The sequence below is a fragment of the Semicossyphus pulcher genome, unplaced genomic scaffold, assembly GCF_022749685.1.
Source record: "Semicossyphus pulcher isolate SPU_LCO1_2020_fin unplaced genomic scaffold, fSemPul1.0.p SCAF_8, whole genome shotgun sequence".
Lineage (NCBI taxonomy): Eukaryota > Metazoa > Chordata > Actinopteri > Labriformes > Labridae > Semicossyphus > Semicossyphus pulcher.
In genome coordinates this window covers 23,763,800-24,052,157 of record NW_027211759.1, presented here as the reverse complement: position 1 = coordinate 24,052,157, position 288,358 = coordinate 23,763,800, and the positions used below count along the sequence as shown (strand labels likewise).

Here is a 288,358-nt window from a genome sequence, read left to right as displayed (position 1 = left end):
GTTGTAAACTTCTGGAGATGTCCTCTGGTTTTGTTGACAAGATAGCTAAATGGATACAGCACCTTTGTAGTCTTTTGACCCCTCAAAGCGCTATTTGCTTTACACTTCATTTCCGCATTCATTCATTCAAACACTAAGTGCCATACAAGGCAACATCATTAGCTTATAAATTCACAGACTTCCTGCACTGGCAGATTTGCCGATGGGAGCAATTGAAGGCAGTATCTTACCCAGGGATACTACGACAGGCTGACAGGAGGAGCCAGGGATCGGACCGCTGATCTTCTGACAAGAGGACAACTCGCTTTACTATCAGCCACAGCCGCCCAGCTACTTAAGCTAATGCAAGTATTCAATTCTATTATCTACGTGCAATACATGCTCATGCACATTTAGTTATCACACAAAGCCCATCAAACAGCATTTATAATGTTTAGTACATAACCCAAATTAATACAGCCCCTACAAAAGGAAAATAGGGTTAAAGCGCTTGTTGCTTTTAATAAGTCATCTTGCTTTCTTGTAATGTTATTCAAGCAGTTTAGGTTGCTTTCGTACCGATGCCATCACAAGCTGTGACAATATGAGTGATCAAGGCTCTTTCCAAGTGCACACACTGCTATTCAAATGGTGGGGTACAAAGTTCTAAGGGGTATACTGTGTGTGTATAAAGTCATTATATAAGTGTTACATAATCTCAAAAAGAAAATCCACCCTGAAACACAATTTATTATCACACATTGATGACCAACTCTGTGTGCACGTACAATGTCTATATGATATATATATAAATATATCTTTTATATCCAACAGTTTTATTAGATATCCCAAGAAAATGTTTCTGATAAAGGAGTCACATTGTGGTGTGTGTCAGAAAACAATAAATGGCTTTATATTTGGGTGGATTTTCTGTACATGGCTTCCTTCTATTTATTTATTGTCAAGTGCGCAAACTTTGAAGCTGTTTTGCCCCTTATCAGTGTTACATCAGAAGCATGTGATGCTTGATGTTCCCACCTGGTGAGGCAACACTGCATGTGTGCTATTTTGTTTTCAAAGGCACTCTAGCATTCATTGCAATAATCCAGTCACGTCTTCTGGGACCACAGAGTTCCCATCTCTGGTGGACATTGTTGATTCAGAGTGAAATGCGTCAACTGTCTAAAAGCACAGCTTATGACCAAATACCTGCAAAGTGTTTAGTGCTAATAAGCAACTTTCAAGAAGACTTCTTCACAGGTTCAAAAGACCCAAACCCAAATTAATCTGTGAAATTCATTCCAATTTCAACTGCACACGATGATTTTAAAATATACAGATACACGACCTGTTTTGGAAGGAGATATCACAGACCTGACCTGACGATTTAGAGAGGAGAGACTGGGGCTGTGCTTTTGACCGGACACACCTGGCAATTAAAATTCCCACCTACCCGCACAGGTCCTGGGTTGATTGCCCCGTTAGCAACTTAGCATTGCATTCTGAGCCTAATAGCATATCAGCCTTTAGTACACGGTACCACTTAGTTTAAGTACATAATCACAGAGCGGCTCCTGTGGGCCTCATTTACAAGATTTTGGCCAAAGAAGAAAGCTTTAAAATTAATGCAATGTATCTGTGTAGATTTCTGATATACTCATCCACATGCATTTTTGCATTTCACAGGTTTGAAAAGAGAATTTTTTGTTCTTACTTACACTTTAGCAACACACCGTTAAGCTGTAGCTTTCTCCTCCTGTGCAACAGATTGCTGTGTGCATGCTCAACTACTGCAGTAGCAACAGATTTCACCCTACTTATGGAAGAAACCAATACCATAGTGTATGGGACTTATAAAGGTATGATCTATATTCTATGGAGAATTACAGTTTTTTATATGGTGTTTTAATGTAAATGATTAATCAAGCCTTATACCAGTGGGGCGGCTGTGGCTCAGTGGTAGAGTTGGTCGTCTTTCAATCAGAAGGTTCGATCCCCAGCTCCTTCAGTCTACATGTCCAAGTGTCCTTGGGCAAGACACTGAACCTCAAATTGCTCCCGGTGGCATAGCCAAAGGTGTGCGAATGTGATAACTGACAGTTGGGCCCTTCACGTAGCAGCCTCTGCCATCAGTGTGTGAATGGGTGAATGTGACATATAGTGTAAAAGCAGCTTTGAGTGGTCGCAAGACTAGAAAAGCGCTATATAAATACAGTCCATTTACCATTTACCAAGATATTTCCTAACATTCAGTGTGTATAGGTCTAGATTTTTTAAACTGATGTCTCTTGCTCTGGAGAAAAGCGTGAATCTGTTTTTGCTGGCCCTTAGCTCTAGTTTAAGGCTAATAAGTGCTTGCTGAACAGCATTAAAAGAGTCAGCAAAACAAAACAAACTATTATCACCTGTGTAGAGAGGGATAAAACAGTCAGTTACCGAGGAGAAAATATTATTAATATAAATGGTAAATAGGACTGGGCCTAGAACTGATCCTTGAGGAACACCTGTTGTTAGGGGTATATTCGTGGAGTGGATATTTACAGCTTTGACACACGGAAATATTTCAGAAAGGTAATACTGGAACCATTTACAAGCAATGGAGTCAAACTGTTCAAACCTGTATCAAAAGTCCACAATGCTTGTTCTTGTCCATACTACAAACAATATTGTTAACAACTTATGTGACAGCTGAGTTGGCACTATGGATAGGTCTGGAACCAGACCGGTGAGAGCTCAAAATAGAATATTTTAAGAGAGATACATTTAGTACATTATTTACTTGTAATTCCAAGATATTTGCCAGACTGGGAAGTTTGGATATTTGCCGGTAATTATTAGGATTACTGTTGTCGAGTTGCCCTAACCCTAATGTCATGACTGTTTTAGGTATTTGAAAGCATCTTCGTGCATTAACAGAAGTTAAACACAATTGGATTTAAGCATATGCACTACACGAATTTGAAAGTATGAAGTTGTGTTAATGTATGCAGATATGTGAGACTTTCCTGGAGTCTGGAGACTTTCTGGTTACAAAACCACATCCTTTACCCCAAAACATTCTTTACTGCAGATGAAATGTAAATTATATTAATTAAAATGCATTTCTTTAAAATTGTGGCATCTTAGAATTTAAATTAGCCCTGCAAGGAATGCAACTCTAAAGTCAGAGCTCTGACTATTTGGGTCAAGAGTATGCTGACCATCAAGCTGATTTATGATGCTGAGTCTCCCCTTGAGGGAGTACCACGCAATGACTGTGCAGTTTTGGATGAACGAGGTCAAACTTAATGGCCAGACAAGCACCAGAACATCTTCTCACAAGAATATGAACCAGATCTATGACCAGAAGAAACCTGATACTGTTTTAGGTGGGAATCCGCAGACATGTTTTGTAGGCTATTTGTTGTCAAGGTATAAAAGACAAAACAAAGGCTGACAACAACAAAAAATGTTAATGGCCAAAAGAATGGATTAGTAACACATTAAAGTAATATTTTATCTTCATGTCATGATTTGACAATGGCAATGACACACTTTCTGTGTAGTGTAACCTTGTAAATCATGAGTAATAGAGATGTTTAGTGGGATAAATTCATTCTTAGATTTGGTCTTTTCTTGACATTTGTCAATAATGATTTCCTTTTTCTCTTTTAGTTTTTGCTCCACTTTTCTCTTTGTTCTCTCTTCCTCTCAGGGGACTTCCTCGGCTCTCACTGGCGATATTTCACTCAGAGGAACTGTAAAATGAACTGATGCTGGACACTCTACAGTTAGGGAAAAAAAGAGCTTGACTGACAGGACATTATATAAGGAGTACTTTTCCACAGATGTTGTCTAAGTCCGACCTGCTTCCCCCCCCTCACTCCAAGCTATAACTGCAGTTCACTTAACTAGCTGAAGGAAATGGGATACCTCTGAGAGATGACTCGGTCGCTTTCAGTAGCATAACAACAATATTGTCGGTGTGTCTACTGTTTGTCAGTCTGACGTATTGATTTAACACAACGTGACCAGAACATTTAGAGGGGCACATGTGGCAACACGGTGACACATGAAATCATAACATGTTTTGCGGAATCACCTGTAATATGTCTCAGCTGAAATGAATAAGTAACTTTTTGTTTGAGCAGAGAGGTCAGATTTTGTGATGAACCTTTTCTTTGAGCTCAACATTAAACATATTTAACTCAATATAAGTCTAAATTTATAGTTTGTTTTAATGAAGATCATGGCACTTTTCTTACAGCTGGCATTTTGACAAAGTAGGACAAACACAGGTGTAACTGAGACCATTAAAGCAGCTTTAATCTGCATTTTATGTTATGGCTCACATATGGTTTGTAAGGTAAAGGAGTCCAAGGACCAAATGATACACCCACAGACAAATCACACCCGACCTGCCATTTTTCTCGACTCTATTGAGCTTTATTGCAACTTTCACCCCATTGTTTTGGTTTTTCGTCCTGCAACCTTACAACAAGTGTCATAATGTTGTTTTTAGCCACTGGGGTAAAAGTAGTATTACCACAATGTAAATACCCCCAGCACTTTTTAAAAAAAAATCAATTTTAAGAATTAAGAATTATTAGCAGAAATGCATAAAATATTTTTAAATTAATATTTCAAAATATTAACATCTTTTTAATTATTTTTATATTTGCTAACATACATCCACGTGTTGAACATGTTGACGACCCGACTGGCCATCTCTCTCATCTCTCTGACGCCAACGCGCGTGACGCACTCCAGCAGAAGCAGGACACCGGTGTCCCGCCGCGTGCGTGAAAACCGTCCCACTATACCCCCTCCACCGTCCAGTAATTGCCTCCGTTAAGGGTCCGAGGTGGTATGGTTTTGGTTAGTGATGTAAGAGGGGTGTAATGGCACAACCCTCAGCCTCCACCAATGGAGATATGGGCAGGGCTCAACACCCATTTTGGTGGATTTTGCTATAAAACCGGTTTAAAACATCCTTTAGGCTCTTAATACCGTGTGCAAGAATAATCAACCAGCGCTGCAGCTTTTTCAAGTGAATTTTATTGAATACAACATGAGGTAAGTGCAAATATTATTATTATTTTTTTTAGGGTTTATCATTTAAATTAACGGAACGGTCTAATATTAAACAAATGGATGCATTATAATTAAATGCAACTAGTTCCTGTGTACATTATTGTGGAGTGATCTTTTAAAGTTTTGTTTTGCACAAGATAGATTAAGTATTTTTGTTCGCCTTGATGATGTTTTTTTTTTTTTATCACCACGTTGATTCTCCTCTTTGTCGGTACAAAGAGTACAAACAAAAACAGTCAGAAGTAATAAATCACTTTTGGATATCTTAAATATAAAATTCAGTTTTAAGATTTCAACAAAATTGACAAAGTTAGTCTTCCTAATATTTCACCAGATAATCCAGTGATTAATTATAGCATATTTTGATGGCTAGAAAGGTTTTAAAAAGAAAAATAAGAATATTTAAATGCATCTTTTATACTTTTAAGCATACAACAACAAGTTAAAGGGACGTGTCTTACAGTTTTGCACCTTAATTGATAGAAATTTCATTTTCAGATCCTTCATTTAAGGAAAACTAGAAAATTTACACTGTAAACAATAATCTGTTACAGGCAACAGCTCTGCTTTCCAAAATGTACTTATTGTACCCATGCATCTAATCTATAATCTATAACATTTTATTTTATTATTATTTATATTTTATGTCTAATGTAAAAAAAGATTACATATATGTACAGCATTGCATACATTTTGCTTTAACACTTATCTATCTATCTATCTATCTATCTATCAGTTCCAGGACGGATAACAAGTCGTACTTGGTTCAGATGAATGGGAACGGAGTCCACGGCAAAACCCCCGTCAATGCCAAACCTCTGAATGGGACCGGGGTGAATGGGAAGGTGGTTCATGGAAATGGCTTCCACCACGTCAGTGTGAACGGCACTTTGTATCCGGCCAAAGCCAAGAGCCGCAGGCAGAGATGGTCAGTGAAGCCGTCAGAGATGGCCAACAACACACTCAACCCCATCAGGGCCATCGTGGACGGGATGAAGCTCACCCCCAACCCAGACAAACCAATGATCGCTCTCTCCATTGGTGAGTGGCTTTCTGCATGACCAAATTTGATAATAAGTTTCTTACCCATTTATATGGCTTATTTCATGACTAAAATGTTTTGTGACATTTAGAAGGATTTTACATTAATCTAACATTTGATCTTCTGTTTCTCTCACTGTTTTTCCTGCAGGGGATCCCACTGTATTTGGAAACCTGCCCACAGATGAAGCTGTGCTTCAGGCCATGAAAGACGCCATAGACTCCCAGAAATACAATGGCTATGCTCCTTCTGTTGGTGAGTCATACTAACAAGTAGGCTCGTACAATAATAGGAAAATGTGCTATAAGTGTTAACACTGATCAGTGTGGAAATGATGTGTGATAAATGAACTAAGCGTGCATATTAGCTTTAACGTTAGGCTACTGTTCCTTTGTCCTTCAGCTGTTCCACATATTGTACACAGTAGCAGTCTTCTCTTCTTTCTGAGCAATCATGCTAGCTAGCTTGCAGTCGCTTTATGGACAACAATTAATCTAAGGGTAGCTACAAGCTAGCTGGGGCTCATCAGAGTAACTAAATGGTACTTAAAACAGTAATTTTATTCATTCCATTTCAAACTGTCCTTTATGATGTTTTATTGCCCATGACTATGACGATAAAAACACAACAAACTAGCAAACTAAATCTAAAGGCACATAGGATATGAAATTCACTTCATGTTAGCTTACAAAGCAGAAGTACAGATGCTAAAGGTGTGATGTTTTGGTGGTTTTACAGCTAGACTAGGTGACTCTACTTGTTTTCACCTTCAGCTTAGTAACTATTGCTGATGTCAATTAATCCCATGCTACACCATGCTAATGTTTGCATGTGCTGTACATTATCTCTGTGTCTCCTGCAGGTTATCTGAAGAGCCGGCAGGCAGTGGCCAACTTTTACAGCTGCACTGAGGCTCCACTAGAGGCAGAGGTGCTCTCTCCTCACTCATTTCATACCCTTGCTTTGTAACAGCTTAGTGAGCGAAGGACTTTTAGCATTAATTTATTAATCAACTAATGTAATAAACAATATTTAGCTCATAATGAATTTGCCTAAAATAGGATTGTAATCCATCTGAATGCATGTCTTGAAAGTAAATCTACTTTTCAAAGAATAGAAAGTGCTATGTCGTGCAGTCTTTGCTCTTTAAAGTAAAGTTCTTCCACCCTCCCTTCCAGGATGTGATTTTGACCAGCGGCTGCAGCCAGGCCATTGACCTGGCTATCAGTGTCCTGTGTAACCCAGGGGACAACATCCTGGTCCCATGCCCTGGCTTCTCATTATATAAGACTCTGGCTGTCTCCATGGGCATCGAGGTCAAACTCTACAACCTGCTGGTCAGTACTATCCTTACCTCTGCTACGCCTCTCTTTTCTGTTTGTTATAAAGCCCTACTGTGTCTACCTATCAGTTTGCAAGATAAAATCAACTCAAAGTTCAACATTAATAGGGATATTCTCTTTGCGATCGATGTAAGATTTATCTCTGGGTGTCCAGTACAGGGATAACGTGGTGTATTGTCAAGCTAAATAACAAGTAAAGTGTAAGTTGCTAGTTACATTTTCATATGTATATTTTCTATATTTTATTCTTAAATTTTTAGCAATGTTAGTCATAGAAAACACCATGAAAAAGAGCTAAACCAACATGTTGTTGTTGTTTTTGTTGTCACAGTTTTAAATATTACAAAAGAGGTATTACATGATGATAAAGACTAGAGGTCATAGTTTATTTAGTTCTTGTTAAAGTGCATTTCTAGCATGACATTAGATCTTTATCTTTTCTTACAGTATTTTTTCTCTCAAGTTTGTTCTCTCTTCATGTCGCTCAGTTGGAAGAAAACTGACAGAAATAGTTTAAAATGAGCTCTGTAAACAGTTAGTGGCTTATAATCAGTATTTACATTTCAACGATTGGAAGCAGATGTCAAGCTGTTAATCTAAGCTTAAAATGTTCGACCCAGAAGTGTATAAGAATCCAGTTCTGTCTAGTAATTCGTTTAGACAGTAATTATAAATCCACATAGTTCATCTCTCTACCAAATCAAGTGACCACAGGCTAATTCAAGAGGTCAGAGGAGGAGACATGTCAATGAGGCCATTGGTGAGAGGAGGATGTGGGAAGATAAAAAACAAGATACATGTAGAAGTGGAGATAAATTATAAGCATGGGGTTGGAGATTGTCACATTTTTGTGTGAGCATAAATTATTTGCATACCATATACTGTAACACGGTTAAGAGCTTTAAACTGGCTGTTAAGGACAAGATACCTTCACCTTTCCTGGACGCTCTCTAACATCACATTGATTTAACCTCATTCCAGTCAGGTTGCTTTTCCATGTTTGCAGTAGTAACTGTCCTTGAACATTATGAGCACATGTTTACTATTGTGCATAACATAGTCTGTGCCCTCATCCTGACATACTTCTTTGCTTTTCAGCCTGAGAAGTCATGGGAGGTTGACCTGCAACAGCTGGAGAGCCTGATTGACGAGAGGACTTCCTGTCTGATTGTTACCAATCCATCCAACCCGTGTGGCTCCGTCTTCAGCAAGGAGCACATGCAGAAGATCCTCAAACGTGAGCTGCAAATCTGCCCAACATTAAACAATCGCATAAACACAGTATTTTACCTCATGTAAGAGAAGTAATGAAATGATTCTTGTTTTTCTCTCAGTGGCCTCCAAACACTGCCTTCCCATTCTGGCTGATGAGATCTACTGCGATATGGTGAGTACAGCTACACCTCTGGCCCTGAGTTACACCAGCGAGGCACATTTTTCTGTTTCATTTTGTGGTATTTGCCCTAGCTCTGGATGGTCAGCACAGGGGGGATTATTGGTGATGTGCTGTGAATGAGGCCTGGAAACAGCAACCAGTAAGGCGGGTACGCAGGATGAGCGGGTGCAGGGAGGTCAGCGAGGGCAAGCAGCAGATGTTGGCCGGCATGATAGCATTTCATACTCTGGCTGCGTGCGTGCTCATGTCCAAAAGTGCAATCAAGTTCCAACATAATAATGATTTATCACAGTGAGCATTTATCACTATAGATTTTTTCATAGGTGAAGATCTGCATACATAAAAGACCTCTAATGCTATCGTAGTAATTTCAGTTTGTATTTATAGTATATATTGTAGCATTGCGGGGTAGCTAGACGGATGGGGGAAGATTGAGATGCTAGCTCAACAGAGCCCAGATTTATTTCCTTGCCGCAGCAACAGCTAACCCGAGGTTGAGGTGTCCCCGCTAAAACAGCAAACAGGTTGGCTAACTCTTTTCTCACTTAGCTCTCACTTGCTCAACATTCGTCTTCCCCTCCCCAGAACGGCAAACTCCCCTTAAAAGTAGCTTTATCACAATAACTCCCTCTTCCCTCCCCTGGAACTACTTCCAATTACCACTACGGTGGACACTTCCCTCAATAAACAAATGCAAAACAACAGCAAACAAAACTTATACCTAGCGTTACAAACTCTAACAGAAGTTATCTCAGGACACTTTACAAAAAGAGCAGGTCTACACCGTACTCTTATATTCTGCTCCGTTGAAAAAGACACTCTCGGGGTTTTTAAGTTTTTTGCAGGCCAAAACATCCCAATTAATCATAATCATAATCAATCATATTAATGTTAATGGATGCACCTTGCTAATCAAGCTTATCACTTAGTCTCTGACTCCCCTCCACCTTCACCCACTTGTCCAAATATGGTCACTTTTGGCTCCAAAAAAAGACAAGATAGCAACAAATTGCCAAACTTGAGGCTTGAAAAAGGCTGCACTACCAAAGAAAATGTCCTCATGAAGACTTTTTTTCTGTAAAAAGATGTTTCTATTCAATGCTGTGAGAATCATAGATGAAATTTCAACTTATGTAATGTATTCAGGGGGAGGCAGACATTAGGGGCCGGGAGGAGAGATGTCCAAATTTAAATGTTGACTATTGAAAAAAAACATCATCAGAACATTCAGTCCAAAGTGTCATCACTGGCCTTGACAGCTCTGTACTGAAATCTTTGGTTGAAGGTCATGCAAACATGTACGCAGATCCACGCGCACGTAGACTGTTATTCAACCAAGGCAGTCAGGAACAAACAGACACACTCATGTTGTTTGCCAACAAACAACATCCAGTCTGCTCAAAAGGATAATGAGATAAGGTAACAGTTGAGTCAAAAGTGCGGTAGTTTACCCCTCAGGTAACATGCGGTGATAGATACAAGTCATGGGATATGTCAAAAGGCATCTTTCAATAATCATTGATCAGTTGCACACAGAAGAATGAATTTTCAAGGCTTGAATGTCTGCTCGAATTGTTTAATAACATTTGTTGTGAGTGGAAAAATTGAGAGATGGGGTTGTTCGGTACATCTGACCATTTCAGAAAAAGCACAAGCAGACCAGAATGACTTTGCAGTTTTTCGCCTGCATGTGTTTGCAATTAATGCAGATGTTGGGTTTTGGAACGGCTGGGACATGGGAGGAATGGGGGGGCGTGTGATGGGTGGAGAGCCGGGTGGGGGTGTGGTAGTGAGGCCTTTCTTTTATGACTCCAGTGTTGGAGGCTAAGGGGCCATGGTGTCTGTGAACTTCACCTGGCTCAGTCAGTGGGAAATAATCCCCCTGGCCCCCCTTCTTCATAGGACCCTGAGCAGTAAATCACGTTTTTACGTACGCCTGCATACTTTGTCCAGATGTGTGACCCGTTTATGTGTGGTAAAGTCACACATCCCTTTAATTAACTTGCAGAACTAAATGTTTTCTCCACTTTTAATTCATCGGTTTGTACTGAACCAGTGGTAATGACTGCAGCATGTTTGCTCACATGTTTCCTTCACATGCACTTTTTTGGTTGCACGCTCGGCTTCATGTTTTTACGTAATCTGACTCTTACTCAACTCGTACTTGATTTCAGCATAGATGCACGTCAAGTGAGTGCACAGCCACAAGCCAAAAGCCTCTTTGAATTGGAGAGCCGTGCAGGCACATTCATCATACAGGCACACTTCAGATGTACATTGCTGTTATGTCATTCAAAGCAGACCAGCCAATAGGATGCGGGGCAGTTCCCCGCTCAGCGTCAAAGAAGCTGTACGGCTCTAATGGGAACCAGCTTTCTGTGGGTGGAGCGTAGCTCATTGTGGTTACTGTACCATAACCCCCCCATACTTTCCTTATGTTCTCCCTCTGGTTTCTCCCTCACCTAAACAATAAATATTATGCAATATGATATAAAAACAAAGCTTTGTCATGGCAAATTTTAGAATAGATATAAATACCTTGTGCTCATATCTTGTTCTGCTGCCACCTAGTGATCAAGCCAATAGTAACTTTTGAGTTTTTTGTTCTGGTTTCTCATGACTATGGATGATTTTGCCATCTGAATATTTCATTTTGTTCTTGTTCTTGTCCTCAGGTTTTCCCAGGTTGTGATTCTGCCTCCATGGCGACTCTCAGCAGTGATGTTCCCATCCTTTCCTGCGGTGGCTTGGCTAAACGCTGGCTGGTCCCCGGTTGGAGGATGGGATGGATCCTCATCCATGACAGGAATGATGTCTTTGGACCTGAGGTAAGAGGGCTTTATTGGTGCCTTTCTTGAATAGAAAGAGAAAAAGGAGCATTACTTTTAAATGTAAGTTTTTGATACATGCAGTATGTCTCCTCTGCAGATTCGACAGGGTCTGGTGAAACTGACCCAACGTATTCTTGGAGGCTGCAGCATAGTCCAGGGAGCCCTGGAGAGTATCCTCAACAACACATCTCAGAGCTTCTTCAATGACACCATCAGCTTCCTCAAGGTAAATCCATGTCTGCTGTTTTATTAATCCTGTTAATTATTACTATGTTTTTTTAATTGTTTAAAATATGTTTGATTTATTTATCTTTATGATGACTAATATGTATCATTTGAGACTGACTGGATGGTTTATCTTTTCTTCCTCAGTCCAACTCAGAGCTTTGTTTTAACGAGCTGTGCACCGTCCCCGGCCTGACCCCTATCATGCCTTCAGGAGCCATGTACCTCATGGTATGTACTAAAAGTGTGTGTGTGTGTGTGTGTGTGTGTGTGTGTGTGTGTGTGTTTCTGAACATGAACATAAATCCTTTCCGTGGGATGACTTTGAAGTTAATGTCCACTGATTTTACACATTAAGTTCAGTATTCTGTTTAACCCATGTTTTGAACAAAATGTACGGGGGTAAGTGCGGGGGAAAACAAACAACAGTCCTGACTCCTGTACTGGCTGCCACATATAAAGCAATGTATGGCAAACACTGAACTAGCTAACAAGCCATGTAAGGTGCTAACAAATACATAAACAATACTAGAATTTTGCACACAGAAAAAGCTGGAGCACCAACTTCCTGGACGATCTGTTAGCACAATTAAACACACAACAACCGTATAATATCTCGACTAACAGGAAATTGTATATGTGTGTTTACACATTTGTCCAGGTGGGGATCGACATGGATCACTTCCCAGATTTTAAGAATGATGTGGACTTCACTGAAAAGCTGGTGACCGAGCAGTCTGTCTTCTGTCTGCCTGCCTCAGTAAGACACCATCACTGCTTAGCATCATTTGTTCCTGCATCTGTCAACACAATTGAATTTAGAATAAAACACTTTATTGACCACCAGTATCCATTTCTGTTCTCTTCCAGGCATTTGAGTATCCCAACTTCTTCCGCATCGTGGTGACCGTGCCTGAGGAGCTGATGATGGAGGCTTGTGGTCGCATCAGTGAGTTTTGCCAGCGGCACTATCGACCCAGCAGCCGTGACAGCAATGATCTGGACCAGTGATGCTGCAGGGCCAGTCTGATGGCATGGACCTCATGGGGACCAAAGCCTATAGTGCAGAAAGAACTGTCCTCTACTCACGTATACCGAGCTGGAATCAGCTTTGAAATGCTATTCCACCTATAAGTAAAGTGAGAGATGTAGAAATCTGATGTCAAAACTGTGTTACTATCTTCAAAACTGATGCAACAAACAGCTTGGAAAATGCATATTTGATGGTCCATTGATGGTGTAATTTTTGGTGTAAACCGTATGAAATGAGCAGACCTAATATTTATATTTTATACAAGCGACTTATATTAACCTCTACTTGTTTGTATGTATTTATATAATTTGTGTAACGCTTACTATGTCTATGCAAAGTAACCTCTTTGATAACAACTAGGATAGGATCATAGACTGTGCATACTGTACACACCGCCTGCTTGTTGCTGTCACAATTAGGAGACGTTAAAATATATATTTTGAATATCCATTTTTATAAACATTGTATATCAGTAATCTTTTGCATACTTTGCTTGTGCTAGAAAACAACTCTTAATGCATTGTAAGTTTGCATTGGCATGCTCTATAGCACAACATTCTCTGTATATTGTTTGTTAAGTGTCATACTGAATCAAATGTATGTATAAAGATATTTTTACAGACACAAAATTGTATTTAGTAATGTGTTAATACTAAATAAAAAGATGTTGAAAAGACTGGTGTTGATTTATGTAAATGTATATATTAAAATACAAATTTTTGTCTCTTACAGGAACGCCATTTGGCTGGTTTGAATCCTATTTATCGGATTGATATCAGTTTATACACATTAATGATAAGGCCTCAATGCACGCCAAAGTTCGTCAAGGAGTTCCACAAGGTTCGGTGCTCGGACCGATTCTATTTACCTTTTATATTCCTCTTTATATGCCTATTTTCAGAAGAATTGCAATTCCTTATCATCACGCTCTTTAGTTGCACGTGCACTGACAAGAAAAAGATCATATTACTCTTATATAAGCTTCTCTGCACTGGCTTCCTGTAAAATCAAGAATAGAGTTTACAGCTCACATACAAAGCTCTTAATGGTCAGGCACCATCATATCTTAAAGAGCTCACAGTGCCCAATTATCCCTCTAGCACATTGTGCTCACAGGATGCAGGCCTGCCTGTGGTACCTAAAGTCTCATGAGATAACTTTTTACTTGTTATGATTTGGTGATTTGGCGATATATAAATAAAATTGAGCGACTGATTGATTGATTTCACATGTAGACTCTCAGAACGAACCATTTCGCGCATGTAACACAAAATAAGAGATTGTATAACAATGTATGTTCATTATGTTATTTATGTAGTCCCATAAATCCCATATTGCAGCATAAGACACTCTGATTTAAAAAATAGATAAATCTTTTCTCCTCTTCTCCTTACAGTGTATTTGAATCTTATGTAACTTCAGGAATGGCTGCACACGTGACTATATAATTGAGCAGTACACATATAGATCCTTTCGCTACAGTCTGCTGACTGTCTAGACTGACTCTAACTGACCTGGAGCTCCTCTGTGTGACTTCTTATCAGGATAAAATGGTTTTCCATTTGGCTGCAATTGTCTGGTATCAATTATGATTGTTGGCTTTTGCTCAAACCTCAATTCTGGGAGCGCTTTAATGGATTACAAGCACGTTATAATGCATTTACAAGACTTCACTAAAGTCATCATAATAGTGTAATAAAATCATACAATCCCTAATAATCCTTATCAGCACTATCACTTAGTTAAATTGAAGGTATAATACATGATGAACTTTTATCGCTTTTTGTTTAAAACTTACTGGATAATTCCTTATGAAGCCTGTTATAAATTCTAATGCATGATGATATAAAGCCTTATAAAGGCATTTTAAAGTCTGATAATTAAAGACATTAAAGACGTAAAGACATAACCTTCAGCTTAGTTGTATAATATTAAAGCAGGAAAATCCAATATACATGATGTATTGCCATAACTGTATGATTTCCTATATTTTCCTTTAGAGCCAACATGAAGTTGACTAGTGGGATCTTGTGTGTTGGATGTGTTGCTGAATGGATTGAAGTTGAGCTGTAATAAATTTGATGCATCTCTAACTTTTTACCTCGTTAGATCAGCAGGTAAAAATTCTGGTTATTGACTAAGTTAATAAACTTATGACATTCCTAATAGCATGTTATCATGAAAACTAGTAATGCCTGATGAGGTGTCCATTATCAAGAATTAATGGAATACGTGAAGATCCAAACCCTCCATTGTACATTATCTCACTTATACCATGGTCACTAGAGCCAAAGAAGAAACATAGACCAATTATTTATAGTTTTATGCATTTTTCATTAGCCATATCTCTGTTTCCCCCAGTAATGCCTGATGGTTTGTCTAATTTCTGAACCATTCATTACCAGTCATCATCTCATTAGGTTTTTATGCAATGGAAACATTCTGTACTGCATTCAAAATAATAGATCTTAGATTTGGCAAAGGAGATATGTCTTGTCAGGTCAGTTCGTGGAGCCTTTAGTTTCATCTATGAGCAAGAAAGTTCATGCTATGCTAGCTAGATTCAAAGTCAATAATATTGTGTGCCATTCTAAATGTTTTGTTAAATATGTTTAACAAAAGGTTAGCAAGCTGACTAGCCATGTCATTGTTTCCCAATCAAAGAAAATGATCATGAAACATATGTTTATTGTTGGACATAACTTGATAGAGAGTTGAGTAGCGAATAGGACTTTGCAAACAAAATCTTACATTTCTCAAAAGCCATAACTGAATTTCCTGGTAACACCTGAGGGTTTGACTGACACCTGAAAAAGCCACGACCTCTCCAAAGGGTTCTAATGCAATGGGAATGTTGTTCACCACTCAAGTAAGTAGACTGTATCTTAGATATGACTTCGTAATCATAGATAGTTCTACACCACTTAGCTTTTTAAACTGTTTCACTCAATAATATTGCATAGGTTGACAAACAGTAAGTATAATTTGACAGTATGTTTGACAACAAGACTAGCTAGCAAACCATCCATGTCAGTGGGCCATGTCTACCATCAGCCGCAGCCTAAAGTGGCGAGTTGAATAGCCAACCCTGTTTTGTGATAAAAATATTTTTTTTTCACAAGCTACAACTCAGTTTTCCTTGTAGCCCCTGAGTTTGACTAATACCTGAAACAGTCAACCATCTTATAAGACTCTGATTCAATTGAAAAGTTGTTCTCTTTCCCTGTGTGTAGAATGGATAGTAGAAAAGAATCAGCAACGCCAGTGCATTATCAAAGGAAACCCTGCAGCCAGTCAGATTTGACCTTTCTCCCAGACCACAAGCTATATGGCACACTGTGTTACTACCAACCTCCATATAAGGACCTAAACATCCTTTAAAGCCCACATAATTACTGTTATAAAGATGTGTTATTATCATCAGTATGTTTAATTGTTATATGCAATTATGAATGTTTGACAGTCTTATTATTATAGACACATATTAGAATGAAATACAACTCACTTTTGCTAATCTGCAGCATTAAAGTATTGCTGCACAGTTCAATTATACAATATCACCACCTAATGTTGAACTGGAAATATTACAGCAAACTTTTCTAACAATGTGACCCGCCTGTGTGTATGTGTGTGTGTGTGTGTGTGTGTGTGTATGTGTGTGTTTAAGTGTGTTTAGGTGTGTGTGTGTGTGTGTGTGTGTGTGTGTGTGTGCACTTCCACCCCTATGAGAAGAGTGACCTTTGCAACATGTTCCTCCTCACTTACCAAGTAAATACTCCATGCTGGTGAAGTGTTTTGTGGTTGTCCAATTATTAACTACTGGACGGATAAGGCAGGAAAAGAAGAAAGATATGGTGAGCGGGGAGGAAACTAAAAGAAACACAGAGAAGTAAAATCAGCAAAGAAAGAGGACGTTGACTCAGCAGTTGCAGTTTGAGGGGCAAAAGAGGAAGAGGAAAGCTCTGACACTGTGCATGTGTCAAGTGAACGCTCCATTTGTTTCCCTCTTGCAGTGGTTAAATGTTCTTCACAGAGGACACTCAGGTGTCCCGGACCGTAGAGCTGAATGATGGCAGACGAATGCCAATTTTGGGTCTGGGGACATGGAAGGTACACTCACACATTCCTGTATCTGCTTTTCACTTGTTAACTTGTCATTAATTTGTTTTTTTGCATACAGTTTTAGAGATATTTATTGTAGAAAAAGGGGTATTTACCAAATGAAACCTCTACAGAGATGCAAAAGAATATGCTGGATTCAGATTGGCAGATAATTCAAATTGTAGTGAACTTCCTAAGCTGTACATGGAGCCCACCTCCTTTAAAGGAACAGTTCAACCATATGGGAAATATACTTCTTTATCTGCTGTCTTGGCAAGGTCTGGATGATACCCCTCTCGTGTAAAGCTGTTTAGTAACTTTGGAGCTAGAAACATTAATTAATCCACCAGAATTCACATGTAAACAATTTTTAAAGTCATGCTTAGGGTGGAAAGCTCAAATACTAGCTTCATGTTGAGCAGCTTTATTCCAGGTTTGCAAACCGACAAAGGATATTAAAAATCTGGGGGGGCATCGGACCATATTTCAAGCTGAAACAACATCTGATTACCTATCAGCTATACTTTAGACAGCTAACATTAAAATAACCCCTGCTAATGTAAGCATTTGATTCTGTTACACGACACAATAAAAAGTTCCTAACTAACAGTAGGCTAATGTTGGTTAACAGAAATGTTAGCTAGGAATTGGTTGAATGCTGACATTAGCTTTTGCTGTCAAAACATGTAGCCTACAACCCTATTTTCCTTTGTCTTTTCAGTTTCTTATCAACTAAGAAGCAATGAATGATAGTGATTACGGACTGCTGTACTGGAAAACCCCTACAGTAGTACAGCGTTATAAGAGCTATGAGCTTTTGACAGTGAACTACAAGTCAGAAGAAAAAGGGAATATGGTAAATTAGCTTGGTTAGCAACCGAAACCAAGGGGAAACTGCTAGCTTAGCTCTCTCTGTAGTTCTGCACTTCTACAACATCTTATTGTAAGTTGTTTTAATCCCTACAAAAAAAAAATAAGACTCCCTAGTGTCTCCACTTTTTACCTAAATAAATCAATGGTTAATGACAAGCTATCACCTAATTATTACACCAATATTTCCATGATATTATCGAGCTGTAGCATAATGGGCCACAAAGCTGATGGATTTTGATTTAGCAGATGGGGTTGTAGTTGAAGACTCTTGTTTGCTCATTTTAAAACATGTCTAACTTTTGCAGTCTTCCCATCTTCCTCGCACATCAGTCCAGGGTGCAGTTGAGGCGGCTGTCGCCGCCGGCTACCGCCACATAGATACCGCTTACGACTACAGAAATGAGGCTGATATCGGCAAGGCTCTGCGCTCCAAGATGCAGCAGGGCATCATCAGACGAGAGGACATGTTCATCGTCAGTAAGGTGGGTGCTGATGAGATCAAGTACTACAGCAGGGTCAGGATGAGGTGGGGGAATAGCATCTTATTTGTTTACACTACCTGTACATTTAGTCCTTTTTGAAAAGAGTAGGATACAAACACTGATTACATCCTTAATGTGAAAAACTAAACCTCACCCTGAGATAAAATGGGTTAATTTTTAGTTAGCTGTTGAAGTGTGCCTTAAATATGGTTTGTGATCGTTTATTTTTTTGGTTAATCAATCTCAATCTGTATCTTTTTTGCAGCTGTGTAATACCCATTTTGAACCGGAGGACATCCCTTTGTGCCTGAATAAGTCTCTGAATGATCTTCAGCTGGACTACCTCGATCTTTACCTTGTGCATTTTCCTGTTGGCCTCAAGGTTTGAAATAACATCCATCATCGAGTAAATTAAAATGTTCTGCTTTTTATTCTGCACTTACCCCCGAGGTCCTCTGCCCACATTGAAACCTGCTACCTTCTGCTGCTGGTTAGGCTATATGGCTATATCTAAAACAGTTTACACTGGGAATTAGTGAAAGCTGAGAGACACGACCCTGAATTTTACCAGCCGTCTCACTCCCAAGGCATCAAATACTAACTCTTTGTTATGGCCCTCCAGCGCTCATTCATAAGACACCCTTGAGCATCTGCATGAGATGCACCTGGCTTTTAACGAGGGGGAATGACTGCTGTAATAATAATATAATAATAATAATCTTTATTTATAGAAATTGAAGTTACAAAGTGCTTAACAAAGGCAGCAAAGCATAACAGACCGGTCATAAAATCATGATCAAAGGCAAGTATTAGAAATAACAAGTAAGTTAAAAATATATATAAAATTAATTTAAAAGAATCATTTGTACATCAGATTACCTTTGTTCCTTTTTCATTTCTTAACTGTTTGAGTGACAGCTAGGGGTAGGGGATTGCCAGGTGTGGGGTGGGTAAAGTGTTTTGTTCATGTTAATGTATGTGAAAATGCTAAAATTCAATAAAAAGAACTTTAAAAGACATAATTTAAATTCATTTAAACATCCTCTGCCCGAGGATCTCAGACTGTAAATAGCTGTTAGTGATGTTGTAGAAAATAGAGATAACGACTGCTCGGGTTAGTGGGCGCTGGATATGCCAAACAACAAAGGATACCGGTGTCACAGTCCTGTGTGAAACCAAAAATACACACTGAGCTATTGTTTTAACCTTCCTCATGATGTTTATCATTACCCAAATTCTCCCCTGGGGATAAATAAAGTTTAATCTTACCTTCCTTAACCATGTAGTTTTTGTTTATTAATTTAAACAAAAAGGCTGCTTACTGTTAAGTACATGTAACAAAGGGAAAAAAACTACCTTATGCTAAGCTACCTTACACCTCTGAATGAGACGCAACAGATGTTTAACAAAGCGTTGTTATTTGACGACCCGGTAAGAGAAGGCATCTACTGTATATGCAGCAGGAAGAAGCAAAATAATAAGGTTAATGCAGTTCAATTAATGCTAATAGAAGCTAAAACTGCGTTAATGCAGGTTAAGGGTAGTTTCTTAACATTCTTCTCTCACATTTGTTTGACTGTTACCTTTAACTTTCTTCCTAGAAAATGGGTGATGAGCTTTTCCCAAAGAAGGATGGAAAGATGGTGACCTCTGACGTAGACTATGTAGATGTTTGGAGGGTAAGAAAAAACACGACTCTCTCTGTTTGTATGTGAACTCTCAGATCAATCACCCTGGCTGCTGAAAAACTGTTTAAAATAATCTTCGATAAAATAATAATAGAAAAGGTGGAAGGAAAATGGAAATTACAAGGATGTACTTATGACAATATCAATGCAGGTCAACCAAAGAAGCAATACACATATAGAGTATCATTTCAGTTTGTATGCCAGTCACAGCAAAACAGAATTTAAATGCTCTTCTAACAGCTTTTTTGTCCCTCAAGGTTATTTTGTTAATCTTCATCTGACTGTCCAGGGAAGGAAATCTAGATATTTTTTTCAGTTAAACCATCTAAAACTCTTAAAGTGCATGGGTGACTTGTGTTTACGCTGTCTGACCTGTCTTCAGGGGATGGAAGCCCTGCAAGCCTCAGGCAAAGTGAAGAGCATCGGTGTGTCCAACTTCAGCATCCTGCAGCTGGAGAGGCTGCTCGCTCTGTGCAGGGTGCCTCCTGCTGTCAATCAGGTACTGCATGTTTAGCTAAGGGTCCTGTAAGTTCATAAAGCTTTCTCTAGATCAGCATCCACTTGTGCTCAGCTCTTTTTCTTTTGCTTCATCCACAGATAGAGCTTCATCCCTACCTGGTGCAGGAAGAAATGATAGAGTTCTGTAAATCCAGGAACATCGCCCTGACTGCCTACAGCCCCTTTGGCTCGCCTGCAAGACCCCCAGGGCTGTAAGACTCACAGCGTCACACCACATTTATTAAGATCCACTTTTGTTGGTTCATGCTGCAGAGTTAGAACCAGCTTGTACTGTTTTATGTAAATTGATTTATGTATTGTTTATGTATTTCATATATGCAATGACTGCATCCTAATTAAGAAACAAAAGATACAGTATGTTAAAAGTACAATTATTAGTTATTTTGTGTGTGCACAAGATGATTTTCCTGCGCAAGTTCTTATCTTGGGAACACCACATAATTAGCTGTTTTGTGACCACACAATGAATAGTCATGGACACGTTGCACAAGAAAGGTTATTATCTTGGATGCTCTGTACCATAGTTTTTCAGTTAATCATGGCAGTAAATGCATGCATACAAAGGAATTGCTTAATGCAATGCATGCACAATGTTGCATTCCAGCTCATAGGAATACATATAAAAATAGCCCACCTTGGGTGGGGTTCATTTTTCTTGTGAATTATGGGGTAACGTGTGAATTACAACTGTGACATAACTACCTGTCTGGCTCACTAAATGTTATGAATAAAAAAATCTTGGCCTCCGGTTGTTTTGTTTTGCAACTCCTAGATTAAATGGAGACACAGATCCACATAAGATCCTGGAGGACCCAGTCATAGCAGATATAGCCAAGAAGCACAAACGCAGCCCTGCACAGGTCAGTGTGTGAAATATTTGCGTGTGTGTGAGTGTGTGTTCCTTTGTTAGTAACAGTAGTGTTTACACAGGTATTGCTGAGGTACCATTTGCAGCAGGGTATTTCAGTCATCCCTAAGAGTGACAAGTCTCATCACATCCTTGAAAACACAAAGGTAAAGCCTCCAACATGCCAAGAGGACATTATTATTTATATATATAGATTTTTGAGAGGTTTAGAATGGCATATCTATATCTGTTCATGTATCTATCTTATTAATATCTTTATCTCTCTCTCGCTCTTCCTGTCTTGATGCTGGTGTTTTTCTGCAGATCTTTGACTTCAGTCTGTCTGAAGAGGACATGAGAGCACTGAAGGGGCTGGACCGAGGGTGGAGGACATGCTTACTAGAAGAGTAAGACAACACACAGCCTTTACAGAAACGTCTGTTCTGCCAGTTTCACTGTGATGATGGTTCTGTTTCTTTTTCTTAGACTCAAGTCTCATCCGTACTACCCCTTTGTATGAGACAGCCAGAGGGGAGAGAAAAGACTGGAAACTTGAAAAATAACGTAATCAACAGGAATCAGATAAGCTACGTGTACATCTGCCTGCAGTATCACACATTGTACCTAATAAGAGCAGTTTGACTGTAATGACTGTGACAAACACATATTAGGGCATTAAGTTGTTTTCTATTTTGCACTTTTCTTGTTATTAATAAAATACTATACGTGTGGTTATGCAATGATTCCATGAGTCTTTAATAAAAAGGGAATGTAAATGCACCATACAATAAATTATTCTCTCTTTTACAGAAGAACAGCAACAAATGTGCCTCATGTACAGAGATAATACAGTATACCGCCCCCTCCAGCACACATTTGTTACTGTCATTAAACTATAGTTCTTGTAAATGTTCAACAAATAAAAGCAGAATTAATTATTTATTCATTCCCCCTAACAAATTGTGCACACCTTCTAATCTTGCTAAGCCTTGCAACGCTCACTGTTTGCATGTTCCAAAAAGCAGTGGGTCCCTTCAGACAGACAGACAACATCAGCTTAATGCTTTTAGTCTTTGACTGTTTTTTAAATGTCAGATTTGATCAGCTGAAGCTAGCAAGCTAATTATGCTAAAGTTAGCTCCATGTGTTGGTTGGATGTTTGTCTCTTGCTGAACATTTGGACTCATGATAATCAGAAATCGTCCATGTTTCGCAGACTACACGCGAGGGTTGGGGAGCTCAAATTTGCAAAGGTTATTATATTTCATTATACGAACAAGAAAGGTGTAAATATATTGTGAAATACCAACCGCACATCTTTGACACGTTTATGTTAGCCGAGAAGGAAAATATCCCTCCTTATTTTCACTATCCATTGTCCTTTCAGGTCCTGATCAGTCAGAAGCGCCAGATTCTCGGCCATTATACGACTTCAGTCGTCCTGGAAACACAGATGTATGCTGGTTGTTAACAATTGGTTAACTAGGGTATCAACTTGTTGGATGTTATTCTGTCAAACTATGCTGACTCTACATTTTAAATGAAGACACCATAGTGCACTCAGGTTTTTTTACGTCTCCAATTAGTATTGTACAAACTAATCTGAGTTCACCCAGTTTTAGTCAAACCTTCCTTGTCTGCATGATGTGGATTTGCCCACAGTGCAGACTCATGTACAACTGCTATCCTTTGAAACATCTTTCAGATTAACACTAAACATTAACTCATCATCCAGCCTTTGAACTCTCATTTCCTGACCTTAGACATAGAGAGGGGCCTGAATGCTTATACGTTTGAATTTACATTACCAGAGCCATCAGAATGTCCAACTGCAAATACAGTACACTGATGTCCCCTTATGTGATGAAGTATGCACCTCCCCTCTCTTGTCATGATGCTGCAGTGTCTTTAGGCTGAGAAAATAATTCTGATACTCTTGTAAAATATTAATCTTCAAGATTTTGTATCAGCATTATGTATCAGGCTCTGTTTCCGTACAGAGTTAAGTCTTATATTTTTGGACAGACAGACAGACAGACGGCCGATTGTCACTACGTGGGGTGTGATCTTCCTTTCATGCCTTGTCCCATCTTCTTCCTCTCTGGAGAGGGTGATGATGGAGAGGCCTTCACAGTACACACACATGCTGAGGCCCCAGCGATGCGTTTGGGCAGGTCGGGCCCTCTGGACCATGAGCCCTTGTCCGGGTCGAACACCTGAGTGGCTCTGGAGAAAACCATACTCTCCCAGCTGTAGCCACCGAGCACATAGATCCTCCCCGCCCAGACCGCGAGTCCCGCCTCACTGTTGGGCAGCAGCAGCGGTGCCACCTGAGTCCACTGGCCGCTGCGGGGGTCATAGGACTCCACCTGCAGGATGTCGAAGCGCTCTGTGGTGTCCTCGTGATCGTCGCTGCCCCCGATGGCGTAGATGAGGTGGTGGAGGGAGGCCATGCAGTGCCAGCCGCGGGCCAGAGACATGCCCTGGCGTTCCACCCACACGTCACTGTCTCGGGAAGGATCATAACTCAGGACTTCTCGGCGGTAAGGACCGATCTGATAGTCGTGACCGCCTGAGATGTAGACGACACCGTGGTGGACCGTCCCCGCATGGCCGTAAGTAAACCTGTGAAGGAAAGAATTCACAAAGTTAAATGCAAATAAAATGTGTAAAACTTACATAGCATAAAAATCAACTAAAGCAAATATAGCTTTATTCGCACAGGAATAAAATTAAAGGGCCAGTTCGCCAATTTTCACCTTCAGTCCTATCATGCTATTATGGGGATCTAAAGCCATTATGGTAGGAAACAATGCAATTTGGCTCTGTACCTTTGGAAGACCCAATCCGCTTCTCCAATGGGCCCTGGAAAACCTCCGCCAGACTATGTAAAACGCGTCATCTGGCGGAGGCCAGGAAGCTCGCTAAACTACACTTCCTCAATCTCTGATGTCATGTCTCGTTCAAAATCGTCAGGTTTGAAATATAGACTGCAGAACCAAAGTTTTTTAAGATGATCCACCGGTATATTCTCATCTTATTTCGGAATCTGTTCCATAGTACTTCACTGTTCCTTTCAGAGGGAGGGGTGCAATGCACGCTGGGTGAAACCACAAGCTGTTTGAACACCTTTCTCCACAGCTATGGCACCAATTTAAAACATTATTGCTTCCATCGATTACAGAGAACACCAGCTTTGACTGACAGGCTTTTTCCAGGGGTGAATTGCTCCTTTGAAAGCTTGTCTGTGATCTTAATTCCATTCGTGCCATGCTGGTAAATTGTAAAGTAAAATTTCCACCGCAAATGAACTAAAACATTTTACCAACCACAGAGGTCATGTGATGAAACTAATCCTGTGCATTGGCATCTCAGTGTTCCCTTTTTTTTTTACATTCTGCGTGCCTGTTTTCCTGCCTCATTGTAAGTCCAGACTGACATTGCGCTCAAAATTATAGATTGAATTTTGATTCCTGATTTAAAAAGCCAACTACTTTCTTACTCTTTCAAGTCATGTTATTCTTGTTTTAACTATATATTTAACCAGATGCAGGATGTCAGTCAGCTAGTAAGCAATTTTAGCAGCAACTCTGCCTGCAGCCCCGAAGCCTGGCTGATGAAACACTTATTTTTCACATGAAACTGCTTTAATAACGGTCTGTGTCTGAAGGGGAGGAGACCTCTGTGAATAATTCAACTCACAGTTACTGTTAAACCCTGTGAAATATGAACAAAATGAAGAAGAACTGAATCAAATGTAACCTTTACAGCCTGCCATGCTGTTGCTTCTGCATTACTCTGTGTACACTGATGCAGCAAGGGGAAATAAATTGTAGACATTTTACTGACAAAAGACTCAAATTGACAACCTTTATGAGACAGCCTTAAAATTTCCCCATGAAACGGCAGAGTAGGTAGCACCATGTGTTCCTACCTGGGCAGTCCTGCCACGTAGGACCAGCAGTCCTCAGCCGGACAATAAACCTCGACAGAGGACAAAGCTCCTGTGTCATTCCTCCCTCCCACAGCGATGAGACACTCTCCTACTGCTCCCAGGTAAAAATCCACTCTCCGCTGGTTCATTGAAGCTCCCTGGAAAACATCACACTGTCAAAGACAACTACTACAACCAGGAAGAAATTATAAATTAAAATTATGATATTGCTAATTGTTTTGGCACTTTTGTTTGTGCTTGATTTGGGATGAATATCAATATCTGCAGGTTCTGTTCATGATATATAATTTTCATATGTAAACTGTTGAGTGTTTAATAGCAGATTGACACTCGTTCAGTACCCTGGTCCACTGGTTGTGGCGGGGGTCGTATCTGTACAGCAGGTTGCAGGCAGCATCTCCCCCGTTGTCCCTGGACGAGCTGCCGCCTGCAGCGAAGATAAAACCCCCGAGCACAGCCAGGCAGTGATGGCTCCGCTGGGCAGGCAGCTCTGTCTCCACCTCCCAGCTTCCTGTTTCGCTGTCCAACCGGCAAACATTGGCGCTCAGCTCCTCTCCCCGTTCTGACACCTCGAGAAGTAAAGAGAGGAAGTTGCAAAAATCTAAAGGGTGACTTGACTAAATGGGTCAAGTATCATGAAAGCAAGTTTCAAGGACTGTCAAAGTCAAGGTCAAGACTTAAAATAGCAAGTCTCAAATTAACTCTCGTGAAATTAGGTCAATTAGTCAATTTACACTTCTTCATATGAAAAGATGTACAGCTGCACGAGGGCCTGCCCATCGCTGTTTAATGTATTTTTTATAATTAAAATACATACACGCATCTAAACTCCAGTAGATTGCTGTAGCTGGCTTAAACTGCTGGCGGGGCGTAGGTGTCAGACGAAGCGGTTAACTGCACGCTGCCTTTGTTTACATTTTGCAGGGCAAAAACAGCAAAGAGATAAGAGGTGCGGCTTTGTCCACAGGGGGCGCCAAAATCAACACACACCTAAAGTTCCTCACAGGAGCTTTAAAGAGAAAGATGCTACTTTTGAAAACAGAAACAGCCATTGTTATACGTGGTTTTTACTTTGTGTATATTTGATCTTTACATGAGATAGTTTGTGACAGACTGTTATGCATTGGATTATAATTTGGACACCTCACACTGGGTGGAGCCTTGGTTTATGTGCCTAAGGTGTATATCTCTGTAGGGATCCTCTCTGTAATGTTTTCAGACACTTACGATAACAATCTTAACCTGTTATTGGCAAAAACCAGCATGTTTAGAGGACATACTTTGATTGGGTTAATTTGCCTGTCTGTAATAAAAGAAAATATATTTTTATAAAATAGAGAAAATATATAACAATTTTTATAGCATTTTATGTAAATTTAAAACACATCATCTGATTTTGTTGTCTCTAAGAATCACTCCTATGTACCTCTCCTCCAATCTGCAGCAGCCGCTCTACTCCTCCACGCAGCGTTGTCCGTCCTGTCTGCAGGAGCGGCTGGGCGCTGGGCCTGGCGTGATACCCCACAGCCTCCTCCACCAAGGCCTCACAGCCGGCCTCCTCTGGCAGCAGGGCCCGCACTGCCGGCAGCACCCGGCCCACCAGGTCCCCCACTGGCATCAGAGGGAAGCGGATGTGGGAGAGGAGCTGTCTGGCGTGGGGGGTCCGCTCTGGACTCTGGCTGAGCCACTGCAGGGAGGCCTGGAGGAGCGCCTGCTCGCTGTCATGCTGAACCTGGTGTAAGAGAGAAGGGCAGAGATGATATCTTATCCCCCCAAACATGCTGTGGATTAGTTGTTGTGTCGTGGTGAGATGAGGAGAGCACTTACCTTGCCACTGGAGAGGTAGAAGGAGAGTTTGTGGAAAGGAATGTCCCGCAGAAAATCAGGGGTGAAGGAGAGCGTGGCGAAGCGTGTGAGGATGAAGTGGTCGATGAACGTGTCGAGTCGCTCCAGGCTGTAGAGCAGAGCCAGCTCCTGCAGGTACAGGTAGTTGTCCTCACTCACCTCCCGCTCCAGATACTGGCAGCAGAAATCCACCACTCGCCACACCTGAAACACAGAAGCACGCTAGTCTTATAGATTGTACATTTTAATAACATTTAAAAAATATAACTCTCTATTTTATGGCAAAACTCTATTTTATAAGATTTAAGCAGCCTAATGTTGATAATGGATAAATGCTTTATAACACGGTTATAGCACCATGCTTATAAACAGGACAAATTCAACTCAATACACACATGGCCCATACAATCACTCAGGCAGCTGAAGTGTAACATGATGCACTGATCTTTGGTAAGCGTTTTATATTAACCTCATGTGTTGAACAGAAAGTGCCCAGTGTCTCACCTGCATGAGGTGGGCAGCTTCCAGCACATAGTCAATGTTTCCTCCATCCAATGGCAGCTCTCCACTGTACAGGAAGTCCACTACAGCATTCAGACCGATGTAGGAGACACCAACCAGCTCCACCTGCAGACAGGAAGAAGAACACGGAGGTATAATCAGGAGTCTGACATAAGATTATATCAATATACATCATCCTACTTCACATTTACAGTGCCATGAGTACTACTAATAAACAGTGTGAGTTATCTTAATGACAGTACTATTAAATATTCATTGAGATAGACAAAGTGAGAGAAGTGCATCTGCTGTTTCCTTATTTCCTCCTGTGTAGAAAATCCTCTTTGCAGCATTGTCTGTACCTCCTCCTGGCGTTCCTCCCTCATACCCAGGGTGAACATGGCGTGAAAGTACGGGCTGGAGACAGCCAGCAGGGCTCGGTGAGCTGGGACCCGCTGCTCGTCAGCCACCAGAACCACATCGCAGAACTGGCTGTGCCGCCGCTGCTCGTTGAGACCCTGAAGCACCTCCACAGATTGATCCGCACAGCGAAACAACTGTCAAGACACATACACAGTGAAATTTCAACTTAGAAGCAGCAGCAAATGGTTTGCAGACCCTGTTTGCCTACATATGATTTGTTCCATCAACTCCACTGGATTTTTTAGGATAATAAAAAAATAATGTTGTTTTTGTTGACAGATTATTCTCCGATAAAGATGTAAAGAGTCAGGACTGATCATTAATCAACGATAAGGCAGTAAAGGATGAAAAAACAAATTGCACTGATATGACTCTGCAAAGATACTCGTTAGAAGGCTGGATTCTTAAACAAATACCTTTAATGAATATACTTAATATTTGTACTAATTCTAAAGCAATTGTAGTGCTGCAGACATTACTGAGAGTACTATGGAGTCGCAGTGTTCTCTGATGGACAAACTTTGTGAACACCATTTCACCCCAGCATTGTTTTCGACAGACTGCAGACTGCAGACTGCCATGAAGATTATGGGGGTCAAAAACCATCCGCCCCTCCAAATGCTTTATGAGCATGAAATTGTGTCAGACCCAACTCACATACTAGTTCCAGCTTCTACCTTCTGGCAGGAGATTTAGGGTCCCAAGGTGCAGGCTTAAACAACAACGTATAGCACAGGGCAGTGCAATATGTTACATAGGGGCAGTGTAATAGGCTACATAAGGACAGTGCAATATGTGACATGAGGACAGTGCAATATGTTAAGACAAGGCAATATGTTGGGACAGTGCAATATGTTATGTTAGAATAGTGCAATATGTGACATGAGGACAGTGCAATATTTGACATAGCGTGCGTGCATGCATGTGCCATCTATGTATGGGGACGGATGTATGTTCTGGATTATCAGTTTCTGTGGAATTGTTTACTTGTTTATTGCAGCTGTGCTGAACTGTGAATTATGACTTTTGTGTAATTTTAGCTTGTAAACTGTATTTGGATGGAGTCCAGGAAACATTTCCCTAAGGGGACAATAAAAGTATATCTGATCTAATCTAATCTAAAATACAGTTTTACTACCAGAAAATAATATCAGCAAGAAGGGAGAAAAAGAGAGAGTATATTACCGTGCTTTTAGAAAAAATAAATGTCTTTGAACTGAAAAATTCAATTTGTTCATCTTGTTGATTCATCCAAAGACATCTTATTTAAACTGCAGGAAAATGGGGAGTTGACACAAAACTAGAGTGAGTTGTGTAATCCACAAAAAAGATGCAGCAATTGCAGTAATCCAGTTAATGACTAACCAACTGCTTTAACATCTGACAATCAGTGAATGAATGAATATCAGAGTGGATTCAGTGGGGGAAGAAAACAATGGACCAAACATGTGAAGGACATAAAATAGATCCTGATCTCATAAATTGTGTCTGATATGTTTTTTCAGCAAGCACTTTCAATTACCTTGTGAAATCCTCGCATTCTCCCTCATTAAAAATGAATGAATCTGCATAGTCCCAGCCCACTGTGTACTACGTTTCTCCTTTTATAAAATTACTGCCGGACACAAAACACATCTCTGCCATCGTTTAGTTGCAACTTGTTGAAACTTAGTTAGCTTGAAATGTAGTAATTAGTAGTACTAACATTAACATTAGTAGTCAGGAGTGAGTTTCCAAAAATTACGATGATGGTTACAGTTGTCATAGATCCTTAGAGCATTTTATGTCTTAAAAAATGACTGGAGCCAAAACAAGGACACTCAGACAAAGGTAGCACAAACTCTTAAACACTAAAAACTAAAACTACTATATACAGGTCTACTTAAAAAGTATTCAAATATACAAACACAACAACAGCACTTATAATAGCGCAATGGAGTGTGCAAAGGTTCTGAGATAAATATTGTTATGGATCACGTTGTTATATAAAAGAGGGGACACACACACACACACACACTGACCTTAGACGATTCACTGATCCGCTGGGGACGACACACACGGCTCGGTTTACCATTGTCCATTATGTCCCCTCAGGCAGGCATCACCTAAAGGACACACAGTCACACACAATATTGTTATTACATTTGAAAATCAATTCCTCAACTCCTTGTACTAAATTAATCCTACAATTAAGTATCAGATAGCCAAAGTAAAATAAACATATGACTGGATGTGTAAAGCAACGATTGTCCTCATCTTTTTTACCTCTGAGAGGACATTTCATTATCATGTTTACTGGATATCTGACAACACACACGCAGACAGACACACACACATACACACACACTATCTCTCTCTCTAACTTATTTAAATTGTCACCCTCAGATCGTAAAGCCTAGAAAGTTCCCATTGTTATGAACCGTCTAGTACATACATTTGGACGTACGTTGGAGCAGAGGGCATCTGTTCACACTGTTATACAGTTAACAGCATCTCTTGTCCCCGCAAGTTAGCACAGGACGGAGGAGCAGCTGCACTTATGGAGAAGACAATCCACATGCGACGTTTTTCAAGGACAACACAAACTGGACAGCTTCCTGAAATCCACTTCTTTAACACGGTCTCTCATTACAGTGATATATACCCCCGATTACATACTTTCTTAGACTACCGGGACAGCTGCAAAATGTAGCATATCGCTAGCTCGCCGACATAAACAAATTGACTTCTGGTTCAGGTTTTCAAAATAAACGTCTCCATTTTCGGACCAAAAATATCGAGTAAATTCTTTAAAACAAACACAGCAAGGAGTGTTATAAGTGTGTTGTGAATAAGAAATATAGGAATTATCGTATATTTATTTAATTATTGCTGTTTTTGTTGATTAACGTAAACTGCTGCAATTGTATGAGGCATAAAATATATATATATTGTTGCTATTTGAGAATAAAATTGGCTATCAACATTTTGACTCTACTCTGTACATTTCGAATTAATTTTTGTACTGCAAAATAAAAAAATACTTCGTCCCCATTATTTTTTAATATTCTTTCGAAAAATAGATTTGTTTGCTTAAGGGCAGTTTTAGTGTGTTTTTGGTCGAACTGACACGAAGACACAACTCTTTGAAAAGGTCAATTCTCTTATATCATATTCAATGAAAATGTAATCAGAAACTTTTTTTGTCATTTTATTTTGAAGCCATTACCTCTCAGTAAGCTAGTTTAGAAATAGAATCCCGGAAATAATATGCAACTAATGGACCAATCATCACCAGCTCTATACGGGTACATTCAAGATTGGCAATGTCACCGAGCGTTTTAAAGATGTACCGGTTACTGGTAGAAGTAATGGATTTTGATGTAAGACGCATTTCTTTCAAAAGTTACGGAGTTTATGGATGCAAAGAGTAGAGACCTTAGAGAGTAATTAAACTTGAGAGCACCTCACGTGAAGAATCTGAAAAAAATCAAGCATGACATGACATGAGGCCTTATCCCACATTTAAAAATTTGGGATTTGGGTTTCACAAAAGTAGTGGTTTAAACTAACTAAGCTAACTGCTACACATCCCTTCCAACAGAGAAAGTCAGCTGGCAAAACAAATAGAGAGACAAATCTTAAAGTAAAGAGTAAATTCCCATAAACGAGAGATGGGAGTTTGCTCCATTAAAGCAGAGGAACAAATCTGTAACTACTTATAAAATTAAACAGAGATACATTTTCTCTGTATTTTATGCTGAATCTCAATCTCAATTAAAAATGTCTTTCTCTGTTAGGAGAGGAAAAATAATGCTCCAATATTGCAAAACAGACAAATAACCAAAACACATCATTTAAGTACATAGCCTTTATATCATGCCTATACGAAAAATGACGCATACAAGTAATGATTTAATTTGTTCATTGTTAATAATAACTTTCTGATTAACAGTTTGTTCCATAAACTCCAGTGAGGCTAGTGTGTAGTGCCGCTTGATGACCAGCAGAGGGCGGAGTTATGCAGTAGGACACAACCCAGAGAGACAGAGCTCAGACAGTATGTGCTAGTGGGCTTATGGATCGGTACTCATCAGTGTCAGTAAGCAGAGAACGGGTGGAGCTGGCGGACTCAGTGACCTCTGACCTCTGCTCCGTGCTGACTGCCGGTTGTACTGGCCCCAGCGGCTCAATAGGGCCTACTTCATCACATGTAGCCAACACACACACTCCCCTGGCCTGCAGCAACTAAACTGTATTGTTAGTGTGTTTTGTATAGCCTGGGTTGTACTTAAGTGTAAAATAGACAGTTTTGTGTTGTGCCTACATTTTTAATAATGTTGCAATAAACAGGTTATTTCGGTATTTTAACGACAGCCTACTGTACGGTTCTACACGGCGTTAAGGGTGCTTCTTTTAACACTTAATGTAATTCATTTATTAAGAATCATTTAATTTAAAATAAAATGTTGTAAATAAAAATAAATTGCTGTTAATTTACTAAAACAAAATGACTGGATTTTAATTCCTCCCCGTTGAACTGTGTGAAGTTGAACAATTAAGCAAAAGTATAACCGGAAATTGATTGCTTTGCCTTCAGAATAAAACTGACTTGCAATTCTAAAAAAAAAAAAAAAAAAAAAGAATTTTATTTTAAGAATGATAATCAGCATGTTCTGCCGTAAAAATGTAAATAGTTACACTTTAAGGCATTAATAATTCCTCACATGATGTGACAGGTATACTTGGTATATGTTTCGTCATAAAATGCATCCTACAATTACTCCTTTGTCATTGTTAGCCTTTATTGCTGACATTGGTTCAGTATTACTCTTTGAGATATTTCCCCATTGCTGCTGGCTTTTTCTTACTTTTCCTTCTTTCACTGTTGTCTTCTGTTTCCTTGAACTGAGATCTGAACCTTAAATTACCTCATATAGTTTGGACATTTCCTGATCTATAAAGTAACATTTTTCGTATTCTGCATACTTAGAACCATTGCACTCTCCTGTAAATATTTTAAACATTTCTCCAAAACTGCACATCTTTTCACAGTAAAAACAGAACATAAATTGGATCTTATTTTATAATATATGATAGCAATTTATAATTGAATCTAATCTGCCTGCTTATTATCAGTATTGTTTGTATAACAATGTATAATTATGAACTATGAAGTAAATAATCATTCGGTGGCAGCTAGTAGCAAGTACTAAAATGATCTAATATGGTGCTGCGTTAATAAGGGAACTTTGTGAAAGGATTTTTGGATTTGGTAATTTCCAGAGGTTGAAGTCAGCTCACTGTAGGATGTTTATTAACTTCATGATATTGTGTTTAACAAAATGTCTCTCAACAGCTGCTTTTTCCCTCTAACAAATTCAAATATACAGCACATTTAGAAGAATATTTAAAAAATGAAACATGTAAACATAATTATAAAGGGATATTTGAAGTACTTTGTTCACATAAAAACATTGTATTTGATGTAGCACTGGTTGTTGTTCTCATCAGGTTGGTACTTAACAAAGATTTAAGGGGCCCACATCTGGAGACGACAACATAAATCTATTCTGTCTATACCCTATTACACCCTATTACACAATAAGAGTACTAATACAAATTAACAAATGATCCAGTAATGACTGCACATGATTAGTTCACAGTAAAAAGATCATCAATAAGGAATGTTAATTTAGTTACTTCATATATGAATTGATAAGTATTTCAATTCGCTGGAATTACCAACCAATGCCTGATTAATTAAATACTAAATTCAACCTAGTTACTTCAACACAGTGAAATAATGTAATATCTAAATGCTGTTTTAGATGCAGCTATTTCAAATTGTTTCAAAAGTGCTAATTGGCTTCCCTGCTTTTTATTATTTTGAAAGTCTGTACCGGAAACATGCTGTTGTATGTTGTAGCTGCCTTTGCAACGGCCCTCTTACCGTTGACCATTCACAGGGAGAAGGTGAATCCAGCGTCTGGGGGACTTCTCTGTCTGTCTGCTGGCAACCTGATCGACTAACATCACCAACGCCCATAAAGTGGAGATATACAGGAAATGAACGGAGCTGCTAGAAGAAGAAGAACCGTCTGTTTCCTTTAAGCCCGACCGGTTCAATTGTCCCAGTGCGGTGGTCGTGATTTTGGAGTGAAGCCTATTGTATTACGTTATCAGTTATAGTTCTCTGTTGTACCACCAACTGTATAAGTTAGCTGCTTTATTACTGTGTAGCTAGCTCCCCCTGATTTGGACTGATACAACGTTGACTTCGCCGAATTTGACTTCTGTCCAACCGAAAAATGGCAACCAAAATCGATAAAGAGGCTTGCAGAGAGGCTTACAACCAAGTCAGAGACGATAACACTGACATCAATTGGTGAGTGTGCGGACACGTTTACTTTCATACTCCGTTCAAGAATGTGTCTATTTAATATTACCTTGCATTTTAGCAAAAGAAAATTAGTCGTACATAACATGCTAACCCATGACATAATCTGAATACTGAAATATTTACTTCGGCGTTAAAATAACACTCAAATCAATCCTTATTTCGGTGTAATCTGATTTTAAATTGTAATTCACATAGCCCGTTAACGCCCACTGCACCGTCTTTGCGGCGGAGAAGGGTGCGAAGATGAGAAACGGACCTTTTATAAAAGTTAACATTTTAATTAAATAAGAGCAGTTAAGCTCATGCAATACAAGCCGAATGAAAGGGAGATTTATAAAGAAAAAGAAAATGTAATGAGCTGCATTCAGTGCCACGTGAACATTTGCATTTAGGCAGGGTAACATAAAATTTCTAGATATTTGAAAGTAGTTCGACCTGCGTACTCTGATTACGCGGTGGCACATCGGGGGTTTACCAGCCACTAAGACCTTTGTGAATTTTTTAAGTCTGGATCCATGAAACACTGATCCCAGCTTGTGTTTAACAATGTTGTGTGAAATACAGGCAGCGTACAGAGCCTTGTTCAAGCTGATCTGTATTCTGGCTGTTCAGCGGTCACACACGGCACAGTTATCAGGCCCAGCGGGGCAGAAGTAATTTCCTTTGTCCTGTATTCAGAGAGGATAACGTTTTAGTAGTGACACTTACACATGGCTGACACGCAGCTGCACCTTGCATGGGCGTCTTTGGAATTCTGTGCATTGCTACAGTTTGCAAAATGGGTCTGATGTGCACATAACGCCATTGTTGTGAATCAACAGATCATGAGACTGAATAATGCATGGAGTGATAATAACTGCACGGTTTATTCTGCATCCTCCAGGGCTGCGTTCAAATATGAGGACTCTACGATCGTGCCTGCAGGACAAGGGGCTGACTATGAGGACTTCAAGAGGATGTGCACAGGTAAATAGTAGATTTACTATGTTAAAAATGGCAATGTAATGAGTGGGTCAAACTTCTCTCAGTGCTGCTGGCTGCTCTACATTATGTTGCATGTGTGTGGCCTGTAACAGCCTATATAACACACAGCTTGGCTTGGCAGGACACTAATCTTTTAAGACTCTGTGTGCTGTCACCCATTGGCCTTGGGCCCTGTAACTACACTCTCAAAGCACTTAACACTGTATGCATTGAATTGCATAACCTGTTCTACAATATCCTGTTTCTCTTAAGCACAAGGCGACACATTATAAGTCAATCTTTTGTACATCTGTCCAACTTTTAACCACAAATCTTAAAGGCAAGGTGCGGATGTCTATTTTAAACTCAGGTAATTGTTCTCCGACCGGTTGTCTTTCATGCAAGTTTTTTCACCTGCCAAACCCTTGAAATAAAAGAAATGCTCCTATGAAAGCGCCGAAATGCGTCAGAATAGAAAAAAAAAACATAGTAAAACAAAGTTCCCCTAAAAAAATAGCAAAAAAGTGAAGTAAGGACTTTCAGTAAATGATTCCTCGTGAGCGAAAACAGCTAATGGTGCTATCTGATGTAAGTTCCCCTCTCTCTGTGTCCTCTGGAGGAAAGCATCAGCTCAGATGTTGGGTGTGGCTGTCTCTGACGCTTGCTCTTCTCTTTAAAACCTTGCTGCCTCAGGGTTTTGCTCTTTTTCTTTCTTCCTGATATTACAGAGCTCGCATTCCTGTGTTGAAATAACACATTTATCACCGTGCTTTACGACACTTCAGCCGGTGGCTTTGCCATTGGTTCTTGTTCAGAGATGACACATCAGACATCATCCTGTCTGCCGGCTTGTTTCCCTTATTTAGCAGTGAAGTTGTAAGTCAGAGTGTAGGAGGAGCTGATGCAGACTTATCGTCTAGTGAGGTTTGAGGAGGAGGGACCTTTTCAAGTGGTGATTTTCAACCTAACCAGGAAGTAAAAATAGATTAATTATGGTGTGCACAACCTGTAATACTGCAATAAGATATTACATGCAAGGGCATTGTTCCTTATACCTTGTTTTATTTGCCAACAAGACTTTTAAATCTGAAATCTGCTGACAAAATGCAACAACCAATTACTCATTTAGTCTGTTACATAAATTATTCATTCTAGGTCACCAATATATCAGCTAATGGGAAATTCAGTCTTGAACGTCCCTCTAGGGAAAGATGATAATCAGGTTTTTTAGTAGCAATGTCAAACATCTCACTTTCATTCTGCGTGTCTGCATTTATGTTGATTGTGTTTTTGGACCTAACTGTGAAGCTGTTTTAAGGCCAAAAGCAAGGCGAATGTTTGGGGCGGAGTGTTTTAATACAAAGTCAATTCAAAGATGCAATTCGAGCAAGAAATTCACTGTGTCACAAAGGCCAAACAGCATCTCCTGATGTCCTGAGAGAGCATCAGAACCGCTCGATCCAAAGCCCATTCATAAAACAAGTAGTTTTGCTCGGTTCGTATTGTGGACAGACCTGGTAAAGCACACGTTTTTGACTTGTTTATTGCAAGTCAGAGCAAAATGTGTTTATTTTGGGTTCACACTAGGGATGCACGATATTAGAGTTTAGTTTTTTATTAGTAATTAGTTTTTGCTTCCAACCCTTTTTGCCAATTGCCGATTTCGATACCGATGTATTAGGCACGTTTTTTCCACCTAACTGATGAAGTCTCCCCTGTAGTAGAATTGATATCATGCCTACTCTTATTGTAGTGGCCTACTGACAGATGCAGAAATAACAGTGCTTTTTAAAATGTGCACATTCACTGGGCAATATAAGAAAACTACTTAAACTTAGGTTATGTACAAAATGCCATATTTATTTGTATGTAACATTTTCTTTCAAATGAAACTGTAATATTCAAACATCTTAGACAGGCTTGGATGATGCTCTCCCTGAGACAATCCTGACAATAGCCACAACTAAGGCAAATTTTACCTATTGCACAGAACAAACACATACAATGAAATCAACCTCCATTCGCAGACATCTTGCACCCTTCTTCACGCTCGACGGAAGAGGCGTGGTGGAGGCAGTACGTGCGAACACTCGTGCAGCGCTAATAATGTAGCATTGCGTCAAGCATTTTTAGGGAATCCTCTAGCATTTAGGCATTATTAAAGTGTTGGGAAATATTGTCAAAAAAATGACATATCTGCTGATGCTGATATGTCATTTTCACACCATAATCTGCCGATAATATCGTGCATCCTTAGTTCATACCGCTGGAGTTGAACTTGCTACAAACAGTGAAACTGCCACTTCCTCTAGCCCCACCATCAGGTTACAGTTGTCACTTATTACTAGAGAAGTATGTCAGCATCTCCTGGATGGATAAGGTTTGGTGTTATTCTCAGAGGATGAATCTTACTTGTTATTCCTGTGGTGCTGCCAACATGAGATAGCAGTTTTCATTTTGACAACTGTTTCAACTGCACTTAAAATTTGGTTCTCCATCCTGTATCCTAATGACTTAAGGGACTCGCTATTTTGGTTTATTAATATGTAGCCCAAAGTGTGAAGGGGCATGTGAAGGTGAATACAGATCAGAGCGTGAGGTGATGAATAAATAAATCAGAGGTCTCATTGCTCTGAAACAGCAGAGCAAAGAGATACATGACAATAAACAGCTCAGCTAATGAAGAAACAGCTCCTCCAGCTAAATCACATTGTTTCTGTGATGCATCTGCAGCTCGAGATGGACGGATTAGAACAATGATGATAGGAAGAAATAAGTAAAAGTACCTATATTTTAGTTTAAGTTGCTGAGGGTCACAAAGGGAAGCTTTGACCTGAGAGAGGCGCTTCATATAAAAATCTGGAGCAACACAATCATCAGGATTTATCCTCTGGGGATCCACGTCAAATTTAATTGCCATCTAACTGGCATCATCATCCTCAGGTCCGGCTGTCAGCAGAGATACAAACAAGTTTGCAGTCAGTTAGGTTAAGTCCTCATCAAACCCTCCTGACTCTTCTCACAGGAGACCGCTTTAGTGTCAGACGGTGTCGCAGGGGGGCCGAGCGTGGGCTGAGGGAGCAAACACAGGAAGATACTGTGTCACCCGCTAACCTCTGATGTGCTGAAATGAAGTCAGTTTATGCAGAACAACGTCTCTCCCAACAAGTCTTTTTTTTTTGCTGTCTCATCATTGTTGTAGTTTCAGCTCAGTCGTCTCTGCAGGGCGGCCGGCCGGCTGCAGAGTCAGCACCACTTTAAAGGGAAGACAAACCAGGAAGAATCTGGCAGCGGGAGGAAGTGTGGGGGTGAGGGCGAGCTGCAGGTCGGGGTGAGGGTTGTGTTTGTTCCTCTCTGGCATCTAAAGCAGGGACAATGACAGTTAAGACAGGGGAAGGGGACTGAGGTGTTGAAACTATCTATGTGCTTTATGGCTGCAGTGATAAGACTCTTTACAGTGGCTGCTCCTGTTAATGTGCCGCTGCTCTGATCTCAGCAGTGTCTTTATCAGCCGCTTTAACAGAGCATAAAGATAATAGGTTGCACTATAAACAGCCTTATGCAATTTAGTAAAATCAGCTGACCTTTCATCAGTTACTTGACTTAAATTAGCTTGTTGCCACCTGCAGCATCCTTTCAGAGTTTATCATCTAAGTGTAAGTTAAATTCTAAAAAATATTGATTGACAAAGACATCGCAATACAATACATATCATTATACGGGTTACGGTTGAATATATCGCAATATTGTAAGCAAGGCTATATAATTCGCCCTTTATGAGATCGGTCTCATTCTGCCTGTGTCATTGGCCTGTGTTCTTTGTTTTTAAGCTAGCAATTTGTGCTAACGTCTTCTTGTGTCAGTCACATGACCTGTAGATTACTCCCTGCTCAGTGAGGGAAATTCAACACCCTGCAACCCCCTGTAAGCAGACAATCACTTCCTCAAGTCACCTGTTGCTGCTACAGGTGAATTAAAAAATGAAATGTATATTCTTATTGAATATTATATTTATTAAACTTAAAATACAATTTAAAACTTGGGGATGAATGTGACTTAATAAATCTATTAGCCTAGATGTCTGGTGGGGCTGCACGATAAATTGCAATGCCATCGTTATCGCAGTGAGCATTCACCTTAAACATCGCAAAAGTCAGAATTTAACGCAATGAAAAATTATTTTATATAAACAAGCCATGCTTTCTCATGAAGAAATGTTACCTATTGTAACAGTGATCATGATTGTTTGACGCAATCAGATGAAGCTACCTATCAGCTACCCTCAGGTGGTTAGGTCTTTATTGAATCTATTACTCATTCGGTCTGTTTATCAAACTCGGCACCAACAAGTTTTGAACGATGTTCGAGTGCTGCATGGACAGAAACGGGTTGAATTTGTAGCTGAGATGACGAGGAGTCGCAGAAGTTACTGACGGAGCATAGCATCGTGCCGGAAAGGGGGCGGAGATTAGCGTGTTGATATGGGTTTTGTGTTCCCATCAATGCTGATCGGAGCTGAGGCGATAGTCTGCTATCTTGTAATATTTACATGTCATCCTGTATAATTATGAATCAAGGATGGCAGCAACTGATGGGTAATCATGCTTGTCAACTTCCCATAAACCTTTCTACTGAGCGTTTTAGATCCCCACAGTTTGAACACAACACAAGATAAACCTTTATCATAATGTAAACTATTAATAACAAATCAATTCAGTGCTTTTAAGAATCAGTACAGTATTTCAAAACATATTATTGCAATATATAAAACTATATCAAACCTTTTTTTAGAACACTTATCAGGATACAGGTGTTAAATATTAAACTTTTCATTGCCAGTATCTATTTTTTTTATTACATATTGTCCTATTTTCTTCATGAAGATCAGATTACTTGTTATGTGCAGCTCTATAGTGGGAGCTTTCCAAGGCTGACACAGTATCCCTGGTGATGTTATCTGGCCTTCTTCTTGGGGAGTACAATTATCAACAGAAACGCTGCGTTACACACGAGGGTGTGGAGTTTGAGAGATTGAGAGATGTGGGTGTTTTCCCCTCAGGATGCTCTGTTTTCAGAGCTTTACTACAACTCAGGATTACTCTGCCTCCGCCTTCAGTTTTGACCGTTCTTTTTTTAATCTGTCTCTTAAACCAAACAATGTTACAGAAGAGAAATACAACATATACAACAGATTATCTTGGCTTTGGCTCGGAGACTACAGCTCGATAAACACTAAAGTAAACATATGGTGTTTTCTCTCTCACATTCTCTCAGTTCACAGGCTTTTTTTCTTTGGCTGGATTTCTGTCCGTCAGTGGTGCATTGCAGTAGAGTCAATGCAGGAAAAATGACTTTTGCTCAGTATATTCATAGAGTCACGTTCTCCCACCAGTCTTCAGTCGTCTTCTTACAGATTTTGTGTTTTTAACCCAGTCAGGATACATAAAGAAAGTCAGGGATCTTCCTGCTGGTAGTTTTGGCCTGCAGCTCTCTGTCAGAGTTTACAGAGTGTCTGTCAGTCACACAGAGGCAGGAACATCTGGAAGACAGAGACCAACTACAATCTGCTCGTGTTATTGTTACATAATGACATGTGGCCTGCAGACAGAGCAGACAACACAGCTGGAGTGCATTTGTTAGACAGAGTGGTGAGGGAAAGAAAGAGGTGTGAAGGTGTTCATATGCAGACTATGTTTATCGACTCACTGTATAAACCTTCTCACCTTCTCTTCAAAGTCCAGTTGTTTGACATGACTGATAAATCTGAGTAAGCAATGCCTCGAAAAATCTGATAGTCAAATTGAGAACATGATGAGTACAAATCCTTGTGTTCTTTGTAGGCTCTTCTTCTGTAGTTTCTCCGCCATCTTGTTGCTTTAAAGAGGGGGTATTATTTCACATTTTAAGACATATATTTAATGTTACAATGTTGGATGACCAGACTAAACGTGGGTGAAGTCTGTAGGTAAAAGTATGTGGGAGTAATCCCCAGGCTTCCCAGCTCAGTCTGCACGCTGCAGTGAACGCCAGGTTTCACTGTTTTTTCTACATGCTCCACTTTGTGATGTCACAAAGTGCAGCCTCAGCAGACTTCGGAGAGCAGGCTAATCAGATTAAAGTGGGCTTGTAGGGGCGGAGTTTATTAAAGGGACAGAGCTGCCTAAGTCGTTTCAGGCAAAGGCTGTATGAGGGTCTGCACAGAGCACCAGTGTGAGAAACATTTTGAATTTTTTAAACTGTAAATGATGCTAAGCTACTTCACAGGTATCACAGAGTGAAATATGGAGCTTGAAATGAGCATAATAACCCCCCTTTAAATTGCTGATACCCATAACTCTTAGTGATGCTAAATGACAGGTGATACTTAGACATCAGTGGTAGATGGTGGACATCACTGGTAGCTATTGTTAAATTATATTGTGGTTTTCTTTACATCTGATGGAGTTAAATAGTTTGATGTACAACTCAGAAAAGAGACAGCGCCCAGAGTAGGGATGCACAGAAACCGATACCAGTATCGGGTATCGGGCGGTATCCAAGTATTCATACTCGTACTCATAAAACTATGCCGATACAACCGCACCCAATACCACTTTACGGCTTGACGTTAACCTCCCGTTAGTTAAGCAGGTAGGCGGAGAAGGAGCAATGTCACTTTTCAGAAAAGGCTCAGTCCTCACAGACAGCACTAACATACACACTCACAGCCAAACTGAAGCTAACAGAGTGTAGCATAAACGTTAAGGCAAACTAACTTACTCATGGACGCACACATGATAAAAAGAGTCAGCGATCAGCGATCACTGATGTCTCCGTGATAGGGGCAGTACACAAGTCCGGGCATGTCTCCTTCACTGCCGTGTTTTGGTGGGGGGATGTGCTGTGTAGTGCTGCCTTCAGGTGCGCTCAGAAATGTTACATGAAAGTAAAATGTGTGGCAGTGTTATGTTTGTTTGATAAGTAAAACAGAGTTGAGTGTGAACATGTCAGCAACAGTTGCATCATTCAGTGAATTTACTTAGTTACAGTCAGAAAGTCAGGAACATCTGATGAAAATGAAACATGCTTTAAAAGTCATTATGAGAACTGTAATGATATTATTGCTGATATCGGTACTCGGTATCGGTAAGTACCCAAATGTAAGTACATGTACTTGGGCCAAAAAAAAGTGGTATCCCTGCATCCCTAACCCAGAGAGTAATTTCCTGTATCTGTGTCACATGGCTTTCAACGTGCCCCGCCCCATTTAGGAGACTTGTGATAGGTCATGAGTCTGGGGAGAAGAGACCCTGAGCACAGATTATGGCAGATTCTTTCATTCCATAGTCACCAAAGTAAATATTTTTCCCAAGCTGTATATCTCTTAAACATTGTGACTTTGAAAGGGAATTTCAGACGGACAGTTCGGGAGAAAATAAACCTTGTTTGAGACCTGATTCTGTCTCTGCAACACACACCAGATCTGGAAACACAGAGATCTCCTCTCTCTGTTCTCTCTGTTGCATCTTTTTCCTACCAGATCAACAGACATTAAACAGGACTTATACATCAAACCATGAAGTAAAATTTAAAACATTTCTTGCTTATAAATGTTTAATTGTTCTGTACAACTGTACAAGTCAGAGGACAAAATAAATCATCAGGCTGATTGTGTGTATTCAGACCACCTGAGAGGAACTGGCGTGGTCACTGGGCGGTCTGAGACACAACTGCAGGGCTCACAAAACATTTGACTCACTTAGTTTGTTGACCTGAATATTTCCTCATTGCACACACACACATGCGCATGCACACGCACACACCCACACCCACAGACACGCACTCTGCCAGAGCAGTCGGTATAACAAAAGCAGAACCTTGTATTCTCTGCACCTCCTCAGCACTTTCCTTTTGAGCTGTCTGTCACACGCAGACAAATATTTTGTTTCAAGTAAAGATAATTACACCTGGTGAAAAATCCTGAATAAAGCAGTTTAAAAAGTTTTAATTCTCCTCAGCAGACTCAGGATGTCAGGAGGAGCTGTGGGCTGCTGCTAACTTTAGCTCAAACTTCTGTCTTTGATAACTTGCAGACATCTGATGACTAAAGTTCTTCATCTGACAGTGATGTGACTGGAAACAGGAAGAAAACTGTGGGCTGGATTGTTTTAATGCTGACAGCCGACTCTTATGAACAATAATGTTGAAACGTATTGAAGAGCTGGGATAAAGGTTGATGGAAAACACTTGTTGTGTTTCCCGTCTTGTTTGGCATCGATCGGCGACAGATTATGCCGACAATTTTCATCACCTGGAGATATTCGGTCCATCTCCACATAATTGAGGGTGTGCTATTTTGTAAGCTTTGCAGGTGTATTCCTGCTGTGTAATCGGCAGTGAGATTGATACATATCAGAAAACAAAATACAGTTAATTCTAGTTATTTACATATTTTTAATTGAGATCAGCGACTCGACCAGACTCGAACACAAAGTGATGAACACAAAGACAAATATTCAGGCTGAAAGTTTTTTCTAACTTACTTAGCCTATATCTTATAAAGTGTGTCATTATTACTCATATGTGAAGCTGAATCTGGGGTGATTGTTATGAAATGCAGCTGCTGCACTTGTTTGACTGTTTCATCTGCTATGACCCATTAAAATATGTATTTTACTAAGAGATTATTGTGTTTAATGGTGCAGTCTGAAGCCTTTTTCTATCAGCAGATGGAAACAGAGCATGACTTCACATCACATGACAGGAGGTCACTTATTTCATACCTGCCTGGTGTTACAGCAGACTGAGACAATGATTTACTGCTGTTTCAATGTGACAGGAAAATTCATGTAGGCATCTCCTTGTAAAAACCCCTTCCGATAAGGGAGTTGAAATTTACTGCTATAGTTATCGTGGGCCACGTAGAACGTATCGTATGAGTTGCCCTGCGATTCTCACCCCTAAATACCATTATGGAGGCCATATTGTTTTTGTTTTTTTGTATATAATGAAAATATGAATATGAATATAATATGTGATGTTGCAAAGGTACACAGAATGCTTCTTTTTTTAAAAACAAATAACTTTATTAACAAATATTTAACATTATTTAACATTGTCAACCACTTCTAGTGAGGACCACTGAGTGCTCGGCTGTGCCGCTCTGCTCCGTGCGCTGCAGACTGTACTGAGAGTGTTGTTAACTGTGGAATCAGCACGCTTTGCTGCACAAACTACATTATTTATTTTCATTTCTAAATTATCATAAGCATTGATTTCTGCATTATATGTTATGTTAAAAGTTTTGATATTAGCTCACATTGGAAAAATAAATGCCGTTACAGGTTTGTCTATGAGGTCAATATTTGTCGATATAATTGATATATCTGTTGGGCTCTACGCCTAATAGGCTGTGATGAAGTGTGTACCGTCAATCTGTTTATTCAGTCTCTCTCATCTCCTCCCTCAGATGACGTCCGTGTGTTCGGCTTCGTCCGGATCACGACGGGAGACGCCATGAGCAAACGAGCCAAGTTCACCCTCATCACCTGGATCGGAGAGAACATCAGCGGGCTGCAGCGCGCCAAGATCAGCACCGACAAGGCGATGGTGAAAGAGATCGTGCAGGTCAGAGACTCTGTGGTAGCAAATAGCAATTAAAGTAATGGGTGTCATCATTAGAGTTACATAGAGTGAAGCTGTAATGATGCCTCTGGGGACACTGGGTGGTTACAGAGACAGCACGGCAACACAAAGCTGGATACAGTTAGACAAATAGGTTTTTACTAACAACAAAACATTTCACCTGGGGAAGATGTGAAGAAAAAAGGGGGGGTAGAACAGGACTTATAAACGAGCGTAGAAAGATCCATTTATACAGTATTTATTAAAAGGTTTATAGAACAAGGAAGTATATGAGAATGAGAGTTAACAGATGTAAATATAAAGCAGTACGAGCTAATTGTTTTAATGGATTTATCTATGTTAAAGCGTCAGTAATTAATATTTTTATATTCACAATTTAAAAAATTGTAATGTGACATGATGGTTCCTGCTTGCCAAGCAGAACACCAAGCAAGAGGCAAAGAGAGTGAATATGGACTTCCTTAGATTAAACAGCTAGACCTAGACTGTGACAGCTGGGTCTTTAAAAAAACATAAACTGATATAATATGATAAGTCACAAGTGTATTTATCAGTTGAGAACACCCGGAGTCACTTTCGTTTTGTTAGTCAAATCTCTGTGGGGGGCTGGGGGGGGGGGTGTACACAGTAATGCATGGGGAAGTACATATCAGGTTGCAAACTTTGCAAACCTAGTCGTAAAATGACCCCTTAGTGTTAGTTGTTCAAGGTTTTTAATGGGTGCAGAATTACTGCAGAGATCTCTTCCTCTCCAAAACAAACGGACCTGCTGATTAAAACCAGTGAAATCGCCTAATAAGTTTCATGTTAAAAGTCAGTGTTTCAGGGGCTGCAGGCTCAGCTGTCCCTCACTACCTGACAAAACTCCTTCATATGGTTATATAATATAGTGACTGAAACACTAAAAAGAAGTCGGCTGGACGTTTTTATATGTCCAGCTGATAGCCAGCACTTATGGAAACTCTCATATATATACATTCATCTTGCAGGTAAGACATGGCCATGAGAGTGGCCAAAAACATGAAGAAAAGCATCTTGAAGTAAACAAGCACAGTTATGTTTACATTCTTACCAAACCTCACTGTATTTATCCTTGAGGCCTTACAATCATGCTGAATGCCTTTCCTTCTCTGTGCCATCATACGAGTGTGAGGAGGGCATGAGATAAAAAATAGAATAGTATCGCTCTTTAGTGCCACAAATGGTCCAAAACTCCTTAAATTGCTTTAATGTGTTACCTCAGAAACCAGCAGTTTCTCCATTATTCTCCTGGACCTGACAGGATAGCAGGTCAGAACAGCTCATCCTCGGCTCTTGCTGCCAAACTCCAGTGTTGCAACTTGTTGCATATTTGCTGCTAAATTCTGGAGGAAGGAGAACATTTTATGAGTCAATCACTTTTATTACCTCATGTTTATCAAACACCTGCAGGGTTTTCATTGCAGCATTTTCACATAAATTATCATGAATCAAGCTGATAGCTGCTACCGAGCTCATTTGCAGAGCTTTTCCCCCCGTCATTAACACTTTTTTCACACGAAAATAATAACAAGGCCGATTTAACAGTTCTGTACATAATAAGTAGAAATAAGCTCAGATAGGATACTAGCACTAGCATGTTTCTGGCTGTTGCTTGCTGTGTTTTCACTAGAGTCACCTATTTCACAAAGATATGCAGATACATGTTTTGCTTTTCGAGATGCCTGGAGAAGTTTGTATTGTTTAGAAAACCATGTTTCTATCAAGCAAAGTTATTGAGTGTTTGCTGTCAGTACAAAAACAAATTATAAAGTTGCTTGGTTTCCATAGTGCAACCTTAAAGACCAGCTCCAGTCATGTTTTAAGACATATAAAATGCTCTACTTAAAATAATAAATTGTGTCTGACATGTTTTTTCTGTAAAATATATTTAATTACCTTGAAAAATCCTCCCAAAGCATCTCCTCCTTCTCCCTCATTAAACATTCCTGAATCTGCATAGGCCCCGCCCACTAGGCAACTACTCCGTCTCTGCCATCGTTAAGTGACAACTAAAACTAGTTTGAAATGTAGCTGTAAGCAGTAGTAACGTTAACGTTAGTAGTCAGGAGTGAGTTTGCAAAGCTTACGATGACGGTTACAGCTGGCTCGCACATCGCCGAAGTGGTTGTCATAGGTTGCACATAATGATATGCAACACCACATGGAGATGTTTACACAGTTAAACACTTGATTTTCACTGGAGGGGAGTTTTTAAATTCCTCAGTCACTGCTTTTTTTTAATGCCATGGATGTTGATGTAAACTGGCGTGGCATTTTTAGATACCTTAGGTGTCAGTCGGGTTTGTCTGGGAAAGGAAACTGTTCTCTAAAATAAGAAACTAGTTCAACCTGTTGCACTTACACGTTTTGAGTGTGTGTGTGTGTGTGTGTGTGAGTGACCTTGTTACATAGTATTCAGTAAAATACGGTATTGCTGAGGTTAACTTGCCAACATCCTTCATGGAGGGAGAGGATTCTAGAACAGAAGTCAGAGGCACGTTAGTCATCAAGGAAGAAGAGATGAAAGGGAAACAAAAATCAATCGATGGATTTTTTTCAAAGCCTAAAGATAATCCAACATGTTAAAGAAGGCTGACATCAGCATGTGAGGTCATGCCCTTCTTCTTTGAAACATCAATAAATATGTTTATTTTGTGCAAAAAAAACCCACCCCTCAGTTGTCTACTAGAAATCAGCTTGTAATGCATTTTTATTTTCTGTAAACTTTACGCAAATTACTAATGATAATTGGACGGCCTTTCAAAAAGAAATGATGGGAGGCGTATTCACTGCTCTCTCTTAATTGAGCACAAGATACATTCTCTATGCGTTGTGAAAGTGAGAGAGAGCTTTTGGAAACAACGCCCCAGGCTTGAGTTGCTCTTCACTCCTTCATGTGTTTTGTTTCTGCAGAACTTTGCCAAGGAGTTCATGTTTAACGACCCGAGGGAACTGGATGAAGACAACATCCGTGAGGAGCTGAAGAAGGCGGGCGGAGCCAATTATGACGCTCAGACGGAGTAAAGAAGTGCTACGGTCCACTGGAAGGGTTGGGGGGGGTTGGGTCTGGTCAGGATAGGGTGGGGTTGGGTTGGGTGGGATGAGTGGGGGCGGGGAGTGTTGGGGCAGGGCTGCTACCTCTGGGGGAGAGGACGAGGAAGGACAAGGAGGGTGCTTGACATAAGGGAATGACACAAATCGGACACACTCATTTTACTTTCAAAGTGAGCTTTAGGAACATGAGCTCATGGGAAACGATTCGTTCGTTTGCAAGAACACAGGAACTCACAGATACACAGAGGTGCGCCACGAGCAGCTTGTAGAAGCAGTGTAACGATGTCAAATACTAACCAGTAGATTTCTTTTCATTAGTTTAACAGCTTATTAATGTACTCTCAGCAACAGATTTAAGGTAAGCTAAAAGATAAAAACAGATCAGGTACTGAGTGTTATGGCGAAGATCCTGACAGTCAGATGATGCTCGTGCACCACTGACGTGATAACATCTGCATTGGGGCGCTCATACACTTGATTTTTAACAAAGCTTACTGTTTTGCACAAATACAGGTACCTATCCATAGTGGCCCTCAAGGACATCACTGTAATGCTATAGAAACACTTTAATATTTGTGGGGAAAAAATGCATTTTTGCTTCTTCCTAGGGATAGAACAGAAGATCAATACCACTTTCGGGTCCTTATGGTGACTTTATACCTGGACCTAACAGCTGGTTAGCTTAGCATGGCAGAAAGAAACTGCAGCCTAGCTCCGTCCAAAGATAACAAAACAGCACCTAATTTTCGACTCTCACCACTGTCTGGTGCATATGTTGCAAAATTGGTGCACAATCAACATAGAAAAGGTCCTGCCCAAAATATCCCCTATATCAGCCACTATATCAGTTAAAAGTTATGTGATCCTCAGAAATTGCACTCAGTATTGGCCAATAGAGTCTAGTGGAGGTAAAATATTCCTTTCTGTGTCAGAGCCAGGACAGCTGTTTTCCTTTTGTTTCAGTCTTTATGCTAAGCTAAGCTAACCTGCTGCTGGCTGTAGCTTCATACAGGAAAGACAGCTATGAGAGTTGTATTGACCTTTTTATCTCCCCACCATGAACAGGAAAACAAGTAGGAGAATCATACACACACATGCAGCGTTAGAACCAAGTGTATAAGTTAAAGATCACAAACTGCCTTCTCTCCTCTCCTGCCCTCGCTCCTCTCCCCGGTCAGCTCATGGTTGGTTGTCTACTGTTCTGTGCATCATCATCTCACACTCATCTTCATCTCAGCGGAGCTGTTGAGCAGGAGGAATAATTTTAATGTAATGAGGATGTGAAAAACTGAAGGATTTCACTTCAAAAAGTTGATCACCTTCTTTTGAAATGAAGCTCTTCTCTTGCAGGCATGTGTTTGACACCAGAGCATGCTGTCAGTCATGATACACTGTACCTCCAGGCGGGAAAGATCTCCATTTTCTAACAATATCCTTTGTGATGGTTGGCCTGCCTTCGAGTAAGCCTGAGTCACTGTGCTAAGTACATATTTAGCCACCTCTTCATCTCCAGCCAGACAGCTGTGTTTGGATTACAGCCTCAAACTAAACCATTACATCTTGTCCTGAGACGGACTGTAATTCATCCTCCTGTCTTTATACTTGTGCTTCATGCTGTGAATCCCATTTATCACTAGAACAAATGGGACTTTTGTGAGTGTGTCCACTTTAGAATGTACTTTTATCTTCTCCTTCCAGTTTCTGTTGGACATGATTGGTGTGTTTTAGCAGTTTCCAGTTGTAGACGAGTGCGTGGCAAAGAATAAGACTCTTCTGCCCGTAGACATTTACCATAAAAATACAGAGAAACAGCCATGATTCGGATCCCTCAGCCGCACTTGAATGTTTTGAGAATGGAGATCTTTCCTTCTGGTGTCTCATCTCACGATCTACCACTAAAAGGTATCAATGAATACTGTAACCTACTGTGTTTGACTGCCTTAGTCTCCCAGGGAGAGCGAGGCATCATGGGATCTTGTGGACACTACACTGTGATTGGCTCTCCTCCGTACATGGGCGGCGGCACATGGCTCATCACTTCATGGGCGTGAGCGTATCATCCCATCCCAGGAGGAGGCATTTCTCGGTCGTAGCATCTCTCTTTATTTGGTTTCAACCCTCCCCCCTCGCCCCTTCTGCAAAAACATAGGATTCTTTTCCCCTCGTACCTTTTTTGTTTTTGAGATGAATTTTATTTTGAAGAGTTTTACCTTTTGATTTTATTTGTAAGAGCATTGTTACCTTGGACATTGGCGGAAGAGATTTTCAAAAAAAATAATGAAAAAAGAAAGAAAAACAAAGTGGGCACAAGATCAGTCATTTCAAATAAAAATTGATGTTTTTTTTCCAACACTGACTTCTAAACGTGTCTTTTGTGTTTCTCTGAACCTTACAACACCATCAGCTTTAGGTCTTTTGTTTAGGACTACAAAATAAAGTAAATATATACAGGGATCCTGCAGCTCCTTAAAAAGTCTTAAATATAATAAATTGTCTTAAATGTACTGTATATTTGCTGTTGGTAGATGTAGATGTAGATGGTACGCTTAAGGCTGATGCAGTGGCCTAACATTACTGTAACAAAGAGCATAGAAGCAATCAAAGTTGTAATGTTTTACAGACTCTGAAAGCTTTACATGTTTACGATATGTTGGCTAGCTACAAACAACGTTGTTTCATTGTCATCACTCGGGGTTTGTGTCTAGATACAGTTGAGCTAAGATCGGGAGATGCAGGTTTAGCAGAAAACGAGGTTTTGGAGGTGGTTAGCACTAGCAAGACACGACGACGCGAGGTGCAATTTATGCCAAAAGACCTCTTTCGTTAAAAAACAAGGTTATACATGACTTCATTTGTAAGGTTAATAGCTCTGGACTTCCTAGAGTTGTGATGTGTCAAAAATACTTTAATAAAAAAGTAAATGATCATAAATAATCAATATTGGAAACCTTACATAGTAAACCTTAACAATACTGGAAAAAAGAGATTTGATTTTTACTGCAATATGTTACACTTGTCAAGCAATTTAGCAGATTTTTTTAAGTGATCAGCAAGTAAAATCTTTTTTGGAGAAAAAAAATCCCAAAGGAAGAAATGTGTTCTTTACTTTGTGGGGTTTTTTTTATGTGCTCCAGATTCTTGATTCTTTGCATTCTCCCTTGTATTAAAAACTTTGCATAGTCTTTAGTTGCTGCTTAGCCAGAGAAGGATGGCCAGTGACTCCCAAAGCATCCTGACAGTCAAAACAGTAAAATAATGTCCCCAATGACTTCATTTGGATCCTGGTCCCTCCCATGGAAACGCAGCTTAAATTCTATGAAGGTTTCCTTTAAGGTGTTAAAGTTTAAGCAACTACTCAAAGTTTCTGCCTGTTAAAATGTTAAATGTTTTTCCTTGCCGCTGTTGCTAAATGTTGCTAAGTACTGCTCATGGTGTATTTATGTTGGGTCTGTCTCTCAATAACATAAAAAAAGAGTGCGGTCTAGACCTGCTCTTTTTGTAAAGTGTCTTGAGATCACTTTTGGCACTATACAAATACAATATGACTTAAAGGCCCTTTGTCTGCCTTTTGACAATGATAATAATACATTTAAAGTCACTCTGACATGATTTTTCGCTGCAAAAAGGAGAATTGATTTCACACACATTGAAGTCTACATACAGGTCTTGGAGAGTATTACTGCATATGAGAAAAATGTTGTATAAAGCCTAGCGTAGCCTCAAGTGATGTCACTTGAGTCAGGTAGGTCTGATTTTCTACATGTTGGAAAATTAAATATGAGCATGTTTGTAGCAGCATTAGCTGCAACCCAGCCCCCGACAGTTTAAAGGGAGATTTGCCATTATACTAGTAGCAGCCACTTCGAGGCTACATTAGCTGCTACTTGCATAACACCGGCAAATGTCCTTTTGAACCGTCAGGGGCTGGGTTGCATTGTGGGTGAAGTAGATGCAAGGTTTTGGCAAAGAAGAAGAATGTGTGGAATCAAAAAGACAATCGGCTATCTCTAGCTCGTGTGGTTGTTTAACTGTCACTCGTAAGTCTGATAATGTGTAAGGAGCGCAATGCTAACCTCTGGTACCTTACGTAAAAGGTTCTTTAATGTACCAACTTTTTGTGTTTGCTAAAACCTCCCTCCTTCTTACCAGTGTAGGATGAGGTAATGGGAGCATTTTAGCACTTGTGGATTCAAGGTCCACGCAGCAACCGTCTCTGGGTGCTTAAGGGACTCCTGGGCGTTTCCATGGTCACCATTGTAACCCCATGATCAGCCAGTAAGCAGTCATGGAGGAAGAAGAAATGTTCCTTGGAGTTCAGTTCTCAATCAGGTCTGTCAAACCATCCTATCAGGTCTTAACTGACATTTTGTAAGGCCACAATAAATGAATATGTCACTTATTAACTCAAGTTTTGCTATTAAGTCAGATATTAGTAACAGGAGCTTTAATCTGCTAAGCTAACATCCTTTCTCCCTTTCTAGTTCAAATTATACAGTGAATGATGCAATTAGTTGAACCCATGTATTATAACTCCAAATATTTTCTCTTGCTGCTAGGTGTTTAAACAGTTACAGGCCTACTGCTCCCCAGGATAAGTAAATACATTACTGCTAAGTGTTACCAAAGAAAACTACGTCCTTATAACTGAATGATCAGTTAGTTAGCTTCTTGCACGTCTTATTCATGTCAGGTCAGGTGAGTTAAGTCAACATGTCGACAGAGGCTAGGGACGCTAAAGGCTGGACATTGATTTCCAATGAACTGGACTAATTTGCGTGTTCTCTTGTCTCTTTTAATGCTGAGTTTTCAACATGAGTGACGAGCGCTGGTCTCTATCAGGTCAGTCGATGGCCTCCAGCTGTTCCACGTCAGCATTATGTGTGATTCCGTTACAGTGGATGGATTAATGGTTTGTAGACAGAGCCACTGATCAAACGTGACTACAGCTGAGTGTGTGCATGTGTGTGTGTGTGTCTGTGTGTGTGTGTGTGTGTGTGTGTGTGACAGGCTGGCTGGGTGGTAGCAGTGATCTATGAGGACTAATAGCAGGTTGCATAATGACAGAGCTTTGGTACTGCACGCTGTGGCTTTTAGTAGGCTGTAATGAAGTGACTAGTCGAGGACACAGTGTGTATGTGTGTGTGTGTGTGTGTGTGAGTGTGTGTGTGAGTGGGAGTTAAAGCAAGTTGAGACAGGAGTCATGTGCTTTAAAATGCTAGATTGATGAAGTCATTGTCCTAACATAGATTATGTCATATTCGTATTTTGTATCAGTTTGGCAACATGTAGAAATAATCGAGTGCGTAAGTTTTATTTTGTTGCTCAGCTTCTAAAGGAACAACATCTGCTTCACAACATCATGGATGTCCTATTAAAAGGACTTGAGGAAAGTTTTAGCTCAATGGATCCAAAATTTTAAATATAAAAGATCATATTTGACCAGTTGATCAGCAGTTTTACCAAAGTTTCTTTCTTTGTTGTTGTTGCTTTTGCAGTGGCCATTGGGCAAAATTGGAAGCAAGGCCGAGCAGCAGCACAGTTCCCAGGTCTCGATAATAATTCCATTCCGAATATACACACAGTACCTTCATATTATTCAGGTTGCTTCATTTGCTTCTTTTAAAGTGCTAATCTTGAAGATCTCAAATTTGTTCTCTTTGGCGGCACCTATGGCGATAAACAGTAATTGCAGGAGCACACTTACCAGATATCCAGACAGTGTTGCATGTGTGACGTCCACGGTTGGCTCCGGTTGTAACTCTTGATTTTCCTGGCTGATGGTCGCTTTCCATTTTAGACTGTTTGCCTTCATCTGAGCGTCGAATTTGTTTCTTATTTTTAGTTGTGATCGATTGTAGTCATCGATCTTTTCTTTGTTTGTTCAGCCATAGTAGATTACTGTTTACTCGCAACACTTGCAGAGACCGGAAAAGCAGCCGCTTAGCTCCGCCTACCCTCTCTGGCAGACCAACCACTGCTGGTTGATGGAAAACACGTCACTAACTGGGCGCCGCTTGTGATTTTCTTCCACGAAAGTCGCTACAGACACCCAGTCCGTACTACTGCAAGTGCAAAGGCTTTCATCAGTGGACCATAGGCTCAATCACCATTGTGTTACCTCATTCAGTGATGCATAGATAGTTACTTAACAGACATTTATTTACATGGAAATCTTCAAGATTATTACTTGAAATTTGTTTCTTGTATTGTGCTGTGTTCAAACACATAACCACATACCAATCAAGTCAGCCACAGTTTCCCTTTGTGTTTATTGCAAATAATGCTAAACATATGCTAAGCATGTTAACTATAGCATTTAGCTAAATGCATTACTGTGTATAAGTTCAGGCTCACAGAATTGCTCATATGCAAACTCTGGAGGCCATGCAGGGGGCTTTACAGAGTTTTTCCATCTCATGCAGTTCTGATTGAACTGTAATACCTGTACCTCACTGGTGCAAAATGGTGCAAGATTTACTTGCATTAAATGCTGAAAGTCCATCTTTTTGTATAACGCTTGTTACTACAATGATTGGGTGTGGGGTTTTGTACACTGGTAAAATGCAGGTAACTCACACCCCACTCTGTGCATGAACGTAAAGGCGACTGAAGCTGCTGCTGCTCTGCTAACTTAGCGTCTTGTTTTCACAGGTTTACAAAGTGTGATTACAGCTGGGCCTTGTGAACTGCTTAACATCGTTTCACAAGCTCAAAACCATGACTGTAATGCCGGTTCTCCTTTATCACACAGAATGTACAGAATAGCTACTGTATGTGTGAACTCTTCTCCTTGTATGGTCAACACTAAATATTGTTGGTGCATCGGTTCATCTTGGAACTCCCCGACCTTGTTCCTTTCACTTTACTGTCCTCTGTGTGCCCTGCATGTCCTGACAGCTGCAGCCAGCATGGTCAAAAGCAGACACATTATGAGTCTTCAATGTTACCTTATCTGTTTGTCTCTGATGGTGTGTACCACAGAGAGAGAGAGAGAGACAAACACACACAGACAGAGAGGGAAATGTTAGCCAACAGGACCTGTAGGAGTGTCCAAACAAGGACTGTCAGATCAGTTCCTGCAGAGCAATACCACTCAGATCCTTCCTGCATTCCTCAGACCTCCTCAACACAGCAGCATATTTTACAGCCCACAACAAGTCATGTGCTCTGTCCTAGCATGCATGCGTGTGTGTGTGAGATAAAGAGAGAGAGAGAGAGAATTGTCTTTGAACCATTGAAAGTCTCCAAATGTTTATGTGATGACGATCTTGTATTACTTTTCCAAAAATGAATCAACGTCACAGAGACCGGATGATTTTAGACACTGGACTTTGCTTTATGGTTTTACTTGGTTAGGATTTTAAACTGGGTATTTTAAAGACACCATATTGGCAGGATAAAACAACATCAAAACAAAGCAGTGTATAATGTCTGTATTCTCAGCCATGTATATTTAATATAGAGTTTGAAATAAAGGCCTTTCAAACTTGCTCATTTAGTTTCTTTTCATTTCCCGTCCGCGCCTCCGTCACCACAGTTTGACTGATTCAACATTTGGTTAGTCACAGCTCAGCGGGGTCCTAAATCCTAACGGACCGGAGCTCCGAGTCATCTGTGTGTGGGGGAATGATGTTGAAACAGCCTTTAACTCTGTGAATGAGCTCATAATGTCTCCAAGAAAGAGACAGGACGGGGCCCTGGGCTGTGTGTGCGCTCTTAGTGTGTGTGTGTGTGTGTTTTGTGAGGGGGGATTTCTTTCTACTTGATGAATTCATCTCCTTAAGAAAGATATCTCTGTATATTCTGCCATGTTTGTCTTTTCTGCAGTTTCACAGAGGTCTTTGAACTAAGCTGAGATTCTTTCTGTCTGTTTTTGAAAGTGTCATTGACAAGCTTAATGCAGATTAGATATTATTGCATATATATATTTAATATTTTTGTCAAATCAAATGTCGATATGTATCAAAGTTTTGACTCTCAGTGAAGAATTCACTAAAGGTGCTTTCACACCCAAAGTCTGTTTGTTTGATATGAATCAAAGACCAAATTGTTACAATGTTGAAATAATAAATTGTGTCTGAAATGTTTTTTCTGCAAAATACGTTTTTAAAAATGACCTTGTAAAAATCATCCCAAGGCATCTCCTCCTTCTCCCTCATTAAAAATTCCTGGATCTGCATAGTCCCCGCCCACTATGCAAATTTCCAACCGCCCCTCTGTCGCGAAAACAAAAACACGTCTCTGCCATCGTTTAGTGGCAACTTGTTGAAACTTGCCTGCTAGCTTCAACTTAAGTAATTAGCAGTAGTAACGTTAACACTAGACAATTCCCCGTTGGGAAATCGCGAGAGTGGGCTGTGCTGCGCTGCATGTCTGTGTGCGCGTGTGAACCCCACGTACATTGATAATATGATTGGATTTTTTGAATTGGATTTTTGAAAAAGAAAGTTTCATTTTTTTCACACAGCCCCATTCATTGTCAATGAGGATTGCCAATGCTATGATACTATACTACAATGCAATGCTACAATGTATTCATTTCACCACCTACCATTCATATTTTTTACAAACTATTATTTGGTATTTGTTACAAACTAAAACTAAACTTGGAACATAAATAAACAGGCATACACCGTCATTTTGTAACAGATAACATTTATTTTTTTTCAAAAAAAAAAACAAGCAGAGGAGGCCTTCTTCCTAGAGTGAAAAAAAGTGAAAGTTGAGAATTTCATGAAATCTGACTTCCCTTATTGTTGCAGCAGTCCTCTGGAGGTCTTCTTGCTGCTGTCTGTATAAATGTTGGCAGATTTAAAAGACATAAATTAGTAACAGATTTCAAAGACTGAAGTGAAAGTTGAGAATTTAACGAAATCTCACTTCCCTTATTTGTTAAAGATGTACGGATGTTAGCACAGTTAGCGCAGTTAGCTTTTCGCTCCGGTTAGCGTTTCTCTATAGAAAACGCAAAGTCATTGCTGTTGACTTACAGCGCGGCCTAATGCTTTATATACCAGAGACGAGTAGCGCCGTTAGCTCGTCTTAATATTGTTGTATTGACACAGACTGACGTTACTGTTAGCTAGACAGACACATTCTGTACTTATGGATAGCCTATAGCTTTGCTAACCCCTGTTGGCCCGGAGCTACTGGGCTCCGACTAGCCAAGCTAACTGCTAACGCTCCGTTAGCGTTAGCTCGGCTACTCGCTAATCCGGACCCAAGTACCTCCGGATTAATGTTGCTGAAACAGACCGACCATAAACAAGTACATTCATTTTTCCGAAACCATGAGTAATCGTGATCATGGGAGAGATAGTAATGTCTAGCTTCAATAAAATCCACTTTTATTAACGATTTCAGTATGCTAATGTCGAACATGACCGGTACTTACCTACGAGTAGGTCAAAGGGGATCGATCAGCGCGGAGCAGAAGGTTATATCATGGCAAAAAAACCACACACACACAACTGTCCAATCAGAGTCCTCCTGTGTTGTCTGTCATCTGTATCCGAGGTGATTTGTCAAATGAGATGGCTGATATCTGTGCACTTGACACAGACGCCGGACGATCATACTCTGCTGCATTTCATCATTTATATTTATTTTTATGAATGTACAATACATTAAAAAATACATATACATATATATATATATATACATATACAAATACATTAAAAAAACATCAATGTTAATTAGAACACTTAATTAATAGTAATATTAATTGATTAACATTGAATTATTATATTATATATTATTAAATACATAACATCAAACAATATATGTTTTATTTATTTTTTCTTATATTAATATATTATTTATATTATATCAGCTGATGGAGTATGAAGAGATATTACAGTGAGAATGAGTCAAATACTCTGAATCAGACTGAGAAATTCAATTAATCTCGATATATTGATGATTGGAAACATTTAAATATTTCAATGGAGTTCCTGGCTTGAATGAATGAAAAGATAATCATTAAATATAGTTTAAATGTTTAGAAATATTCTCTCTGTCTGTGTGTGTCTGTGTGTGTCTGTTGTCTGTCTGTCTGTCTTGTGTGTGTCTCTGTGCATGTGTGTCTGTGTGTGTCTGTCGTCTGTCTGTCTGTCTGTGTGATTTACATTGGAGTGAATGGAGCAGTTGAGCGCTACTCTTGTTGGTTACGGGCAGATAAATCAAAAACCATAAGTCCTACTGATAAAGTAGACAGATTGGGAGAAAGAAGACAAGTGTGGCTACAACTTTGTGAAAAATCACTGTTCTACTGTGTAATTTGTGGCTGGGGTCGTCACGGAAAGAGAGAATTTCTGAGAGTTTTTTTGAGTAGTGTGTCTCTGTTGGCCCAGTTGATCTCGGTTGCCACGGTGATGGTTGTCGGAAAGCCCTAGCAACGACCACAGCTGGTGTCTGTGACAGCTGATCTGAGCGTGATTTCTGGCTCACATTTAGGACGTCAAACTACTGCCATTTCTTCAAAACCAAACATGATATCGGCAAAATTTCTTCACCATCAAGCCAGAAAGGCCTTAAAGAACACAGACATAAGTTTTTGTGGTCCTAGCTTCTAAAATGTGGTAATAGGAGCGAGTTAAAAACAGGTGCAGTTTCGAAAATCCTGGAAAATCCTCCTCCAGATTAACATTGGAGTAAATGGAGCAGTTGAGAGCTACTCTTGTCGGTTAGGGGCAGATAAATCAAAAACCGTAAATCCTACTGATAAAGTAGACACATTGGGAGAAAGAAGACAAGTGTGGCTACAACTCTGTGAAAAAATCACAGTTCTACTGTGTAATTTGTGGCTGGGGTCGTTAGAGAAAGAGAGAATTTCTGAGAGGTTTTTTTGAGTCTCTCCACTCTGTCAGTTGGCTCTGCACGAACATTCCGCAATACACACCCATTATAAATCCTGAATTTTTCCAAAATAACTCACCATCTTTAAAGGGTCACCGTTCAAAAACGAAACATCGTAGGAAAAAAGTTCAAATACAACTTAAATAGACAAGACCCGTGCCTACATTTTAAAGTTTGAATGGTGTTTCTAGGTGAATGTAGGCCAGAGCAGGAGATGTTTGAAAAACGTCGCAGATTTGCGAGTTTTTTGTACCTCGTCCCATTCATTCCAGATGGGAAATTTGTCGCAGTTTTTCGCGTCTTACGACGCGAAAAATTAATATTCTGGAGATAAAAATAATAGCACACCGAGTCCGACTGAGCCGCACGTTGTGCTTCGCACAGCCCACAATGGACACCTATAGCTTTGCTATAGTCAGTAGTGAGTTTGAAAACATTACGATGATGGTTACAGCTGGTTCGCGCATCGCCAAAGTGGTTGCCATAGGTTGCACATAATGATAAGCATAGCGTCACCCCGTCCATTAACGGGATTGGCTCCTTAGGTTTGTAACGTCTCAAACCTGCCAATCTGAAAACGTGTTGTTCAGCCTGTCCTTGGTACACTGCAGTTTAAAAGCAGACAGGCCCAGCCATGGAGATGAGTGCTTATGTTGTCCCTGATGTGTCTTGTAGCACATGAAAAACACCACATGGAGATGTTTACAAGGTTAAACACTTTTCACTGGAGGGGGTCTTTAAATTCTGTTGGCCAGATCAAAGCCAAAATGTTGATAAAATGGTCGAAATGTCTGGAAAAAGTCAAGATGTTGATAAATCTGATGCCTCAGTGCCAGGCATCAGAAAAAAAGAAATCAGAGGAACATTTTCCACATCCCCTCTACACTCATTTTTTCCCCTAATGAGTGGTCCTAATCCTCTTCTGTACCAGACCAGAGGTCAGGTGGATATAAACACGACTTAAGTTGAATTATGGTGTTTCCCTATTTCTGCCAATGATGCTAACAAGTTAGCATGGAACTATTAACGTAAAAGAAGAACCTATTCAGAGTAACTCATACAGCTTTTGGCAAATAAAAGTTCTTACGATGGTAATTTGTTTCTTTTTAATCTTTGTTGCTTGTTCTTTCTGACCCAGTAATGACATTACTAATTCCTCTCCCTGTGGCAGCCAGTCTTGATTAAATGTAAATTAGGAAGGTGTCAGACCCTTGTAAGTAAATTTTTGGGGCCGAGATTGGGTGAAGAGGGAGAAACACAAAGAGACAGGGAGGGGAGAGATAATGGTTGGCGGGGGGATGAAGGGGGGTTGGAAATTGAAATTTGCGCGACAGGGCAAAGCAAACGGGGGTGGGCGGTGGGGCGCTCACTATTCAGATTCTTCCAGGCCATGTGAATAGTGAAGACGGAGCGACAGGGAGGGAATGTGAGAGTGAATGGGTCGGTTCTCAGAGCTCCTGTGTGCCAGCGCTGCACAGAGTTGGCACAGAGATGCTATTGTCAGAGACTAACGAGCTGAGGGACACTTCATTCTCCGGCCCAAATGAGCATCTGTTTACTGAGTTTACTGAGTGCATTTACACTGCATACAGGCTGACAGAGGGGCGTCTGTTTGCTGTGACGTCAGTCTGTTATTAGTTTTTTAATCATCACCGATGACCAACCCATCTCCCCCCACTCATATGGAAGATTTGTCTTAGTTGTAGGTGTGAAACAACTCTGTCATTGTGTAGGTGTAGCTTAAAAGTACAACTGCAGGTCATTCTGTTTGAGGGATTTTTTCCTGTTTTTAACAGATCTCATGAAAACACCAATTATACATAGCTTCTACTATGGCGGAGATGGACCGGAGATCAGACCGGACATACGTAAATGATTAAGTCTCGTGATACGGAGAAGACGGCTCTGAGTATGATGCCACCGGCATCCTAATAGTCAGGTTAGTAGGCAGTATGCAGTAAATATTGTTTGAGTATGTAGTAGGCAGTACGTTAGTATGCGGTTTTGGACACAGCCATGAAGGCAGGAACTGAAATGACAGGAGGTGGTAAATTTCGAAATAAAACAGGAAAAGTAAGTCAGATTAAATAATTGTTATAGTTAAAACCAACCCTTTTATAAATGGGAGTGGGAATGGAAGTATGTGTTATGCAGCTACCTTAAAGAGCTAAGTTTTATCAATCAGGAATGTGACACACCTGAAAATACAACTGAATAAATGCTGTTGTGCATGTGTGTTCTTCATTAATATGAGCATTTCTACGAAGCTTCTGTTTGTGGTTGACTTTGTGTCTGAGTATAATGAAATAAAGCGGAAGTCCTTATCTGCGTGTGTATGTGAGGAAGTTAAAATGCAGCTCATTTCCTGTTCCAAAGGTTATTTCAAAGGCGGCTGAGCAATCCAGACTGAGCAAAGGAAACAATGCAAGGAGGAGAAAAGTCCATTTAGTCCTCAGGAATCATATTTGTGACACTTTTTCCTCATTCAGAGTTAGTTACAAATTAACTGGTCCAACTTTACAGGGTCAGTGTAAGTTCAACTTGAAGCAACTACAAGATACAAACAATTGTATTGCACACACATTTTATTTTGTCTTGTATTTTGCCTTATTTATCAAACAAATGTGTTTATTTTGTACTATGTATGTAGGGATTCCAGTGGCATTTGTAACATTGTTTTATATTATGTGTAGTTCATGTAGTACCACTAGTGGCTGTAACATGTGGAATCCCTCAGGGATCAGTTCTTGGACCCCTTCTTTTTAATCTTTATATGCTTTATGGGTCAAATTCTACAGAAGAGCAATCATAGTTATGCAGACGATACTCAGATATATGTGGCTCTCTCACCTAATGATTGCAGTCCTATAGACTCATTAATCAACAGTTTAGACAAAATCAATTATTGGATTAGCCAAAACTTCCTTCAGTTAAATAGGGACAAGACAGAGATTATTTTGTTCCGCAACAAAGAGAAAAGGGTCAGCGTCAGTAGAGTCTGTAATCTTGGCGTGCTCATAGTTACCAATCTTCCCTATTTTAGCCATATCAAAGTAATCTCCGAAACAGCATTTTATTAACTAAAAAACTTTACTACTCCTGTTTAAAATCTCTGCACTGGTTTCCGGTTAACTACAGAATAGATTTTAAAGTGTTTCCACTAGTTTACATGTCACTGAACGTTATAGGCTGGGAATATATTTCTGACATGTTTAAAATGTACGAAACAGGAACCTTACATTTCTACTCTGGTCAGCTAGCACGGCCGAGCAGCATCCTAACTAAACATGGTGAAGCAGTTTAGCCACGACGCTGCTTGCCCTGCCTTGCCTAGTAATTTAGTAATGCTGAACATATTTTTTACATATTATTACTTAATATTACAGAACATGTTCATTCCTGCCTTTCTGTACCACGTGTTCTCTTGTGAACATCAAATGTTTGCGTCACACTCCCATCAGTCTCCACAGCAGCTCCACACATTCTCGTTTCAAAGTCATACCTTAAGGCAACACCTCCTCCTTCTACATATTTCTTTTGTCTGTCTCTGTCAGAGCTGTAATATCTTACATAATTCTGCTTTCTGGCCCTCTTTTTCATGTCTCCCACTATTACTGTCCTTTTTTTTATTACTTCTGTTTCTCTTCATCTCTACCTCCACCATTACTCTGGTTATTAATAAACTCTGCCCATCTATTTCCTGCTCTTGTTTAATTAAACTATAGCTCTTTGCTCTGCATGGATCAGTGATGACCAGTAAAATAGTTATTTATTTATCGAGCCAGCTCTGTTGGCACATTGTACTGTGTCTGTAGCTGGGAGGTTACACAGTGAAAGGTCAGCTGCCGCTGTTACAGACCTTTATAATTAAACTGAGAGTGACTGTGCATTTTAATGGAGTCCTGAAGGACCATTTGGTATAATATGACAGTAAATCAAGGGCATGGTCGACTGGAGAGCTGATCTGGGGAGTCAGGCACTGATCTGGAAGCTATGCTGTCTGTTTGATCCCTGATGTTTGGCCTGGTGGATCATTAAGGGACTCAAGCTGGACACACAAATATCTAATTCTAAATCTTTAAAAAACATTATGAAACAGCCCTTAAATTTGATTTCTTTCAGCAGATTCTTACTTATGTTCTGCATCTTCATCTTCAAACACAAATAGCTTGGCATGTACTGAGAAATATCAAAGCAGACAAGCATTGAGCAGCCCTCCCAGCACATACTTAGAGTTGAGCAACAATTGCCCCACATTCAGCACCACTGACGGATCTGATGTGACACTTCTGAGGTGGCTGATAAACATCTTTCAGCAAAAGCAGCAATAACTAAATCTAAAAATATGACATTTGTAGAGAAAGTCCTGCATTCACAATTTTACTTGAGGAGGTTATGCACAAAATGTACTTCAGGTTAAAGTACTCTTTATACAGCAGAACGCCCCATGTTTTATAAGTATATATGATATAAGAGATAACCAGTGCATTAATGTGTGAGCTGTATTTTCATTAAAGTTGGATGGAGAGGCCTTTATTTTAACTGTACTGTAGTCCTTCTGAGGCCTGTTTGGTATTGATTTTGATTTTATCTTTGAACAGGAAATATTTTTGAAAGAAATATGTGCTTATATGGGGGCACTAGGATTATTTTACAAGTGTGTCACAAACTAGAAAAACAGATCATTTCAAAGCCTGAACATCACTGTGCAAAATCAAAACGAAAAATAATGCAACATATTGAAAAAGAATGTGATTTGTCCGCTTTCCTTATCTCTCATTCAGTAATCTTTTTGCTTTTGGCATAGGAAAATGCTCTGAGAATGCATCTCATAAGAATAGAAAATAAAAATCAATGTACAACAATTTGTATCTCATTGCAGAAGTATTTGTTCTTTTTTAGAATGCTGGTTTCTTCTCAAATCTTGCCAAGCTGCGTTTCCTCATTATTTCACTTTGCATGAACGTTAGTAAGGTCACAATGTTCTCAAATGAGTGCTTCCCAGTTAGAAGCATAATAGCTTGTTGGCACTGCTAATCCGTGCCAAGTGTGTCTGTGGTATCAAAACCACAAATGTTGTTCAAGTACAAATTAAGTTTAAAGGCATAATGTCAAGTCCTCCTCTTGTTCAGCTTCCAAAGGACACAAGGACAACTCAAACTTCCAACTCAATCACTTTTATTTTTTCTTTTGGCTTTGTCAGTTGATTGGTGTGTTCAGTAAATTAGGTTGTAAACCTTTAAAGACAGAGAAACAAAAGTTAACATTTTAATTAAACATTTTTGAATGAATTTAAACATTTAATTAAACATACATGAATTAACAACTTAGGCCTTTTAAATGGAATAAAGAAAAATCTACATTTTCAGTCAAGTTTTAACATTTAACAGAATTTTGACATTTTTAACTTTGTATTATCCTTTTGTATCTTGTACTTTTAATTTTTCAAACTCAAAATGATAAGTAATCTTAGTGCAAACTCATTCAACAGAAAGTCAATGAAGTCAATGCTGCAGTGTGTTCCTTAACCAATCTACCTTAACCAATCTACACAGCAGTTAAACATTAACTTGAACATATTAAGCAGCATTGCAAACACAATGAAAGTAAATAAAACATTTCACCGACCATTGGCGTCTTTGGATTGAACTTCTGAGTGAACTTGGAGCTTCTTCTCTCTGAAGTTTGTCTGAATGACTGACCTCCATTTCTTCTCAGGTGCTCCAAATCAGTGACAAGCAGCCGGTTTGCTGCTGCTGGTGCACTCTGGGAAGTGTAGTTCTTCTAGACCCATTCCTGAGATTCAGCTCAACACATAATAAGTAGGATTTTCCTAGAAAAATAAAATATAGACTTATTTATATATAATATAATATAATATAGATCATCACTTATGGGCCTCTATACATGTGTGTTGGTGAGTTTGTGTGCAGACCCTTCCCCCTGCATCTATTCTGTTGTTTTGCTTAGCACGCATGTTGGTGCAACAGTAACTGGCGGTTAGCATGCTAGCGCAACGCTAACCGGCGGTTAGCATGCCAGCGCAAAGGTAACCGGTGGTTAGCATGCTAGCACAATGGTAACCGGCGGTTAGCATGCTAGTGCAGCAGTTGCCGATGGTTAGCATGCTAGCGCAAAGGTAACTGGGATGCTCTCGGTGTCTCAGCTCAGCAGGGTGGGCATGTTCTTGCACGAGAGAGTGAGCTTCCTGGTGATGAAGAGCCCAGGAGGAGGGGCCCAGTTTGAATGAGTTGATATTGTACCTTTAAGTTTAAAACACAAAATCTGATTAATTTTTGTAATTTTTGTACGCTTTCGTCACTGGATCAGAAGTAGAATGACTCATCAGGCTGCTGTGTTGTTTCTACACTGATTTGCATTTTACATTCAATAATTGACAAGACGTTCACATATGAGGACATCAGGTCTAAGTTAAGCAAATGACATAGTATATAAAGTACACCCAAAATATAATGTGGCCATATGAGGATAAATAATTGTTGGAGGTTAAACTACTTAGTATAACATTTCTGATATTGTATCTAATTTTATTTATTGACTGTGAAAGCTAGCTATCAAATCAAAAGTTCACTTTCTGGTGGAGAAGAGGATGAGAAGAGTGATATCACCATCATATCTTAAAGAGCTCATAGTGCCATATTACCTCTCTAGAACATTGCGCTCCCAGGATGCAGGCCTGCTTGTGGTACCTAAAGTCTCTAAGAGTAGTGTTGGAGGTAGAGCTTTCATTTATCAGGCCCCCCCTCCTCTGGAACAATCTACCAGTCAAGATCCGGGAGGCAGACACCCTCTCTTCTTTTAAGAGTAGGCTTAAAACTTTCCTTTGTGGTAAAAGCTTATAGTTAGGGCTGGCTCCGGCTTGGACCAGCCCATAGTTATGCTGCTATAGGCTTAGACTGCCGGGCGATCTAACACAAGTCTCCTCCTTTCTCTCTCTCTTTCTTCATATGTAGGAAGTCATGTCCTATTAATGTTCCATTTATATCTCGTTATTCTTATCAGTCATACTTATATTATCATTATCATAGCTGTTAAAATTAGTAATTTTTCTATCATTATTATTAGCATTGCTACTATAGGTCTGTATTATCTAAATTATTTATTGTCTAAATAAAAAAATGATTGATCGGTTGATACCGCTCTCGAATCTGTCCATCCAGTACAAGACTATAAAAACCATACTACCCCTGTCTTAACACTTCTGCACTGGCTAAGACTTAGAACAGACTTTTTCATCTTTACTGATTACTTTGAAGGCACAGAAAGGTCACGCCCCTAACTATATATCTGATCTTTGAGCTATTTTTGTGCCAGAACGCAGCATGAGATGCTCAAGCATGACCCTTTTTGTCAACAGTCGAGGTTTAAGACTAACAGTGACTGTGCTCTTTCTAATAGGGCATCTCTACTCTAAGACTGTGTCAGAGCAAATTAGGCCAGAAAATCAGTTTGATATTTTTAATCAAAAAAACACAGACATTATCTTTAAAGTAAAAGTGAATTGCTATACAAATAAAGTTATTATTGTCTTTATCAGTAAAACATGTGATTGGCAATGAGAACTTTCTGCTTTGAGAAGAGTCTGTTTGCTTTCTCTGAGACCTCAAATTATTTATATGTAGTGCAGCATTATTTTTTTGGAGCCCTAGTGTGACACCACTTTACCATTTTTATGTACTAAACTTATTTGTATTTGTGTTAAAATTTGTAAACCTCTACAGTTTTAACCTGGCTGAACAAAAAAGTTACCTTTTCTCCCTAGATATGAAACGTCTGAGCTCCTCTGCCTCGAGGGTGTACTGACTCTATCTGATGTCTGTAACAGGTGTGTTTGTACAAGGCTGAGCCTCACAGTCAAACTGGCAAACTGAAGACTCGACTCAACAAGAAAGATGTGATGACATCCTGGATTATTACAGCAAATGAATCAGCTGCTGTCACAGACACATCAAGGAGGAAGCTGTCGCTCAGAGAGAGATGACAGAAAGAGACACAAATCTTGATAAGGGCTGTATGTTGCATATGGGTGCGTCTGCTCACTAGTTACAGGCTCACTCAGACTCAGAAGTGTCTGCCTTATGGAAATCCTTTGGTACAAACATGTAAAGCACTAAAAGACCTGAGCCGAATGTGCACACAATCCTATTTGTCTCTTAGCTTCACTGTGAGACCTCGTTAACACAGTCCCCTTCAACAGGCCTCATGCTATTTAAGTTAAAACGTCACCATAGAAAGGCTTTTTTTAGTGCATACGAATGTCTTTACTTCAAGAAAATATTCTAAATAAAAATGGAAATCTCATGCGATTCTTCACCTCTAAGCTAAGAATAAAGACAAATACAGAAAGCTGTAGGAACTAAGTTTACACATGGCAGGCAAGCATAGCATAGCTTGTTTTAAATGAAGAACACCCTGAAGTCGTGTGACAATTTCAGGCCACCAAAAGGGTTCTTGTGGCTTCTTTTCTTCTTTTTTTTTGAAGTTGGTAATCAGAAGGTGGGTTTCCTGTGCAGTCAGTCAGCAGTGAAACTTTTACCTTATAGGGACAACTGAGAGGAGGGTTAGTGGGCAAAGGGAAGAGAAAAGAAGAACTTACAAGATTCGGTTCTCAAGTCTCAACTTGCTAAAAGTTGAATCAGTATAGAGGAGTGAAATAGAGCCAAGTTTCTCTTATGTACTGGAACATGTGCATGTACGCTTTAGCAACAGTGAATCATGTGTATCGCATGGTTCTGTCTGTACCTGCTGGAAACACTGATGATGCAATAGAGAATGAAAAGAGAACAGAGGAGACAGATGGGGGCTGGTCTAAATTGCAAACTTGTCTTATCGTCGGTTTTACTACTGTTTATCACACAGCCTGGTGGTTAACTTTGTAATGTTAAAGCTGTACTGAAAACTCAATAAGAAGGATTGTTTGTCCCACCTTCATTCATTCTTTTTCCAGATTCTAAAAAAATATGGTTTTAGGTCCAGTGATCCCTCCTAGCTAAGAAGCTAACCTGTTAATGTGCTGCAATGAAACAAAATGACTGCCAGTATGAGTTGTAAAATCCTGCATTATAAACTTCTGTAAAGTGTTTGTGTGTCTGATAAGCAGTCAAATTTTTACAATACATTAATGACAACAATAAAAAGTTGAACGTTTGATTCTCATCCACTACACATTTAACCTTTCTGTCTGTTAGCCGTATGCTGCAAGTGTGCGCCGAAAAATAATCTGTACACACTCCTGGCTCTGTAAATGGGAAACATTTAGCCTACTTTCTTGTTTGCTGGCAAGATATGCTTATTTTGTGGTGTTTGTGGTGCAACAGTATGCTAACCCCCAACCAAGCTAACGTTTGCTCTGGGGTTATATCATGGTATTTTTCCATACTTGACTTACTATGAGGGGAAACAATATCAAGTTTATAACAATAATATTGTTAAACACCCCTTAATGGGATTTTATGGGGAGTTGTAAATTCCTGTATAATAAAGTGCTGTGCAGTGTTTGGGCATCTGACAAGCAATAAAATTCCATTATTTTCTTACTCAAGTGTAGCCTGTAATGAGATAAGTCAGCTTGTTGTACTCGGCCCTGTTTCTGTAAATTGGAAACAAGCAGTCTTGTGTCTTGGGGTGAGCGTCATAATTGTTGTGCAGGGACATTTAGCCTACCTTCTAGTTTGCCAACATATGCTGTGTTATGTTTACTATGTTAGCCATGCATGTTAGCTCCACAATGGCAACTGTAGCAGCAGTTTGCTAACTCACAACCTAGGTAGTGTTATTAACTTTATTTGCTGTGTCGTTGATCTCTACATATCACAGTGTTTAAAGCCCCTGTGAGGAGTTTTTTGATGGTTATGAAACTGACTGAATTTCTTTCTGATTACTCTATATGACCTACAAAAGCAAACCAGATCATCAGCGACAAGACTGATTATTTCTACATAGTTAATTTTAATGCCTGAAACCGCTGATGGTGGGTGGGTGTCAGACGAAGGCATTAACTGCACGCTGCCTCTGTTTACATTTTCCACAGCAAAAGTTTAAAGTGATTGATACATATGACCAACAAAGAGATAAGACGCACGGCTTTGTCCACAGGGGGTGGCAAAATCAACACAAACCAAAAGTTCCTCACAGCAGCTTTATAAGCCATGATCTGATCAACAATACACAACATCAGTGTTTCTCCAGAACTAATCACCCAACCGTCAAAGCTGTGGTGGTCACCTTTGAAAAAAACAGCAAGAGTAAGCTAGTTTTGTAAGTATCCAACCAGAGAAATGTCAAAGCTACTTCCCCTAAACACATGAACGTGCAATGTCTCGCTTTCAGTGCAGGTCCACAGGATAGTGTCAGGAAGAGGAGCTACACGCACAGCTTAGACTACCTGTCTCTGTCATTCTTGTGCAACTAGCCTACTAGCTTTAGCTTGTCGAATCTTCACTCATGCACAATGAATGAAGACTTCTGCTGCAGAGCGTGTGCAGGTAGGTACATAGCCAGGTGAACCATCCCCCCCAAAAATGATAGTAGACACCTTTAAGTTACTTTAAGCCAGTCTCTCAGGAGTAACCTGGTTTAGTTTTAGCATGCCTACAACTCTTTATTCACCATTTAAGGTCAAATGAGTGTATAAAGAAAGTGACCTCCCCCCCATGTGCTTAAGTCATTTGGGGGGTGAGGTGTGGGAGTGGTTGTAAACAGGGAACTATAAGTAGCTGATCAGTATATGAATGCTCAGTTCTTTCACTTTTACTGTTACATTTGGCCACACCTATTCAGTTTTAACTCGTAATGAAAAGAAAAACTTACTTAGAGCACAGAATGCAGGTGTCCTTTTCAAAATCCTGGAGCCAATCATGCAGCAGAGAGTGTTTCTATCTGCTCTGTGCTCTTTGTATATAATAAGACTACCTCTGTTAGGATTCACAAAACATAACTGCACTTCTTGGATCATGTTAAAACTGATAAGCATGACACAATGTTTTTATTATTATTATTGTTTACTTATACCCTGCATAACTTACAACATATCCTAATAGAAACTAGTTTCTTCAGAGCCTGTTGCACTCCTATCATGTCTCAGTTTGAAGAGCTGGAGAGTGAGAGATCAAGTAGCTACAGTATGTTTCACGAGGGTTAGGTAACAAAAGGATCTAACACATACAGTAGGAAGAGGGCAAAACTTTATGATTTCTCAGATAAAACTGACATATTTGGCCCTCTATCTGACTGATCTTGAATCAGCAACTTGTAGAGGGTTAAAAAAAACTAGCAGTCCAACTGCGAAGATTACAAGTCCAACATCATTCATGCATTCAGAATTATGTACCAGTTTATACCTTTTGTAAATAGTTTTCACAGTAAATGCACTCCAGCAGGCTTGGGTTCTGAAATGACTTTGTAGCTCTGTGGTTCATCTCATGCTGCACACACTGATTCATCACTGGTATCCTGTTTACACCAGTCTGTTTACTTGCTGTGGACAGATGGCTGAGTGTCACCTACACATTCAGCTGTGCTGATGTGGGTGCATCCACTGTACTACAAGACTTCATTACAATGCAACACACCCAGCTCAGTGCACTCACAAAGTAAGTCTCATGCCCTTAAAAGGCATTTTTTAACTGCCTGCTGCCTCTGCAGAGGGCTCTGTCACCTCTTATGTTACTCCTGTGCAGACTCTACTGGGGAAAGATGGGACTACAGTTCCTCTTCACGTCACTGTATATTACTAGAATTTTGCGTTGACAAACATTTATATATGTTGTGTGTTTGGTTAAATCAGTCATGGGGTAAGAATAGGTAATGTTTGTTGAAATTATTCAAATATGTTGATGGCTAGTGCAGGAGTAAATATTTTCATACAAGTAATAATGGAATAAATTGTTTTATTCCATTTATTTATCCTTTCCTTAATTTGTGCTACTTTAAGTAGCTATACAACAATTGATTTTCTAAACTCAGTCTGCCGCTTAGTAAAATATTGAGCGAGCAAAGTTGCATTTTGTCTTATCTCTAACGCTAATCATTTCAAGACTGATCTATTCTGGCTGGAACAACATGCTGGTACAGACAACACATGCATTTCATTTGTTTCACTGACCCTGCATTCAGGTTCTGTCGGAAAAATTGTTTATGGACTGGGAAATTTCACGTTAATATTTCCTTAAGTCGGAACAACTGCTCGGTATGTCAGAAATTTTTGCTACATGACTTGCAGAGTTGACGTCATAATACGCAGACACATTGTGGAAGAAATAAATGTAAGGGTTATTGTAGGGATTTTTTATTATTATTTCACGTATTAACATGTATTAAAAGCAGCACTAATATTGAGTGTAGAGATGGATTACTGTCTTTGCTGTAAATTTAGGTATACACTTCTATAGAGTTGATTTTTTACAAACGTTTTTGTCTTTTAGCAACGTTTAGGCCCCTCAGAAGTAACAATTCAGACTGGTTGTTTCTTTAATGAACATGCCTTGACTAAGTCTCCCCGCCTCTCAATATCACGGACCAATCACAATGAAGCATGTGAACATTGGCCTTATTTGATTGGCTACTATAAATGTCATTTCCATTCGTACCCGGAAGTTTACATTTTGCTGTCATTAGATGCAGGATGGAAACATTAGCTTCTCTTCTTTAAAAGGTTAGCGGCACACTACTTTAGTTTTCATTTTAAAGTTTCCTAGCATTGTGAAACACCAGCATGCATGTCGAGTATTTATCAAGTATATCTCATATTATTTAGACATCTACGTAGGTGATACCAATGTAGAAAAGGTGTGCTTTGCTAGCTAGCGTGAGCTAATCATCCAAGCTCCAAGATAAAAGTGATGTTATTTAACTAAGGCGACATTTATTGGCTAGCTGTATTATTATATGCTGCTTTTAGATGTTTCAGTGATTGTTAGCAAACGTGTTCTGATGTCTACGTTACCTTCTTTCAGTGAAAGGCTATGAAAGTTGTTATTGCACTATAATGAAGTTGGATGGCTGAACTTAAGTTTTACAATAACAGTTTCTATTTCTGTATTTGTCAATTTTCCTGTGTATTTTTGTTTTGCGTCAGCCGTAATTTACAGCTGAGATCAATTCAACCCATTCATATCAAGATATAAGATCAGAAAGAGACATTTGTTTTACAAAATTGTGGAAATAATAATTGGATTTTTCCTCATAAAATACTGACAAGCTTTTACAGTGTTTACAAGAGCCTACAGATTTGTCAGTGTCTGTGCGTGCCCTCCAACTTCATAGTTTACAATACTGTCAGCCATGTCTGCAGCACATGCAGAAGAGCATCAAAGCTGAGCAGACGCTGGTTGACTTTAATGTTGAATAATGTTAAAATTCTTAAACTAAGTTATTTGGTAGAGCAATAAACCTTCAAAGTGCTTTTGCAGAGTCATATCAGTGCACAATCAATGTAGAAAAGGTGTGTTTTCATCCATTATATTGTCAGCCATATCTGTAAAAGGTAACTTGTTTGTAGCACAATATTCTTTCTGTATTAGGATGGATGTTTTCATTAATATTACTCCACTTTATGTAACATTATGATTCTGATGTGTGTTTTCTGTCCTGTTGTGTGTTGGACTGCAGAGCACCATGGGTAACACAGAGAGTGTGGTGGTGCAGAAGCGGCTGGCCCGCTTCCGCCCAGATGAGCGGCCTGTGGTGGAGGGAATTTTTGACAAGCTCCAGGGCAGTGCTGGGGGGACTGCAGGGTCCTCAGGGAAAACACCAGCAGGGAAGACGCTGACGCTTGAGATGCTGCAGGTGAGACTGTTACAGCAGTAAATCTCAGAGCAGGGAGGGAAGCAATCCCTGCTACATTTACTGAGATAAACAGCAGACTGTTTAGCATGGAGATGTGCATTCAAATTCTTGACTGAACTATCCAGTGTATTCTATCAGTATGTAGTGTTGTCTGTGTATGTTCACCTCCTCCTTTTGCCTCCCCCAGTCTTCCATGTGCAGCCTGGCATCAGACTCCATGGTAAGGAGGGTCTACCAGTGCATGTGTAGTATTGATCCTGGGCTGGCAGCACCCGCAGCCTCTATGAAGACCAGCACCCCTGCGTCCTCTGGAGTCAATCGAGAGCAGTTGGTCATCTACCTGGCAGACACCCTGCGAGGCACTGCAGAAGAGCGGGCTCCTCTTGTCATGGCCATGTCCCAGCATGCAACAGCAGTGACAACAGCTGTTACATGTGAGCAGGTCGCAGAAGTGAGTAGACAGGAAATAATTTGTGAATTTCTGTCACATTTCTCTTTTTCTCTACTTTTTCTTTGGTCATCAACCTCCTTTTTCTCTCAGTTTCTTCTACCTACTGATGCCCGACTCTGCCCCCTTCCTTTGTCCACAGTTCCTACAGGATCTGATTTCTGCTGTAGTTCAGATTCTGGTCACTAGAGGGCGGCTGCAGGGCTGGAAGCCAGAGAGAATGGGTGATGGCTCTCTGGGTGTCAAACTCCTGGCAGAGCAGATGTGTTCTGAACTCAAACCCTCGGGTAATAATGGTTTTATAGGTTTTACAAGAAGTAAGAAATAAGGAAGTATGACCGTTGATGCTCATCTCCTCTGCTCTGCTCTTCTCAGATCAGGGAGGTTGTGATGTTTCCTGTCTGGAGGACTGGATCTTCAGGGTCTCCCAGGTATCGTTGTACCTGGAGATGTTGGTAGCCGAGGGCCTGAGTGTGACCCTGAGCGGCCGGCCGGCCCCAACCCTGCTGCCCCCCTGCAGAGAGACGCCCTGGAAGGAGCTGCGGTGTCTTCTAGACCTTCCCACTCTCATGTTTCTGGCACCACAGGTCAGAATACAAACATATATACACATTAAGTAAATAGATTTGCACGAAAATTGAATTTCTCTTTCTTTCATTTGACCAACAGAAAAAAAACAGACTGGCTCAGCTCATCCTGGATTGTATGTCATGATTATTTGTAGATGAAAACCAAACTAAATTCAAATGTTTTCAACAATTTTAGAAATCTCTAAACTTGTTGGAAATCAGCTTAAACTATTAAGGTCGTAACTTCTTTTTAGTTAAATTAGGTTCCTCCTTTTCAGTTTCACCACAATCAGTTTTACCAGTTTTATTTTTATAGCAGGGACAAACAGCACAGGAAGCATTGCAGCAGGCATGATGGTATGAGAAAAAACCCCAAAAATTCAGTGGAAGTTCCATCTGATGCTATAAATTGGCTGCTTAGCAAACAGAACGGATTGTTTCCTCTAGTTTCTTTTATTTTAACTAGTACCTAGTATTGGTACATTATTATACATCATTTAAGTCACGCAGCACTGCTTCAGATTTATATATAGCGTTTGTTCCACGAGGTTGCTGGCATGAGCCCCTTAATACACATCTGCCTTTCAAATGTATTGCTATAAGCTGCATCTCTGAAGCCCAGAACGTTAACATGCAGTTAGGCAACATCTTTGTTATCATTAGTTAACGACTGGGAATGAACTAGCTACTTTTGGCTTATTAATTATTATCTATCATATGTCTGGTGGCTAATCAAAATTTCAGCATGACCAGTCAGAAATTGGTACCATTAAAGAATCACTTCTCAATACCCATCCCTTGGTACACAACCACTTTTATTTCACACGTTTGCTCGCCGATTGGACCTCTCCTCTGTGTTTGTATGTACACAATATGTGTGACATACATCTTCCTCTTTCTGATCATTAGAACCTTTAGTTGTAGCATCCATGTTGTTTCCACATAACAAGTCAAAGCTCATGAATGCACCAAAGTCAGAAGAACAACTTCCCAGCCAGGGAAATGGGACAATACGAAGAGCATCCATCCCATGTAGCATGAAAAACATTGACCCTGATATGTTGAAGGATTTCTGTGTAGTTTGGTGACCTGACTTCTGTACAAGCAGCATCATTAAACCTGTGTAGAGTCCTGATCAGCCAGAATATCTGAAAACACATGCAAGACCTTAAATCTTAGTTATACCTTTATTGTTTTCATATTCATTATTATTATTATTACACACTGTCTTTGTTTCAATATCTCCAGTTGCCAGATAGCTACAGCGCCCCCTGGAGACTTGTGTTCTCCACGCGGCTGCACGGGGAGAGCTTCACCAGGATGGTGTCCGGCCTGATGAAGCGAGGGCCCACCCTGCTGCTTCTCAAAGACACAAAGGGACATGTTTTTGGGGGCTTCGCCTCCCACGCCTGGGAGGTCAAACCTCAGTTCCAGGGTGAGAGTAGAGACCTGCTTTGTCTAATCACACAGCACTTAAATGTTGTATGACTTACAGACTTACATGTAATTTACTATTTGAACAATAACATCTCTAATTTATCGGCTGCCTTCGAAATCTCTACAGAGAACACAGTAAAGTACATGACTTCTCTCAGGTTAGTCAGTAAACCAATGTTACACAGTTTGTAGTGTGAGAAATATTATCCTATGTTTAAAGCGTAACTTTATATCAATAATACAAAAATATAGTTATGGTATAGTTAAGTGTTAGTGTTATCATAAAAGTCATAACTGGTAGCAGACACTAGGATGATCCTCTAAAATACACTATTTAAGTTGGTTAGGCAACATCCAATCTCGGAACCCATTGGCTTTAGTCTGACGATGATATAGCCTCTGGGGACAGCGGTGAACATGTTGGGCGTGTCCGGTTTAGCCAGCGGTTAGCAATAATCAACTTCCAGCCAAGACTTCCTTTTCCATGCTCTGCATTGTTTACAGTTGAGTTAGCAAGTTGAGAAGCGACTGTGTGTTTAGATCAAAAGTGAAGCGAATTTGGCCCCTGCAGATATGTCAGCAAAATAAACTGTGTCATTTCATGTTACATTAAATCCCCCAGACGAGCGCCCGTCCATCTGTTTCTGGTTAGTCTCAGTTTCACTGTAAATAGTAAGTTACACAGAGGCTTCACTCCTGCTAACTACTGCGGTATGAACCGAAAAAGAAACCGTTTTTCTTGTGATTGACTTTAATTAACGGCTTAATTTGCCAAAATTACAACATCATTATGCTGATTAGTAAAAAGTAAAAAAGAAGCTTTGTCAGGAAGTACTACTAGCTACTACTTCTTTAACTACTTTTAAAATGCTCATTTGTGGAATGGAGGTCTGATAGGTCATTTCAGATACATTCAAGGAAGTCAGGAATTCTAAACGCCATTCGTGACACAGCATCAAGAGAATTTCTCTCAAGTTGAATTTTTGATCTAGAACAGATTGTTACCTGAACTTACTGCAGATGTTTATAGAGATTAATAAGAAGATAAATCATTGTCAGATGACGGTGATGGGAGCTGGGATGCTTTTGCTCTACACAGGGACGGTTTTCCTGCATATGCCGCCTCCTGCTGATATGTGACTGGTCAATATTACTCTGACTAAAAGTGTACTACAAATGGAAACCAGAACACTTTCTGGTGTTAAAAATCCACATCCCTACCTACAGATTCTACATTTCTATGTATAATCTGTAAATAGAGATGATGCAACATCTAACCAGTGATAGCATGAGCTTGCAAGCTTGAACTTCAGCCTGTGAGTAAGCATGATATATTTACAACATGAAGTGCATTTTCATAAATTAAAATTTAAGTTCTCTGTATTTTGGTGTATTGAAGTTCATATAAAGTTAATTGCTTCTGCAGCATGCCTTTTGAGCTATTCTCGATTTGTGACCACTGCTGGTTCCTACAGTCTTGGTCAGTTGAACTCAGCCACACAGGAGTGAATGTTTTGTCTCTGATGAATAACAGTGAAAACTGGGGCATAATTTTGTAAGCCTGTGGTAGAAGCAGTACTTTCATTTTGCTGTAGGCCAGACCCCAGATCAGGACTGATGTGATAAGAGGACACATTGAGGAAGTAATACTGCTTGTTTGAATAATGTGGGCTGTCACTGGGCTCTTCTCTCAGATCTTTATAATTTGTATATTTTCTGTGTGTGTGCAGGTGACTCCAGATGCTTCCTGTTCACTGTGTTTCCCACACTGAGAGTTTATACAGCCACAGGATACAACCAACACTTCATGTACCTCAACCAGAATCAGCAGACCATGCCCAACGGACTGGTGAGGCTGTGCTTGTTAAATAGAGGAGAACATAATTATCACATGAAGCCTAACATCTAGTTCCCTTGATAAGGCCACTGCACAGAAAGTAAATGATGGAGGGTTGCGTCAAAATACAAAATACAGTCACAAGTTTCTGAATTAGGGGACAGAACATTTATTAAACATTATTTTAGTGAAAAAGCTCTGAGAACATCACTGTTTAAGTGAAGCAAACAGAAGACGGACACTGCAACCTTTTCATCTTATAAAACGGAAACATTCTCCATCCAGACACGCCTGAAAACCCAGATCACATTGCCACGTGTGTACACTGGGCATGTGCTAGCCAGCGTGAACAGGAATACAATAAACAGGAACTATTTCCCTCGTGCAAACAGAGGCAGTACTTACATTATGAAACGCAGAATTTAACAACAGCCGCGAGCATTGACTGCTGCAAGTGAGGGCATTTGCTTTCCTCCAATAAGGGTTGTGTGATCGCGGCATAAAATATCAGAGACTTTTTTTTACTGATGAGATCAATTAGCAAGTGAGTGTCTTTGTCATTGTTTCAAAAAGATCCTTCTGAACACACTAAAATGCAACCCTGGATTTTTAAACTACAACGGGTCAGCAGTGTTTTGAAACATCTCTGTTTTAGGGGCTTTAAATCACCAGAATAGGGTGGACAGTGGGCGATCATGCAGCAAAAGTTCTGCGTTTTTAAAGGAAACGTAGTGGTGTAGACATATCCACAGTTAGAGAGTAGCTGCTGTGTTTCTTAGGAGTGTGTGGAGACCAAAACAGAGCTCCAAAATGGAAAATGAACATGAATACAATTACCATAGCAACTTAAAAAGATAAGAATTTTTCTGTTCTTTTCTTTTTGTTTTTTGTTGCTGCCCCCAAGTTAAAAAAAAAATCAATACATGCAGCTTTAAAGGGCCAGTTTGCCGATTTTCAACCTCAGTCCTATCATGCTATTATTGGGGAGCTAATGCCATTATGGTAGAAAAAAGATGCAATTTGGCTCTGTCCCTTTGGATGACGCTATCCACTTCTCCAATGGGCCATCGAAAACCTCCCCTAGACTAAATAAATAAACGCGTCATCTGGCGTAGGCCAGGGAGCTTGCTAAACTACACTTCCTCAATCTAGGACCCCGCCTCCGATGTCTGCAGTGTTAAGTTGAAAAAACCAACATACCTAAAATGTAATCATTTGTTCTGTGAGGTGCCTTGAAACGCTGCCTGCTCTCTTGTTTTCCCTCACATACATTCCACATCCATAACTGAGTCATGTCTCATTCAAAATCGTCAGGTTTGAAATGTAGACTGCAGACCCGAAGATTTTGTAGACGAATATATTCTTGTCGTCATTCGGATTCTGTACCGCTCTGAGCCATTGCCTGCAGAGAAAACGGTAGTACTTCACTCCAGAATCTCTCTCTAGGCCGTTCCTTTCAGAGGGAGAGACGCAATGCACGCTGGGTGTTGTAGGAATGTAGAATGGACAAAACCACAAGCTGTTTGTACAACTTTCTACACCGCTATGGCGCCAATTTCAAATATTATTGCTTCTATCGATTACAGAGAACACCAGCTTTGACTGACAGTGGCTTTTTCTAGGGGCAAATTGCTCCTTTAAAAGGAGTTTATCAGTAAATGTTTATCTCATCTTGAGAGATTTACTTTTTGAATGATCATCATCCTGATCCGTTATAAGGGAACCACTGAAACGCTACATGTTTTGGCATCAGAATGGTCCCATTATAAACAGATTTTATTTTCAAAGTGTATAATCTGTTTTTCATCAGGGTATGGGCGGTCAGCACGGCTACTTCGGCCTGTGGCTGGACAGTGACTTTGGCCGCGGTCACAGCCGTGCACGACCCAAGTGCACCACCTACGGCAGCCCTCAGCTCTCCGGAGAGGAGGACTTCACAGTGGACTCAATGGAAGTGTGGGCAGTAGGAAAACCCCCAGAACCAGAGGAGGTCAGAGAAGTGCCTGCTAACCGTTTTTTCAGCCTTTCCTTGCAAGGCAGACAAAATGTAGGCAGACAGGAAACCAGAGCAGAGATGGTGGGTGGGGTGTGACATACATATATCTATCACTGCAGTCAAAGCGGGGAGATTTGGGTTATGTGGTTTGTTAATCGTTGACAGTCCGGATCCCCCAACCAGATATTTGTTCAGCTTTGACAATGCCAAGAAAACCCCACGCACTTTTCAAAGGAGGTTTTATTTTGCATATAATTTTCTCACTCTGAAGTCTAGTCAGTAGGAAAAAACAAAAAAGCTCCCAAACACTTTAATGTAGAATTCAAAGGAAAGCATGCACATCAGGCTTTATGTTTTCGTCGGTTCATCCTACACTCGTTAATGATAAATGCCAAATAGAGTGTACTTATATAGCACTTTTCTAGTCTTCAGACCACTCAAAGCACTTTACACTACATGTCACATTCACCCATTTACACACACATTTACACACTGATTGCTACGCCTGATGGAGCAACTTGGGGTTCAGTGTCTTACCCTGTGACTGTATATATAGATGGACGACGCATCACTATCTGCTCTCATTGTACGGAATTGATGCCAAAATTGCCCCTGTGACAGACGCTGCCATCTTGCGCTGGTGATGTCATTTAGAGCCAGAGTTGCACAGTAGAGATCCGCTGTAGCCTTTTCCGCTAACCAAAACACACACTTAACTTACCCAAAAAACAGGATCCCGCACGCCGGCATATTTAACAGCAGAACGGCTTCTTGTGTTGGAGGTTAACGTTCACAGATATGGAAACTTCAGTGACTGTAATGATTGTTTAAGTTATGTCTCCTCTCGAGGTTCCTCCTCTACTCTGCTACTCCGGAACAGACTGACTCTACCACTGATTCACGGCCACCCCTGTATTGTGATATCTCAGCAAGTCCTGGAGAGATTACCTTCAAAATTGGCAAAAGCATCCACCTGGACATAGATTTTGGTGGTCAAAGGTCAAAGGTCAAAGGTCAAGGTTACTTTGATCTCTTATTATGACAACATTTGAGACGATAGTATAATAGATTATAAAATGATGACTTTTTTTTACCAAAAGGTCAAAGGTCAACTTCACTGTGATATCATAATGTCCTGAAAAATACTTTTTAAACCATTATTCCCATAAATTTGACAGAAATGTAAACCTGCATTCAAGCATGAACTGATTGAATTTGGTGGTTAAAGGTCAAAGGTTACTATGACCTCACATCCGTCCCTTTCTGATGAATGCAATAACACAGCAACACCTTGAGGAAATTTTATTACATCTATTTTTTTTATGTATTTAATCCATTCGAGAAAATGATGCATTCCACGATTCACCATAATTATCACCATCTCCCCCGCCTTACCTCTCAGGTACCTCATTTTGCTGTGATCAGAAGGGCCTTCGAACAATTACCGTAAAATCCGGATTATAACACGCTGTCTGTTTTTTGGTGTATATCGGAGGGAAAAAGGTTTTCTATTATATAATATATAAATAAAAACGTATATACAAGTTATTTCAACACTATTTCAATTTATTTTCCATTAAAAACACACACACATTACAGCCTACCATCTTTTTCGCATTGTCAAGCTTGCAATCCTGCTACCTACCGGTGCTGTCGCTGGCACCCTACGGGAACGTTGATTGTTGTGAGGGTGCCCGCTGCAATGGTGATCATGATGGTGCATGTCCGTGACGAAGCGTTCCCAACAATCAAGATTTCCACGCTTAAAACAGCGACTAAAACAGCACTGCTGCATATCGTAAATAGGAGATGTTGTAGCGACTTGGACACGGAAACAGTTTATTGCGGAGATGTGGAGTCACCCAGGAGTCATCGCTTAACACCCGGATAACAACATAATCTGATTCAACCTCTCCTGTTAAATGTAGGTCTAATTATGCTGTTGTTGTTTTTTTTGGGGGGGGGGGTCAGGTATTCTTTCAAATGTTTTTAGTATACAAATATATCCGCCATCCCAGCCACAGTTACACTTGAGTTGCAACCTGGTAGGTGGTAATATAAGTTTCTTTAGGTTGTAAAGAATTAAAGCCTGTGGTGTTTCTTTATGCTTTCTGTTTCAGGGTGAGGAGGGGCAGGGCAAGCGGAGTGTCCTGGATATGGATCCAGAGGTCCAGGCCATAATGGAAATGACCGGGAAGACTCTGCACAGTCAGGGCCTGAGGGAGCCTGAGGAGGACCAGGAGTAGTGATGGGCAAAATGGAAATAGTCCTGATGTACTGAGGTTTCATCTGGTACAGACAAAAGCCTTTACATCTCAAATACACACAGTGATAGCAGATTATCCTGTCTCTCATTCAGCTCGGACTTTTTAACACACAAACTGCTGCTTCCTTTAAGGACCCATGAGGCTAAAGTAATCGTTTACTCCAATCAGCTGTTGGCTTTGAAAGACGCCACCACAAAGGCGAACCAGGCCTAAAGGGAGCTTGTGAGCGCTATGTTAAAGTCTGATCTTACCCTTTCAAACACAACTGAAAGCTAGTAAGGTATTATAGTTGTTTACACTTGCCTGTATCAAGCGTCACTCTTGTTTGATTGGAAAAACTTTTCCTGCTCCTCCTGAGGGATCCTGAGATGTGTCCAGGACAGATGAGATACACAGTATAATTACTCAAGAGTAAGTTAAGTACTTGAAATTCTCCTTAGGGTCAATAAAAAGGGATTCCTCTTAGACTAATTTTAGGACAAGTGTATTTGAGAAGAGCTGTGTGACAGATTATTTCACAATCAGAACTACTGCTTGAGCCTGCAAGTCAGTCTCCTTCTCTTCTCTCTGCTTTGTGAGCCAGTATGGTAAATGGACTGTACTTATATAGCGCTTTGCGACCACTCAAAGCTGCTTTTACACTACATATGACATTCACCCATTCACACACACATTCACACACTGCACTGATGGCAGAGGCTGCTACTTAAAGTGCCCAGCTGTCAATCAGTTATCACATTCATAACCGTTGGCTATGCCACCGGGAGCAATTTGGGGTTTCGACACTTCGACATGTAGCCTGAGGGAGCTGGGGATCGAACCTCCTACCTTCCGATTGAAAGACGACCGACTCTACCACTGAGCCACAGCCGGTATATATTTATTTATTTGTGGGTAATGACAATATCTTTCAGAACTTTTTTGACTGAGAAGCTTCATAGTTATTCAGGGAATTCCTCTAACACGAGGCTTCACATGGACTCTTATTACGTCATCCCTCCTCAAGCTGACAGCTGTGGAGACGCTGCACACAGAGATATTACAGACCAGAAGTGGTGAAGATCTGAGATGTGAGAGACCTGAGATCTGGGTCTATTTTATGGACCCCACAAACCAGGTTGTTAAAATTGGGTTTAATGTGTCGGTTCCCCATCAAACTATATAAAATGTATCGCATGTCTATTTTTAATTAGCGTCTTTGTCAAGATTTTAAGAACAGTAACAGTAACAGTAACATGAAGGAGGCTGCTCAGACTGATCTCTTAATTGTTTCCTTTCCAGCTAGGGTTGGCAACTTTCAGCAAAACAGCAAGAGTAAGCTCTTATGCACAATTAGTGCTTGGGAAAAATGCATGCAGAGTCCAGGTTCGGAAATAGACAAAGAGGGAAGCCATCCAATCATTTCATTTATATCACTATATTATATTTTTGTCTGATCATTTGCTTTATTGCTCGCTGTCCTGATGTTAGGAGAATTTCAAAAAACAAAAAGTGTTTCCAAAATAAATGGTCTTCCCTGCCTTTAATCTTCTTTTCCCCTCAGTGAAGAAAGTAATAACACATTAAACAGACTTGGGAGCCATAGCAGTGGAGTGGGACACACCCCAGAATCGAATAACTACAATAATGTGAACAGTCCTGTTAAGACCTCTCTGCAGCAGTGCGGTTATTTTGTACTGTTGTGAAGTTAAAAACATGTTGCTTACCTCTCAAATAATTTCACTTGTCATTGAAAATAGCATTGAAGTTGACCAGTGTTATTCTGTGTGTGTATGTGTGTATTGTGAATAAATTATTGGATTGCTGCGAAAGTTAAAGACCTACTTTGTCTTGTTTTTCTCACTCAATTGAGTGAACTGTGCTAATTACCTTGTTAATTACCTTGTTTTTTGTGTCTTCATTTGATCACGTGTGGCTGTAAAAAGTTGCCATAAACGTCACATATAAACGAGAAGATCTGCACTTTGACATCTCTAATTATATGAATAAAAACACCTGCTCCGAGGCTGAAAGGTACCTCTGTATTCAGCCCCACCAGCCCCCCTGTTCTCTTAGCATGCAAATTACTGAGGCAAGTTACACATGCAAATGTGTTATATAATCTTGTGGCAGTTCACATAGTGGCATGACGGGAAGAGCTCCATAAAAAATGTTTATACTTTATATTTGTGTATGGAAATTATCTTATTATTTTATTCCCGAAAAATGTGACCCCCTGGGATGACCCCACTGCATGAGCTGTGTACAGTGATTATTGAAAATACATTAAACAATTATATAATGTATAGACCTTTTACATTAACAGATACGATTTGGGTTTTATAATTGTACAAAATAATTGAGCACATAATAGTAATTCACACATGGTATGTAGCATTATACTATGATGGTAATATATATATATATATATATATATATATATATATATATATATATATATATATATATAATTATTAAAGAATATTCATATCATTTTAACGTAAAATGAATTCATTTAAAAAAATACATGATACATTTAACCAGTAGTAAATAATAATATAACTCTCAAAGGGAATATTCAACAGCATGATTAGGATTTTTGTAATTAATAAATATTATGCTGATTAAAAAAAAGATATTGCACTTTTATTTTACTAATTCTCAGTCGTCACGGGACCTCATGGAGAGCCTAACAGAAGATGAGGAGTCCTCGTTTCGTCGTACAGCATGTGTTGATGCATTGTGTTAATACTGGCGCCGCTTTCTGTGCGTCCCCAGGATGCACTCTGCTTCAGACAGCGGATTGTGTGCGCAGGATTTCACATATGAAGAATTTATCGCGTATTTATTTTGAAAAACATCCTGGCAGCTCGGTGTTAGTTTAAAAGCCCTCTTGTCTGGTGTCACTTGCACAGTGTTGCACAGGCTAGTTTGCATAGATACCGTCCTTACTTCCGGACTTTTTTTTATAACTTGTAGACTATGCATATAATGCAAGTTAACTTTTACTTCCTTGTACACACAGATAGAGGAACTGACCGTTTTGCGGCTGGCCTTTTTGTCAACACTCTACATCCTCTCCAGCTTCATTTCATAACTTTGAAATCATGAGCAGATAGAAAACAAGTTTGCAGAGCTGAAAAGAATCGATTACACTTGTAAGGTAAGTCTTTTACTTTCTTGAAATCTTTTTAGGACGTGTTTCACTGTTTTGGGTCAGACTGAGTAAAATAAGAAGAGGGGAAATCCGCTTTTTACTGGCGGCATATCTGCTGGGCTGCAGATGATCTTTGAGTGAACAGGCTGTTTGATGCAACTCTAAACATGCACAGTCCTCCCTGTCATACACCGGCTGTACTTACACTGACTGTACAATCACCATTTTACTTAGATCGTCTCATGATATTCTCATTTCATTTGGTTCTCTGGAGTAACTTTTTAGTTAACAAAATAGGTTTATCACAATAAATAAGTTCAGTATGCTGACCCAAGGATGTACCTGCATCAATATGTCAACATATATTTCAGAACTTCAAAATAGTCTCTTATGGTTTGAACAAAAAAGGGTGTATGCCAGTGTAGCCAGAGAAAGCAGGTTCTATATGTAGAAGACTCTAGCTTAATTTTTTAGTAAAACTATCTATTCTATCCCCTTAGTTGTTGTTTATCAGGTAGCTAAAATACACTCAAATGCAACAGTCCTGAAGTAAATTCTCCCTTTTTGTGCCTAACTATGTTTAGCTTTTTGTCAAAACTGTTTTAAAGAGGAGTTGATTCAATTTCACAGTCCATTTGGTTTGCTGTTGAACTGTATTGTGTTCAACTGGGGTGTTTTCTGTTTAGAGATAAAGGGAGTGGTGGTAGGGGACTAGACTCTAGTCTCTTTTTCCATCAAGAACTGTTTTAAATGTCAGTACTTAAATCTATAACCTCCAAGTTTCAGTAGTCTTCTTCTAAAAAAGGTAATACATGAATATTGCTACCAAAACCAGGAACTCTAAAGGAAGGTCTCACTAGTTAGCTAAAAATTAACAATAGGTCCTTTTTTTTATTTAGGTCAATGTGGACAATGACTAGATTGCAGGTTGCAGTATATCTACAAGCTAAAGTGCTTTGAGACCAAACACCTAGTAACAACACAAGGAAGATTAAATCAAACAGATGAAAAAAAATCAACTTGAGCAAGACATTTCCGTGTCACTGTAGTGAAAGCCTATCGCACAAGTTCTCCTGATGTCATGAGGTGCATCAGAAATTGTCAGTCTGACCTCAGTCAAAGACAATAGCATTTGAAGTTCGTTTTGTTGTCGCTTTGTAGTTATTTTATAATCCTGCATCATGATGTTTTTTATCAGCATCCTTTTTTTTAATTATTTATGTCAATTAAATCACAACACAATCTGTTTATTTTGTGTTATAGCTATAGTTAGCATCATTTTTTTGGGGCTATATTTGCCTTCATTTCTTGATTTATAGGACAGCTGAAGAGAGACAGGAAATATTGGGAGAAATGAGTGGGGGATGATGTGCAGCAAATGGCTGAGGGCTGCAGTTGAACCTGTGGCCATTGCGTTGAGGACTATAGCCTCTGCACATGGGGCGCCTGCTTCATCCACTGAGCTAAACTCGTGCCCCCAGTTAGCCAAATTTAAGGCATTGTGTGAGTGCTAAATACAGTGAAACTGCCACTCAGTAAAGACTACAAATAGATTGCTGGTAGTTGGTGTCAATCTGAGAAATATGGCTACCAACTTGTGCCTGACCTAGCTAACAGGTCTTAAACCTATAGCTAACTGGGCACTGGTTTGCCTTAAGTAGCTGTTTGGTTGTCCAGTGTATCTGGGGTCATGAATTTTAGTTGGTTGTGTTTAACCAACATGAAGAAACCCAAATAGTGAAACTTGCTTGAGTTGCGTAAGCCTTAAATTTGCTTCTCTTTAGGTCTGTACATACCATGTTAGGCTATCTTCAGAAGCAATGGGCAGAGCCAATCAACAGTCACACGTTTAAATGCTAATTTGCTCTAGAGCTAACACATAATTGTGAAAGGCTAACGCAGCTGTATCTGAGGGAGGACTGGCCAAGGTAGTTTTGAACCTAGTAATGATTTACTTCAAAGCCTAGCCAATGCTCAAATATGTCTGCTTCTTTAATTGTAGAGTTTAAAATGAATAGATCATTTTCTCTTTTGTTATCTCAATTGATATATCACTGAAATTAGCTTGTCTAGTGATAGCCTGCAGTGTGATTTTGTTTGGCTATTTTTAACCTTTTCACAGATGAACATTGAAATTCTTTATTTTTTAAGATTTTTTTGGGCCTTTTTTCTTTATTGGAGAGGACAGTGGATACAGTCAGAAATGAGTGGAGATGACCTGCAGCAAAGGGCCGAGGGTCTGAGAACCCGGGGCTGCTGCGTTGAGGACTGTGCCTCTATACATGGGGTGCGTGCTTTAGCCGCTGAGCTAAACCGTCACCCCTTTCTTATACATTACTAATGGTAACCAGGTGCATAAGTCAACCTACGGCACACAAAGAGCAATATAAATTAATGATACATTTAAACCTATATTCAGTGTTGTTTTTCGCTTTCCTTTCTAATATCTCTTATGATAACTAGCTATCACTCATTGGTTTTTGTTTTTTTGTCTGCCTTTAAGCGTTAATATCTAAAACTTGTTTTAAGCACACAGCTCACATTTTTAATCAAAATCTAAAACCACAAAAAAGTCTAAGATATGGTAGTGGGGTTGCAATAACTGAAATGTGGTTAAGCTAACTTTTTGTTTATCCTATAAATATATCAAGTAATTTTTGGACCACTCTGATATCACTTTTACTGATATATCATCCATTCTTTTGGCCTTTACACACTGCTTTCATTTAAGTGAGCATTTTTCTGCCTTTGCTGTAATTGGCGTGTCATTTTATCTCATGCCAGTATTGCGTTTGTGACCTGGTGATTGAGCAATTTTAAAAAGAAAATGAAGTTCCCATGAAATCGAATCTCTTTTAGCGTAACCAGAGAGTTTATAAGTGCGTGTACTTTTGTGTTAGCATTCCTGTATGTGTGAGTGTTACTGTGTGTATCTATCAAAGAATGTCACACAAACAGAGCAAACATGTAAAAACTCAGCACAGTGGATCATCATCACATCCTCATGCTTGCATGACATGAACACATATATCTGTATTATCACAGTATTAGTATTACACAGTATAGTGTTATGTATTGGTGCCGTGTCAGTATGAAGGAATTTGTTAGTCTAAATATCCTGCAGTAATCCCAGCAGGGACAGTCCCTTCACTCGGCTCGGTCAAAGGTTTCAGCAGGAGAACAGAGGAAAAGTTGTCTGATACTGTTAGTTAATAATTAATTTCATTTCAGAACTCTGAATGCTTTGTGGTTTATATGTCGTGCGTGTATGTGGTGGAGGTGGAGGCATGCAGGATATTTACACATTATTTCAACAGAACTCTTCCTGTGGGACTGTTTGCTTTTGATATCTCTCTGCTCATTTGCAAGTTAAATGTAAGATATTGTAGCGTACCATTTAAACACTATTCTCAACTCCACCAGTACACTGTTTCTAATTAACTTTTTTATGCCATCACTGCACGACAGATTACGAGTCTGTGAGCCGTTTAAAAGCAGGAAGGAAAAGTAGTCATGAACTGTCTGACACACTTTGGCTGAGAGTGTTTGGGAACTCTCTGCAACATTTGTTTTTTTTTTTACAGTATGTTCTGTATTAATATAAGAATGATTGACACAAATAAGTAACTATAATGAAACCAAGCCAAGAGACTGATAATAAAATAACTGAGGTAGAAAGTGAGCTAACAGTAAGATATGTATCTAAGCTCAAAGATTTGCATGTGTTTTTTACACGTCTGTTGTACGTGGGGGGAAGTGGGTGATAATTCTGAGCCCATAGCTGAGCAGGACACAGAGAGCAGGGGTCCCAGAATGCCATTTTCTAGAAGAAATTCTGATTGTTTGTCAAAGTAAGCCCTTTTTCTTAACAGAATACATAATGCATTAACAATTCTTGGGTGATTCAGAAGTGGTGTCCATCAGAGAGTTCTCTGATTCCGTAGATCACACTACTCTCAGCAGTGTCTGCAGCACATAGCAGAGCATCACATGTTTGACAATTTATAATGTTGGATATTCTTTAGTAAAGTAATTTGTTTAAGAAGGCAGCCTTCAGAGAACATTTGCATGGTCATAACAATGCAGTCCACATAAAATAGGTGTGTTTCCATTCCATTCCTATTTCCATCAATTCAATCAGTTTTTATTTTATAGCTCCAAATCACCGTACTCTTTTTCATCCTTTTGCTTGATTTAAGACAGTAAAACCACAACAAAACTGTTTAATGTGGGTTCATACAGCACTAGTAAGCCGTATTTAAGGGGTTGTGGGAGTGATAGAAAGTAGACACAGTGAAACCTCCCCCTCATTGAAGACAGATGTACTAGTAGACTGTTGGTAATAGGTGTCAGTATGAGAAATCCAGCTACCGAGCTGAGCCCGAACTCGCTAACAGGTCTTAAAACTGGGCAGTGGTCTGCCATAAGTAGCTGGAAGCAGCAGTAAGGTTAGTTCAGACAGTACTGTGTCTGGTTCATATGTTGTGTTTAACCAAAAAAGAACAAGTAGTTTTTACTTGCCTGATCCTTAACAAACAGACCTTAAAAACAGACCCTAAGGGTTCCTTAAAACAGGTGCTAAACAGGTGCTTACTTGTGGCTCTGTTTGTCCCAAAAACTGTGCTAAGCCTTTTGTAAAATATCATATGAACTGATCTATGAGGACACACATGTCCTCATGTCAGCCATTGTTCTCTTTGGTCAAAGGTTTTTCTAATTTCCATTTTGCACATCCTAATGGTAATGAATGTGGGTCTTATTTGCATGTAGCAACATGTAGTTATTCAATGTGTTTCAGCTTCCTGTAAACCAATAGACCACATAAATGAGTTTTAGCTATGAAAGGCAGAGACAAAGCTGAAATAGAGATGCTGTGGATTTGGTGTTTAGACTTCCCCTCATCAGAATATTTGTGGGTGATGTCAGATTTCTCCGGCTGTCTGATGGAGAACCCAAACACAGTGAAGAGAGTTTAAAAGGTCATCACACAGCTCAGTACGGGGTAAACTGGTTGGGTCTGAAATCAGTGAAGAATATGGGATGTTGTGTATGAGTCAGCTGATTTATTTTTGTCTCCAAATGTGGTGGGCAGACTTTTATGTATGAGTATTTACGATTTCGTTTGTTACTTATGATTTCACTTCACTTTAAGCCTTTTATTTACAAAGTGTCTGACTGTATAAAAGTGAAAACTATTTTAGCCGTTCTTATTTAAACTATAATGTACTTATATGAGTGTTTATTTGTGTGTTTTTAAGAGTTATATTGACATGGTAATAAACCATTTTGTCAAATAGCCAATGTTCACTGGTATCAAAAGGTTTTAACTGGTAGTCTATTAAAAGACATGCAGAGCCTATAAAAGATTAAGCACAGGAATTTCCATATTTAGAGAAATGGTAGCAAGGCAAGTACTTCCTCTTTCTTATGCATAGCAAAAATAACCTACACCATAATCTGAGCCGTATGATTATAGAGTTAGAAACCAGACAAAGGATCTTTTAGTTATACGTCTCATCTACACTGCCATGAAGGGTAAGAACACAACACTGAATGCAAAGTCATTTAACCGTAATGATGAAACAATGATGAAATGTGATGCTTCCCTATCAGCACCCTCTCGTGGTACGTGGCCCATAGATGTGCCACTTTACTGTAGTTAAAATTGATTGCATAAAAAATTTAAATAATTGTAACCCCTCCCAACAAACCCATGACACCTAATTCAAAAATGACAAACTACTTTAAAGGGAACCATACAGTAAATAACTTTCATTAAACTGGGGGACTCACAAGTGACAGATCATGACATGAATTATTAAAATTACAGCAACAGTGGCTGAGCTATCCTGACATTTATACTCTAGTTGTAATCACTCTGGATCCTACATTACCCATAATGCAGTAGCAACTATTTATTTGCATTTTGTCTGTCAGTTTTGTTTTGCATTTTACCAAAGACAGCTGAGGCAGTGCTTTTGAACAGCTGGAGGAAATATCTTCACATTTAACATAAAGGTCACTGTGAACAAATGAAATGATGACGTTATGACATATTTTAAAAAGGTCAAAGCTCAACTTCACTGTGACATCATAATGTCATGAGAAAACTCTTTTCTAACCATTACTTCCATCCCATCTTGACAACTGGAGGGTATTTTAGTACAGCCTTCATCACAATGAAGCAATTGAACTCAACAATGAAAAGACATGAAACACTAATGCGGGAAATGTTTTCATATCTGGCTGACAGGTGGCATCATCTTAGAGGTTAAACATGAGACTCATGTAGTGCTGATAGGAGTGTGGTGTGGCGCTTAGCTAAAAAAGAAAAGAAAAGAAAAAGCAACAATTGGTGAAATCTTTGTAATGAACAGCCGAATGATTCGACTGACAAAACTTAGAGTCAGATACAGCCCCAGATCCTGCTGTCAACTAAACACCAATATCCTTTTACAACAACTACAACTACATGCCACAAGTTGTAACCCAGACATTCTTTTCTAAATTTGACATCTCCAAATCATAGGCATAGTTTAAGGTTGGGTGTTCACAAGAAATAGAGGAAATGCAAAATGCGTACAACAGAAGCAGAGTGATCAAATATTGTGAGTATTAGGCCCATCACAGAAACCTAAGACGCAAAAAAAACACTGTAGTAAAGCTGACACAGATCCTTAGCCATTGGTGTTTCTCCAGAGATGAGCCTTGGAGGCTTGTTCATAGACAGTCCCCGTGGCGTCTAATATAAACCTTAGTATATATATTAAAACACAGAGAGGAGTGTAGTGGGATTGCTGGGCATTTATAACCTAGGACACACTACCACCGCACAGCTGCATGCAAGTAAAGTTTGCCTGTGATCTTCAATGCTTTGTGAGATAATTTACTTCAATACCGGGCACCTCTTAGTAAGTATTTCTTCCCCACTTTCCCTAGAGAAATGGCGGCAGCGAGAACGAAACACAGCATCTCGTGATACAGAATACTTGAGCCTTGGATGCATAGAATAGTAGAGCATAGAAAAGGCACGATTAGTATTGCCAATGACATGTCTGGGAAAGCGGGAAGCACTGGTTCGCTGGGGCATTGTAAATCATCCAGCCATTAGTTCCAGGTGTCTCACAGGAACTGGGACTGACTGGGGCGTGGCGGCTGACAGGAGCCGGTGCGGCTTCAGCGCTGTTGTCATAGCAATGACAACGCAGCCACCGTTAACGTTAGCAGCAGCTGCTGTGAAAATCTCACCAAAGCCGCCTGACTCTGTATGTTCTGTCAGTCTCTGAGCTGGGCCGAGCTGGGTTCGTTTTTTAACGAAGAAACAGCGTATATTCAAAAGCTCTTTTGTGTTTATTAATATAGAGCAAGGCATTACAATAAATTACTAGTTCTGTGTTATAAAAAAAAAGATATTTAAATATTTCCACGGACCCTGTGACGCCTGTGCTCCAAATGTTTCTCAGGTTTGACAAAGAGCCACTAAAGAGATACAAATGTTTTACCAGGAGAGGTTGACCTATTGAGTTTCTTAATCTTTTGAAAGAAAGTAGGAATAAAATATCTTCAAATCAACGCCTGTAGAACAGTAGAGTGTACACTAGATGTTACTAAGTTTTATAGGTACTTAAGTACATTTCATAATCTAAGCCTTTTCCACAGTCAGCATTCAGAAGTTTTCAGTGAATTACCGTGCCTGTGTCTCTCCCATCCTGTCTCAGCTGCAGAAATGGCTTGTAAGGAGCAGCAGGGCGAGATGACGGAGTACAAGAAGATTCTGATCAAACGGGACATGGAGATGGGCGTGGTCATGACGGTGTTCCGGCAGAAGGCGGAGCGGCTCACCGTGCAGGTCATCATGGAGACCCGGCAGGTGGCATGGACGCGCACTGCAGACAAGACTGATGGTGTCTGTGAGTATATTCAGTGAAATATTGTAATAACCATTACGTCATTGTCTCAATGTATTTAGTATTTTAAAACACAGTGACACCAAGTTTTGCGTAATAAATTGACTGACACACAATGTAACTTTTGCTAGCTACAGCCAGGATGTGCTTATGAGCTGTCTGTTCGTATAAAATGATGAAGTGATGACATTTTATACCCAAAAGGTCAGGGGTCAGCTTTACTGTGACATCATAATGTCCATTAAAAAAACACACTTCCTGGGTCATTTTTCCCGTCCCCTCGCTCGACCCCTCGCCTAGCTGTTAGTGCTGACAATCACATACTCTGCTGAGAGAGAGAGAGAGAGAGATGCCCCTCCTGTAAATGATTGTGGTGTGACCTGTTTTGTTTAATGCAGGCCTACTCATGCTGTTGTTTTGATTATAAAGTAAAGTATTCTTTCAAATGTTTTTAAAGTGCTAATCTTAAAGATCTCGTTTCGTTCTCTTTGGCGGCGCCTATGGCGATACACCGTCATTGTAGGAGCACACTTCCCAGATATCTGAACAAAGTTGCATGTGTGACGTCCACGTTTGGCTCCCTTTGTTACAGTTGTAACTCTTGATTTTCCTCACTGACGGTCTCTTTCCTTTTTAGACTGTTTGCCTTCATCTGAGCGTTGAATTTGTTTCTTTTTCTTTGGATTTTCACTTATTTTTGAAGTTGTATCTGTGGTCATAAGCAGCTGCTGAGCTCCGCCTACCCTCTCTGGCAGACCAACCACTGCTGGCTGATGGAAAACGCGTCACTGACTCGGCGCCGCTTGTGACTTTTTCCGCGAAAGTCGCACCAGACACCCCGTCCATAATAATACTGTATAATGCAAAGGCTTTCATCAGTGGGCCATAGGCTCAGTCACCACTGTGTTACCTCATTCGGTGATTGATAGTGAATTAACAGACATTTATTTACATGAAAATCTTCAAGATTATTAATTTAATATACAACTATCCTCTAAAGCTACTTAGGGTTGTGTTGATTAAGACATGTTTAAAGATGTGACACGTGGTGGTGATGGTTGCTACTTTCAGGCTTTGTCTCAGCTCCACCCAGACAGTTTTGAAATGTCCCCCCCCCCCCAGTAGGCATGCTGTGTCTGTACCACTGTTGCACAGTATTTGTTGATATTCATTGAGTGTGCACATCAGCAGCACAAAGTGTGAAATGAACCATGCCCTGTGAGTGGTTTCTGTAGTGGCAGTATGAGCGCTTTAAGAAATGTGTGAAAGAAAGATGTTACATCTATTATACTGTTCATCACTTGTTTTGTGATTGTGACTACAGATCCCAGAGATGATGATTTACAAACAGACTATCACCTCCTTCAAATATACTAACCAGCAGAAACATATGTGCTGTGTTTCAGTGGACCTGTCTGAGATCAGAGAGGTTCGTCCAGGGAGGAACTCCAAGGACTTTGAGCGCTTCAAAGATGGCAAGGACAAACACGAAGAAAACAGCTGCTTCACAATCTTCTACGGCTCACAGTTTGTCCTCAACACCCTCAGTCTGGGAGGTGAGGGGTTTATTTATGTGTGTCTCTAGCCTTGTGTTCTAATCTAATTAAGAAGCACTAAGCATTGTTCTTAGTGCTTCCCACATCAAAGCCACCAGACACCATTGACAAAAACTGAAACATGTGAGTTGCTGGTCTCCTGCTGCCTTCAACGGTTAGTTTGCGTGTCTTATTGTGTGATTTAGGAGTTGTTAAGGGTCAGATGAATCCAAATACAAACTGATTTAAGCAGTGTTTGGCAGGCAAATCCCTTCTCTGAAAGGTAAAATTACTGTTTTTGTCAATGGAGTCTGGTGGCATTTAGGAGATGATGTAGCTGTTACCTCAAACCCTTTCTGTCTGCATCCTTTCTGTAAAGTTGCCAGACAGTTTTATTAGCATTCTACAGTTTGTCTGGATGCTGCAACTTGTCTTATGGCTGCCCTTTAGTCCACAAAATATGTATAAACAAGGGCTCAGGTATAGAAAATACTTGAATTCCCTTTAACGAAGTGCAATAAAAGAAGTATTGATGGTCACATCTCTGTTTAGTGAACCTGATACTTTAGGAAGTGTGTTGATATGTCAAAGAAAGAAGTCTCACTGTATTTCCCAAGCAACAGATCTGATTTCCGACATGTTTTAAAGCAGCTCAACTGCTCATCATCCCACAAAGCTGAATGTTTGTTTTGTGCAGTTAAAAAGTCTGTTTGCTTATTTTACAGCTGATTCTGTGGAAGAGGCAGAAAAGTGGCTGATTGGATTAGAACTGCTGAGGCAAGAGACACTGGAAGCTCCCACTCCGGTTCTTATAGAAAGGTACACACACACACACACACACACACACACACATACACTCATATTTACACATTTGTAAAGTTATATGTGGTCTCATCTAGTCATTTATTTTTTGTGTTGTCTTCCCTCCAGTTGGCTGAGGAAGCAGATGTATTCTGTCAATCAGACAAAAACAAACAGGTACTGCGCTTGTTACTCGGCCACATTCACTCTGTATCGAAACAATAGAATCAGTGTTTTGTTCTGTTTGTCTTGATGACACTTGATTATCGTAGTTTGTACATAAATATCCATTTTCTAAATATAATCAAGTTTAAACCTTTGATTAAACTGGTGAAAACTTTATTTTCTCTAAAAATCTTGCATTAAAGATGATATTTATGATAAATAGAAGCATAAGAGCTTCCCAACCAGATGTATGGATGATGTATTTGGTTTATTGTTTCCTTCCCAGCATCTCCTTGAAGGAGCTGAAGGCTCTGCTTCCTCTGCTCAACTACAAGGCCCCCAACACTCGAGTCCTCAAAGACAGATTCCAGGTACTCTTCCTCTCTTCCTGTCCTCTCCTCATCATTGTTGCATGTGATACATTCTAATTATTTTTTTCAAATGTACTTTTTGCATTGGCAGCTCTGTCAAGCCCTTAAAACCATTACGTTTAATGATCTTACATACAAACTATACCAGCAGGACCCTTCATTATTTAAAAAAAACAAACTAACACATCACATTTTCCTTTTTACGTCGACATCATAGTGAAACAAAGAACAAAGAAATACCTTGTTCATGTTTTGACATTGTTTTGGATCAATATGTTTCATGTGTCCATTTAGCAAAATTGGATGAAAGGAAAATTGTATTTTTTATTTATGAAACAATTTTAATACTCTACTCGACTATTTTGGTTAATTAACATACGTCACCTTTGAGATTAGCTTGTACAAAATCGAGAGCTATAAAGAATCAAAAATATCTCTATAAAAGAATATTTATAAAAAAGACAGTTTTCTCAAATAGATTAAGAAAAGGTATCGTGATACACATTTTACTACCTGATCAACTACTACAGAGCCATAATAGCCATAATACTGCACTATTCATCTATTCTCTAATGAAAACGGCATCATTTTAATTTCAAAGATCATATCAGATCTTAAAAATGACTGATTAAACACGACCTGATTTGTAATTTAAAATGTCACATTTCTGTATGTGCTCTTGTTTTCTCCATCAGTACTCTTATGTTCTGCTTCACAGGAAATGGGGGCAAAGAAAGATCGGCTGGACTTTGAGCAGTTTCATAAATTGTACAACTATATCATGTTTGAGCAGAATGAGGTGAGTCTGAATTTATCACAGTGAACTAAGTACATGTATGCTGAATGTATTACTGCACATAATTGTTGTCCAGCATTTTCATTCATATTATTTTTCAAACTCAGATCCTCGATGAGTTCAAAAAGGAATCGTGCGCTTTTATTCTCGGGTGAGCTTGACAACACTTGATTATAACTAACCCTGATGTGATGTGAAAGGCAGCCTGTAAAGTGAGTTAGTCACTCTGGTTTCACTGTTTGCTCTTTTTCCTTCCACAGTAACACAGACAAACCAGATGCCTCAGTCGTTCTGCTTCATGACTTCCAAAGATTCCTCATCTATGAGCAAAAGGTCAGACAGGAGAGGGGTTGTTACAGCTTTGCATGTCTGACTCAACTCAACTAGTCTCTCTTTGTTTTTCCAGTAATTTGTTAATCAACCAATAACAGCTGCTACACTCTCTTTGTCTATTTAAGCTGTGCTGTGATTTAATATACTGTGAGAAGTTTGTAACTAGTTATAAAACAGATGAAAAGTAACTGATGCCTCTATATGACCTTCAACAGCAAAGCAGATCATTAGCAGCCATCAGATTGCCTTCTTTCTATATAGCTGTTTTTAATGCAACCGCTACAACCACTGCAACCAGATCTATGTCAAGGAAATGTTGTGATTCAAATTTTTATGCCACTGAATTTTTAGCAACAGGTTTAGTGATTTATGGTTGAAAAATAAATAAAGATTTTGCAGTAACTGTTGGCTAAGATACTGGGGACCAACATAAAAACAACTGACTGAAGAAAACCCAGCATATGAAAGTCAGTGGGCCTTATTGAAATTTATTGCATAACTGTAATAGTCCTTGTACTATTTCCTGGCAATGGTTTAATTAAAATAGATATTTTTCAATATTTAGTTTTTCTTATTTTCTTCCTTCCTGTATTTCATTTCATTTTACAAAAATAGTTTCACTATTCATTCCACATTGTCGTCACCTGTGGTACCTGCTTTTGGGTTCAAATCCTAAAAATTACAAACTACATTCAACCTCCACTTTAGTGCTTGTTTTATTCATAAGAAGTTGCTGTGTGTGTAATAACCGAATAGAAAGATTTAAAAAACATGTTCCTGTCATCAATTACAATAAGATGAAACTGACATGTTGTGATTTGACTTGAATCAAACATTTATTCCTTTTAGAGACAGAGACTAATAATCAGAAGCCAAACAATACAAGCTGAAAAGAATGATGCTATTTAATAATTTCACAGAGTTTAATTAATTCTAACATTTGCTTTAATATCTTTTTCTCCTTGTCTGTGTCCCGTCTTCCCTCAGGAACCCTGGGCCAATGATCTGAACCAGGTCAGGGAAGTGATGACCACCTTCATCGACGACACCATGAGAAAAACCAACGATCCCGAGTTCACTGTCAGCGAGGTGCTCTGCTCTGACTGCTTGTGTTGTGTGTGACAGACATGGATTATACAAAGATGTAACAGACTGTGATACATGTCACTCTATATAAGAAGTGTTTCTCCTTTAAGCCCCTTGATTGCACTGAGCTGATAGTAACAGCAAAATTGTTTATTTCATGTCGCTGATTCAGGGAAGAATTAGATGTTAGATGTGTGATGAGAATTCTGGCTTTAAAATAAATAGATCACACAGTTTATAAAAGATTGTTTTAAACTCATTTGTGTTTTCTCGTCTAGTTCCTCAGCTTCCTGTTTTCCAAGGAGAACTCTGTGTGGGACGAGAAGTTCTCGGAGATCAGCAACCTGGACATGAACAATCCTCTGTCCCATTACTGGATCAGCTCCTCTCACAACACGTCAGTATGAGTCCACACACACACACACACACACACATAGATGCTTGATTATTGTATGTACTGTTTATAAATGTATATTAACCCTACAGATTAATTCTTGCTAAATGCCTTATTCAATAAGATTATTTTAGTTTTCCCATAATAAGGAGTAAGACTCATATATGAAAACTGTTGTTTAATGTCATGTGCAATTTGAAGTGTTTCAGGAGCGACTGACAAAATAAGACTAATAGGACCCAAGAGCTATGAAAACAATAGGATGAATAAGTTGGATAATTAAAATAATAATATATAAATAATTAGCATTAATACAATGGAAATACATTGTTGAAATTCTACATAAAATACTTTGAAAATAACAAATAGAAATGTTAATTAAAAGAAGAATAAAATTCATAATGAAGAAAAAAGCAAATACTTAGCCTTAAAATGTAGAAATGATGAAAAACTACTCTACTAAAAAGCCTTTCTTATAACTCATAAAAAAACATTTTAGTGAAATACATATAAATGAACATGTCCTTGTTTGTATGTTTTTCACCAGCTACCTGACAGGTGACCAGCTCCGCAGTGAGTCTTCCACTGAGGCTTATGTCCGCTGTCTGCGTCTGGGATGTCGCTGTGTTGAATGTAAGTACTTATCTGTTGTTGGTTCTTCACTTATATCATGAATGTATTTTATTTTATATTTAGCATTTACATCAACAATCTAAAAGGTTTTTGTTTTTTGTGTGGTGCTGAATCTCTACAGTGGACTGCTGGGAGGGACCCGGGGAGCCGATCATCTACCACGGCTGGACCAGGACCACCAAGATCAAGTTTGAGGACGTGGTCAAAGCCATCAACAACCACGCTTTTGTCGCTTCAGAGTAAGAAAGTCTTTGGCTTGGACTGTTTTTGCAATAAATGGTAATGTATTGAATTGTAACCATATCATGAGATATGTATCCTTTCGCCAAATGTTTGCCAATACACATCCCTAGTAGTGACAGCTTTCACAGTTTCACTCTGTAAATTACTGTAAAATATCATCATTCACTCACACTTATTTTCATTATGAGATTTTTTGCGAATTCTTTGCCCTCCCTACGGATTCTACTCTATGTATATTTTGCAAAACATTTTTTATGGCATTAAACTATATCAAGTGTTTTTGTCTCTATCTGATGTTAAACTTTTAACAAAGTCAGATGCTTTTAACATTGTCTAAAGTCCCATTCCCTTCATATGTTGATTTATTGAATTTTCCAGCTCTTCCTCCATTCTAACATGAAGGCATTTATCACTGTTCTTCCACTGAAACATCTCATTATTCGTGCTTCTCTCTCTCAGGTTCCCATTGATCCTGTCCATAGAGGAGCACTGCCCCATAGAGCAGCAGCGTCAGATGGCTCGCATCTTCAGAGACGTGTTTGGAGACAAACTGCTGACTGAACCCGTGGAGCAGATGGCGGAGCAGCTGCCTTCACCTACACAGCTGAAGGGCAAGATCATACTCAAGGTGCTCTGTGTGTGTTATAGGGGGATTATCTGGTATGTTATATATCATTACTAATGGCCATATCTGTGCTCTCCTTGTTGTCCTTATGCAGCACAAGAAGCTCAGTGTGGAGGGAGGAGGAATCAGCCGAGACTTCAGGAAGGGGCAGAAACAGGGAGACCTGGAGATCTGGGACCCTGTGGACGAGGTACTGTCAGAGAGGCCGGAGAGCTTACTGTCCTTGTGTATAGAAAAGTATCATATTAATGTAAAATAATAAGCTAGTATGTCTAAAAGATAATATTGATCACATCATTGTTGGTATTTCCTTGTTGATGCAGAGAAATTATGTATTATTAGCCTCGGTGGGTGCTTTCAGAATAAGACAGGCTGGTTGCTCTAAAGAAAGCCCCCCTGTGCAAGCTGCTTGTTTGCATGTAACATATAATATGTATATTTTCATCTCTCTCTCTCAGCGGTGGAACAAGCACTACTGCGTGATCTCTGATGACAAGCTGTACTATGCAGAGGAGTACGAGGATGAGGAAGAAGATCCTAGGAAGGTAAAAGAAAGAGAGGGAAGTTTACAGGAAAAAGTTTTACTGCATTTTTTTTTCAAGAGCGTGGTATTTCAATTTGAGAACATGAATTATTGATTTCACGTTCAGACTTGGTTATTCTTTCCTTTAAAACCTTGCCCTTGCACTTAAATAGTCCCTGCTTGCGCTCAGATTTGCTGTTCCTTCCTTCAAATGTGACTGCAGGGTTTTAGTGGCCTTCTACGTAAACTTTGATGTTCATGATTTTTCTAAAGTTTTATGGCTACAAACTTATTTTGGGTTTACCGAAAACAGTGTAAAAAGTTATGTGCGACAGGCTTTGAGGTACATTTTCTCTCCTTCAGTTGGTGTGTCAGAGGTTTTACCCAATCAGCAGTGACATGTATACATACTTGTGTATTCAAAACCTGCTGTAAAAAGGCAGTGCGCATACACACACAGGAGAGTGTTCAACATACCTTCATTTCCATTTTAGTAAAAGTTTTCCAGGTTTTGTTGAGGCTGAATGTGGCCTTGCTTGAGAAGGGTGTAAGTCCCCGAGCAAGGTTATCCAAAATGCATTATTTTCAGAAACACTAAATTTACTAACAAGTGAACTCAACAAGATACCCTTAATACCAACACCAACGTGAATGTGTTTAAACCCGTGCTGTTCTTGTCTTCCTCAGTACCAGAACCTGCACTGTTTAGAGCCATGGTTCCACGGGAACATTAAGGAGGGCAGGCACCAGGCCGAGCGTCTCATCTCTGATTACATTGCAGAGATCGGGGGAAGAGACGGCACCTTCTTGGTCAGAGACAGTGATAGATACGTCCCAGACCTCACCCTCTCCTTCTGGTACAACATAACATTTCTTTATCTCACTACCAGCCAAAACCAAAGTTTGAGACTGTAGTTTTTTTGTGTGAATCACCTCAGTGTCAAAGAATTTCGGATGCATTGTTTCTTATGTCTCATAATTGGACAAAGGATTGTTGCAGATTTCTACTGCAAGTGGGGGAACTTTGATATGGGATGCTTATACTGAGACTTCAAATGTGAACTTGAAATGCAAATGGGGAATAAAATGTTTCCTTATATCCATCTGGTTCAAGTTCTGTATATGATAAGCCTGTTAGTGTCCTGTGTAAAACATGTCTTCTGCATGTATTTCAGGCGCAATGGAAAGGTTCAGCACTGTCGTATTCGCTCAGGTCAAGACGGGCCGCACACTTACCACTACCTGACGCCCAACCTGCACTTTCCCAACGTGTACTGCCTGGTCCAGCACTACAGAGAAAACCCGCTGCGCTGTCAAGACTTTGAACTGCGCCTCACGGACCCTGTGCCACAGCCCAACCCACATCTAAATGAGGGGTCAGTCATATGTGAACAATAATGAGACTGATGATATTACAGGGGGCAGGATACACATGCTAAAAATCGTTATAACAGTAGTGGTTAATTAAGATACATTGATATAGTTTTTATTAATTAAAAGATTTATTTTCAGAGAAAGACACTTTTTTACTGTCAAACCCAGAGTCAAATTTATGGATATTCTGGCTCGAGGCATTGTGTTTTCAGGTTGTCCATTTGTGTGTATATATATAGACGAATCAGGTGTCCAATTTGTCTGTCCACCATCTTGTGTAGCCACCATTACTATGGCAACTCAGTGCCTGCTGCTGCCTGCTGACAGCAGCATGGTAGAGATAGTAAATACGTTAAACAGCTGCCTCCAGTTACTTATGAAGGTACCTTAATCAGGCGAACTTAACATTATTTAGATTTTACATTTTAGACACAATTTACAACAACAGCCTGATAACATAATGGAGAAATAGAGAAAAAAACTCCAATCGCCACATAGTTGTGATGAAGTGCTGTGTAATATAACGTTGTTCTACAAGCTAGTTAGCTTAAAGGGGGTGGGAGTGGGGTATTATGCTCATTTCAAGCTTCATATTTCACTCTGTGACACCTGTGGAGTAGCTTAGCATAATTTACAGTTTAAAAAACTCTGTGCAGGCCCTCATACAGCCTCTGCCTAAAACGACTTAGGCAGCTCTGTACCTTTAAGAAACCCTGCCCCTACAAGCCCACTTTCTTCTGATTAGCCAGCTTTTCGAAGCCTGCTGAGGCTGCACTTTGTGATGTCACAGAGTGCAGCATGTAGAAAAAGCTATGTGAAACAGCAGACTGAGCTGAGCAGCCTGGGGATTACTCCAACATACTTTTATCTACAGATTTGAAACTCCGCCCACGTTTAGTCTGGACATCCAACATAATAACATTATATACAGTATATGTCTTAAAATGTGAAACAGCATAATACCCCATCTTGGGAACAACAAAATGCATTTACAGGTCAGTCAGAGAGGGCCAAAATTACTGTAATAATAATTGATTGATAATAATAATATAATACAAATGAAATTCTCATCCTTATCTTAGTCCTCTGCACGGCCAGTGAATCTATGTAAAGAGTCCAGTCTCATACACTTCATGACGTAAAGGCTTGTGCATTGTGCACTTTTTTTCCAAAGTTAAAGTTTGTCTCGACATAGAGTGTGTCATTGCAGCAGAGCTTTGAATACACAGCTAAGTGTCATATTTTTTTATGTTTTATGTTAAAGCAGAATACACACTATCTAAATAACATAAAGTAAGCACTCTGTTACTATAAAAGTAGCTACATTTGATGTGCAAAAGTTTTTATAATAATACTGTTACCTTGATTTGGCTACTGTTACCCCTCACACTCACTTTTATGTCCACCACACATACACACCTTGTATTCTTTATGTTTCACTTTCACTCTCACACACCACAGAAGCATCATATCACTTTCTCTGTCTTCAGTTTATTTTAAATACATTCAAATTTTGTTTTACTGGCATGAAGGAGGAAAGACTCTTGCACTCACATCATGTAACAGTCCTTGTGTGTATTGTGCAGGTGGTTCTACAGTAACCTGAGCAGAGGCCAGGCAGAAGATTACCTGCTGAGGATTCCCAGAGATGGAGCTTTTCTCATCCGACACAGAGAAGGAGAACCCGACTCGTACGCCATCACATTCAGGTGCTGTGACACTTTATTTCTCTTTGCCTGCTGTGTATTTCTTTCTTTAGTATTAATCAAGTTCTCTGTCTTTTAGAGGGGATGGTAAAGTGAAACACTGCCGCATCCAGAAGGAGGGCGGTATGTACCTGCTGGGCACCACAACAGAGTTTGAGAGCCTGGTGGAGCTGGTCAACTACTTCAGGAAGAAGCCGCTGTATCGCAAGATCAAGCTACGTTACCCAGTCACGCCTGAGCTGGTGGACCGCTTCAGCACGGTGAGTTAATGTAGCAGACATATATACAGGAGACGTGGAAACTCATCACTGAAGCAGCAGAGATTAATAAAAGAATAGAAACATGTAGACAAAACAATATATATTTGAATGAGCACATTTGATAAACAATTAACTTAAAAATCTCAGATAAAAGACTTCATCTGGTTCATCACTTTCTCTGAGGAATATATAGTCCATCACCTCTGACATGATGTCACTTCCTTCAGGTGCAGGTTACATTAGTGTGTTTATTGTAGCCAATGACTGTATATAAAGATGGATGAAACTACTCCATTTACTCTCATTATACAAAAGTGGAGCCAAAATACCCCCGAGACAGGTGCTGCCATTTTGCCCTGGTGATGTCTTTAGGAGCCAGAGACTGTGCAGTAGAGATTGGCTGGTGGAGCCGCGGTAACGATGTCCCGCCCTCTCCGCTAACCAAAACACACATTTAACTTTAAAAAACACAGCAAGGATCCCGCATGTCGACGTATTTAACAGCAGAACAGTTTCTTGGTGCTATTCTGAAGCAGATGTTCACAGATATGGAAACTTCAATGACTGTAGTGATTGTTTTAGTTCCGTCTCCTCTCGCCGTTCCTCCTCTACTCTGCTAATCCTGAACTGCAGGAGCCGTATTTGTCAACAGAGCTGCCAATCATTGTTTTTACAGCATCAAATAACTAATTAAAATAAACTTGTCAGAAAAATGAACACTTGGGTGTGAATCGGCATGATAACAACTAACTAAAATGACAGAAACCATGTTTGAGAAAAATGGATTTGGCATGTTGATTTTCTAGTTTGACTCATGTCCCATCTGTTAACATGGAGGAGACGGGCTTTATGACCTATACTGCAGCCAGTCAACAGGGGGCGATGGACATGTTTTGGCTTCTTTTAGGGAGCTGTCATGTCGTCCATCTGTTTATACAGTCTATAATGGTATCATATTATGTACTAAGATCTCTTGGTCTTTATGAGTGGGCCTTCTGAAGGCCTACACATGAGACTGTTTGGTCCAGGAGTTAATGTTATGTTATGTTATGTTATGTATAATTAATGTTATACACTAAGACAGATGTGCTCTTAGCTCTCAGGCTTCACTAAGGCACAGTGGTACTTTGAGCTAAACATGCTCTTTATAAAAATGTCGATATTTAACTTGTTGATTTATTGTGTTAGCAGGTTGACATTTGCGTATCAATAGAAGTTGAGGGGAATCTCATTACTTTTGCAGGAATATTGTCATTAAACAGATTTTCTGATGCCACTAGAGTGAAGGTGTCATTTATTACAGTATTATAGATGATGGAATATTTCACAAAATCATTTCAAAAAAATTTACCAACGGTTGGCGCTAGATAGAAAGTCAGGGGATCACCAAAGTCAGTCATATCCGTCCTCTATGTCCCCTAAATTTCAGGGCAAAATTATCCAAGAACATCACATACAGTGCATGTTTTTGTTACTTACAGGCTCGCATTGTTATTAAAACTGTCGGATAACAATACAGAAAGTAGACCTTATTTTTAGACACGTAAAATAACAGTCTGAGCCTGTCGGTGACACAAGGATTATGTTGAAGTCTTTACTGCCTGTTTTGCGGCTGCTGGTATTGTACTTTGGAAATCCCAAACCTGCTGTACTTATTAGTTATTTAGACCCCCAAAAACATAGTAAAAACATAGAGCCCATGTTAAAACATAACGGATTCCCCCATTATAAGGTCAATATCAGCTCAATATGTCTAAACTAAGTAACATGTTCTCTACACTGACAGGAGAAAGATTGTGCCTCTCTGTACGAGATGAAGACGTACGTGGAACCCAATGAGATTGAGCCTGCAATGGTGTGTATATACGACTCTACATTATCAACTCAGGCTCCCTGTTTTCTTATTATCAGCTTAATAAATGCGTTGTGTGTGTTTGTCTCCTTTAGCCTCAAAGTACAGTTAGGGCTGTATATAGCTATCAGGCTAAAAGGCCGGATGAGCTCAGCTTCAGTGCAGGAGCTCTGATCCACAGTGTATCAAAGGAGAACAATGGATGGTGAGTTCACACAAACACACATGACCAGCACCAGGCTATGGCTCAATTCAATGCTATATCTTGATTCACTTTATTCCCCTGCATCATGTATGTCTCACATTGTCCCCTGTATTCTAAACCTCAGGTGGAAAGGTGACCATGGTGGAAAGGTGCAGCTGTTCTTCCCATCTAACTTTGTGGAGGAGTTGTCCAACAACGCCAACCCTGACACCAAGGACCAGGTGAACATCAGGCCACAGTTTCACTGGAGGCTGATGACATAGAGACAGACTGAAATTAATCCCGGTGTGTTTATGATGTGTATTAAAACAGGACATGGAAGACAATCCACTCGGTGAACTTTGTAAGGGTGTCGTGGACATCTCCAAGTGCAACATCCAAAACTGTGAGTAATTTCAATGTTTGATACTCGACATTTACATACCAGACAATTATAAAGGAAGAAGATTTGTTCTCTAAATGTCAACAATAATGTCAAGTGTAATTTTTTAATGATGCAACTTGCCGTCATTTATTCCCGTTTAACATTAGAGGTTGTGCTATACACCACAATGTGCCTAGCTATGGTTTAATCTGTTGAAGTTAAAGGAGAGAATCCCAAAAAAAATTTGATTTGAATTTACGTTGTCTATAATAATGATTATACTCTCTTCACCCCTCCTCACTCTGCCTCTTTGCACGTTTCCTTGATTCTAGTGCAAAATGGTAAAAATGGGAAGTCCCATGTGTTGACCCTGAAGGACATGGATCAAGACAGTCTCCAGTTTGACCTGGCAGCATGCTCTCTGGAGGAGCTGTTTGAATGGTACAAGGTGGCCTGGGACATTACTCAGAGAGAGATGAGTAAGCAGTACAACAGGGAACAAGTGGTAAGTATATCTATATTTACATATCTAGTGTAAGAGCTAAGACAAAAGAAGAAAGCCTTTGCCTAAAACCCAGAGGAAACATCTAAACCATCTCTTAACATTTTAGTTACAACATTGAGTACTATATAGTACAATACTACATATTTTAAGCACAGTATATCATTGGAACAGACTGCTTATTGTAGAACCACATGGAGTGCTTCACTGGGGGTCTGTCAGCATAACTTAGCAAACAGGAAGTGGCTGTTTTTCTATCCAATCTCAGATCAGACAGCAGGAGGAAGTGGAGAAAAAGGCAGAGGTTGCCATGGAGATGTCGGACTTGGTGGTCTACTGTCAGCCACGCAGCAAGGAGAAGGATCGCTTTGGTAAACACTTGCAGATGCACACACTGACCACAAAGACTGCGAACACCAGCAGCATGATTGTGTGACAACGATCTACATGCACAAGCTCTACCACATCTACAGTCTATACTGTATACATGTGTTCACTTTTTGAGAAGGCTAGTTTTAGCATTACTTTAAAGTCAGATATGTTACCTCCATGAAGTAATTTTCTTAATTATAGATTCTAATTTGTGTAGTTTCCAAGGCTAGCTGTTCTCCCCTGCTTCCAGTCTTTATGCTAAGCTAAGCTAACCGTTTCCCAGCAGTAGCTTTATACTTACTGTACACATATGGGTGTGGTATTATTTTCTTATCTTCTGCTGGCAAGAAAGCAAAATACATATATTTTCAAAAATGACTTCATAAGAAAAGTAAAGTTTCCCTTTAAAAATTACATACAGTATTGTCCTCAAGAAAATGGTATCACCTTCCCCATTCTACAAAAATAAGCTAAATATAGGCTACAGGTAAAGAGCCCATAGGTGACTAGTGAAAACACTTGCATGTGGCTTTGTAGTTAAGCTATGTTGACAGGTTTCTTTTCACCTAAAAAGTCATTTTTTTATTCTATCCAAAATATACATTTTGAAAGTTCGATCCAAACTGTGTGTGCCAGTTGTGCTGTATTGGACAAGTTAATTAGTAGGAATTGGAGGTCAAGTACTTGATGTAAATACAGATCGATATACTCGTTTCCTCCATGATGCATTGCACTGTTGCATCTCCTACTTGTAGAGGAAAAACTGAATGTCATACCTGAGACACCTCAGTCAGTTTTTCAACAAACAGGATGTGACTAAAGGGAAAGATCTAAAGACTTGACAGCTTCCTGTGTAACATATATCTAAATTTGGAAATGCATTGAATTATACGCAAGCCACATCCAGACCACAACTTTTTTACTCAGTTGAATCCATAGTACATATTTAAAGTGTATTTGCCTGAGTCAGTTGTAACTTACAGAGAAGCTGCCAAAGAAATGAGGAAAAACTGTTAGGCCTTGCAATTGTTAATTTAGAAAGATACATCATTTTCAAACCCTTGTCTATTAGCTTAAACATTTTAGTTAAGTTTAACAACGTGTCAAAACACTAGCGACAAACAAACAGCTAACAGCATTTAAAGCTAACACGTGAGAACAAACAACAGCTAACAACATGTTAAATATCATGTGAGGAGTTTTTAGCTGGTTATGAAACTACTATTCATACCGATGCCTTTATACTACCTACAAAGGCAAACTAAACCATCAGCGATAACATTGACTTCATCAATATAGTTATTTTTTAATGCTTGTTACCTACAGCACACTGCTGGAACAGCCTTTTATTAACACTCAGCTACAAGCAGGATAGCTCAAAACATCCTGGTAACATCATGTTAAGCTAATAATAAACCATAATGTCGCCACAAAGTATCCACATTTCATTTATTGGTCTGTTGATGTCAAAAGCAATAAACCCTTATCAGCTAACCCTGTGCCTCTCAAGTGACTTGCCTTTTTTCTGACTCCAGACGGCTACAACTACAAAGAGATCCGTTCCTTCGTGGAGAACAAGATGCCAGGAAAGAGCCGCAACAAGGAGTTCTTGCAGTATAACCGCAAGGCACTGAGCCGAATTTACCCAAAAGGCCAGCGTGTGGAGTCCTCCAACTACGACCCTTACTCACTGTGGGCTGTCGGCTGTCACATGGTGGCTCTGAACTTCCAGACTGCAGGTATAGTAGGTTATCTGGGCTGAGCTCACACCAAGTGTGGAGGACAATGTTGGGGGTCCATACAACATTGTAATTTTGTACCCATATTTATGCACCCATTTCTGTTACACCATTTATCTTACATACTATTATAATAGATGATCATAGTATTTAATGGTTATCAGTGAAGCTGAACTTACATCACGAAGGGTAGAGCCTTAATGAGACAATGAGCTAGCACTCACAAACCAATAAGTCATCATTCATTTCCTTATTTACACATATGCTCATACTGTAATATTGCAATATTATCAGTATAGAAGGCCAATGATAGCAACAACAATGACCGGATGTAGCAATCAGTTCACTTCCATCATTTTGTTTTTTGTGGACTGTTTTTACAATATTTTGTAGCTGCTGAAAGGCCAGTTGTAACTGGTATTAAACATGCAGAGCAGAGAAGCATATAATGTGAATGTGTTTACCCAGATAAATACACCCAGTTGAACAGCGCCCTCTTCAGCTTGAATGGACATACAGGCTATGTGCTGCAACCGGAGTTCATGCGCTACGATAGCTATGACCCTCAGCAGGAGAAGAAGAAGGTCAAGTACAACATTGTGGTTCGGGTACGTCTGTACACAAACAAACATTCAATGGGAAATGCCTGTATTCTTTAACATTGGCCCTAGTTTTTACATATTTTAGGGTCTAAATAACCAATATAGTACATATAAAGTTTTGTAATTGCTCCAGTAGATTACTTCAACAACGGAGGGGCTGTAATGGATGCAACAAAGTCACTGCAGGGAAATGCTTATATTTGCAGCTGACAGGTTCAGATTGTTATTCGAAGTATCTGACTACACTATAGGAAGGATTGCTACAGAGATAGAACTTTTTGTTTAGGTAAGGTCCTTTTTTGTCACCAGAAAAGGCTAATATGTTGCTTTCTTCAAAGCCACCAGACACCTAATCCTAACTAACCATTTAAAACACCAAAGTCACACAATTAAAACAATGGAAATTCTTTGTAGCACTAATTTATGCTCAAAATGTTGTTTTTAATTTGTCCCAATTTTCACTGAACCAACATCATGTAAAAAAATATATACGTTGTTTAGATTTTTTATACCTTTTTATGTTCATCAGAAGCAGAACTACTGGAAGTACCGATATAGTTACTGATTCAATTGACTGAGAGGAGCTACCTTTGACTTAAGTGTTTTAAATGGTTAGTTCAGGTCTAACACAATATATCTTTAACACCCTATAACAAAACAGCACAACAGATTGAGGCTCAGGTTGATCAGCAACTACTGTGTTCTGTGTTGTAAAATTACAGTTTTTGTCAATGGAGTCTGGTGGCTTTGAAGAACACCATGTGATGGAAAAGGATCATAATTATAAACATAAAGCTCGATCTCTGTAGTGAGCCTTTCTGTAATGTTGTTGATGTTGTCAGACACTTAGAATAACGATCAGATACATACATACAAACTACGTTACTTTGGGGTATTTTCAAGTTCAGGGCTAAGTGTAATATTGTGACAGTCAAACTGCATCATCATGTCAAGATGTGCATGATGCTGACTGGCTGATCTGTATGTTGTGATGCAATAAATAAATAAATGCAGGATGAACAGCAGCATGCAGACATTTTGTGATGTGCTCTGCAGGTGATTGCTGCCAGGCACCTTCCCAAGCCCGGCCGCAGCATTGCCAGTCCGTTCGTGGAGGTTGAGCTTTGTGGACATACAGAAGAGAAGTTCAAGACCATCGTCTATCGTAAGGAAGCAGGGGGTGTGGGAAATGAGGAGGGGGAAAGATAAACTTTGAGTGAGAAGTGAGGAACCCTTTCTGATCATGTGAACAGCGCTGTCGTTCTGCCGGCTGCAGGTGATAATGGTCTGAACCCGGTGTGGAAAGCCCCAGCAGAGCCGATTGTCTTCTCCGTGTACGAGCCTGAGCTCACCTTCCTGCGCTTTGTGGTCAACGAGGAGGACATGTTCTCAGACCCTAACTTTCTGGCCCAGGCCACATTTCCTGTCAAAGGCCTCCGCTCAGGTGGGAACACACACACACATACACACACACACAGCACAGCACAGCACGAAGGGCCAGAGCTGGAGATGCTCATATGATACTCATTTTGAAGCAAGATTATTGCTTAACACATTATTTTCTGTACACTTCCCGAATATATTAAATAGTGAAGAGGAAACACGGACATAAAATGTCCCTACCCTCATTAGACACATGGTTTGAATTCTTCCACCCAACACTGCAATATACTACATGTACACGGTATTATCAGCAGCTATTTTCCAGGGAAGAGTTTTGCTTTGAATGTAATTTGAATATCTTTCACCTGTTTCACTACAGTACAAAAACAAACTCACAAAGGTTCCCTAAAACAGTTTATCCGTTACAGCGAACATACAATCTGTTTAATGTTGAAAATGTCTTCTATGAAGACTCCTATGTAGCAGCTCATAATAAAATCATATATTTCCAACAATAAAGGCAAGTGAATGCACCATTGGGTGCCTCCAAAACATTAAAGCCACAGACTTTCATAACAGATCTGATCATGTCATAAATATTTCTATATTGACTACATAAAACAAAGGAACGAAACAAACAGCATTGCTAATAACTGTTACAGTGCAGCTATTTTAAATACTATTCTTACTGAAAATGTATAGTACTGTACAGGGGTCATTAGATGACAGGGCCATATCAATCCACTTAACAAGAGCAGCTTCAGTTCATTTTCTGTCTCCATCACTTGCAGCTCTGTCTAGTTCTCGTTGTTTTAGTGGACTACGCAAGTTAGCCTGACGTTTCACTATTGTCTTTTGTGGGCTTTGTTACACCCCACCCTAAGGCGGCCCTATGGGGCTAACAACTATGCACATTTGACCCAACAATCTCACAGGAAACACCTTAAGAAAAGTCAAAACCAAGGCATTTATTATAGACAATACTAACAACCAAATTAACTGACGTCTAACAAAAGCAACTAGAACACAACAACACAAAATCCCAGTCTGAGAGGCAGAACCACAGCAGTCCCCACTCCAGAAGCCTCCCTTGATGTCAGTGCTGACATCTTAAATAGGCTACTGATCCAAGGCCAGGTGCACCTCGTTGCAATTAGGTTCACCTGCAGAGTTGAGAACAGAAGGGGAGAAGGGACAAACAGAACAGGAAGCACATACAGCCGTTACAGCTTGTAGATAGCAGTTTGTCACAGTAAGGTGACTATGTTATTCATTGAGAGAAGACAAAGTGCACACAATCAGCCCCAGGTATCCAGCAGGATGCAGCAGGGATAACCCAAAGCTAAAGTTCTGAAAGTATAGCTTAAAAAAAAGAATTGATTTTAAGTTTTTTTCCAAATATTTTCTGGTATTAAAGCACCTATTATTATAAACAGGACTTAAGAGCCTCTCATCTTTCTCCCACTCTAAACAGGGACCTCTTTTACATTTGGTACATTCATTCTCACATGGTCTGATCTTCATGGTGATTGGATCCCGAGTGGACGGCTCTAAGCACTGTGCAGTACAGATGCATCTCTGCACGCGTCTCGAGTGACCTATTGTAATCTGATCTCACTTTCCCACTCTACATGCAAATGCACACCTAGGCTAAATCCTCATCTTCATAATACAGAACATCAACTGTTAAAAAACTGTGAGGCAGACGTGCAGCAGAGAGAGAGAGCACTTATGTAGGTCAGTGAGAGAGGAAGAAGGGGTGTGAACATTGACAGAAGTGTTGTGATAGTGAAGAGTCACAAACAGATCCACGTTATATAAGCTTTTCTCCTCTAAGAAACTTGTTTGTCGTCTCTGCGCTGCATTAGAGAGCAGGTGGTCTCTCAATGTGGCCAAGGACACGTTTGCTTACACATAAAAAGAATGTGGTCAAATGCATCACAGGCCATCTCTTTCATCTTGGTCTGAGAGGATCTAAATGTGTCCTCTCTGCATCTTGGGTGTGTTTACAACAGTACTAGACTAAACTAAGACTGTCCACTTGTGAAAAGATCACTCAGGACACATGTTAATACCAGGTGTAAACAGGGCGAGAGACCCGCAAACAAAACCAGAATGGAACAGTTTATTAATAATCAATAATTGAACATATTACCTTTGCATTTAATGAATTTTAATAAAGTCTTCATACCATTGTTGTGATGATTATTAACCGTAATTAATATGCTTGCATAAGGCATATTCTTAATGTCATTTGTATTGCAGCAAATAACCACCAATGGCACACACACTGTAAACCTGGAACATGAAAATAAGCAGCTGCTTGTGTAGTCTGAAGTTTTTTGGATACGTCATTGCAACAGGATTATGTGTGCAAAGAGGGAAGCAAACGGGGGGGTCACTTGGAGCCCACAGCTCCCTTTTGTCCTTCATCACACTTGTACTTTTATCTAGCCCTGAAGCAGAGCTGTAGATTCAATTTCATTATATTGGGATTATTGCTACAACAATCAAAATCAAGAAATTGGTCCTTGGATTGTTTAGTTTGATGTGATTGGTTGATATTGTAACATTATAAACAGGTTTACTGTGCAAACAAGAAGCTAATTGATTGTTTTGTTTTAATCAGGTTACCGCTGTGTACCTTTAAAAAATGGCTACAGTGAAAACTTGGAGTTATCCTCTCTGCTCGTCTACATCAATGTACAGCAAGCAGGGGTGAGAGTACACGCACAACACACATCAATGTTGATTTACTTATACAGTATAAGCAGTTTGACTTATGTGTGGAGGTGTTTCTTGTCGTTCAGAAAGCCGAGGAGGAGCTGTACTCGTCCTCCTCCCAGCTGAAGAAAAAGCAGGCCGAGCTCAGCAGTGAACCTTTCCTGTACGATACACACGCCAACATTCAGCGCTCCGCCACACCCAGCCAAAACCTCAGCAGAGAGTTCAGCACCAGCGAGAGACACAGGTAAGCCTCAGCTCAACTTGTTAAAACAAAAATAAATTTGATGAATCCTCCATTAGTCCTGTTCTTTTCTGTGCCCCAGGACAAAAGAGAAGAAGGTAAACAACAGCAAGTTCTACTCGTGAGCAGAACCTCACCTGTCTGCGTCCCTCCTGCCTGAGCTGTAGTCAAGCACAGCATCTATCTATTTATTGAAGGATTTGTGATCTGCTGTGGAAGAATTTTCCAAATGTGACATGACAAACCAAAAAAACACATTATTCCACATAGTTTTCCATTAATTTAAGAGAATGGGCCATAAGTGGTCCCAAAGAGGATTTCTGTATTTTTAAACCTTGGTGTTTTGGAATTGCTCCAGTAGATTGCTTCAGCTGTGAGAATCTGATAGCCGAAACAATGTCTGATCAAAGTGGGTTCAATCAAAAGTTACTTAGTTACTTAGTTTTGTCACTGACAGGGTTCAGAATGTTAATCAAGTTTCTCACAACATTACAGGAAGTATCACAACAAAGAATAACCTTTTGTTAAAATAAAACACTTTTTTTTTTCTTACCAGAAACAGTAACTGTAACTGTAACATAATTTCCACATAGCCACCAGGCTCCAATGACAAAAATAGTAACTTCAACTCGCAGAACACAGGAGTTGCTAGTCATCCACTTCCTTGATCACTTCGTTTGATTGTGATATTGTGTTTTATTACACGGTGTGTTAAATAATTGATTCTGGTTGGTTAATTACAGCATTCCGAGATCTGTTATTTCTCGATAACAGACCTTTAACTATACATTATCCCTTACATGTTGGAAAAGAGATTACCTTTTAAAACTGTGGTTCACAACTGGTGGGTCGCAGAGCTGTTCGAAGATGTGTGCTTGAAAAAAAAAGGACAAGGGTTTCCTATGACGTGCGTGTAGTAGTAGTGTAGTTTATTCACACTCCATTTATCCACTGATTGGGTTGAGCCCTACAGTAGTTGGATTTATGATGCACGTTTATTTCGGTAGAGATAATATTTTACTTGCACTGCCACCTTCTGGTTCTTTTGGTTGACTATTATATTGTTGTGTTTTGTGATGTTTACATACTGTGTATAATGTTTCGTTGCGTCTCAGGTCCAAACTGCACCACCAAGAAATTTTAGTGGTTGAAAAAGTTCTGAAATTTGTGTCACGATTCGTCATTAAAGATGTGGTGGTGGGTCCTGAGGCTAGACCACTGTAAACCCACTTCTTTAAAACAATAGTCACACATCAATTCAAACAAGGTAGCAGTTTGAGGCAGCGGTAGATCAGCAACTCTGCAAGGTATAATTCCTATTTTTGTCAATAGATTAAAGTAGTTCTGAACAGAGCAGTGTACTGGCTGTTTTCTGGTGGAAAAAAGGTCTATCTCTGTTAACTGTAGATCCCTTCTGTAATGTCAGATACTTAAGTTAACAATGTTTTGACAGGGCTGGCTCAAGCGATCTACTGGTGCAATTAGAATTTCTTTGTACCTATTAATCATATTAGATGCTAAACATGTCAAGGTTTAAAAATGCTGGAATTACTCTTTAATATCTACTCAGATTTGAAAGTTTTGGAATATCTATATGTCATTTTTAGGGGGTTATTTTACTAAAAGCCTTCTGGGAAATGTAGGAAACATTTCCTTCAGACTGCGTGAGGCAGATGAATTGTGTGAGTCCTTTATAAAATGTGAGGTTGAAACATTTCTCTGAGGTGCTGTCAGTCATTAACAACCCTCCATCCAGTCTGTAATCGAACTGTATGATGTTAGAGCAGGGCAACACTGATACTTAGATGATATTTATTTTCAATTAAAGAGGCATGTTTACCGACTGAAATGATAGTTTGACTGCCATGGTTTTGCCGCAAAGCTTGTGTTGAATTAATCTTTATTGTGTCTTATTCTAATGTCTTTTGCAGTGATGTTTTCCCTTCTGTCTGTTTGTGTCTTTGAAAGTAAAGTCAGATTAATGAACAGTTGGCTCAATCCCATGAAATCTCAAGTTTCATATATTTAATTTGAAGCACAATTATGTCTATAGCTTTTCTATAGCTCATCTGTGACCTTATGAATGAAGTCAATAAAGTATGCTTGGTGAAATACGGCCCTCCTCTATTAGAGTAGTTCTTGACTCTTTGTTATGTAAATATTTATATAAAGCCAGGACGGTCGAGCTCCTTTATATTTCTACCCTGCCAATTCAAATGTATCTTTGGTGTGTGCAACAAAATTTATCAGAACTTCTGATCCAATCCGATCACAATGCCACGTCCGATCATACCAATCCGCAGAAACAAGTTCGGTAAATACAACGTCGGCTTCTTATGTCTGTAAGTGTTGTTCACACTAGGAAAAGAGAAGAAAACAGCAAACCAAAAAGAAAAGAGACTGTGAATGGGACTACAGATAATTTGAGAAAACTGAAGAAGTTGGAACATGATGTCGGTAAGGTATGCGCTATGGTAGTGGTTAAATCCTGGTTACTGGAAAATAATGCATATACGTGGTAGACAACGTCTCTCAGGTACCTGAGTACCTACGTGGTCATTCACGCGGTCCCGTTCACCATGTTTGACTTAACCATTAATTAAAATGTCAAATTTGATGTTAGTTATAACAGCTTAAAGACCATTTTTAGATGCCAATAGAGTTATCGGTTGATCTGGAAGCAGTTCCAACCGTAGAATCCGACGGACTATTTTGTTCAGCGGAACGAAAAAAATCTTATTAAAACAATAAATACATGTAATAGTATTCGTGCAATAAATGGTATAATGTACAAAGAGCACTCTAATAAATATAAATCTCATTACTGCGGTAAAAGTGTTGCTTTATATGACTTTGATTAAAAAATGCCCCGTTGTAGTCACTTATCGCCACTAGAAGTCGCTCTGTCTTAATGAAGTCTGTCTTCTTCGTTGGTATACTGTCAGGATGGCCGAGCGGTCTAAGGCGCTGCGTTCAGGTCGCAGTCTCCTCTGGAGGCGTGGGTTCGAATCCCACTTCTGACATAATATTTTTGTCCCTTTAGCACGACATGACAAGAAGAAACCAAATTTGAACACAGTAAAACATTTGATAAAAAGAATATAGAATTGAAAATGTGTTCCCAGTGACAACATGCACACTGGATGCCAGTTAATGAAAATAAATCTGGTTTAGGTCGCGAAGGCCAGACGCGGATAGGTGTAGAAGACTGAGCTGGCCCCTCGGAAAGAACCGGGTTCGTATCCAGGACTACCCAAACTAAACATCCCAGCAGCGGCCGAGAATATTTCACTAGTATACGTGTATGAGGTCTAACGGTGACATATACGCCGAAATGTGTCGTGTCATGTGGAAACTATTAATCTCTCAGGATGAAAATTAAAGATAACACAAAAATGCTGCTACTGATGAAAATTGAATTGATATCAAGACAATAGGAATAAACAATAGATGTCTGTTGAACATGTGTAAGCATTCAGCTTAGCATATAGATATTAATGTTTGATTATTATTTGTTTATTTTGTACTATGTGGTAAAAATACTTAATAGTGAAAGTCCTGCAATCAAGTCTCTGAGATTATAACGTGTACTGAAAGTTTGAAAAGTATTTATTGTACAGTTAAATGGTCCCTGTCCGTGTTTTGCTGATATGTTTTAATAAAAATACTGCAGCATTAATATGTGTGTTTCTTTACACTTTGATGTTTTAGGTTGCATAACACTGATAAACTCTAGTGCAGTCCTTTAGTAAATGCATTAAGTGACTTTCCAGGACCAATATCAAGTAAAGACAGTATAACAGTAATGCCTTCAAGATTTTTTTATTAGATACCTGCTCCTGCAGATAACCTGGCAAGACTTGCAATGTGTGGTGAAGGCAGCTCAGTTGGACCACACTACCAACTCTATGGGACATTTACACTGGAAGACCAGCAAAAGAAGGCTAGCTGTATCATTAAAGACCCATCCCACCCTGAACATAGAGTATTTAGTCACCTCCCCTCAAGATGAAAGAACAGGACAATCAAGGCAGTACAAACAGACTGTAAAAACCTTTCAAGAACTGTAACCTCTGTTTAACACACACTGCCAAAGACTGACTGCTGTTATTATTAACAGCAGGGATGCACCGATACCAGTATCGGGTATTATACATATTGCATCCTATATGCTGCAACCTAACAACTATTGAACACTTGAGGAGAATCCCTGTCATTCTTTATACTTGTCTATGGACTTCAGTTTTATTTATATACATTTGCTTTTATTTACTTTTATACTGCACTGTACTGCAGAGCTGCTAAACATTTCCAATGATTTTTTCTTAAAAAAAACAGTTGATTTTTGAATAATTAAACACACAAGGTCACAAATGATGTGCCCCAAAAAGAATATATACAAAACAATGAACACTGCGAGAAATAAACAGATTTGTAAATATATATACAATTTTAGGGCCAAAGAAGTTACTTTTTCTTCTCTGCGACCCATCTGTCCCTTTCAGCCTCATAAAAGTCAGACTGCTGGAACTCCATCCAGGTCATCTCCCTGAGCATGCCCTGTGCCTTATACAGGGAGAACACTCTGGAGGGGCAGTAGATGTACTTCCCTGGCACCCCGGGGAAGGTTGTGTGTAGGTGAGGGCTGTCTGGACCCTGCTTTAGTGGCCGGAGACAGAACCTGCACAGGCGACCTGTTGGCAGCTGCACTTCTGACTTCCTCTTTGCCCTTTCGTCTGCAACCTTTTTCCACTCTGCCCCCCTCTGTTTAGCAGCCTCCAGCTCCCGCTCAAAGAACGGGGAGGCAGCAAAGTCGTCAAAAAACATCCTGGGGTTTTTCAGGCCTTCTTCTTCATAGGCCTTAAAGACCTTTGTGGAACAGTAAAAGTACTTTACAGTTTTGATCTGATAAAAAAAATGAATTGAAGAGCCATCCCCAAGATACCTTGACTTTGGCTGACCACAGGCCAAACAGTTCCTGGTCAACTTCTTCTGCTGCAGCTGCTGTTGTTGTTGCTGCTGTTTTTCCAGGATCTCTGTCACAATCTTCTCTACTGTAGCCCGGCTCATTGACTCCTCCTGGGGGGGAGTCACAGGTGGAGGATTAAAAGTAGCTGGAGTGAGGGTTGTGACAGGAACACTGACTGTTTGGCTTCCTGTAGTCAAACTCTGCCAAAGCTGCTGCGTCTCCAAGACTTTCTCAGGGCTAGTATTGAGGGAGGAGCTTGTGTTTTTTAATTTGGCCAGATGTTTAACATATCTGGAGATATGCTGGCATGTGGTAGGATGGAGGAGGCTGTTGGGGTCAGTGCAGGCCGTGTGTACCATGGCAGAATAATCACAATCCACCCGTTTCAAGAGGTCCTTGGCCCCATGGTGCTATATCAGTAGCCCATCGATGGCAGCTCTCATGGGCTCTGTCCACCGACTGTGGTCCAGGACTTGAATCAGCCCTCCTGTCTTAATTGGACCAGTGCGGGCGGCTCAGGGAGAGGAGGAAACAGGCAGCAATGGCACCCTTGGCAAGTCTAAAAATTAAAGCATATGTCTGTTAATGTGATTTGGCACAGTGATTATATTGTATGTTGTATGTATTTTTGGCATGTAGGAAAAGTCTTTGATATAAAAAATGTACATATGTTAATATGTTGAATGTGTTATCTCTTATAATTTTTCCATAGGTTTTACGTCTTGAATACAACAGCATCGTCAGTAATCATTGTTCATGGGCAATATATTAACATAATTTTTATCACATTCATTCCAAGAAATGTTCAAGGCTGTTTTTATTCATGAGGTCTGTGTGAGGGATGGTTGGTGGGCAGTTGGAATCACCTGTGTCCTTCAAAGCCAGAGTTTCTGCTTTGACTGTGGCGGACGTGGGTGCAGGACGTGGCTGGGAATGGGACACTGCGACAGAGCTCTGCTGAGATGACAGGATCGGCGCAGCTCCAACTGGATCCTCTTGCACGACGCCACTGGTTTCCTGAATCAAGGCAATAAATACAGGGATTGAGTAAAGCAGTCTGTCAGTCAGTAATGGACAGTGAGTGATTAATCTAGATTACCTGAGAGTCTGTGCCAGCTCCAGCATCAAGGCAGTGATGCTCTTCATCCTGGGCAGAGGACGGCTGCTGTGTCTCCACGACTGCAGGAGCTGAGATGTTTTGCGGTGCCTTGTTCCTGTCAAAGTTCAGAACAACAGGACGGCAGCCTGGCTCCACATACTGCAGCCCAAACCTCTCCCCTGTGTCCCTGTTTGACACCTGCAGAACTGGGTATTTTTCCCTCCCTGTCACCTGTACAGAAGCTGTGTTCAGTTCTGCAATCAGTAGAGGGTCAAATACAGCAGGCAGCTCCACACCAGGCTGCTTAAGGTCCACCAGCCTCTGAAAGTTCCAGCGCACCACCCCTGTCATGGCCTGGGCCTGAAAAAGCTCACAGGACACCCGGTTGCTCGTCACCCACTGGGCCTGGTGAGAGTGGAACCCCGCTTGCTGGGACGTGCCTCTCACAGGGATCCAAATAGGTACAGCAGCTCCCTCACCCTTGGTGTAGTTGAGCTGCAGGGTGCCACCATACCGGTAGAGGATTCCCTCTCCCAGCTCTGCGTCACTCAGGCAGCCTCTCAGGATGTGGATGCGCTGAATCCTCCACACCTTCAGCATGGAGGCCTTGAAGAGGAGCACATCATTGGGGTCCTTTGCCAGGTAGAAGTGATGCAGGACGTCTTCAACTCTCTTTAGCAGCTCTCTGGGCTTTGGCACCTTTGTCCTGCAGTGCTCCCGGATGTGCTGCTTGGTTGGATTAGCAGGAGAGATTCTGCAGAAGGTGTATGCATCCTTGAGCCGTTGCAGATCGCTCTGATCTACAACAACAAATGCTGCAGAGAGGAGCTGAACAGAGGATGGTGCTCAGAGACACATTCCCTGGTGAAGCGCCGCATGCAATGAAACAAGTCTAACTTGATGGTGATGTCTTTGTTAAACTTGCTCCTTGATGCACAGGTGTTGGCCAGGTTTCCTGCAGTTGCCTCTGTCACAATAGCCTCTGTTGTCCTCCAGCTGTCCCAGAACAGGTGCTCCTGAGCCCCAGAGTCCAGGACCTTAAAGGCAGCACAGCAGTCCCTAAAACATTCAAAAGAATTATGTTTGAAAAATATCTTATTAAAAGTAGTCTTTATTTCAAAAGTAGCATATTTCTAGTATCAAATATTTTACTGTATGTGTTCTACCTTTAATATTTCTTGTATTTATTTGGACTAATAACAAGAGTCAGAACAGAAATACACCCAATGCCGACAATTAAAAAATATATATAAAAATGTGCAGTTAGTCTATAAAAAGAAATCATGTTGTGAATTAACACTTGTTCTTTATACCTGTCCACCCACTGGCAGCTGGCCTTCTCCACTCCAGCTGCAGAGTAGCGTCGAGCCAGACCCTCGTACATGGGATGAAGGGACAGGTCACACTCAGACTGCAGCATCACCCAGCTCAGGATCATCCAGCTCTCATTCATAATGGCGTAGGAAGACATTGTGCCAGATGAAAGCACAACCTTCCTAGCCACTTTGCGGGTGTGATCCGACCTGAGTGCCTGTCCGAAGGTCCCCTGTAGCAGCAGAGTGAGGAGCTGCTCCTGCCGCTGATATTCACTGACCTGGCACTCCACCAGGTAGTGAGAGGAGACAGACACTCCATTCCAGCCATCAGGGTCGGAGTATCCACCAAATGGAGCTGGAGTTTCTGTCTGTCTCAGGAGCCCAGTGATGGTCTTCTGGCCGTAGACTCCTGCCTCAGCATCCCGGATGTTCTGGACACTCTGCAGGTAGGCCAGGTGAGCTCTCGTATTTAAGATGGAGTGCCTCTGTCAGCTGCTTTGACATGTCCTCTGCTGATCTGCCACTGCGCCTCAGCTCATCCATGACAGATCTGCAGATGGCCTTTTTGAAGGTCAGGAAAGCTGGCACAATGTTGCTGATGCGCCTTGGTAGCTTCTCCAGCCATTGGGGCTTGTCAGCATACCAGTACTTTTTACAGGCCTTGCAGGTGAGCCGCGAGGCTAGAATGTAGTACTGGTCGCTGGTGCCAATGATGACTCTTGGCCTTCCAACGCCAGAAGAAGCTACCTGGGGGTTAGGACAATCATGGAGACAAGGAAGCAAATAATTGTTCCTCAGCCTCTCCATAATTTGATGCTCCGGCTTCCAAATGAAAAATGGGTGGAGCTGAAAGTACTTTGGTGAAGGCAGCTCACAGACTGAGTCTATGAGCTCAGGCTGAGGTGGATGACGCCACAGGGACAGCATGTTCATGGGATGACGAACTGGACGTGACCCTGGCCATAGCCCCAGTACTTCCAGCTCACTCTTCATCCAAAGTTTCTGCTGTTTGGAGCAGTTCCACTGCGCAACATCCTGATCATACGCAGGGACAGAGGCTGCAGGCTGCCTGACAGGAGGTTCAGGACATGGCAACGCTGTAAAAAACAAACACCATAAAACACGACAGCACGTTCTCATTCACTGACAAGAGAGCTCTACATTAATCACTGCTATGCTTAAACTGCGTCAAGGAAATCCATACCTTCATCAGGGATGGTATCTCCCTGCGCTTCCACAGGAGCAACATTCTGTAAAGATGAATCTACAATGGTAGGATACATAAAGATAAGGCAGGTGAGTTATATGCATTAAAAATGAACATGTGCTTAAGATTTTCTTACTCAAAGCGTTATATTGAGACATTCAAGCATTTACCTTCAGGACGAGACGGGGCTGCACTTCCTCCAGACTCCAAAGTAGAAATGCGTGAGACTGGTACTCTGTGTGCTTTGGAAAAAAGTTACAACAAAAGTCAAGAAACAATTTCAACAGACACCAGATGTTGTCATAGCACCAAATTATTCAACACGAGTGCTACATATATCACAATGAAAATGTGTTTCTGATTTGTCAGAATGAACTGATATTTATGTGTGATACACAGTAAGTATAAAAGGACTACTTATGAGAACATTTCATACCGGCTCTTCAATCCCAAGCTGTGGGGCAATGGCAAGCAGCTGAGGAGGGACTGGCAGCGGGGCCTTCGCTGTGGCGATGGAATTAAAAAAGGAGCGTCATTTAAATGTAAAACATTCTGGACATCCTCGCTTAAAATTACAAGTAAAACAATACAATTACCTTTCACAAGGGCAACATTGCATGGGGTGCATGCAGTGGGGTCACTGGCCTGAGCAGGTCTGGAGACGGTAGCAGTGGCGGTTGGCTTCGTCCTGTGCGCTGTAAAAAAAATTCTTTGTCATTCACTTTACTTATTTAAGTTTGTTTAGCTTCCCAGTCTGTCATTACCTGTTTTCTCTGTCACTAATTGGCATTAAAGACTGAAAATACCCTCTTTGGTTTAATTGTGAATTGCTTTTTATTTGAAATGGAAAAACATAATGCTTTTAAACATTAGAAGTGAAAACAGGTAGAGCACAGAAACAGTATCAATATATAGCAACCGCTTCTCCTGCCAATCAAGGATTTGGCATGTTAACCTATATCTAAGCTAAATTTCAAAGCCAGAATGGTATTTCACATGCCAAATGATTGACTGACAGCATAAGAAAGCATGCAAAAAAAGAAAACACTTACCATCATTGCTGAAATGTTACTTCCTTAGGTTAGTGGGAGAACAAAAGAACATGAGCATCAGAACAGGCCAGAACACGGCCAAAATAACAAACTAGTTGAAGAACATAGCAATGGCAGGTGAATCCTGTTAAAAACAGAATCCTCCCTGCACACTGATGAAGAAAAACCTGTTGATGCGGACACAGCCGTGGCTCTGGGGACTGCTGCTGGTGGCCCTGAAAGCACAGGTGGCATTAGACTTTAATCATGTACAGTAAGAGTTTAAATTCTGTTATGAAACTAGCTCCACCTACGGGGTTCAGGGTCAAACTTATAAGGGGGCAGGTTTAACATTTCCCTCTCCAGTTCCTGGTCCTCCTCCATCCCTAGAAGATGAAACAACAACATTAATTATGTATTAAAAAAATGTAATGTTCATATAAAATCAGTATTTGCATATTTTTGTGAACTGACCGAGAGTGCTGGATGTAGGTGTTGTGGCAGCTGATGTAGTGATGACAGGTGCTGGACAGGACTCAGCCCTCTGCTGCTGGAGAAGATACTGCTGCAGATTGTACATTTTGCTGTTTTTTATGCACTTCACTCCTAAAATGAAGTCAGCATAACCATCAGCCCTGCTCTCTCAGATCTGCTTCCAGGTGTCCTTGGCCCTGGCTCCAAAGCCGACAGTGTTGTCACCCTCTGATGCCACTGGTGGTACCGGCTTCCTGGAGAGTAAGTACTCCCTGAGGTCCTTAATCTCCTGGAAGCTGTTGGCATATTCAAGAAATGACAGCAGGCTGTCCTTGCTGTGTCCTTGAGGGTTGAAGGTTCCAGCCCCCTCCTCCTCTTCTACCTTTTTCATCAGGTAGATGGTGTAGCCGACATCATTTTCAAGGAGCCACCTGAATGACTTTCCCTTGTACCGCCCAAACTGCAGCACATACTCCCTCATCACCTCCAGGCTGTCAGACACATCCCCTCCCCTCTGAAGGACCAGAGTGAGAGCATTTGTTCTCACAAGGTCTGAAGGACACTGTCTTCCTTCCTGGGAAGAAGTTCATGGGAGTTGTCTTCTTCATCATTTGCTGTGCAGAGCAAAATACAATGTATATTAATCATACTGTTATTTCAACACTGTTACTTGAGTTAAATACAACCTGCATTTTTAATAATGAGGTTACAAAACTTGATATTAAACACCTGCAGTATTTACCCATTAAAGCCCACTGAGCCCTGCTGACATACAATTGCAGCAATATATTCACACTGAGAATGTATGCACTAACATAATGATGTCCCTAAGCTTCAACTTGATATGAATTTAAAAGACAAAGCACTGTATTATGGAGTGATAATGATAATGTAAACTGTTATATCAACAGTTTTATTTATGTAAACAATAATCAGCATTAATAATCACTATTTAACAACACTGATATTACACACTTGTGTCTCAGTGTGATACCTATTATTATGTATTAGTATGTTTGTCATAGCAATTTAACTCCATCATACATGCAGGCTATAGAATAGGAATATACTGCAGTATTTATTGACTTAAAAAGTACAATAAGCCCTGCCGAAATTCAACTGCAGCAATATATTCACAATGAGGATTAATGAACTAACACAATGATGGCACAAAAGGCTTCAAACATGACATGAATGTTAAAGACAAAACAGTCAAAGAAAGGAGGGTTTCGGATCAACAGGAGAGAAATGAAAAACACAAGATTGACAGCTCTTCCAGATGTACTCGATAAAAATAGCTTAAAGCACTGTTAAGGCTGACATACAGCAAAAAAAAAAAAAATTTTTTTAAGCATTAACGTTACCTATCTTGTGTGTATGTACTAGCATGCTACCTTAGCGAACACAACACAGTACGAACCTGTCCATACAACTTAATTCAAACTATCATTAAACAGGTTTCTCAATATAACATTGCATTCTTAATTAACTTGTTGGAAAAAAATGTGCCAGACTTACTTTTGATTAAATGGACTTTTCGACAGAGTCGAAAGAAATCGTTGGACTAAGGAGAAAACAAACTATTCCGTTTACTGCTGCTGTCAATGCTGCCCATATCATAAATCAAACGTGAAAAAACGGGGTCTCCTTACCCTTACCAAACGGGGGAAACAGCGCCCCCAAAATCCAGCTTGTGGCCAAAAAAATATTACATCCGTAGTGATAAGAACTACCATAGAGAATGAATGGGAAAAGTTAAGAGAATTAAGGACTACTATTTCCGGCTCTCGCGCGAATAGTATTGCCATATAGTGCAGTAGCTAGAATAGTTTGAAATAAGGTTCGTCGCATGATCATAATCATGAAACTGTCATTGTAATGCTTTAAAACAGCTTAAATTGCCTTTTCTGCCTTTATCTGTTATTACTTTTCTGAATCCTTTAATTTGGGAAAAGAAAACATATCGTATTGGGATCCAGTAGGGGGAGAATGAAACCCTTACACCTCATAGACTCACAGTAGATCAGTGAGTGAGCCTCTAAATTAATTAGATGAATAGAATAGAAGAATAGAACTTTATTAATGACATTCTTGTGCCAGGTTGCTCCAAAGTTACAGTACAAAAACGAGACATACAAAGTAACTCAAATATAAGTGAAATATACAATATAAAGTGTACAGAGGTTAAATGTTGTGCCTAATATAATAACAATAGTACAAAAAGATATTAACAAAAAAAAGCCTAGTAAAAAGTAATGGTGCCAGCTACACTGACAGTTCTATTTGCAGTGAAAATAAGAAGTAATGAAAACCTTATATTGTACAAAAGGATGACTGAGATAAATATGTAATAGTGCATGGTCATTTTATAAGGTTATATTGCACAGGATAGTGAAAGTTAATTTGCACATAGTAATAAATAAGTGGCAGTATTGCATATAATAATGCACTCTATAAATATAAAGCCCTTGATATTGAGGGAGATATTGGAATTGAAACTTTGGTGTGAATATGTTGCCCAGAGTAAGAATAATATTGTTTAAATTAAGAATTGCATGGGCTGGCAGAATTAGTACAGTACTATCAGACAGTGTAGAATGGGCCTACAATGTTTTTTAAATGCTCTTTGTGTGGGTACTCCATCTATTTAGCAGTTTGCTTATTTTATTGGAGGACTAACTAGAGACAAATTTATAAAAAGAATACTCAAAATAAATTCAACAGTGCCCAATTTATCCTGAGCTACATTTCCAAATGAATCAACCTCCAAAAACACTGGATCCTACAGTATGAAATACAGGCAAGATTGTCTTGACCATTGTCAATGTTTAAACATTCTTCTGATTGGTTTATGTTACAGGATGTTTTTACCCCCTCTAAACCACCAGACTTCATTCACAAAAACAGTTATTGTACCTCACAGACCATTCATTGTTTGTTAAACAAATTTTGTGATGGATCCAAAGTCAATTAAAAATACTAGAATATTCCCACAGATGTTTGTTTATATGTTGTTAGCGAAAGGCCCATAGTGCACTATTCGAATCAAGTATCTGGATGGTTTGCTTGATGTGAAATTACTTCTTTCGTTCTGTATGATTGTAGTATTTTCTCTTGTCAGTGAAGAAGCTACCTACAATGATGGTTGTCTTGTAATAAGAACACATGCGACACACAGCTGAAACATATTCACAGACAATTTATTTTTGATTGAAATTATTTCACATCATAGTTGTTATTTTCCTGTTGAAGATCTTTTGTATTTTTATTACAACAGCCACAGAGCAGCAGCAGCAGCAATAATAATAACCCAGCAGGAGAAGCAGATCAATGCGGAGAAAGACTGAAAAAGAGAGAGAAACATGATGGGTGCCCCTTTTCCAGCTGCCAAAACAGATTTTACTACAAGGAATTATGGGAAATAGAGTTGTTGGGTTTTTTTTTCAGTCTGTCAGATTCATCAGGCTGTGCTGCATCTGACCCTGTTCCTTCCATAACAACTGTTAAGACTGGAGCACGGCTGTACACGACTCGGACATGGTAGAAACTCTTTACAGTTCGTGTGGGATAAAAAACATCAGAGAGATTAAAGACAGGAGGGAGGAGGAGTCAGGATGGAAAGCAAAGCACAGTGAGCTCCACAGGATACGGAGACATGACAGAACAGAGGAGGTGCTTCTATTCAACCATTACATTTTCTACAGTAATACAAAAGCCTTCCATTATAACACACTGGCCCCCAGGCTGGGTGAGTGGCAGCTCAACATGGCCGAAATAAAAAAAAAACAAAAAACTGGGATGATTTCAGGGATGTTTCCCCAAGACTGACCATTTCCTTAATAAACATAAATATATATATGTCGTGGGAAATATTTGCTTTTATGCTGAGTTTGCTGAGATGATTGATACCACACTCTGTATGTAAGTATGAGGCTACAGCCAGCTGCTAGCTAGCTTAACTTAGCATAAAGACTGGAAATGGGAACTATTTAGACTGGCTGTACACAAAGATAAAATCTACCTATCAGCATCTTTCAACGCCACTTATGTCTGTATGTAAAGTATGAGGCTACAGCCAGCTGCTAGCTAGCTTAGCTTAGGAATCAGGGGAACTAGTTGGCCTGGCTCGATCCAAAGATAACAAAGGAACTTATCAGCATCTTTCAACTGAAGTATAAAAATCACACAATGTGGATTTGGACTAATTAATCCTTGGCAGTGACTTCCTGGAGTCTTGTCATCACTGTGAGGTTGTCAGGACACCAGCAAAGACACATTTTCTTTTTTTTTCTGTTAAAGAAATCAGATGTGATGTGGTAATAAGTGACGTGAGGCACCTTTGTACATATCAGGCAAGCCGTTTTCCCCTAGTTCCAGATCTTTATGCCAAGCTAAGCTGACTGTAGCTTCATTTAAAATGGATGGACAAAACAATGGTATCAATCTTTTCACCCAACTCTCTGCCAAAACGCAAGCAAGTCTATTTCCCTTAATGTCAAACATTAAATGTTTGGGATGAAACATAAGTACACTCAATCCTGAATTTTCCAGTCAGTGTGGTCCACCTCTGATACAAATGTCTGGCAGCATTAGAACAACATTCTTGAACATATTTAAATGATAACATCTCAGCGAGGGGCGGCTTCAGTCCAAAGAACCAGCACTGATACTGGCCCTTAAAAAAAATCAGTATCAATCAAACCCTTACTGCCTCAACCAATAGGATCTGTCAAGGCTCACGGGTAGATCCTGGCAACAACCAATCAGACAAAAGTTGGAGGGGATCTCTCCATTATAGTCCTTAACCTCAGTGAGATAGTGATCAGACCCCTCATCGTATTTCAATCTTTTTATAAAACAAAATTACAAAATAAAAGACGATGCAGCAACATGTACATGCAAAAAATACTAAACACAGGAAACAAATGTTCGATTAAAGTGATCAAATTAAAGAAACTTAAACGATATTATGAAAACATAATTTGTTAGATTACAGTGCACTTCGTGTGAAAAAAACAAAACAACCACACACACATTACTGTAAGATGAAGGCAACACCAGCCTGCCGATGGAGGGAGGCTGAGAGAAATACAGAAAAGGGGGCGAGGATTCAAAAATGGTTCAAAGAGAGGAGGGAGGAGACGACTATATACACTCGTATATACATCATACAGGATATGAAAGAGAGCACAAGGTCCTAAAGCCAGACCTTAAAGATGGCCGTACACAAACCGAGTCCACAGCCCGAACAGAAAACTGTCATGGCACCCAATAAATAGGAAACAAAGTGTCTCATAGTGGACGGCATCCTGTCTCCTGCTGCAGCTTCTGCCTCGATTCAACAAACATCCCGAGCTTTCTGGACACGAATAAATAAAATGGATGGAAGCAGTCAGGGCGAGGCTGACTGGAGAAAAGGGTGGACTTGTCTTGTGTGTACTAAAGGGCCACTGACACAAGACAAACAAACCCAAACCACATCTAAACAGAGCAAAAAGAGATCTGACAGTCTTGCAGTGTGTCAGGGCAGTTACCACATCAGATGAAATGTTGCCACAATAAACAGGCAACATTTTGAGGGAATGTAGACGGGCAAATATGGCCGAAAGGTGCCTCTTTCCAATCTTTTGTCCCTTTATAGCCCATTGTGATAAAATATGTACAATAACTTGATGACAATTATTCATCCGTACAGCCTAAAAATGTCACCCATGTATTATGGCGTTAATATAAATACAGCAGAACAATTCAAACAGGTGGTGCGACAGATGAAAAGGTAACTCATCCACAGCTCCACTAGAGGCACAGCGACTCTGCGCCCTGACCTCGGCAGGTCAGAGAACCCAAACAGTGTCGGTGTCTCTCCACAGGCAGGTCACGAGCGGTTCCACCATCAGTACCGAAACCACGCTCACGTTGGCCTCATGAAAACAAGTGCACAAAACTAAAATGACAACGTTTGGCAGGAGTCCGTTCTTCTTTTCAAAAACAGCCAAAAAATAGCAGAGGATATGAAAATATACAACTCTCAGCTGGTGATGGGTCTTTGTTTTCAGGTCCACTTGAGGATTTCTGCAGTTCACTTTGCAGGTCAGTGTAGCCGCCATGGCAGGGTGCACAGAGATCCATGTATGTTCAGGTGCCCTATTCGGTGGCAAAAAAAGACCTGTGTACTTCATTACTGTCTGGACTTAATCCAGGAGAGACAGAGTAAAGGAGGTTTGAAAGACACAACTTATAAATATCAGGCAGTCCCAGACCACCCTGCTAATGCTACACAACTGTCCTATTAAATAGTTAAGGGAGATAATGTACAAAGAAGAACAAATGTTGCTGTTTAACTTTCCTGCAGAGCTCCTGAAATGGTTGTGAAATGTTCTCACATGGGGACTCTCTTCATTTATATGTTTTATATAGAAACACACAATATATGAAAGCACAGATGTCTGGAAAAATATGTTCATTCAAGTTGATAAAAACTGTATTTTTTTTCTCTTTTTTTCGTGTGTGTGAACGCGTCATGAATGAGGATTAGGCACAACTCTTCTTTTCTCAGAGGTAGGACCTCATTTTCCCAATAAAAAGTTTGATATTTGAAACGTGAAGCTAAGATCAGGAGAGTGAAGTGATTAACAGTTAAACGTGTCTGTTTTTCAGAGAGCTACATAGTGGATCAGATCAGAGACAAACTGGAATGTGAGCTGCTGTGTCCGGCCTTCATCGCATGAGGGCAGGAGAGAGGAAAAGAGAAGATGGAGGGCTGAGTTTAGACTGAATCTAAAAACTGAAAGGCTGTAAATGAAGGACAGAGAGAGAGAAAAGGGTCCCGTATGTCACAATATAGTGGGTCCTTGCATGTCCTCTGATCATGTCAGTAAAAAGTAGGTCCTGGAACATCTGTGGCAGAAGTACGGGGAGCGGAGAGATCCAGAAAAATCTCCCATTTAGAAAAAAGCTGATCCTGACACTGATTTCCTCCTGATGTTGATGACGTCACTACAGGGGTTGGTGACGACGTCTGACGTTCCGGTCACATCAGGTGATCCTCACGCTGGGATGATGTCAGTTCCTGGTCTAATGATGGCGGCGATGTTGTGTGTCTGAGCCTGTGTGCAGTGGGTGCATTTGTTTATGTGTGTGTCCGGTGATGCATGAGGGGTGTGTGAGCGATGTTGATCACCAGGCCTCTGTGTACCGAACATCAACATCTTTCAGGTTGGGCAGTTTGGCCTGCAGAGAAAATACACAGGGAAATGCAAACTGCATCAACACATTGCAACATGTCTCACATTATGGAAAATAATAAATTATTTTCCCTCTCACCCCAAATGTACTTATTTATTTTGCAGCCAGTACAGATAGGTAAATTTGTTAGCCTAGCCTAGCACAAAGACTTGGTAAACAGTTAGCCAAGTCCACAGCTTCAGATAAGTCTTGATTTTAAATGTTGCATTATGTAAGTTAGCAAGCTAATCACCGATATTTCGAGGGGGGAACCTAGACAGCACTTTTTTTGCTTCATAAACTCTTTGGCTGATAATCCACTACTGTGTTCACCAACTAGCTGCTATCTTTGTCTCTCTGCTGTTTACAGGTAGACAGATGGTGCCCACTTAGTTTATAAGCATCTCCACTGTTAAAAGCGGATAACAATGCTTACTATACCATGCTAATGCCAGTCTGTGAAATAGAGTGGATGTAAGAAGAGGTGGTAGCCATCATGACACCACTAAGTGTTTTGTGGACAACCATTTTAAACCTTGAGTTAGGAAGTTTGGCCGTGGCCATCCGGTTTTTATGGAACCAGAAGTGACCGAGTGGTCATTTTGTTGATGACCATAAATTATAGGTAAATTAAAGACCCTTAAATAGTGTCGGACAAAAGTCTTTTCACTGCTTTGTATTTAGTAGTGTTATGATGTTCGCAAACGATCCGCTTCTTTTGAACGGCTCTTTGGTGTGAACGACGGGATTCGACCGTGGTTTCAACAAACTTCAACAAACTGTTGTGTTCACTAATTCATGCATGTAAATTCATCTGACAGCATAAACATAAATGCAGATATTAAAAAGATAAATCAAAACACAAATAATTGTGCATCTCCACATCTATTTTCACATTTCTCTGCAAAGGTGGTTATGAGTTGTCTTGCAGTGTTACCTTGAGGTCTTCATATGTGTCAGCTGTGAGCTTGGTGCTGTTCATGTTCAGGCTGCAGAGACTCTTCATGGCTGAAAAAGGCAAACAATTATAATTAGCTACAGTAACGTTACACACAAACAACACCAGACTTGTGCATAATCATATCTTGAAGCCTTTTTACCACTTTCTCAATACACTCGGTTTCTGCATAATATAACAACTGCTCTCTATAAAATACAGTGATGTGAATCATATTGTGTGTGTTTTCTTACAACTGAGAGCCAGCAGCCCAGCATCAGTGACGGGAGTCTCACACAGGTTCAACACCTGCAGACAGGCCAGATGCTCCGATAACAACCTCAACCCTGCGTCTCCAAACTGAAGGAAGAAAAGAGGGAAACATTAGACATAAGCATCATTCAGACTATTATCAGTCACTGTTTGTCTTTGTGTTTCTGTGTGTGTGTGTACCTGTGTGGACCAGAGGTTGAGCTGTTTGAGTGAAGGCAGCTTGATGAGCTGCTCAGCACAGGCACTGGTGACGTTAGTGAAGGCCAGGCTCAGGTTCTCCAAGTTCCCAAAAGAACCTGAACTCAACAGGCGGGCCAGGTCGGCGTCCTAAGACATGATGAGGATAAAACATTCAGTACTGACACAATAAAAGTATTTAAGACATAATGTCATATAATTAAGGACAGTAAAGGCTAAAACTGTGTGAGTCAGTGAAGGCGTCAGTGTAATCTCACCGTGGACTTTGAGGGCAGAGTCAGCCGGGTGGGGCCTCCTTTCCTTTGCTGAAGAGAAGACAGACAGAAAAAAAAAAAGATGGCGTCTGAGCTCAGTGCTGTGCAGGAAGCTTTTCAGACAGTAGATGGTGTGTGTGAGCAGCTGCAAGCATGCTACATTCAGGTCATAATGAGGAAATGGGACATGTGAGAGTCCTAAAGAAATAACCTTTATCTAATAAAAACAATAATAAAAATAAAAGCGTGTTTTAAATAATTTTACACGTACTAATGTTCTCATGGTTCAGATCAAGACGAACATCAAATGTCATCATTTACTCAATGAATACCAATGTTTCTTTTTTTCCCTGTTAAGTTGTTGACCTATTTTCTTGTACAGATAAGACTTATTTTTCCCAGAGCATATAATTGCTGAGAACATTTTTTTATTTATCCAACTTCCAATAACAAGCTGGCTAAAAAGAGGGCATAAATAATCTTTTTTATTAGTGAATACTGTCATTGCAAAAATACTTTCATTATTAGTTTGAACTGTAAAACATACAGATGGACAAATAACTGTTTTCCTTATTAAATACCCTCTATGTTCTTATTTATGCATCTTATAAGTTAGGTTTATACTATTTAAACTTTATTGATCCCTTTTGGTATCAATATAGTTTTTATTATCCATTATCCCTCATAGTGTGACCCCTAAATCTCAAACTAGTCTAGTAAAAGCTTGTAAAAAATAAGTAAATACCACGTCGGACATTCTAGTAGAATAAATACAATATATCCTGAACTTTGAACATTGATATTTCTACATGTTCTGTGATTAGTCAATCAGTGGTTTCTTCCCTGAACAGACAGCTCATATAAACAGCTCAGATCTGCAGACAGTCGAGTGGCTGTGACTCAGCGTGTGAAGCATGCAGACTGAGCTGAGAGGACCAGGCGCTATTACTGCTCTGATCTTTACTGCTTCAGTATTTCACCACTGGATGAGTTCAGGTTCATTCTCAAACTCCAACGTTGGAGTTTACTGAGTATTATTAGTATTATTATTCTTAATTTAGCTGTGACAGAGGGATGTGGCTGCTTTAAACTTCAGACCGGCTGTAAGAGTTATACTAAGGCCTCGTGCAAGAGTCGATTCTAGAAAATCATATTAATCTATGGACGATAAAGAGAAAAAACGGGGGCATCCATTTCTTAAAAAAAACTTTTTTCATTTGTAGTTCAAACCTTTGTTGACTGGTTAACTTACAGCCTGTAAGGAACACTTGTTTACATGATGTTGAGGGTGTTAATATGCATTTATTCTAAGTTTAAGCTTACATAAAGTTCAGGCTTGTAACAGAAATCAGCTGTTATTTATCAGCTTTTGTCCTCTGACACTTAAACCTGCTCCTAATTATGTTTTTAAGTGAGCTGCAACAAAGCCTCTGTACATTACGGGGTCGCTCGAGTATTTAAGCCCAAACTTGTGGAGAGGGTTTTTTGCATAGTTAAAAAAAAAGGCTTTGATTTGTAGCTTAAACATATTGGAATGGAGGAACTCGGTGCCTTATTCAAGGATGCTACAATGCGAGGGAAAAAAGGGGGTGAAGTATTGTACTGTGAATGTTGCACAACCACAGCTGCAGTGATCTGAACAGACTCCTTTCTACCCTGTACAATGAAATCAGTGCTTTCTGTTCATGTTCCCGTTCCCATGTTCATATATGACTCATCATTCTCCTTAATTAACCTGTCTTTCCCTTTGTTCGCATGTCTTCCAGTGCAAACTTGGTATTTGACGTTTGAGGCCTTTCAGCGGCTGTCAGCAGTGTGTTGGAATCCTGGATTGACTAATAGATCACATGCGTCACTGAGGACACAAGAATTTGTTGGTAATGAGAAACTGGTGACTTGGTTTCACTCCTCTGAGCTGAACCAGACAGAAGTGAGGGACGAGTTGGACGGGATGTTCTTGGTTCAGATCTGCAGGGCGCCAAACAGTTCGGCTCCATGTTAACTCCAGGCCTCAGTGTGCCTAATAAAGTCATCTGTGTGTGTGCTGTGGCATTAACTCACCAGTTCTTTGAGCTCTCTCTGGCGGTCGCAGAGCTGCTCGTACATGCGCAGCCCCACCTGGGTGCTCTCCAGCGTGGAGATGATCTGCAGCTGGGTGTCTTTGTTCTCGCTGATGTTGTACTCCAGCATCAGACACAGGATCTGCACACACATGTTTACACTTAATGTCTTCTGTTGTTTATAAAGTCTGACACAATAACCCTGATGATGTCAGAGTGATGTCATCAGGGTTAACTCTGCGTTGAGACATTACATTCATTGGAAGAAGTCAGTGTTACTAAGTAAGGCTGTTTTTTACAGGCGGGGTGGATGTGACAGAAAATGCTGGTGGATGCATTATGGGAAATGCAGGATCTAGCATTATTGTAGCTTGATCCATACAAGGGGACATTATTTTGGCCTCTGCTGCTTTGATTTTCTTTTTTTTTGCTGCAGAAATATTTCAATGACTGTATTTGTCATCCAACAAAAAATCAACCTGCACAATTTTAATAATCAATGACTCAATTAAAGTACTTTTTCAGCAAAATCGGTCTGCGCGGCCTCTTATATGTGAATATTTGTTTGTTTTCTGAGTCCCCTATGTTACTAAACAGAGTATGGTTGGACATAAATTTAAGTCATTTGCGATGGGCACTGTTTTGGACTATTTTTTACCAGTTTATGGACCAAATGAGGGTTCCAATTGCCCTTTGAACTTTGCAATACAAATGTTTTACAGGTGCCTGCATTGGTATTTTTGCTTATGCATGCTTGCTATATATGCCTAAAATCTGCACAACATTATGTAAGCTTACAAAACAAGTTCATGCAAACAAGGCTCTACCACAGCCAGATCATGGTTGCCGCATCATGGCTGCAGCCTGCTCTATTCGTCACACATAACATAACGGTGTCATCAATGATCGTGCAGGGCTATGATGCAAAAGATGGAAACCATCACCTTATTTTGCAAAAAGCAATGGAGGTTCTACCTTTTACAGTTTTTATTTTATTATAAATTTACTTGATCTTTTACTTTATCTATCTTTATCTATAATGAGTACATTTCCCCTGTGGGGAATCAATAAAGCCTATCTTATCTTAACCCTGCAGGAGGTCTGTTTGCATCGGGTAAATTAAAAAAATAAATAACTGTTCGTACATTCCTAAATGCAACCACTACTACGCAATACTAAAACTAGCTCAACAATACCTCATGCTTCTGCTAATAGCAATTAACTTGGGAAAATGTGTCAATAAGCAGCTTCACAGAAAACAAAGAACCACAACGCAGAAAAAGAAAAGTAAATCATGACTAAAAGACAATATTTCTTGATAGAAGAAAAAAATAGTAACACACGAACCTCCACCATGGTCTGGTTTCCACGCAGGGCCAGCAGCATGCAGGGACCCAGCTTGTTCTCAGCCAGAGAGAGCAGGAACTTCTTGGTCTTATAGCACGAGCCCATCAAGATATGAACCTGCAGGAAGAGGAGGGAAGGGTCAAGTGTTACAGCAGCACACAGAAATAATTCATGCTGACTGTGTGTGTGCGAGTGTGTGTGTGTGTTCGTACACTCACCATACTGGCAAACAGCTCTCCATCGTCATCACAGGCCACGCCCCCTGGACTGTAGAGCTGGAACCAGCCGTCTTTACCTGAACGCACACTCAGCAGGCAGGAATGGACCTGGAAACACACACGGATGATTTTTCTGTCAGTTCATCTCAAAAACAGACCCCCCAATAGGGTGCTACAGGCTGGTACATTGTTAATATGTAGAAACACACACTCACCTCCTGCCTCGGGTCCTCTGCAAACCTCTGAATAACATATTTCAGTTCCCTATTTAAACAGAGACATTAAGGCATTAATATAAAGTTGTTTTTAAACCAGACTTAATCTGTGAAGAACTGTGTTTGATGTACTTACTTTGTGAATTTGGCATGTGCAAGGGCCCTGCAGAGAGAGGAAGGCAGATGTGAGATATTTACTGCCAGAAACAGTCGGAGCCAAGAATTATGACAAAAAACAAAACAATTATATTTAAGCTTTATTTTCTGTTCTGGTTAAGCTGATGACACAGCAGCACAATGTTACTTAATATGAGTTGAAACAGTCACAGTGCTCAGATAAGCTTTTGAGTGAGTGCGGAGCTCATAATGGCATTGGGACGCGAGCATGTGAACTTTTAGCACTGTTAAATACTGTTAAATATCATGATACTTAAGTAGCAGTTGTCAGAGGGTAACCGTGTTCATAATGGATATAAATCAGGTCAGAACAAATAGATGAAACAAATGGATAATGTTAAAGGGGTAGTTTGATCTTCAGGTGTTTACGCTATTAGACACAACTATAAAAGTATAATTGTTTGAGTTTATAAAGTAAAGGAATAACATGATATTTTGGAAAATAAGATCATTTGCCTTCCTGCCAAGAGTTTGGCTAGGAGATCGATGGCACTCTCACATCTGTAGTGTTTATATTCAGCTGCATTAGCTTAGCATACATTAGAGTGGAACTAGTTGGAAACAGCTAGCATGGCTCTAAGTAACTAACCAGGAGCGCTAAAGGGGACAAATCTAGGGTCATTTGTTTAATGCATATTGACCAAAGTGTAAACAGACAATTGTGAACAAAAGATGAGCTAGTAGACTTTGAACCAGAGCAAAAAGGCAAAATCGCATCACTCCTGCTTTATCCTCTTTAAATTGGCTCCCTGTTTGTTTAAGGATGTATTTTCTAATCTATTTGATTAACTATAAGGCCATTCAGGATCTTGCTCCAGATTATATTTAAAAATCCCCTATGAAGCTCCGCTTAGTTCGAGCCCCTCAGGCTGCAGTCTTTGGTCTCTCTCAGAGTCCAGGCTGAAACTAAAGGGGATGGAGCTTATGGGAGTCTCTGGAAAGACTCAGACAGAAATATTTCTTCGGGCTGGTCAGTCTGTTCTCAAAGGAACTTTTATTGGAAAACATTTGATATTATCTGTGTTTCCTGTTTTATTGCCTTTTAATTTCAACTTCTTCATGTTCTCCTTCATGTTTTATTATTCTTTCTGTTTTATTACATTTCTCTTTCTAGGGAGACTTTGGTCTTACAAGTGCTCTATAAATAAAGTTTTGATTATTTTTATAACTTTTTATAGCCTAATAATTCTTTTTCCCTTTTTACCAGAGTTTGCCAGAGGAGTTTTGGCTGGAGGCACCAACTCCCGACCAGGAAACAGTTTGGTAAATCAGTTTTTGTCAGATTAGGCGAACAACAGTATCGATTTTGTTGCCTTGAACAGAGCCAAGCTGTCTGTTTTCCACTGTTTTCAGCCATTATGCTATGCTAAGCTAATCAACTGGCTACATCTACATACAGTAGGCTATGTACGGTACAAACATGATCAATTTTCTATCTATTTTTGGTAAGAAAGTCAGAATGTGTTTTTATACATGTATGTGCATTCACTGATCTGAGCATTACAGTGTCAGTGTGCTGATATGACTCATTATATCCTCAACTACAGGGTGCTGGGGAGTATTGTTGCCTTTCCTAATGACGCCTGAAGCCATCGACCGGGCAACAGTGGCGCAGGTGAGCTACAGGTGTGTCCCAGTGTTGGAGAAACAACAACATCGTCTACCAGTCGATGCTAATGAAGCTCTTGTCAGACAGTCAATTACAAATAGGACTCGCAGCTGCTTATAGCCAATTAAAGCGGGCTCTCTGGGGAGAGAGAGGCCGCCCCCTCCAGGTCACGACCCCCTGGAGGCGTGGTGAGGTACCTCATCCACGTCAGCAGCCAGGCCCTAAAGGGAGCCTCCTAGAAACATGTACACGTCCCCAGAGACACGAAGAGAGAGACGGGGTGCGAGGGATGACGTGAGGCACCGGGACGATGATCATTGTTGCAGTGTATAATTATGTTTGTGGCTGCTCTGGTGTTTTAAGACGGGACCAAAACTGTTCTGCATTTTTCTGGAGCAGCAAGAGACACTGAAACTCCCCACTTAAACATACAAATATACTTTTACACTTTCATCAACAACCATATAATTTCTATAATACATGAGTCCATGACATCTGATGAGATCTCACTCTGTAGCATCTCTGCTGTTTAATGTGAGTAACTCCTGTGGTTGTGTGTTGGAGGACTGAAGCTGCTGCTGCTGCGCTAATGTGCTGCTTTCCCTCCGAGGCTCCGTGGACATTGTGTAACTCTGTGAAAGTATTGCATGTTCACAGGAAAGTTAAAGGCCAGCTGAGGCCTATGCAACGGGTTTCCTGACTGAGTGTTTGTGTTTGTTTTCAAGACTTCTTTTACTAAGAAAGAGAAACAAATTCAAAGGCCCAGCAACAAGCACCTAACCCTTTCCAATCCCGAACCAAAAGTCCAACATTTCTAATCGTCATTTGTTTTGTTATCAATTATTTTGCTGATATTCGTCAGACGTTGATGACGACTCTCTGCTCTCTACTCGGCAGGACACAACCTTTCAGCTGATCGCACAAACACATTCATATAGAGCATGATGGGGCGGGACTGATAAGGACATGTTTTTCTATCAGCTAAATATTGTACGATATATACACAAAGCGAAGCAAAACTTATAAATCAGAACTCATTCCAAACTCTATTGCTCACTATTAAGGCTTTAGATGGCTTCTAAAATGAGTCTTATTGACCTGCTATGTCTCCTCTCAACCACTCAGATTTTCTGATGGAGGCCTTCTGGTAACTCTCTGTTTGCTCCAATAGTCTCTTCCTTCCTCGATCAGTTAGTTAGTAAGTCTTAGTTTGAGACTTAAATGGTTAGCTCGGATTCTACTCGATATTTGTGTAACACGCAAAGACACAAACAAACTCAGAGTAGACCAGCCGCTCTGATGTTCAGCGAGGTTAAATCACTGTTTTTGTCAATGGAGTCTGGTGGCTTTTAGAGAGCGATGTAACGGTTGTTTCTGGTTTTAAAAATGGACTGCACTTATATAGCGCTTTTCTAATCTCCTGACCACTCAAAGTACTTTTACACTACATGTCACATTCACTCACTCACACATTGATGGCAAAGGCCTTAGTGCCAATCACATCTCTATTCATACACCGACTGCCATGCCTTTGGGAGCAATTTGAAGTTCAGGGTCTTGCCCAAGGACACTGTGACATGTGACTGTAGCAGTCAGGGATCGAACCCCCAACTTTCCGATTGAGAAACGGCCGACTCTACCCGTGAGCCACAGCCACATCTTACTCTCACAATAAGGTTTATCTGTGTAGGGATCCTTTCTGTAATGTTATCAGACACTAAGAATAACAACCTGAGCCTGTCAGTGACAGAAACAAGCACTTTTAGTGGACCTACTTTAATAGGGCGCATTTGCCCCCAAGGATAACACTACAGACATTACAGGCTTTTTCACTGCTGCAGGCTGCAGCAATCTATAGCAACACCAAAACTTTTTATGCATATTAGTCATTAAGCCCCCCAAAATATGTAAAAATAGTTATCCTATAGTTTATCAATACTCCCTTAAACTCCTCTTCTATCGTTTCAATTTTGGCAGCTTCACAGTCAGAGAGGGCCAGGTGGAGAGGTTTTATCCAGTAAACCAAACAGACCAAGTTTTAGGGTGATTTTAAGTCGCTTTTATAAGAGATTATTGTATAAATTAAAATAAGGAAATACCTATACCTTACATATACATGTGAGCTAAGGTATGTGTGTGTGTGAATACTCACTCTTTAGGGAAGGGGATGGGCTGCAGCAGGCTGGCCAGAGCGGGTCTCCAGTCATCGTAGTCCGACCTGAAAGAGACGTGAAGAGAAAAGGAAACGGAGATGAAGAGAGTGAGCAGAACAATGTGAAGAGGAGGGTGTAGCCTGGATAAGTAAGGCTGGAGGACAAAAAGACGGAGGGGTAGCTGAAACACGAGCAGCGCTGAGATGACGCAGACCTGCGGCGGTAATTTAACGTAAACTGGAGCAGCATCACATTACTGGAAGTTAAGTAACAGCGGCTTTGTTACAAATGTTACAAACGCAGACACGGCTGCTTTTTAGGCCATCCTGTGTGGTTACCGCACCTACAGGCGGACAGAGGGACTCACACGTAACTGCTGCTCCACTTTCACACTGTGTGTAATCAGCACCAGGGCTCATGCATTCATTTGTAAAGGACTGCTTAACCCATTCACTGAACACGGCTCATTACGAACTAGGACACTTCAGGGGCTGGGGACATGAAATTTCTTTCATATGAAATTGGCTGGGAGTAAAAGGCTTTATGAAAGCAGCAAATAGATTCCATGTCTCATATCTGTTTGTGAGTCAAAATAAGGTAATCCTTAATGTGCCTTACATGTAACCCTCTGTTAATTTTAGAAGAGGGAAAGGCTCAATCTGCCTGATGTAAGGTCTGTGTATCTTCCTGACTGTGAGCTCAAGAGCCCAGAAGATGGTTCAAACTCACCTCAGACAGACACCGGGTGCTCTGGCTAAGTAAGCTAACTATGCTATCTTTTAGATGGCCGTCTTCATTGTGAGAGCATGTGCATGCTGGGTGAATTGTTATGCTTTTAATTCAAAAGCCCAGGCAGTACCTGGGTTAGGTGGGCTTCATCTAGGCATAGGCACAGAGCCAACAGACCATCCACTTAAGGCCCAATCCCAACAACCTCCCACCCTCAGTTTTGGAGTGTCCTCAACCCACGAGTGGCTCTTCAGAGCGGAGCGACAAGGGCTTGAAATCGAAACCGGGAATCATGAAACTACTTGTCACTTTCATACAAGAGATATGGAAACACTTTCACTCACAAATATATGAAGTTTCTGAAATGTTTGTTATAATGGTCCCATTACTTATTCCTTTGCAGACTAAGACATGTCAAGGATCTACGTTTTTCGCGTAATACATTGGTAAGCAATGGGCTTTTTTTTCCGACATCGGTGGCCATGTTCTATGTTTCGCTGCCTCAGCAAAGCATTCTGGGAAATACTCTAGCCAGTCTGTTAAAAGTCTGTATGTGAAAATGCTCCAGTTAGAGGTATAGACAACAACCACCTACATGGCAGCCCACAAAAAGGCATGGTTAGGCAAAGTGTGGAGTTCGGATTGGGACTTAAAAAGCAAACATGGGAATTAGTCGGGTCCGAATTGGGCTACATTCTTACATTATGGCTTCTTTAAGGAGCCCATCAAAGTCCCCTAACCAAGCTACCTGGGCTAACCCATTTTGGTGGTTCATGGAAAGTGAGGACCAAATTGTCTGGTTTGGTTGGGTTTGCCATTTGGGCCCCACATGAGTGCTCTGGCTTGGAGGAGTGCTGAAATCAGGCTACGAGTAACATGCTGTGTGGTTTGTGTGTGTTCAGCAAACAAATGTACCTACATGTTTATTTGCAAATTGCTTACAATAAAAGTCAATATTAATTCAACGTGGTTTTAGCGTGTAGCCAAATAATCAATGTAGCAGGAAATCTGACCAGAACCAACCCAGACAGAGCTCAGTTAAAGGTCCAATCTGACATTCTGGGGAACAGCCTTGTTACATTTGTTAAACAGTCTCAATTAGGAAGATTAATGTACATGTGCTGCATGTTTAGCCTAGCTTAGCACAAAGGCTACATGCAGGGGGATTCCTGTATTTAGGGTTGAAACGGATACTGATTCATGTTAAACAAGTGCATCAATGTTGGACTGCTCCATGAACACTCAGCAGCAGTGACAGCTTTCTGTGTAAACTTACAGCATCTTGAGGATGAGAGCGAAGCAGCCGAGCACGCGGTCAGCCTGCGCCGGCAGCTGGATGGACAGAGTGTTGACGGCCGGGCTGACCAGCAGACAGTCGATGAGGTTGGGTTCGCTGTCGCCCCCCGACGGCCCACCCTTCCGCTTGGCGTTGGCTGAGTTGTTGTTGCGCTCCAGCTCCACCAGGATCTCGCTGGAGTTGACGACGGATGGTGGAGGTGAAAGGGGCAGGGAGGGTGTCGGGGAGGAAATGGGGATGGTTGGGGTGGGGTTTGAGGGGGCGGGGGGAGGCAGCTGAGGAGGACTGGGGTTGGCTGAGAGGGGGAGGAGGGTGGCAGGAGGCGGCGTGGGAGGCTCCGGGCGCAGCAGGCGGAGCGGCATGGGAGGTTTGCGGTCGTTCTGCTGCTGGCAGCCGTTTCTGATCTCCTTCAGGCTGGGGGAGTTGTCCCGACTGCAGAGGGGGAAAGGTGACAGCGTATGAAACCTCAGTGCAGGAAAACTGTTTGTCAAAGAAAAGAGGTAATGTCAATAAGTGTCTGAGCAGGAGGCCTAAAAATAACAAGGTGTGATGACAGAAGGGAAAGAGAGGCGTGATGCACTGGGAGCCAGGTGCCACAGCAATGGCTCCTTGGTGAGCTGAAGTTTTGGAAAAATCAGCTAAGAATGTTTGTCTCTGGAGCAAAGAAAGCTGAGGAGATTACGCTAATGAGTTAAGAAAGACTACATCATATACCTGCAGTCAACAAAAAGCCCCTATGGAACACACCAGAAACAAGACCATTAAGACATAAATCACTGGAATGAGGTTATTAGAACGCAAACATGCTCTCATTGTCTTTTGGAGATGGAAAACTGCTTATTTTTCTGGTGTCTCTGTTGTACCATGACGTAAATAAATCAATCAACGAAAATAAAATCCTAGATGTTGTTCAAAGAGCCTCTTAAATGTTGGGATATGACAGTAAAATAAGAGTTATTGGGTTTGGGACTGTGTGTTGGACAAAAATAAATAATTTGAAGTTGTCACTTTGGGCTCTGGCACATTTGACGTGCGTTTTTCACATTTTTGGGTTTTTTATAGACAAACAATTGATCCATTAACCATGAAAATAATTGTTCTTCTGCATGAGAGTCTCCTAAAACATCTTCCCAGCTCCAGATTTCCATCACATTGTCTGCCACAATAGCTGAATATTGTGAATATTGTGGCCCAGTGTGTGTGTGTGTGTGTGTGTGTGTGTGTGGGGCTGACCTGTTGATGAACTCCTCGTAACAGGAGTAAATGGCAGCGAGACACACAGCCACCAGGTTTGGCAGGACACGAGGGTGTGGGCACTGCCCGGTCGGCCCGTGCATGCTGCAACACACAAACGTGCAGGTTAGAGACGCTGATCCCAACTACATCTTCAAGGTTCACTACTGACTCTTGATTACACGTCTACATCTAAACAATGTGGAATGACAGTTTCTAACCTGTGAACAAACTTCTTGACGACCTCCATCCCAGCGTTGAGCTCGTTGAGAGCCAGGATGTACTCCTGAGTGAAGAGACGCAGTCGAGGACACTTTCCAAAATCCTGCAGAAGAAAAAAAAAAGCACAAATTTACAAACGTGGAAACCAAAGTGAAGAAGAAAAGCAGATCACAACCAGAAATGTAACATTTTTCCATTTCTATTTGTTTCAGTAAGGTGAAAGAAAATTCGAAAGTCACAACTTTTAGGACAGATTAAAGGCCAGCAGGTCACTTGTGAGGATCAAACCCTGTCTGATCAACAGTTTCTATTTAGCATTTTAAGAGCTGGGATCAGATTAATCAGACGTACCGGATGTATTTCTTCTTCTACTAGTTTCATTTTCACACCAATTATCAAGTAGAATTACCACGTAGCCATTTTATGGTAGTGTGGTTGTTGTACTCAGGAGTTGAGCGAAATCAGACGGTCCACAAAATGAGCGTGGATGGCATAATTTTGTCTGGTAAAGAAAATGTAATAAAATTCTCTCAGAATTATTGAGATATCACGTTCAAAAGAACAGGATGGGAAAAATGGCCAGAGAACTGTTCTTCCAGGACATGATGGTGTCACAGTGAAGTTTACCTTTGACCTTTTGGGTCAAAAATGTCATCACTTCATCATTTTATCCTCTTAGAAACATGAAATTGTGGCAAATTAGTAGTGTATGATTTGTTTGGTTTCAGCAAAGATGTTTCAAGAGATCACAGTGACCTTTGACCTTTGAACACAAAGATCTAATCAGTTAATATCTAACCTAATCAGTCCAAGAGGAATCCAGGAAAAAATGCTTTCCAGGCGATTCTGAGATATCACTGACAAAAGAATGAGGTGGACAACCATAAGAAGGGTTGCCTCACCGGCGCTTACAGTTGCTAGGTTACGAAAAATGTTTTACAGCACTTCCGCTCCCTTGGTAGTCAGGTGGTAGTCTGTTTTAAATTGCTCTGTATTCCTAGTATTTGCTTTTATTAAAAGGAAATTTTACTAAGAAAACGTAAAAACAACGGAAAGGAATCGTGTCCTGGCGTTAGCAGCAGCTCTACACCTGGAAATAATACCCTCAAAAAAACAAGTCTGGGTGCATGAGATAAACTAGAGCCCGACCGATATTGGATTTTTGGGGCCGATACCGATGCCGATGTTTCGGAGTAAAAAAATTTAGAAATCGATATATCGGCTGATACATTCTCATGTGTTCAAAATGTATCTGAAATTAAATTATTAAAATTCCAAATCTGAAGTTATTGTCACATTTGCATGACATACAAAATTCAAATAAAATAGTGTTTTTGTAGCAGCTTAAATAGCACTTAAATAAAATATCAAATTAAATATAAGTGAGTTTAACACAAAAACACACAAAAGTAGGACCAAAAATTATTTTCTTGTTTTTCCCACCTTCAGTGCTGCTACAGATCAAAGTCACTAAACACAGACCAGCTCATTTGACAGACTGATACTGTTCATGCTAGTAATAAAAGGCTTAATGAGCAGGATTTTCCATATTAAATATTCCCTATTAATCAACATTATAATCCTGGAGAAGTGTGAGCTGGTGTCTGTATCTGCAGAGGATCTGCCCTTCGTCTGTGTTTCTATTCTTATTATTCTGCTCTGTTTGGGGCATTTTGGACGATCTATGGACTGTCTGTAGCGGGGCAGAGGTCTAGAGCTCAGCCAACAGTCCGCAGGTCGGGACTCAATCAAAACGTAACATGACGGTGACATGGCTGTCTCTGTGCTCTGCTCTCTGTCTGTCTGTAACACTGTAACACCATAAGTTTTAACATGTTTATGAGACGTGAAAGGGACTTGCCGTTCTGTGAATGAGAACAGTCCGCGCGCGTGTCTCAGTGCTGTAAGGAGCTGCAGGTGTGCTGAGGACGCACACACCTGGCAGCAGCATGACGATGGCTTATTAAAACAAAACCCTGTATCTTCCTGCGGGGTTGTACGGAGGTGTAGACGTGTAAGCTTGTTGTTTAGAGCGTAACCGCTGTGAAACTAGCAGACAACAAAGCTTAAAGCTCCTGTGCCTTCATCACTATCGAACTTAAAACTAACTGAGAGTCAGACTGTACACACGGGATCTCGTCTGCGCAGTTTAGATGCGCAGAGGGTAGAAACAGCGGTGCTCTGAAACAAAGGGGCACAGAAAGAGGAGAGTGGCAGCGTGGGACCATCATTAAATAGGACTTGATACCTTATTTTCATCCCTATAATAACCACTCTGAGCAGCAGTTCTCACCATGTTATGTTTGAGGATTCTCTGGACCACAGGAGTAAAAACTTCAATCACAACCATCGACCGAGGCCGCTCCCGACAGTGCTGCAACACACACAAACAGGAAGCACATGTAAATGTGTGGGATTATTTGTCTCTACTACAGAAACTATGAGTTCACTGCTGCTCTGTTTAAGACTGCAGAGGCATGACTCACCTTACAGAAGAACTCACACAGGTCAGGAGGTGGGTGGTTGTTTTCCAGGAGAGGAGCAATGGCCTGAATACACACGCATAAACACACACATAGTTAGCAGAATATTTCCATATCGTATCTCTTATTTACCCTGGCTGGGAGCCAGCAGTGTAGCTGTTGGCTGTCAGGTGCAGGAGTGTTGTAAAAACAGCCCACAGGTGAGCTACACAAACATCACAGCCTCACTCAGCATTGAACTCTTCTCTTAAACCACAACATCGCCATATGGGCATCGACAGAAACATCACAAACACACAAATACACAAGTGTAACATGAACAGATACAGGAGGAGAATCTATATTCTATTCCGGTTTAAAGACCAAAACAACAAGAGGGAGAACTCAGCGGCGTTAATCGTTAACCAGCCTGACATCAGATATCAATTTATAGTGAGAGTGGAGTTCATACGCACCACGATGATGTTCTCATGATCCTGAGTGCTTAGATTAGAGTTCTGTGGGGGGAAAAGGGAGAAAAACAAAGAGTATATAAACACAATTAATCTTCACAAGAACACAATAAGGGGAAAGTGTAGCAGGGATTATGTTTGAATTAAGATTCAGGGTTCAATGTGAAGATTAGGATCAGTGTTGTTTAGGTAAGAGGGTAGGATTAGACTACGGTTTGGTTAAGAGGTGTGGTTGTCACTACGTAGTGCCACATCTACACTGTCCAAACACCTTCACTTGGCATGTGTTCCCTGAGAGGAAGTCTCTGCAGCACCAGAGCAAACACAAAGACATGTCCAAACATTCAAATAAGATGTAGAGACATTAGTCAGCACTGCAATTACATGAAGCAATCATGATGTAGTTATCATCATTATGTGGTTTATTTCTATGTTTTTCTTTATGGAGCCTCTGAGGAGAAGACGCTGCAGCACTGGCTAAAAACTCTGAATAATTCAAAGCTTTTACAGATTTACTGAGATATAGAGTAGAGCGTGACTTGTGGTTGTTTAATTGGTTAGTTTGGATTCAATGCAATTCTTGTGCAACACAAAATCACACAAACAAACTAACTGCCCAAAGCAGCGTTGCACAAGCATCTGCAATGTAAAATTGTTGAGTCTGGTGGCTTTAAAGAGAGCGATGTTGTAGGTGTTTCTGGTTTCAAAAAAAGCATCTTACTATTTAACAAAAAGGTCTATCTCTGTAGGGATCCTGCCGCTAATTATGTCAGACACTGAGAATAACAATCTGGGCCTGTCAGTGGCAAAAACAAGCACTTAGATTAGACGCAACCATTAACCCTTATAGACCTCGACCGTTTTTGGGGGCGCCTGGCTCTCCTTAATTTATATTGTTTTTCTGACCTATTGAAGCACTCAGCATCAAGTGCCATACATCATTTGATTCAGGAGAACCTTAACGTTCACTCTGGCTCATTTAAAGTCATTACATGTGTTTTGTCTGATACTGGATGAATATACTACAATTTTTTTTTTTAAAACGCCTGAAAAATGTATTTTACTGTGAACTCAGACAAAGCATCAGGAAGTTTGTTTTTTTACTTAGAAATTTGTACTTAGATGTTTTAGACTTCCAAATTAAATGTTGTCCACATCAAACCTTTCCTAAGCAAGTTACATTATTATAGTATTATCTTGGGCGTAGAGAAAAACAGGCGTGTTCCTTTGTATCATTCACCATAGAGCCCATTTCTCAGTATTTTTATATTCATATTTTACCTTTATTTCTTATTTTTGTATATATACTGTACATACTATATTTATATTTCCTTTATTTGTTAATGCTTCTCTCTGTGTCAGAGCAACTGTAACGTCGGAATTTCCCCCTGGCGATAAATAATTAAAGTGGATAAAGTATTTCTGATTCTGACTTACTGACCATGTAGATGTTACCAAAACGTTCTGAGAGTCAATAGAAATGTTATTATATCACAACAAAGGACACTGAAGGTAAACTGACTTTTTATCAGAGAAATATATTCAACTGAACATGAACAAATGCAAACACTGTAACAAATAGTGGAAACTGTCTTGCTGTGGCCCTCAAATTCCTTGTATGTGTCCACATACCAATAAAACTCATTCTGATTTTGATTCTGTGGTTTTATATAATATTGAATAAGGTTATATAACATTAATAGCTACTGTCAAAGCAGATTTGGCTCTGGAGTTCTGATGGTTTTAACTTTTACCATAAACATGCAGCCGAATTTGTGAAAGTAAAGATACTATAACTAATTGAAGAATATAAACAATGACACCCAATTATGGGGCTTAGGCATAAGACGTATAGGTAATATTTGCATGACGGTGCATGTGTGTGTGTGTCTGTGTGTCCCTACCTCAGCCAGCAGGGTGGAGATGATGTGCAGCGGGGCCTGGTGGATGGACTCGTCCTGCAGCGGTGAGGTCAGAGCCATGTCCACCAGCGCTCGGATCTCCTTCAGCACCACGTCCCAGCGGCTCGGGTTGTTTAGGACCTTACGGTACTTGTAGATTTTTTTCTGTAGGGAAACACGATGCAAAGCCATAAGATGACCACCACTGTCGCTCTAGTCTCTTATGTTTGAGGTGGAAGGTATTCAAATTGGCACAGTAATAACAGGAAACAGGAAAAGTTTGTGATGAATCAGAGCTGTGTTCCTATCATGATAATGTTGTGTATATATGGGCAGTGCTTTCTGGAAGCTTTTTATTATGCCTGAGAATTAATGTGTATTCATGTTGTTGGTGTGAAACTTTGGAATTCTCAACAGGAGGATTTAAAAGGTTGTATAAATATCTTTCAGTTTAAAAAAATTTACAAAGAGGGACAAATTAGAAAATATGCAAATGAAACTTAACTTTATTTCTTTTGTGCCTGTAATTGTTTTACTTTACAGGTTATTTTGTTTAATGATGTTGTAACCAAGGGTGTAGATAATGGTGTAGGTTATTGGAAATGACGGACCATCTAAGATGTATTGTGTTCTAATAAGGGGCAGATAAATAATAAGAATTATATTCTTCTTTCTGCTCCTTTCCTTTCCTTTCCTTTTCAGACATGAAGGGCATGGATTTTTTTTATTTGAAATGTGTATTGTGGATTTGTGTACCGGTTTTGTGGTATGTTGTGCATTTTTCATGAAATGAAGGAATGAATAAATAAATAAATAAATAAATAAATAAAGAATCATTGTGTTCCTGTAAACCATAGGAAGTAACTAAGAACTGTAGCACTCAGGCATACTTCCTTGTAAAGCTTTATTTAGCTCAGTGAGCACAGCAGGACTCTACTGACGGGTTTAGAGGTCTGATCCTCATAAAGGTCTGTAAAGTAACATACAAAGATGATTTGTATCGCAACAAAAAACTATTCTTGGTGTTTCACATGATCATTCTGCAATAAACTTCAATGTGTGCAGTCATTTTTACATCTGTGTATGTCTGTGATTGTGTGTGTGTGTGTGTGTGTGTGTGGTAATGGGGGGTAAAGGCCTCAGCATGATGCTTTAATGAGGCAGATGAAACAGATCAATTAATAGTTTAAGACAAACAGTAACCTTACCTTCCACTGCAGGGAGTGAAACCACTGGTCCCTTAAGTAGCTGTTTGCAGCCTGCCAAAACACACACACACAGAGAGAGACGCACACACACACATGCACACACACACAAACGATTTGTTAAGTGTGATCTCAGGTAATACACAGCAAGCACACACACAAGGATTTCACTGCACTGACTCGTAATAAAACTAAACCCTGACAGAGGCAGAGAAGATTTGAACAGTCCTGCAATAATATTTAAGGCTGCACCTCATTTGATTGATTTTGATTTTCTCAGTGTTCACTGAGATTCAGATTTTCACTTATTGTTTAAGTTGTAACTGTAGTCATCCATCTTTTCTTTGTTCAGCCATAGTAGATTACTGTTTACTCGCAACACTTGCAGAGACCGGAAAAGCAGCCGCTTAGCTCCGCCTACCCTCTCTGGCAGACCAACCACTGCTGGGTGATGGAAAACGCGTCACTAACTGGGCGCCGCTTGTGATTTTTTTTTGCGAAAGTCGCCACAGACACCCAGTCTGTAATAATACTATATACTGCAAACACAAAGGCTTTCATCAGTAGGCCATAGGCTCAATCACCATTGTGTTACCTCATTCAGCGATAGATAGAGACTTAACAGACATTTATTTAAATGAAAATCTTCCAGATTATTACTTTAAGCTTAAGTAAGCAGCACCAGCACTAGAAGGCCTGTGAAAAAGCAGATTCTCAAAGTGGATCTGCTCTGTTCAGTGATTTCCCCCGTTTTAATTTGCAGGTCTGATTGTTTTGGAGAGGTGGAGACTTTGGCTCATAATAAAGCTCTCGGTACAAATGCCGTGATTAAAAATACAAACACACACACACAAAAACAAATAACCTGAGCTTATTTGTTAATTATTTAGAATATGAAATTCTTCTGCACCACACATGTAGTATGTTGTAAACTGAAATGGCACCGGCTGCAGAGGGAGCTTTGTCTTTAATACACAGACCAGAGACCAGACCAGAAGTAATGCTGCCATTCTTCCATCTGCTTCCTGTTTGTTTGCACTTTTTACTACCTGTTCCAATGTTTGTTAACAGTAAAATAATTGACGACCAGAAAAACAAAGTGTGATGGCTTCAATGTCAAACAAGTCTAGGTGTGACGTGTATTAAGAGGAAGAGGTGGTGTGAAAAGGAACAGTGTGTTCAGGACTGTACGTACGGTCTTGAATAAAAGAGCAAATAAGAGATTCATTTCTGTGCTATACTTTCAAAACTTTAACTGGGTAATATTCCTACAGGAAACTTTTATTGTGTCATTATTTCCTGAAACTGACTCATCATTTTAGTCTGTTTAAAAAGATGCTACACCTCCTGCTAACACGTCATTATTTCACCACTTAAGAAGGATCTGCCCTTATGAGTAACATAGACCTACAGAGTCACTTCTGTAAGCAAACAGTCAGAGTTTACTGACGTCAATAACACCATTGTAAGACCTGTACAGCTCCTGACTCTGGATTTGATTCATGATATGGTCAATTTTAATTAAAACTAAGTGATACAGATATTTAAATGGGGATCAGTAATGATAATCTGACATGCATTCATTACATGTACGATCACAAACAACGTTCGTCTTTTATGTGTTTGTTGGGCAAAATTTTATGAAGAAACATGTCAATTTTTTTTACTTTTTTTAATACTTTTTTTTAATACTTGCACCTGTGATTATGGTGTACTAACTTAGATTATTTTAAAGCTTAGGTTTAACAAATTGTAGGGATGTTAGGCTTTTGATTATACTCCTACAAAGACATCACAATAAGCAATGATTTCTATATCTGTAAATCTGCACCATCCTCAGTTTTCCATGACATTTAGATACATTTCACATGTTCATTCCCTGCTTAAAATCTACACCAAGTTTTCCACTTCTCCAAGACTCACACAGGAACGCTGCCTGATCTCGGTTTGTTGATAACACCCGGTGCCTGGCAGACGTCCAAACAGCTGGCAGCAGGCATAAGCAAACACAGCTGAGGATCAGGGTATACACTGTTGACCCCCAACACCCATAATGGGTTGAATTGTGTATCAAAGGTAATTGGGCTAATAGGTAACAATACCAGATGTGCTCATTGAAATGCTCTGGTTAATGTGAAAAGAAAAGTTTTTTCCCAGGAAATCAGAGCAGTCTTTTTAGAGTTCATAGGATTTGCAATGTAAGGTGGAGTCTAAAACATTACAGCCTACAGACTAAGCAACTCGGAGGCTTTTGCTTGCCGCTCCATGCTACAAAGGCTAAAAACTTTAAGATGCTATTAGCTAAAGGATATTATTTTTCAACTCTGGATTTGCATAACACTAACTACCCCATGTAGTTGAATAAATAAAATCTAACATAGGCTGCAATTCTCTGAACACAAGCTGTGTATACGCTATTGCTACCTGTCCAGCACTAAACAGCAGAGAGTAGAAGTTAGCGACTAGCTTGATCAGAGAGTGGAGGATTTCTTATTTCAGTAACTTGTTTTCAATGGTGGAGACCAAAGCAGAGTGAAAAGGAGCATGAATTAAACATTTATCTGGTGCACACGAAAACGACTCCAATGGAATGCTAACACACGTTTATGTTTGTGAAATACTGTTTGCTAGCTTAAACATCTTTATAGCTTGTTGATAAAGTGTTGAATGTTTTAATGTTGTTTTAAGTTTAACAGGACAGTGCAGTTAGGCTGCATATACAGTATTAAGTCAAGTAGCCATTCTATGTCATTTATAATGACAGTTAGGTAAATTAAAGCTGTATTCTTTATTTTCTTATTTATTTTAAGTCTTTTGAATTGCTCTTCTAGTATTCTCTGACATGTAAATTGTGAACAGATAATTAAAAGGGGTGGAATTAGTTGGTTTCTATACCTATGCAAACATAAAACTGAAAGAGGTTGGTCAGATTCATAATCTGATACCCTTCTCTTGTTGTTATTTGTTTGATGTATATGTTGTTTGTTATATATATTGTTGTTGTGTTTTGATTTAATATAACTAAACAGAATGGGGCAAAAATACATTTAGGATTAAAATCAGGAAATAATAAGTTAAAAAGTTAAAGTGATGAAATGTTGGTACCCTAGCCTACAGTTATTGATAGGCTACTTCTGTGCCTTCAAAATAATTCAGCTGATAAAAAAAAAGAACACTTCTCAAAAAATGAAAGGAACAGAAATAATTTAAGTGCTTTCCATTACCAAAGCTGTATAGCAAAAATAAAATAGTGCATGTGATTTTTCAATGTGAGTCAGGCGATATTCAGCACTCACCATCCATACAGAAAACATTATCTACCTTCAAAAAGACAGACATTTATAGTAGACCAGAGCTGTGTCTCAGTTCAGGGCTGCAGCCTTTAACGGACGTGGTCTATGGAGGATGTGCCATTCATAGCCTGTGTAGACCGTTAAAGCCGAGCTGAAATGAAACGGTCTGGTCTACAGAGGATTTCCTGTTTGCATCACCGGATGTTCCCACCCATAACCTTCCGTCACCAAATGCCACTCCCGTCGCCTAGCAACAGGTAACTAGCGGGGTTAACTAGCTAGCATAACAAACGTCACGTAACTTAACCTATTTTTTTTAGAGATAATTTGTTTCAAGGGCCCTTTTGTTTTTTTAAACATGTGTAGCACTAGTTATTCGGTTGAGTTGAAACCAAAAACTTTTAAAGTGTATTCCCCGGCCACTCGTTTGAATTGGCGTACAATGAATGTGTCCGCTGTGACACAGTCGGCCTTCAAATACGCTCTTTGAAGGATTCAGCCCCTGGATTAGGACGCAGTCCAGATAAGCCATTGCAAAACTGATTTTTTTTTACGCAATATAATAATGTTCTCTAATCATCCCTGTTGAGGAATCAAACTCCACCACAGTTGTCGTTTGAGTGTGTAAACTGAACCTTTCAACAGTTGTCTATCTTGCGTGTAGCCATTGTTACTGCAAACAAAATAAGCTTACTACATAGAAACAGCTGTGTTAGCCACCTAGCTAGCCTACATTTATGTAAAGGTACGTAACTGCTTTATTTCAATTTTACTTATTTATTACAAGCCAGTGTTATTCCAAACTGTAACAGTAAAATAAAACATATTAGTAGTGTTCTTCTGATACGGATACAGACACCAGTTGGTATTGGCACCCGATTCTGCCTAAAATGCGGTATCAAATGTCGACAAGTATGCCAGTCAATGCCCCAGTCGGATACGCTGATAAGCCCCAAAAAATCCACTGGTTACAGGTAAATTATTGTGTTATAATAACAAACAACATCAGTGTAGTGCTAGCAGAGAGTGTGAAATAATTTTAAGTTGTCAAAATGTCAGCAATCTGTGTTTTTCCACCAGTTGTATGTATATTTTTTAATTGCACTAGTATCAGAGCGGTATGGATGTAATACTCAAGTATCAGAAAAGGAAAAATGGTATCAGAACATCTCTACTTATTAGGTGTGAGGTCACTATGTGAAGGATTACCTGCAGCAGCACAGTGCCGCCAGGGAAGCTGAGCTGGACACAGTACTTGGGCGCGTTGTCCCATGACAGGAGCTGCAGGTCCTCTATGGAGCTGTAGGACAATGACGTCTCCATGTAGCCGGTGGGCTGGAGGGAGGAGAGAGAAAGCAAGAGGATATTAGTCTGCCACTGTCTAACATTTACAGAACATACTGTATATTTAAACAGAGCAGGAGGAGAAAAAGAAGTTATTTTTACTGGCAGTGAGCTGGAAAGACAAAAAGAAACATATCCTGGCCTAACCTGCCCTGGGTAAACAAAGGGCCAAACAAAGCGTCCAAACTCAGTTAAACAGCACACAATAGTCTTTATCAGCTGTGATGACATCTGAAGTAGATACATGTGAGTATATGCTGAAACAAAGTGGAAAATCAATTAAGCAAAAGCCATTAATCAGAGAACTACACAAACATCACCTAGAAAGACACTGTTGATGTAGCTTTGTGTCAACACTTGCAGTATAAATTGAGTATGGTGAGATGCAGAGCTGATCCCAGGCTCACCATTGTGAGAGCTGGAAGCAGATGCAACTGAGTAACAGGCCACAACCTGTTTGCTCGACTCAAAATGATTACAGAAACGCTGACAAATGACCACAAGTTTCCGGACTCAGGAACAGAAGAGTCTTTAGAGAGAAAGGGGGGAGGGTGAGAAAAAAAAGAATCTAAACAGATAAAAATAACGAGGCCAAGCGAAAGCCACAAGGAAACCGAGTGTGTATATCTTTTAGCCCCCGGGAGGAGTTTGAAGAGAAATGTTTAGTGCCACAGTGTGTGTCTATAATAAGACATGTGTCCGTCAGTGATGCAGAAATGGCAGTAAATTAATCACCAGTTGACTTCCCAGACATCAGCGTCACTATATGACTTAGTAACAATTATTGTTGATGTGAGACAAACTGTATATATCCACACAAGTGGGCCCTGTGGACGTCATCTGCTGTGTTTCAGCTGCACCCTAACGAGGCAGCAATGCCTTCTGGGAGTTACCAAAAAAGCATTTTCCCCTTTACTTCTCATTTTTATGAGCGCATATTAATTTAGAAAACTTGAGATACTAACTCAGTTTACTGAGCACAGAACGAAGTAAACTCTCAGCAGCTGAGTGAATGTAAAAAGTTTAATCTGGCGTCTAGTTCTGACAGAACACAGCAGCTGGACAAGGTATTTCAGAAAACCTTCGGTAAAATCTTATATAGTTATGTTCAGTTAACTATATCCATATTTTATCATTGGATAAACTGACTTAGATGTGTGTTTCTCCAGTGGGACACCAATTGAGAGATAAAGACAACAGCATATTGAGACAGACTTAAATAATGGTGAACTATCCCTGTGTCTTAGTGTCCAAGACAAAAAATGAGAACGCTTCAGCAAAGTCTGAAAGGCTTTTAAGAACGTGTTGCACGCACGCTTGAGTCCCTAACTTCTTATATGTTTGCCATCTATTAATTATTATTAGTTAACTTCAAGCTATCACTTGAATCTACAGTAAATACTTAATTAAAGCTCTTGGGAGGATTTTTTTCACTGGTTATGAAACAGATTGAATTTTTTTCTGATGACTCTCTATGACCTACAAAGCAAACCAGACCATCAGCAACAAGATTGATTATTTCTATATAGTTATTTTTAATGCCTGAAACTGCTGGTGGGGGTAGGTGTCAGACGACGGGATTAACTGCACCTTGCCTTTGTTTACATTTTCCAGGGCAAAAATTTTAAGTGAGTCATACATATGACTGTTAAAGACAGCAGGATGAGATTTTTTGTAAAAAATAAAAAATAAATAAAACACCACTTAGGCACGTACAGGGCAAAATCAGCAAAGAGATAAGAGGTACAGCTTTGTCCACAGGGGGCGCCAAAATCAACACAGGCTGAGAGTTCCTCACAGGAGCTTTAATTTAAAATAAAAATGTGTGTGTATGTACATTTTATATTATTATATTATTATGTTTTAATATCATCATAATGGCTACTTAAGGAAAATCCTTTTCTTGTTTCAGTTTTATTGACTTATTTATTTCTTGCTTATTATTGTTGTTTCTTTCTCTCCTTACCCTTCCCTGGTTAATGCAAAAATACAATACTCTTGATCTTCATAAAAACTCAGTTTCAGATCACAAAACAAAGATATATGTCATAATCTCCAACTAAAACACCCATTAATTGTAATTTTCCTTTTCATTTAGTTTATTTCATCTCATTAGATATTTATTTGTTTTGTTGTTTTTGTTTTCCCTCTCTCTCTCCTTTCCTCTTAGTTGATCAAAGTTGGATCTACAGTTATTGTTTGTTATTTTATGTCTGTAAATTGTCTGTCCACTGTCCTATGTTTTTTTCTCTTTGTATATTACGTCACAGTTTTTTTTGTTGTCAAATATCTCACCAATAAAAAAACAGAACAAAACAAAACAAAAAAATCTGAATCTGATTATTATCAGGCAAAATCTAAATTCTATTTCCCCATCTGATTTCAAAACAGATTTAATCGATATCTGCTGTTCCCTGCATTGTTTGAATCGTGTGTGTGTCTGTTGTTATAACTCTTGATTAGATACAGGCCAAAACAGGCGCACAGATGCCTTCACTTTAATGGGGCCATTAATTTTAAAAACCTTAACATTTAACCCTTTACTTGCCTATTCAATATATCCCCTCAGCAGCCCTCATTTTGGGTCACTCAAATATAAAAATGTTATGTTGTATTGCTGTGTTATATATTATAGAAATTATTAAAACCTCTCCCATCTGGGGCATCAATTTAGCCCCATTTATAGAGGCTCAGTCCTGGACGCAGCGGCCCCGGGTTCGACTCCCTCTCTTGGTCCTTTGCTGCAGGTCGTCCCCACTCTCTCTTCCCACATTTCCCACTCTATCCACTGTCCTATCTAATAAAGGCAAAGGCCGAAAACGTACATCGTATCGTAAATGTTACCTCAATGTTAGCTAGTAGATGGTTAAATGGACTGTACTTATATAGCGCTTTTCTCGTTATTGTGACCACTCATAGCTGCTTTTACACTACATTTCACATTCACCCATTCACACTCGCATTCACACAAAAATTGTTAATTTAAATTGAAATACGGCCCAAAGTCTTTCTGCATGTCCTCTATCTATTGTCTAATATTCAGCTTCTGATCAATAGGAAATCAATGAAATTCAAACAATTTATCAGATTATCTACAGTTATTTAATATGCTAATGACAAAACGACAGCATTTGAGCTATCAGACCTAAGCAAGATGTCAGAGGAAAAATAGCCACTGCGTGAATATGACATTTTTACGAGACAAGGAAAACCTCATAATGAAAAATATGACTGAGAAATAAGGAAAACTATTACTGACAATGTTGATATTCCTACTGGTTTTGATAAATGACACTAAACGTGTGATAATGAACAAAGTGTCTCATTTAAACTGTTGGTTATGTTCATGATGCTCACGTAAATATACAATGTCCATTAAATGAGAGGTTGTAACCAATTAACTAGAACGGTGAAGCTATGGCCTCCACTGCCACCTTTCCTTTCCTTCCTTTTCTGCTGCACACACACACACACACACACACACACACACACACACACACACACACGACTCCACTCAAAACAAACACATGATGGTTACATGGAGGCAGCAGCAGTTGTGCCCTGGCGTCGCTCTGCAGACAGGTGCTTCTCTTTATTTGCATCCATCTCACATTCACTCAAACAGGCAACCCCCCCCCCCCCCCCCCCCTCCTTGAACACACAGGCTGTTCCTTTATTTACACCTCCCTCTGTATCTGTGGCAAGCTGGCTCTTCTGTCTCACCCCCTCCACACACACACGCACACGCACGCGCACGCACACGCACGCGCACGCGCACGCGCACGCACACACACACACACACGCACACGCACACGCACACACACACACACACACACACACACACAGGACTTTCATCACAGACGATGTCCATGGTAAATATTGGTTCTGGGCACGATGTCTCATTTCCTTGGAAGAGCATACGTCAGCCCCTGCCTCTGTCTGTCGGCCTGTCTGTCTGTCGGATGCACGTGCCGCACTAACAGCTGTAAAATAACGAGCAGAATATGAAATGAAGAAGGAGATAAATGTGTTTTGTGAGCAGGCAGAGGCAGAACGGAGACAAACAGAAGGAGCTTCAATTTTCTGATAACCAGCCGAGGTTACCATAGATACTCCATCCTGCACACGAGCGAGCAGTGATTGGCTGCCTTTCTCCACTTTCCTCCCTCTCTCTCTCTCTCTCTCTCTCTCTCTCTTTCTCATCCTCTACGACTCCCTCTTTCCTTCTTCTCTTTCTTTCTTTCACTCTCTGGTTTCCTGCTCCGTCTCAAGTCGTCTCTTTCTCTCTCTTTCCCTCGCACTCTGTCTCTTTCTGCTCCGCCTTTCATCCTGCATGGAGGAGGGTTGGTTGGAGGAGGCTGCAGCTCCACTTGTCTCCTCTCCTTACTGCTGTGTTGCCATAGAAACAAGGAGATGGAGATGTATGTTATGTTTTTTTTTTTGTTGTTTGTTTCCAGGGAGAAGCAGAGAGGGAGCAATGATGGAGGGGGGAAAGGAAGAAGGAGAAAATAAAGATCGATAGAAAGAAGGAAAGCATTTGCACTGTAGTATCACAAATGTTCAATACACCAGTGAGAGCTGATCACTGACACGTTTGCACACATGCATTTTTGCATGTTTTAAACCATTCACCAAAAATCATGTTCACACTTTTTATCACACATCATTGCAGTCATCTCCTAAGAGCATCTTGAAGTCTGCATGATACTTAACAGCAACTTTTTACACCTTCAAGGCCTTCCATTCATTCCTCTCATAGACTGTATATAGGACTCCACTGGTTTCAAAAAGATGTCTAAGTCTAGCAGAAAGTAATTTTAATTCTCTCTTGATTTATTACCCCAGTAAACATTTTCCTTATAGGTGTATTGTTAGGGTTGTGTTTTTGTTGGACTGTTTTTGGTTTTTGTCTGCTCTGCTCTGCTCTCTTTTTTCCCCCTCCCTTTTCTCTTCTCCTCTCCTGCAAGGCTGGTGTGTGAGGGGGGCGTGGCTGGCTTTACCTGCAGCAGGCAGACTAGACGCACCTGATCTTTATCAACTCATCAGACCTTCCTCTACTTAAGCTTGGCTTCATCTTCTCTTTGACGCCAGATAATTCCAATTCCTTTGGTAGATGCTGACATCGTGAAGTAGTATTTTTCTCTTTCGTATTTTCTAATTGTGCTTTTCTAACTCGTGTTTTCCCGTGTTCGCAGGTCTGGTGAGTTGCCTGCCTGCCTCCATATTTGCGTGCTCTGAGCCTGAGCATTTCCATGTTTCTGGTCCTCGTGGTGTCACATCGGACCGGCGAGTCTCGGCAAGCCAGCCAGCCTCCCGTCACCACAACTTATTTCTGAACATTCTTTTAGATAGATAGATAGATAGATAGACGATAAATCAGGCTATGCTTCAGGGCGTGGCTACTTGTGATTGACACGTCGCTACCAATTCAAACAATTGTTGTTCAGAATTCGATTGATCTGAAAACCAATTGGACGAGTTGGCTGTTAATTTTTTCATTATGTTTCTAAGTTATTTTTTCGCAAGCCAAAATTAGCATCCTAATTAATATCACTTCAAGTGACTAACAGATTTACCTTCGTAACCAATCTAGCGTTAGCATTAGGCTACGTTCACACTGCAAGCCTTAGTGCTCAATGGAGGACGAGGATGAGGAGAAGGAGAGCCACATTTTTATATATGGCTTTATGTGGAGCAACAGCTGCTACTTCAGAACAGAGGTGTTTGTGAGCCGAGACTCCTTTGATGTTTACAGTTTGACTCCACCGCCAGCGCAGAATTGTGACCAATGTCGATCGAGAGTGACGTAACAGTCGAACAAATTCCGACGTGACAGTTCAGACTCAGGTCACATTGCAAAACATCAGACCTGAATCTGATTTAGGAGCACATATGAAAATGGCCCAGATCAGATACCATGTGATTTGTGCTGTTCACACTGTCATGAAAAAAACAGACCTGAGTCACATATAAGCAAAAAAATTTTGGCCACATTTGCCTGCAGCCTGAACGTATCCTAACAGCTCCAATCTCTTGTCCAAATATGGTCACAAATATGGTGCCGCAAAAAACCAAGATGGAGACTGTCAAAATGACCAACTTGAGGCTTCAAAACAGCAGTCACAAACCAGAGGGTGACATCAAGTCTATGGTTAACACCAGATCAAACATGGGTTTGCGTCATGGGTTACTTGACCCTCCCATCCTCTCCTCCCTTTTTACTTTTCTTTTAATTCTCATTTTCTTTTTCCCTGTCTTTCCTCTCGCCATTCATGTTTTCTCCTCTTTTTAACCCATCAGGTCTGCCTTCCCTCTTCCAACCCTCTATTCAAATTTGTTTCTTTCCTTCCTTCTCTTGTCTGTCATCCTCCCACAATATTCATTTACCTTCCTGCTCACTCTTTTCCATGTCCCTATGATCCTTCCTTGTTTTCTTATCTCTTCATGTCTTGTCTCATATCAAAATACCCAACAACTCTATGTCTGTGCGCCTAAGCATCTGAGTAACACACCGAGCAGTGTGTTTAACATGTAGCAATATCTCCAGAGACAGTGTGGACACTGAATGAAGCCTCCCTCTGCAGCTTCTGTGTTTGTTTGCATCACACTGAGTTACAACCACAAACCTCCTGTTGAACACAGATAGCAAGTGGATAAGAGGGCATCCGAGTGCACATTTCTTCCTCTTCCTGTCATCAAGCAAACAGTATCATTTCACATCCTGTGTTCCATCTGTTTCATATTTACCAATAATCACACAACAGTAGTTCCCAAACAAAAGGACACAAAGAAGTGACCTGGATCTGAAGGCGATCGAGGCGATAAGATCGCTTTGTTTGCTGCAGATTGATCACACGTTAGCATAAACATATCATTAGCTCCGTTTAAGGACACACACTGCAGAGCTGGCTTGAAGCTGCAGGACTTGTGTGTGACGTCGCCGGGCTTTAAAGAGTCACTTCCCTGAACGATAAGCCGCTCTACTTCTCCATTTGCTGAGGGACAATCAAATTGCTGCTCATAAACCTCGGAGGACGAAAACACACGGCTGACCTGCTGTAAACTGTCAACAGGTCCTGCAGCCTGCACAGAGGACACGATACAGAGCTCTGCTCTTGAGTTAGCTGTGCTGCTGCTCTGTGGTTTCAGGCTGCTACTTTCTCTGAACTTTCAGCTCCAACAACCTTCATAAGTCAAAGTGTTTTAATTCCTGACTCACTCAAATCAGGACATTTAAGACAGTTTCAACAAACTACAGCAAGGACTGTTATCAAGATGTAAGACTGGATAAGACTGTGGGTCACATGGCAGGAAAAACAAAGCAGTAAAACAGCATTATAAAGTAATTAGTTTGTTGGTTGCAAGGAATGAGGTTAGCACCTGCTAAATATGGGCTGAATACATTTCAGATGTCCTGCCGCCATCGCAGATTTTTCTAAGAGTTGTTCAAATACCAAAACAAGTATCTGAACTGCCTCGGTTATATGTGGTATCATATATCTGTCAATACAAGGATCCAATACCATAATGTATTAGCACCCCAAAAATCAACTTCTTTCTTTCTTTCCAAAACAGCCGCCTACATAGCCACAACATGTATAATGACTTCCACGAACAACTACTGATTCAGAGCGGAAAAGAGGAACTGATTAAAGGTCAATTATCACATGACGATAGCAAGCAACAGCTGTTCGGTGCTAGCATAATATTTGTCAAAGCTAGCTAAACATTAGCAACACAGTTTAAGACTGCAGTTTTTCATTTAAAGTTACAAATTTTAATATTGCAGTTTTATGTTTATATTAAGGTTTTTCAGGCATCAGGAAGGAACCACGAGCCAACTGCCACTAATGTTAGCTTAACTTGTTTGTATTAGCAGAGCCATTCCTACAAATGTAAGAAATTTGATTTGATGATCGTGTTTGATGTCTCATTTCTGTGGCCTTCCAGAGAAAACAAAAGCAAACAGACAAAACACTACTAAACAAAACTTCTTCAGTGACTTGACAATACATGCACAGCATCTAGAGAACACAGAAGACCACAAAATTGATGACAAAATACTCCCCACGACGGGCGCTGCATTCTTCCAACAGTGGCGTCATTTGGAGCCAGAGTTGCGCGGTTGAGATCGGTGGGTGGAGCCGCTGTAGCCACCGCTAACCAAAACACTCTTTTAAATTACAGAAAAAAACAAGGATCCCGAACATCGACATGTTTAACAGCAGAACAGGTTCTTTATGCTGGTCTGAAGCAGACGTTCACAGTTATGGAAACTTCAATGACTGTAGTGATTGTTTTAGTTCCGTCTCTCTACTCTGCTAATCCTGAACAGATCGGCTGCAGGAGCTGGATTGGTCAACAGAGCTGTCAATCATCCTTTTTACAGCATCAAATAAGTAATTGAAAATAAAATTGTCAGAAAAATGAACACATGGGTTTAAATCAGCATGAAAAATAATTTAATTGTTGTGTATTCTGATTTTATAGCTTGACTCATGTCCCATCTATTAACATGGAGGAGGCAGGCTTTATGAGCTATACTGCAGCCAGTCAGCAGGGGGCGCTCGAAATGTTTTGGCTTCACTTTTAGGGAGCTTTCATGTCGGCCATCTTTTTATCTATCAATCTATGAGCTAGACAGGCACACTACAAGTGTCACAGAGGACGCTTGTGTTTCAAGGGGACACTTTAAAGTGATGAACACTGCTATGACACACATCTACGCCTGTTGCTGCCGTGGTTTATGCCTCGTGAAGATTTTAAAGTCTATTCGTCAGTGGTCTTCAGATTTTTTAAACTGGCAGGCTAATAATAAGCAAAAGTCTGTATCTGTAAAAAGTGAATCATGCGATCACAATGTTAAAAAAAAGAAAATACATTTGAACCTATTCTTTAGCTCACTTTCATAACTTCATGATAACTACCCCTCTAAACAAGTGTACACAATGACATCAGCATGTATCAAACATACAACAAATGCTGGAATTCACCGCAACGACTAAACAGCAACAAGAACCAAAAAGGCCCCAGTGACAAACAGAGACAACCGTAACGACAGCAACAACAACCAAACAGCTACGACCGCTCCAGCAACAATCAAAAAATAAACAAATGTAAAAAAAGAAGAGGCCAGTGAGAAGAAAACCATCAATACAATAATTAAAGGGTGTGGCAGGAGTCACATCACATCCTGGCAGCTCTGTCCATCACTAACAAAGTGAATGGGAGTGAGACAGCTGGAAAAAGGAAAGGAGCTCAACACTTAGATCCACATATAACATTTACCAAAACAAAACTATAAATTACATTGTCTCATTTGTGCAAATGTGATCATCAAGAACGTGGAAAATAAATCTACAAACTTTCCTGCTGTGAGCCGTAGTTATCCTCTGTCATAGAAGGCCAATGTTTAGCATTGAGACAAGTAGCAGACATGTGCACTAACACACAGTTTATAAAGAGAGTGAATCAGTTCAGTCCACACGCCTTAATATCCTTTCATTTATCCAGTTTTTATTGTGAAAATGTTTCCAAAAAGCAAGACAGAGACCTACATATTTTTGGCTTTTGAAAAACTAAAAGGTTACAAAGTGTTTATGAATTGTTTGAGTAGATTTCTTCTGCCGGCAGCCAAACAAATGGGCTGTAATGGCTGCAACATAATCCCTGCAGGTTCATGCGCATGCCTGAAGAATTTTTAAACTTTTAACTTTTAAAATCTGATTAGAAAGAATTATCTTAACAAAAAGTTCTATCACTCTCTGGTTCCTTTCTGTAATTTTGTTGGACAATAAGAATTACAATGTGAGCCCGTCAGTGGCAAAAACAAGAACTTTTAGTGGACGTATTTTAAATGGGTCAATGATTTAGTTGAAACCATTACAGCTTGCCTCACCGCTGACAGCTAAAGGAAACTACTGGATCAATTCCAAAATGTTTTGCATTTGTCATTCAGACCTCAAAATATGCTAAAACTAGGTCCCTGGGTTAAAAAAACAACTTGTTGGATCAAGATGTTTAACTGTTTTGCATCTCTCTGCCTGTGCACGTCATTTCATTCATACGCAGATAATGGTAATTTTGCATTTTAGCCATCTGGTTTGACTGGGGAGTTCAGGGACGCTCCGGCATTTGCATTCCTTCTTTACATTTTAAACAAACCATGACTAAACTGATAACAGCTCTTGCTGCATGCAAGATACCTAATTTCAGTTAAAAAGAAGGAAAAGAAGAGAAACTGTTAGAAGGCACATTTCTTAAATTAGAGTCAGCGAGTCTGGCTGCTCGAAGTTAGGCCCCAGTTTCACATCTCATTGTATCTCATTGTGGTCTGGCAGGACCACATGTGAATGAGCCACAGACGTCATTACAAGTAGGCTGGGCAATTCAGCTCTGACAAGTTCTCTTTTTTTTTATCAGATATCAGCGGTAACAGTTTCTGCTGTTTGATATTGATGCAAAATATCTATTTTTCTGTTGACGCAATAAATTCAGTGTTGGTCACTGCGACTAACTGATATCAGAGCTTCCCTCACAGATGGTGCAAGAGTGATTTAAAAGGCAGCCAATGAGACGAAACCACTGTTGCCTTGTTTTAGTTTAAATGTGTCACACATGATGAGCGGCGGCTTAATTGAGTTGTGGTTTCCACATGACGCTGCATATTAAATATATTTCACCTCTCGCTGAGTGCAGTTCAGCCTCTCATTACTGACTCCAACCTCCTCCCTCTATTTCTATTTCTTTAATATACATCGATATCCTACATTTTACACCTTTGACAACAGCTTGTTGTATCAATAAGATCATGTGTGCAATCCCAAAAAAAAGTAAAACAAAATTGTCTGTGTACAAGACTGTGTACGTGCTTGTCCTTTTGACTCAGGTCCAAAACAACAGTAAGAAGCAAGGGAAAAAGATAATTAGAAGCACAATCTGTCAGCGGCTAAAACAAGCACTTTGGACCTACTTTAATAGGGGGCATTTGCCTCCGAGCATTGCAGCTGTTACAGCCTGTTTCGCGGCTGCTGGCTGCAGCAACCTGCTGGAGCATTTAGACCTCAAAATATGTGAAAATATGGCCCAGGTTAAAAAATAGAATTCAAGTTTCCATGTTCAAGAGTTACAGTTTCATAAAGAAGCAATGGACGAGTGGTGTGTTAAAAAACAAGCCACAGTTTCCCCGAAACTCTTCAGACAGTCACAAATAGAGAGTGACCGCTGCAAGGCTGCTGACTCCTTACAAACTCTCTTGTTTGGCTCTTCTGTGTTCCCTCACTTTATCCACCACTTCCTGACACATAACAAGGCAGAATGAGTCTATTCTAAATATCATAAATCAACATGTCAGAGAGCGAGCTCATCCACGACCGTAACTCAAATCTTCGCCTAATGGCTGCATTGTTCAAACAGATCTGGGAGGATCCAGTATTTGTATACGAACATGTAGTGCAGAGTGTCCTGGAGGCCTTTCAAAGCTCTGTGTGTGTGTGTGTGTGTGTGTGTGTGTGTGTGTGTACATGTGTACCAGATCACAGGTTGTTCTTACTGCAGGTTGTTTCTATTCCCTTTTTGTTTGAATTAAACCAATACCACCAACAAGGTCTGGCAGCCCGATTATCTTGTGCTGCTTCTGCTTAGGGAAGGATAGTGACGTGCTAGGAGATAGGCTGATTTGAATGCAAACTTTAGTCACAACTTCACAGCACCCTTGTGTAAAAAAGTCTTATTCTACCATGTTTATTTGCAGCAGATTCCACATAAAATCAAGTTTAATTTCAAGTCTAATTCTACATTTTAGGATTAAGTTGTGCAAATATAAGAGAGTAGGTTTAATTTCAGAACCTGGGCATAGGCTTTTTTAAAAATTGCAATAACATATTAAAGGGATAGTTCGGATTTTGGACACTAAGTTGTATGAAATACTTGCTAGTAGTGTAGTGGATGCGCTCCGTGGTTGGAGTTCCGGCCGGTTCCGAACGTAGAGTAAGTAGTTCCGGCGAGATCAAATTGCTCTGTTTGGAGTGAAGTTGGGGAGTTATGACAGCTGGAACACATGCCACACACATCCAAAAGTGGCTGTACTCAAAGAAGTCTTTTCTTCTGTGTAATTCATAAGACAAAAAAGGAAATAAAGATATAATCTATTGCATAACTGACATTATTCCGCACGTTTTCTGTGCTACTTAACTATTTTGCAGTACCATACTACCATACTGGCACACGGCAAAGTCTTTCATTTCCTCTGTGCTGTAATATGTAGAAAAAAAACACAACCACTCTGGGTTTAACCTTCCACCTGTCTTCTACTTTGACTTTCGGATTTATTTTACCCTTCTAGTCTCTCTGGGTGGAGCCAGCATGTGCACTGAGGTTCAGTTTACAATGACTAAATGAATGGTGTAAGAGTTCTGTGTTACAACGGTAGCGGTTGAAACATTTCAGCGAAAACTACACCGCCTTTGTCCCCTGAGCAGACAGTGACACCAACATGGTTCATGGATGTTTCTGTGCCTGAGGTGCTCTGGGTTTTACAGGACAAAGAAGGCAAAAAAGAACACAACATTGTGGCATTTACGTATGCAGACATTTAATTTGTCCACTATATGTAAAGGGTTTGGTGCTGTTAAAGGGTAGAAGGTAGAAGAGAAGTAGAGCGTGAAGGCGACATTGGTGCAATTTTAAAATTAGTTAAATTGGTAAAGAAAAGCATGCAGAAGCATTCTTGCAATTCTAATTCTCTTTGTTTTATGCACTCAAGCCCCAAACTAAGGCCTAATGCACATTTATTTGTTTATATAAAATTTCAATTCTTCGAAATCTCTGTTGGTTTTATTGTAATGTCAAAGTGCGTTCATTTCTTCAAAGAATATTCGAAAATCATGACCGACCTCTATTGTCTACCAGCAAATATGAATCACTCTCCTAAAATATTGTTCTTGTAGTTTTTTTAAAGTCACTGATTGCCATCTGATTCATTTCTGAGAACGGTGACTTGATGACACATCTTTAAATGGCACATCAGGCTTAAATAGAGCAGAAAACCATGCTGTGCGAAACAAAAAGTGTAAAGGTGTCGTCTCAAACGGCCCCACATGCCCAATAAAAGAAATGCAAGAGCGTAGAGAGGATGTAAGAAAGGCTTTCTAGTGTTTTGGCATAAACTGAAACTGCTCGCATGAACGGATATGTGTAACAGTGATCTCCTGTTGCCCACTTTGGGTTAAACACACACCAATATGGACTTCTAGGTGAATTAAATCATATTTATTATCTGAAATTTACTTGCAGATCTTGAAGGCAGCAGAATAAGCAACTGCTGTGTCGCTACAGATCATATTATTGTTGCTTTATAAGGTTAGAAGTTATTAGTCTTAGCTAATAAACCCACAAAAGATCTTCAGAGGAAGTAAAAGTGACACTGACGATCACACTAATCCCTACTAGAAAACCGGTTATCATTAAAACACACTTCCTTCTTATATAATCATTGAACACTTCAGGCTCCATACGTGATCAGGAGGCCCTCAAGTCTCCCTGCTTGATTCCTTAAAGAATCCTGTCTGTCGCCTTGCTGCCAATAATGAGCCCCTCATGCTCACGACACGACCAGATTCCTTTCATCTCAGGCCTTTTGTGAGCGAGGTGTAAAACAGGAAGCGTTTGGTTGCACTGGGGCCCTTCTTACGCAAATGTGATGTAGGTTAGTTTGTGACTACAGAGGTGGCAGGCAGGTCTGTCAAAGGAAAGGAAAGTGAGTCACAACTCTCCTCTATCCCTCAGTGAGAAGCAGCATCCATTCACATGTTAATACCTCCTTAAATTTGTGTAAATCAAAGAACAACTTATTTACTGATTTTCTACACGGCTTTCCAAATAACCTCTTTAGCAGGATTTAATAGTTAGCTTTAACCGGATTTGTGCTCTTTGTAACAGAAACTAATGATCCCTCTTGGCAGCCGCGCTCACTTTCACAAAGCTCTTTTCTCACAATCATCTCAGTAATTTGCCGTGCGTGGGGATGTTGTTGGAGACGCGGAGTCAACGCTCTTTGCCTCCTTGTTGGAAGAAGTAGCCTCTCTGTGAGAGAGCAGAGCAAACGGGTCAGCATTGTTCCCCTGCCCACATAACCGCTCTGTTCGACAACAACAGCTCCACTCAGGAAATGCACATTCATGCTTCACCCTGAATATAAAAACCCTCTTCCTCATAGTTCAGCCCTCAGTGAGAGAAGAATATGTGACATCTTCGACAAGCCAACCAGACACATGATCGCTGGATACGGCATGTCACCATCCACGCACACACAAACGCACGAGTTAAGAGAGCGTCAGGATAAATCACCCACATGACTTTCAAAACAAAAGAATTAGGATCATAATTTTCAACCACTGCGTTCTTCAGAGATTCGGTTTCCTGCCAAAGACACAAAGCGGACTCTGGTTCACCACAGGACAGCTAATCATAAATACACCATTTTGTTTCTACTATGTTAACAGAGTATTCAGTGCTTCAGTCACACTACTGAGGGCTTAAAAGTGCATTGTAACCTTACAGAACAACAACATTTCCATTAGCCTCTGAGGGTTTTACAGGACAATTTATGACTGCAGGTCCCTGGCAGTCAGTGAATGTTAGCTGTTGGCTCTTTGAAGCAGAAACAATAAAGCTTCACTATAAGCATGTGAGATCCTGAGAAAGATACTGCTTGAAAGCGACTATATATTAGCATGAGCAAACAAAATCTCTGTTTCCAGAAAGTCTTTGAAGGTAGAGCTCTCATGAACACAGGAAATATCTGAGAAAAGAAAATCTAAACTCAAGCTCTACTCACGAGCGTACTCTAGAGCTATCAAGGTTAAAAGCTATTGAGTGGTAGAGCTGCCCCCCAAATAGTTGACCAAATTGTTAGCTGCGTTGTTATAGGTACCTTTCCATGAAGAGTAAGAGTTAGACCAGGTCCTGGTCTTAACCTTCCCGGAAAGTGGTTTTCTGGGTAACACATGCATGTGACGTAATTTGGCGGGTTTGTAATGGGCATGAAGAGTGAGTTTGAAAAATGTATAGCCACTTTCCCATTGGTCAGAACCCCGCTAACACCTGGCTTTTTTGCTCAAATGACTCTGCAGTAGACCCAGGTAATTATCAGCTGGGCTTCGGCATTGATGGGAACACAAAAGCCATGTCGACACGCTAATCTCCTACCCCTTTCCGGCGCAATGCTATGCTCTGTCCGTTCTGCGACTTCTTGTCATCTCAGCAACAAATTCCGCCCATCTCCGTCCCAGCAGCACTTAAACATCGTCCCAAATTTGTGGGTGCCGTGTTTGATAAACAGACTGAATGAGTTATAGATACAGTAAAGACCTAAACACCGTAACATCTTCACTGTTTAACCCAGTCTCGGGCGCATTTATGACGTCAGACGGTGACGCAGCAGAAAAGAGACCGTCAGGAGTATACTCCACTGGCAAAGGGAACAGAGACAATCGGCATCTATTAGCAGGTCTTCCAGGGTCTGAAAAACCCACGTCAACACGCTCAATTTTGGTGGGAAAGGGGTGTATGAGGTTGCACCTCAGATACAGCGAAGATGATACATAATGATACATGATGTTGCTAAGTTGCAGTAGTTAGTTCACTAATATGCATGCTAGCTAGTTCACTAGTTAGCTAGGTAGTTGCTAAAAGGCAGGCTAAAGCTAACTGAGTCGGCCAAAAGAAACCGGCAATCTCCAACTCTGGTAACATAGGAAGTATCAAAGAAGGTTCTTCTTCTAGCATGTTAGCTTATCTTTGGTGCTAGCCAGACTTATTCAGAAATACTATCACTTTTTATCATTATGCTGTTGTATTTCTCTTTTTAAGCCCTGAAACACAAATGTGTTTCTGATTTCTACAGCTAAAAAAAAGATATTCAACTACATCCAGTCTATAAAAGCTTTAACATTAGCTGCTGGTAACTCCTGGGGTCTGGTAGCCATTTCAGATTTGTTTTGCAGCAACTAGATGAGGTTGTTTGAGTGAAAAAATAAGCTTAAACAATAAAAATTCCAAGAGAAAAATCAGACGACCACAACAATGAGTGTTTAAGGCCAAAAAATGTAAAACACAATGAATTCTGGCTTAAGAAATGTAGGAATAACTTTTGCCTAATCCCTGCTCCCACAGAGATGATTTCCTGGCTGTCGCTGAGGGCTGCTGCTGACTGGCCAAAGTTCGTATTCTGCCCCAGTTTCCCACTGAAACCACAATCAATAAAGAAGCACTGATATGTAGTGGAGCTCACAGCACACCTCTTAAAACCACACTAGGAGAGATTAGAGAGATAGAAAAAGTTATTTTAAACTGTGAATTCTTACAAATATACAAAACAGACCCAAGCATATTGAACTACCTTACCAAAAAGTGTTTGCATTGCTGTTTGTGGATAAATTGGGCTATAAAACCCAAGACAAAAATCGATGGGAAATAGCTGAATGGAAAGTAATTGTTTAAAGCCTTTTCTCAGAAGTGACTCGGGCGCCATATATGTCCCATTAGAAATGATAAAACCAATACAGGAGCAAACTAAGCACACAAACAGCTCTACGGTCACTTTGAACAATGACAAGGAAGTATATGTGCTGAGGTTAGCGTCTTCTGCTGCACAAGTATCCACAGCCTGGTCTTTGTCTTTCTCACAACATTGCATACGCACAGAACACACACAGTAGTTGATTTTTTATCAACATGTACAGAAAGAGTCAGCATTTGGATTTATGCCTTCTACTCAACCCAGCTGTTTGGTTTGGTCCCAAAAACTGAAGTAGTTTTTCAACTATATTTTATCTCCTTGAGTTTGGCATTTTGGCCGTCGCCATTTTGTTTTGGGGGAGGCAGAATTAACCACATTTGGACAAGTGGGGGGATATGAAAAGGAGCAAGGGTTTTGAAACATAAAGTCATTAGCTAGTGCAAGCTTAGTCAGCAAGGAGCAACTGTAATTCATGGTACCAAAACATCAAAAGGCCACTTTTCAGGCCCCCATGGCAGTGACTTGTTAATCACAGGTAGCAAATGACCCTTCACTAAGTCCCGCCCCCCTTGGGTTGCTGTTGCTTGGCCTGTCAGCCTTTCACACCTAACAGTGAGAGACTCCAAGGGAAATCGATTCAAAGCAAATTTCTGGAAAAATAGTTTCCAAATATCAGAGAGAAGTCGACAGAAAGGACGACAATACCCATTTGAAAGCTTCATCCAGAATATAATTTGTCAGCGCAGTGTTGAGAATGAAGAGGACATAAAAAGTGAGGCAAAAGCTCACCAGTCCCAACGCAAGCATCAGGTACCCCACGTCTTGACAATTCATGTTAAGGACAATCATATACGGGAACAACAATGTTCTTGCACAGTAGGGTGAGTCAATATATTGTTTTATTTTAAGCTAACGTTTAGTAATGACTCCCTATAACTCATTATCTAATAGGTTTAACCCATTGCTAACAAAACTAAATTATCCCACATTTTGTTTAAAGCGTGTAAGGATATTGCTCACAGATCGTGGGCTTGATCCATACGCTGGATCTCCTAAAGGCGCAACAGGAAAGCCCAACGAAAACCTGTAAAAGTTTGCCACAACAATGGCTCAAACCAAGGGGTGGTAAAATAAACAGTGGCCGATCAAGGGAGGGGCTTACTGAAGGGTCAACAGAGCACTAATTTGCACCTTTATGATTATTCAAATGTGCTCTAGAACCAACTCTAGTGCAGACCATCGTGTGCTCAGCTGTAATGCTCTGATACATGTGCTGCAGACAGTGCTACAGGTGTTTTTAATTATGGAGTCAATCACACTCTTCAGGGGACATTACACAATGACAACATTTCTAAATCCCAGCATGCATTGATTTCTAGTTGATATTCTGTAGAAATAGTTTTTAAATCGCAAAACATATAAGCCGATACTGATATATCTGTGATAGTGCTATATCGGCACATAATATCGGCCAGCTGATATATCAGTCAGGCTCTACAGAAAACAACTTGTGTGTCTCTAAAGTAAACAGCGCGGCTTCATGAAGCAGTCTGGTGTGTTTACACTGTTGTTCAGTCAGCAGGAGGAAGCTTCTGTTACATAATGCTTCATGGTCAAGTTTTATCTAGCCAACCACATAGATCCATTGATTAGAAACAAATATCCTGTCACGGTGCCGTTCACTTATATCATTCAACTACAACAAGTTTATGTATACAAGCTGTCAACACACAGTGTTAATGAAAAATCTGGTCCAATGTAAACCAAATCCATTTAAAAAAACAAGCATGTAAATCAAGTTCAGGTGGGTTTTCCCTTTGCTACATCAACAAGTGTTTGAGCCAATGAAAAGAGTCTCCAAGACGTTGCACTCCAGCTCAGTCCTGTAGCGTGGGTGTGATAGGCAGACATCCAAAAAGCCTCTAACAAGGTGTGTTGATAAAACAATGGGGCTGGGCTTTATGGAAAATGTCAGTGTTGACAATAACAGAAGAGGAAATAAAGGCTCTGGTTATTTTGGTTTTATTCTGCAATTACATTTGATTACCGCAGATGTGACTGTTGTGTTTTACATGGTGTCTATGATTCCTCAAGGCTGGTGTTCATAAAATAAATGTTTTAAATTAAAAATAGAATTGTAGTATAGAAAATATTGAACATTAAAAAAATACTAAACCATAATTTCTTGAAAACATTTTTTTTTTTTGTCTCTGTTTTGAAAGGCCCCTTAGGTATAGGCTCTTCTCATTTGTCTTAATATCACTCCACTATGACTATGTGCCATAATCTAGCTAAAGCTTCGTCGGACATGCGCCGTCATGATCACCAATGTTACCGTAGGCTGAGCTCTACCGCAGCGGTAGTTAGCAGGATTGCAAACTCGACATGGCGAAAACAGATGGTAGGCTATAATTTGTGTGTTTTTTGAATGCGTTTCAAATACAAATGAATTGAAAAAGTGTTGAAATAACTTTTATACATGTTTTTATTAATAAATAGCTGTAGAAAACCTTTTTTCCTCTAGGATGCCCAAAAAACAGACTGCGTCTTATATTCAGTATTTTACGGTAAGATGCTATAAAGGAAGAGTTGTCCGATTACCAGGGGGAAATGCCTCTGATATAGCCTCAAAGTCACAAGTTATCTTGTAACACTTTATATAGAGGGCAGGTCTCTTTGTTGTATTTTGTTTAGAGTGACCCAACATTAATCCACCATGAGCAAGCTCTTGGCAGAGGAAAAACTGCCTTTTAACAGGCGGAAACCTTGAGCAGAACCCGGCTCATTCGTGAACAGCCATTTGACACAACCGGATGGGCCGAGAATGCGGGATCCGGTATCAACGAGCCTCCCAGTCTATGCAACGATCTGATGTCGCGACACATTAGCTACGAAATCAGTAGCTAACGCAGCTAGCTGCTATCTGCTGCCACCACAGATGGTTAAGATCTTTGCTGCTATCGTGACAGTTGCCTCCAGTTCCAACTGTTTTAGCACAGCATAGAATAACTGATTTCAGGAAATGAATCATATGACAACAGAAAACAACAACAGTGCAGTGCTAGCAAAGACTTAAACGTTAGCTGTTTATATAAAACCTGATTCACATCTGATTTTCTTGAGCATTTTTCAGCAGTAACAAGTGAGATGAGTCAAAAAATCTTATACTTTTCTTAATTTGACTGTCAAACTACATGATATAAGAAATGTTCTCTGGCATGCATTCTCTAAATATATTTGTGTTTTACAAAGGGTTAAAGCTGAGTCAGGCCATACAACAATGCAGAGTGAGTAGTATACAGCTGTTGATTTTTAGACAATAACGGTGGTATTGGATGTTCTTGGTATCGGCTGATTCACAAAGTCACATATTTGATTCAGTATCAGGGAGGAAAAATGATATCAGGGCATCTATACATAAACTAAAGGCCTGTTGGTATTGGACTGATGCACTGAGTAGGCCCAGCAGCTGATCAACAGAACCTACAGGCTCACACATCAGCAAAAGAAAACATCCTGTTTTACCAACATAAAAATGAAGCTTGCCTATGAGATTATTAGAATAACAATCATACCAATATCACTGAAGATGGCCTAATTCTCAGAGCATCCTCTCTCTTCATAAGACAGTCAGGAACTACAAATTCACAGGTTTGTTGTGAGGATGCTGGCTGCAGGAGATCTCCTCTGGTTTCATGTCACACAGCAGGCCTCTTAGACCCCCTGCTGCTGGGTTTTATTTCCAGAGACTAACAGAGAAGGTCTTTGCTGATTTATAATTTAAATAAAGAGTTTAGACCTGCTGAAAGCATCCTTGAGCTAAATACTGACCCATATAAACACACACATGCACACACTTCAGGAGCCTCCACCTTAAGGGGCCTTGTGCATCCCCTGCACCCCACTGGTGTTAGAACCAGACAGCTGAGGGTCCAATACAGAGATGTACTGCACACGGAAGTGATGGATGTGGAGGGTGGAGGGCTACAGGCCACAGCAACAGTGTTGCCGAAGCTATCAGCAACACAGAAGCAGCAACACTGTCTTCTTGTAAACTGCGTCAACAACAGACTGTGCGTAATCTCAGCGCGCGTCTGCTGCGTCCAGACAAGAAAAGACAAACACCAAAGCTGCCTGTGGAATGTGAACCGCAGCATATTATAGTCACACACAGATAGAGAGAGAGACACGCACACACGCACACACACACACACACACACACACACACAGGAGGCCAGAAAGCAACTCACGGTGGCCGAGGTCAGGCTGCTGTCTGTGAGCGTGAGGTGGTGCGGCTCCCATCTCCGCAGGAACTTGGAGGTGAGGATCTTGCTGAGAAAGGTGCGAGGGTGTTTGACCACGCACACCTGGATGTCCCCCTCGTGGAGCAGCTTGTATCGCATCCCGCTGCTGCTGCAGTGGTGCAGGGACCTCTTGCACGGCCCTGCGCCCAGCTTGGTGTTATTATTCCCCTCCGACATCTCCCCCAGCAGAGGCTTGTTCTCCTCGCACTGATAAAACTGGTTGTTGTGCAGCTCGTTGCCTCCGCCGCCGCCGCCGCTGTTGAAATCCATAGTTCAGTAATCCAACAGTTTATTGGTTCCAAATGTTACTCTCAGGCAGGGAGCGCGAGACAATGATCATACATGTATGTAAAAGAAAGAAATGGATAAGGTCGTTCAGATCGAGCTGGAGGGGGGAGTGAGGGGAGGGGGGGTACCTACCTACCGCTATAACACGACCTCAGTAATGAAGACACGGCCAAGACAGGCAGAGAAACGCCACCAAACAGCGTCTTATGGCAGGATATCCTCACGAGGAAGGGTTTTTATGATACAGTGCAAATAATCCACCATTTTCCTCCCCGCACAATGCCCCATGAATTGTCTCCACGGTGCGCGTCTCGCCTCCCCCCCACCACCAGCGAGCTATTCAATATGTTAGGGCCATGGCCTTATCCATTCCGTCCGCCCCGGTGCCAAACACAATAATCCACAGCTAGGAGCGCGTGGCAATCAAGACAAAACAGGACAAATATCCAATGGCGGCGACGCTAGGCTCCTCCGAGAGGTTTCGTGTTCATTACAGGCTCACTGGCTCGGTTTCCTTTTATTCAGTCTTTTCCCCCTGTCTCGGTGTGAAGGAGCCAGCACTCTCCGGCAGCGCGGAGCCGATTGGTCCCTGCTCGTTCATGTGATACCGGACTGACGTCAATGGGGAGGCGAGCGGATGAGCCGTGTGTCTTTTGCGCTTGACTGTCTGCCGAGGGCGCACGCTCGCCCCTCCCTCCCTCCCTCCCTGCTCGCTCCTCCGTCTCTCCTCCCCTCCTCCTCCCGTCCCTGCGCGCAGAGACATGGATGAGGGCGCTGGGACTTAAAGGGAATCCACATTTTTTTCCCTAGAAATGATGCAGCTTCAACAGAGCTCATGAACTTTCATTTGTGCTTAAGTGTAATAAGTAACACCACATTGTTAAGCACTAGCCTGCTTTGTTATTTATATTTTTTAGTGCATATTCACTAAAGAAGAAAAAGGACAAAAAGTATCGACATCAAATTTTTTAATTAAAATTCAAACAAAAACACTAATTTCGGAATATTTATAATTTAATACGATTACATTTAATGACGCATATGTTTTTGTTTTTCAGGTTGTAAAGGTGTGAAAAGAAAACTACTTTATATAGCAGGGCAAGTACAGCCTACAGACGCATAACATACAAACACTTTAGTACCACTCAGTGTTTCCTTTCACTTGAACACAAGTACTTACTTCCCATCACTGATCATCCACATCATTTTCCGTGGAAGAAGGGCAGTGAAGACGATAATAACAAGACGTTGATGCCATAAAGTGGCTTTAGGGAGCGAAGCACCGGAAACATGACGTCACACTACTGTATTTGCGGTTTGTATCAGGCGATAGGCTTCTCATGAGATGAGGAATAATACTGAAACATCAACATTTCTAAGAATAATATTGACTAAGAGGTAACGGAGTAATTTCCCTCAAACCCCACAGATTGTCATTGTTAAGCTACCCATTTTTTTACTCACCACAACACTTTAGTGGATGTAAATAAAAAATTTAACAGTTTTACCGAGACTGATATTGTTTGTCCAACAAAGCCACAGCTAGGATTGTTTGAAACATTAACATCAGGCTTCCCTTAAAATGATTAAACTTGGCCCTGGTTTGGCCAATCACAAGCATTTAGCTTTTATATTGCGGGTGTATAACAGTGACTTCAAACTGGATTTTAGCTTGTTGGTACGTGGTAGTTAAGGCCTATCAAACCTACTTGTCAGTGGTGTACTCAGGCCGTTTGGCACACAGGCACCACCACTAGCTGCAGCTTATGCCATGGGGCACCAGCATGCAGCAAGTTGTGATGTGGAACAACAACAGGGGCTTTTTCAACTATAGAGGTATCCTTTGAGGTCAAATTGTCTCACTCACAGGAGTGTGTGAAGGCCTACTTATTTTCCAACTTGTATCATTTATCCACTGAAAGGGCACCTGAGAGGGCACTTTATCATTTTTTATCAACTACAGGGGGCATCCATGAGGGCGCTTAAGCAGATACAAAGCCCGTTCCACGTGTGCAGATGGGTTGGGCACAAGATAAAACACATAATGCCAGATAATCTTCCCCCAGAGGATGAATCTGGTTGATTTTGGTGATGACTTCAAACCTAAATTTCTTTATGCATGCGATATTGCAAAATAAAGTGATTACCACAACTTTAGTTGAATACATTTATAATCCCCCCAAGAGAAGAACACCTTTTCTGCTGTACCATCCTGAAGTTAAACTTAAATCTTTCTATCTAGCATCACCATGTCATTCATTCTGTCAGCATTTCAACATTGTAGTACGTGAATAACATAAAGCCTCTATAGTCTTCAGCCGGGTATGAGTCTTACTATTCCCTGTGATAAATGCAAACAGATCAAGTTGAGACTGAGGACGGCTGAGTGACGGCACAGAGTTGAAGCACACCTTGCCACACCTTGGCAGTGATTTATTGTCTCTGTCACGGATCCTTCAGCAGGGCGGATGTGGAACAATACAAGGCCCTGAAGTCATGCCTTCCAGTGAAAAAGTGCTCACCCTGTGCTCATGTTTCCATTTACAGGAATGTACTGAAACGCACTATAACGGAGACCACACTGGCAGGAGGAAGTGATGGCATTTCTCTTGCGTAATCTGATAAAGTTTCAACTCTGTAGTTTTATTTTGAAGCATCACAGTAACCACTTTGACTGTCAATATTTCACAATACATGGCTTAAATGAGAAATAAAGACATAAAGAGACAGTAGTAATGTTTTTATCAGGGGTCTGCACTCCTCTGGATGACTTAAAGAGCCTCACTCTTCTTTTTCTAACAGCTTCCCTCCATTGTTTCTCCGTCTATGACAATCTGTGATCTCTGGTTCCTGTGATGGAAATCTTTAGCTGCTTCAAGACAAGGAAACTTAGACCTAATGTGGAAGTGTTTATTGAAGCTTGTCCAAGATCATTTTGATAAACAGTACAATTGTACACAGATTACTGTACCCTTTAATATGCATAGAGATATTCTAAATAAGACTCGTATTGACCAGACTCAAGAAGTGTAAAAGGCTAACTGGAGTAACTACCTTTATGACTAAAATTTAGTCATAACTGAAAATTAACTTTATATCTGCATTTGAGTTACTTTTTGCTTTGTTTTCGAAAATCTGCATTAATTCTAATTGGTGAGAAAGAGAATTAAAAAGAAACGAAAGTTACACGATGAGACAATATAAACAACTGGTACATTAATATAGGTGATGTAAAGTCTGGGAATGGAGATAATTTTAGAGAACATAAAAAATGAATGAAATAAATTAAGTGGCATAAGGAAAATGTTTTTTACAGCAGTGATATTTTTCTGTGTTGTGTGATCTGGACAGGTTTGTGTGAGGAGTTAAGAAATTGCTCGTGTGGGGAGAGTTAGGGGGAAAAAAGAAGAGACAAAAAAATTCAAAACAAATTCCAATGACTAATAAAAATAAAAATATGTTGTTTATAGTAAAGTTATATAATTATAGGTTATAAATCAACACATAACCCCCCCCCCCCACACACACACACACATACATATAGATTTACACAAATATACACATCCATAAATACACACATACATAAATATAAACACATTAATCTAAATGATTCTCACATGTATGTATATATGTGATTTGTACAATACATATTACGTAATAATAATGTAATTGTCATATGTTTTGTGCAGCACAGGTATAAAAATAAGGTGATCATAATATATTTCAATTCAATTTTTTTCTAGCTATGATATTAATGATAAATTCATATCATGATAATCATTGTAAACAAAACAATATTGGTTTGATAATAAGGCAGAACAGTAATTATATAATAAAGCTGTAATAGTGATTATCTACAATACAATATCATATAATGTAAAAATCACCATTATGATGCTTAAACAGCAGTAATGGGTTAGGTTGAACCGGCCATCAGTGAGAACAAGGTTATTTATTGAGGACGATGCAAAGTTAAATTAATATGAAAATTATTATCTAGAGACATGAATAAGAAAAAAACATGAAATTAAATGATATAAAGACTAAAATAAGACATCATTTGAGAATCAACATTTATAAGTGTGAAATTATAACAAAATCAATCAAAGACCTTTTTCTCACTGAAATATAAAGGCTGACAAAAAAAACAACAATGGTGTTCTTACACTTTGATTTAATGCGAGGCAGAGTGCAGTATAAAACAATGTAAAGTTTTGAAGTCAATGTCAATGTGAGTAGTGACTGCAGTCAGTCTTTGTAGTGCAGTGATATCAGCGCTGTGTCCAGAAGCTTTGAACATAAGCATGTGCAGCTGAGAAACGGAGCTTATTAATGGAGTAAGAGCTTAAGCCCTGAGGGAAATGTGTGTTTGGTTTAGGGTCTAAAAAAAATGTAGAAAAACAAAGTTGGTGTGTTTTGTTAACTAACCTGTTAAAAACATTACATTTATGATTTAGGAGAAGTGATTGAGTCCAATTGTGTGCGTGCATGGATGTTACATCCTCAGTACCTAATGTAGAATCACAAAGATTATTATAGATAAATGATTTAGTAAATAGTTTCGAGGATTATTTTAGATGCAAAGAAAGCTTCTGATAAAGCTTTACCTCAGTACACTTGACAGTCGTCTTTTTTTTAGGTTTGCTTTTTCTTTTTGCTCCTATATTTTTGTTGCATCTGGTTGCTGGTTTGGCAGAGTGCGGAGGCCCAAAATGTCAATATTTAATGAAGAATAAAGAAGTAATTAAAAAACGAATAACCATTAAAATAAATTGTGAAAAATATATTCATAACAACAAATTGTGGGGAAAAAATGAATTAAAAATTAATTACAGAATCTCAATTTACTATTTTCAAATATAATTTGATTTATATTTTTTGTAATAAGTTTTTTTCAATTCAGTTCAGTAAAAAGTATTTTTTTGTTTCAATGTTTTTTCCTGAATTAAATTTTATTTCATGTTACCTCATAATGTCATAATGTCACTTTTCATAGTTGAATCATGATCTAACGTGCAGGCTAGCTTCTGTTTCACTCGCTGTAACTTAATGCAATCTCTCATTCAGCATATCTGTTAGCATCAGTATTTGCAGCTCCTATGGTGTAAATTGTGCAACAAATTAGCATCTGCTGCACCACTTGGTATTGTAAAGTGAAATGTTTGGATTTGAACACAATGATCTGGTATTTGTCGGGTTTTATAAACCCTGTGGGAGGTAACTTTCTGCATGCCTCAAATTCAACCTGAGAAGTACACTTCAGGCCAAAGTTGACCTCTATTTGAAACACATAGGGGACTTTATCATCAGTCAAATGCAGGTGGAAAAAATGCTGCTGGGTGACATCAGGGTTTTAAACTCCCAGAGGAGCAAGTTACTTAGAGTTACTTAGAGCAGAGCAGCAAGGAGCAACAGTCTATGCTAAATGTAACTGACTGGCAACAGAGGCTTCTCCCATCTCCAGGGCCCTGACTCTCAACAACAACCTGTCCCCTCTGAGGTGTCCTCACGTCCTCAGCGGGACATCCCGCTGTTCCCTTACAGCCTCTTTATTTCCATTACACCCACAATCCCCCATCATCAGCAGTGTCCTTCCTGCCGCATCACCGCCGGCACTCCAGCCGCTGTTGTTCTGAAGACAAGTTTAAACACGCCGAGCGGCCCGCCTGCAGACTGTCTGCTGTTGTGTCAACAGTGCAGTACAGTCACTGGAAAGGTGTAGAGACAGCAACAATGTGTCATACAGTTGGACTGATGTGTTCATTTGGCAATCATGGAAATTACTTGGCTTATCTGACAACATTAAAATTGTTCTAGAAACTCATTACTCATTACAAAAAAAAAAAAAATTGCATTTAACTAACACAATTAAATAGATTGTTGTAAAATGTACTAACCACCCTTATGTCCCCCCGACTATGAACACTTGTGATATTTTTATTTATTTATACGCACATTTTTTTTTCTTCTAATATTGCAACATATGTTCACTGTACTTAATTTAAAAAAAATATGGTAACATGCAATGAAATTTGAGTATTCAGGTATCCAGAAGATGAACCTTTTTAATGACTTCAAAGCATAATAAATGATGTTCAACACGGTTCTGCTCGAGGTTTCTGCCTGTTAAAAGGATGTTATGTTGGATTCATGCTGGGTCTAGACCTTCTCTTTTTGTAAAGATAACTTTGGTTATGATTTGGTGCTATACAAATAAAACCTGATTGATTGACTGACCCGGGTTAGCTGGATTCTGGTTGTGTCCATGACAGCGTCTCACCTTAACTGAGTTACCTCCATCCTGGTCATGCTATGTAATCCTGTTTTATTGATCATACAGACACACCATGTTTACTGCTTACACTTTTACACATTATTACCATGTTCACAATTTTTACACACAAACCAGGCTTTAGAGGGAGCAGTACTTGAATCCTTATCAATGTAAATACAGATATTTTATGGTAGTAAGAACAACCGAACTGAACTTAGGAGCTAAAGGAGGTAAAACCACCCATCCATGTTTCCATCTCTTTCAGAAAAAGAAACAATGCAATACAAATGTGTAATGCACTCTTTTATCGCAAAGAGTCAACATGATAGGTATCATCATTCATGACAAAATATTAAGATATATATATTTGGTTTTGCCAAATTCAAAGACCTTGAAGAAAATACATACATTAACATTGGACAGCCAATATGAGTATATATGTATGAATACATTTGTGTTATATGATGTATCATCATCTACTACTCATTGTAGTTTTGGTCTGTTTTTGCATGTATCATAAAAAAAAGTTTTTTCCAAAATGACAACAAGATGATCAAGTGCATAAAAAATTATTTATGATCCCAGATGGAACCTCTTTGATTTTATTGATCACCTGCCAGTTATGTTTGTATTATAAGTGAGCTAAATCAGTGGTTCTAAACCTTTTCCAGTCTCATGTGTTTATACCTGTTCTGTTTCTATCAGTTCGTTCTGCTCATGTTGCTGTCATAATAGAGATTCTGTATGTTCACTCAGACTTCCATGAAAGGCTTGTTGCCTAATATCAATCAGTTCATTCTTTTAATGCTGGCTACATCTGCTTGGTTAAGCACGATACAAAGCACAAGCACACTAAATAAAATTCTATTTTATTCGATTCTAAGGCAAATTGTATCACTGGCACAGGTGATGTTAAAATCCATACCCCAGTCTAAAATGTGTTACGTTTAATGTGTTATATATTTTTTCTCCACAACCATCCGGGGACTCCCCAAAATGATCTTGGAACCCTCAGGCTCAGAACCACTGAGCTAAATAACAATCCTCCTGCATTGTTACCCTCAGCACTGGTAAGACTCAAAGACACAAAGTCCTGTCTTCAGTCATGATGTCGACCACAGAAAGTTTGACCTATAATGACACCTAAAGTACAGCAGTTTAGCTCCTTGCTTTAGATGGACTATTTAACAATGCTCACAAATAAAGCATAAAAACTCTCTGAAAGAAATCCTTGTATTTGTAGTTAATATAGAATGTAAGCAACAGCTCTAACTAAGCTTTGTTCACCATGCAGTATGAAGAGGTTAGTAAGACTTAAACACACAAAATCCCTGCCTGAGTCATTGAGCCAAGTCTCCAGACACACAAAAGGAACACATGCGATCAGACACGTAGTAGTTGACCACTTTGGAGTTTTAATTCCTTTGACGTAAATTAATGACACTCATGTTACAAAACTTCCTCATGCATCAGTAAGAAAAGTACAAACTGAAACTGTAGTTTCACTCCCTTTTTTTTATAACACAACTTTGGTTAAAGCCAAAAGATTATTTTCAGTTTAGACTGCTTTTATTTTCCCTTATTATTACTTCCTAATATTCCACGAATCACAAGACAGACAGTCAGGAGGTGTTAACATGTGAGAACAAGCGTTGTTTAGGATACAGAGCAGCCCAGAAACTTAATTAAGTATTTACTGTAAATGATGAGACACTATGGAATGTTAAGAGCAAAAATAAGGAAGCGACTTATTCACAGTCTGGCCTCAGCTGATCGCTGCTGCGGCTTTGTGGGAGCTCCAGGAAATCCTTTATTTCAGCTTATGTGTCATAACAGTGTTGAACTTACTGCTTTTCTGACATGTATCTCTGAACCGGGGTGTGACTCTGTGGAAATACTGTTTTTTTCCATTTATTTAAAACAATATAAAAATAAGATCACTTCTCTTGGTTGTCAGCTGATCTCCAAAAACAGACGATTGTTCCTGTTTACCTCTTGTACCAGCTTGAGTTTAAAGAGGGGGTATTATACTTCATATTTCACTGAAGGAGTAGCTTAGCATAAATTACAGTTAAAAAACTAATTTTTCTCACACTGGTGCTCTGTGCAGGCGCTTATACAGCCTCTGCCTGAAACAACTCAGTCAGCTCTGTCTCTTTAAGAAACCCCGCCCCTACAAACCAAACCGTCAATTTGTGACGTCACAAAGTGCAGCGTGTAGAAAAAACTGTGAAAGCTGGCGTTCACAGCAGCCTGCAAACTGGGGATTACTCCAACATACTTTTATCTACACATTTGAAACTTCACCCACGGTTAGTATGAACATCCAACATCGTAACATTATATATATGTCTTAAAATGTTAAACAGCATAATACCCCCTCTTTAAGTTCTTAGTTTTGGCAGTTACAACATCAAGATAAGACAGAACTTAACATTTTCCATCTCCACGTTAGGAACAGGTCGAAAAGAGGTTGGGGGGGTTGTCTTCCATTTTCTTACAGGGAGGAGGTTTCATGTAACAAACTACTACAACTGTATATGTGGCTCTCACTCGTCTACCTTTACAGGCAATTTGCTACACGTAGGTCACAACAACAATCTGATCCTCTCTACTACAGGTCAAAGGGGATTCCTGTATTTTCCAACCTGGGTCTTACCTTTACACATCGTTAAGGTCTAAATAGCTAATAACAGACCAGAAACTCTTGTGTTTTGCGTGGTAAAATCACTGTTTTTTTCAATGGACTCTGGTGGCTTTGAAGAAAGCAACAGTTGTTTCTGGTTTTAAGGATCCTGCTTATAACCTAAAGTTCAAACTCTGTGTAAGATTAGGTGACAGCCGTTACAGCCTGTTTCAGTAATATGCAGCAGCCAATTTCAGCTAATATTACACATTTAAGTCTGTAATGTCTGTTGAAGTTGATGTAACAAGAACATATGTTGTTGTTGCTCTCTTCGCCTGTCTCTATCCTGCATCTCCCTCTATGCCACTTTTCGGCCCATCCAGTCGAGGCAGACGGCTGTTCAACATGAGTCTGGTTCTGCTCGAGATTTCTGCCTGTTAAAAGGAAGTTTTTCTGCCACTGTGCCAAATGTTGCTAAGTACCGCTCATGGTGATTCATGTTGGGTCTCTCTCTAAATAACATAAAGAGTACGGTCTCGACCTGCTCTTTCTGTTAAGTGTCTTGGGATAACTTTGGTTATGATTTGGAGCTCTACAAATACATTTTGATTGATTGATTTTACAGCTGCTGGGTGAAGCAATCTGCTGGACAATTCAAAACTTTAGTACGTATTAGTCAAGTAGGCCCCGGAAATATGTAAAATAAGCCCCAGGATTAAAAATACTGGAATTCCCCTTAAAGCAGAAGAAGGTGACTTCAGCAAAATCTCTACACCAACATGGAAGTTTTCCAGCACACTGATGCGTTACTATTTATGCCTCCATTTATGTGAAGTTCATATGTAAAAGTGCAACAGTCAATAAATTATCTTTGAACAACTGATGAGGTGATGTTAGACGGCAGGTGTAGACGTAGTAGACACAGTGCACCTGGAAAATTAAGCATTTACATTGTTACAGTATAAGTTCACTTAACACTTCAGCTGGTACAACAGGATGCTGCCTATGAGTTATAAAGGCCTTTGTTAATAATACATTCAAAAAAACCGCTTGCTTACAGTTATTAAGCAGGTGAAACACAACATCAGTTTCAGCCCTGTTTGTGTCTCTGATGTGTGTGAGATGTTTTGCCTTCCTGTTATAATGAGAGTGAGTCTGAGTGTGTGTGTGTTCTGTGTGCGCTGCTCTGAGCTGAGGACGGACAGCAGCAGCTGTAACTCACACAGAACAAACGGGGTCAGGGGATGCCAAAACTGTTCTGACTGGAAAGCCAGGTCAGAGGTCACAGAGGCAGCAACACATCCAGCAACTCAAGAGTGTCACTCGCGGAAACGTCTATTTCTGACCAGGCAGAGCCCACACAGCCTGAAGTAAAGCGCTAGTGCTCGTGCGTGCAAACATTCTGGGAAACGTCTGTGATTTACTTTAATGTATCTATTGTAGAATATATTCTACTACTTCTGTTACTTGTTTTCTATATTTTCTGTGATTCATTTGCTGCATAGCTGGATTTTTAATCCATGTTTTAACGTCCTCTCACATTGTGTGATTCTCAACTGTAGTGAGACGTCTACAAACAGCCCAATCAGAGCTTTGGCAACCAAAGAAAAAAAGTTCTCCAGTTTAATAATAAATGTTGTTTATGATCGTCCTCCACAACAACACATATAGGGGGCTGATGTTATCAAATCAGAGGCCCCCCTCGTCCCCTCTCTGCCCACGTTATGGCTTCATAAAAACATTACACCTATTCCCCTCTTGCTCCCACAGAACACTATACATCTGCTGCTATACTCCACATCTACAAACCTATTACACAGACTACAACATGAAGTGATGCAGGGCGACGTGGCTGAAGACCCATGCTTTGACCACAGCTAAGCTTGTTGCAGATGGACGATGATGGCCAACATTTTACAGTTTGCATATTATTTTTATATATAGTTTTATCAGGGATTCAGGTTCCCAAGATTGTATCAGAGCTATCTCACACAGTGTGGAAGGCGATTAATCTGTAAGACCTTAGTAACTGTGCAGTGTGTAGCGGCTTTTGCCTGATCTTGTAGTTGCATTATTTTCCAGTCCATACTGAGGACAGTAGTAGTAGAGAAAGGCGGTAAAGTACCGGCCTCCAGCAGAGGATTTCTCCACATGTGAATTCTGCAAAATGTCCTCTTGCCTGATTCTCAGAAACTGACACCAAATGATCACTTCCCAATAAATACTTAGATTACCAATAGATGTTCTGCCCTTAACCTCCACTTAAGTGTGATCTTGTCGCCTATATTTGGCCGTAAAGATGAATAATATACCAATCAACACAATTCTCATTGTTCCCCATGTAATAATGTGGTAGTTACCATGTTTAATCCCTCATGATGCAATAGTTTATCAGTAAACCAGTAAAATGAGGAATGTACATTCAAATAAAAGGCAAAAAAACTGTCTTTTCAAAATCATAAAAAATAATGTTTTTAAAAAATCCCATAAAACCAATAATGTTTAAAACAAGTTAACATGACCTTTTGTCCAGTTTCAAGTCTGAACCCTGAACGGACACGATCCTCAACATCAACACAAATACTTTAGTGTTCTTAAAACTCATAACGCAGACCTGCAGCTGGCGGAGAAGAACCAGTGTGCAAAGTGAGTATGGAGCCAATACCCCGTCACTGGCTGGTGTGTAACTCATACTCTGATCCTGAACATGCCCTGGCTCAGTTGAAGGCGGAACAGGCGACAGTTGGCAAGGCGCAGGGCGGCGCAGGATGTCTTGGAGATGTCCGAGGATAGCATATGCTTCGTGCGATGCCACGTCCCGGTGCTGCGGCGAAACTCCCGGATGTAGTCAAAGCTTGTTCCTGTGCACAAAGGAAACACCGACCCTAAGCTCTGAAGCTTTGATGGTTCTCTAACCAACACAACTCTGTTGGATTATTTCTGCAAAGTTTTCTTTTCCTTACCCGTGTCCAGGTCTCCCACCACATAGATGCTGGCTCCGATGGGCACAGCACCGTAAACGAAGGATGAGCTGGTCTGGACACACAGGTTCTGGTCGTCCAGGAACATCCACCTGCGCACGTCATACCACAACAGAAAAGGATATCAAAAACAAAAACGAAACAAAGAAAGGGCCGCAGGTTTAGGCTCAGTGGTTACGGCGAGCGCCCCATGTGCAGAGGCTCAGGCCTGCAGCAGCAAGAGATTTGACTCACTTTTTCCCTTGCTTACTGCCATCCCTACTCCCTCCTCCCATTTTTTCCACTATAACCACTGTCCTATCTGATAAAGGCAAAGGCCAAAAACATAATCTTTAAAAAAAATAAAAAATAAACAAACAAACAAACAAACAAAAACTATGGACAATTTTTCTTGATTTTTTACATTTTAAACTAAAATTACTATCTTGGTTAGGAAGCTGTGGCCACAAAGAGGACATACAAAAGGTCACACTGGCCTTCACCTTTCATCACCAAAATGTGTTCATCATTGAGTCCAAGCGGACCGTCATAAACAATCTGAAGATATCCCCTCCAGGTGTTTTCAGGACTGTGATGGGAATAATGGCCAGAAAAATATCTTTCATGGAGATTTTATTGTCACAGAGAAGTCGGCCTTTTGGCTAAAAATTTGATCATGATCATTTGATCCTATCCTATATATAGACGAGTGAAATCATGTCATAACTACCAGATGAATTATTAACAACTCAGAAATGTCTCCTGCGAGGGGGCATAAAAAGTTATTCAAAACTATGACAAGTATACTCAAAATAGTAGGTGATCTTTTCATGTTCACAGGACAGTGGACGCAGAGACCTCACCCTTAGATCAAAACATTTGAATCAGCTTGCTCTTGAGTTCAGGTGGACGTTATTGACAAATCTGAAGATTTGTTCATGTTACGTTACACACAGACAAACAACTCAAAAAATAGGGGCTGTCAATAAAGTTTCCAGTTAGACAACAACTTATCTAAGTTTATGATTTCATATTCATTTTCTGTGTGGAAACATCAAAGAATTTTGGTTGATGTCCTTTGGTCCCCACCAATTGAAACTGACCATAAAATATGGTTGCTTTAAAAAACAAAAAAGAGCCGATAAATAGCAAAATCAGACAGTTTTGTGTTGATAGAGATTCCAGATTGTTACAGAATTCAGCTTTCTCCGAAAAACTCTGTTTGTATACAGATAAACAGCCAGAAAACCTGCAGGCGCTCTGCGGGACCTGATGGGACGCCAATAAGGAAAAAAGACAACTTTTAAGAACGCTGTCTGCTAATAAAGATCATATGACTGAAAGCTCCTGAAAAGCTTTTTAAGGATTCTTTTGGTGAGATCTTAACTGATCTTTAAAAGTCAATATCTACCTAAAAAAACTGGGACACTAAAACACAGAAAATAGAAGTAATGATAAAATATTCACAGAATACAATAAAACCCTTCAGAAGCAGCATCTCCACACTGACCTCCTCATCTCGTCGTGGTAGAACTCAGACTTGCAGGTCATCATCTGTCTCTGCTCGGCGTTCTCGTTCTCCTGGCTTCTGACTCCACCGAACACGTAGAGCTCCTGACCGACGCCGCACGCCACCGAACCAAACCTGACCGGGAAAATAACCAAGAGTTTAACCTGCATTCTTTTTAATTGCCATAAGTTGATTTTAATGGATGCAAAGTCTGATTGTATAAAAAGTCAATGAGAACATGTCCCTAATGAGTTTATAGTGTCAATCACAACGAGTCTTCGCCAATGCACCAATGCTCGCAGTAAGAGTAAAATAACTTTAATGCTTTAAGGCAGGGCTGCCTGTGATTGACACGTTGCAACCATGGCAAACGCCAACCTGTCAGCCAGGATAGAAGCTTGGTGGTGGCTACATCCACATACAGTCTATGATCTCTGCTAAGGATGCCATTACTCCATTTCAATTTTATATGGCAAATAGATGTTTGCTGCCGTATTCTGGCTCTTCCAGTCACATTTTGAGGTGTCCTTGGGCAAAATACTGAATACTAAGTTATTGATTTGTGAGTCAGTGTGTGTGTGTGAATAAGTGCATAAATGTGTGTATAATGAGGCGAATGGCTTGTAGTTTAAAGCACCTTGAGTGGCCATTTAAACCAAATTGAAATGGTGTCTCTGAGACATAAATCAAACCGAAAGACTGAATGTTGAATGTCTCTTCACTTGTGAGGTTCACTGGTTGTTGAGTCATATCATGTACATTTGTTAGTCATAGCTGAAGCAAAGTTAAAACCGCTTAAGCAACAGCTTGGTGTCAAGTATGACTGTTGGGACATGTCAGGGAGGTCAAAATGAAACTAAACTGACACTTCTGAGAGTGTCACAGACCATGGAGCCATGTCTCACTTCCTGTGTCGCAATGCAAACAAGAGCAGAGTTAAGTGCTAAAGTTAAATGTTTGTATAATATAAAAAGTGGGTTTAACATGGGAGTAAATTATTATTATTGGAGAGAAAAGAGAAGAAAAGACAATAAAATGAGATCATGAACATCACAGATCCTCTTTCTTCTGTCCTGCTCGGACAGCGACAGCACAGTCCTTTGTTGTGTTTACCTCCTCTCTTTCAGAGGACAGAGGCCGGTCCAGTGCTGCGTTTTGGGATCGTAGCATTCGACAGAGTCAAACAGCTTCCCATAGGAGCCCCCGCCCATGGCATAGATCTTTTTATTCATGGTGGCGTAGCAGCCGACCTGAAACAGAAGAGAGACACAACTGTACAAGTCACAGCGTGTGGGGAGAAGTTCACTGTGGAACATTAATCACCAGGTCAAAGTTTAGTCTGATTACTGGTCAGTCTGGATGGAGGTGATATGGCTCCACTCCCTGCATGTTGTGTATGTGTATTTGATAATTGTCTGACAATTGCTAAATAAGAACGCAGGAAAGGTTCATTTTTATGTTTGTGATCTAAAACATTTTTGGACCTTTTTACTTGACTGTTTCAGGTCTGCCAGTTTTTAAAAAAAAACAAAAAACATTTGCCAACGATTCATTGGTAATAAAAATATTTGAAGATGAATTGTCTGTGGCTCAACAAATAAATGTCCATCACCTCTGCTGACTCTCGCTTGGCTAACCACTGCTGGGGGATTTTTCCAGGAATATTGACCCATCAGCGAGTTCATAAAACCAAAGAATACTGCAAATACTGCAGGCTTTCATAAGTGGGCCAGAGGCTCAATCACCATTTTGTTAAAGACGTTTATGTTACTTAACTTTAATAATACTTGCAAGGCTAAAACTTAAAACATCTGCCTGTGGCTTCTGAAGCTGCAATTTGATTTTACATTTCTGTAAACTTAAAGGGTCTTATGAAAATATGCAGCTCCTCAAATTTCTTGTCAATCTACCAAAAACATTATGAAATCTAAATCAAGCAAAGTTTGTAATACTCACGGTGCTAGACCATAATATACAGCAAAAAGGAAAGGGTTTGATCCCTGCATAGCCTAATTATTAATAGAATTTAATTAACAACAGTTAATAATGAAGTAAAGATAAAGTTTAGTATTGTGTTAAATATTATGCCTCAGATATTAACTGCATTATACAGTATGCATTGTACTCATTTGTGGATGTGATATTTGTATGCGTGCTGTTACCTTGCGGATCATGGTCATACTTGTGGTCATTTTCCAGGAGTTGCAGTGAAGGTCAAACACTTCCACAGTGATCAGCTCTGTTTCTTCGTTCTCTCCTCCCAGAACGTAGATCAGACCGTCGAGCTCCACCACGCCAAAGTTCTGACGAACCTGCAAACATCAGTAAAATGATGATCAACCCACAGGAAACAAGCACTTTGTGATAAAGTGCTCCTTTCATGTGTTTTTTAAATTTTAAAATCACACAGGTATGAAAAATCAGGTATAGCACCAAGCTCCACTGCTGACCACACAGCAGCCTGGGGTTATAGGACAGAACTGTTTAAATGTAGAGTACAAACATCTGACTCACAGGAGAACCTGTCAGTCCTGAATCAAAACACAGAACACCTTAAACTCTCAATTTTCCCTTTTTTAAATTTAAAAATATTTAATCAGAGTTTTCTTACTTCCCCTTGTACCATCTTGTATTGAAGATAGTTGTTTCATATTTAGACGTACATCTGGTATTCTTCTCTACAAGAATATTCGCATTATGAGTTATATGTAAAATGGTAAATGGACTGTATTTACAGACAACTCAAAGCGCTTTTACACTATTCGTCACATTCAACCTGTAACACTCACATTCACACACTGATGGCAGAGGCGGCTACCTAAAGTGCCCAGCTGTCAATCAGTCTTCACATTCTACCTGTTGGTTTTGCCACTGGGAGCAATTTGGGGTTCAGTGTCTTGCCCAAGGACACTTCAACATGTAGACTGAGGGAGCTGGGGATAAAACCACCAACCTTCCGCTTGAAAGACAAACGACTCTACCACTGAGCCACAGTTGATATCAAATTTTTTTAAAAGGCACTAATATGATATATTATATTGTGCACTGTGTGCATTCTGTCAGTCCTGTGCTGCTGTTAACACTGAAAATTTCCCCACAGTAGGATCAATAAAGGTTTATCTTATCTTATCTATACTCATAGCAATTAAAAATGTAGAAACATAAGAACATTTAAAAAATGGCAAAGTAAAAGGTGAAATTAAAAAATAAATTAAGTGTGGACTATAAAATCAAACAACAACAAATAAATGAATAAAAGCATTTTTATGTATCATCACTTTTAATTGTTCATTGATATCTGTCTATATTTATTTATATATTTTCAAAAAATATGCATAGAATGATGCATAGAAAGTAGTTTAAACTGGTATTTTTCTCCTAATTTTCCCTTACCCTTTTTTCTGTATAGTCTTAATTTTATTAATTAATAATTGTTTAAAATTGTCATTTATTTTAGTTTTTCTCCCCTCATTTTTTTTTTCCCTTTTCGCTTTCTCAGTCTTGTCAGTCAATTGGTTTTAGTTGAGTGAAATTAAAAAATATTAATTCACAGAATTTTTCGCTTCTTATTCTTTAACAGATGAATTCCACAGGTTAAGTCAACATATAATGTGAAAGACACAACTTTTCTCTGTAAAATGTAAGCAGGAAGCTGGTTTTATGTTGGCTGTGTCACATCTGTCTGAGCTGCTATCAAGGGTTGACCCTGTTTGAGAGAACTGCTGACACCTAGTGGTCATAAAGTAAATTTATAAAAAAGGCAGAGTATATTTTTCAACATGGCTGCAGAAACGTGCATATGATGTGCACTGTAAAATACATTCTTATGCAAAGATCCCCTTTATCTATTTTGTATAGTTAAAACGGACTGTGTGGTTTCAGAGGGGGGAGTATACCTGTAGCATCGGGGGTATGGGGCTCCAGGCGTTGGAGTCAGGGTCATATTTCTCTCCACTGATCAGGACCGTGTTGTTTTCATCTGTGCCGCCCAACACAAACAGGAAACCCTCTAACAGAAAGAAAACAAATGTTAGTATCCAAAGGACTAAAGTGAAAACCCCTGTTAATCACTTAAACGTGTGCTGAACAAGCTGTGTGCATTGTACTACCACACAGTACACAGGAATAGTCTTATAGGGAAATTATGGTATTTTTTAACCTGGGCAGTATTCTTACATATTTTGGGGTCTTAATGACAAACAGCCAGTTTCGCCTGCTGAAGAAATCTGCTGGAGCAATTCCAATAAGTTTTGTCATCAAAAATATAAAAATAGGGCTCAAGTTAAAAATGTTTTCCTTCAAGTCCCGATGAAACAATAATTATTTTTAAGTAATTCATGACTTCAGTTAAAGACGTGCATCATTTCAGGTGTAGTGGATGTATTTTCCTGGCCTGAGCCAAGCACTGACCCGCAGCGACCAACCCGTGGTTGAGGCGTGCGACGCTCATCGGCTGCAGCTCGATCCAGGCCTGCCTGTTGGTGTCGTAGAGCGGACACATGCAGCGTGTCACAGCAGTCGGCTTCCTCGTTCTGTTCAGGAAAAGAAATGTCAGACAAGGCAGGATGTGAGCCAAGTGTGTCATCTGGGTAAGCTCAGCTTCTTCCTCTGATTGTGAACACATTTCACTCGTCTTTCATTATTTTCTCTGTCACTGAGAGCCAAACTGACCTTTACACACTGCTGATACTCGATGTCTACAAAATTAGACATATTTTCTATTCTATCTATTTCATACCAAAGAAATTCTATAAATTAAAATTACTTATGGTTTCCCCCAAAACTTCAGTGGAGTGTAGATCATGGTTAGACATGAAGCTGTACACACAATAGAGATGCTACTGATAAACAAAAAGTCCAAATGGAATATAAATGATCGAGTTAAAGACGATGACTCACCTGCGATCCTCTCCTCCCGCGATCACGATACACTCCGAGTACCCTCGGGGTTTGAAAGCATCGAGCAGAGCCTCCCCCTGCAGCGGACCGGCGCTCAGCACAGACTGACAGTAATCTCTGATCACCTCCCTCATCAGGGGCTCCCCCATGGTCTGGTGGGACACAACGCAGCACATCAACAAGGTTAGCTGGCTAGGTTTGTTTTTGCTTGAATACAGCATTGAACTTTGTCCGACTGGACATTCTATTACTATAAAGCACACACTTAAATGTGTAGAGCATTTAACAATTTCCCTACCTGTTCTCTCAGGTAGCTCAGGTCGAGGCCTTGCAGCCACACTGCCGACATCACTTCCTTCATGTGTACCTGCAAATATACATGATGACATGCAACTCATTTTGTGTTTTTTATGGAAACAACACAAGGATCATCCCATAAAGAGAGTCAGAAGAATTCATGAAATCAGTTGGTAAGTTGAGCAAAATAGTTGCTCGTCTACACGTGTCTTAACTTCTTTTATCTAATGAGCGTCACCCACCCTGCGATCCTCGGGGTCATGACCCAACCATCGCACCACAGCCTCCAGCACGTGCCTTTCGTTGCCCACGTTCAGCTTCTCCATGGCCAGCAGCTCGCAGAGCCGGTTCGGGGGCAGCTCCCTGAACTCCTCGGTGAGCGCCACGTCACCAAAATGCGTCTGCAGGAACTCGGTGGCGACGTAGTGGACGTGGTTGAGGCAGTAGTGCAGAGAGAAGAGCCGGATGCCGATGCAGTTCTCTGCGGTGATGCAGCTCTCTAAGAACTGGCAGCACAGGAGCTTGAGGTCTGTCATGAGCAGCAGGTCAGACGCCTGCACCATGTCCTGGATGGTTTCTTCACTCAGAGTGATCTGTGTGTGAAGGACAGACAAACAGACGGGTTAGTGAGACAATGAAGAACGAGGGGCAAATCATGGCAAAGGGATATCCACAACTAGATATTGATGATCTTTTTAAAGTGCAATTCAAGTATTTTGAAACCAGAACCCTTAGTTTATATATAATGGGATCTTCAAGTCAAACAGGTACAAGATTATTGGAATTGTTTCAGTATATTGCTCCTGACAGCAGCTGCAAGACAGGCAGTAATGCAATTAATCCTTCAGGGCAAATGTGTTGATCGAAATGAGGCCGCTAAAGTCCTTGTTTTTGGCAAAGACAGACCCAGATCGTTATTCTAAGTGTCCCTCACTCAAGCCTTAAACTTAATGGTGACCAAGCTTTTGCAGTCAAGGCCACTTGAGTGATGAAAAGCCTTCTCTCCCCAATCAGATGTGCCCCTCTATAAATAAATGACTTGACTTTTTGCCCTGAGAGAGAAGGTGTAAATACTTGGGTAATTCCAAAATGATTTGAACCTATTAGTCATTTGGACAGAACGTGTCAAAAAAGGGCCCAGGTTTAAAAACACAGGAAATCACTGTAATAGTCTCCACACTCACTTCGCCACTGAAGATGTAGTCCAAGATCTGTTTCATAATGGGCATGGAGACCCCCTGCAGCTCAATTCTGTATGTAGATCCATCTTCCTTTGGAGGATTGTAGTTCAGCTTGGTCCTTAGATAAAAAACATTCAAACAACTGAATATAAATAGCATAAAAATAAAAGAAAGTATTTTTAACATTGTGAAAAAGGACACACCCGTGTTGCTTTAACATTTTAAAGTCCAACCAGAGATGACAAATGCATGATCATATCAGGGCCGGTGTGCCAGACTGTGTACTGAAGCATCAGGGGAAATGGTCCGTGCCAGACTTTCTGACCTGATATAAGGGCTGGCAGCAGCCAGGATGTTTTTCTGGACAGGAAGCTCCTCTCCATCCACCACCAGCACCGCATCGTGGAAACTTTGCTCTTGCCAGAAGACGCGAAGAACCCTGAGGAGTTTCTGGGAATGTTGTGGGTCTGAAACCCTGGAACCGGGTTCACTTGATCCAGAGAGGGGCATGTCTAAGATTGATTTCAGACAAATGTAGAGGACATTCTTCAAGTCAGCTTGTAAATGAAGTCAAACCAAAAAAACGTGTTTTGCACGTTTGTTTAAAAAAAAAAAACCTTTAACGAATACTCATTTATTTACAAAAACATGGCACAGAGAGCAGTAGCGACCTGTGTTTACAAAATGTAAATGTTAAAATGTCAATGAAACCCTGCTAACTAAGTCACCTGTCTTGTGAATATTGAGGGGGGGAAGTGAACGATTTGACTTCACAAATCCTAAACTGACAAGTTTCTACATGAAGTTTGGAGGAGCTCATACTGAAAAGGGTAAGGCTAAAGCCTAAAGGCTGTTAGCAACTCAACCTTACATAAACGACAGTACCTTTCACAAAGATGACAAAATGTCGCAGGCAAAGTTATTTATAAAACTGCAGTGGGAGAAGTTAATTAACCCATGTCGCTCTAGTTTGGTTCGTCAAATTACTGGCAAGTGGGTAAATCTACAAACACACCAACGTAGGCTTCAGCTCTGCAATGTTTGTTTACAATGGTTATTACTTGTTACGTCATGCTTTTTCATTCAGCAATTCAAGCGTATCCTTTTAAGTGTCTTACCTTAATAGAATCAAATTCGCTTTTCTGGTCTTTTTGGCACGGGCTGTACCTGTCTGCATTTAGGGCGACATGAATCACTCCATGAGAGAATGTTATAAGTGGACGCGAAGGCGCGCATTCAGGGTTCACGAAAATATGGTAAATACCTATTTCCGTTTTAATATATAATTAAAGGGGCAACTATCAACTAAAGATAACGATAAAAACATTTATTCGTGCAAAAAAGCATATTATTATCCATATTTTCATAATAGCCAAGAGTTTGAAAAGCTTAACAAGCTAGTTAAAAACATGCGTTTATTATCAAAGTCGTTTTGTTTACAGAATTCATATGGGACATGAACGCCTCACCAGCTAGGCGGAAAGTGTGCATATAAATAGTGTTCCAATAGTTTAGGAGGAACTTATGAACCAACCGAATTTTGGATAAATTACTTGTACAAAAGGAATCACCTTAGTTATATGTACATCTTTTTGTCGCCGGACTTTTAGAGCGAGACCAATTAAATTTTTTACGTATTCATTGTCAGGATATCGAAAAGTTGAAACGAAGGGAGAATCAAAACGAAACGGAACGGGGTCAGCTGCTAGCATAAAGTATTCGAGAATATCACCAGGGAGTATTTCCGGTGTGAGTTAAACCTCCTGACCACCGAGTATATTTTTGGTATGATTTCAATTTTTATATTATTAAATTGATTATTGAATATTGTTTACATCCTCTAGATTTTATTCGCGGTCATACTTTTGTATTCAAGAGTACATAGGCTAACAGTTGCGCTTTTACTTCCTGTTCACTGTTACTTCTCGGTAACTTGAAACTGTCGCCGCCATAACTTAAATACAAACGTAGATATTACTCTGCTTTGCGCGGGATTAGGCTACAAGGTAATTATGTTAGCTACTGGAGAAAGCTAGGCTATCATTATGTTGTACTAGATTTGGAGGGACTCTATAAACATTGCTGTAAAATTGTCCGTAGTCAGTTATGTCTCTGTTGTTCTTAAGTTTTTCGTGCTTTACTGACCAAATGATAACATCCTCTCAAAGTTTAACCGCAATGTGTCATGTTAAACCAACAAACAGTACTTCTAATAGCTCTTATGTGATAACTTATATGTTTCGTTTATAGCTCCGGTGGTGATGTGATGGAGGAACCACTTATCACCGTAAATGTTTGCCTAACGGAAGACAACTGGAGACGCACTGTTTGAAAATACAAACATGTCGCGAGCTGCCCGGAATAAACTTTCTCCATGGATAGAGAGTTTGATCCTGAGCTATGGCAGTCAGGATGAAGGCGGCAGCATGCAGCTGAAGGCTCATGTTATCGGTGTGGGTCAGATGTCTCAGTCCCAGGCTCAGGGCTCCGATGGCCCCACCGGGCTGCTCTTCCTGTCTGATGGGGTGCTCCAAATCCCGGCCATCCTCACCGCAGCCGCCTGGGACAATCTTCAGGATAAGGAGGAGCGTGAGTGTTTCACCAGCCTGCTCAACACAACAGTGTGCATTCAGGACTACCAACTGCAGTTTCAAATGACCCCTGAGCAGACTAAATGCAGATTCTTTTTATCAGTTGGAGAGCTGGCTGCAACTTCAGCCGGTCCAGTTAAAGACAACACTCCTTGCTGCACGACACTTCCCTCTGTCCGGCAGAAGATCTGTAAGACATGGAGGGCCTTGCTGGGTCAGGAGGGGCAGGGCTCTCAGAGCCAGTGTGGGTTTGATCTGACTGAGCTGCTGGGGGAATGGGAGCACGACTGTCTGCAGGCTGTGCTAGAGGACGTTAGGGAGAGGCTGACAGGCAGCAGCCATCCTGTGAACCCGCAACCTTCCACATCAACTTACACCTCATCCCTGCCTCACCAAGATACATCCACTGCCACAAGCTGGGATGTTGACAGGGTCACATACAAGAGGGAGACATGTTTCACTGTTCCCATAAATTCTCTTCTCATTCCAGAGGGAGATGCTCAGCAGCTGCAAACACCTCTCAATGTTGAAAGCAAGACACCAAGTGGGCTCTCTGCTGACTTAGCAGACAATACAAGAGATTTGCCACAGGTCTGCAAACTGTCAGAGACAGCACAGTCTTCTGATGATGATGTAGAGTGGCAAACGGAGACCTCAGCACTTGTAATGTTAGACTGTGACGTAAATGAGAACTTGCGTCCTCATGTGGAGGACGACGTGCTAGACGAGGACATGATCACAAGGTTGAATGAAAGTGAAATCAGACCTTTGTCCAACCCTTGGGACATTTTTTCTCCACCAGGTGTCATCTCCTCATCCACTGATGAATCCCCAGAAGCAACACAAACCCACCCACATGTTGCTATCTTTACTAGCACGCAACTTCCTGTCCACAGCTCGAAGGAAACCCAGCAGACGTCAGATCAGAACAGCAAGGGAGAGCACAGCGACCTCCTGCCGTACCAGAACCCTCCAAACTCAGCTAGCCTCCCCATCACTGTCAGCACTTTGGCTCCAACTTCTGTGAGTCCACCAGAACGGTTCACCCGGCCAGCAAGCCTGTCACCTGACACAGAGGAGCAACGCACTGATGTAGCAAAATTGAATCGTTTAGCTTTGGAGCAAGAAAGCCAGATTTTTGAGGATGTGGAGGAAACTGTTGAGAGAAAATGTATGAAGGCAAAGAGAAAGAGAAGTGATCCTCAAGCAGAGGCACAAACCATCTTGGATGAGGAGGATGTAGCTCAGATCAGCGGGAGCCCTCCATCTTGGCTCTTTGACTCTAAGAGCGGCTCCGGGGCTGAAGAGGGCAGTGGTCTCCAACACGGTCAAACTATGGGGACAGATTTAAAAAAGACTTCCACTGTTCACAGCGATGGCAAGCTGTTCTCTTACTCCTACCAAGTGTCTGGAAAGAATCTACAGGATTTCAGTCAATTCAAAGTCGCTGAATCGTTGCTGAACTGGGCGGTGAAGTATCTTGTTACTCCACAGCAGACAGAAGATCCAAACAGCACGTCAGCAGCCTCTAATCAAACGTCATCCGACAGGACTGAGGTCACTTTACTTTAGGCTCAACATGTTCAAAGCTGGTCTTTTGTTTTCAGCTTGTCGGATATCATGATCTATTCTGAGTCATAGTAAAGGGAAGGTTTGGTATTTTTAAACCTGGGTGCTATTTTGGGGTCTAAATGACTTACAGGTACAAAAAGTTATGTAATTGAAAAAGAGGTTTGACAATGTATATTGCGATGTTAATTATTGGTAATATTCAAGATTATCTTGATGCACAATGTATGTTGAGAAAGGCAGATTAAAGAAAGGTACTATATCGTCTGACATTTATTGTTTCGCAGTGAATTTTCCTCTAAAATCAGCATCGAGGGACTGAAGTGGACACTTATCATCATCATATCAGGAGAAACAACTGTGTACATTGTATTTGAACTCACAATATAGCCTAATAAACCTTTAAGTTTATATCATTTAAATATTCATGGTAGAAAACAATTGGCTTTCCTGACAGATGGTTTTAACACACACAAAATGCATGCTGGGAAGCGTGCTAACCAAAAGTCCTTAAAAGTGTAGGCTCAGGAGTTCAGTGAACACTCAGCAGGACTGAAGATTTTGGCATTGATAGTTATGACATGGCTCTCAAAACTAAAAATTTTAAGGCTGTCTTGAAATTCCAGACTTATTGTATGAAATTAATAATAAAAGAAGAAGTTTAATTGACCAAATATTCCTAAAATGTTTGAGCTTTGCTTGATCGCTTACTGCATCCTAAAGTAATAGCACACTGCTGTACCCATGTGTAAGTGAAGCATTCTTCTGTTTGTCCAGGAGATGTCAGCAGAGTCCACATTTAAACCTTCATTACAGATATGATGAAGGTCAGAAGTCAAATGCAGAGTTCAGTTTAAAAAAGTTTCAACAGAATTGTGAACAAAATGTAAAAAGCTGGTAAAATAAATCAGAATTTTTAACAAATTGATATTCACAAGTGTAATTCAGCAGAGAATGCTTCGATACAAAGCTCTGCTCAAAAATGTGGTTTGTTTCAGTTTCTCCCGTTTAATGTTTTGTCAATAAAAAGGATGTGTAAATCATATCTAACTTTCCCTCATTTAAAATTCCCAAATTTCTAAATATGCAAGTAATTTTTATTGTAAAAGTTTAAGTCCTGGAGCGCTGGTTTAGCTCAGTTGGTAGAGCAGGCACACCATAAACAGACGCTATAGTCCTTTTCAACAAAAGAACAAAAACAACATTTAAGTCCTAGAGCCAATATGTCATGAATGAAAAGTAAAGAAATGTAACTCATTTTGGACGAATTCATGTAATTAGATCATATCAGACCTGCACTTTTTGCTTATAAAACTCTGAACTTTAAGCTAAGTTAAGGACGTGGAGGTCAAGCACCTTACATGTTATTCTTTTATAGAATCAGAATGTCTTTAATATTATTGTACAGCTGTAAATTAGGTGCTTCTCCTTAGTAGTCTACACAATATAAAAGCAGCGTCATTCAACACAGATATAGACAAATAAATTATCAATAAAAATCTGTCATATTTCTGTCAGCCTGTAAGATGTAGTTTTGAATACATTTTTATCTTCATTTAATATTGTCTCACATTACAAGCAGAAAAAAAAGGTCAGTCTAGATCAACACTGACACCTGTTTGCATTCACTCAAGAAAATGCTGTCTGCAAAGCTGCTGTGAAAGATGAAAGCTGAAAAACATTGGAGGGTAAAAAAAAAACACTCCTGAAGCAAAGCTGAAAACGGCTGAAGTGAATCAGCTGAAGACGCTGAGAGCTGACGCATGTTGCTGAAACACCTGAAAGGTAAATCACATCGTAGCAATGCTGGAATTAGAAATAAAAAGCCCTAAAACTCTTAAATGAGCAATTATTTGTAATGATATAAAATGTATAACTCAATAGCCCCCTAAATACAGTTACTTCATTTTAATTTGAAACAACCATCTCATCCTGAGTTTCCAGTCAACATACTAGGTGTTCAGCTTTTATTTTGAAAAACAAGCCCCATCCTGACTTTCCTGTTAACATACAGACACTCTATGGGACTGTGTGTATGCATGTGTATACAATATGTACTGTTTGTGTCTCTGTGTGTCCGTATATGTGTCTTTATGTTTATCATTATGTGTGTGTGTATTTGTTTCATTTGCTCCCATTGCTTAAGAGATTAGAAATTTGTTGAAAATCTACTCAGTATAAAAGTTACAAAAAACTGAATGTAAGTTAGTTGTCAGAAGTTATCTCATGTTATCTTAAGTGACGCACAGAAAGTAAAGTAAAGAAATAAATAGGTCTAATTATGTGTTTGTTTTACAAGTTCAGAAAAGTGAACCCTAATAGATTTAACTGTCTGATCTTCAGTATATCCTCACGAAACTGTTACATGTGTTTTAAGACCTGAAAATAATAATAATGCTGTTGTTATCTAAACTCTTGAAAGTTTTTACATTTCTCTTTCAGTTCAGAAGATATTGAGAACCCTGACTCTCAGGTCTGTTTTTCTTCAAGCATTAATGGGCTGGGAAAAGTCGAACAAAACTTTCATTTGTATTTTGCTAAAGATTTCTTGGTGTGATCTGTTTGGTGAATCCACCTCGTAGTTGTAAGAAATTGGTCTTTTACACCTCCTTTTGATGAAAAAGATGTGTGCAAGACAAGTTTTCATAAGTATCGTGTCATCAAATACGATGTCATATGAAGTTCTAAATTGTGTCTTCTACAGTATGGATGAAAAGAACCTTAAAGTTGCTTGCTGTGGTCTGAACACGCCTGACACTTGCATGTGAGTTTAGTTTTATTTGCTAATGAATCACCGTCTGCCGAGAGAGAAACAGAGAAAAGACCAACTTCTGAGTTTATCCACTGAGAGCTCCAAACCTCTAATGTAATCAGCCGCCAGCTGTGCGCACTTGTAAAGTTGTTATAATCCTGCTTTGACCTATAAACAGGAAAATACAGAATATAAAGCATCATGCTCACATCTACAAATAATACACTCTCCATGTTGACCTTGTAAGGCAATACAGTCGTGAGCGTCTGCTGCAGCTTCTCACAGGACCATTCCAAGAGCACGTATTACTTTGTGTGGATTTGATACAAACCGACACAATATACATCCAATGAGCAGAGTCAACATCAGTTAGATACGTCTCTGTCAGAGTCAAAGGGTGGTTTGTTAAAATCGAGCAAGAAGAGTCAGTAGTTTATTTGCAATACAAATACTAACATGTCAGTTCAGGCGACCATCCAGGCCCAGACTTCCCTCTGATATTCGATGATTCATGCACAAAAAGAATTGGCCACATGCATCATTGTCCTCTAATTTTCTCTTATGTGTGTCACATAGGGTTGGGGTATATCAGTATACTGATAGTGACAGTTTCCTGCTTCTCTTGCTGAGTCACAGGCGTGGTCAGTGATGTCATAACACGCTACGGGAGCAGTAGCGTGGTCACGTAAAACAAATGTCCTGTTAATAGGAGTTAATGCAGACTCTCAGATGATAATTCTATCATACCAAAAAGCCACACTTCTCCAGTAACGCTTTTTCCAACCTAAACACCTACAGACAGCTTTAGAGTCATCAGTGAACCTAACGAGCATGTCTTTGGACAACTGAAGAAGGCTTTGGGAAGAGAGGTGAACGTACAGTTGCCTTTTGGATTAAGCTTCGGATTACCATGACCTAGATGACTGAGAACCTTCACAGACAGACTGTGGGAGGAAGCTGCAGAACCCGGAGAGAACCCACACATGCACGAGGAGAACTCCACACAGAAAGGCCCCCTACGTCCTAACCAGGATTCAAACCAGGTCCCTCCTGAGGCGACAGCGCTAACCACTGGACCACCGCGCAGCCCTTGATTAAACTGAATTGTTTAAAAATTCATATTTAAAATGATCAACCAAAACTAAACACCACAAGCTTCATAAAGGTCAAAGGTTGAGTAAAGGGAGATTTGGAGATGGTTCCTTGGTGCTCACAAGTGCGGTCACTTTCTCTAATAGTCCAGATACAGCATTGAAACCGCTCTCTGCCTGTGTCGGCTGAGCAGTGGTGGAAACTAAATGTTTTATGATGTTAACTGGATGAAACCTGCAGAAGTTTGGTGAGTGGATGATGGCTGACCATGTGTTACCAGATCATTGGTCTCTCTCCGTAAGAAGACAGGGAGGGGGACTACATCATCCCATTATTTATCTCAGATAGTGTGAACATGTTATGTTAATAAAATCAGTCGGAGAGACACTCACACAAACTTTCAGGGCGTATGTGTCAGAGCAGCAGTTTTTACTGGACTAAATATGACCAATCTCCAGGCCTAGTATCCAGGTCCTAGAGATAAATCCATGCACCAACAGGTTAATCCATCCATGATGTATTACGATATGAATAGAAAAGTTGCTGAGGGGCAGGATGTATTTAGTGTCTGGCATTTTTATTAATGAACTAATAAAATCCATCGAGGAATCAAGGTTTTTTTTTTTCTTTGTCATTCACAAGACAAAGCAAAGATTTAAGATAAATAAGATAAGCTGTCTGTAATAATGTATCGTAGAAATGTTTCTATACTCTATTCCTCATAATCATCACATGACTCCTTGACTTTACCTTGATACTACAGACTGTATGCAAGGAGTGGACAAAGCCAACGTGACAGGTTTGTGGAGTATCTTTTTGAAGGCTCCAGTTTGGCATTTTGTGCTGCTGCCATCTTGTTTTTTTGGCGGCCAGAAGAGACCATATTTGGATGAGTGTTTGGATAAGTACTGCTACTTGTCATGACATGTAGCACATGCTTTGATTTCTCGTCTATTTTGTTTGAAAATGTTTGATGAGGTGACATACCAACTGATAAGAAGAGTCATTATCTAATTGACTTCTACTTTTTAAAACTAGTGGAGTCGCCCCCTGCTGGCAATTTAAGATAATTAAAAATAGACTACTTCTAATTCTCTACATCTGTGGTGGAAGACCTGTGGCTTGGAAAGTCTTGGTTAAAAAAAAACCTTAAAAGACAAGAATATATATATATATGTATATATATATATAATATGTATCTTACCATTTGAATTTTTTTAATCTACTTGTTTCTATGACATCCTGTAATTATTTTCTGTTTATGTTTTAATGTTTTGTTTTTTTTAAATCACCAGTTAAAAGCACCCAATTCAGCCTAAGCATTTTTAATAGATGTAACTATTTATTAATTTATTGTCAATGATAATACTTTGTTTCTTTTATCTGACAGGATTTCCATAACTACAATGTTCATAACATTCGGTTTAGTAAATACAAAGTTAAATTAGGAGCATATCATTACAAATAAAGGAGGAGATGGAGGATGCTTTAAATAATCACACACAAGGTGGTGGGTAAGGTGTTTGTGCAACATAGTAATAATTAAATAAAAACAAAGAAGATGCAGAAAGATTTTCGATGCATTTTCAGAGGAAAGTCGAAATGAAACAAGTCAAACTAATAAGTCTAACTGAAGCTGGAACTCCGCAGAAAATGTACCAGTATTATTGTCATTATTTTAATATCTTGCCAGTCGCCACTCACTGGATATTTCTAATAAAAGTGCAGTGACGTGTTCTATAGAATAATTTCCTCCACAAAAAAGTCCTTCTTCGTCCACGGGGTTGAACTGCTGGCGGAAAAAAGGCTCTGAGACGAGTTAAAAGAAACAGTTTCAGTCATTTTCCCTTTTATACACTTTGTTTTGATTTAGACGAACCCACAGCAACTCCCAGAAAGACTCTGCTCTGTTTGCTTGTTCTCTCTGTGTGAGCAACCCTCCGCGTCAGGGGTGGACGTGATATTTCAAACAGCACATCAGTGCGTTTATGTATTGGGTGCCCGGAAATTTTTCCAAATAAACACAGCTTGATTCGACCTGGGTGGGCAGACTTATCAAGCGACTAATTCTGTAAACAGATGAGGGAATAACCCTGCGCCTCATTGGCTGCTGGGCAGAGAGGGGGGACATGAGGGAGTTTCAGCGCAATGAAATTTTAATTAATGTGGGTGGGCTGAGAACACCGCCGACTGTTTATGATGGACAATTTATTTCCCAGTGCAAAGTCAACATAACACAGCAAACGTACAACAATTATTAACATTTTGTGGGGCCCTCATGAGGCCGGGGAGTCAGTCAGCGGCGGAGAGGAGCTCCGGGAGCAGCCTCAGCTTTCCCCGGGACACACTCCGGCGTCATGACTCTCTACCACGGCCGCCTGCCGTCACTCGGAGTGCCCACCCCGGCTCTAAGCCTCACCAGGCCCCCGCTGATCTACTTGTACGGAGGGGACAGCGGAGGGGTCGTGCCCGCCGGCCTGAGCTTTGTGCCGGCCCGCCAGGAGCCTCCGCAGAAGCCTCCCTACAGCTACATCGCGCTCATCGCTATGGCCATCAAGAGCGCAACGGAGCAGCGCGCGACGCTCAGCGGCATTTACCAGTTCATCATGGACCGCTTCCCCTTTTATCACGACAACAAGCAGGGCTGGCAGAACTCCATCCGCCACAACCTGTCCCTGAATGACTGCTTCATCAAGGTACCCAGAGAGAAGGGCCGGCCCGGCAAAGGCAGCTACTGGACGCTGGACACAAAGTGCCTGGACATGTTTGAGAACGGAAACTACCGCCGGAGGAAGAGGAAGGCGAAGAGCCAGCAGGAGGCCCTGGACTCCAGAGCCGCTGGACACAAGCGCCACAAGGGCCCGGGGCCACCCAGGGACCCTCAGGGCTGTCTGAAACATCAGACCGGCTCGGGGCCTGTAGAGGTGCCAGTGATGCAGGATGTGGAGAGAGCGGAGAAACCAGCAGACACAAAATCTGTTCTTGTCGAGTGTAACCACGCGGAGCAGACTCAGAATCCCTCCACACAGAGACATAAAGTTTCCCCCAACCAAGACACCCCTGCGTCCACAGGAAGCAGGCTGGACAACCGTCCACCAGAGACATGTCCCGCTTCGGTTTGGATGGACGGTGCGCATCTTCCGGGCGCGTCCCTCCGCCGGGAGCCGGAGGAGAGGAGGTCCGCATTCAGCGGGAGAGAAAGAGAGAGAGGTCCACTCTGCGCCGTCAGCTGCGCAGGAAACACAAACTTGACTGCACTTGCGCAGGACAGGCCGAAAGGAACTGTTCCGATCAAGGATAAATCAAAAGGTTTTAGCATCGAGAGTATCTTATCGAGAAGTGAAGACGAAACGCGCGGCAGCATTCTCGGTTTGTCGGCGGAGACATGCGCAGAGCGCCGAAGTCCCGCTCTCAGCTCCTCTGTGGTCCTCAATGCCAGACCGCACCAGCTGTACCAGATGGGATTCCCCTTCTGCTCCTACCTGTCACTCACCTACCCCGACAAAGTCCTGCAGTTTAAATAAGTACAGCTATGCGTTAAGAACCATGTGTGTATTTTACGCACGGATGCGTAAAAGAGTAACGTCTTTAAATATCATGTTGCATGTTGATTTACTTTGAAGGAGCGTACTGTTCTGCTCTTTTTAGGGTCTCTGTCTTCTTTATTATTGCAGTACTGTTTTGGCATTGACAAAGAGCAGCAGGGAGGCTGTTAGATTCATTTTTTACGCATGCGTAATTGACAGGTTTGTCATTATTTTAACCATTTTTAAAACTGTTTTTCCTCAAAGTCTTTGGCTTCACATTTAATGCTTACAAGAAAAGAGTTGAAATTATATACAGACGTGGTCATTGTCACCATAACATAAAGGAAAATGTCACACAAACGGGTATTCTCTCTTTGTCCAACACGATGAAAACACTTTGCGTAATTCGATCGATTATTGTAAACGTCCTGTCTGGGACTGTGTGGTCTATGGGGTGTCTTGCAACTGTGGAGATTCAGTTCGATATGAGAATAAAGTCTTTTAACCACTCATGTAATCAGATGCATTTGTACAGTCCATGCTGCCATGAATTTTCCCTGCAAAATAAAGTTTGGTTTGGTAATAAAATGACGGCATGATTTATTTTAAATTTTGATCAAAAACTGAAATATTGACAGAAATGTCAGTGACTGAAATGTCCCCTCTTCATGAGCAAAAAGAAAGACGGTATATTTGTGTGTTTTGTTCAGTTTTTCTGTAAAGTATCCTCAGTTAAAAGAAAAAACATTCTTTGTATAAAGCAGAGCTTTAGCAAAGTGGGGTATGGGTTCCCCTCGGTGTCCTTGAGGGGGTCTCTAGGCCTCAGCAGTATTTACACCATATAAGTAACAATGACAGAATGTATTGCTAAGCAGGTTCTGGGTTTTATAGACTTTGGGTAATTCAAAATCTAAAAGCAAAAGTCCTGTCACATGCAGGACCCTGAGACAACAACCTTTGATAAGTGATTGGCTGTAGATATTATATGAAGACCAAATAATATAGATACATTTTGGATTCATTATAAACCACTGTTAAAGAGAAAGCCACTGATAATCTCAATCTGAGCTGTGTTGGAACAACCTATAAAACTTCACTCGATTCAAATCCTCACAGTACCTCTGATGCCACTAATGGTGAGGCCGATGCCAGTTCAGATATTAATAAGTTATACTGGCTCTGTATCATGCTGATTGTGGAAGCTGAAAGAGCGCAGGTTGGCAGATTGAGGTCAACTTTTCAGGTTCACTTATTACTTTCTAAAAGTATCAAATCACACCTGATGATCCTCCTCAGCAGTTTGCTCAGTTCTTCGTCTCCATCAGCTGAGGCGAGATGTAGTTATACATTATTTTGTCAAACTTCTCAAGGTCAGGAATAAAAGTGTGAAGAAGCCAGAGGCCCCTGTTTCCCTGACTACACCTCTAAAAGTCAGGCCACAGAAACAGAACAAAAAGCTATAAAAGGAGAAAAATATCACATAAAAAGGGTGGAATGACATCGGCCTGCCTAACGAACAAGATAATGTTTCTTAGAAAGCTTTTTTTTTTAACACAGGTCAAAATAAGAGAAGAAGAAAAAACTATATTTTCTCAGTATGAAGTAAAATGTTTTTTAATTTAGCATCCAGTGCTTTTGGGAAGAAAAAAAAAACTTGAAAAGGTTAAATACAGTGGACCTCACATTAAAAATATCATATTGTGTTAAAATGAGTAATACTTCATAAAAGGACTATAATAGATTGGCTTTCTTAAAAGAAAGAATGAAATCTCTGGCAAATATAATTCTGTAGGAAAACCCAGGAACAGGACATATAGAATGTACAACAGTTCAAATGAGTATAGTGTTCCTCTGAAGTGTTTGTGCTTGTGAGATGAACAATAAAACTGTGAGTTCCAGTTTGTCATTTGTCACTGTCATCAAAAAGTTGGGACAAATGAAACGCTCAAACATAAAAACTGTCCGGAAAGAAAATATATCTGTAAAAAAACACAAAGACACACATCTTGACTTGATTTAAGATATTTAAACTGAGCTAGATTTCACTTTTTGCAGTGTAAATGCTACAGACCAGCAGCCACGTAGCAGCACACTGAAGACTAGAGTCGTTCCAATATAGCCTGATGTGGGATCATGTATCTGCAAGTACTATGTACCGATCCAATGCCACGGTTTTAGCGCAGCGATAAAGGATTGATTTCAGGTTATTTTGTCAAATGATCACAGCAAACAACAACAGTGTGAAGCTAGGGAAGAATGTAACGTTAGCCAGAGCAAGACTGCATAAAACAGTTTCTAATAAAAAAATCAGGCAAGCACATCTGGAGGGGGCTGGGCGCTGACCTGTTGCTAACGTTAGCCTAGCTTGTTTCTTTGTGCTTTTTAGGTAAGGATTCTTTCAGTGTTCATCATTCACAAGGTTTTTAATGTTAGCCAAATACTCCACAGAGGTCCCGTCCTCTCTCAAATATACAGAAACTGCAATAAAACTGGTGAAAACACTGAATAAAGCCGAAATATAAATGTCTCTCTGTCTCTTCAGCTGACATTAGAGATACAGCATTCGCATGTGGATGTGTCATTTAAGGCTATCGCACAGGTATTGGATCAAACTCGCTTTCCGAATTCAGCTACCCGATATAGCACTGAGAATGAAAGAACTGCATGTGCACATCTTGTTTTTTAATCCTCTGTTCATATCTGATGAGATGTGATGGCTCTGAAAGGCTCTTTCTGTAGAACAACACCTGCATGAAATCAAAGCGCTCTGCTGACAGCACCGTTACAAACACAGAGCAGCCGCCTCTAAATATAGGCCTGAGAGCAGCAGTGTGCGAGGCCGGCGCTCTGCAAATCAGGAATGTTTGTTGAAATAAATAAACGTCCCCACATTTGAGGAGAGGAACACACAATCACAAGCATTTCCTGTGTATAGGATTCTTTCGGTCAGACGTGTAAATAAAACATGTCGAGAGGGGAGCGAAGGGAGGAGGGACGGAGGAGAGGAGAGAGAAGTGAAAAGTGTCCGTTAACTTTAGGTGAGTTTCGTACAGACAGATGAACCGCTGTAGGGTTCCTTCAGCTCTTCATCCTCCAGTGATCTTCAGAGAGCTCAGAAAGCAAAGTGAATAATAAATGTTGCTGATCTGATGGTTCCTGTGAGTGTTTAAAGAGTAAAAGATCCTCATGAGAAAGCAGCGCAGACAAAAAGTGGAACTTTCTCACTTTTATTTGTTATCTGACTAAATAAACTGATGTGGTCAGAGATCTCCAACGTGCAGCGAGGATTAGCGCCTGTGCTAGCAGGAACATGGATGTGATTTCTGAGCTGGATTCTCAATTCTGATTATTTATTCGTCCCACACTGAGAAGCACACTGAGTCTATAACAGTCTTTGCCTGGCATCCTCTAGATCAGGTGACTTGTTCTTCAGCTGCTGCCTTCAAGGTATTTACTGTAATGATTCTCTCTATTAGACGATCACACTCTTTTTTGCTCCGCTCTCTGATCTTTTAATCACTAAAGAAAGCTTTCAAATTAAAAGCCCCGTCAGATGATAATATCTTGCACTTTTCTCTTGAAATCATCTGTCACTTAAGGATATTTTTTGCTTAAAAAGCTTTTGGTTTTTGACAGTCAGCACCTCATGTTTAAACACCACAATTGTAGTTTGAGAGCTAGTAAGTAGTAAGATAAAGCTAGTCAGATTGAGTTAAGATTCTAACGGCTATCATGGCTAATACAACTTACTGCACTTTTATTTTGTGGCATCTGATGCACCTGTTGATTATACTGCACTGTATTCTGCATAGTAACGCTATTTTACGTATTTGATTTTATTCTCTTGTTTTGTGTCTTCATTGATTTGTATGTTTTAAGTGTCTTTGTGTGTTAAAGTGTTTAACCTTGTAAACATCTCCATGTGGTGTTTTTCATGTGCTACAAGACACATCAGGGACAACATCAGCATCATCTCCACGGCTGGGCCTGTCTGCTTTTAAACTGCAGTGTACCAAGGACAGGCTGAACAACACGTTTTCAGATTGGCAGGTTTGAGACGTCACAAACCTAAGGAGCCAATCCCGTTAATTGACGGGGTGATGCAACCTATGGCAACCACTTCAGCGATGTGCGAGCCAGCTGTAACCGTCATCGTAATCTTTGCAAACTCACTCCTGACTACTACAATAACGTGACTACTACTAATTATAACATTTCAAGCTAGCTAAGTTTCAACAAGTTGCCACTATTCGATGGCAGAGACATGTTTTGTTTTCGGCTGTAATTTTACAAAAGGAGAAACGTAGTGCATAGTGGGCGGGGCCTATGCAGATTCAGGAATTTTTAATGGGGGAGAAGGAGGAGATGCCTTGGGAGGATTTCTACAAGGTAATTAAACATGTTTTGCAGAAAAATATCAGACACAATTTATTATTTCAAGCAGAGCATTTTATATGTCTTAATACATGACTAGAGCTGGTCTTTAAGATACACAGCAGGTTAATTAGCATTTTGTACACCAGAGTCCGCAGCTGCCACGCTTATTCCAAACACCACGTAACCAGTGGTGGTCAAATATTACTCCAATTCAAGTGAAAGTTGCTCAGTCAAATTATTACTTGAGTTAAAGTAGGGAGTACTTGCTTTAAAAAATACTTTAGTGTTCAAACTCCTTTTGAATACATGGGTCATCCTTCTCTGCCGTAGCTGTCATTACCGGCACTAAATGAACTGCCTGACCTGTTTGTTTGTTGACGCTTGCTCTGCATTCCACCATGGAGGCGCGTGAGGTACAGGTACAGCAACACCACTGAGGCAAACCATACGCAGAGCTACACAAACACACGCTATTGTCTTTGGGATTTTGGAAAAGAACAGAAAATTCATCAGCTGACTTCTGAGCAAAAGTAGCGAGTAACGAGAACATTCATAGAAATATAGTCTAGTCAGAAGTACCATATTTGTCTGTTAGATGTAGTGGAATAAAAGTTATAAGTATCCCCAAAATATAATACTTAAGTAAAGTACAGATACTCAGAAAATGTACTTAAGTACAGTACTCAAGTCAATTTACTTTGTTTACTGGCCACCCCTGCACGTATCCAACCTTCTACTTCAGTGCTGACTCTGGTGTGAAGTATTTCCAAAAGATGCTCTCTATACGTGATGGTCAAGCATAAATAAAACAAATGTAGGTGAAAAGAAAACAGGAAGCTTCAGAAATTAAAGAATTCATTAAAAGTTGTGATCCCTGAATTTGTCAGTCCCTCCAAGATGTCACTTTTTCTGTGATTGTTGCGACTAAACATACCTGATTGAATAAAAATGTTGAATTGCAAGTTGCGCTGTTTTGAGTCTTTTTTCTATTACACATCCACTGTGAGCGACAATCGCTCCAATAAAGGCATCTATTGGCTGAGTCAGCTGTTTGTCTTCCGACATCGCTTCCAGTCGATTCCTGAGTCAGGACTCCAAATAAAATGTGTGAAAAGCCATGAAATGTTCATTTTTCACTGCATATTCACATTTAATACTATCCGTATGAGCAAAGGAAGAAACTACACCTTATTTAATACATTTATGGTGTTTCATATTTCTGCTGCGGCGACACGATAAAGCAATTGATGACAAAAGGGGATTACTATCACACTGTACAACGAATATTTAAAATCAGCGCTGACACAAACATCAGTAACAAGTAAGTACTACAGTAAAAGATACCCTATGATGTTCATATAACAGCAGATCTCAGGTGATCAATATTGAACATCAAAGAAGTACGTTTGGTGATGTAAATGACTTCACGTGTGCGAGGAAACAGGACGATCTGTCAAATATGGCGAAAAGTTGCTGCAAAAGGCCAAAATACAAGGTTGAGAAAAAGTTGCGTCTATTGGTTGAATTTTCGTGGATTCGAGGGAACGCAACTTTGCAACTTCTTAGAGGGACTGATATGTAGTCTCTGACCACATTGAAAAACCGCAAATAATTAGCTAAAGCTTTAAAAGCCTTTCATATAATGTTAACCTTACTAGGTTTATATTACTTAAATTCAATGGTGGTATTTAAACAGTGATGATAAAGATGATAATCTTATTATAATAATTATTCAAATATTATATTATATTATATTATAAATATATATATATTATATTTTTCAACTATTTCCAAGGTCAAGAATGAACGTTCACACTCATCCTCCTTTTTCTTCATCCACTGTGGTCCTCGCTGCTCTCACTGAATCCAAACAAACCAGAGACGAAAAACGCATCACTTCCTGTTTGACTGATGGAGGAGAAAAAGACCCAGCAAAGCTGAATCACTGATCTGTTTTAGTGATCTGTCCTTGGAGGAGCAAAATGGCCAAGTATATAAAATTAAAAGTACTTTGAACCAAACGTTGATACCAGACTGGGTGGATAAGAGATCAAGGGAAGACAAAATATAAAGATGACCAGCTAAAAAAAAGTTTTGTTCTGAGAATGTTCTGAGAATGTTACGTGCAATGTTTTGTTAATGTTAGCGTGAAGTTTTTATTTGGTTCCCAGACTGTTCCTTTTAACAGTAGGAGAACATTCTCTGAAAATATTTTCAGAAAGTTGCAGTGAGAATGTTCAGATCACATTTCCGCAACGTTTTATAAATCACGTTCTGATAGTTTAGGCCGAACTAACATCCTGAAAAGATCCTCAGAATGTTAGAGTGAACATGCTCTACCTTTGTTTTTAAGTAACGTTGAGCAAATGTTTTATAAAAGGCGTTCTGACATCCCAGGCCTCAACAACATCCTGAAAACATCTTCAGAATGTGTCTTAGTTTAAGTTTTAACGTTACAAGAACTTAAAGATAAACATCTTTAAAACGTTCTTTGAATATTAGATTTAAATGTTTTCTTTCAAACACAAGTAGAACTTGTAGGTAATGTTAGCCAATGTTATGGGAACGTTCCCTTCTAGGTGGGTGGTCAGTCTATTCGACAGCTATTTTTTTGCACGAATCCATGATTGAAAATAAAGAAAAGTGGTCAAATGCGGTCAATTCATTGCAAAATAAGAAAAGATTGCAATACCTGCATTCAAAGCACATTGGGCTTTAGAAGGGACAAAGGTAATATCAAAGGCAAACACATTCAAACTATTTTTTATCTTGCAGAACAAAAATCTTGACTTAAAAATGAACATATTATAAGTATTTGTTGTATGTGAACATAACCTGAACAAACACAAGCTTCTGTACTCCACTTACAGAACTCTAATAGATGCAGGGGGGCTCTTGGGGTATCTGTCACTGGTTTTAAAAGAGATGAGAGTGCCTGTGAGCTCCTTTAGTCGAACTACAGATGCGTTCAAAGCCTTTTGAGCTGACTTTAAATATCTCGTTTATGACTAATTTTTAGAGTTGACATCCTGTTCAGTCAGAGAGAAATCGCCTCTGTTTCAAGTGCAATCAGTCCCAGCTCGACGCTAAATCACACGGTTTAAAGCTGGCTGGTTCAAAAGGGCTCCTAATCCATGTGTTTATTATATTTTTTCACTCTCTACATAAACCGGCTCCACTTGTCCAAATACACACTCAGCACCGGGGGAGGGCGGGGCCTTGATGAAGATTGATGGGCTCGGTTCAGGCCACATTAGCTGCTAATCAAGTTAGGTTTCCTGGCACAGAGCTCTATACATCATTATGTGCCTGAAATGTCCTGCAGACCAGGACTGATGCAGTTTACAACCTGCACACAAACACACACAGACAGAGAGAGTGTGCAGTGTGTGTTGCAGAGGGACGACTCTGGAGGGCCTTGAAACAATGTTGAAGAAAACAACCATTCAAAAGGTAAGGAGTACGATGAATGTAGATTTAAATTAAATAGTTATTTTCAAGCTGTTACTTTTGTCAATATTTTTTTTTAAACCATGGCAATGTTTTAACCTTAATGGTGAGTGATGATGGCCTCTGCTGGTGACTTTATAGATGTTCTATACTTTGGAACAACAAGGGAACATGCCAAAGGGGTACAGTATAGAGGACTGCATTGGGATTGAAACCCAGCGCAAATCTCGTGGGAGTGGGCGGTTTAAACTTTGCTGTCGGTGGGAACGGGTGGTAAAAAACAAGGGGCGTGATTTTCGCGGGATGAAAATTGTAGAGTCCCTTTATGTGTGTCATGATCACACTGTCTTTAAATAACCTTGTTTATTAAGAATAAACACTAGTTGAAAAGAGATTGTTCACAAGTCTTCTTTGCCTACATGACTGCGGACTACTGAACACCGAGCACTGGCGTTGCCATGGATATGATACAAGTACGACAATCATTTTGCAAAACTCTATAAACAAATGAATCTTAGTGTTATGTTTGAATGCAAAGGAGGAAAACACAATTTCGTTAACTCATTACTGACAGTTTTGCACATTGCACCTCTTTTAATTAATACTAGTCAATAATCTAACGTTTATTCCCTGCTAGACGGGAGATAACACGAAATCATGGAACTTTATTGTGCGGCCGGGAATTGACAGAGTTTTTGCGGGTGCTGGTGGGAGTAGCAAACACACATTGCGGGAGCCGGCGGTAATGGTCAGAAATCCAACGGGAGCGGGTGGGAGTGGGATTTAAAAAATTGTCCCACGCAGGGCTACAGTGCAGTATTCACAACATCGAGTGATGTCATTCAAATTAGATTTTATGACTACACATGACACTAACTTGCTAACCAAGCTATCTATCTGCAGTGAAGAGGACGTCCCAGTGAACTGTGGTTAGGGGACATAATGGGCCCATACTGGAGGGCCTCGAAACATAGGGCAATAATGAGGTAATAATGAAGAACCAAGTCAGGAGGTTGACATATAAACCCAATAAACAGGATAAAAGGAACATAGCAACTGCTTCACCTGGCCCTGTGTGATAAATGATTTAAAAAAAAATCTATATTTGGGCTACATTTCAAATATCTTAATCACATAATTATATTAATCACATAATTCATTTGTTCATTCGTCCCATCTCACAGATGTTCAAAGGGACCAAAATGTGATATAAACATATCAACATTTTATCACCTAGAAACATTTTACTTTCAGTCTTTCGCTCCTCAATTATGCAAAATTTAAAAAAGGAGTCTGCAAAAAACAAAAATACTTTTTTGTATTAATCCAAATTTGTATTTGCAGAAAGATATAGAACATCAGAACAAATATAACATTTTCCATATTTTCACCCCACACCCACAGTCCCAAAACCAGGGCTCCGATGAGCTCACCAGACTACTCCCAGGTAGATACCGGGTGCACCCCACCGCACGCATATACACAGAAACAAGGATCCTATACTGGGTCTGTGTGGCAGACAAGCAGCAAGACAAGTGCTCAACACAGGCAAGCGCAAGACGCATCATCACTGCGACAAAGCCGACGAACATAATCGATCAGTGGTCTCCAATGAGAGTAAAATCTATCAGAGGAAAATTGACCGGATTCTCTCGTTGTTTCATGCGTGACTTCCTGCCAGGATTGACGCGATCGGTCGCGGCTCGCGCAAAAAATAGACCAGACGCCAAAACAATCGCTGCAGGGCGCGAGACGGCCGCGGAGTTGCGCGCCGCAGCGCATCTGGTGTGAACGACACAATTGGTTAACATGGGCGCCGAAAGGAAACTGGCTCCGCTTCTCGGCGCTTCGCGGCTATTCGCAACGCTTCGGCATGCGATGTGTCCCGAGCGTTAAGTGTACATTTATTTTTCTCCAGTTTAAGGAAAGACAAAATCAAGTAGCAAGCATTTAAACGAAAGTGGTAGGGCAGACCTCCACAGGATGAGAATTTTCCTTCGGGCAATCAAGGAGGTAAATGTGATAATGCTAGTTTGAATAGTTGTTGAGGTAATTTCATCTGTTTTTTTAATGAGGGTTCTACCTTTTAAAATTTTTGGTTCTGACAAGAAAACGGCTCGGTACGTTGTTTTCTTTTAAATGAAAAAACGTTTAATGCTTTGACCTGCTTAAAGAAACTGAAGGCTCTCTGCTTCTACCTTGAGGGTCTATGTGGCTGCGATTTCGGCCAGGCATATTAGAGTGGATAACCAGACTTTAGGGTCTCACACTCTGGTGACCCGTTTCCTTAAAGGAGCCCAACGGCGGAACCCCCCACAGGCTGTCAAGGTTCCCTCATGGGACCTGCCTCTGGTGCTGGAGGTCCTTCGTCTCCCCCCCTTTGAGCCTCTGGAGCAGGCAGAGCTAAAGTGGCTTTCATGAGCTTCATGCCTTGTCAGTGAGTGAAGCATGTATGCGCTGGAACTCAGACGGCACAGGGGTGGCACTTTGGCCTAACCCGTCATTTTTCCCAAAGAGGCTGGCTGAAGCCCACTTTAATAAGGTCATTGACCTAGCAGCGTATGACCCTGCTTGCCTACAGGATGAGGAAGCTAGTTCAGCAGAACTACTCTGCCCGTTGAGGGCCTTGAGACATTGTATAAAGGTAACTGCTGGCTTTCGCCACTCTGATTGCCTGTTTGTCTGCTATGGTGGCCCTAGAAAGGGGCACGCCCTGTCCAAACAGAGACATTCCAGGTGGATTGTTGAGGTAATCGGGGGAGGCCTACAGGTCAAAAGGACTGCCTCTGCCTCTCACTATCAGGGGCCAATACACCAGGAGTGTCTCCACTTCCTGGGCAGCACTAGGGGGGTGCCTCTAATGAGATTTGTGCTGCGGCCACCTGGGCTTCACCGTGCACCTTTGCCCGTTACTACAGGGTCAATGTCGCTGCTCCCAATGCATTGGCGGCAGCGGTTTTTCAGGAACCCTCAGGCCATTCTCAGGCCATTCTCAGGCCCTCAGTCATCCAGTGTTAAGCACTGCCTCTGGCGGTCAGTAAGAATGAAATAGAACTAGAGTTACGTATGTAACTACGGTTCTATGAATTCTGTCACTCGGAATCTTGGCGAGAAGATTCTGTAGGGACGTCATTGATGATGATGTGGGCTTATGTAGGCAGGGCTGCCCTACGTCATCCCAGGTCACATGTGACTTTGTTGATATTAAATACTCGACCTGCGCATGCGCGAGATGGATAACATCCAGTGTTAAGCACTGCCTCTGTCGGTCATCCAGAATTCATAAAACCGTAGTTACATACGTAACTCTCGTTTTGTATAATATTTTATATGGTTATATATATATAACAGCACTTGAGGTCATGCTTAGTTTCGGTCTTTGCTAAACACCTATTATCTCCTTCAGGAAAGGCTCTGGCTCCATTCCCAAATTCTGTGGAGCATAACAGTATTTTTCTGCTCCTCCAGAGTGTCAAATGGGTTGGTGCCACATGTTGACCCTCGTGTTAGGCTTAACCCCTGTTCCTGTGATATTGCTCAGCAGCCTAGCTGTTGCTGCTTTGTAGCATAGCTTGTAACTTCAGGTTTACACATGCAGATAGGAAATTTGTGTGTCTATAACTCACACTTTGTGAAATCTCAGTTGAGAATATTGTGGCACAAGGTCTAAGTCCACATAAACAAATAGTTTCTGCAGCTACAAAAATTTTACACATTTGCAAATGTTTTCTTTGTGCAAAATACTTTTTAAAACAAGCTTAACTTATTTACAGATTTAGGACAAATTATTTTTAAGCATTTATACATTTTCCTCAATACAAAACAGGGGGAATGCAAGACATAAACACTGTGAGATTAAGAACAGAAAAAACAAAATGTGATATAGTACAATAATATGATATTACAGGGCAAACATGTGTTACAGAAATAACCCACAGCATTTCTATAAATAACCAAGTGACGTGTCCTCCAGTCACGTTGGAACAGATTTGGTTATTTCAGTGCTTCCTCACCAGGGATCTGTTTCACAAAGCAGGTTTAGTGAAAACTCTGAGTCTGTTAACCCTGAAATGAGGGAAACGAGGGAATGAGGGAAGTTTTCCGTTTCACAAAGGGAGATAACTCAAACCAGAGAAAGAGGGGTAACTCTAGCCTGTTTCACAGAGAGAGGTAACTTAAGCTCTCGGTCAGTTACCGTAGTAACAGACTCTGTGAACCTAACCTGGTCGGGACCAGGTTTTTCTCAATGAACCTCAAGTTTCTCTCTGTCTCCGCCCTCTTTCAGCCACACACGGTATTTGATTTCCTCATTCATTGAGTCAGCAGGCGAGTTTTGGCGTAGCAAAGTTCTGCCATGTGTTATTTAAAAAAATCAGTCAGTAGGCCTATATTGGAAGTCCAGTAGGCACAGTAGGTGGCGACTTTTTCCACTAACACAGCATGTCCTTTTGACAACGATCCCGTGGATGAAGGTGCAGCATTACTGCGCAGAGAATTAAATATTTGTCGGGAGATTGTTATCAGACCGCGCATAGATGTTCTCGCATTTCCAGACAGTTATCTTTTTGAGCGGTACCGTATCACGTCACAGTCCATCATCTACATACACAACCTAATCCATCCTTACATTTGCAACATTACCAACCGTAGTCATGCTCTCACATCCCAGCAGATATTGTGTGTTGCGCTGCGTTTCTTTGCAAATGGGAGTTTTTTGTATAATGTTGGAGATGCAGAGTACCTGAGTAAGGCAACTGTATGCAGGGCGGTCAGAAAAGTGTGCCTCGCCCTGAAACGGCTATTACCCATCTTCGTCGTTTTCCCTGGACATAAACCTGTCAGAGCCATCAAGGAGGAGTTTCACAGGATTGCAGGTGAATGATGTAGAGATCTGTTAAATGAATTTTAAATTATATTCTGTTAAAGCAATTCTTACCTTTCTGGCATTTTTACGCTTTTTTTTTGTAATCATAAAATGCTCCTAATAAGCGTATAGCACAATAAAATGTAAAAGAAATCAACTAGGCGTTGAAACTCATCAATATTTAATTCTCATATATTTCTGATAAAAGTCTGACCAATCATTTTATTCGGTCCGAATAAATTTTTTGCCGAGCTTCCTGTCTGTCATCCGTCGCCGCGTCCCTCCCAGTTGCTCCGCTGTCACGGCGCGCAAGTCGCGCGCCTCTCAAGTCACGCGCCTCTCTGGTAGCGCAGTAGAGCGGTGAGAGAGAGCAAGGAACAGAGACCTGACAATGACTGACCAAGGCGAGCCGCCACTTCCATCATCAGCTGCCCCCACAGAGAAAATGATCAGGACAAAGAAGACTATTTCACAAAAAGCTGCCTTAAAGAAAGAGCTTGATGCGGCAAGAGGCAAGACTGGAGTCAACATCGGCTCTGCTTTCCAGCAATGGAGGAGGCTAATGCAGCTACATCCGGAGCTAAAAAGAGATGAGATGGTCGCGGAGTTTCTGCTGGACAGGTACGTTAAGTTTGCCTAATCCTAAAACACAACATTACATGTGATAACATCAGTTACCAGTTACTGTCGTTCTGTAATATAATGTTATTTGTGCAGGGAAATTTAGCCTAGCGTTAGCGTTAGCGTTAGGACCAGTAGTGTAAGCAAACTGACTCCACAGCTTGGTTTGTTTAACGTTACACTACCGGTGACGTTAGCTTCAGCGTTAGCCTCAGTGTTTATTGTGAAGTTGTCATTAACCCAGTTCTAGTATTATAACTCCGGGGTTGCGTTTGACTTGGTTGGTTGTAAAGTAACCAGAGCTAGTTCAGCACATTGCTAGAAGACTTCTCTGGCTAATAGATAATGCTGGCTAGCTGACATCTGTGTAAATAAGACCAATCTGTCTGTGTTTGTGACTTTTTCCATCCTTGGGAAGAAGTACTATTTACCAGTAGGGAATTTCAAATTGTAATAAGTTCATACATACACTTGCTCCACTTACTGTACATTGTGATAACATCACTCTGTGCCAAAGCAGCCTAAGATCTATATAAAATCTAGCCTGTTTGCGTTTATGCAATTTATATCCTGTGTCGCGTTTCTATTTTTTTTTTTTACTCTTTGTCAAGGTACACCATTCTCACCGTAATGGAGGACATCCAGCACCAGCCCAGACTTGGTACCCCTGGAACTCATGAAGAGCTGAATGTTACATCTAAAAGATTTGTTTGCATTACTAAACAGTAATCTTGCAAGTACCTTATGTTATTTATTTGCTTTTTTTATTGGGACCAAATAACTGATTTCTTATAGAAGACAGCTGTAAAAAAAATGATAAACTGTGTACAATAATAAATGTTTTTCAAAAAAATTGATTTTAGTAATTCACTGCAGTTCATTCAGATGAAGTGGGAATATGAAACAAGGGTCATAATGGAAGTAAAGCATAATAAACATGTGAGTAAAAAGACAAAGGTAATTATACAATGCAAGGTTTTATTGAACAACGTGAATAAGAAAAAATACAAAACTATATGAACTGCTGGATTCGGATGAGATCGTCAGGACTGAGTACAGCAGGTCCACGTGCCCTCCGACTGGCTCTTGTTGTGGATCTTTGGGCAGCTTGTCTGCTGGTTCCGGGCCTCTCCTCAGCAGATTCCCCACTCCGCATCACCCCACGGCCCTGCTGCTTCTACCCTGGCAGCCCCTGGAAGGACCTGCCCTTCTCGGGGCTCTTACACCTCCTGTGCTGGTTCCTGCTGTAGGCTGCTGCTGTCGGCCCCTGCCTCTGAAGATCCGGAACGTAGTCGGGATCTCCAACCACACTCTCCTCCAAGAAGCACCACAATTTAAAAAAAAGAAAGAGCCTTTTACTTTGTGACTATATAACATAAAGTTAAAAGAAAAAAATGTTGAAGCTAAACGTCTGAACGAGGGCTAAAGTTAGCTACCATTAGCTACCGTTAGCTGACAAAACAGGTTCTCAACAATGTTAACCTGTAAACAAAACTGCTTGTACTGCTCCGAATTTAATGACAAACGTTACCGGGACAATTCAGGCAAGGTAAGACGTTATGACAGCAAGAAAATATTAATTCTGCCGAAAAACGACGCATTTGACTGTAAACAAACAGGCGATGAAATGCTATAATTACGATAGTAACGTTGGTAGTTCGTCAGACTACAAAAGGTAACTAAACGTTACGAGGGAGGGAATTTTATTTTATACCACATGCAGAATTGAATATTATTTAATTACTGTTGGTTAGTTTTCACTTACCTGTGCCTCTGACTCCGACTCCATTGACCCGTTTCACTCGCGCTACTTCTCTCACCCCAAGCGTCAGGGATGCATGGAGGAGGAAGGAGGGAGGGAGGGGAGCGTCAGAGGTCAGGCAGGGGGAAGAGGGTGGGGCTTTGAAGGGAGGCGGAGTTGTTCTTGTTCAAATTTTAACTAAGTGCTGAGGGACATGCCAGAAAGGTAAGAATTGCTTTAATGACATTGTGCTGCAACCTCAGAATGGGATTAGTCATTTTAATTTCTTTTAGGATTTCCCAGTGTGATTGGCTGCATAGATGGCACACACATCCCCATCACGGCTCCCTCACATAATGAAGCAGATTATGTGAATAGGAAGTGTGACCATGCACCCACCTCTAACTTGTGCTCCAGTATTTCAATTTCTAGATCTGCCCTCCTAATCTGGCGGTCCAAGTATTGCATTTCTTTGTCGGTTTTTTTTATTTCTTTCAGCAGGTGAATTTTGTAAATCCCTTTTCCTGGTAACTTGGAAAACATAAGGAGGACATTAAATTAAACAGTTGCACATGAATTCCACAGAATTAACCTCTGGTGTTTACTGAACATCCATCTCACTGTGTCAATCTGTGCAGTGGAAGTTGAGGGACCCTGCTGCTGCTGCCCAGCCATGCCCTGTTAAAAAGGATGAGAATGTGTTAATACTTCAGTGTAGGCTAAATGTCACACTCACACTATATTCCACCAGAATGTTAAGAAATGTGAATAGGAAGAGAACTATCAGTAACATATCAAGATGTTACCTCTATAGGCCTTTCTGGATCCCCCTCTGTAAAGGCAGCAGACACAGTTTCCTCATACTCTTCTTCCTGGATGAGTGATATGTTTAAGTATACTTAAACTACCATTTAGCAAAATCTTTGGAGTATTGCCTACTTACAGTTACAAGGTCTGTTGTGGTGTGAGGGGGCTCCACCAGGCAGATAGCACCATCAGAATCTGTTTGGACAAAAGAAAAAAAAAAGACATGAAAGGGAAATAAATATTTGTATGAATAGGCTTAAAAAAGGTACATAGGCCTAGGCATATTACATTTTATAAAGGCACTTGTGTCTTGAGGGGTGGGCTCAGAGGATGAGCTCCCTCCAGGGATTCCCTCAGCCACTGGCCTTCCTAAAGTCTGGTGTTACAACCCATGTTGGAAATCTAGGGATAAGGGAAGCAACACAACGCCGATGTACTCAGGCAAAGCAAGACATTTATTGTTTAACAGCGAAATCAAATCTCAATCAATCAAAGTGGAAACCTTCTTCAGGCCCAAAACTATAACACAAAGGAGGCAGAGAACAATATGAGAGGGCGGCGGGTGGCGCCAGATCATAAAACAAGCAAAATCAAAACCTCTTTCTACCTCAGTTTTACCTACTAACTGACTATCAAATATAACATAGTAAACGAAAACATTCTGGCTGACTACTCTAAACTTACCTGTCAAAACAGAAATACAAAGTAGCAGCCACCCATAACCGAGTGTGAAATAACAATGTAAATAACCTAAATGTGATGTGAATGTGACAAACAAACAACTAAACCTAAAACCCAGATCCCCAAAGTAACACAAAACTAGTGCCTCATTTCTAGTTAACATCTAGATTGGACAATCAGACTAAGTTATCGTTACGATAACTATTCAATACGAGTTAACAACAGCCAAAACAAGAGACACAGCACTCTAGGCCATCCAAAAGACAATAGGGGCCTCCACGACCGCGCGAAGCGGCTCTTAAGGCTGGGCTGGACGCTGAAGCGGCAGGTGATTGGTCGCCAGACCGATGGCACAGAAGAGGGCGGAGCCGAGGAAACACTGCGATCTGCTGACGGTGGGTGGTCCCGAGGCGTTTCCCTGCGGGGATTCCCTCTGACGACACTGGTGACGTCTGCCGCGGTCCTGACTCACAGACAAAGAACAAACACAACAAAACAAACATACCGAACCCCGAGGATCGTAACACCCCCCCACATAAATACAAACCTGTAAGGTTTGTTACAATACAATAGCTAGACTCTTGATAAGGCGTCGGCAACTACATTTTCAGAACCCTTTTTGTGCTTAGAAACCTTGTACGGGAAGACACAAGGCAGGATGTACTTCCTAAGGAGACTGCGGTCTTTTAACATCTGCAGCAAACTGCTGCGGATGTTTTACCAGTCTGTGGTTGCCAGTGTCCTCTTTTACACTGTAGTGTGCTGGGGAGGCAGCACATCCAAGAAGGACACATCCAGACTGGATAAACTGATCAGGCGAGCCGGCTCTGTGATCGGCATGAAGCTGGACCCTCTGGTGACGGTGGCAGAGACAAGGACACTAAACAAACTGTTGGACATTATGGACAATGCCAGCCACCCTCTGCACACCGTCATCAGCAACCAGAGGAGCCTGTTCAGTGAGAGACTGCTCCTTCCAAAGTGCAGGACTAACCGACTGAAGAACTCCTTTGTCCCTCATGCCATCAGGCTGTACAACTCCTCACTTAGGGGGAGGAGGTAACAGGGACAGACTCTCTCACAAGCGGTAGCCACTAATTCAGCTCACAAAGTTAATAGTAGTTAACTTCTTTTATTCAATAGTAATATTTATTTATTTCTCAAAGGGTCATATGTGCAATAAAAATCTGTCGATGTGCAATAATCTCTCACCACAGTGCAATAACCTAATACCACAGTGCAATAACCTAATTTAGTTTAATTGAACTATTACCCACTGTTTACTTGTACATTTTCTAAGAGTGTATATTTTATATATTTTGTTATCTAATTTTGTACTTTTTTATATATATATATATATATCGATAGATATATATATTTTGATCTTTATTTTTTACCCTCTGTGTGCTGATTCTTTCCTATTGTATTGTACTGTATAAGCTGCTGGAGACTGAATTTCCCAGAGGGAGTCATCCCAAAGGGATCAATAAAGTTGAGTCTAAGTCTAAGTCTGTCTAAGTCTTAATCACAAGGTTATGCTCCTGAACCAACAGAGCCCAGCGCATTAGCCGTTGGTTGTGATTATACATGCGGGACAAGAAGACAAGCGGATTGTGGTCAGTATAAACTACCAGGGGCAGGTTGCAAGAGCCACTGTACACTTCAAAGTGTTGAAGGGACCACAGGAGCGCCAGCGTCTCCTTTTCAATGGTAGAATACCTCAGCTGATGTTTGTTGAACTTGCGGGAGAAGTAGCTAACGGGATGCTCTACACTATGGGAGTCTTCCTGCATTAATACTGCCCCTGCACCCACAGCACTGGCATCAACCTCCAACTTGAAAGGACGAGCAAAATCAGGAGCAGCGAGGACGGGAGCGTGGAAGAGAAGCGATTTAATGCTCTCAAAAGCATGTTGGCATTCCGGAGTCCACTGGTAATCTACTTTTGAACTTGTCAGACTAGTTAAAGGATGAACTACGGTGGAAAAGTTCCTACAGAAGTTTCTGTAGTAACCTGTCATGCCTAGGAAATCGCAACGCGTGCCGGGTTGTAGGAACAGGGAACTCTAACATGGCAGCCACTTTGGCCTCAATAGGACGGACCTGACCCTGACCAACCTGCTTTCCTAAGTATGTCACTGTGCTTTTTCCAAACTCACATTTGGCGAGGTTGAGGGACGCCTGGGCAAGCCGGCTGAAAACTTCGGTGAGACTTTTCATATGTTCTGACCGGGAAGAAGAATACACGATCACATCATCCAGATAAGCATTGCAGTTGGACACCCCAGCCAGGACAGTATTAACTAGCCGTTGGAAGGTAGCGGGAGCATTGCACATACCGAAAGCCATGACTGTGTATTGAAGGAAATGATCCGGAGTTACAAATGCGGAGATTTCAGACGCACGCTCAGTTAAAGGGACCTGCCAGTAGGCTTTTAGCAGATCCAGCTTACTGACAAAAAACGCAGAGCCTATGTTGTCTACACAGTCTTCCATACGGGGTAACGGATATGAATTGGGCACCGTGACGGCATTGACTTTCCTAAAGTCCGTGATGAATCCGGGTGAGCTGTCTGATTTTGCTTCCAACAAACAAGGCGAGCTCCATGAACTAGTGCTTGGTCTTGCCAATACATGCTCCAACAGATACTCTGCTTCTCCTTTCATTAGGTTTCTCTTTATCTGATTAGCGCGATAAGGATGCTGCTTAATTGGCCTGGCATTTTTCACATCAATATCATGTCTTAACACAGTGGTGCATGTCGGAACATCGCCGAAGAGGCATGAAAAATCAGCAACCAGAGATACGATGTCGTGTTGCTGCTTATCATCTAAGTGGCCGAGCTGCCGCGGTAATTCTTTAAGCACCTCTGAGTTTGGCAAACGAGCGCTCTGTTGGGAAGGACAGCGCACAGATAAATCATCATCATTAACACAATCAAGCTCTTTTACGATTAGAGCGGAACATCCACTAACATGAGAAGGTTCATAATTTTTAGCCGAATTGGTCGGGACATCACGAGTGTGATACAGTTTTAACATGTTTATGTGACAGACGCGAGTTTTGCGTTTTCTGTCGGGTGTGCTGATGACGTAGTCAGTGTCGCTCAGCTTTTGATGGACACTATACGGTCCGGAAAAACGCGCGGAGAGAGAGGAGCCAGGGATGGGTAACAAGGCCAATACTTTATAACCAATGTCAAAGCGCTGATCTACAGCGGAGTGGTCATATTGACTTTGCATTTTTATTTGAGCATTAGCGAGTGCTTCTTTGGCAAAGGAACGAGCGTGGTGCAGACGCTTACGAAATGTACTCACATAATCAAGCACATTTCTCTCTGTGGAGCATCCAACCGAAAGGAATTGATCCTTGAGCACTTTTAAAGGGCCACGTAGAGTGTGCCCAAACACAAGATCGGCGGGACTGAATCCTAAGGATTCCTGCACTGCCTCACGGGCGGCGAATTGCGCAAATGGAACGCCCTCATCCCAGCTTCTCTCGGCCTCAAAGCAATACTTTTGCAGCATGGATTTCAATGTCTGATGCCAGCGCTCCAGCGCACCCTGTGATTGGGGATGGTACGCGCTGGAGACAACATGTTCTACGTGTAGGGATCTAAGGACCTGTTTAAAAAGCTTGAACTGGAAATTGGTGACCTGATCTGTCTGAACAGTTTTTGGCAGACCGAAGGTGGTGAAGAACTTAGTTAAAGCTTTAACAATGGAACTAGAAGTAATCGTCCGGAGGGGAACCGCTTCGGGGAAACGGGTGGAAGCGCACATTATGGTGAGTACATACTGATTTCCAGCTTTTGTCCTAGGTAGAGGTCCAACACAATCTACAATTACTTTTTCAAATGGCTCACCCAAGGCGGGTATGGGACACAACGGAGCCGGTGGAATGACCTGATTCGGATTGCCAGCTAACTGACAGACGTCACAAGTGCGACAGTGTTGCGTAACATCCAACTTCAAACCTGGCCAGAAAAAGTGTTTCAGAATGAGACTATAGGTTTTGTTAACACCCAAGTGACCAGCCCACGGACTTTCATGCGCCAGAGTTAACACCTGTTGCCTATAAACAGTAGGCACTACTACTTGATGAACGACACTCCAATCTGAACCTTCTGATTGCACAGGTGACCACTTACGCATGAGAACATCCTTTTCAACAAAGAAACTTGGAGCTTCAGTTACAGTGCTATCATTACTCACCACGGCAGCGCAGCATTTCCGTAAGCTCTGGTCCGCCTTTTGAGCTGCAATAAGCCGCTCACGAGTTACCGGCAGCCGTAGTGCATTAGAGGGTGCGGTGCTGGCACCAATTACCTTGCCGGTTTCAGCCTCTGAGTGACCCTCAGCCATTTTTGTCTTAGTGTTGTCCTGCCCTGTAAAAACTTTCATTAGTACACTGTCGGATAGGCCAATTTGTTCGTGTTTCTCCGTCACTGGTTCTGCACAAGCTTTCTTGGTTTGTGCGCGTAATTACGCATGAGGGAAATAAATGAGGCTGTGCAAGAACATCACTGTCAACAGGGAGCGTGGGTGTCGCATCTAAAACTTCAAGAGCAGGTGTAACTCTACCTCCTGCAATGTCATTACCCATTGACATGGCAATACCACGAATTGGCAAGGCAGAACATACAGCTACATCGAAAAATCCGGTGATTAATTTAGAGCTTACATGAACACGGTGCAGCGGCCGAGGGATGTAACCAATTTTAATGCCACTGAGCACCGTACTGTAACCACCTGCGGACGTTTCACTGAACAGCAGCGCTCTGGTGAGAATGAAAGACTGCGAACCCCCAGTATCCCTTAAAATCTGTACCGGCACTTGGTCGGAAGATTCCCCTGTTAGTGACACTAACCCTTCAAAAATAAAAGGTCGGAAACATGGGTCTGGATTTTCATGCTCACTCGGATGTAAGAGATTTTTCGTGCGACTCTGACTGGATTAATCCAATACCCATTGGCTTCTGTGCACTTTGGGGCTGTTGTTAGTGCTCTTCTCGTTTTAACAATAAACAGTTCGCAATAACATGACCCGTTTTGTGGCAATAGTAGCACTCTCGCTCCTCTTTTGGACCAACTGGTCCTCTGCTAGTGTTATTCGAAGCGATGGCAACCGAACGAGGTTTATCAGAAAAAGAGGGATGAGTAACCTTATGGGTGAGCACAAATTCATCAGCCAAAACAGCTGCAGTAGACAAGGACTGGACCTTTTGCTCATTTAAATAGACCACTATGCGTTCAGGCAAACATTTCTTCTCTCACAACTCTAAACTCTAAAACTCTAAAAGCATAAGCTCACGAAGAGCAGGAAAATCATCAACTTTAGCAGCAGAGCACCACTTATCAAATAGATTTCCCTTATCTCTAGTGAACTCAACATATGTTTGGGTTGGTAACTTTTTGTGATTTCTAAACTTTTGCCTATATGCTTCTGGCACTAGTTCATATGCACGCAAGATTGAGGCTTTTACAACGTCATAGTTTAAACTGTCCTCCAAAGACAGAGCTGAAACAACCTCTTGAGCTTTACCATTAATTCTGCACTGCACCAATAGTGACCAGACATCTAAAGGCCACTTTAGAGCCGTAGCAAGACGTTCAAAGGCACTGAAATACGAGTCCACTTCAGTTTCTCGGAATAACGGCACAAGAGCAATATTTTCTTCTAATATCAAACGAGCTTGGTGACAAGCTAGGAGGCATTGAGGCACCCGCAGAAACTTCTCCCTGCCCATGAGCCTCCTTCTGAGAGTCAAGCTTGAGTTGACGCAGCCTCACAGCTTTGTCTGCCTCTATTTCCATCTTCGTGACTTGCAGGCGGAACTCAAGCTGTGCTTGACGTTCCTGAGCTTTCTCTTGAGCCTCCAATTGAAGACGGGCTAAGCGTACTTTCAGCCTAGCCTCATCCCAAGACCCAGAGGATGCAGGTGAAAAGGGATCATACCGGGGGAGTGTAACAGGCGTTTTCACTCTGCCCCCTACGTCAAAGGTAACACTCGGGGCAGCTTGCGCCATTACCTCCCCCGCAGCACCGACAGTTTCTCCCTCACCGCCACCCTCAGCCTGGGCGCTGGCATCCTGCACATGAGACTCCGCAGGCAGCGACAAAACAAGTACTCCCAATTCCTCCAGTTTCTTGACATTATGAGCCTTAAGCTCCCTTTAGAAGCTGCTTAGAGACCGAGATACTGAAGTGACCAGCAATCATTAATAAGTCATCCTTGCGGCAAGAATCAATCTGTTCAATTGTGGGGTTATCAAGGAAATGTTCCAAATTAAACAGGACCATTTTTCGTACTCAAAAAACAATCCGCTAATACACAATAAAAGTTTTAAACTTTAGCATCACAGGATTAAATTATATCCCGGACGAGCCCCCATCTATGTTACAACCCGTGTAAAGCAAGAAATTTATTGTTTAACAGCGAAATCAAATCTCAAACACAAAGTGGAAACCTTCTTCAGGCCCAAAACTATAACACAAAGGAGGCAGAGAACAATATGAGAGGGCGGCGGGGGGCGCCAGATCATAAAACAAGCAAAATCAAAACCTCTTTCTACCTCAGTTTTACCTACGAACTGACTATGAAATAAAACAAAGTAAACTAAAACATTCTGGCTGACTACTCTAAACTTACCTGTCAAAACAGAAATACAAAGTAGCAGCCACCCATAACCGAGTGTGAAATAACAATGTAAATAACCTAAGTATGATGTGAATGTGACAAACAAACAACTAAACCTAAAACCCAGATCCCCAAAGTAACACAAAACTAGTGCCTCATTTCTAGTTAACATCTAGACTGGACAATCAGACTAAGTTATCGTTACGATAACTATTCAATACGAGTTAACAACAGCCAAAACAAGAGACACAGCACTCTAGGCCATCCAAAAGACAATAGGGGCCTCCACGACCGCGTGAAGCGGCTATTAAGGCTTGGCTGGACGCTGAGGCGGTGGGTGATTGGTCCCCAGACCGATGGCACAGAAGAGGGCGGAGCCGAGGAAACACTGCGATCTGCTGACGGTGGGTGGTCCCGAGGCGTTTCCCTGCGGGGATTCCCTCTGACGGCACTGGTGACGTCTGCCGCGGTCCTGACTCACAGACAAAGAAGAAACACAACAAAACAAACACACCGAACCCCGAGGATCGTAACATCTGGCTTAGGGCCAGCTTCTCTGCCTCCATTAGAGGTGGCGGTGCTGGGCCACCACCCGTTTTACGGGCATCTTTCTGTTGGCTGAGTAGAAGTCTGTGTTAGTTTAAATAGGCTTAATTATTTAACAGAACATGATATAGATGAGAAGACATTTATGTGTGTGAAAACAGCATTATGTTGGGGATAAAACAACTGCACAGTCAAACAGCCACTTAATATTTACTTTACAATGTAAAACATGATCAAAATGAGGTACCCCCATGAGATTATGCCGAGGTCTTACCTGTTTGAACAATGTTTTTATATTTCATCTTAAGCTGCTGCCAAGTGCGCTTCTCCCCCGCGGGATTGCACCTAAGTGAAATAAATTAATAGGCTACCATTGAAGCAGTTTTCCCCTGTAATATTATTGTGATTGCAAAGGACTACATTTAAACGTACGCATTGACCCGAGCAGCCATGTTCTCCCACGCCGTCTCCCTCTCTTTTGCAGCTGCAGCGGTGTTGCACTTTATCTCTAAAAACATGTTCAAACTCGCCGTATGAGCGCATTAAAATGTCTGGATCTAGTGGGGTGAAAAATGCAGCCCTCCCCTTCCCCGTTGCCATGGTGACTCGTCGAATCGGGGCTCCACTGATGCTGTCTTTTTATAGTTGTGGTGCACGCGCTTAACTCCAGGTGAAACTACTCCGAGTTGATCAAACTAACTCAAATCAGCTGTTCTGGAACCGAAAACTCAGAGTTTCCTATCTCAGAGTAGATCAACTCAGAGTTCAGGGTTAGACTCAGAGTTTGTTGAACCTGCTTTGTGAAACGGACACTTTTAAGTAGACCTGTATATACTAGTTTTAGTTTGTAGTTTAGTGTTTGTGCTACCCTTGTCTGATTGTCCTTGTTTTAAGGACAACAGCACTTGAGGTCATGCCTAGTTTCTGTCTTTGCTAAACACCTATTATCTCCTTCAGGAAAGGCTCTGGCTCTATTCCCAAATTCTGTGGAGCATAACAGTATTTTTCTGCTCCTCCAGAGTGTCAAATGGGTTGGTGCCACATGTTGACCCTCGTGTTAGGCTTAACCCCTGTTCCTGTGATATTGCTCAGCAGCCTAGCTGTTGCCGCTTTGTAGCATAGCTTGTAACTTCAGGTTTACACATGCAGATAGGAAATTTGTGTGTCTATAACTCACACTTTGTGAAATCTCAGTTGAGAATATTGTGGCACAAGGTCTAAGTCCACATAAACAAATAGTTTCTGCAGCTACAAAAATTTTACACATTTGCAAATGTTTTCTTTGTGCCAAATACTTTTTAAAACAAGCTTAACTTATTTACAGATTTAGGACAAATAATTTTTAAGCGTTTATAAATTTTCCTCAACACAAAACAGGGGGAAATGCAAGACATAAACACTGTACGGTTTAGAACAGAAAAAACATGATGTGATATAGTACAATAATATGATATTACAGGGCAAACGTGTTACAGAAATAACCCACAGCATTTCTATAAATAACCAAGTGACGTGTCCTCCAGTCACGTTGGAACAGATTTGGTTATTTCAGTGCTTCCTCACCTGATGTTTGGAAACATTTAAAGGGTCACAACAAAGATGAATGAGAGCCCGGCTCAGGCTGGATAAAGGAGGAGACCACACATGAGATGTGACTAAAAAAGTGTTTATTTGACAAAACTGAAAGAGACAGGAAAACAAAGCAAACAGGAAGGAGAGGAGGAGACTGACTGACTGCCACCACAGTCTCACAGACACACAGGTGAGCTGAATCTCCCTCATGGTGATGACCCAGTGCCTCCTGGTCAGGCGGGTCATCACTGAGGCAACATAATCCTTTAAATCTAAAATTGGAGAGTTTTTATCTTCTTGTTCTTTCTTGACAAATTAAACAATCTAACTCGGGAAAATTCATTTTGGTTACAAGGGTCACATGACTTCTGCGATGAAGGGTCAAAAGAAGACATCCAAACCATATAGGGCCGCAAATGTTGCTACCTAGTGAACCAGACGCTTTTCATTGTTTATTGATTGTCCAAAGTTGCCTGCCCAAGCTTAAAAGTTCCCATGGAAGTGCTAACCGAGCTCAGTTTTTGCATGGAAGGAAGTGTTTCCTTAAAAAACAGGAAGCTTGGCAGCGACTTGTGGCGGATAATGATTGGCGTTTACCGTAGCCAATATGCTGAATCTTAGAACATTAAAAAACAAAATTACTGTGACGACCATGAATGCTAACTAGCTTCTAGTTCCTGGGTGCTGGAAGGAGGGGAAACAAAAAAGCTTTGAGATGGTTTCATGGGTGCAAAGTAAGTATACACCCTCCGATGAATCACCAGTTTTTGATTGTTTCCAGGAAATGAGACTCTGATTAAAGACCAAAATGTAAAATTATGTTTTTTGTCATTAATGGGTAGATTCTGGTGTATAGGTGACAATCCGCACAAGACGTGCGAGATAAAGTAACTTAAACATCTAAAGGTCATTATGTGGAAACAACAAGGGCGCTACAGAGATGTGTTGTATTTAGTTGCTCAGAACAAATCCAGATCACTCTACTTGGACAGCTGGTAACTTACAAACTTATGGTATACCATTTAGTAAATTACACGTAAGAAAAATGTTATTGCAATACATAAAATAATAAAAAGTTTCTTACCATAAACCTAATCTTTGTCTGCCATGTTGCATAATATGTCGTTACAGCAGTACCACAATTTTTCTCTCTCAACTTTTCATGTTGGAGGTCAGACTTGAAGGGACGTTCAGGAGAACTTTCACAATTCTGAACACGTTTTTCCTAAACGCAGGGTTTGTTTTATTTTTATCAGATCAATTTTACTAGATCGATCTTTTATTCAAATCATGAATATATTTCTGACTTTTAAAATTGCCAAATGTTTTGGTTAAATATCTTCACTCACCTGTTACTTGGAGTTTATTCTAGATTAACCAACATTTGCAAACACTTGCGTAGCTCATAAGAGAACCTGAAAAACACACTTAAATTATGATTCATCTTAGTTGATTCCTGCTTTGACTTTTCTTATAGATAGCAGTCTTATTTTTTTAATTATTAATTATTTTCCTTAAATCATGAAGCTTAATTTACATGTATTCTATATACATATATATATCTTCCATAATTCACTCTCCATAAATCATACAAGTCTTTGTATTTACAGTATGGTCCCTTCTTTGTCTACTCGCTGGATGGTTTACTTTAACTCTGTATAAAATGTTGGTTATTTTCCTCCGCCTGTTGGATAGTCAGCTCAAACTACAGAATTATTCCTGCATGTTTTATACAAAAAACAAAAACTAATATTTATTGTTAAACATGAGTGTGTTGCTGCGTTTCCTAAAAACTGAAATCCTGCAGACAAAACATTTCCAGTCCCGAGATGATGGCGTCACTCTCGCCGACTGGCCGCTGAAATACAGCTCTCATCAAAACTTTTCAACATCTCTGCAGCTTTGCTTTCACCAACTGTAAATAAACACCCACAGTCTCATGAGGCTTGTGTGTATATATAAGTGTGTGTGTGTGTGTGTGTGTGTGTGTGTGTGTATACGAACACTGGCAGAAGGATGTGTACACAGCAGCAGGATTACCACCCCCAGACTGGGACCACCCTGACTTTAACACTTAATCCAGGAGGAAGTGGAGCTGCATCACAGACTCGCCCCCTCTACACACACACACACACACACACACACAGAAATTGTGTTGCAATGGAGTTGTGTCCTCACATACAAACTCATGCAAACATACACACTTTTAATTTGAGCGCTTAAGCTGAAACAAAACAGTGTAGATTTATTCTGCACAGCTGCTGTCGGACAAGTCCCACATGTTTGCTGAACATATCATTGTCAGACGGACCATGAATGCATCACAATTCTGTTTGTATGTTCAGTGCTGTTACAGTGTCAGTGTATGTCTACTGTAAAAGACATCAGTGAACTTTAGCTCTCAGTTGTGTCAGCAGAAGTACCGCTGACTGTGTGTATGATGTATGTGTGTGTGTGTGTGTGTGTGTGTGTGTGTGCATACAGTATATACTTGCACAAATGTCCCTCATTAACAATAAAAAGTAGAGGGAAGTCGTTGTTCTTGAACTTTCTGAGCAGTGTAACAAAATGATTTGACCTGCTATAGAAGCGTCACTAGAGTTTCTCTGAATGTAGACAAAGGGATGTTGATGAAAGCTCTGTAAGCTCGTGGAACTTTGAGTTAAGATTATTTTGTAAAACTGAAACCAGGGACTTTTCCTGCATTCACGCATTCATTCGGTGGAATTTTTCACGATGCTACACAACAGTTTTCTTTAAAAACCCGCAACGAAAACAAAGTAATAATCTGGAAGACTTTCATTTAAATAAATGTCTGTTAAGTCACTATCTATCGCTGGATGAGGTAACACAATGGTGATTGAGCCTATGGCCCACTGATGAAAGCCTTTACATTTGCAGTATATAGTATTATTACCGACTGGGTGTTTGTGACAACAGTCACAGAAAAAATCACAAGCGGGGCTCAGTTAGTGACGCGTTTTCCATCACCCAGCAGTGGTTGGTCTGCTAGAGACGGCAGGCGGAGCTAAGTGGATGCATTTCCGGTTTCTGTAAATGTTGCAAGTAAACAGTAATCTACTATGGCTGAACAAACAAAAATCGATGATACAACTTCAAAAATAAGTGAAAATCCAAAGAAAAAGAAACAAATGTGACGGTCAGATGAAGCAAACAGTCTAAGGAAAGCGACCGTCAGCGAGGAAAATCAAGAGTTACAACCTTGACAAAGGGAGCCAACCATAGACGTCTGGTTAAAGTGTCCTCCCACAACTACAGTATATCACCATTAGGTAGCACCCAAGAGAATGAAACTGAAATCTTAGAGATTGTCAGTTTAAAATGTCCTTAGTTGAAACAGGAGACTCAACTGAAATATAGCAACCATTATCAGTTGGATTGAAAACTGCCTCACTGACGGCACCATATCATTATGGGGGTCACTATCTTGGTTTTTTGAAAACAGAAGTGACTATATTTGGACCCGGCTAAATCTGGAGAGGAGGAGGGGCTTAGTAAACACTAAGTTATTGGTTATAGCGTTACACAGACTATGCTCAAGAATAATTAATTAGCCTGATAGTTATTTAAGTTAAGTTATCAAGTTAGTGTTATTGTTAGTTCTTTGTTCTTTTTATTAGACTAAAGAAGTTAATAGACCTTGCAGAAAGTAACACTCGCTGCTTGCTCACACATATGAGATAGGAGAGCGAACGGCGGGTGAACAGCAGAGTAAGGGGTACTTAAAAGAGCCGGTCTCCTCATCGCTTGCCACAAATCGATGAAATGAGAATCACTGGATGGATGATGAGCTAACTCAAGCCAGAGTGAGTACAGGCACTGATACCTGCTAATGAAAGCTTACATATTAATAATTTAATACAGTTTTACTTACCGGAAAAATGGAGGACATTAGCATCAAAGATACTCCAAAAAGCACAAACAACACAACACAGCCCAGAGGTTAAGTTGAAATTAGCTGAGGGGACAGCTAGCAGCATCCACTTGTCACTCAAAGTAACCACACCCCCGAACTTTGAGCCCTTTTAGACAGGTCAATTCTAATAAATTAAATTGTAAACAAATTAATTCCCCATTTATTTCTGCTGTTTGTCATGTTTACAGACTCATGATTGACTCACTCTCAAAGCCAGCCTCAGGTGGCCATGGGAAGTATGTGCAGTGGAAATGATTTTATTCCTGCCGCCTGCTAGCTATGAAGCTGACCTAATGAGTGAAAAAACATCTGGATCTATGCAGACAAAACTAAAAATAAATGTAATACATAAGATAAGTGACACTATTTTGTCTTTAACCGGGGCCTCGCAGTCACACGGCACACCGTTTTATTCAGAAGAAGCTCGACTAGAAAGCTCGCGTAACCAGTTCCACCTAAACAAAACACACGTCACACACCGAGCAACAGAATGAGCTCAAGGCAAAAAGCGTTCTCCATCTGAACACAGTGCATGTCTGCAAACACAGCGCTCTCGTAATCTTATAATTCACGATAGCCACTAAAACGAATGAAAGCTGAGACCCGACAGATTCTAACAGTATAACTCTTATCACTCTGCGACTAAAACACGCCAAGAAAGACAAGACAAACTTCACCTACTATAACTATAACTATAAATTATGTCTTACCTTTGGTGCTTTTCTTCTCAAAAGTTGTGTCTGGTCGCATTAATCCACTCGTAATATCTACTCCTGTCTTTTTGTCATGTTGAGATGATTCAAGCTGTTTTCTATTCATGTACACGGCATAGAAGGCATTGAAGCGAGCAAAGCGCCTAGCCTTCATTGTGAACACATGGTGTCTCCATCTATTGGTAAAATTGTAGCAGTGACACAGATTTAGCCAATTCAGCTATATTCTACAGGTTATTAGCTTTTAATAGATGGGTGAACCGTCCAAACTGACCAATGGGCTGCTGAGAAATTGATATGCGTCGGAACAGTTTGGCATAGGTTACAAAACAGCAGAGCGCAGAGTGCACGTGAGCGAAACAATGGTCTTTCTTTGAAACATTTTTTTAGTTTTAGACCTAAAAGAATGAAGAAAAAGACTTTCACTGTGCCTGAAACACAACGACGTCCTGAAGATTCACAGTAAGATGAGAAGGGCCTGATTCTACCTGAACCTGACCAAGACAGTGAGGATTGCCTCATCAGAAACACATCGATGGAAAAGAATGTAATCTTTATATTGTGTTTGATTACTTTGATTCATTTGTTGTGAAACGTTTAGAATAGTGTTACTGTGTTTTATATCTCTAAACGATCTGCTTGTTTACTTATGCCAGCAGCGTAGAGCCAAGAAGGCGGAACGCGTTGGAGCTAGTGGCCGTCACTACAGTAATGTTGCGTTCCATATACCTCGGAAGTCGGAATTCGGAACTGGGAATGACGTCACACCCAAGTTGATCGCGTTCCAGTACAGTCTAATGTTGCGTTCCATATACCTCGGAAGTCGGAATTCGGAACTGGGAATGACGTCACACCCAAGTTGATCGCGTTCCAGTACAGTCTAATGTTGCGTTCCATATACCTCGGAAGTCGGAATTCGGAACTGGGAATGACGTCACACATAAGTTGATCGCGTTCCAGTACAGTCTAAGGTTCCAATACAACAATTCAACAACAGAACAAATAAGAGGTCCACAATATGTCCACAGATAGAAATTGGACAGTACTGCGAGTACGGCTGATTTAATGAGACACAATTAAGACAGAAGAGGTAATAAACAGTTAATACTACAGCTTTTATTTACTGTTGATGCACGGGGATATGAGGTGGGGGTTGGTGAGATTCCTCCGACTTTCCGAGTCGGAAATCCGACTTTAGGGGGCGTTCAGTTGAAATTTCCGACTGGGAACTCGGAAATTCCGACTTTCGAGTATGAAACGCACCATAATAAATGCTGTATCATTGCTGTATGCTGTATAGTGCAAATCTCTATGCGCAACTGTTCATGCATGATACATTACTGCCCTACGAACTTTATTTTACAACAATAGACGTTTATGGGCTACATTTATGATACTTATGAGGCAATTTAGTGACATTATACAGTATATTATAAAAATATTTTACTTTTTCTGCTAACTATTATTCCCTCCTATTATAAATCACTATAGTCCTTACACTGATTACTGTATGTTTTCGGTCACAACAGGCTTTTTTTTCTGCTTTCTTGTTTGAAGATGAGGATCATTAAGATGATCATACACCAGGGCCATGTTTTACTCATCAGACAACTAGCAATGGACATGGAATCCACAAGTTTGGATTTGTTGACTTTTATATAAATTTTTTATATTTGTCATTTTTCAGCTTTTTTATTATATTTTACAGAATATGATATAAATCTGCTCCGGTATAATCTCACCTCTGCAGAAATATCTAAAGAGTTATCTTTATATTGATACCAAGGTGGTTCATATAGACCTTGTAGTTGCAGAGATATACCTTATTAAGTTTGGGCATGTAATTTTCAAGCATGGGCCTGAGTTAGAGGCCTAGGTATGAAGAGGTTAAGAAGGATGAGAAATGTGCAAAATGTGCACCTATGCATTTATGGAACAATACAGTTAGCCTCATTTTCTGGATGTTCAGACATTGAAGAACGTGATGATTAAAAGTATAATTTTACTTTAGCGCAGGAGGGGCGCAGCTTTCATTCTGAGTCTTTACCTTATTCAGAGCCTTGTATGGAGGAACCACATGTAGAGAATATGTAGCAAAGGTGACTAGCATGTAACATAGCTGACTGTCATGTGTGTTGAGGTCTGGTATTAATTAGATGGAGGAGGGTGTTCATGGTGTGACACTGCTGACTGGCCTTTCACAGCTCATTACATGGTGTCCAATCAGAGCGCAGCCAGCGTGACTGCTGTTTATTTATACACAGAGCTGGAAATGGCAGAGAGCGGGCAGCTCGGTCAAAACCTCAAACACAGAACACTCCAGTATATTGTAATGCTGCAGAGGGTCCCAATCAACAGCGTGTTCTTATTGACACAGACGTATACAAGCTCTCACATACACTAACAAAAGGGCATGGCTGTGCAGTGTTTTTAAACACAGTTCAGACTGATTTTTACTGCTGCAACAACAATAAAGTGTAGATATCAATAAAGTGTAATATTATATTTTGCATTATTGTCTGTCTTTTTAAATTATGTGATCTCTTATGGAAAACTAACAAACAGAAAATGTTGTTAGCAGATTCAGCTTCAAAAAGTTTAAAACCCACAACCCAATCCCATTCCCACATACTTTTTTACAAGCAGTTTATGGCTTCTTAAGTAAAGATTTACTTGAAATTGTAAACTATTATTTTCAAATGCATTATAGGCCGTCACAGTTAAACCTCTATTAGGCAAACAATTTAGATGCATTAATTCTTAATAACTAGAGACCAATGTCCAATAGTCTATTTTTAAGTTTTAGAGAATCTTGTTTTTCATCAGAAAAAATATTTCGAAATCTCATAATTTGTTAGTGGAAAAAAATCAGATCTACAAAACAATCACAAAAACTAAGACAGGTCTTGGTGGACTGTAAAACTAAATTGCCCTTTGGGATAAATAAAGTTATCTGAATCTTGTCAAGGTTGTAAACATATTTAGGTTCAAAATTGACCAGATAAAAGTATCTGCAGTAGTAGAACTTGACATAAGCACAGCCTTTGATGCAGTAGATCACTGATTCTTTTGAGTAAACGCCAAAGTTTAAACAGCCTCTCTGGTACAGATGTTAATTGATGAAAATCAGAAAGAACTGAAATATAATGTATGACTAGCATTAATGATTGATAACAAAGCTGTCAAATGAATTGTGGTGTTCCTCAGGGTTCAATTTCAGGCCCTTCACTTTTTAGCTTTTACATGGCGCCACTTTAAAACATCTGATGAATTTATCTATGGTCTTCTTTTATTTCTTATTTTTTAAAGCTGCTTTCACTCTGAGCTATAATGTTAGCATGGACCTCTTATCAGCAACGTGGAACACATTTGGAGACTAGGGCCGGGTGGATGAATCCCAAAGTATAGGTTTTATAGATGCTACATGCCCTTTTTGAATAACGATTCTAGTGTCAAATATCATGATACCATACAAGGGATCAGCTTTTCCTTTTAAAATTTGGCCCATTTTTATTGTATCAGAGTAAAACTGTATGCTTGAACATGTTCTGTTGTCTTGGTGCAAGTACTCCTTGCTTCTCCACTACTGTTGTCTTTTTGTATACACTCAAACAACAAGGGAACAGTGTGACCCAGCACACGCCCAGACTAGTTTAATCCAGAAGTCTACCACTCAGCTAACCTTATGATGGTTGCTAACCTTTTGCACATCATTTAGTGGAAATGAAGAATTCAGATATAGCCCTCTGTTGGTGCATTCAACAATACTGGCTCTGTATTACTTGGTGCTGCACTGAAACCAAATTTTGAGGTAACGCCCACCCCTGTTGGAGACCACATGCTCATCACCACATGAATTAAACAACAGGGCAATCCCACAAAAACATAATGGAGTACTTTAATGATAAATTCCACTTCATTGATACTTTACACAAAGTCAATATGGTCAAAAATGTATTTTCTTCCAGGCAATAAAAGGCAAACTTTTGTCAATATTTCACAACAGATATGTCCAATGAAGAGAGACAGCATGCACTGAACACAAATATAATGTATCAGTGTAACATTATTCAGAGGAAGGTGTGTAGTATGAATTTATGGACTAAATGTAGTGCAAATGACTCATGCTAAGCTAACGAGTACAATATAGTAAAGGTTGATAATTCATCAGGGGAAGCACAATGGTCTAAGAAGTCTTAGAAGTGGACTTGGACCACATGCAAAGAGACACTTGGGACAAATAACAGAGTCATTAAAACAGTGGACAGAGGTTTACATGGTTTTCTATATGAAGCGTAGAATGATTTATAGTACATTTAAATAGGAGCTAATTGCACAACACTGTATGCAAATACTTTGAATGTCCACATCAAACAGAGGTTAGATGTTCAGGAGCACTTCAGGGTCAGAACTACAGCAAGACACATTTTCATGGAAACAATAATCACAATGACATCACTATTGTTTATACATTTACAATTAAAGATCCAGGATTCACAAACACAGCACGTGATCAATTCACACGGAACACACACAGAAACATTTACAGTATTTACACAATGGCTTCATCATAGACAGTAAGATTAGAACAGATTATCAATCTGAAATGGGATTCAACCTGTCAGAAAGTGCATCACCCTGGAATTCAAATGTGGAAAAACATAATTCATATTTAAAACTCACAGATGATATATTCTACTTCATACAACTAGGAGGGATATTTTATGGATTGAGGAACAATGCTGCCACACAGTGGTAGGATGAAGTAATACAATTGTCACTTCACAGTTCAGTCACTCATTTTACATTTGCTTGATGCTGGTTGCACATGCTGGGCAGATATACAGATACATATGGAGCAGGAATTAAAAACAACTATCACTTAGATCCATTGGTGAGAACACAGATCAAAAGACTTTTATTTGCATGCAGGGGTTGTTCATCTAGCAGGAAATGTGTAAAAAATAATTTTTGGTTGAGTAATAGATGGTAGCATTTGAAGACAAGGAAAAAAAACTTACATGGAAGGCACTTTGGACGGATCATGTTTCCAAGGGTATCATAAAGTTTCTCATTAAAAAAACATAAAGCTAATATCAATATGTGCCACAGTAAGGTGGCAAAATTGGAATGAAATCAGTTGTAACATTTTTAGGAAGACTTTGCTGCTTTTTTTCTTTCTTTCTTTCTCAGAGTAGAACAACAAGGTTGGTACCATTGTATTTTTTATATCACTCGATAGCAGATGGTTAGCTTTGCCTAGCATAACAAGAGAAAATGGGGCAGTTAGTTTCCAAAGGTAACATTTCTTACTATCAGCACCTTAAAAGGTCACTAATTATCATGTTCTATCATTGTTCAGTACATACCAAAGCTGAAGTGTCAAAAATATTGACACCTCATCAGAATCTCCTGACACATCGAAATAATAGTGAGCATAATAATATGTTAATTCCACTACAAGAGACAATTTATGGGGTCTGCTGAGAAAAAAATACGCCCCCCAAATCCACTATTTTATTTACACTTTTTTTATGGATTAAACAAACAAAAGTCATTTGACTTAGTGAGCTTAAGGGGTACTGGTTAATGAGATTTTTCCACTTTGGATGGAGCCAGGGTGGAAGTCCCCAACCCCCTCCATTTCTGGGCCTTATGCTAAGCTAAGCTAACTGTCTCCTTGCTGTTGCTTTATATTAAGAGAGTGATTTTAGAGTAGTATGTTTTTTTCTTCGGCACGAAAGTGAGTGGAAATTCTCAAACATGTCAAACTATTTACTGTATCTAAACAAGAGGGATGATGTTTTAAATGCCACAAAAGTTATATGTTATGTACTTAAACATATTTGAATCTATTGCCAAATAGGACACTACAGTGTAACTGGCGGCACAGCCGGTCATCGAGGGTTTCGAGTGATGAACTTCACTGTTTGACTGATTGAAAACTGAACTGACGCCACATAATATAGCCAATTAAAACAATGAGTTATTATTGCCATTTACTACTATACTAAAGTCTGTTCTGAACCGCACATTTACATCTATAAAAAATATAACAAGGCAGGACAATAGATACTCAGTACACAGTTTTAACAGACGCTGTTAGATGTGTTACACTAACGTGTAATAAATATAGTTACCAGGAAAACACAATAAAACAGCACAGAGGATATTTATAACCTACACACATCCAGAGAGTCTGACACACACTGAAGCTGTTTAGGTTTTATACTGGATGGTTTCCCTTCTTGTCTTTGTAGAGCAGGTCACAGGCGCTGTAGATATTTAGGTACGAGCCAGCTAATGATGTTGTATTATTGCTGACACAGGACAGGATGCAGAGGAGCACTACCAGGGTGGGTTTGCTACAATATGGCACAGTTCAGCACTGTTGGTTATGTTGATTTTCAGCAGTGTATCACACAAATGCAAGGGAGTTTGTTATTGTGACGTTGAGCTGAAAAGAAACTGCTGATGTGTGTGTGTGTATGTGTGTGTGTTTGTGTGCTGTCAGTCTTTGAAAAGCAGCCCGTCCTCAAACTCACTCTGCTGCCATTTTCTCGATGTGGTCGCTCAGCAACTTGTACTGTTCTGCAGAGAGGAAAAACATAGACACATATTTATTAAGAGGATGCAGGAGGGTTATTTTGACAGGATTGAGGCCCAATTTCCCCCTGGTATTAACATGCAATTCGTATCAGGATGCATTGTGATTGGATGCCAAATGGAAGCAATGCAGGATAACTTGATGCTCTAGTGTTTTAGATTGAGTTATTCCTTTATTGGTTTACCTTCATTCAGGTTGCCGATGACTGCCTGCTTCTTCAGGAAGTCATTGCAGAGCTTCTTACTGAGTCCAAATGCCAGCATGTTATGAGTGAATGTCCTAAAATACACACAACACTAAAGTCATATCAGTTCAAATGCACATTAATGCAAACACAACCTTTCGGCGCTGCCTGTCACAAAGGCATGTCCTGATTTAGTTCCAGTCATCGCTAATTGCAGGGCATGACTGTAAACGGGGAACAGGTGTTAATGACTTAGTGGGCGGGGCCAGAGTAATTACTTTTGTCACTGCTTTTGTCACTGAATGACATTAATCGGTTGTGTCTTATAAATTTTGACTGACTTGTATGAGTTTGTATAGGCAATGAGGCATGTGTGCTGAACACAGTGTGAATTAGGTGGGTCATCCAGCGTATTGAGATGCCTTTTAAAGGGTGTGCTCACTTTGCCTACCTGATGAACTACAGGCTTATTCTGGCCTGGTTATAGCGTGTGCTAGAGATGCTACCAGTTAATTAACTCGTAACAGCACTAATGTTACTTATAACAATGGATATTTTACATAATTGTTTATGACTTGTATTATGTGTAGAGCTGCTGCATGCTTGCTGAACATCCTCTCTTACAAACCAAAGCCTCTGTGTGCCCTCAGTTCACAGACTTTACTGCCACCTTACCCGAGTTGGCCGAAGGCGATGTTCTCATCGATTTTGGAGCTGTCGTCCCTCTCCTCCTGGGTCATATGACACCACCTCTCCCTGCAGCACAGAGACACTCACAGTCAGGCTTTTATCCCAAGTCTCCGTTTGACCTTCAGCTCTACAGAAACAGGCCAGGGGTGGGTGACAAACTGTATCACATGTCAGTGTTAAAGTGACTTTTGCTGCCGCACCACTGACAGGAACTTGTTTTACATCAATCTTACAACATTTTTGGATCATTAGCTTTTCATCTGTCCTCGGGCTGTTCTGTCTGAACTCTGTTTTCTTTTTGCTGTTAGCAAGTTAACCCAGTTAGACTGGACTGGGAACTCAGAGAACAGGGGGAATTTTACTTCCCACACCAATATCAAAGGATTTTTGGACTGCCTGGAGAAGTATGTTCACGCCCTGACCTGGTGTCTGCTCCTCTTCCTTCTAGCATAAGTTTGAGAGCTTTTAGAGGTTAAATACCATGCCTAATATCGACCTAATGAAATCCATGACATCCACCCCTGTCACTGCTGATTTATGCAATGGGATGCAAAAACAGAGAACCCATCGCACATCAAACACATTAAACAATGTCAAAGGGCAGAAACACATGAACCAGCTGTCAGCAAAAGAATACAACAACAAATGATTAATTCAAAAAGAATTATCATTGTTAATAACAAGCAGATGAAAGCATTGGTCTGGTATGACAGGACTGTCCTGAATGTCTGGAATATTAACATGCAGATTACATAGAGTGGTGTTAAAGCAGGAGTCATGAGCTTTCTTAGAACGTACAAGTATACGTAGCCTAACAATTATATTGGAAGGATTAAACTGAAGGTATTTCTATCAAACAATCTTAATGTACATTCCCATACAGTGTTTGCTGTTAGATGCAACTAAATGCTGCTGTACATTTTGAACTGCATGACACACATTCATGAAATCATCAAGTAAGAAGACTTAAAGAACCAGCATCACTTTCTTACTGAATCCAGTGAATCCTAAAACTCTCTGTGCATGGCATCCACTGTGATGGAAAGAGCCGTTTTATTATCATATTCATATCTCTTTACATTACCTACATTCAGGGTAACTGTATTGGATGCTGCTGCTTTGTGTCTGCTGAATATGTAAGGCAGCTCATAGAGGCTACATGCTAGTCCTAAGTATTGCGCTGAAATGTATTTTGCCCTATGCAATGCCAGGCGCCAGTTTCCAGTTTTGGAAAGTGTAAGAAAACAATAGGCGAGCCAGAAGCAAACCACCGCTTCTTTAGCTATAGCGCCCCCTTCTGCTCGAATGCTGCTGCCGCCCACCATTTCAACTGCTGTTGTGGCGTTTCAGCGCTTTGCATTGTGGGATACAGTAGGCGAGGTAGACTGGTCAAATGTATACTGGAAATTTTATCAGTACAAAGTCCGGGTATTTTTGCTTTTGTTTACATACTGCATACTACATTTTGGCCAAATCAGTACGTACTGTTAGTATAGTATGGCATTTCAAACACAGCCATAGCATGTGTTGGCATAGCCATCCTGACGTAACCTAACCCATTGTTTTGAAACATTGAGTTTAACATTTCGCTGACCCTGTCTTGTTGTTTTTGGAGCCAGAATTGACCATATTTAGATAACCGAGAAGTGAGGGGTTAGAAAATGCTAAATTGTCAGCTAACGCTAGCTCGAGCTTGGTAAGCAAAGGTGAATCTGTAATTCAAAGTAAATTAGATACTAATTGGTATGCCCCTTTTGGCTAGCGAAAAAAGGTGTACCAACTGAAAAAAAAGACAGCTCTCTCCTCAAAGTGCATTTGAGAACACAGCTAGCCCCGCCCTAAAGCATACCGGGCTTTGTCGTCTCTTTTACTCTTAATGGGACCATAACGTAGAAGAACACATCAAACTAGATATTGTGACCATAGAAAGTTTAATGGGGTAATAAAGAAAGTGAGAATTCGAGTCTCTTTCTCACTGACTTTAATCAAATTGGACCTTTTTTGGAAAGCAGTGGAGCTTCCCCCTGCTGGCCATAAGAAGGAGTGCAGGTTCAGTGCTGTTATTAAAGTTTGGTTGGTACTTACCCAATGTGTGAAAAATAATAATACATGCAACTGTTACATAAATATGTAAAGACTGGGGCACTGTTGACGACTTGATGACGTCCAAAAAACAAGTAACGAAAATGTACACTACTTTGAGATCGACCAATCAACAAACATCGTCTTTAATGTATTAAACATTATAAACCTATTAGTTTGGTCTCTACAATGCAGCTGATACATTAACTACGGATCCTCTGTAAACATCTAAACATACCATACTTATGGCATGTACTGCATAATTTTGCCGCAGTGGAAACATAGAAGCAGGCAAAGATAGGAAAAAAGAGACAGCGAAGGGGCATGCAGATAGAGGGAGAGAGAAATATCACATGCAGAGAGATTAATGGTGTGAACATGCAGCGAGCTGTGAAGAGACTGCAGTGTATCTGCTGCCTCTGTCTGCTGCTCCAGATATAAATACCATCACAGACATTACACAAGCTTTCCTGTGCACATTCAGGATATTAACTGTGACTGTGATGCTTTTAATCATGAAAGATGGGACCGAAATCGTTTCAACAGCAGCCTGAGAGCATACCAAGCTGAATCAACCAGAACAACATGCCAACAGAAAGACAACAGAAATCCAAAATCAAAACTAGGAAGAACTCTGCAGTTATTGTGCAGAACTCACAGTTATTCAAACACAGTAATTGTAATTGTTTATTATCAGAGACCATCCTGTCCTTGTTCACTAGAACGTATCTGACAAGCTACGAACTGGACCTGGGGCTACTCGCAGGATCCCCCACAACCCGGGGTGAAACACCGAGCTGCTCTCACATCAGCCCCTCCTAAAAACTAAAATGTATTTCTGACAATCTCTCAATTTCTGTCTCTGATTTTAATGCCTATCACAACCTTTCTAGATGCTCCTTCTGTTTAACTTTGCTCCTTAAGTTTATTATGAATTAGTTATTTGATGCTGTAAAAAGGATGATTGACAGCTCTGTTGACAAATACGGCTCCTGCAGCCGATCAGTTCCGGATTAGCAGAGTAGAAGAGGAACGGCAGGAGGAGACGTAACTAAAACAATCACTACAGTCAATGAAATTTCCATACCTGTGAGCGTTTACCTCAGACCAACACAAAGAAGCTGTTCTGCTGTTAAATACGCCGGCGTGCTGGATCCTTGACGGTTGTTTTTCGGTAAGTTAAGTGTGTTTTGGTTAGCGGAAGTGGCTATCTCTCTACTGTGCAGCTCTGGCTCCAAATAACGTTACCATTGCAAGATGGCAAAGCCTATCACGGGGGCTATTTTGACTTCAATTTTGTACAGTGAGAGCAGATGGAGGCGAGTCGTCCATCTATATATACAGTCATCGTTTTCAACTGAGAGCTCTGTGAGTGCTGCAACAAAAACCAGCTAATGCTGAGGGTGTTTGAAAAATAAAAAAACGCTGAAAACGCCAAACTGCATTGGTTTTGTATAGAAAATAGCCAGCACAAAAAATGTTACTAGTGGACACAGGCCCCAACACTTCTGTTTCCTGACTCCGTCTTTAAAGTAGCAATTACAAACATCTCGTTTCCTTTAGTGTCCCCTGTGGTGGTAAGCAGCAACCGTGGGCATATTTTTGTACCTCGCTCAAACGAAGATCCGAACAGTGTCTTTACTTTTTTATTTTCTTTAGATGTGCACTTGATTTTGAACTTAACCTTAGTCATTAAACTTTTCTTTCTTCTTTCTGCCAAAGAAGCTGGTCATCCGCAACTCAGCAGAAACAGTGCACCGCTTCCACCTACTCTCTCTGGAGGACCGATCTCTGCTGGGTGATGGATGATGGTTCAGATTTTTCTTGAGAATGTTGATTCGTTTCATAATACCAAAGAATACAGCAAATTTCAAGGGCATCCTCTGTCTTGCTGCAGATTGCTGATTGTAGCTCCTTAGCTATGATAGTACTCCAGCTATACGTTGACTATTTCTTTGAGTCACCTAATTGTAAAAGTCTATATTATATTATTTTGCTGTAAGAACTATCACATCTCTCTCATGGCCCAAACACAATAAGGCTACACACAGCCTCTAATAGCTGATTGTGTGACACATCACCCAACGATCAACACAAATAAAATCAACACAAATAAAATATATAAACATTGCTCCATAGTTATTATTAATTAACTATAATTACAACATTATCACAGCCTATAGGTATTCTAGCACACTTTAGGTTAATTATTTCCTAATGTGTAATATACATCAAAACTCTACTGTCATGTACACCTAGCTAGTTAGCCTTTTTAGCTAGGTACATAAATTGTCAAGACAACTATTTGCATACAGTCTAAGACGGAAGCACAAAACAGACAAAACATTGTAATGTGTCATGTAACCAAACATCTACCTTGCTGTTTTTCCCATCTCCCAACCCGACACATAATAACTCTGTAGCCATCTCTCTGTCACTTGTTATTTGAGCAATTATTTCAAAACAACCGCTACACTGGACCTTCATAAATGCACAAATGCAAAGCCTCTGTCCTTCTTCTCCTCTCTGCCTTCATTAATCTTTTCATTTGACAATTATTATTTTGTTTTTTTTAGGGCAGCGGACAAATAGAAGGACAGACCTCTCAGACTTCTCTTCATCCTGCGTTCCCCTGCTCGGCAGCAAGGCACAAAGAGACAAAGGGTCAAAGTCAACATGCAGAAAGAAGGAGAACAACAACAGCTTGTAGACAGGAAGAGAAGAGAAGAGAGGAGGAGGTGTGGGACATCAGGAGATTATCAGCAGTATAGGTTTAGGCTGAAGCCAGCAGCACGTCGCTTCAGGATCTACAATCTTTAGTTTACTCCGACAGATACAGAGACAGGAACACACAACAAACCACCATTAAACATTGTAATATATTTTGTAAGTACATTGTTTGACTCCTCCAGACTCACCTTGTAGTTGGTGATCTTTTCGTCCTCTCGCAATGGACGGCGTCAAAAAATGCAGCGTTCCAAAATCGTAATGTATGCCTGGCAGAGAGGACAGATGAAACATCATAGGTTTCCTTCCTGATCTAGATCACTGAGCCGCTTATTCAAGTATCTTTCAAACTGGGCCTACTTTTTTTTATTTTCCTTAACTTACCATATGGGCTGCTGCTTCAGGTGAGTGTACAGGTAAACCTTTTCATTCTTCTTTTCCTCTGGAGCGTCCGACACTGTGGTGCAAGAGCAGCTAAATGAGCGTCTAATCACATTTTATACAAACTAACAGAGCAGTGGAGGAGGAGGAGAGGTAAGTGTGTATTGCAAAGCTCAGCTCAGGTGACCTATGGTGCACTGTACCTGGTGATATGGGCTTTGTCTCTGTTCCTTCCCCATCCCTGCAATGACAACACAGTGGAGAAAAGGAATGAAAACTATACATGAATGTGTGAGTATAAGACTTCAAAGGAGGAGCTACGTTTTCTCACTCTGTCTTTTGAGCCACGGAGCTCCTCAGCTTGCTCTCCAGGCCTCCAAAGAAGCCTTTGACGTCAGTCTTTGACGTGTTTTTAAGGAGGCGCTCGGCCGCGTCCTTCTTCCCCGTCAGCCAGGAGTTGGCTTTGTTGAGGTACGAATCCAGGTTGACTGGAGGACCACGATCCAGCAGCTCTGAGGGAGACGGCTGGAACTTTCCTGAACAAGAGGAGAGCAGAGAGTTCAAAACATTGATCTGAACAATGTGTCTGAACATGGTAGAGTTTAAACTTTGGTTTATATGTTTTAAGCATGTGGAAATGAACCGAGGTCATTGTTTAAATTGGTTCCTATCTCAAGTTACATCATCAGATTTAAGGGACATGGAGCATTTGAAGATTGTCCAAAATCGTCTCCACAATAACAAATAATTCCAATGTAGACACTGTCTTTATACTTATCAAAACACCTTTGTACTATACTCATAGAACATACCTCCAAAACTAAAATGTTCAAATGACTTATGGGGTGTTGAGAAATATTTTCTTCATGGTTCAACATTCCAAAATGCTTTTTGATCAATGTTTTGTGTGTTTATTTAGCAAAATCTAATAAAAATGTATCAGTCAAATAGGGTTACAGCCTCTAAAGCTTAATTGCTTTAAACGTCTGTTTTTAACTCTACGTATGTCCTTGTGCTATCTTTGGCCTCAGAAATCACAGATCGGTAGAGCTGTTAGATAACATGTCAAATTCTGAAAAAAAACAACTTGTTTGTAGTCACGATATTAATTAGTGTTACGTTAGTTAGCTATAACTTAACGAGCTGCAAATATACAAAAACATTGAGTCCTTTAGCTTCGTGGATCGTAGCTGAAGTGTTCAGTGACTCATAGACTCAAGACAAAGCAAGACTTCACCCAATTGGTAGAGTCAATTTAGGGAACACAGTTAGCATATCACTGCTAACATTAATTTAAATTTTCAAAATTGTTGGAAGATATTAGTTAAATATGGATGCAAAGGAATTTGTAATTGGATTGTTGATTGGTACAACTTGGTGTGAATTATTATTTGGTAGTGACAGTACAATATTGTTATGTTACCTGTATGAAGCTTAGTGTCCCATTTCCAAGGTAAATATTTCCCAACCCCTGGGTTACTCTTTCAGAAGAGACTTTCAGGTTTCTTTGCAGTTTATAGTGTGCAAGGAGACCTTTTGCAGCCTTTTCCTGTTCATGCACAGCTGCCTGCTGCAGGTTTACTTTATGTTTAAGGAATATTATAGCAGACCTGATGTTGATGCACTGAACTGTGTGTACTGTTTAGCACACTAATCACTCAAAGCTTCCTGCTTGCATAAGCACTACTCCCATGCATGCCCACACAGTCATTGCATACAGCATGTGTTTTGTAGTGTTGCAGTGTTTCTGCAAGAGGAACCGCAGGGCCAACCTGTGCTGGTTACACTCCGAATCAGCACTGAGGAGGGATTTCACCTAATCATGCACAGCTAGTTTTACTTTGCTGTGTAAACTTTTTCTTTTGCAACTGTATTTACTGTAATTTGTGCAATGGAAGGCTTTACACCAGTTTTGAAACAGTAATGAGTCACAGTTTGAAAAGAAGAGTTACTCTAAGGCCAGGCTCAGACTGCAGGAGTTTTTAAATCCAAACTGATGTTGAAACGGGCTTGCATCACACACATCAGGAGAAACTTCACTTCTTCTCTCTGATCTGAAACATGCACAAACTACAAGCTTTTAAAATAATGGCAATCACCCACTTAGGGTATCTTTAAGGTTGGGGAGCAACATACCGCCTCAAGTGATCTTGTATGACTTGTCGTGATCTAATGGGGAAGCAGATGTTAACCAACAGAGATTGATGTGGGGTAACTACCTGCAGTAAGGATGCTCTTAATAATTATTATAATATAATAATAATAATAATATAATCTTATTAATGGGATTGGCTCCTTAGGTTTGTGACGTCTCAAACCTGCCAATCTGAAAACGTGTTGTTCAGGCTGTCCTTGGTACACTGCAGTTTGAAAGCAAACAGGCCCAGCCATGGAGATGACTGCTGATGTTGTCCCTCATATGTCTTGTAGCACATGAAGAACACCACATGGAGATGTTTACAAGGTTAAACACTTGATTTTCACTGGAGGTGAGGGGGTCTTTAAGACTGGATCTGGTAACCCTTGGCATTAACAGATCATCAGGGCAGAACATCTGTACCAACTGGGGGTCCAGAATTTGCCCCCGATTAGGGGGAGGGCTGAATTGAGCCCCAAACTCCTGTAGTCTGAGGATGGCCTAAGGTGATAGATATAGAGTGCAAGGATGAGGGAGAGACTGAATTAAACTTACCTAAGTAGTAGTATGTGAAGCACATAGTCATGAGGTTTTTGGCCGGGGTGTAGTCATCCATCTGGTAACATCTGAAACACACAGTTTCTTAAGTGTTGCTCCTGTCATTACTGAGCCACCAGTTTATATGCAACTTACTTTTACATAAAATGATAAATAGGTGATACTGCTCTATTTTATGATATTTTTTAATGTCACAGGTCCCATGAAAAGACTCCATCCTACAAATACTGTAAGTGTTGTCTGTTTCTGTATGTTCCTGAGAGCTGCATTAACACATCAAAGACCCAAACTGATGCACTGAGCGACATGTTTCATCACTCTTCATCGCGCCTCAATTTAACATACACAATGTAGAGCATTAAAAGTGTATTTATCCATGACTGAAATACTCCCAATTGATCATATTTACTCCCTGTCGATCTGCTGAAAACTACACAGAAACTTCTCCAGTGGGAACCAATGGGCTTTAGAGCTAAGTGCCACAGACAGAGTAATAAAAAACAGAAAGTATTAATGCATTTCTGAACTTTCATGAGAAACTGAAACTGAACTGACCGGCATTATCCTTCACAGTTACACAGGATTATACGATTACAGTGTGTTAGACTCACTCAAACAGCACGACTGCAAATGACTGCACCAGTCTGTAGAAGGTGGCTTCACTCACACACTTGGAGTGGCAGCGCTGTGAACACAGAATAACGGTTAGAGGCTTGTTCGGGAAAGCTCGGCATAAAGAGAAGACACCCACAAACATCAGCTGAGTTACATAAATAATATCTTTATAGATGTGAAGAAAATATTCAGGACTCATGAGATATTGTTTGATTTCCTGCAGTTACCAATTGTACTTAGGGGGGCTGGAATATCAGTATTTACTGACTTATTCTCTTCTTTAATCTTCTTTATATTTCCACTTTTTCTAACACAGTTTCATTCCTTTTTCATAAAACTCCCAATTCTGTTTTTTTTTTGCCAATGCCCTGGGTTATTTCAGTCACTTTCACTAAAAGGTCACACACTGCGTCATTTCCTCGTCATCCCCATATTCACCTGTGCACTGACGTATTTGGCGAACCACTCCCGGCCTTTGCCGTTCTCTCCGCTGCACAGCTCTCCAAAACGAGCCTGCTCTTCCTGGTCAAAGTCCTCCCTGTGGAAACATGATCCAAAAAAAACTCGTCACATCACTCATTTACAGCCACTGTGAAAAGACAGGCTCCTCGCAGCTGGTTGTGTTTACTTCAGGATTTATGAGACTGATTTTACAATTCAGAAAATTTGGCAGGTGGACGTTCAGTGTGTGGCAACATAAATTTCAACATCCGTCATTGATTGTGTTAGAAAAAGGATCGACAGTGTAGTACAAGACAAAAATTCAAGACTAAATGTGCAAACATCTGAATGCGAAATACATTTTTAATAGCCATTTCAAAACGCAACTGCATTACAGCTCAGCAGTGACACACTGTTTTTACGTTGCAAAGTTTTCAGCTAATGCTAACAGCTAATCCAGCGAACCTTAAATTCATACCTTACAGACATATGAGCAGTATTTATCTTCAGATTTAACTCTCGGCAGGAAAGCGAATTACCATTTTTCAAATGTTGGACGATTGATTTTAAAGTTTGTTTGTTTTTTAATACATTTTGTGAGGATCTCTGATCAGTGTTGATGCTATATGTTGTCAACAAAAAGCAGTAAATTCCCCAGTGCATGCTACCAAGAGAGCTTTGCTGAGTTTCCCTGAGCTTTATGTACCAGGATGTGTCGCTCGGGAGCAGCCAAAAAATGTATCCACTTCCATTAGATTCTCTGCCCTCATATTTTCGGATGCCACTGTCTCTTTTTTTTCAGCAAAGTTTTGTAGCTAGTTTTAAAAACAAGCAAAGGTGGACACCAGAAATCCAAACTGAAATTGTCTGTAGTTCTTACATGGCTCTTACAACTACGTGAACTACGCTGGTGCTGAAGAAGATTTTACATCTGCTCAGAGCTGAGCCCCAGAGAAATACTTTTTTTAATATACCCAATAGCTAACTCAAACAGATAGAGATCAGGATGAAAGTCAATAAATTTGACGGATCATGTCCATGTTTTATGATGGTGAACTGGGGCCCAATCTGAACACATTCTATTATTAGGGGGCACAGCACTTTACGTAACATAGACCTGGTTTCTCTCCACTCGAACATGCAAATGTGGGGTCTGTAATATCTTAAGCCATTTTAATTATTGGGTCAAATCAGATCCCAGAAGACATTCCTCAGGTCCATCAGGGTTCATGCCGGTCATTTTGGACCAGTGAATACTTCTTGGTAACAGTGCCGTGTGAGTCGTAAAAAAAAGTAGGATAGGGGCATCATTCCCACCCTCCCCCCATCTTCTGACATCTCCTGCTGACAGGCAGAGCAAAGACACAGCAAAGGTGCTGAGTCAGAGAGTGTAACAGTAGAGTTCTTTCAGCCCAGCTTACACAAGTAACTGGAAAGACAAGAGCACAAACAGTACAGTGTACAATCCAGTCAACATATACAGTATGTGTCTCCTCATCGCTTTTATCCCTTTCATTACACTATAGGGGATCGACTTCCAAGGTCCAGTCATTAAACATGAGTTAACTGTACCAAAGAAGGTCAGAGGGTAAAGGTAGACCTGGAGTCCTCTCAAAGAAGCTGATTCTTTTCGACAGCTGGGTTAGGACTTCACAGAGGAGGCCACTGTCTGTATTTGCTTTCTGTAGGCCAACGACCAAACAGGTCGGTGCAAAAATACAGCAAATGACCTGACAGACTTCAGGAGGACCTGCAGCTAAAAGTTCAATAAATGTCTGTGAAATTAAACTAAAGGGAACCCTGATATTGAGAAGCCAGTCTTCACCCCTCTCTTATTTGATTTCTTGTCAAATAAACATGCGTGGGTCTGCTGTTGTCGCCACGGGCCTCTTGTGGTGAGTCATGGGAACGTCTCACAATAGAGTGTTTGTAGTCATTCTGGGTGTGTATTTGAACAGAAGTGAATGTGCAGCCTAAAGTTGGATTAATTGTCAAAAAAACAAAACAAAAACAAAAATAGCTGACAATCAAACAACAGCTTCAGCTACATAATACAAGAGATGACATGGGGGAAAAAAGAAATCCTTAAAGATGGGACAGTTTCTGCTAGAAGCTATTGATTCATGACAAAGCGTAAAAAATAGCCAGTTGCGTGCTGAGGAGCCACCATTTAGATTACAGACGCCACGGGGTTCAACTATGGTCTGACAGTCAGATTGCTGAGCCTGGGTTTCCTGTTGGCAGTGGCAGAGACGGTCTTCTCTAAGATGAGCTAGGGCAGCAGGGGCAACAATCATCGAGACACGCAACAGCCCAACAACCCTAACATCCTGTAGACGGTCTTGTTACCAGATTAAGGAGGACAAAGGGTCAATGCTTCTGTGGACAAAATGATTTACAATAAAACTTTGGCTACACTGAACACGTAACTGATGATCCACAGAGCGGCTGCTTCAACACCACGCTTTTGTTAGAATAAGTATAATTGGCTAAACCACTCACTCTATAAATGTACAAATAGGCCAGTCTTCTTTTTATTTCTTTAATGCAAGGGGAGCAGGCCTTTTAACACAGACATTGGTCATATAGCGTACACAGGAAGTAAGATCATGGTTTGCTTTTGAGAGTTTTGGTTATAATTTGTTGTTTCCTGGGATTCAACTTTAGGGTCTTGATCACCCTGTTGGTATTTAGTTTGCCAGAACCAGCTAGAAGTTTTGTGGTAACTATATTAACTTCTATACTTTACAAAGCCTGCTGTAGTCCATTAATTTTAGCCTAACCATCCTACACACATTTTTACAGCACAATACGGGGTCTTTGTGTTCAGTGTAGCCACGCTGTAAGGGTTGCAATATGTGGTATTTTACTCATTTGCACTCCCAAAACATTGTCAGACTCACAATGTACAGTTCCTTTAAAACTAAACTGAGTTTTCTTACCAAAACCTTGTACCTGCATTTTCCCAAATCCCAGCCTCGACTGTTTAGTTGAAGATTCAAATGAGTAAACGTAGCAGCTAATGCAGCCTCGAGCCGCAAGCCTCTTACAGAGATTTGGAGCAGGTTTCAAAGGTGTTGTAAGCTTGCTTCTTTCCTAACTCCACACCTGCAGATTTATTTCATTTTGAAACTTGTAGTCTTCATCCCCAACCGTCACTGACTCACCCTGAGTCACTTAAGACAGTTTAATCACTTCCTGCACCGCCCGCTGGAGCAACGAAACGTATCAAACAGTTTTCACATGTACTTGAGTTCTAACCTAACAACTGTGGAGAGACTGTGATGTGTGATGAGTTCCTGGCCGTAGCTACTGACTTTTCCTTTATTTAGCAAGTTAAATACCAAAATAAATGACAAATGTCCATAATGGGGCAACACAGGTTGGTCCACAAGTAATGTCTATAAACTAATCACTTGGCAGCAAAGAAAGCCAATTATTACAGTTTTTAACATCTGCAGAAAATTGATGGGAAGAGCAAAAAAACCGCTCATTTCTGAATAACTTTAATAATTTAATGATTCAAGTGAACAATCTTTGAATGATCTTTTTGTGTTCTCTGTGTGGTAATGAACATTAATCTTTTATGAGGTTCTACAGCTATTATGTGATGCTATTATTAATAATGCTAGGAGGCAATTGTTGAGAGGTGCCTCGATGTTATGTCAAAAAACTATTTATAGGACTTGCAAAATAATAACCATCATAAAAGGTCTTTAAATGTGTCAATCATGCTATTTTTGACTGATGACAGAAGTTTTCTGAGTAATTCACCCCTTTGCTTTGACTTCATATTGGTTCATCACACAACAGAAAGAAAAAGGACTGTACTCACTTTCCATGAAACACCTTCTCCACATACGCCTTCATGAACTTCCTCCTCTCCACCGCCTCAGCGTCCGCGTCCTCTCCGCTGTGCGCTGACGAAGATGACGACCTCCTCAGCTCCCACGTATTAGAGGCGGGGTCCATGTCATTCTCGCTATCTGCCGACTCTGTGGCGTCGCTGTCGTTGTCTCCCTCCTCGTGGTGGTGGTGGTGGTGGTGGTGATGGTGGTGAGAGCTGGGCTGGGTGGGTGCCATGGGCTCTGGCAGTAAGGGCTGCTGGTGAACTCCCATGGTGGACCTCGGCTCTGGGGAGAAAATGTCTGTATGGCCGTGCTGTTGGCCTCCATCCACACTCAGAGTCGTGGGCTCGGAGGGTAGGTCAAAGTCTATGAGGTTGTCCACTGCTACACCCTCCATGGTGGTAGTAATGCGTGGGCTAGTTGGAGGTTTCAGGTGAGCTGTTTGACTTTGCGACCCTCCCACCCCCAGAGGGTGCTGACATTAAGTGAACTCACAAACCCAGCGCATCTGTGAACACAGGAGAGACTAAATTAGCATCATGGTCCTCTTTTACAATCAATTAAATATGTCCTGGGGAAACGTATTAACCAAACTGGTAGTTAGAGGTAAATAAGCCAATCACTGTGGCACAATTTGCAACAACTTAATCCTACGTAAAAGGGATTTTTCAATTGTTTTGACCCGCCCCTGGTTGTAATGTGGTACCGCCGTCAGATGGTGGCTATAGCGCATCTGAAAGCTGTTTGCTAACCACCATTAAATAACAAGAGAAGAAGGAAGCATTAGCGACAGGTGTCAGTAAAACGGGCATGGCGCTGTGAGATTTGGAACGGGAGAAAAATGCTAGATTTTTGGAAATGTGGAAGTGATTCGAAAATGAGGTCAAGTGCAAACACGCATACAAACACAAGCATAACATACCTCTACAACAACTATACACAGTATGAGAAGAGAAATGATCCACGTCTGTGTATTACATAGGGAAGATGCACAGTTTGTTATACCCAGTGTGTTTTTCAGAACACACTTTGACATGAAAATAAACAAACACAGTTGTTAAAAAAGAATCAGTCTCTCCTAATGTTAGGGTGCGATTGCACGCACAGGGGGGGACCATCTTTGAATAATAGTTGAATAGTTTAGTGAATCTCGAATCCCTACTACCTAGGTTATTTGACATTTATGGCACAACAAGGTGCACTATGACTATGCCACCGGGAGCAATTTGGGGTTCAGTGTCTTGCCCAAGGACACTTCCACACATAGCCTGAGGGAGCTGGGGATCGAACCTCCGACCTTCCGATTGAAAGACGACCAACTCTACCACTGAGCCACATGTACCACTGAGCCACATGTGCCAATGCACATGTACCCGCCAGATGTACCAAAAGGCTGTTATACTATACTTATTAAAGAGGGTGAAAAGAAGAAGAAATAAAGAAATTAGCTTCTTACACAAACCTGCTTAAAAATAGGCCGTGGTCGCTGATAAAACTCCATTTATAGGCAGTTAACCTGTTGACCCTGATGACTCATCAACCTTTCTTAGCACACAGAAAAATGTGCTCATTATCAATTTGTATGAGGTGTGTAATGCATGCAAGATTATTTCCTGCGGTTTTTAACAGATTAAACATTCAGCAGAGCAGGTTTTTGTGATCTGACCTAAAAAATGTACTTCCTGATAGGATACTCTTTTTGCTTCCTTGATCAGAGATTAAAGATGCTCCATTTGTTCCTTACAGTAAGGAGACAGCTGCGTATCACCTTCCAGGTCACAAAGGAAAAGGAGTGAGGACAACATGAAGAAGAACACATCCCAGAGTTTGATCAAATAAAGAGACTCTGCAGCTTCTCATATAGTGAGAACAGCGTGTTGCAGTTGTACATTGTGATTAACGCTCATAATGAGGGCAGTTTGCACAGAAACATTTGGGGATTCTTCTCTTTATGAAATCTAAAGTGACTTTTGAACATATGGATTCTAACTAGTTTGTCTGTATTCATCAGTCAGCATTTCTATCATGCAAACAGGAAATTATTGATGGAACCACAAAGACAGGAAGCTCAAATCTTAAACTTCATATCTGACTCAGAATCTGTCTGCATGCTGCACATCTGTACGTCTATTGTTTGACTGTAAGACTCGCACGGCATTGTACTAAACACTGGTATGATAAAAGCACAGTTTGATCGTGCTGACTCCCACTCAAGGCCTCCCAGGACTCTTTACCCTGACCTTGTATGCTCTGAGGTGGAAAACAGCAACAGCTGCCCATCCTGCACTCTGTCCACGGGCTAATCTGTTGTAGCTCCTCTATCACAGGGCACCATTTGGCCTTCTGACTACACACACACACACACACACACACACACACACACACAGCTATAACTCTGTTAGACTAAGCACACGCACACACACACACACACACACACACACACACACCAGGCTCGCAGCCCTTGGGTCAAAAGTATGTTTTGGCTGCCTCTCTGAAGATGAGGTAGATTGTTATATAAATCAGTGTTTAGTGAGTAAGACCCAGGGTGACGCACACACACAACACATCGTGAGACGAACATAAACACACAAGCACACCAACACCAACACGTATATGTAGCGTGTAAAAATTACAGCAAGAAAGAAGAAGAAAACAAGATGGAAGGAAATGATCTCACTGCCTCTTTGAAAGGTGACAGAAGGCTAAGTGTCAGTGAACGTTACATTTAGCACGCTAGCGTGACTTTGGTGCTAACTAGGGTAAAGTTTAAGAGAGGCAGGAGATACTGTGTTATTACAATGCAATGACTAGTAGGCCTACATAAATAACGTGAAGTGCCATTCTGGAGGAAAGAATAATGTCCTCCAGCCACAGCAGTGCTGCTGTAGACCTTCTCAAAGAGCCTTAACTTCTGCATATTCTTATTGTTTACTCGCTTGATAAATACTAAACAAAACACTGCTTCTCTCATTTTCATAGTCAACGGCTTCAAATACCCAAATGGTTTCTAAAGGTGTCCAACAAGGATCAATGTTTAGCCCCTTTCATTTCTTTTCCAAGTGGACATTGTTCATTTCTATGCTAATAATAGCTTCAAATAGCTTTGATAATGTATTTTCTCCATTAGATTCCTACTTTGAGCAAGCAGCAGCTTATCTGAACACATGATTTTCTGAAAAAGATCCAACTGTATTGGTTATTTTAAAGGACAGATTTCTGTATGTGGGTTTTCTATGAAAGCCGATTCATGCTGTTTCGCCCCTTTCTGCAATCGAGGGAGGAATCTGGTCTGCCCCAATTCAGTAAGTTTATGTGAGATCATACAAGATCACGTGAATTGGTATGTTGCATCCTCTAAATATGATCTTAGCACACCATAGTTCTTACATTTAGTAGGATGTGCATGTTTGTGATTAGAGAGAAGAATATCTTGAAGTTTCTCCTCATGTGCATGATGCAACAGGATATTTCAAACCGGTAAATCTCTTTCTCTTTCAGAATGCTTTTCCTCTATTAAATCAGTGTCAGTATCGGTCTCTAATCTACACAGGATATACACTTTGCATGCTAATGCTGCTGCGACTATAACCTTAAAACCCTGGAGGCTGTTTATCCCATTGCCATTAAACTCTTGATGGTCGTCTGACATCTACAAGGCACATTTGTGTATTCATTCATAAGTCTGCACTATCATTACTGAGCTAGTTTTCTGGTACTACAGACCTTATTCCATGGAATTAACTCAAAAAGCAAAGGACTACTTCATGGCATGTTTTAATCGTGTGTGTGTGATGAGTGCTTTGTGCGAATAAAGTGTTCCGTTGCGATGTTATAAACATGTCACTTGTCTCTCTTATGAGAGGAATCTTGATCTCAATAAGCCTACTTCAGTTTTTTCCTGTCGAAGAGGCAGAGTGAGATCTCACCAGGAAAACTGAGCATATGGCTCACAGCTCATCCGTCTATCTGGAGATATTGGGGGTGTGAAACGTCGCCTGGATGTGGCGTCTCCCCCTCGCAGCTTTGATCTGCAGGCCTGAGCCGAGTGAAGCGCGCAGCAGAGCCCCTCAGTCAGTCACGATTCCCTGCTTAGGATGGATGGCAGTGGCACAATCACCTGCCGGCCTGTGACGCCATTTGGCCTGAGTAATGTGTCCTGTCCTATTGCCCTGCCATGGCCACAGCAAACGCACACACACACACACACACACACACACACACACACACACACACACAAACACTGCAGGACTCCTTCACTCAGGCTGCAGAGGCTGCAGTATTTCTGCTTCCATGAGCAGGAAGGGGAGCCCCCACTAACCCACCAGCACACACAATGACAACCTGCCCCTGCATCAACACTTTCCCCTGAAGGTGACGGACACAGAGGGGAGGGAGGGGGCTACATCATGACCCTGCAAAGCTTGACTGATTCTGTGTAGGGGATTTCTGCTTGCTACTAACAGCTATGCAGCAAAAACAGCATCACAAGACCCGTCCTGGGCTTTTTTCTCATCTTCAGTGTTTGCTGCATGATCCTCACATGAAAGCTGGTGCTGTTATGCAACGTGCCCCCGAACCTCTCCCACCCCCAGGAAGTATTATTCAGCACACTCGTCTGCAAGAACATCAGTTGAGCGAGTAGGCGAGGCGGCGTTACCCTCAACACTCGCGGTGTGAGAGTTCATCTATCTCTGTCACCCCGGCTCTGTGAGCAATATGGAGCAAATGCAGGCGATTAATCAGACTTTCATGTGTGTCAAATATGGTTTTATAGAAGATCAATTCAGCTTGTGGACAAGGTCCTTTCAAAGTCCCCTTCTTGGGCCACTAGTCCATTATGCACAGTGTTCTCTGTAGCATTCCTGAACAAAGCTCTGCCTGACTGATGTAGAAACCAATACCCCACGAAGGACTTCCCTGACCCACAATCCTTTGGCTTCCTCCTGTAACTTGAGAGGGTCTGTTGTTCTTATTATTGTGTCTACTGGGACGTCTCAGTAACCAAAACACAAGCAGGGAGGACATTCTTTGTCTCGCCGTTCTTGATACTTTGGATAAACAAATTCAAAGAGCTGGAAGCAAGGTTGTTTCCTATCGCCTCCTCCTGTCTTATCATGGGATTTTTCCGTCTCTTCCTGTCAAGTTATTATGATGCTATTCCACAAGTCTGACAGTATTTATTCTCTCAACGATTCAAACTCTGCAATGTTTTTATTGCTTCAATATTGCATCTATAAAGTAGAAAACATTTTCTCGTCCCTGTAAAACCATAGGTGTAAAGATGGCTAAATTCCATGTAGCTGCTTAGGTGTCTGTCTTAGGCATCACTGTACATGCCTTCTCCTGGAGCCCTTGTTAATTTCATTGCTTGTACTATTATTAAAAGCCTAAATTCATGCTATGTTAAAGATAAAGGAATCTGTAGTCATCGATCTTTTCTTTGTTTGTTCAGCCATAGTAGATTACTGTTTACTCGCAACACTTGCAGAGACTGGAAAAGCAGCCGCTTAGCTCCGCCTACCCTCTCTGGCAGACCAATCACTGGTGGGTGATGGAAACGCGTCACTAACTGGGCGCCGCTTGTGATCTTTTCCACGTGTCGCCACAGACACCCAGTCCATACTAATAGTATATACAGCAAATGCAAAGGCTTTCATCAGTGGGCCATAGGCTCAATCACCATTGTGTTACCTCATTCAGCGATAGATAGTGACTTAACAGATATTTATTTACATGAAAGTCTTCAAGATTATTACTTTAAAGGTCTAATGTTGAGACTAAGGACATCGTGGCAGCCAAGTAAAAAAACAGAGCAGTCGGCCAGGTAAGACTGTTCTAGAAAAACAATGATGTGAACACAGAAAGGTCAAACAGGTCTCTGTACTTGTTCTTTCTATACTGTGTTGGATGTTTACAGAAGACACTTTGTTTCAAACTACACCACTCGACTCTCTGTAGGTTTGTTGGGCCTGGGGGTTTGTTGACAGTGTCTGATCCTATGACTGCACATGATTCTTGCTCTGCTCAGGTTCTTTGTAGTCGTCTCACTTTGTTACAAGAGCTGCGCAAAAACTCTTCTGAGCCACATAGTGATGTTACATAAATGTAAAGCCTCTTACTCTGACTCTGACGCCCGACACATTAATGCACATCATCTGTATTCTTATCTCTGTATCTGCACATTCTCACTGTTTTTCACACTGTGAACTTTTAGATACTTCCTGAGAAATATCTTTCACCTTCCTGCACAAACTGTACAGATCTATTCACTTTTTTCCCCGTTTTATTTATGTTTCTTGACAGTAAGTAAAGCTGTCCTTGCTAAGTCCTTGTAAGTTTTGTAAGTTGTAAGTTGCAGAAAGACCTGACTCTGATTCTGATGTTATTCTAATTATAACAGACATGAATAAAACTTTAAATAAACAAAAGTAATCCATCAACTTCGTTATTTTCCACCACTTCTCTAAACCAAGAATGAACCCTGTCAGTCGTGAGTTTTGCAGCAGTCCTCCAGCTGACCTGGACCAGAGTTTTACACTCTGCAGGGAGATAGTGAAGGGGTCTCAGTGCAGGCATGTCAAGTTGACCCAGGCCTCTTTGAGAGGAGCTTTGGTACTATGGAGCCAAATATGAGTGGACTATATCAGATAGAGCTGTTTGTGTTTGTCACCTGTTTAAAGGATTAAACAGACAGCAATAACTTTTATCAGCTTCTACAAGTAGGAACTACTCTCCGACACAGCGACTAACAGCAATAATATTTTACAGCTTAAAAGCAGGAAACAAATAAAACTGTATTCACTGTCACTTATGTTCTGTTAATTTTATTTTATGGAGCATAATATCGTCACAGCTGTAAATGTAAAGGTCAGTGTTGGCACACAACAGCGTGTCCCTGACATCACATGCTGCAGTAGATATGTGTGACAGGCAGAAGTGGCTGATGCTGGATAAGTGAGGTGTTGAATCTCTGCTGAGGTTGGCCAGTAACCTGCTCGCCACACGCAACACTCCAAACACAACACTGACTCTGTTTTTAAAGGACAGAAAACACCAGCACTTTACTCAAGCCCAACAGGTAAGATGGATGAGTTGTTGTTGAAACTCATTTTACAGAGTACATAATGCAGAAAACAACGTTTGGAGTGATTTACAAACGTAGTCATCATACGATAGTGCACTCTATAGTTGACAATACACACAGCAGAGCATCTCGTCTGAGCAGACTGGTAGCTGCTCTAGTTTACAATGTATCATAATGTTACATATCTTTTAATAATGTTATGTTTTTAAGAAAGCAGCCTTCTGAGTACCTTTGAATGGGGGCAAAATCAGCACACAATCCATATTTACTTCAGCTCGAAAATTCACTGAATTGACTGCCATATCGGTAAACAGTATTATCTATGCTCTAAAATAGCTATCAGTATCAGTTTTCAAAATCACACATTGGTCTGGTCTGTCAGTAAACAAACCAGTTTTATATTAAGAGTGCCAAAATTAAGCTACCAGTATTTGTTTTTCAATGCACTACCCACTTACGACACTCCATCACTGCACAGAAAGGTCAAAAAGAGGCACAGAAAGGTCAAAAAGAGGTACATCTGAACAATCTAGTCAATACTAATACCGTTACCATCTCTAGACCTAGCATGTAAAACCTCACTTTAATGTTGCTTTCCCATCACAAACAACCAAAGCGTAAACAAAATTACTTAGTCATGCTTATAGTACAGAAGCAAACCTTTGCTACATCATGCAAGACTTAGAGCTGTGCAATAATTCTTCTGAGCCACATAGTGATGTTACATGAATGTAAAGCCTCTTTCTCTGACGCCCAACACATTAATGCACATCCTCTGTATTATTATCTCATCATGCCAGAAGCAAACCTTTGCTACATCATGCAAGACTTAGATGGAAGAAACAGTCATAACTTCATTGCCATTGAAAGCCACAAACATGCACTTTAAAGCAACAGAAACGAGCCATGGTGGTGGATAAAACCTGGAGGAGGAAGTTCTCCCCCTTGTGCACTTTCAGATAACACCAAGCACAGTGTTTATCTGTCAAACAAAGAACTGAAGCCCAAATAATATTTAGTTAGTAGTAGTGTGAATGAAGACTTAACAGTGTAGTATGGGGATCTGGAAGTATTCCAGAAATCTTTATTGGGTAAAATATATTTTAGTTGCATGTTGTTGTTTATCACACATTTAACATGTGCATTGTCCCCTGCCCTTTATTATTATGCTCTCATTACTGATTTGTTTAGGGCAATGTATTATGTTCTATCTGCGTGCGTGCCTGCTACAGCATCACATATGGAGAACACGTCATGCCAGAGTTCCGTACAAAAATCAGGCAAATTTATAATGCACCTCTTATCAGCAAGCGCTATCTGTTTAATCACGACACGATAGTCATTGCAAATCAAGAGGAGCTATTCTCTAATGCAGCATGGGAAGCAGTACAATTTATCAGAACTGCTGTTCTAAAATAAGATTATTTTTCTACACAACACGCAACAAACTGAACATGGTGCAGGGCCGATTTTTATAGAAGGGACCAATGACTGTATATATAGAGTCTATGGAAGGGACAGGTTGAACTATAATGTAAAAGTTAAACATTTCTTCAATACAATGGGCATAGTGGATAATACACCCGCCGAATAAACATGTGTCCCGAAACAATTGAGAAAAACCTTTGTGTCCAGGTTTAATTGATACATATATATTTAAACAACCAAGGTCAGCTTATATTGACACATCGGTGAATGAGATTTGGTTTACGCTGTATCCATAGAGGACAACCGGTATTAGTCGACGATGAATTAAGTTTAAAAAACATGAAAGAAATACGTCTTTGTGCTCCAATAATGCAGACTTTAACTTATTATTTAACACAAATGCTGACCAATGAGTTCAAGCAGGGAGCACTTGCTGCTGAGATAGGAAGCAGCACTGAATAAACACAGGCATAGGCTGACGTTTCCTGTAACGTTAATCCCTTGCATTTTCAGGGAAATAGGGATACCCCACGTCAGTGACGGAGGTGTACCTACAGGTAAAGCCAAATACACATCAAAGCACCTCTAATTTACCCATTAAGGCGAAAATATCACGACAAGAAGAGAATAACCCTCCGCTTTGAACCCGGAGCCATTCAAGTTAGCAGAAATGCAATTCAATTATGCCGTTTACAAGTCGTAGCACATTAAGTCTCGAAAGTGTGAATTGATATTTTATGAGACGACGACACAAGTAACAGCTGTACGTACATGAAAGGTCCCGCACTGACAGGAGAAGGGGGCTGCTCCTCAATGCTGTTTCTGCGTCGTTTTTGCTCGAGACTATGGTCTAGAGACAGAAAAGCGCATGCGCAAACAGATGCGAACACGACAAGGGGGGAACCCAATGACGTTGAAAAGCAGCACGGCCAATCAGAGCCTCCGCGTTGCTGCGTCAAGCTAGAACTAATATAAATGTTTATTTCCTACAAAATAAAAGCATGATGGCTCAATTTGGACTGAGAGTGACAGGAATGTAAGGAAAATGTGATTTAAATATTTTTAAGAGTCCCTTCAGTCACACAATTGAATGCATGCCTTGACTGTTTCGCATAAAATTATTAATGCTGTCGTGTCTGTACATCACTCTTTGCTGTTATGTTGCGGAGTAAATGTTTTATTTTTCAAATTCCTTTGTCCGGAAGTGTGCATTCACTGAGCTAACCAAGATTTCAAATATCCTTAAACGGTATTTCTTTGTACTCAGAGAATTTTGACAAACCAGTTAGCACGACTATTAATATTTTACACAGTGCCTAGAATTTCTATATATCAGTTTAATTTTAAATTTTTGCTCTCAACAACAAAGTCCAAACAAACCATTCCATCAGCAAGACATGAGACAATTAGTGGTTCTTTGCAATGAAAGGATGTCCTTTAATTACAACTATTTAACAAAATATATGTAAAAAACACTTACATGGAATCAATGGAATTAATAGACTATTAAAAGAAGGCCCATTATAAAAAATATATAAAGGGGTCTGTAATAATTACCCATTTATCAGTTGGTTTTGATGATGGGGTATTTAAACTCGTAAACATATGGACCTACACAAACTATATCACAGCTGACAGGGTTCAGTTTCCAGGTTTGACTGCTGCTAACTCTTTTAGCTTCTGAGGGAGAGTGACGGTAGCAAAATGGACCCTGTCCTCCTTCAGTTTCTGTTTCACCGTCTGCATCAAACCCAGCTCCATGTAGTCCTGCTTCAGCCTGTCATACTGAGGCCAGCTCACCAGGTTAGGACCGTCGGGAGAGCTGAGGAGATATACAAATAACAGACATTAGGGCAGTCTATGTGGCACATAAACAGCTACATAAACAATATTCATGTTTGCTACCATAACAGTATACCTTTGTACATGATTTTGTCTGAAACATCTGCCTTAGATTACTAATTTCCCTCATCGTATGCTAGAAATGTGTTTCTAAATGAATATTATTTGGAATGATTTAAGACAAACAAAACACTTAAGTTTAGCTGAAGGATGATAAAAGGTTTTGTAGAGGGACATGAAAACTTGTCGTTTACTCACCCAGTGCGGACAAAATTGGCCCAGTATGCCATCATGGTCCGACAAAGACTTTCATCCTCCTTTGTAATGTTGCCTGAAGATGGGACAGAAGGAGTTTAACCACACAGCAAAATACTGAAATCCAAGTATGTAATAAGAATAATATGATGAGCATGTGAGCCAGTCAAACATTACTAATAACCTACCTGTGATTTTTATATGTCCATTCCAGAAACATCCACCGAACATGAAGCCGACATCGTCTGCGTGATCGGCCTTCACAAAGCTGGGCCTCGTGTCTTTGTGTATCTCAGCACGGTACACAAACTCATACATGTAGACAGGAACGCCCAGGTCTAAAGACACAAAGGAGACAAGAGGTGTGTGTTCGGGGTGAGATGGAGGTCAAAGGTCAAGAGCAATTTAACTCTTACCCGATTGTAATGAAATGAAAGAAGCATCGCGTTATCTGAACTAACATGGGCAAAAGGTCATCCACAGAAGAGTAACATTTGTTTCCATTTATTCACAGAGCTCTCTCAGGGCTCTCTCTGCTGACCTGCGTGGTATCCGGCTACCTTGACGACAGGCAGCGTCATCAGCAGGTCTCCAATGATTTCTGTGAATCCATCTCTGATCTCCTCGGGTGTTTTAGCGTCTTTCAGGTATTCGTCTGCGATGAGGCCGTTGGCAGTGTTGACCTGGGAAGGGGATAAAAGAATCTTGCAAGATGATACGAACCACGGTACAGGGGCAACAACTCTAAATATCGTGATGTGTAGTGAGGCGCTTTCTGATTCTATCTCTCTCATAGGTCTGTGTTTTTACACTAAAATATGTGCCTATTTCCTCCTTTATCCATTACATTTTTATCTTTAATTTTTTGGCCTTTTATGCCTTTATTGAGAGAGAGAGAGGACAGTGCATAGCGTTTGAAACAGAGGAATAGAGAGAGGGGATGACACAACATTTTTAATGAAGGACATTTTACTTAGAGTATTTCTACAGTTAGCTAGAAGTAATTTTAATCAAGTAAATGATCTCAGTATTTCCTCTTTGATGTGTGTTATTTAGCAATGACAGATGAATAAAACCAAAAACATATAAATATAAAAAATATAAATATAAACAGTCTCAAGTTTAATTTAAAATCTATCATTATGATAAACAAGCAGCAACAGCTGTGATGGAGCTCACCCCCGCAGGATTGAACATGTTCACCACAGCCAGCACAGACTCTCTGTTCATCCCGTTCTCCCAGCCAGGAGGGACAAAGCTCTGTGGTCAACAGGAGTAAAGTAGTCAGGATGAGTACACAAGCTTAAAAAAATAAAACCACAGTATTATACATCTGAACAGGCTTGAGGCGTGTGTAACCTGAGGCAGGATCCATCCAAACTCATGGTTGGTTATTCCCAGCATCACTGGAACCTTCAGCACCTCCTTCTTCTTCAGAAGCTCCTCTGCCAGGTCAGTCAAGAACACGCCGTCCACCACCGCTCCCAGGTAGATTCTCATCTAAACATGAGACATGACTTACTAATAACGTCAGAAATGATGGGCAAGCAGAAGAAGGGAAATCAGACTTTCAGCAGGGTGAAGGTGTTCACAGGCTGCCATCTTGTGGCTAAAGTAGGCGTGATACTTGAAATACTGATTTGGCATTTAACACTGAAGCCGGACCAAATTAAAATCAGTCTGTTCTAATGTGTGTTCTAATATGTTCAATCTACATTAATCCCAACTTTTTTTTAAATCCATTGTTTTTCCATGTGGACACACGCATATAAACTTTGCAATCATTTTCTGACTAGTTTTTGACTTCCCATTTTGAGTTAAATGACACTGAAAAAAAACAGAAGGATCTGGAGAATGTGAGACAGAAAAACACTCACCATCAGCTCAATCAAATTAAAGCTAGATACATCTGTAACATCTGCTTGCATATCTGCAGAGGACCATTTACCTTTTTAGCTGCTTGGACTAATTCTGCTTTACTTTTTGCCCTCATACATTGGACCAGTTCCTGTGTGCTGCTGCGGTCACATGCGGTCAGGTTGGCAACCATCTGGTTCAAAAAGAAACACATTCAAATCACAAATATAGTGCAATGGTTCTTTGGTAAAAGTGAAAATCAATTAATATGTCTCTAAAGTTTTGTTTATTATCAGCAGCAGAGATTTCCTGAACTCACTTTACTCTAAATTTAAGTCAGAAATAACAACAGTAAAAGAAGCAAGGTGCTAAGTATGCTAAGTCTTATTTCTGACAGTCGGGCTGCAGTGAGCAAAACATGTTAGTATTTTTGGTCAAACATTTAACTTCTTTTCACACAGAAATCAGGACATTGCTATTTTATTTAACTGCCGGTAACTAAGTTAAAGTTTTTTTAATCATTTAAGTCTAAACTTAGTTCACACATGCCATCTCTGCTTGTGATAAATGCAGGCAGTCCATGGTACCAGCTGTCCGGCTTCTGTGTCCAAACTATGTTTTTACAACTGAATTAACATGTTCTGCATTATGCATCCACAGTTTAATTATTTAACTCGCTCCAACCATGTTATGAAAGAATGACACAACCTTTTGTGTGTTTTACCTAAAATGTTAGTAAAAGACTCAAAGAAACACAGGCCTAATGGCTCCTGAGCTGGGAAATTGCAAAGCAAAAATCTACCCAAACTCCTGTTGACACATAAGACTGATACAAAATATTGGTGCATAGATATGAAAGGACTACAGCGCACGGAGACTATTCACAAAGTCAGCTGTTCTTTTGGTCTATTTTGGGATATTATTTTGGTTTTCTGTTATGGAGCAGTTTCTATTGAATAAGCTCTGATAAACACGATGAAAGATAGAGTATATAAAGACAATCAACTAGTTAATGGAAGTCATAACAGTGGATGCTAATTGGCACTACCCTGTTGTGGAGTTTGGGAAAACCAACAAACCAACCTTAAACAAAACTAAACTTAAATGCAAAATAAGGACACAAACACGACTCTAACAGGAGTCTAGTGCAATGTTGTGTCTGCTCAGTGTGTATGTTGGCAACTGCAACTGAGCAACTTTTTGGGGTTATAATATGTCAATGTTCACCTTCACATGGAGCTGCAGTTCAGCAATGGTAAGGTGTTTTTGCCTTTAAGCTGTTCTTTGTTCATTAAACAGAGAACTAATTTAACTAAGTTAATCTAATTTGACTTATTGTTTATTGTTCTAATATTGTGTTCCTTGTCTTTCAGATATAAAACATGATATAATACAGCCCATGTGTGTTTTGTTCCCCCTTTATTGAACTCTGACTTTGAAGAAATAAGCCTTGTTAAAATTTGTATTTTTTAGTCCAGTAACTTCTGCAAGGTGATATTACTGTTTTGCCAGAGAGGTCTGAAGGCTGCTGAAGCTTCTGGTTAAAAATAGGGGATCTGAGCTTATGTTTTGGCTTTAACAAACACTATTAATGTTTGTCAGTTGTATTTTCCCCAAAGGCCTACATTGCAGCCATTACAGCCAGTTACATGGCTGCAGGATAAGTAGTTCTTTTATTCTGGTCATTTAGACCGAAAACTTGTAAAAAGAAAATTAGAGCCCAGATTTAAAATTGCCAAATTTACACTTTAAAAATCTATAAATGCTAAAACAAATTAAATATATCTGCTCCAAATACAAGTTCAAACCAATGAGCATGTGTCTGATAGATTTTTACCTTTGCAGTAGCCAAAGGATGGCTGGTGGTGTAGGTTCCAAGTGTTGCTACTCCACTCTGAAAGATCGCCCTCTGAAACAGTCCTTTAGCTTGTTGAGACAAAGTCTGTTCATAAGAGAAGGTGCGTATGTATATCACTTATAATTTTAGGATGCACTTAAACATGAGTTACATCATTAGCTCTCACATTTGGAGGACTTGAACATTCATGTTAATATGTTCACTATCAGCACAGCATGGTTTGATTAGGATGGTCCTGTAAATGTTGTTTTCTTTGTGTCACTGATTACTGTTCTTTACCAGGATGGATGCAGAGATGCCTCCTGCAGATTCTCCAGCGATTGTGACTCTTTGTGGATCCCCGTTAAAGGCCTCGATATTCTCCTGGACCCACCTCAGAGCAGCCAGCTGATCCAGGAAACCCCAGTTCCCCTGAGCGTGTTCGTCTCCAGTGCTTCGGGACAGAATCAGCCAAGATGTCAGTTTATTTCTTTATTTGAAACCTATGACAGAACTGCAACACAGTAAGCAACACAATTCCTGACCTGAGGAATCCCAGAATGCCGAGGCGATACTGAATAGTGACCATCACTATGTTTTCGTAAGCAGCTAATGGACCGCCGTCATACTGAGAAGCTGCACCCATTGTCAGACCTCCTCCGTGGATCCACACTATCACCTAACACAAAACACAACACAGGAGCCTGTTGTTAACAGCTGACCTCTTCATGCAGAGAGAACAGTGTCATGAGTTATCTTAAGGTCTGTATTTAAGTTATATTGTTGTTCAATCTTCATTTCCTGTTTTACTTTGTCACTGTTATGTAGCTCAACTTCCTTTGTTTCTTTCCCCGCCTTGTTTTCACCTGTGTTTAATTAGTCTCACCTGTACCTGGTTTGCCCCAGTGTATATAGTCTAATGTCTTGTCTTTGTCTTTTCTTGGATCTTTGCTAGTTTGTCCTCATCTATCAACTTTTGTTTGCATATTTTTGATTCCCTTTTTTCCTTTGGATTGTTGGTTGCAGGGATTATAAATAAGCCTTTTGTTTTGCCTTGTCAATTTTGCCTTTTTGTCTTTTTGCTGGTAACACTTTTGCTCTGCCTTTTTGTTTTGACTCTTTGTTCATTACAGAATTAACTGGCCAACAATGGACCCGGCAGAAGGATTATTTTCAATTGAATTGCAGGAGGTGACATGTAATCTCTAATGTTTGCCTGTGGTGGAAGAGACAGGGAAACAGACCTCTCTAGTGCACCTCTCTAGGCCTTTTCTAAAGACACTTTTACCAGATTAGATAGACTTTTTAAACTCTCAGGGTTCCCAGTTATGGAGCCCCCAGCCTGCTACAAAGTCTGCTACCCTCCAGCGTTCTAGCCCACTACCTTCTTTTCCAGAGCATGCTCCTCTTTTGCTTGCCTGTTCTCAAGCTAGATCTCCTGAATTGTGTGCTTTCTGTGGACAGCATGATTAGCCAAAGTGACCAGTGGTCACCTTGGACTGGGGCTCGCCTGGCCATTTTCACTGGCTCCTGTGGAGGCACCAGGATAGGACTGGCTGCCGTCATCCTCACCTATCTCCACTGCCCTGCTTCCCCGAGTCTTTGCCAGCCAGCTCTCCAGAAGTGACTCCTGCTCCCCGAGTTCCAGTCAGCAGCCCATCAGACTCCTGCTCCCGAGTTCCAGTCAGCGGCCCGGCAGACTCCTGCTCCCGTGTTCCAGTCAGCGGCCTATCAGACTCCTGCTCCCGAGTTCCAGTCAGCGGCCCATCAGACTCCTGCTCCCGTGTTCCAGTCAGCAGCCCATCAGACTCCTGCTCCCGAGTTCCAGTCAGCGGCCCGGCAGACTCCTGCTCCCGTGTTCCAGTCAGCGGCCTATCAGACTCCTGCTCCCGTGTTCCAGTCAGCGGCCTATCAGACTCCTGCTCCCGAGTTCCAGTCAGCGGCCCATCAGACTCCTGCTCCCGTGTTCCAGTCAGCAGCCCATCAGACTCCTGCTCCCGAGTTCCAGTCAGCGGCCCGGCAGACTCCTGCTCCCGTGTTCCAGTCAGCGGCCTATCAGACTCCTGCTCCCGTGTTCCAGTCAGCGGCCTATCAGACTCCTGCTCCCGAGTTCCAGTCAGCGGCCCATCAGACTCCTGCTCCCCGAGTTCCAGTCAGCGGCCCATCAGACTCCTGTTCCCATGTTCCAGTCAGCGGCCCATCAGACTCCTGCTCCCGAGTTCCAGTCAGTGGCCCATCAGACTCCTGTTCCCATGTTCCAGTCAGCGGCCCATCAGACTCCTGCTCCCGAGTTCCAGTCAGCGGCCCATCAGACTCCTGTTCCCATGTTCCAGTCAGCGGCCGGCAGACTCCTGCTCCACTGTTCCAGTCAGCGGCCCAGCAGACTCCTGCTTCCGTGTTCCAGTCAGTGGACCATCAGACTCCTGTTCCAGTGTTCCTTTTCCCACTCCTGCCATTGTTCCATTCGGCTCCTCGGCCGACTCCTGCTCTGGTCCTGACTTCTGTTCCTGCCCCCATGTTCAAGTCAACTCCCTGGCGAACTGGTCCTCCAGTCCTGACTCCTGCTCCTGACAAGCTCCTGATGAGCTGCAGTTGTTTCCTGCTCCCGCAGGGCTCCGTCCATCTGGTCGATAACCTGATCACCCTCCTGAGAGGCTCCTCCTGCCCAGTCAAAATCCTCCTGCTTGTCCTCGGAGAAGGTCCTTCTGCTCGTCCTCTAGAGGGCTTTTGCTCAGCCTCTGCCAAGCCTCCAAGACGTCCGACTGAAGGCTCTTGCTTAGCCTCTGCCAAGCCTCCAAGACGTCTGACTGAAGGCTCTTGCTTAGCCTCTGCCCCGCCTCCAAGACGTCCGCCTGAAGGCTCTTGCTTAGCCTCTGCCAAGCCTCCAAGACGTCCGACTGAAGGCTCTTGCTTAGCCTCTGCCAAGCCTCCAAGACGTCCGACTGAAGGCTCTTGCTTAGCCTCTGCCAAGCCTCCAAGACGTCCGACTGAAGGCTCTGGCTCGAACCATCTCCATCCTCCAGGATATCCGAACTAAAAAGCCAGCTACCCTATTCTTCCATTCCCAGAATTCTAGCCCTGCCTACTTCCCATTGTGCATCCTGGTGCCATGTCTTCCCCAGGTAAACAACGCACATGCACACGGCCATCCACATGACATAAAAGAAAACTTATAGATCAGACCAGGCCTCATTCTTCCATTGCTCCGTGGTCCAGTTCAGATGCTCTAGTGCCCATTGTAGGTGCTTTGGGCAGTGGACAGGGGTCAGCATGGGCACCCTGACCAGTCTGCTGCTACTCAGCCCCATACACAACAAACTGCGATGCACTATGTGTTCTGACACCTTTCTATCAGAACCAGCATGAAGTTTTTTTAGCAATGTGAGCTACAGTAGCTCTTCTGTACTCCATACGGATCAGTGAGCCTTGGCTACCCATGAACTGGTTGCCGGTTCACAGGTTTTCCTTCCTTGGACCACTTTTGGTAGGTACTGACCACTGCAGACCAGGAACACCCCACAAGAGCTGCAGTTTTGGAGATGCTCTGACCCTGTCGTCTAGCCTTCATTTGGCCCTTGTCAAAGTCGCTCAAATCCTTACACTTGCCCATTTTTCCTGCTTCTAACATCTAACATCAACTTTGAGGACATAATGTTCGCTTGCTGCCTAACATATCCCACCCACTGACAGGTGCCATTGTAATGAGGTAATCAATGATCAATGAAGGTCTATTTTCTTCTTTTCTAACATTCGGTTAAAGTGAAATGGTAGGTTTGATTTATGGACGACAACTACCTGGTTAACTTTAGGAAACACATCATGATGTAGGTTGAAATAATAACTTCTTGTTTCACTCAGTCCACAAGCGGACTATATTGTTTTTTTCGACTTCATCACTTCCCTCACGCTCAGGTACTTCCTCCAAATTGGCTGAATATGAATTGAGTTATATGCAATTTATAGCTGTAGCATTATTCCTTCGTTGTAAGTAGTACGAACAGTGAATAAAAACAGCCTCAATATTATAAACAGCTGAAGTGTAAACAAACGAACCAAGCTATACTACCATCTACCCACTCTGTGTTATCGAGAAAACACTTTGATAGTGAAGACAAACCTCAGCTGAAGTTCTGTTTGAACAAAGTTAATAAGCAGCCAACACATTCGACAAAAAGCTCTCCAGTCAGCATAAAGACAGAGGGTGGGCAACCTCAAACTAAAATCCAGGAAGTGTTTCATATGGGGCTCTTGTACTGAATTGCATTAACACTGTGAAGAGATTCAGTTACTTTGCACAGGCCTGTGTAGACACACTGTGTCTTCAACCTACCGGCAGTTTGTCTCCTTGTGCTGCGTCAGCTGGAGTGTACACGTTCAGATACAGACAGTCCTCTGACAGCTCTGGTGCGGCGTATTCCATTGACATGGTCTTAGAAACACTCACAACTAAGTCTGGATCCTGGATACACCTGAGATGGAAAAAAGAAAGTGTGTGTCATCCAGAGAGAATAAACTGCTACTCAAACGGTATTTGCGTAGTTTTCTTACATTGGGGGCTGGTGCGTGCCATCTCGCTCCCCCTCCCAGGGCTGTGCATCCTGGGGAGCAGCAAAGCGGAGGGGTCCCACAGGCGGCTGTGCAAAGGGGATTGCAAGGTATTGTTTCACCCTCCTCTCAGTGCCTTTTACAGTCAGGTACTCCCCACGGATTCGACCATTTTTCAGAGAGACCACCAGGTTGTCGCTCCCTGCTAAAGAAACAAGTTTGTGGCATAAGACTATAAGTGTTATTGGGTTACAACTAATGTATACCTTACACGACTGCAAGCCATTTTTGGTTTCCTAAATGTGTTAGTTATCTTGCAGAGATTTGAAACACCGTGTCTTCTTCAATACAGTATAATGTTAATGTGGAAAGTAGTGGTCCCATTTAGAGTAAAATAGAGTGTCGATGACAAGTAGCTACAACGGCTAATGGAAATTTCGGCTTATTTAGCAATTGGTTGTACTGTAAGTGTCATGAGTTTCTAGTTTAGTTCTGGTTTTGTCTTGTATTTCGGGGTTCAGTTATTATTTCTTGTTTTACCTTGTCACTGTCTATTGTCATGAGCTCTCATCGTTTAGTTTTGTATTCAGTTTATTCTGTGTTCTTGTCAGTATTTAGTCTTGTTTAGTATTTCACTTGTGTCTCTGTGGTTTGATCATTTCCTGTTTTACTTTGTCACCTTGTCTCTCGTGTTGGTCCACTTCCTGCCTTTGTGTTTCCCGCTTGTTTGATTATGTGCCCTGCCCTGATTGGTTTCACCTGCCCATTGATTGTCTCACCTGTGTCTCATTAGCCTCACCTCCTAAGTTTATTTAGTCTCTGTGCTCCCTTGTCTCTGTGCTGGTTCATTGTCTTTGTCTGTTTAACCCAAGGTACGTCTTCCATTTTTGATCCCCGTATTTGCCTGTGCATTATTTTGGATTTTGGATTACCCGGCTCCTTGTATTTTTACCTGTTTTTGTTGGATCTTCAGTTGGACTTTTGTTTTATTAAATCATAAGTCTGCATCTGGGTCCTCACCTTTTTGGGAACAATGAACCGTGGTAAGGAATGCTGAGGAGTCACGGTTGTTTTTTTCGGTAAGTAGGTTTTGTGTTCAGCTGGTTTCTCCCATGTCAAAATTAGCATCCCCCATCACACAGTTACTGTGTCATGGATGCACCTTCCTAACCTAGCTAGTGCTAGCCGTTGCTGATTACTTAGCGTTTGCTAAGAGCTCCCTTATCTCCAGCTCATTCACTGTATATTTTACAAAGTCCATGCTCCAGCTCACTCTCGTCGGTCAACTCTGGTCACTTTTGGCGCCAAAAAAAACAAGATTGTGACTCCACAAACCAACTGGTGACATTATGGTGGCTACTTCTCATATCAAGTTTATGCCAAAAACACATGCTTTCTGTTTGCTGAGGTATAATTGGCAGTGGCAAAAGTAGCGTGACAAAAAATTCCCTCTATCATGCAACTTAGCAAACTTTTCAACAGTCACTTTATATTTCTCTTCTAACAGCAGTCAATGTTTGTCATGAATAGTTGTATTCTTGTCCACCAGCTAAACTTTGTTGCGCAGGTTGAAATACTACAACCCATCCAAACCCATCCCTCTTACCCAATTTGGCGTCAGGGAAGGGCTGGATCCTATCTATGCTTTCATTGGGCATGAGGCAGGGTACACCCTGAACTGATTGCTAGCCAATCACAGGGCTGACACATACAGACAGACAACCTTGCACACTCACATTTACACCTGAGTGGGCAGTAGAGTCACCTATGAACCTAAGAAGCACGTCTTTGGGGAAGCCGGAACCCACGCATGCACAGGGAGAACATGCAAACTCCACACAGAAAGGATTCGAACCAGGAACCTTCTAGCTTTTAGGTGTGCAGCCCAGGTTGAAGTGTTATTTGTTATAATTAATTTATATTCTGAGCTTACAGTAACAACACAAACAGAAATTTGCTTCATTTTACTACATCTACCTTTAAACATTCCTGACAAATTAGAACAAGAAAAAAAATAGCCTGCACAACAGTGATACACACTGTTATGATTCTTGTTGAAGGGTTAAGGTCTGTGTGTTAAGCCGGCTTTTGGCAAAGTTCTGGAATGTCAAGTGTGAGTACAGTCAGTATAAGCAGAGCTGTCTGGGCCAGTGTTGTGGAGTGTTGCCTCTCCAGAGTTTGTGGAGCTTTTAGCCATTTCAACATTTACTCTCTTTAAATCAACCAGAGTCCATATTGTTCATGTACCACAGTTTGGCTATCTCTGCATTAGAGCAGTAACTGATAACTGCTGTAGGAGGTTTAGAGTCATGGAAAATGACCAATACTGTGCTAGGTACTACTTTACTTTAACTAAGCAACATTGCAGAGATTGAGTTTTTTTTCTTTTTACTTTTTACTTTACACACTTAACTAGCTAGAGTTGCTTGTTATTTGAACAGACGATAAAACTAGCTCCACATTGACAAACTAAAACAATATAATGCTGCTTATTCATGACTGCATGAGTCCAATAACAAAGTGTAAGAAGCGTTTTCCTGCATGAGCAGTTTAGTTTTGAAATTTAAGCACTTTTTTTACGACCAATATTTCTGTACTTGATCTGAAATGTATCTTTGCAGGACTTTTATTTGAAAAGTATCTAACAGTGTAATTTCCACTTTTACTTTACTACAGGATGTCAACGATTCTTTAGACACTTGTTTTAAAAGAGTGGACTCGTTGAAGCATGAGAATAAGCCATTGTAAAATACAAACTGTCCTGAAATGTCAATCAAGGGATTACAGTTTAACCCTTTAAAACTTCCCAAAAACTATAAAGGTCAAGCCACAAGAAGGCTTTTGTAAGTAGCTCCTGAAAAGTTGGCAGCCAGCACAGGGTTTCTTCTAGTCGAATGCCAACATTATCGCGCCTCGTCCTGCATAATTTACTTTAGTCAGATTGTTCTAAGTGTTCAGCGGGCAGCTTAATCGTACAAAAGGACCTATAAGCGTCTGTCACAAGTGGTGCATCGAAATGTCCTACACTGTCATGAGGTAGAAGTGTTTTCTTACCTGGTGCGGCCCGTGCTATCACTGTCAGCGCAGGGAGGAGATAAACAAAGAACAGCGCTGTTCTCATCCTGACCGAGCTCCAAGGAAAGACAGAAAGAATCACAGTGTACTTTGAGAGAAATAGCCCTGTGCCCCTGTCCTGGACCTCTAGTACCACCCCCCTTCTACACACACACACACACACACACACACACACACACACACACACACACACACACACACACGTACACTACATTATGAATATATACAAACAAAGTCTGTACATGCACTTTCAACCCCTCACTCCCCCACACTCACTACAAACAAGCTCTTTATGTCACAAGCACAGCTCAGCAGGACTCGTATAATCTCCATTGATTTAACCTGTGATGCACTGCGAGCAGAACCCTGACCGCTGAGTCAAAAAAAGACAAAGTCCTGCTCTTTGAACGCCTCAGCTCCATGCTGCACACACGCAGGTCTATAACAAACGTTCTACAATGCACTTAAACCACATGTTGTCATACTTTTCGGGTGAGCTGAGTGAATGAAACTGAAGGGGAAAAAAAGGTCACAATAATACTGAATTATGTACCGTGAAATGCAAACAGCTAATGTCTCTGTCAGTTATTGTAGTACGCATAGATTGTTTGAGTAGGTGTTTAAAGCAAAAACACTACCAGCAGAGATATTGTGAGTTGATATGAGCGATTTCTAACTCTTTGGATCGCTGACTCATGCTGTTGTATGACCCTGATATTTCGACAGCTGGATGACATATCTCTAGTCACTGTAAACAAATCTCTCAAAAGACAGAACCAACTTTGAACTGGTAGCACAAAGATTCGTGTTTGTGTGTAAGATAGGCGTCCTGTGTGTCACAGGTTAGATTTTAAAATCCTGCTCCGCGTACATAAAGCTACGAGGCATCCAGACCCCTCAGGTCCTCTGAGACAGGTTCACTCATTGTTCCCTGGAATCAGAACCAAGCAGGGTGAGGCAGCTTTTAGTTTCCAAGCTCCTCGACTGTTAACAAGCTACTGGAACACCTGAGGCTTTCTCAATCTACTTTTACTTAATTCTAAGAGAAAGGAAGCATATACTGTTGCAGTGTTCTGACCGGACCTGAACTTATATCTTAATATATTTTGGGGTTTTTTTTTTCTATCTATTGTTTGCTTTGTGTCACATTTCTTTTAATGCTCTTACTGCTCTGTTTGTATCTATGAAAAGCACTTTGAATTACTTTATGTATGAATGCTGCTCAAATAAACTTGCCTATAACAACATACACACTGTAGTTCATTTTGACCTGATCTCACATGCACCATCCTGCTGCTTCAAATACTCACAAGAGCAAAACGTGTAATAATCTGCTGCTGAAAATAGTCCCCTACAATTGCAACAATTTTACCTTTGAGTCTTTGAGAATGTATGTTATATTTTGACAACAGAATTTTAAGAGGAGCAAAGCGTAAGCAAACATTAAGCAATCAGCTAACAATAATGCTAGCTTGTTCAGCAAGGTGCAAATGTAATTTACTGTAATTAAGATGCTACTTTGGCTAGCCAAAAGAAAAAAAAAAAAATCAAGCTTACAAAATGTACTTACTTTATCGTATAATTTACTCTAAATGGCACCATATCAAAATGAACATCCTGCTCTAATAAAGAAGAATTAAAACTAGCAATTGAGACTATAAACGCTTTAGGAAAATGTTTACAGAGGTAATAAATCAACAGGGAAGTAAGTTCATTTTATGTTCATATACTGCTATTCAATTAGACTTCTCTTTGCAGTGAGGTCACCCCCCCTGCTAGACAAAAGTTTTCTTGTGATGCTTTATAAATAGGGCAGATCTGGCGGTACTCCTTGTTATATTATTTACAGAGACCCAACATTAATCCACCAATAAGCAAGCACTCGGCAACAATGGCAAGGAAATCTTCCTTTTAACAGGCAGAAACCTCGAGCAGAACCAGACTCATTAGTGAGCAGCCTGAAAGAGGCAGAGACAGAAGAAGTGAGATAGATAAACAGACAGACACGGGGACGTTCAGACGTTATAGAAGCATTGCCAAAAATTATGGAAGGAATATGACTTCAGATTAATAAAGACTGGGTGTTTTTGTAATGACAATTAGGTTAAAAAAGAAAATGTGCTGTACTTACCCATTAGGAGTCTGGAGTCTATTCCTGTCATAAAAGTTAAGAGGGCTCAGGAGGGTCTTACAATTCGAGACATGCCAAGTCTTTAAGAACAGGATTGACTGGAGTTTGGTTGGTCTCAGAGATGACCATCAGGTAACGTTGCTACCATTACACCTCATCTTCAGTTAGTGTTCTTCGGCGTCTCTGTGTGTTTTGGCCCACCACAGGCCGATCAGTCTCGATGGTCATTTGGCACCCCAGACAGTATTCTCTCTCTAGCCACAGCCTGTGACTGCTCCTTTTGGTGTCAGCGAGCCCTTTGATTGCCTTCCTATGGGACTGCCCTCTGACTTTTACTTCCCTCAGGAGCCTTGCAGCAGTACTAGCCCCCGCAACCCACCTTCACTGGCTACATTACAGCCTCGCTCCTCTGCTTCTTCCATTCGTACGTTTCACTCATCGCATCGTCTCAGCCTCCCGCTAGCTCAATAATAAAGACAGTAGTAGGACCTAAGTTTGTGTTGCAATTTCAGATGGGAGGGTAGGAAGATGAGAGTCTCTGGCCTAGATCAACATGCATTTTTCAGTCCCTGGCTGCGTTCGGTGGGCATGAGTTGGTAGGCAAGAGGATAGCCTTTAAAGATTTTAGGTACCACAAGCAGGCTTGCATATGTGCTTATATGGCACTTTGGGCTCTTTATGATATGATGGTGCCTGACCATTAAGAGCTTTGTAAAGGAGAAGACGGGTTTTAAATTGTGTTCTAGGTTTTATAGAGAGCCAGTGCAGAGAAGCTAATACAGGAGAAATATGATCTCTTTTCCTAGTTCTCAAAACTTGACAAAGACAAAAATATCCCCCAAAGTTATCCCGTTCAAACAGCACTTGTACATCATGCTGCACATCACTGAAATACCATCACAGTGTACTGACAGAGACTGACTGAGGATATAACAAGAGCTGTAGGTTGCCAGCGATCTTTAGGAGGCTAAGCTGATGATACAGTGAGCAGATCCTCGCCTGTCAATGGAATGCCCCGCGCCAGAGGTCACGTTTACCTTCCACTGTTTACCTGTCAATGACAGTATAGACACAACGTGTTCCATCAGGTCGAACAAACACAGAGAGCTCCGTGAACTTGAGGCCATATTGTTGTAAAGATATAAGCTCATCCTGAAACATGGTGGGAGATTATCTGTAACATGTAGAATGGTGGTTTTGCAAAAGGGGCATCTGGGAATGTTGTACAATGTATATCAACAGACATTTTCACCTGTCGTCTTTCACCTGTTAAACACAGAATCTATTAACATTGATGATTGCTCAATTCCCTACTGTCGGAGTGATGCCTACTCCTAGCAGGCTTTATAAGACTTTGGTAAAGCATCGCGCTGCAGCCAGGAGGAGTTTCACCCACACCAAACACCCGTTGAACCACACAGAGAAACTCCAAATCACCACAGGCCCACTACCCAGATATCAGAGCATCAGGAAATTCTGTAAGGATGTGCTGAAACACCTGCAGAAGTTTCTTGGGAGGGCCTGCTGGACTCCATTATATTACAGGATCCAGTTTTGGACGCAGCCATCTAGTCTTTGCAGGATCAGATCAAAGACCTGCTCGGGTTGCAGAGAAAGTTGCCCCCTGTAATTCCTGGAAAGATGTGCAGCAGGCCTCTACCCAATCAGATTTCAGGGGCGGCCCATGCCACCACAGGCCACCCCATAGAAACGCCCCTGGTGATAAACACTGTGTTAACATGTTAATGTGATTAACTCCCACACTTTCAATTTGGACAATAAAAATGTGAAATTGTATTTATGATGTCTGCACTTGTAGTGGATGTTCTATGTGTCTCTTGTGTGCAGCTCGGTGCAAATACAAATCCTGTTTCAGCAGTGTCTCAGGCTGGTTCAGCTTAGATTACAGGCTCTGCCTTGGCTTTTATTGCACAGTAGCTATTACACTTTGCTACAACATTGTTCAAACAAGAATATACTGCTGAATAAATGCAGCGTAATACAATTATGTACATGCATCCTGGTAAATGGACGGCACGGCGGAAAAACAATATATTGATTTGATTTATGACATTAACCATCACCTTTAATTATGAACAATTTCCTGATAAAAACAACACACATGCATATAAACCTAACCAAGATTTTCAACTGAAATAAGGGGATGATGAAAAATTACTACCCACTACTGGACAGAGAAGTTCTACTACATTCAGAAGGGACACTGTGTCACATATGATTGAACCAAAAACATACCAAAAATCAAGTAAGGCCTTTAACCAACAAGTGAAACCACAGCTATCATTGCTGTAAAGAGCAGGCCTTCAGATGTGGTTGAAGACATGTCGCAAAACTACAGAAAATCTGAAGAAGAAACATAATTTATGCATACAGAGTGAGATCTTTTGGAGGAATGTCTTCCCCAGCTTTCTTTGACAAGTAGTGCGTTAAAATGTGTTGGAGGCTCACGTCGGAACAACACCTTCTGGTTTGGTTTTCCTTCACATGCTGGCTGTGTAGTTTCTGCTTCACCTCCATAGAATCACTTCCCACCCTCTGATTCTCTCAGAAGTCTCCACGCTGCTGCACTGCACAGCTCCACATGAAGCATTTGAACTACTCTTGTAGTTTGAAAGATGGCCACTAGGTGGCAGCAGTCGGTTTAACTGGTAAGAGGTCAAAACCAGCTCCGCTTCATGTTCGTGTTTAGAGGCAGTGGCATATTTGGAACAGCAAGTGTGTGACTCAGAGGTTGCTGGTTCACATCCTCAGACATGAAACCGCGAAGGAGGGTTGCCTGAATTATATTTCACTGGCATGTTGAAAATGTGAGATTTCCAATATAACTTCATGTTATATGTATTTTAAAAAAGTGATGGAGGTTTTACCTCACGACTTTTTGAACTTAAAGATAAAACCTTGACTTTAATCGTCTCGAGTTGATGTTGGTGATGGAGAACAACTTCAGTAATTGATCACCCATAAACAAAAACCCATTCACAAACGTGTCCTCAAACCCTCAATACATGTCATATTCTAGTGCTACTTTTGATCTTTTTATGTACCTTCGTAATGCGATAGCTTCAATCTGAGTCATCCATGCAGGAAACCAAAGCAGGCTGACGTCGGCCCAAAAGGAAATCCTGGCTAATCTCATGTCTGTATCACACTGAAACAAGAATCAAAGACCAGTACAATGAAAACACTCAACAATACCATGAATAACACACTTGATAAAATAAGGAATTATCATCTAAATCTTATGAGAAAGTATTTGGTGCCAAAGAATGTAGAATTTTCTTAACCTTATACTTAAATACTGTGCAATTGTTTTACATAAGACAACATACACATTACAAAATACTTAATAATTGGAAATCCATTATTTAAAAAAAATGGTAATACACTTTTAGGAAGGGCAACTAACACATATTTTACTAGTTATTCTAATATGGGAAAAACAAAAGGGTGATTACAATAGATGATAAAGTCATACAACGAAAATGTCATTGATTATTTGAATAGAATATTTAAAATTTCTCAGTGCCTGTAAGATACAAATTAAATGTTAAACCTCACTAACAGTAGCCTATATGTTATTGATTTATGTAACTATTTATCATATGTCTATGGTAATTATTCAGAATCAGAAATACATTATTGATCCGAGAGAGGAAATCTGCTTCTGTTGCTGCTGCTCTCATTTTTAAATGAAAATATAGGCATAGTAAATTAAGAAATACTACTAAAACATAGGCTGTGAGCGTATGTGTTATAGTTCATTAGATGGAGAAAGACTATATTTAAAAATATGCTTCAGTTTGAGACACAGATAAGTAATAATCATGCAGTTTATATACTTTTATATTTATATTATTTTGACATTCTTAAAATAATGCTCGATTTACATGGGTTCAGTGTGAACCAATAGGAGTTGAGTGCGGCGCCATACGTCAGACGTAACGGGCGTTCCAAAGGCACGTCTCTCCTCAGTAGTAAGCAGAGTTGAGTGTAGCGCTCGAGCTCCATTGAAAGTAGCTCCCCGGTTCAGAGACAGCGCAGGCGGACAAGGGGGCGGACCGGCGAGAGGAAACTTAACAGAAAACAATAGCAGTCACTCCGCTGACCTCCATTTAACTGATATTCTTTATCAGCGCTGATATTTCTAAAGACAAGCAACTGTGCACGTTGACAGAAGCGGTAACGTCTGTACCGGCGGCGCGCCCAGCGAAGGAATAACGTTAGCAGGAAAAACGGATAGAAAGGTGAGGTGAAGAAGGCACGTTTGGGAAGACGAGGAGGAGGAGGGCACTGACAAGTAAGCGGACTCAGCCACAGGTAGCCCTACGTTAGCTGTCGTGGCAGAAGATATCAAAGTGCAGGCGGGTCATGCGGATTTCTCCGGTCTGTGATCGGAGCGCCGCGTCGCAGCAATAAACGGTGTGAAAGCGAGAAGAAGCCGAAAACAGAAGAACCAGACCGCTTCTATCAGTCCGTCCGATCGGGCTCCTGGTCCCAGGGAAGAGCCACCATGTCCCGGAGAAAGCAGAGCAAACCCCGGCAGATAAAGCGTAAGCATAACACAAGTTAATTACTTAAATGTTGTTTGTAGTAGTGTGTGGAGAGCCGCGCGCGCACTGGGAGAGGGCGCATGTTTTGTGCGTCGCTTCTGGTGAACTGTGCGTTCATTGTGAAGTTAATAAGTAGTGTGAGACATAAATGTAACGCCTGGTTGTCTCGTCAGTAGTTTTATGACACTGTTTTATGAGTAAATACTACTTCAAACACAGACACGCAGAAGACTTACCGTAAATTGAGTTTAGCTGCCGCATTTTCAAACAATTACAGCCTGATACAGAGTTTATACTTTTCCTCTCTAAATAAAGCGCCACTTTGGCAGCCTCACTATCTAGACTGCGCAGGCATATCAAAAAGTTCTCATTTATTCCCCTGTAAAGAATGATTTGTCCATCGGCAGCTGAAAGTGTAGCCGTGGCTTCCTGTTTAATTCTGTTGTGGAAACGTCAGTGTTCTCTGAAAAAGCCGATGTGAACAGAGATAAAGCAGCGATCCGATGTGAGCCCTGATAAAGATTAAAATTGGATCTTTTTTATTTGTTTTCTGTCTGAGGCCGCCGTTGCATTTTCCCTCTGGCTTTTCACTTCTCTTTTCCAGAGATGGGGCGTCAGATAGGCCGCCTGGCTGATCTCTCCGGCTGATAGCTGCTTACAATTGGATCTTTTTTTTTTCATCTATCCTTTTAACTCAATAATGCATCTTAGGGCCGCTTGAAAGGCCTTTTTCTTGGTCTGGCGCTCGGCTGGTCTCCGTGCTTGACGAGCTCTTCCTGTTTATAAAACGTGTGAAGGTTTATCAGTGGGGACTGATGTGCAAAGTTGATATTAAAGCATATTAATGATGTTGTCATTAACCCCTCAGTGTGCCCAGAGAGGCCTGAATTTAATGTCATCAGACTGCAGATTAAAGATGGAGGAAAAAGTGTTGTTTGGGAGCTGCAGCAGGGATGGAAACCATGACATCAGCAGGACAGTTTGTTTAGGAAGTTATCACATTAAGCAAATAATAATATCTCTTACCATCAGTGATTGTGTCACTGTGTTCCCAGAAACCTGCAGTCTAAAAGCACAATGTAGACGTTAAGGCTGTATAGTGTCACATTACATTTATACACTTTTATAGTTGTTCCTCTGGTTAAAGCAGGTGTATTTTCTCTGCCACATGTCATTGATAAAAATACCTCTCATAGCACCGATCACCTTTTTGTTATGGTGAAATTCAAACCCCATTGCTAAGAAGAAGCATTATAGTTTAATATCAAAAGCACCTAGATTTGAATCATTACTTACAGAATTAACAATCTTGTCAAAATGAAACTCTTTGTTGTCAGTATAATTTGCTCTCAGTATACTTAGTTCTCTAATGTTATTGCTCAGCCAAAGATCTTTTGGAGAAGACACACCACTCTGTGTAATTTAAAGAGTCTTGGCTGTGTTTTTCTGCTGCTCAGAAACTCAAACAGAGTGGTGGGTCTCCCTGTGCAGAAATGATCTGCGTGATTGACTCAGTATCACACAGAGAGCTAGCAAGCAGCTTGTCAGTTGTTTGGTGTAAATGACAGACATTTCTCACGCTGAAGTTATTGTTTTTTAAAGGTTGTAGATCTGTGAGGCTTAGGATAATGTTAGCTTCAGCCGCTAAAGTGCACAACAGTATCATTATGCGACGTCTGGACGGTATCACAGACTGTCAGACCTGACTTTTATTCTGCCCTAAAACAACAAACAGACAATACACTGTGGTATTAGAAAACTTGATGTAAGTATGTAGTCGTTCTTGACTCATAATAATAGTTCAAACATCATGATTATGGAAATTATGAAATATCTTTGTGCTCTGCTGTGAGAGTATTTTGAACAATAATGTCAATTGCGAGAGAACAGACATCCAGACAGTGTTGCATGTGTGACGTCCACGGTTGGCTCCAGTTGGAACTCGAGCTTTCCCTCGCTGACGGTCGCGTTCCTTTTCAGACTGTTTGCCTTCATCTGAGCGTCGAATTTGTTTCTTTTTCTTTGGATTATTTTTGAAGTTGTTTCCGTAGTCATCGATCTTTTCTTTGTTTGTTCAGCCATAGTAGATTACTGTTTACTCGCAACCCTTGCAGAGACCGAAAAAGCAGCCGCTTAGCTCCGCCTACCCTCTCTGGCAGACCAGCCACTGCTGGGTGATGGAAAACGTGTGTTTATTTTTTCGCCGCAGACACCCAGTCTTTAATAATACTATATACTGCAAATGCAAAGGCTTTCATCAGTGGGTCATAGGCTCAATCACCATTGTGTTACCTCATTCAGCGATAGATAGTGACTTAACAGACATTTATTTAAATGAAAATCTTCAAGAAAAAAAAAAAATTACCCTCTTGGAAGAATATTCCCCAATACCAATATATCTGCTAGGCCCATATCGGCTGACCTATATAAGTCAGGTTCTAATCAGTCTTAGCTGTAGTTAGCTAGCTGTTTGAGCTAATGTTAGCTTATCCTTAGCTCCAAAAGTTGGTTGAAATAACTGTAACTCACTTTAATACTAATACCAGCTGATGTGTTTTAAAGCCCTGTTAAAGGGTCCCAAATACGCATTTAATGTCTGATATTGTGCCAAATGACTGAGGCTAACATTTGCAGCTAACATTTAAGCAGACATACACATCACAGTGTTAATTCCATTCCTTAAGCTGTACTATGTACAACACAACAACACAGGATGATTATCATTTGTTCAAAAATATTACAAATGAAATTTAAAAAAAATATATATATATTTTCCTCAAATCACTTGGCACCACTACAAAGTATTTCATTACTAGCATACGCAAGCTAACCTGGACTGACCAACCACTTGACTAGTAAACAGCACTGAACTCACTGATGCCATCTCTCGTGATAAAGCATACTTACTTGGT

General features: G+C 40.6%; 12 protein-coding genes and 1 non-coding gene across 16 annotated transcripts; 8 read left to right on the top strand and 5 right to left on the bottom strand.

Moving 5' to 3' along the window:
- The first annotated feature begins 5,029 nt into the window (after positions 1-5,029).
- tat (tyrosine aminotransferase) lies at positions 5,030-12,900 on the top strand. The gene is made up of 12 exons (XM_069686131.1): positions 5,030-5,034; positions 5,789-6,093; positions 6,245-6,349; positions 6,957-7,024; positions 7,273-7,431; positions 8,536-8,674; positions 8,772-8,824; positions 11,509-11,661; positions 11,762-11,890; positions 12,037-12,120; positions 12,551-12,649; positions 12,760-12,900. Exons 1-12 carry the CDS (start codon positions 5,030-5,032, stop codon positions 12,898-12,900), a joined length of 1,440 nt encoding a protein of 479 aa, XP_069542232.1.
- A 3,811-nt stretch (positions 12,901-16,711) lies between these two features.
- LOC138612928 (aldose reductase-related protein 2) lies at positions 16,712-22,151 on the top strand. 2 transcript variants are annotated; one of them, XM_069686458.1, is made up of 10 exons: positions 16,712-17,032; positions 18,202-18,378; positions 18,644-18,760; positions 19,980-20,057; positions 20,449-20,565; positions 20,664-20,776; positions 21,358-21,445; positions 21,516-21,599; positions 21,757-21,839; positions 21,919-22,151. In XM_069686458.1, the coding sequence occupies exons 1-10, from the start codon at positions 16,943-16,945 to the stop codon at positions 21,950-21,952; spliced, it is 981 nt and encodes a 326-aa protein (XP_069542559.1). In that variant the 5' UTR covers positions 16,712-16,942; the 3' UTR covers positions 21,953-22,151. The 2 variants fall into 2 exon arrangements, with proteins under 2 accessions (XP_069542559.1, XP_069542560.1); XM_069686459.1 differs by having other exon boundaries at positions 16,945-17,032; positions 18,227-18,378.
- Positions 22,152-22,186: 35 nt separating this feature from the next.
- On the bottom strand, positions 22,187-30,678 carry klhl36 (kelch-like family member 36). Its single transcript, XM_069687172.1, has 9 exons — positions 30,591-30,678; positions 30,178-30,261; positions 28,096-28,290; positions 27,737-27,859; positions 27,215-27,436; positions 26,814-27,119; positions 25,729-25,956; positions 25,367-25,524; positions 22,187-24,057 (listed from the first exon to the last, which is right to left on the bottom strand). The coding sequence occupies exons 2-9, from the start codon at positions 30,235-30,237 to the stop codon at positions 23,484-23,486; spliced, it is 1,866 nt and encodes a 621-aa protein (XP_069543273.1). The 5' UTR covers positions 30,238-30,261; positions 30,591-30,678; the 3' UTR covers positions 22,187-23,483.
- A 3,413-nt stretch (positions 30,679-34,091) lies between these two features.
- cotl1 (coactosin-like F-actin binding protein 1) lies at positions 34,092-48,197 on the top strand. The gene is made up of 4 exons (XM_069687174.1): positions 34,092-34,523; positions 35,422-35,504; positions 44,950-45,107; positions 48,060-48,197. The coding sequence occupies exons 1-4, from the start codon at positions 34,447-34,449 to the stop codon at positions 48,168-48,170; spliced, it is 429 nt and encodes a 142-aa protein (XP_069543275.1). The 5' UTR covers positions 34,092-34,446; the 3' UTR covers positions 48,171-48,197.
- Positions 48,198-72,686: 24,489 nt separating this feature from the next.
- Positions 72,687-83,218, top strand: meak7 (MTOR associated protein, eak-7 homolog). Its single transcript, XM_069687175.1, has 8 exons — positions 72,687-72,863; positions 73,051-73,314; positions 73,454-73,598; positions 73,687-73,898; positions 75,129-75,315; positions 77,048-77,166; positions 78,965-79,144; positions 81,271-83,218. Exons 1-8 carry the CDS (start codon positions 72,693-72,695, stop codon positions 81,394-81,396), a joined length of 1,404 nt encoding a protein of 467 aa, XP_069543276.1. The 5' UTR covers positions 72,687-72,692; the 3' UTR covers positions 81,397-83,218.
- A 1,212-nt stretch (positions 83,219-84,430) lies between these two features.
- plcg2 (phospholipase C, gamma 2) lies at positions 84,431-115,408 on the top strand. The gene is made up of 33 exons (XM_069687169.1): positions 84,431-84,559; positions 92,272-92,463; positions 93,867-94,016; positions 94,721-94,814; positions 94,926-94,973; positions 95,248-95,332; positions 96,051-96,131; positions 96,236-96,279; positions 96,389-96,461; positions 97,449-97,550; positions 97,826-97,944; positions 98,489-98,574; positions 98,696-98,813; positions 99,277-99,445; positions 99,537-99,632; positions 99,901-99,987; positions 100,653-100,822; positions 101,141-101,341; positions 102,926-103,048; positions 103,125-103,305; positions 105,092-105,160; positions 105,253-105,362; positions 105,487-105,583; positions 105,675-105,747; positions 106,059-106,231; positions 106,497-106,599; positions 108,136-108,339; positions 108,808-108,947; positions 109,998-110,106; positions 110,218-110,385; positions 112,954-113,042; positions 113,135-113,295; positions 113,375-115,408. The coding sequence occupies exons 2-33, from the start codon at positions 92,280-92,282 to the stop codon at positions 113,415-113,417; spliced, it is 3,750 nt and encodes a 1,249-aa protein (XP_069543270.1). The 5' UTR covers positions 84,431-84,559; positions 92,272-92,279; the 3' UTR covers positions 113,418-115,408.
- Positions 115,409-116,232: 824 nt separating this feature from the next.
- On the top strand, positions 116,233-116,315 carry trnal-cag (transfer RNA leucine (anticodon CAG)). Its single transcript has one exon. It is a non-coding gene; the product is annotated as a tRNA-Leu (tRNA).
- A 10,252-nt stretch (positions 116,316-126,567) lies between these two features.
- cmip (c-Maf inducing protein) lies at positions 126,568-175,917 on the bottom strand. 2 transcript variants are annotated; one of them, XM_069687170.1, is made up of 21 exons: positions 174,982-175,917; positions 154,078-154,203; positions 149,579-149,629; positions 148,374-148,535; positions 146,473-146,514; positions 146,021-146,083; positions 145,828-145,908; positions 143,534-143,637; positions 143,313-143,417; positions 142,059-142,511; positions 140,053-140,118; positions 136,251-136,277; positions 136,115-136,163; positions 135,900-136,007; positions 135,682-135,798; positions 134,336-134,476; positions 132,278-132,325; positions 132,003-132,149; positions 131,804-131,909; positions 131,550-131,620; positions 126,568-130,618 (listed from the first exon to the last, which is right to left on the bottom strand). In XM_069687170.1, the coding sequence occupies exons 1-21, from the start codon at positions 175,303-175,305 to the stop codon at positions 130,565-130,567; spliced, it is 2,445 nt and encodes an 814-aa protein (XP_069543271.1). In that variant the 5' UTR covers positions 175,306-175,917; the 3' UTR covers positions 126,568-130,564. The 2 variants fall into 2 exon arrangements, with proteins under 2 accessions (XP_069543271.1, XP_069543272.1); XM_069687171.1 differs by lacking the exons at positions 126,568-130,618; positions 131,550-131,620; positions 131,804-131,909 and having other exon boundaries at positions 132,009-132,149; positions 132,278-132,320.
- Positions 175,918-183,003: 7,086 nt separating this feature from the next.
- Positions 183,004-196,272, bottom strand: gan (gigaxonin). Its single transcript, XM_069687173.1, has 13 exons — positions 196,189-196,272; positions 195,396-195,582; positions 195,074-195,188; positions 194,132-194,482; positions 193,891-193,959; positions 193,593-193,744; positions 193,104-193,225; positions 192,590-192,702; positions 190,856-191,005; positions 189,807-189,943; positions 188,694-188,828; positions 187,187-187,296; positions 183,004-187,084 (listed from the first exon to the last, which is right to left on the bottom strand). Exons 2-13 carry the CDS (start codon positions 195,578-195,580, stop codon positions 186,912-186,914), a joined length of 1,812 nt encoding a protein of 603 aa, XP_069543274.1. The 5' UTR covers positions 195,581-195,582; positions 196,189-196,272; the 3' UTR covers positions 183,004-186,911.
- A 518-nt stretch (positions 196,273-196,790) lies between these two features.
- acd (ACD shelterin complex subunit and telomerase recruitment factor) lies at positions 196,791-199,492 on the top strand. The gene is made up of 2 exons (XM_069686848.1): positions 196,791-196,855; positions 197,321-199,492. Exon 2 carries the CDS (start codon positions 197,413-197,415, stop codon positions 199,231-199,233), a length of 1,821 nt encoding a protein of 606 aa, XP_069542949.1. The 5' UTR covers positions 196,791-196,855; positions 197,321-197,412; the 3' UTR covers positions 199,234-199,492.
- A 5,871-nt stretch (positions 199,493-205,363) lies between these two features.
- On the top strand, positions 205,364-207,140 carry foxl1 (forkhead box L1). Its single transcript, XM_069686993.1, has one exon. It carries the CDS (start codon positions 205,432-205,434, stop codon positions 206,596-206,598), a length of 1,167 nt encoding a protein of 388 aa, XP_069543094.1. The 5' UTR covers positions 205,364-205,431; the 3' UTR covers positions 206,599-207,140.
- Positions 207,141-240,424: 33,284 nt separating this feature from the next.
- kiaa0513 (KIAA0513 ortholog) lies at positions 240,425-266,156 on the bottom strand. 2 transcript variants are annotated; one of them, XM_069687177.1, is made up of 13 exons: positions 266,105-266,156; positions 256,809-257,329; positions 252,971-253,070; positions 252,529-252,602; positions 251,915-251,985; positions 249,554-249,758; positions 249,426-249,463; positions 249,226-249,298; positions 249,033-249,110; positions 248,717-248,746; positions 244,018-244,098; positions 243,343-243,437; positions 240,425-243,142 (listed from the first exon to the last, which is right to left on the bottom strand). In XM_069687177.1, exons 2-13 carry the CDS (start codon positions 257,216-257,218, stop codon positions 243,093-243,095), a joined length of 1,305 nt encoding a protein of 434 aa, XP_069543278.1. In that variant the 5' UTR covers positions 257,219-257,329; positions 266,105-266,156; the 3' UTR covers positions 240,425-243,092. The 2 variants fall into 2 exon arrangements, with proteins under 2 accessions (XP_069543278.1, XP_069543279.1); XM_069687178.1 differs by lacking the exon at positions 248,717-248,746.
- A 725-nt stretch (positions 266,157-266,881) lies between these two features.
- On the bottom strand, positions 266,882-278,790 carry ces3 (carboxylesterase 3). Its single transcript, XM_069686918.1, has 13 exons — positions 278,724-278,790; positions 275,673-275,871; positions 275,455-275,593; positions 271,670-271,803; positions 271,425-271,578; positions 271,125-271,229; positions 269,379-269,480; positions 268,790-268,930; positions 268,610-268,690; positions 267,972-268,113; positions 267,619-267,768; positions 267,434-267,506; positions 266,882-267,155 (listed from the first exon to the last, which is right to left on the bottom strand). The coding sequence occupies exons 1-13, from the start codon at positions 278,788-278,790 to the stop codon at positions 266,975-266,977; spliced, it is 1,668 nt and encodes a 555-aa protein (XP_069543019.1). The 3' UTR covers positions 266,882-266,974.
- Positions 278,791-288,358: the final 9,568 nt, after the last annotated feature.

Excerpts from the sequence above, each read along its gene's own strand:
- tat (XM_069686131.1), top strand. Across the intron at positions 8,825-11,508 it reads ATGAGATCTACTGCGATATG|GTTTTCCCAGGTTGTGATTC; the intron begins GTGAGTACAGCT and ends TCTTGTCCTCAG. Across the intron at positions 12,650-12,759 it reads TCTTCTGTCTGCCTGCCTCA|GCATTTGAGTATCCCAACTT; the intron begins GTAAGACACCAT and ends GTTCTCTTCCAG.
- LOC138612928 (XM_069686458.1), top strand. The coding sequence starts at position 16,943 with ATGTTCTTCACAGAGGACACTCAGGTGTCCCGGACCGTAGAGCTGAAT. Across the intron at positions 17,033-18,201 it reads TGGGTCTGGGGACATGGAAG|TCTTCCCATCTTCCTCGCAC; the intron begins GTACACTCACAC and ends TAACTTTTGCAG. Across the intron at positions 18,761-19,979 it reads ATTTTCCTGTTGGCCTCAAG|AAAATGGGTGATGAGCTTTT; the intron begins GTTTGAAATAAC and ends CTTTCTTCCTAG.
- klhl36 (XM_069687172.1), bottom strand. The coding sequence starts at position 30,237 with ATGGACAATGGTAAACCGAGCCGTGTGTGTCGTCCCCAGCGGATCAGT. Across the intron at positions 27,120-27,214 it reads TCTACCTCTCCAGTGGCAAG|GTTCAGCATGACAGCGAGCA; the intron begins GTAAGTGCTCTC and ends CTCTTACACCAG. Across the intron at positions 24,058-25,366 it reads TACGTGGCAGGACTGCCCAG|GTTTACTTACGGCCATGCGG; the intron begins GTAGGAACACAT and ends TTTCCTTCACAG.
- cotl1 (XM_069687174.1), top strand. The coding sequence starts at position 34,447 with ATGGCAACCAAAATCGATAAAGAGGCTTGCAGAGAGGCTTACAACCAA. Across the intron at positions 34,524-35,421 it reads GATAACACTGACATCAATTG|GGCTGCGTTCAAATATGAGG; the intron begins GTGAGTGTGCGG and ends TGCATCCTCCAG. Across the intron at positions 35,505-44,949 it reads CTTCAAGAGGATGTGCACAG|ATGACGTCCGTGTGTTCGGC; the intron begins GTAAATAGTAGA and ends CTCCTCCCTCAG.
- meak7 (XM_069687175.1), top strand. The coding sequence starts at position 72,693 with ATGGGTAACACAGAGAGTGTGGTGGTGCAGAAGCGGCTGGCCCGCTTC. Across the intron at positions 73,315-73,453 it reads CATGTGAGCAGGTCGCAGAA|TTCCTACAGGATCTGATTTC; the intron begins GTGAGTAGACAG and ends CTTTGTCCACAG. Across the intron at positions 79,145-81,270 it reads AACCCCCAGAACCAGAGGAG|GGTGAGGAGGGGCAGGGCAA; the intron begins GTCAGAGAAGTG and ends TTTCTGTTTCAG.
- plcg2 (XM_069687169.1), top strand. The coding sequence starts at position 92,280 with ATGGCTTGTAAGGAGCAGCAGGGCGAGATGACGGAGTACAAGAAGATT. Across the intron at positions 99,446-99,536 it reads AGGGCAAGATCATACTCAAG|CACAAGAAGCTCAGTGTGGA; the intron begins GTGCTCTGTGTG and ends GTCCTTATGCAG. Across the intron at positions 100,823-101,140 it reads GACCTCACCCTCTCCTTCTG|GCGCAATGGAAAGGTTCAGC; the intron begins GTACAACATAAC and ends CATGTATTTCAG.
- cmip (XM_069687170.1), bottom strand. The coding sequence starts at position 175,305 with ATGGATTTCAACAGCGGCGGCGGCGGCGGAGGCAACGAGCTGCACAAC. Across the intron at positions 134,477-135,681 it reads GAAACCAGACCATGGTGGAG|ATCCTGTGTCTGATGCTGGA; the intron begins GTTCGTGTGTTA and ends ATGTGTGTGCAG. Across the intron at positions 132,150-132,277 it reads CTCTGCCCTCAAAGTCCACG|GACGCCGACCTGGCCCGCCT; the intron begins GTGAGATTACAC and ends ATCATGTCTTAG.
- gan (XM_069687173.1), bottom strand. The coding sequence starts at position 195,580 with ATGCCCCTCTCTGGATCAAGTGAACCCGGTTCCAGGGTTTCAGACCCA. Across the intron at positions 193,960-194,131 it reads ATGACCCCGAGGATCGCAGG|GTACACATGAAGGAAGTGAT; the intron begins GTGGGTGACGCT and ends GTATATTTGCAG. Across the intron at positions 193,745-193,890 it reads TGAGCTACCTGAGAGAACAG|ACCATGGGGGAGCCCCTGAT; the intron begins GTAGGGAAATTG and ends GTGTCCCACCAG.
- acd (XM_069686848.1), top strand. The coding sequence starts at position 197,413 with ATGTCGCGAGCTGCCCGGAATAAACTTTCTCCATGGATAGAGAGTTTG.
- foxl1 (XM_069686993.1), top strand. The coding sequence starts at position 205,432 with ATGACTCTCTACCACGGCCGCCTGCCGTCACTCGGAGTGCCCACCCCG.
- kiaa0513 (XM_069687177.1), bottom strand. The coding sequence starts at position 257,218 with ATGGAGGGTGTAGCAGTGGACAACCTCATAGACTTTGACCTACCCTCC. Across the intron at positions 249,299-249,425 it reads GACAAAGCCCATATCACCAG|TGTCGGACGCTCCAGAGGAA; the intron begins GTACAGTGCACC and ends CTTGCACCACAG. Across the intron at positions 248,747-249,032 it reads AAAAGATCACCAACTACAAG|GGGAACGCAGGATGAAGAGA; the intron begins GTGAGTCTGGAG and ends GCTGCCGAGCAG.
- ces3 (XM_069686918.1), bottom strand. The coding sequence starts at position 278,790 with ATGAGAACAGCGCTGTTCTTTGTTTATCTCCTCCCTGCGCTGACAGTG. Across the intron at positions 271,579-271,669 it reads GGCATTCTGGGATTCCTCAG|CACTGGAGACGAACACGCTC; the intron begins GTCAGGAATTGT and ends TCTGTCCCGAAG. Across the intron at positions 267,156-267,433 it reads GCCAATTTTGTCCGCACTGG|CTCTCCCGACGGTCCTAACC; the intron begins GTGAGTAAACGA and ends ATATCTCCTCAG.